This window comes from Pipistrellus kuhlii, unplaced genomic scaffold (genome assembly GCF_014108245.1).
Source record: "Pipistrellus kuhlii isolate mPipKuh1 unplaced genomic scaffold, mPipKuh1.p scaffold_m20_p_2, whole genome shotgun sequence".
Taxonomy (NCBI): Eukaryota; Metazoa; Chordata; class Mammalia; order Chiroptera; family Vespertilionidae; genus Pipistrellus; species Pipistrellus kuhlii.
The window spans coordinates 15288943-15577300 of record NW_023425515.1 but is presented as its reverse complement, the minus strand read 5'-3'; the positions used below and the strand labels follow the sequence as shown (position 1 = coordinate 15577300).

The 288358-nt window shown below is 39.0% G+C and overlaps 3 protein-coding genes, 1 long non-coding RNA gene, 1 other non-coding gene and 1 pseudogene across 9 annotated transcripts; 4 read left to right on the top strand and 2 right to left on the bottom strand.

The window, feature by feature from the left end:
- The first annotated feature begins 68700 nt into the window (after positions 1–68700).
- Positions 68701–68949, top strand: LOC118723874 (annotated as a pseudogene).
- Positions 68950–74798: 5849 nt separating this feature from the next.
- Positions 74799–118155, top strand: GPR149 (G protein-coupled receptor 149). The gene is made up of 4 exons (XM_036444881.2): positions 74799–75915; positions 76860–77052; positions 80022–80476; positions 116421–118155. The coding sequence occupies exons 1-4, from the start codon at positions 74893–74895 to the stop codon at positions 116991–116993; spliced, it is 2244 nt and encodes a 747-aa protein (XP_036300774.1). The 5' UTR covers positions 74799–74892; the 3' UTR covers positions 116994–118155.
- An 8449-nt stretch (positions 118156–126604) lies between these two features.
- On the top strand, positions 126605–164100 carry DHX36 (DEAH-box helicase 36). Of its 2 annotated transcripts, XM_036444880.2 has the most exons (25): positions 126606–126944; positions 131939–132063; positions 132754–132985; positions 136443–136481; positions 137236–137406; positions 138617–138696; positions 139450–139524; positions 139639–139805; positions 140997–141078; positions 144526–144666; positions 144940–145042; positions 145833–145920; positions 148840–148895; positions 150802–150866; positions 151649–151792; positions 152305–152422; positions 153051–153149; positions 154366–154539; positions 154686–154772; positions 155671–155754; positions 158087–158186; positions 158277–158367; positions 160227–160347; positions 160994–161146; positions 161501–164100. In XM_036444880.2, the coding sequence occupies exons 1-25, from the start codon at positions 126684–126686 to the stop codon at positions 161684–161686; spliced, it is 3042 nt and encodes a 1013-aa protein (XP_036300773.1). In that variant the 5' UTR covers positions 126606–126683; the 3' UTR covers positions 161687–164100. The 2 variants fall into 2 exon arrangements, 1 of the variants encoding a protein (XP_036300773.1); XR_004989143.2 differs by lacking the exon at positions 160227–160347 and having other exon boundaries at positions 126605–126944; positions 161501–161629.
- Positions 147187–147319, top strand: LOC118725146. The gene has a single exon (XR_004989886.1). It is a non-coding gene; the product is annotated as a small Cajal body-specific RNA 4 (non-coding RNA).
- A 5162-nt stretch (positions 164101–169262) lies between the features above and the next one.
- Positions 169263–281653, bottom strand: ARHGEF26 (Rho guanine nucleotide exchange factor 26). 4 transcript variants are annotated; one of them, XM_036445490.2, is made up of 14 exons: positions 279953–281652; positions 278502–278541; positions 273738–273883; positions 251955–252011; positions 247951–248111; positions 209644–209796; positions 204624–204753; positions 201508–201582; positions 200281–200370; positions 195357–195511; positions 183727–183936; positions 173881–173948; positions 172482–172586; positions 169263–171454 (listed from the first exon to the last, which is right to left on the bottom strand). In XM_036445490.2, the coding sequence occupies exons 1-14, from the start codon at positions 281045–281047 to the stop codon at positions 171312–171314; spliced, it is 2628 nt and encodes an 875-aa protein (XP_036301383.1). In that variant the 5' UTR covers positions 281048–281652; the 3' UTR covers positions 169263–171311. The 4 variants fall into 4 exon arrangements, with proteins under 4 accessions (XP_036301383.1, XP_036301384.1, XP_045439572.1 ...); XM_036445491.2 differs by lacking the exon at positions 172482–172586 and having other exon boundaries at positions 169263–170984; positions 173877–173948; XM_045583616.1 differs by lacking the exon at positions 251955–252011.
- Positions 217793–226523, bottom strand: LOC123652597. The gene is made up of 2 exons (XR_006742026.1): positions 226464–226523; positions 217793–217874 (listed from the first exon to the last, which is right to left on the bottom strand). It is a non-coding gene; the product is annotated as an uncharacterized LOC123652597 (long non-coding RNA).
- Positions 281654–288358: the final 6705 nt, after the last annotated feature.

Genomic DNA, 288358 nt, shown 5'->3' with positions numbered 1-288358 from the left:
TCTCTCCTCTATCCAATTTATAAACATTATTTTCCTAAGAATTTTAGATTCTTCTTATACCTGGTTCTATACATATTCTCTGAATAGACATGTTTAAAGATTTCTTTTAAAAATATATATATTTTATTGATTTTGTACAGAGAGGAAGGGAGAGAGATAGAGAACTAGGAACATCAATGAGAGAGACTCATCGATCAGCTGCCTCTTGCACATCCCTACTGGGGATATGCCCACAACCAAGGTACATGCCCCTGACCGGAATCGAACCCGGGACCTTTCAGTCCCCAAGCCGATGCTCTATCCATTGAGCCAAACCAGCTTCAGCTGAATAGACATGTTTATAAGCTGCCTTTACCTAATTTGGACACCATCGTTTTGTCTTAAATTATTACAACAGTTTCATAACTAGTTGCTGCACTTTGCTTTCTTCTAATCCATTCTCTGCGTGGCAGCCAAAAGCGATCTTTCTAAAATACTAATTAATCATGTTAACCTCCTGAGTAAACCCTTTGAAACTCCCCCACTGCCCTTGAGATGAAGCATAAACTCTTAATTGCTACCTTCATAATCTGGCCCCTATTAAGTTCTCCAGTTTCAGATCTAGTTTTTTTCCTGATTGCTCATTGACGTGTATTTTAACAAAAAAATAATTGTCCAAATACAACAGGAGTTTTTTCACCTCTCAAGTACAATTTAATAGGATGTTGTGTGTTAGAATTCTCTGTAAACCCTCCTGCACCCACAAGTTTCATGCTAATGCCAAGTATCAACTTGAGGGGACCGAAGCAGAACCAGTGTGCTCGATGTGGAGGACATCTGCGCCAGCTGTAGTTGCTAATGGAGGAAAACGCTACACAAATAGGCGTGCCTCAGGTAGCCGGAGTCCACAATCTGGCCACAAGTCCTGGTGCACAGGACTGGTGGTCAAGCGGGGCTCTGCTGTCCAGCTGCCATGCAGCATGCATCCCTGAGTTGTATGGCTCTGGGGGCAGGCAGTCCCCACTTCTCCATCTCGTAGGGTCCCCTTATGAAAGCCTGTGCCCAGTCACAGCCAGCTTCATTGGGGTTCTGGCTTTCTTTGTGTGATCTGCCAGTTTCCATCCACTCTGGAAGGAGTACTCATTTGGTGGCAGGAGGGGAAAGGTAAGTAAGAAAGGCTGCTCTCTACCCTTTGGGTCAAGTCCAGTTCTCCTTCCAGCTGCCTTCCCCACGCTTCAGTTTTCCATCTTAACCTCTCCATCTACTACCAACGCATTCTATAACCTTGAATATTTTTTTCTGTTCTATACTATTTCTCTCTAATAGGAACTATCCATTGCATCCATGGCACCTAACACTGATCTAGGCACCTAAATACTCAATAAGTAATTATTAAATGAATGAAAGGACAGCTGAAACCGGTTTGGCTCAGTGGATAGAGCTTCGGCCTGTGCACTGAAAGGTCCCAGGTTCGATTCCGGTCAAGGGCATGTACCTTGGTTGCGGACACAACCCCAGTGGGGGGGTGTGCAGGAGGCAGCTGATCGATGATTCTCTCTCATTGATGTTTCTGACTCTCTATCCCTCTCCCTTCCTCTCTGTAAAAAATCAATAAAATATATTTTAAAAAATGAATGAAAGGATAAATGTATGAGTGAAATGGCTATCTTTATAAGCCATTAACTATTTAATTCAAATACACAAATATCAATTAGATAATATAGTTTATAATAATAGTAAAGAAAATGAAATACACATTATCAGATAAAATGATTATCTGAATGTCATATTTTTCATGGGTTTGAAAATACTTAAAATAGCAATATATTCTTATAATGAATCTAATACTAAGAGAAAGAATATGCAATTTTATTCCCTGTAAAACAAATTAAATGGATTAATAATAACTTATTTTGGCAACTAACATATAAACTGTATGGTATGGACATTTATCTAACTGCATAGTGAACGAACCAACTGCCTATTCAGTTTTATAGGGGAAAATATTTGTCCTTGCTTGATAAGAAATGTAAAGGAGTTATTGGCTCAAGTGATTAAAAACAGCCTCATGACACAATACTTATTGTACTGCCTGCTCTTTTATACAGCATTTTTTTTTTTTTAGGAATATGAGCATATCCCACCCGCATTTTATAAATCTGTACAGATATGTGAAAGCTTTCATTTGTTTCCCAGGAAAGTTTCTTAGGATTTGGAAACAGCCTAGGTGCCCATCAGCAGATGATTGGATCCAAAAACTATGGTACATCTACACAATAGAATATTATGCTGCCATAAAAAAGAAGAAATTCTCATCAATTGCAGCAACCTGGATGGAATTGGAGAACATCATGCTGAGTGAAATAAGCCAGTCAATGAAAGAGAAACACCACATGACCTCACTCACTTATAGATGATAAAGAACATTATAAACTGAAGAACCAAAATACAGATATAGAGACAGTAAAGCAACAGCAGACTGTCAAATTACAGTGGGAGAGGAGGGAGATCTGGGGGAGATAAGAGATCAACCGAAGGATTTGTATGCATGCATATAAGTACAACCAATGGACACAAAACTCTGGGGAGGGAGAGCATGTATGGGAGGGGGGAGCAATGGTATATGTACACAGATAATAATTTAATAAAAAATTAAAAAAAAAAACGGCCACTGCCTGAGCCAGTGAATTGCTGATCATGGTTCACTGCCTTCCGGTTTCCTCCTCAGAGATAGGCAGCAGGCATCCACGTTCTTACCTCACAGCCTTCTCACTTACTCATTCCAATGGCTTCACATTTTACTTTCAGTATCATACACAAGTGGAGGAAAAAAGTAAAAAAAAAAAAATTGTGCAATTCAATACATAATTGCAACCTTGGTAGGAATATGGAGTGGGAAATTCTATTCCTACTACAATTACCCATGACTTATTGATTGATAAACATTTATACCCGAGTCACTGAAGACATAAATCACATCCACAGTTCCTCAGTCATTGCCACTTTAATTTTTAATAGGTAAAAGCATGGCCCCTATTCTACCTGTGTCAATTATTCTAATGAAAAGGCTACAAGAAAGAAGCCCATCTAATAATGCATATAGTAATAAAAACATCTGCCCATTTTATCTAAATAATAAGAGTTCCTAGAATAATAGAAATCACAAATGAAGAGTTTGTTGATAATTTTTTTCCAAATTAGAAAATATATACTACAGATCCAATGCAATAGCTATCAAATCCCCATGTCATTTTTCACAGAAATAGAAGATACAATTCTAAAATTTGTATGGATCCATAAAAAAAACACACAAAAAGTCAAAGCTGTTAGAGGAATAAGAAATGGGAGGTAGGAGTTGAGCAAAATAGTTGAAAGTGGTCAAAAGGTACATACTTTCAATTATAAGACAAATACAGCAATTTCTCGGGATATAATGCTAGCATGGTGAACACAGTTAACAATATAGTTCTATATAGTATTTGAAAATTGCTAAGACAATAGATCTTATAAGTTCTCATTACACACAAAAATATTATAACTAAGTGTGGTTATGGATTTCAACTAAATTTATTGTGGTAATCATTTGCAATATTTACCTATATCAAAACATTATATTGTACACTTTACACTAAAATAATGGCATATATCTCTCAAATACCATATTTAATTAAGTATACTGTTTCATGCACCACTATGAAATAAAAAACTTCTAATTAAACCAACATTGGTTATCACTTATAATATTTATTCAAAATGTTTCTTTAGATTTGCTTGGCATAAATTTCAATAATATATATTACCCCTGTGCATACTTCAGAAGGATAATAGAAGTGAGGTAAACTAGCTAAAGTATTTTTTTTTTCAATGATCTTACAAGATGCCAATAAAAGGTTTCAGATAACGACCAAGACAGATTCTTCTGTATCTGGTGCTTAGGTGATTTATCAATTAACACATAGGTGGGTTGCATAACAGGAACTACATTTGTGCATAAACAGGTGGTAACAATTTTCTGGCTTTCTGCAATGGCAAGATGCCATCACCTGAAACACACAGCTCTAGAGCAGAGGTATTAAAATGTAAATCAGTGTGCTGCTTGGAGTCAATGAAATGCAACATTAGTATAATCTTATTATGGTTAGGAAATGTAGATGCATAAGTCTCTTACTGCCCATAAAAATCACACTGCCAGTAAGTGACCAAGCCAGAGCTCAAAGCTAGGTCTCCAAAAAAATTATATTTGTTCAGATTCCACATCTGGTACTCATAGATGTAACATTGGGCTTAACTTCTTTTAATCTCAAGCATTCTTAATGACTAGATTTGTGTGAATTATTCCTCACTAACCTAACCTCCAGTCCTAACCATGCCTTGCTCACTGTTTCTGCTCAAACTGAAGGTCTCTTCAAAAGACATATTTGCTTCATATTTACTACTAATAGTTTTTCTGCTGGCTGGGAAAAAGATACACAATCATGTATAAGCATAAGCAGTGCTTTTCACTGGAATTGGTATGTGAGCTTTACTATGTTGACTCTTAGGTTTCCTACTTAGGCTCCTTAAGAGATTTTTCTTTTACTTTCTTCTTCATCTCTAGCTGTTTTCTAGATGGTTGCGTTTGTGAAATGCATATCCTATATATAACTATAGGAGCCTAAGCTTCATCCCTTTTTGTTTTTAGTTTCCATTTTTATGTATTTTCTATGGTATAATTCTTTGCTAATTTAGTCTGTACTAAAAAATTTCTCATCTCTTGAAGCATTCAAGACTTACTTATAACAACTACAATTGCTGTTTTGGGGAAACTTATGTTTGTGCTAATTTTAACCAACAGGGATGTACAGATAAATTGTTCATAATTTATGAACTTTGAGAAAACAGAATGATAAGAATCAGACTATTTCTACAATTAATGAAAAGAGAAGATCACATAGTATGATTATACTAAGTTTTATAGTTAGTTTTCACTTGGCTCTGAGTTTACAGTATGTTTTTTCTTAGGTTTATTATATATATAATTTTTTCACCATTAATGAATGTTTCTTTTTTTCCTTTGCCCTAAAATTGCTTAACAAGCTCTAATAAAGCTCGCAACAACAGAATTCTGGGGTAAAGAAAGAGATCAGGGTTTTCATTAATCCTGAAAAAGAATATTATTAAAAAGATGAAGAAGATATTTATCTCAAGTCTAGGTTTGGCCACATCTAATTTATGTAGCAAAGAGATCTTCCCTGTCTAGTCCATGTGGTACTGCTGCAATGGTGTTTCTGCATTCACTTGCTAGCCACCTTCAATTATTCAGATGTCTCTTCATTCTTAAATTACTTACTGGCTGCTTGCCTAGCTTCCTGTAAGCTATTTTCATCAATCCTGTATGCATAGTTAGACTATTGGTGTGTCTCATGTAGGTTTTGTTCTTCTTTTTCCAATAAAACGCTATAGTTGAAAGCTGTGCTTGCAGCTCAGTCTCAGAGTCTTACATTTTGACAAAAGCCACAGAGCATTATAATTTATATAGTGACCTGACACCTCTTATACACATCACAGATACTTGACATGCTTGCCTTGACACTAAGGTTCTTCCAAGTCACAATGAGTCTGCTCCTCTGGATAAAACATAAGAGTAAAGAAGAATATGCTGTAATCATTCAGCAAGCACACTGGATCTTTTATGCTGTCAACTGTATCGGTGTCCTTGCCATACCAAGAGCACATTCTTATTACATTCTGGGAATTTGTGCATTTACTGAAGGATGTATATAGGATTAAAGAAGAACTTTCCAGTCTGCAGCAAAGGTCTGACACTCAAAAAATGTGATTTCAATCTATCCATGTCTAACATGAGGGGAGGGGCATTTATTCTAATGTTATTAGTTTCTGTTTTCTTTTATTTAGTATCTGAAATGTTAATGTCCCTAATTTCCTTGAAATCATTTTTGATGGTTATAGCATATAAAAGTCTCCTCCAATGAATTAATTCAGCCAGTCACATATCTCTATTACTATCCTTGCAGAATGATTACTTTAAAAAATATTTTAAATCTGTAGTTTGTTATCATTACAAATTCATGATCTTCAGTCTCCATGGAACCTTCAGCACTGCATTTCTTCTACATCACCTCTGAAGTCCAGTCTATCTAGTGTACAAACCCCACTACTTAGCTAAAATTATTCTCACCAAACTGGCCATCATCTCCAATATATCCAATTCAATGGAGAATTTTTCAGTTCTCAGCTTTTAATCCTATGAAGTCACTTACTTACAATATACCTCCTATTTTTCTAGGAACCTGGTTTACAAACTTATATTCCTTCATCCAACTCCTAAGTATTAGCATTATGCAGGCTTCCTTCTTATAGTTTTTTTTTTTTTCTTACTCTACCATCTCTTCCTTGGTTATTCTGTCTCCATTTATGATTAAACCACTACCAAAATATCCTCTATAATAAAAGAGAAACATGCAAATTGACCGTATATCCACCACACCACAAGCCAGGCCCACCAGCCATTCAGGGTGAGTATTCAAGTTAATCCAACCAAGATGGCAATTAATTTGCATATCCAGGCCAGAGCAAAGACTGAAGACAGCATAGAAAGAAGCCAAGCGCTGCAGAAGGGAGTAAAGCTGTGGAGAAGCAAGCAAGTGGGGCAGCAGAGAAGGAAGGGAAGCAGGCACAGCAGGGGAGAAGAGAGGGAAGCAGGCAGGGCAGAGGAGACCACAGCAGGAAGCCCTATTGCAGGAATCTTCCTGCAAAAGACATCTAGTTGATTATAATGTCATGTACATCTCTGGAATCTATTCTTCTAACAAAATTTAAAGAAGAGGTTGAAATGATAGAAAAAAGCCAGATCATTGGGTCTTTGGGGTGAAGCAAGGAATTTGAAACTTATACTATTAGGGGTATGAGTAGGAAAAGGGGGTTCTTTTATGAACATTTTTAAATTGACTACTCTGGCAGTTATAGAGTCTAAGGGAATAAGTAGAAGCAAGGAGATAATGTAGTCATCCAGCTAAAAAAGTATGGCAGTTTGGATTAGTGTGGTAGTAAATTGAACTTGAAAAAAATAGTTAAATGAAAAAACTATACTAGAGGTGGAATTGACAGGGTTTACTTATAGATGGGGAAAGGAAAATGAAAAATCAAGACTCTTAGTAATCTGGCTTGAACAATGGTAGTATATTTTACTGAGATAAGTAAATTAAGGATGAACAGGTTTAGAGAATAAAATTGAGAGTTTGGTATTTCATATGCTTTTTGTCTTATGATACTATAAGACAGTGTTTCCCAAACTTAGCTTAAGTATACAATTTTACCTATATGAATTAAGGAATTTAAAGCATCAAACCAGAAACTATTACCTCGGCAAGGGATGAAAACAAATGACTAACTTCTGCTTCCTTTAGTCATTAGAAATCATTCAGAGGAGAGGCATTAGCCAAAGGGCATTAGAAGAATAGATAATTAAGTATAAAGAAAACAAGAATTGTGAATTGTCACAAAGGACAAAAGAGAAAAGTGTTTCAAAGAGGTGGAAATGGTTAGTTGTATCCAATACCAATAAAAAATAGAGAACTGACCATTGGGTCTGGTGAGATGAGTGTCACTGGTAGTTTTAACTGGCTGAGGTACAGTCACGGAGTGAGGCAGACTCACATTCATTTAAGATAGGAGACATGGAGATAAAGAGGTAGAAAATGTGGACACCTCTATTGGCAAAATTCGTAAATTCTTTTCTAAAAACAATAATCTGTTCTCTCTTTGACAGCCTAATCTGACACAGTAATTAGATGCATTATCAAGTAAAGGATGATGCTATATTTAATATATTGCCTGGCACATACTTTTGCTGGGTATTCTTTGCCTTCCAAGATCAATTCTGAGCCTTCTCTATCTTGTGCTGTATGCTGGCATCAAACTAGCTCAAATACATTCCAATTTCTAGTTGGATTCTGTCAGTAGAAGATGACAGCAGAACAGATGGTAGAAGAAGGCAGAGAGGTCAAGGGATTTATTTCTGTTCTGCCTGCTTGTCCAAGGTTTGGCAGCGATGTTCTCCCTTACCTGTATTCATAGCTCCTCACTGAATTCTCAGAATAATTACCTTTTCTTGTTCTTTCAAGCCTAAGAATGATAATGGCTTCCCACTTTTGACAGCCAGTTCCTAGGTGTTTCACTATTCTTTTTGTTGTTAATCCTCGATCAAGGATATTTTTCCATTAATATTTAGAGAGAGTGGGAGGGGGAGAGACACATTGATTGGTTGCCTCCCACATGAACCCCTAATAGGGCTGGGGGATGAAACCTGCAACAGAAGTGCGTGTCCTTGGCCAGAATCGAACCCTTGACCTTTTAGTCTAAGGGTGGACATTCTATTCACTGAGCCAAACTGGCGAAGGCATGTTTCACTATTCTCCATCAGCCCTACCTACACTTTGTATTCAGTCCCTTCATTAAAGATTTTTCAATTGCCCTGTGGGGGTATGCTATCCCTCTCCCACAGAGATCTTGACTGATATAACCCTCAAACAGTTTGTTTAAAGAATGTGGGTTATGTTTTTCTTAGAGAGAGCATATGCTTTATGATCATTGCCAAGTATCTAAGACTTTTCAGGAATAAGGTAGCGCAGTTAGGAAAGTAGAAAAAGTGAAGAGAGAAGCCCAGGTTACCTTCCCAGCCATTGGACTTTTACTCTGTCTTCACTAAGTAAGCTGTCTCATTCTTCTCCAAATCAATCCTATTTTGACACAATCACCAAGATATTTAATTCATCTTGTTCTGGGATTCCAGAATTCCCTTTATTTTAAATATTAGAAATATTTTAGTGAGTTATATTCAAATAACACATTAAAAAAGAACATTTCCTCAAGCCTCTAGGTTGATAAGTCAATATTTCAGTCCCCCTGTAGCAGACAGATAATGTCAGGTATATACTTCTTGACATGGAGGTTTTACATCAAGACAACTTCTAAGAAAGTTTTCTTGACTGATTTAAAATCTCCTTCTATAGCCACTGATTTTATTTCTCCAAACTCAGTCAAAGTTTATTTCAGTCAAAAAGAGTTTGGAGAAATAAATTTTTCCGTAAGTTGGTAAATTAGAGGAAACATGAGATCTTTTGGATATTTTCTTCAGGAAATGTAGAGAAAAGCACTTAATTCAGTGGGAAACCATGGTGTGATAAAACAAATATTTAATTTTTGTCAGGAAAGGAGAGAGACCTCGTTCTCTTTATTTTATTTGTCTTTTGGGCTAAGCTATAAAGTTTAATACAAAATTTTAGTGAGGGAGAAATCTAAACTGAAAACCCTGAGATATATTAAAGCCCCACTATACTGAACATACCACTTTGGTAGTCATATCTAATACCCCTTTTCAAGACAACCCATCTTTCCCTTTTCCTTCCTCAGCATAAAATGAATTCAGTTGGACAACAGTAAATTTCCCCCCACAAAAAGACATATCCTGGTATGCAAACCCTTTAAAGGCACTATCCTAATTATAAAGCCTAATTATAAAGTTTTCTGTCTATGGGAATAAGAAACCCACTTTTTAAAAGAAACTTTAAATGAATGAATTGGAAAATAGCGCTATGTGGCATATTCTAGACATTGTTTTCTGGCATTTAATATGATCCCTGTGGAGCGAACTTTTATCAGAGACATTCTCAGCCAGGAGCAGAAAGAGAGCATTTTCATTTGGAGGCTCCAGAACTGAATTCAGTGTTTTAGAAATAGTTATTTAGACAAATCATTTACCAGCACATAATTTCTGAAGAAGCTTTCAGGCCTGTGTCCCATTACCTGACTTTTACTTAGACCTTTGGGGATATTCAGGAGAGCAGAAGCAATGTGGGGGATAAAAGAAAATTTAAAAAAAAGAAAAAAGAGGGACCTGAGAATTTTCTTTGGCTGTGATTAGGCTGCCAGCATTCTGGCCATGGGTTGAAAGAACTGCCAAAGAGAGTTAGAAATAAAATATATTTTTTAAAAAGATAAGTTGGTTTTACCAATAAGAGTTTTTCTTCTGGGTCTCCAGAAATGGGTATATTTCATTTTTCGTACAAAGTAGTTTTATAAATGCTTCAATTTAGTTCTCAGGCTGTTATAGCAAAATACTACAGACTGGGTGACTTATAAACAACAGAAATTTATTTCTCACAGTCTGGAAGCTGGTAGTCCAAGATCAGGGTGTCAGCATGGCTGGATAAGGGCCTTTCTCTGGGTTATATGCTGCCTACCTCTTCTGTAACCTCAGCTCGTTGGCGGGACTAGGGAGTTCTATGGGATCTCTTTTATTTATTTCTTAAAATATATTTTATTGATTTTTTTACAGAGAGGAAGGGAGAGAGATAGAGTTAGAAACACCAATGAGAGAGAAACATCGATCAATTGCTTTCTGCACACCCCCTATTGGGGATGTGCCTGCAACCAAAGTACATGCCCTTGACTGGAATCAAACCTGGGACCCTTGAGTCCACAGGCCAGCACTCTATCCACTGAGCCAAACCGTTTTTGGCTGTGGGATCTCTTTTAAAAGAGTATTAATCCCATTTATGAAGTTTCCCTTCATGATCTACTTACCTTACAAAGGCCCATCTATTATCACTTTCAAGTGTTAGGATCTCAATATATGGATTGGGGGCGGGTGGGGGTGGGGGGGAGAGGAGGAGAGACACAAACATTCAGACAATAGCACAGCAGTAAATTAGAAAGGGTTTGGGAGGCACACAGAGAAAGGGATGAGAAACTAAGGAGAGAAAAAAAATAAGTTTACAATTTTAAATTGTAATGAAAGCATAATATGCTAGTTAGATCAGACAGCCAAACAGTGGAACGACCATCTGAATGACCTTCAAGCCAGGGCTGTGAGAACTGAGGACCAAGGCAGCTGCTATAGCTTCAAGGGCCAAGCCCCTTGCATGAATTTCGCTTGGGGCATGAAATTCATGCACTGGGGTAGAAGAGTCCCTCAGCCTGGCCTGCACCTTCATGCAATTTGGGACCCCTTGGGAGATGTCCATCTGCCGGCTTAGGCCTGCTCCCTGTGGGATATCCCTCTCATAGTCCAGGACCTATCACTCCTTATTGCCCACCTGCTTGCTGCTCCTTACCACTCAGCTCGCTGCTCCTTAGTGCTGCCACAGAGGTGGGAGAGGCCCCCGCCACTGCCTCTACACTTGCCAGCTGTGAGTCTGGCTTCTGGCTGAGCGGCACTCCCCCTGAGGGAGTGCACTGACCACCAGGGACAGCTCCTGCATTGAGTGGCTGCCCCCTGGTGGTCAGTGTGCATCATAGTGACCAATTGTTCTGGTTGTTCTGCTATAAGGGTTAGTTAGGCTTTTATTATATACTAGAGGCCTGATGCACAAAGAATCGTGGAAGAATGGATCTTCCTTCCCCTGGCTGCTGGCAACACCTTCCCTCAGGCCAGGAGCCACTTTTTCACCTTCCCACACTGCCAAGAGGCCCAGAACTGCTGGAGTAGTGAGGAATGCCTGGGTTTGCCATGGCAACAACACAAGCATTCTGCCCCACCCTCAGCTGCTCAGCACCTGCATATGCAAATTAACCCACCATTTTGCTGGTGGGCATCATGAAGGTATGATCAATTTGTATCTTTTTCTTCTATTAGTATAGATATCTATACACTGAGTGGCTGGATTGTTATGAACTCTGAATGCATAATAATCTGGCTAGTCAGTTTATATCCTATATAATAAAAGGCTAATATGCAAATTGTCCCCTTTACCAGGAGTTCGATCAGCAGGTAGGCCAGCCAACTGCCCATGTCCCCTTCCCCTGGCCAGGCTGGCTAAACCCCATCCATGCACAAATTTATGCACTGGGCCTCTAAAACACACACACATACACACACACACACACACACACACACACACACACACTGAGTGGCCAGATTATTATGTGTTCAGAGATCATAATAATATGGCCATTCCATATATATATATATATATATATATATATATATATATATATATATTATAAAACAATATACATATTGTTCTATCTTCCACAGCTTCTCCTTTGAAAGGTTACCATGTAAACTGTGAAGTCTGAAGACCTTGAGATCCAGAGTATTTATTTGCTATAACTATACATTTTATTCATATACTAAATTAAGAATAATGCTAAACTCATTCAAATAGCAGCTGGCAACTGTCCTTGGAGTTGCTGTCCTTGAAGTCCCTAGATAGAGAAGTCTGCAAATTCAAGCCCTGAAAAATTAATAGAAGTAGACAACATCTCAGTCTTCATAATATAATAGTTGCAACACTTTTCTATATTTGAATAAAAGAATCACAGTAAGCTAAAGACAGAATAAGTTTTTTACAGCATTATGAAAGTATGTATGTGTGTGTGTGAACATATATAGGAGAAAAGAAAAAAAATATCATTCCAGAAATTCAGAACCAAGAGGAAGAGTTATAGTGGGACATAGCTGAGATATTAAAATTAATTCTATTTTTTAATGTCTTGCCAAAAGAGGCTTGGACCCTATTTTACTCATTAACTGAGATTTAAAATGTGAATTTCCTTTAATCCACTACTACACAAATTTACAAGGAATAAATTCCTTAGTTGCATTATACTTGTTTTCCTCCTTTATTTTGCACAATCATCTCCTGTACAATGCTTCTGCAGACAGAGCATTTTCGAAAACCAACAACCCTTTTGGTACAACCCACAGACCTGTGTTTGAGTTGAAACTTTTATCACAGACTCAAGGATTCTTAGAATTTCAAGGACATGGAATGGCATTGAAATCCACCTAGGCTATCACATGCATGATTGACAGTCACTCATCTCAGCGGAAACAATAGCAGCAAGAGAAACGAGGAAGCAAAACCTAGTTCCTATGTAGCCTACGTTGCCTGCTAACTGGATGGCTGGGAAATAATCACAGTTTATTTGTCAAATGAAAAAAACAACAGTGCTCATTGACATATATCCTTACGTGAAAAGTCTGTATAGCCTCTAAAAATCCTGCAAAAGATGCTATAATTTAATTTGTTCTTTATTATTTCACCAGTTTGTTGCAAGTCTCCCTCCTTACTTTAGAGAAGACCAAAAGTGTTTCTCTGAAGCTCTGCCTTAAATAACAAAGAATACCAACTGGTATTTTTGCCCCTAAATGTCATGATGAATAGATGGATGGCCATGTCGTTAAGATCAGGCATAGCTACATATCAGTAGGGAACAAAGTCTGCTGAATAATAACAAGCTATTAACTTATTTCAAATTCTTGATGGGGCATTACAAATTGTGCCAGTAACTATTAGAAAAACTCAGGATGATTTCTTCCAGTCAAGGCCTCTTAAGATGAAATACACATATTTGAGTTATGATATAATTAAGCTGCTGATTTACCTGTTCATGCAGCTAAATCTTGGACTGCTACTAACTGTCCAAGCTCCACAATATTCCATTTTTTATAACATTAGGACACAGATGTGGTAGACACGCTTTCTAAAACCATATCCTTTATTTGCTGCAATAGCCAATTTGGTAGCCCTGCTCTGGTGGCTTTATGGCAATTTTCTTTTTCTTTCTTCCTCTAATATATTTTTATTGATTTCAGAGATGATGGAAAAGGAAGCGAGAGATAGAAACATCAATGATGAGAGAATCGTCACTTGGCTGCCTCTTGCATGCCCCCCACTGGGGATCAAACCCACAACAAAGGCATGTGCCCTGACTAAAAATCACACCAGAGACCTCCTGGTTCATAGGTCCAGGCTCAACCACTGAGTAACACCAGCCAGGCTTGGTGATGATTTTCTTATCCCAAACTTCAAATCCTAACAACTCCTATTAGTTGCATGTATACACACCTTCCTCCATAGAGCCTTTTACATTCTCTATTTCTATGTTTACCTCTCCCTGCATCCTGATGCCAAGATTATACCACAGACATTCTGTCTTCGCTGTGATAAACCATTTGCTTGCCTACCTTTCCTAATAAGTTATTAGCTCCTTACATGTTTGAATAAAGTAAAGAGCAAAGGAATAATTTAATAAATGGCAACAGAAAAAAATGAAGAGCAAAGGAATTATTTAATAAACAGCAACAGAAAGAATATTTCTATTTTCCCTCTGTTGTGTTATATATTTAATATTTTATGTGAACCCAAATAGGATAATATTTCTGATCCTGACTGATCTATCAAAAAATCTAAATTTATTTATTGTCATTTTAATATAATATTTCAGAACAAATTCAATCTCTGTAAAAGCCTAAGGTTATAAATATGTTATGTGGGAAAGCATTCAAGACATTCAGTGCCACAGTAGAAAAAAGTGGCATTTGTTGATGGAAATGGCTGATTTTGAAGAGGTATATCTTAGTGCCACATTTATCAGTCAGATTTTATAAAAACCTATAGAGCACATATAATAAATATGTCTAGGTATTCTAAATGAAAGAATTATAGAATAAAAACATGTTTATAAGCAAATAAATACAGAGATATTATATGTTTATATATGATGTTTATCTATAATAATAAAAGTGTCATATGCTAACAGACCAGATGTCCTTCTGGATGACCTTCTGAACAAAGCAGGGAATGTGAGTGTCAACCCCTTGCATGAATTTCGTGCATAAGGCCTCTAGTAATAAAATAAGCATGGATAATAGACGGAAATTTCACATTTAAGAAATCAAGAACATAAAAATATTTTAATTATTTCACCAGTTTGTTGCAAGTCTCCCTCCTTCCCTTAGAGAGGACCAAAATTGTTTAATTATAACTGTTCCTTCAGATTAAGCTTGCAGCTCCCAGGGATCTTTATTCATTCTTCTGCATTTTTTAGAAAGTTAGTAAAAACAAACAAACAAACAAAAGCAAATACATTTGTCTATAAAATGAAAATAGTTGTAGCAAATGAATGACAAGTAATTAATACATATAAGTAAGTTGGTACAGTATATGATTCCACAAAAGATTACCTCACTCCCATTTCCATCAGTTTGTTGTTCTTCCAGAATTTAAACCTGGGATTGATTTATTCCAACAATTTTTCAACCCATGTGCTGCAAGAATTCTTAAAACATGCAATACCTGACTAGTTAGGGGCACTGACCTCTTTTCCTTTACACTGTCAAATTAAAAAAAAATGACAACACAATACTGTCCAATGTGAATAAATCAAAATTATACCGTTTTTAAAATTAGGTCAGTAAAATATATATATATCTTTTGGTGTGCCTCAGAATTTTAGTACTCAGTTTGTGTGTGCCATGAGATTTCTTTCTTCCTTTCTTTTTCTTTCTTTCTTTCTTTCTTTCTTTCTTTCTTTCTTTCTTTCTTTCTTTCTTTCTTTCTTTCTTTCTTTCTTTAAAGATTTAAAATGGCTGATTTATTCCATTGGCATGTTTTCCCTCACTCTGATGCAGGCACTGACCAGACAGTGAAGTACAAAGATAAACGTGACAAGGCTGTTTGCCTGAAGGAGCTTTCTGACGAGGTGGTGATGGACATGCATCCACGTGGCACAGGAAGTATGATACAATAAGACCCAAGAAAGAGGGGAGTCAGAGCAGCTTGCCTAAAGCAAATATCTGTGCATCATACTTTGGAATATTAACACTGAGCATATTGAAGAAAACATGAATTGTAAAGCAAGTGCCAGAGAAATCTTGTTTGGGTTCCCCACACTTTCTGGGCATACATATTCAACAGCTGATCTGTTGCAGATAGGATTCTGTAAATAAATGCAGACTGGGCCCTCATTTGCTCTGTGTTCTGGCAGGAGTAATGAGGCTCCTTGTAGCAACGGAGAGCCCCTGGTTCCCTTACAGTAGCAAGGCTGGTTTCTGAGAAAAGCCACAGGCCACTGAGGGAAGACATTCTGAATACATGAATACTTCTTTCAAAGCCATGGCAACCGTGAAACAATTGTAGAAACAAAAGGGTTTGAACTGACATAATTTTAATTTTTTTTCTATTTCTGGATTTGCATATAAAGAACTCTTATAAAATCCATTATGCTAAAAGAGAAAGACAAAATTATAATTAATGTTATACTCAAGATATTATGAATCTGAATGGCCCTTTATCAAGGACTCACCGAAGAATTTCAAGTTGAACAGTATTCTTTTTACATTGTCATTTTGAAAGTATTTATAACTTTCAAGTCAAATGTATTGTTTTGCATTCCCCATTTAGTTGCTGACAACAAGATCACAATGAGTGGACATTCTATCTCTATATCTAGCATGCCAAACACAGATAAATTTATAATATCGTCATGTTCATAGAAGCCATCAAAATCTTAATAAAGAATCACTATCAAATCTTGCATTTGCTGATTTTTGGGGAAGCATCAGCCATTAGGGACACTGTTCTCAATAGACAGGTAGAAGAGTCTGCTTAAAACAAAGGTTTTATTTTGTTTCTTTTGTTATTATTATACAATGACTAGTTTTTGTTTGTTTTGCTCTGTTCCCTCATTACAACTCTCATTCTTAAACATGACCAATGATATCCATATGTTTGCTGTGGGTCATGAACTAAGTTTATGACAAAGCCTAAAAATAAAATTTAAAAAAAATCAATTCAAAAGGAATACCTTCTTGAGTAGAGTCCCCTAAAAATCATAATTCCTGACAAAGAAAAAGTATTGCCTTTTTCATAGAATCTCTAGTGTCTTGCACATAGTTTTCACAAACAGATGTGTCAAATAAAAAATGAGCATTAGTTAGCCATATCAACATGAAATACAAAGACTATCCCAAGTTCTAAAGATAAAGTTACTGCTACCTGCCCCTTCCACTGAATTTCTATAGCACTTGTCCAGAAAGCACATATGGAACTTTGTATTGTCTATTATAAAACACATTTTATTTCCTTTCTTTTTAATGAAGATATATGCCATTTCCTTATGTTTATATTTATTTTTTTTGTTTCATTTTAAAACTTTTGTTTTCTTTTTATTGAATTCATACTGGTTAACAAAAGTATACAGGAATGAGGTGCATAATGCTACAACACATCATCTGCATGCGCTCTGTATTATGTGTTCACCATCCCAAGTCAAGTCTCCATCCATCATCATTTATTCCCCCTGTAGCCTGATCTCCATGATCCCTCATCCTCCCAGCAATCACCACACTGTTGTCCATATCCATGGTTTTTTTTTTTTTAATCTTTTTTTACTTTTTTGCTCAATCTATTCACCCCATTCCCACAACACACCCTCACCAACAGCTGTCAGCCTGCTCTCTATCTATGAGTCTGTCTCTATTTTGCTTGTTAGTTGATTTGTTTATTAGATTGCACATATGAGTGAAATCATGTGGCACTTGTCTTTCTTTGACTGGCTTATTTCACTTAGCATAATGCTCTCCAGGTCCATCCATGCTGTCACAAACGATAAGATTTCCTTCTTTTTTTACAGCCAAGTAGCATTCCATTATGTAAATGTACCATAGCTTTTTTGTCCACTCATTTATTGCTGGGCTCTTGGGCTGCTTTCAATTGTTTGCTATTGTAAAACACACTGCAATGAACATAGGTGTGCATCTGTTCTTTCAAATTAGTGTCTCAAGTTTCTTTGGATATCTTCCCAGAAATGAAATCACTGGGTCATAAGGCAGTTCCATTTTAATTATTTTTTTTCTTTATTGATTATTACATATGTGTCTTTACCTCCCCATCTTGCTCCCCTCCCCTCACTCATACCTTCTCCCCGCTGGTGTCTGTGTCCATTGGTTAGGCTTATATGCATGCATACAAGTCCTTTGGTTGATTTCTCCCCTTTACCCCATCCTCCCCTACCTTCCCTCTGAGGTTTGAGCAAAAACAGATCCAGAGACAGAGAAGCACTGATCAGATGCTCATGATCAGTGCTTCTCTGGCTCTGGATCTGTTTTTGTTCACCACTTTATATTGTTTATTATATTCCACCAATGAGTGAGATCACGTGGCATTTATCTTTCTCTGATTGACTTATTTCGCTTAGAATAATGTTCTTCAGTTCCATCCATGCTGTTGCAAATGGTAAGAATTCCTTCTTCTTTTTTCTTTCTTTTTTCTTTTTTTCTTTTTTTACCACAGGTAGTATTCCATTGTGTAGATGTGCCATAGTTTTTTTAATCCACTCACCTGCTGATAGGCACTTAGGCTGTTTCCAAATCTTAGCTATGGTAAATTGTGCTGCTATGAACATAGGGGTGCATATATCCTTTCTGACTGGTGTTTTTAGTTTCTTGGGGTATATTCCTAGAAGTGGGATCTCTGGGTCAAATGGGAGTTCCATTTTTAATTTTTTTAAGGAAACACCATACTGTTCTCTACAGTGGCTGCACCAGTCTGCATTCCCACCAGCAGTGCACAAGGGTTCCTTTTTTCTCTGCATGCTTGCCAGCACTTGTCATTTGTTGATTTGTTAATGTGCAATAGCACAGGAAATACAACCAAACTCATCTATCTCTGATGGTGCTCTCAGCAGGGAAAAAATATGTATCCACTAAAAGTCAAACTCCTTTTGCATTTTGGATGTGTTTGGAGACAGGTATTCATTACCCTAATGGTTCAAGGAACAGTAAGCCAAAAGATTAACATAAAATTGTCCCAGAGTAGCTCTTTTCCTGGAATACATAATAGAAATAATGTACAGCCAATTATGGAATATATCCTTAAAAGCCAGGCTACAAAGGATTCTCACAGAAAAAAATTAAAAATTAAGTCTACTAAAAATGAGCTCACAACAAAATAGTAAAAACACAACACAAAATCAATTGATGATGAGTGATAGTGCCCAAATAAAGTACATAGTAGAGTTAACATCCAAGAACTTTATGTAAAAAAAGAAACAAGAATACAACATTGAAAGGATAAAGGTATCCTTTCAGTGATAGAATAAATAAAACAAGGAACTAAAATATTAAGAATGGTACAAAGCTCATAAAAAAAGAATGAACATATAAAAATGAATCAAGAAGACTGCTAGAAATAAAAAATATAGACATTAAAATTGAAATTTAAATGGAAAGATTAAATGAAAATTGAGCATAGTTAAAATGTTTCAGTAAAATTGAAAATAAAACAGGATAAAATCACAGAATGCAGAAGAGCGATAAAAAGAAAAAAGAAAAAGAAGTATGCTAAAAGACAGAAGAGGAATAAAGGTCCAACACATATGTGCTTAGTAAAATTCTGGAATAGATGAAAGCCATCTTATATTCATATTTAAAACTCACAGAGATCCAAAATAATAGCAAAATTAAATCAACATGTAAAAATATCTAGTGAAAACTATGAAACAACAAATCCAAAAAGTAAGTTATTAAAGTTAGGAGAGAATAAAAATCATGTTCTAAGAAATAATAACTTGACTATGAATAGAGAGGCTAAAAGTCAGTGGAGTAATATTTTCAGTGATGAGAGAAAATAAATGGCAATCTAAAATTCTATAATCAAGTACAAAATAAATCACAACAGAACATGTGGTCAAAGATAGTCGCCCCCATGTGGGCACAAGATGGCCTGCAAGGGAGGGCAGTTGTAGGCACAAGATGGCCTGCAGGGGAAGGCAGTTGGGGGTTCCAAGCCTGCAGAGGAGAGCAGCTGGGGCTGACCAGGCCTGCAGAGGGGGGCAGTTAGAGGTGAGCAGGCCTTCAGGGGAGGGCTGTCGGGAGCGACCAGGCCTGTAGGGGAGGATAGTTAGGGGCCACCAAGCTGGCAAGGAAGGATAGTTAAGGGGAGCAGTTAGGCGTAGATAAGGCTGTCAAGAGAGTGGTTAGGGGTAATCAGGCTGGCAGGCAGAAGCAATTAGGGGCAATTAGGCAGGCAGGCAGGCGAGCATTTGGAAGCCAGCAGTCCTGGATTGTGAGAGGGATGTCCCAGACTGGAGAGGGTGCAGGCTGGACACACCCCATGAGCGAATTTCATGCACCAGGTCTCTAGTGAGATAATAAAGTAGAACTTCCAAATTGACAAGGGGGTAATGGAATAAATTGCAACTTTATCAATCCTGCCAGAAAAGGAGAAAAGAACTCAACAACAACAACAAAAATTGTAACTTACAAACATAAAGACAGAAGGAATAGAACAAGTCAGTCTTACATTAAATGTGAACAAACCAAAATGTAACATTAATCTAACTGTGTGTGGAGGACTATTCATTGCTTCAAAAAATACATGTGTGACAAAGTTATAAATGGTTGAAAATAGGCAAAAAATAAAAATATCAGGCAAAGGCAAACAAAATGAAGTGGAAATGGAATATCAAATGAATGAAATTAAAGTTAAAAGCAATAAATTGGATACAAATAGATGTTATATTAGAATAAGTACAATTTATGAACAAACTATAATAATCATAAATTAGTATGTGTAAGATAATTAAGCAACTAATTATATAAAGCATAAATATTCCAAATAGAATTAGATTTAGATATGTACACTATTAAAATAAAAGCCTACAACCGATTTCTCTCGGAATGAGATAGATTTAGTTAACAAAAAAATAAAGAGTATATCTACAATATATTTACCAAATTGATAATTTGTCTGGCTACGAAAAAAGCCTTGTACTTGGAATAAAATGCAATTAAATCAGAAACAAACAAAAAAAAATCTTTAAGTACTCAGGCATTAGGAAACATTCTCCTACATAACCTTTGTATCAAAGAAGATATTTTAAAAAAAATGATGAATGGAGTGGATCCAGAGACATGGAAGCACGGAACAGAGTGCAGAATCTCAGGAAGATGGGGGAGGGCTCATGGATGGGAGATAATCAACCAGAGACTTAGTATGCATATATGCATAACCCATGGACACAGACCATAGGGTGCTGAAGGCCTGGGAGGCAAGGGTCAATAGGGGGGGAAAGGAGATATATGTAATACTTTCAACAATAAATAATTATTTTTTTTAAAAGGAAGATATATAAGTGAAGCAACTAACTATATAGAAAGCAATAAAAAGGAGCACTTTACAGCAAATAAAGTAATATACAAACTTTATAGAATATAAATACCTTTGTGGCCATAATTGTGTGGTTACATGCTCCTAAATCAATGAACACAGCAAGTGCTCAATAAACATTTACTAGATATGTAAAAACTATGAAACATAATCAAAACATTCTTTTAAATGAAAACTAAAGAAACTAGGTACATCATCAGCCCGGTCGGCATAGCTTAGTGGTTGAAGGTCAACCTATGAACCAGAACATGGTTCGGTTCCTGGGCAGGGCAAATGCCCCATTTGCAGGCTGGATCCCCAGTGTAGGGGGATGCAGGAGGCAGCCAATCAATAATTCTCTCTCATCATTAATGTTTCTATCTCTCTATCCCTCTCCATTCCTCTATGAAATCAATAAAAATAAAAATAAACTAGGTACACCATCAAAAAAATAAATTAATTTAAAAAAAACAGTAGAAAGATGAAATCAACAAGAAGAATCTGAAAAAAAAATGTTCAAGTGGAAAAAAATAAAACCAAACCTGGTTCTTTGAAAATATACAAGTTGTGTATTAAATTAAGCAAGAAAAACAAAAGAAGGTAACACATACAAGTTTAGAAATGGAAATGAAGATATGACTGCTAAGAAGAGTGGAAATAATTATCAGAAAATATTGTTTGTGACTATAACTTTAAGTTTATAATTCTCTGGAGAAAGATGATCCCCAAACAAAATAGAAAATTATTATATTTGACCTTAAAAAGAAGTAAAAAAATTGAATAAACTTATCACACTAAAGAAACTGGGAAGATGGAAAAAAAATTTTAGTAGTATTATTAGAAAAGGAATTCCATGAGGGAATTCAAACAGTTGTAGGCATTAATTAGAAAAAAATATATCTTTGTATTAAGTTGACAGCCTTCAAAAAAATAATTACAACTGCCAGGAAGAGCAAATGACCCAGTATCTAGTGCCCAATGGGCACGCCCTATTATCCAGCAACTCCCTAGAGGGCCTTTCCCACTGAATGTAAGGAGTCATGATCATGAATTTCATTCCAGCAGTACTTGTAATAACAAAGATTTGAAAAGAGTCTAAATATCCCAAGGGATAGATATGGTAAATACATTCAAACAAATAAGTATATTCAATAATTAAAATGGATTGAGCTCAAACATATGAGGGGGAAAAAAGCAAGTTACAGGGGGAAAATCAGTATATGAAGCCAGTTATGTAAATTAAAAACAGAACAATATAGGAAGTATGCATTGGTTTCAGATGTATATGTATATCATGAAAGCATAAAAATATGGACTGAATACATAGTAACATCATGAGAACTGCCTCCAGAGAGAGGAAGAAGCATATCCACTGAAAAGGGAAAGGAAATGATTTCACCTTCAATTTTCATTATTTAAAAAAAACCCTGAAACAAATATGACAAAATGTGAACATGTTTTAAAATTCAGAAAATATGACAAACTTTGTATGGGTCTTAGTGATACTTTTCCATTTATATTCTCTCCCAAAAGCCCTTCTGCATCCCTTTCCTCCTATAGATCCCACCTTCTTGACAGATGCCCAGTGCTATCTCCTTCCCCATACCTACTCTCCAAAAGCAATTTAATACCTGCCACCAGTATTTAGTGTAAACTAAAACTGCTATTAGTTTCAGGTATATTTAATTATCTAATTGTTGAATGTGTATCCACATGCACTTTGCAAACATTGCAAATATCAGAGAACGGGTAGCTGCATCTTTGTAATGGCAGTGCTGTTTCTCTGAGAAAGTGGTTTTCCCCAGGCTGCTGAAATCACATCTGCTAGGCAACCTTTTATATGCCTCTGTATAATTCAAGGCCAGCTCAATAGGAAACAATTAACTGGAGTGTTGTTTTGTTATTAAATTAATGCAAGAGCCTTGCGTAGGGAATGCTGCCTATAATTGCATGAACACATCTCAGTTACCCAGATGGATAGGGTGACCAAACATATGGCAAATCTCAGTTTTATTTACAGAGACGATGGTTTGCTGAAGGATATGTGGTGAGAGAAATATTGGTGGAGGGATGGTTGGGTTTGGAATTAGGCTCTTGATATTCTCAAGGCTGCTTCTCTGTCAGACTGACCAGTAAGATATCTCCCTGTAATGTGCAAGTTGCAAAGCAGGAACTAATTTTTTGGCTGTGCACGCAACAGGCAGATTGCCATTGGCTGGAACAGAAAGTGCAATGACTTCCCGATTTGCATCGGATTTAGACTTTTACTCTGATTTGTTTAAAATAATTTTGAGTATAATTCAAGATTTTCCTAATGAGTATAAACTATTTCTGTGACATAATAAACAGTTTATCAACTGGCAAATTCACTGGAAAATCTCCCACACCACAATTTCTTTTGAACACTGATTTGTAGAATCCCCACCACCACCACCACTGCCAAAATGGCTGTTAAAAACAAACAGATAAATAAAAACAGAACAAAAACTTCAATTTGATGACCACAAGCAATTTTATAGACTATTCATGTATGCCATTTTTAAAATGGAAGGAAGTATACTCAGTTGAAGTTCACTGGTTAGGGAAAAGCCAGTTTTTATTTATTTTTAATCCTGAGGTAGAAGAAGTAATTTGTAGAAGAAACAGACTTAGAAAACAAGTTGTTACAGAGGCAAAGAAAAGGCACTCGAAGCTTAGAAGTGAGGAAGGTAAAGGTCATGAACCTGGGGGGTGAGCTGAGGGAAGAGTGAGGGAGAGAGGCAAGCTCATGCTCCTGGAGGAAGAATGCCAGGGAGAAGACCATTTAAAAAAAAAATGAATTTGAGATTAAGAAAAATATTCTATATTAACAGAGTATTAAAGGCAGAGAAAATGCAATTTATTATGTATATATATTCTTAAATGCAATCTATTCATAGGTGGTTAACTGGTCAGGTGTAAAAATAGATATTTATACTGAGATTCAATTTTTGCAAACATTCAAAGAAAAGAATTATAAAAAGGGAATGTAGAGCATAACCTCAATTCTAAAATCTTTACAAGTTTCACAAGACATTAGCCAATTTGATAGGTATTTTTCAAACATAATGAGAAATTTTTATATAAAATTAAACTTAAATAAGACCTGTTTTATCTCCTTAATGCAGACCATGTTTTGTTTCATTATATCTCTTTCATAGTGCTCAACTTTTCAACAACCTGATGAACTTAGGAAGAAGGATAGCAAAACATTTCTAATTTGTTCTTTTTTTTTCTATTAAAAGGTAGCCTATACTTATTGGGGGCATGCATTCAATTATGCATGGTAGGAGTTAGGGATACAATTTGGTCCCTGCCTGAAATAGAACTTGTATGCATAGGGTTCAATAGTTGAACATTTGATATTATTCCAGAATTCTGACATATCTTAATGGATAAGCTTCATCTAACTTGAGAAAAGATCTTATAAAAAATGCCTTTAAACTTCCTAGTGTAACACGATCAGATGTTTTGGAATATTTTCCCCATATTTACTCTATAGAGATTATCTATGCAATTCATTTCAACAAATATTTATTGAGTGGTAGAATCATTTATCTTCTTGAACACCAATATACCCATTTATAAAAGAGGCTACTAACAATATCTAACTGATGGCATTGTGAAGATTAAATCAGTCAAACTTTTTTCAGTATCAACTGCAGGAATGTATTCTTTGGAAATAAATATCCCTGAGCATACTGAACTTCATTGTCAGGACTGTTTATTATATAGCCTGCACAACTAACCTGACGAATGAGAACTAAGTCCATATTCCTTCAGGCACCAGTGAACTGGAAAAATACGCAAGTTGAAAAGATCCAAAACCTTGAGAATTAACAACCCAAATGCATACCAGTTGTCATCCCTCATGACCAAAACACATCTGATGGGCCACTGAATCTGTATTCAGAAGTCTGCAGCTTCCATGATGCTGCTCTATGCATGATTCTGTGCTTCTAACTCTCTGTGCTTTCTTCAAATTAATAAACTTATTCTTAATAAGACTATGTTTTATGAATCTGAACAATAGCCCAAAACTGAAATCCTCATGAATAAAATGGATAATTTGAGACAGAGCCAACTACTTAGCAAATGTAATAGCAGCAATTTCATGGTTTTGGGTGAGCATGAGCCTGAAGAAAAATGGACGGAGTTTAAGTGTCCCAAATTAGCAGTTAAAGCGTAAGTTGGCAAAGTATTGTTGACAAATGAGTAGGAAACTTCCAATTCTAATCATGTACTTATAGCCACATAAGTTAACACTATGGTTCAATGAAAAGTGGCCTTCTGAGAGAAGCAATTTCGGAGTGTGAAATTGATTATGACGTCTTCCAGAAAAAAAGGCAATAGGCAGAAAAGTGCCTTGCACCGGTAAGTTTCACAATTAGATAGTTGCTTTTAAAAATTTTCAAATTTTCCTAAAGGCATTAGGGATCATTTACTGATCCAGATAAACCCTAAGTTAATGGGATGAATTGAAATATTCTATTTTAGTTTCAAACATTTAAAAATAGAATTATCATGTTATCCAGCAATTCTATTTCTAGGTATATACCCTCCAAAATTGTAAAGATACTCATAAATATTTATACAACCATTTTCATAGGAGCATTATTCACAACTAGAGGCCCAATGCATAAAATTCTTGCATTGGGGGTGGCTGGGGGTAGGGGGAGCTCACCCCAGCCTGCACCCTCTCACAGTCCAGGACCCCTTGGGGGTTGTCCGACTGCTGGCTTAGGCCAGTTCCCCAGGGGAAGTGGGCCTAATCCAGCAGTTGAACATCCCTCTCACATTCTGGGACCCCTTGCTCCTTACAGTCCGCCTGTTTATTGATCCTTACCTCTTGGCTTGATGCTCCTGAACGCTGCCACAGAGGCAGGAGAGGCTCTTGCCACTGCTGCTGCACTTGCCAGCCATGAGCCTGGCTTCTGGCTGAGTGGCACTTTTCCTGTGGGAGCACACTGACCACCCGAGGGCAGCTCCTGCATTGAGCGTCTTCCCCCTAGTGGTCAGTGAACATCATAGTGAATGGTCTTTCTGGTCGTTCTCTTGAAACAGTTCCTTAGGTTTTTATTATATATACTAGAGGCCCGGTGCATGAAATTCGTGCAGAAGGAGAAGGATGTGTCCCTCATTCAAGTTTGTACCCTCTTCAATCTGGGACATCCCTCTCACAATTCAGGACTGCCAGATCACAACCATTCGCCTGCCTGCTTGATTGCCCCTAACTGCTTCTGTCTGCCAGCCTAATCACCCCCTAATCACTCCTCTACCAGCCTGATCAACATCTTACAAGATAACATAGAAGAAAATCTAATTGACCTTGGGTATGGCAAAACTTTTAAGATATAATACCAAAGGCACAATCTGTGAAAGAAATAACTAATAAGCTGGACTTCATTAAAATAAAAAACCTGCTCTAAGAAAGAAAATATCAAGAGAATGAGAAGATAAGCAACAGCCTGGAGAACATATTTGCTAAAGACATGTAATATTATTCAGTGCTTAAAGGAAATGGGTAATCAGAAATGCAAGTCAAAACCCCAGTGAGCTATCACTTCACATCTATTATAATCAAAAAGACAAACTACAACAGGTACTGGTGAAAATGTAGTGAGAACTTGTGCACACTTTTGTTAACTTTATTTATAAGTATATAATGTTTTGATGCTAATATAAAGCATACGATTTTAAGTTCCATTTTCCAAATGTTTTTGTTGCTAATATATGGAAACACTAATATATATACTGTCCTAGATTTAGTACATTAAAAATATTTTAAGAAAATTAAAACACAAGCCAATAACCATAATTTTAAGAAATATAAACCATAGTGCAGGTTACTTACACATAAAATTAATTTTTCAGAATTTATTTCCCAGTAATGTCTTCATTTACTGATTGGGTCTCCATTCATGCAAAAGTAGAGAATGTGGCAGATGGCACTATAAAAAAAAAAAAAAAAAAAAAAAAAAAAAAAAAAAAACTACTAAGAATTTAACTAAATACTCAAGTTTCTAAGTTCTCTTCGTAGGTCTACCAACCAAGCTTTAATCCAGTAAATTTTTACTTAAACTAGACTATTAATCTACAGTAATAGCTAATCATGCCCAAATTCATATTAGAAGTTAAAATAAGCATTTTAAGCTAGTCTAGAAAATACATTTGAGCAGCATAAAAACTGATTGATAAATTTAGTGCCTATGACATAAAATTTATATACTCTCCACCTCAACGTTTTTCTAATAATGTAACTGTCTTTTCTTCTCTCACATTTCTAAAGTCTTGTTTTCCTTTTCTTTCAAACATTCCTATAAATTTCAACTACTCTTCATACACTTGTTTTCTTAATCCTATTTTAAAGGTAACTAGATTAACTTTTCTTGAATGAATCTTCATAAAAGAGGCTTCTCTGGCCTCCATCATCTTTTCTCTTAGCTAAACTCCTCCAGTGTCTTTATCAGGAACTCACTAACTGGAGTTCCTAGAAAGGATTTGGGTAAATAATTTCAACGAATGAATGAACGAACATATAAATGAAGTATACCTTAATCCTATTCTCAACTTTTTCTAAATTTCCCAATTAACATCGCCACAGTCACACTCAATAATTCTTTTCAATTTCTAACTCCTATTGAACACTTTTTCTGAATTTGATACCACTAAATCCTCCCTCCTTGGTAGCTTCATCCTGTGTTTGCTTTAATCTCTTCTCTCTTTTCACATTATATCCCTATCATATTGTCCTGTTCCTTAATTCCTCTCACTCACTTATATTGACTTCCTAGTTCCTTTCCTTTACACCCATTTTCTCAAGAGTTCATCCAATTTCCAGTTTAGATGAATTTTATGGATCAGGCCTGCTGATAGCTCACAGAGCCTGTGTGAATGAATGCAAAAAAAAAAAAAAAAAAAAAAAAAAAAAAAAAAAAAAAAAGGCAGATCTTCTAGGGAGACAGCTCTATGAATGTACAAATTGTGAATATAAGCCACCCTTGTGCATATTTGAAAGATCTACCCTTTCCTTGGACTCAGCCAGGTACACAAACTATACAGAGAAATCCCATAAATGGTTCCCAGTTCTACATTTCCAGCCAGGATACCCAGCCTGGATGACCTATAAAGGGTTCTTATAAACCCTACAGTCAAAATGTCACAATTAGTTCCTAAAATCCAAGTTTCCTGCTCTCAAAAGGATTCCTCATGCACTGTTAGTGGGATTTTTGTAAATTGATGCAGTCACTATGGAAACTAGAATGGAGATTCCTCAAAAGCTTAAAATAAAGTTGCCATATAACTCAGCAATTATACTTCTGGCTATGTATCTGAAGAAAACAAAATCACTAATTCAAAACAATGTATGTGCCCCTATGTTCATTGCAGCACTACAGTATTTGCAATAGTCAAGATATAGAAGCAACTAGGTGTCTATCAATAGATAAATGGACAAATACACACACACACACACACACACACACACAATGGGGCAAAAGTAGGTTTATAGTTGTTTGTATACCATATTGTATAAATAATATTGTATGCCACCATACTAAGACCCTAAAATCTGATGATTTTACTATTCTAGTCGTCTCTTGTTGGAGACCATTATCATTTCAGTCTCTCTTCTTGGTGACTTTTCATACTTTCAGAACAAAATCTACTGAAAGTCTACAGGATTCTACATGACATGGTGCTCACTTCCCTAATCCCTGCATGAGAAGGAGTGTCCTGATATCTCATATACCTTTATTTCCCCTCGACAGTTTATCATCACTATAAAACAAATATTTATAAAATTATGTTTTATTTATCTAAGAATATAAGGATTATGTCATCTTATTCTATCTTTATGCCCATAACTTAGTACAGCACCTAGCATATAGTAGGTAATGTGTATTTGTGAGAGAATAAATAAAAGTATCAGTACAGTATAATTAAAAAAAAAAAAAAAGAAATGGTCTGGTTAAATATAGCCTATATTGAAAAAGCCAGGAATAACAGAGTGTAAACTCTGCCATGTAAACAGACGATGAAATAACCATTAATCATTCCCACAGTTTACAGAGGTCTTGTTCCTCCAAGAGCACTATCAGTCCTTGCTACTGGTACAGACATTATATACCAGTATTTCACAAGAACAGACCCTAGTACTCACAATCTGACATTAACATTTTAACTAGTCTATCACACTTCATTAATGAGAGCTGGCACTGACACAAACAGCTGGAAGAAAAGAGATATTTAAAAATAAAACAATATTATTCATCTGTTTAATATTTTACAAGGTGAAATGGCAGAAAAGCAAATAGAAACATCCTATATAATAAAGAGGTAATATGCAAACTGACCATTATACCCTCACACAAGATGGCCAACCCCATGTGGTTAAAGATGACTGCAACAAATTAGACGGCAGGGGAGTGCAGTTGTGGGCAATCGGACCAGCAGGGGAGGGCAGTTAGGGGTGACTAGGCCAGCAGGGGAGGGCAGTTGGAGTCAACCAGGCCTGCAGGGGAAGGAGAGCAGTTGGGGCAGACTGCAGTTGGGGGGAACCAGGCCTGCAGGGGAATGCAGTTGAGGGTGACTAGGTGGGCAGGGGAGGACAGTTAGGGGCAACCAGGCCAGTAGGGAAGGGCAGTTGGGAGGGACCAGGCCTGCAGGGGAGGGCAGTTAGAGGTGACTGGGCTGGCAGGGAGGGCAGTGAGGGTGACCAAACCAGCAGACTGTACACTGAGAATCCATTTCAGACACATTCTTCTAGCTAGATCTTCAGCATTATTTCATGATTCTGACCTACGTTTTGCTCCTAGGCTGTAAAAACTGTGAATCCTAAGAACTGTTTCTACCTTCTTTCCAGATTTTGTAAACCCTGATGGGATTAGAAAGTCCTTCCAGGCCAAAGTGATCAAAGAGATTCCATTAATGGCCTTACCCTCTATGTATAGGTATAGAGATATACTCTTGCAGAAACAATAGTGTAAACCACTATATAAAACTAAGTATGGTATTAACATAATTATACCAAAATGGTAAAGGAAATAAGGTATACATTTTTTACTTTTTTATGTTAATCTTGGAAAGAGACTTAAAAGAATTCAGTTTCTCCTAATCAAACAGTTCTCTTCAAATTGAATAGAGCTAAAGGCTTACATAATTTTAATTAAAAACCAAATGAAACTTTAAAAAAATGTTTTCTTTTGTATTTCCAAATCATTTTACAGTACTCTTTTATTTTATTAATCAATCCAATTACATAAATTAGTGTCAAATTGTCTTACAAGGCTTGTGGGAAAAGAAATTATCTCTCCCACCCATTTCATGCCCTACATAAACTGCTGTTTTCAGCTCTTTGCTGATTATTAATGTTAAATATCAAGCATATTTTTTGTTTTTAAGTTTTAAGCACATTTCTATTGATTGTTAAATAATTAATCAACAGTTGTACCATTTTGAATAAAGATTTTACTTAACAGTAATTGGAATGTAAGTTTTTTATTAGAAACAATCATTTCCATGGTAAAATTGAGTGATATTATAATTTAATCATTTCTCTTCTGTTGGATATTTAATTTATTTCCAACTTAGAGGAGAGGTGGACCTTCATAAATTGTAAATCAAATTACAATCTTGATTTAGGAAGCCAGGCTGCAAGATGATACTAAGTTTCTCACAGAAGGGCTTTGAACCTTGGGGTGATAATTCCTTTTGGATCCTTGACAGCTTAACAGATGAACACTTGTTTCAAGAACAGAGTCCCATAGTGCTGGGAGATTTACTAACATGTCCTTAAGAACTAGCACCCAGCATGCCAGCTGGCTGAGAAATGTGACTCTTGGTGTCTTCCTGGAAAACAAAAGCAAAAATAATTCAGAAGATATCCTATTATTAAACAGTACTTTGAATATGATCAAAATCAAAATACTTATGAAATTTATGATAATCTTTGTCAGCAAGAAAGCTGAAGAAGGCTTTTTAAATATGTCAATTTTTCCTCAATCAGAGTAAAATGAAAGCCATCCTAACACTGCCAGGCAGCTGCCTGCTTTGACATCCGGAATCTGAATGGCCCACGGGGAAAAGAGATGAGTGATAATGAAGACAACAAGAACTGACATCACCACAAGTACTGCTAAAATTCAGAAAAACCAGCCAAGAAGCTATGACTTCAAGAGCCATCCAATGGCAAGTTTCAAGTTTAGTCAATTTTAAAGTTTTAAATAAATTTTTTAGTGAGGAAAATATTTTACTTCTCAAAATTATGAGAAATAGTTATAACTCCTGCCACTATTGGTATCTAGAACCATTTTCAAGTCTTTAATTAAAAATTAAAATACATTATGCCATAAGTGATAAGAGTAATGGCATTACACAAGGATTGTGGAAACACTTTTCCCAGAATAAATACATGAGCTGTTTCAAGCCTCTATGCCTTTGAATGTTTGGTTTTGTCTACCTAGACTCCTCTTTAATATTTCCCTACCTTGTCATTGGCCAGTTAAATTCTTACCACTCAAAACTCAGACTCCAATAATCTCCTCTCCCACAGGTTTTCTAGAAGCTCATTCTCCTCTGCCAACCGGCAGAAACTATTCCATCTCTCCCTCAGGACACTCAGTGAAAATGCTGCCCTATCAGTTGCCTTCCCAGTTGTCCTTGCTCATCCTTGTCCCAAGATCACTGCCCCTATCTCAACAAGTTCTTCCCACACCCTGTGAATTTCTCTGGGAACCTCTCAACTTAAAGCTGGAAAGCACCTAACCCAAGGACCTGCTATAGGAGTCTGACAGGGTAGGTCAGTTGTCTAGCTAAGGGTTTCACATAGGAAGGTCAGAGAACCACCAAAGGCTTTATTATCTACCTCACTGCAGGGATTACTTAGAGATGTCAGTTCAAAGACTTGCCCTAACACCAACCAGGATTCCAACTTCAGCATGACATTTTAAGGTGAGGACTAATGGAGAAAATATGCCCTTTTGAGTAATTCAGGACTTTTAAAAAGAGACTTATTCCCATTACCTTACCACTATCCTTCCACCAAAGCAAAGGAAGGGGATTCCAGAAGCATCACTAATAACATAACCAACACACAATGTATAATTTTCCTTTCTTAATTTGGGTGCTCTTAGAAAAACTTTGAGACAAAAAAATCAAATGCAAAAGTCATTTACTTGGGAGGTGCAGGAGGCACTGGTAAGAGAGAGGGGGGAGTGAGAAAGGAAATGGGGGCAAGTGGAAGTTGTCACAGGAATATTCAGAGTCAGAGTAAAACATTTGCCTAAGAGTTTTCACCAACTCCAGTCAACATTTTTTAATATAGTTAAATATTGTTTAAGTGTCCAAGGATGCCAAACCGGTTTGGCTCAGTGGATAGAGCATGGGCCTGTGGACTGAGGGGTCCTGGGTTCGATTCTGGTTAGGGGCATGTGCCTTGGTTGTGGACACATCCCTAGAGAGGGGTATGCAGAAGGAGGCAGCTGATCAATGTTTCTCTCTCATTGCTGTTTCTGACTTTCTGTCCCTCTCCTTTCCTCTCTGTAAAAAATGAATAGAATATATAAAAAATAAATAAATGAATGTATATCCAAGGATATGATATTATTTTACTTATTTTTGTAAAGCCTTGGATTTTTTTTTTACTTTATTTACTTTCATTAAATTGATTGAGGTGACATTGGTTAATTATGTAGGTTTCAAGTATACAATTCTATGATATATCTGTATATTGCATTATAAACCCACTACCCAAAGTCAAATCTGCCGTCACCATATATTTGACCCTCTTTAACCTTTACTATCCTTCAACCCCCTTCCCTCTTGTAAACACCATTCTATTATTGTCTGTGTTTCTGAGTTTTTCTTGTTTGTTCATTTGTTGCTTTCAGTTTTTTATCCAGCATCTGGGTGAAACCATATGGTTCTTGACTTTTCCTGACTTATTTCACTTAGCATGACATTATCAAGATCCATCCTTGTTGCAAATGGCAGTATTTCATCTTTTCTTATGTCTGAGTAGTATTCCATTGTATGTATTGGATGACTGGTACTTCAATTTTTTTTTCTCCCTAGTGTCTTGATTTTTATTTATTATTTTTTGGAGTTTTTTCAGCTTAGAAGTACCAAGGGTTCACATTGGCTTTGTGTTTATAAATATTTTATTTCCTCTTGGTATTTCACTTAGACATATATAATGATGATTAATGGTTGTTTAGTAAGAATGATTCATGGATGGCTATTTTCAAGAGCTTCAGTGATGCCTCTTAAAGAAAGACAACAAATATCACAGAGACCTATAAGCCACTTATAGTAATGTATATAGATTCTATTGATACTTAATATCTAGAAAGGAAATAAAGCAATTACAGGGAAGATCATCATTACACCTTTCAGAGATTTTTATAAAACATTACAGAACACTTTGAACATGTACATAAGAGTGGAAAAAAATGTGACTTCCTATCATTCAGTATTGGAGCGGTTTTTGTCATTTGGCTCAGAATAGTCTCCTAAGCCCTCATGGAGTACGGCAGCTCACAATTATGGCTACAGAGCATGAGTTTGCAGGGGGAAACGTGGTAAATCATTCATTCAACAAATCGAGGCACCAGGGATATAAAAGTAAAAATTTCATAGTCTTTGACCTCTTGGAGATTGAATTCAAATGTGGAATGCAGTTAACTAAACAAGTAAGTATAATGCAAAATAAGTACAAATTAGAGTACTTTGTGAATTCTTAAGAGGGACAACCAATCTCAGTCTTTGGGATTCAGGGAAAGCTAGTAGTGGCCCTTGTGAGATATGGAGAGGATAAAAATATATTTCAGGAAAGGACACTATTGCAGAGGGAAAGAAAAGTATAGCACTTAGGATGAACTGAAGCTAGTTTTATTGAACTTCACAGTAATGAGCAAGGACCAGAGACTGGTAACAAATGAGGCTGGGCAGGTGATGAGGCTGGGCAGGTGAGAACCTTACAAGCCATGTTAAAGAGTTAAAAATCTGTCTCAACATAACAGTAATTTATTAAGGATGCATAAGGAAGAAAGTATCACAATGTTGTGCACCATTGAACAATTGCTGTGGCTGTACCATGGAGAGTATTCTTGGAAAATGTAAGGCTTATAGGCAGAGAAATCCATAAGGATGCTCTAGCAATAATTTAGACAAAAGAGTGGTAACCTGAACTAGAGTAGTGATAAGTGAAGTGAGAAATAGGTAAATTTACTAGATATTTAAAAGTAGACTTTATAGACCCTGGTGATTGGTTATATGGGATGTCTATAGAGAAGACAAGTAATAAACAGGACTTCTGTCTTTGGCAAATAGATAGATGCTCAGACACTTACTAAAGACTGGAAGCTGAGGAAAAGATGCAGATTTTATGTGTCTTCGCCTCTCCTGAAAATGAAATCGCTGTTTTCATAATAAATAACAGCATTTATAAGCATTTAAAATTATCTCAATGTCCTTTACTTTGCCACACGTCACATAATAATATGTATTTTACAGGTGAAGAATTCATGGCTTAAAGAAATTCAATGAGTTGCCCCAGATTACATAGAGCATAAACAGAGACACCAGGACTGGAGCAACATCTCATGTTGCTAATAACATTTCCTTTTGCACTCTGCCTCGCTTCCCTGAAAGCTGCATTGACTCTTATGAGCCACAGTGATAATAGCTTTAGTGGTATTATCAGTGATTTCCTAAGTGAGGTTCTGATGACCTGAGAGAGATGATGCTGCCTTCCAAGCTATTCAACGCACTCATCCAGCACAGCAATTTCAATCCCCCAGATTGCTGTCTTTACTGAGATCTTATTTTTAAAAGAACAACCTTGACATAGTTTTTGTACCTTTCCCCTAAAAGTATCCCAAAGCCAAGTTAAAAATGCATATATGGTTTGAAAGGAACATACATTCAGAAGTGGGTCCTTAGAGAATAATTAAATCATCACATTATGACATGTGCATGATAAAAATATCAGAAAGTTAATTTTCTGACTACAGGTAGATTATTTTCCATGGCAGTTTTAATGTACTGGTCTATTTTATGCAGCTATTTTCCTTGCATTATTGTCTCAGCATCATAGAAGTTTTCTGAGACCAGTATCCAGTATCAAAAGCTTCTCTGCTGATATAAATCGAGTGAAACCCAATTTTCCCAAGTTTTTAAAAAATGACTAATAATATTTATTAAAACTTGGTGCTTGCTATAAATTATCTATATCAAAATTTAGTGTTAGAGGATTCTAGGAAGATGGTGGCAATAACAAGCCTTGAATCTCAACATAAACAGACAGAACAACCACAAGGAATAAACCATAGACATTAGGTGACAAACTACCCTCATGGATCTTAAAATGCAAGCAGGTGAAGACTATCTATAGGCACAAGACTTGATGGTATTAGCATTTGATGAGAAATCAGAGAAAAGATACAGGAAATCTGGCAGATCTAAGAATAGGATAACCCTAAAGCAGCCAACAACATCACTGGAAAGCACAGCAGGCTGATTTGGAAACAGCAGTTAAAATCAAGAGAGGTTTGGCTCAGTTAAATATTGGATGAATGAAAGGAGTCCTTGAGGGTAGATAAAAAGTTGAGGTGTCTAGTCTCTAGATACTTTGTACTCTCTCTCTCTCTCTCTCTCTCTCTCTCTCTCTCTCTCTCTCTCTCCCAATATATATATAATTTATTGATTTCAGAGAGAGAGAGAAATATCAATGATGAGAAAGAATCATTGATCGACTGCCTCCTACATGCCCCCTACTAGGGATCAAGCCCACAACCTGGACAAGTGCTCTTGACTAGAGTTGAATCCTGGATCCACTCTATCTACTGAGCCAAACCAGCTAGGGTGACCCTTTGTACTCTTGAAATCAGCTTGCTGAGGCTCTATTTCAGGAGAGAGCCCACACTGAAGAGAAACTGTTGGGAGAAGAATCAAAATCCAGCAAGGTGTGTGAAACAGAGACAAAGGAAACAGAAGGTCTAGATAAAAGTGGGGAAGGGGAAGAGAGCCAGAAAACTTCAGAAAGCAAGTTGCCATCTTTTGGAACATACACTAAAACAGAAGAGCCGGGACTGGCTCAATGGATAGAGCATCGGTTTGGGGACTGAAAGGTCCCGGGTTCGATTCCGGTCAAGAGCATGTACCTTGGTTGCGGGCATATCCCCAGTGGGGGGTGTGCAAGAGGCAGCTGATCGATGAGTCTCTCTCATTGATGTTCCTAGCTCTCTATCTCTCTCCCTTCCTCTCTGTACAAAATCAATAAAATATATTTAAAAAAAAAACCAGAAGAAGAGAGAATACTGTGAAAGAAGGAAAGTTTTTTGAGAAAACCATGCTTCAAAAATTGCAGGAGAACTGAATTAACATAAAATTAAGTATTGGAATCAAATCCCATACAAAGCTATTATAAACTAAGAAAAAGAATAAGGAGCAGGATAATATCACTATAAATAAATGTTTAAATGATGGTGATTTGGGCAGCTTCACCAAGAAGTTGTAATTTTTCACTCTCAAGGGTCTGGCAAAGGGAAGATAGACACTTGGCCAGTAATGATGAGATGGAAAAGGTTCTTGCCTGTCAATGGTAGGGACAGAGATGGTTGGCCAGAATGGGTGTGGCCAACTACAAGTGCATGAACATCTGGGAATACATAATCCTCTAAACAAAGAAGTTCACTCTCTTGCCGAGACCGGTTTGGCTGAATGGATAGAGTGTCGGCTTGGGGACTGAAGGGTCCGGGGTTCGATTCCAGTCAAGGGCATGTACCTTGGTTGCGGGCATATCCCCAGTAGGAGGTGTGCAAGAGGCAACTGATCGATGACTCTCTCTCATCAATGTTTCTAACTCTCTATCTCTCTCCCTTCCTCTCTGTACAAAATCAATAAAATAATAATAATAATAATAAATTAATTAATTAAAAAAAAAGAAGTTCGCTCTCTTGGGATTTTTATGTTCTTGCCTAACTTTTGGATGATTTCATTGTCAAAATTTTACAGTTGTAAGCTTATAACTCTCCTCAAATTATTCACTTGCCTCTCACTCCCTCAAACTATCATTTCTGTTTATTTGTTTTAGAACATTTTTTTCCATTCGCTCTCTCTAGTCTATCTTTAGTTTGTTTACTGCAGTGTCCCTAACTCTACAAATTTATCCACCTTATGAAAACCTCCTATTCATTGACCTTACCACTTACCAAAAATCCCTTCATGTTCTCACTTTCCTCTTTAAAAAAATATTTTTTATTGATTTCAGAGAGGAAGGAAGAGAGAAAGATAGAAATATCAATGAAAGAGAATTGTTTATTAGCTGCTTCCTTCACACCTGACCCCAGAGCTCAAGTCTGAAACCTGGGCATGTGCCCTGACCAGGAATCAAACCGTAAACTCCTGGTTCATGGGTTAGTGCTCAACCACTGAGCAACACCAGCTGGACTCACTTTCCTCTTTATCCAACTAGGGTATTAGGAATCCATCTTTAGTATCAGTCTTCTATATAGGTTATTCATTATCTTGCTCCTCTTTCCCTTCACTTACTCTTTTGAAAAATTCAAACTGGTTAGCTGAACTCCTTATATCTTGTGTAGCTGAACGGAGCAGAAGAAAAACACACAATTGTAGTCTTCCTTTAGATTTAAAATTACAGTCGGTACTCAGCACTGTCCTGTAATCCAGCTACATTCTCCTAGTGAATTAACTTCCTTTTTCTCTGAAAAAACGAATTCACACCTTTTTTTATACTCAAATTTCCATTATCTCCTCCCTCCTTTCTCACTCTCTCCTGATGATCTCGACATCTATATCACTCAGAAAATTAGAAGCAATAGCAAAAAAAATTCTCCAACTTTTTATACCAAATGTGCTAAACTCCCTGTTCCTATACCCATATACTCTGCTTTCCCTCCTGTTGCAACAGTATCTTAACTTTTTGTTGGTGGTGTTCCCTAAGGCTCATTGGCACTCTGGTGAAACCTATGAACTGTTTTTAGAGTAATGTGCTTAACTGCATAAAATAAAATGCCTAGAATACAAAGGAAATGAATTATATTAAAATTCAACTATTAAATGTTTAAAACTTGTGATATACTAATACATATGCTTCTTTATTAATGCATTATAACAGATGATCAAACAAACAGTCAAATAATTACCCAATTTTAGTGTAGTTAGGAAAGAAAATGATATTTCATGGTATTTCCAATAGTGTTATATCATTTGAAAATATCTATATTGGTATCCAATTATGACTTGTTGATTACATTCATTATTGAAGGAAATATTCAACTTCAATTGGCAATCAGTGAAAATAAAGATGTAGATTTTTTGCCCATTCAAGTTTATAAACTCTGAATTCTGTCTATGGGCTTCTGGGAAGTTGATGAATACCATATTTAAAAGGTCAGATAAAGCCAACCTTCTACTTGTCCAAAAATTGACATATGCTAGGCCAAAAGCAAATTTTAAGGGATTAAAATCTGACCTTGACACTGAAAGTAATTAGCTAGTTATTAATAATAGGAAAAGAGCAAAAGGGAGGCCAGACATTATAGGCATCTCATTGGATAGCTTTCCTCTTTATCCAACTGGGGTATTAGGAATCCATCTCTAGTATCACTCTTCTATCACCAGAATGTCACACTTCCCAGTGAACCACCAACCCATTCCCCACAGATCACTGGTGAAAAGGGTCCAACAAAAGGAAGATAGATGCATGTGTAGTAAAGTTGTTATGACATAGGGAAGATACCTGTCAAGCCCTGCCTGGTGGGGGGCATGGCCTGAAGTTCCTAGCCTGGTGCTAGGGCAGGGGATACAGCCTGAGTTCCCCTGGCCTGGTGCCAAGGCGGGGGGCATGGCCTGAGGTCCCCCGGCCTGGAGCCAGGGTAGGAGGTGTGGCCTGAGGTTCCTGTCAAGCCCCATCAGGTAGGAGGCACAGCTTCAGGTCCCTTGTCCCGTCCCAGTGCCACCCAGCCTCAAGTCCTATTGATTGCTAGTTAAGGCTCATTGGGGGAACTCGGCTTCCTCTGTGGGCACAGCCATCTTGTGTTACAGAATCCCTGCCTCCACTGTGGGCACAGCCATCTTGTGTTAGGGAATCCCTGCATCTGCTGTAGGCATAGCCATCTTGACTGTTACAGTGTGACAGTCAATTTGCATATTCCATCTTTATTAGATAGGATTATAATAAAAGATTAAATATCAACATTTTTGTGATGTAGATAAACTTAAAAAACTTACAGCCTTTAAAATTAAATTCATGAATTATAAAAAAAAAAAAGGGATGAAAATGAATGAACTAAGCATTCATCTCAGGAAGAAAAAGAAAAGCAAAATAAAGTCAAAGGAAATGTAAGAAAAATAAGAGAAAATATAAATAAAATAAACAAATACACGTTAGAATGAATCAACAAAGCCACAGATTAATTCTTTAAAAATGTTAATAATTGGTAAAACTCTTGGAAGAGTAATCAAGAAAAACAAGAGACAATGTATCCTAAATAACCTAAGGAACATACTATAGATTCTACAGACATTAAAATATGTCTGAGCATGATATAAACAATTTTATGCTGATAAACTATTGGAATTATAAGTAATATGAACAAAATTATAATAAAGAACGTTTACCAATATAAACAAAGAAGAAATAAAACTATGAATAGTCCTGTGACATTAAAGAAAATAAATCAATAATTTAAAATCTCTTAAAAATTTCAGACCAAGATGGCTTCTCTGATGAATTTTTCCAAGCATTTAAGAGAGTTGTCCTCAATCTTACAAAAACAAAAACAAACCCCAAAAAAACATGTTAGAATGGAAGAGAAAAGTGAACATCTCCATTCAACTTGTATTGTGAATCTATCATAATCTTGACATTAAAATATGGCAAGGAGCCACAAGGGAAAGAAAATTAGGTTGAACCCTACCCAGGAACATAAACACAAAAATTCTAAGCAATATATTAGTTAGTCAGAGTTAACAAACACAAAATGAATATAATATAATAAAATATAATAAATCAATGATTTATTCAGAAAAGCAAGATTGTTTTAACACTTAAAAATCAAGTAGGCCCAGCCAGTGTTGCCCAGTGATTGAACATTGACCTATAAGCCAGGAGATCACAGTTCAATTCTTGGGAAGGACATATACCCAAGTTGTAGGCTGGATCCCCAGTGTGGAGCATACAGGAGGCAGCTGATTAATGATTCTGTCTTGTTATGGATATTTTTGTCTCTCCTTCTCCTTTCCTCTCTGAAATCAATAACATTTTATTTAAAAAAATCAATTAGCCTAATTCATCACATTAAGAAAATGAGGAAGAAGAAAAAAATCTTTGCCCTCAGCAGATGCAGAAAATGTTTCAGAAAACTTGACAAATTTTATATATTTTATTGATTTTATACAGAGAGGAAGGGAGAGAGATAGAGAGTTAGAAACATCGATGAGAGAGAGTCATCGATCAGCCTGCTTCTTGCACACCCCCTACTGGGGATATGCCCGCAACCAAGGTACATGCCCTTGACCGGAATCGAACCCGGAACCCTTCAGTCCCCAAGCTGACGCTCTATCCATTGAGCCAAACCGGTCTTGCGACAAATTTTATAATAATTTAAAATGCTTAGCACACTAGGAGCTTCTTTAATATAATTTTTTTAAAATAGCTAAAATAATCTACAATATTAAACTTAGCTATGTTAACGCATATAAAATAGTCATAAAACCCTATTTCATTTTTCATAACACCAGCAACAATTTAAAAAATAACCTTTATAAAATAGTACCACTAGAAATAGCATCAACAAATCTACATATATAAAAGCCTAAGTGACTGGCCAAGGCCAACTGGCCCACCAGCCAGTAGCTATGATACGCAATGACCACCAGGGGGCAGACAGTCCAACTGGTAGCTATTACACACACTCATCACCAGGGGGCTAATGCTCAATGCAGGAGCTGCTGAGCTGTGGTGATTTGGCAGCTGCAGTGATTTGGCAGCTGTGGTACTTGGGTGATGCACCTGGAACCAGAGAGGAGGGAGCCCAATCCTGGGGTGCATCACCCAAGAATCACCTTCTCGTAACCTGGGACCCCTCTGGGGATGTCGGACTGCCAGTTTCAGCCCGATCCCTGCAGGCCAGGCCAAGGGACCCCACCAGTGCATGGATCCGTGTACGGGAACTTGAGTATCAAATAAGCAACTCTGTTACCATTTTCTCCATGAGGGAAAGCCTAAGGTGCCCCAGGAGAAATGAATAGGGGAAAATGCAGATGAAGCAGGAACAGTAGTTAAGAGATGTGAAGAAGGTTGTAGCTTTGTAATGAGAAATGTGCCACAGACTGACTAACCAAACACAAGGATAGCAGGTGCTGCAAAGACAGTGGCAGCGTTTCTACTGGCATTTTATGTTATATTTCACATACTTAAAATATAAATGAATGCAAGTTTAGGAAATCAATGTGTGAGATCAAAATTACACACAACTACACCCTATAAAATCTCCCAGATCAAAAAGATTAGATCAAGAAGCATTTAAAAAAAAATAAAGTCAGGTTTGTTTAGCTACACATTTTACTTCTTTTATTTGTGAGTTTTGACAAACACGTTCAGTCATGTAACTACCACCATGACCAAGACAAAGAATAGTTCCCTTTTGTCCATTTGTGGTCAGTCCTCTTTCCTCTCTCCAATCTTTGGCAAAGATTGATATGTTTCATGTTCTTAAAGTTATATATTTTACAGAATGCCACATGCTCTTTGCTTCCAAAAATATATTTTAAAGAATATATATAGGTATTTGCCAGAAACCAATTACTGTTTCACTGAAAGAGAGATGCTGACAGGAAGCCAGGAAGGCTGTCAACAACCTTAATTGCTCTAACCACTCACCCTTTAGTTGAGATGTTGTTAGCTGAAGCAGCCTCCACCTCTTTGTCCTATGTAAACTTCTGTTATTTCCTGCATAAGCGCTATGGGTATTTTCCCCATAGCCTCAATAAAAGGGATAGCGGAGCCAGAGCAGTGGGTAGTTCTCCCACTAGAGTTGGACTATCGCCTGGCCCCCCATATCGCCAAATTAAATTTCCTCTAGTCTCTTTTCATTTGCTTGTAGCCCTTCTCCAGAGCCTGAACCCTGAACTGGGACCCTGAACCACGTGGGACATGAAAGGGGATACCACAGGTATTTCCAAAACACTTCAAAATTTCCTCATTACATCATTTTATTATAGGGATTTCTGACTTTTATATTCTAAGTATAATTCTAAGTAAATATCCGAGGCACAGAATAGTCACATGTATTAAAACAGAAAAATGTACACAGATGAAAAAATATAAAAATAGGTTTTAGAGCACTTACACAGTCTCTTCCATGTGCCAGTACTTCTCTAAATACTTAAATATATATTAAATAATTTCATCCCTAACTACCATAAATACATTACATTTAATATCTCATTTAATCCAAAAAATCTATATAGAAATTATTATAATACAAATTTTATGGATGAGAAACTAGGGCTCAGATAAAATTATTTGCCCAAAGTCATGTGGCTAGTAAATGGCAGAACCAGGGTTCAAACTTAGGCAAGTTGGTTCCTTAGAAGAACACACAAATAAATAGGGTATTAAGTTTAATGTTAATAGGTTGAATCATACAAACTTGGAGATTAAGGCTGACCCAGTCATGCAACTATTGTATTTATGCACACTAACAGATTAATGAAATCATAGCACACTGCATATAGAAAATAACTTACAACTCATCATTCTGTCAAATTCCCTTACTTTATCACCAGGGAAACAGGCCCAGAGAAAAACAAAAATTAGTCTAGTACTACTAGGCTAATTTATGGCTTACTTGACAGTAAAATACAGGCATTCTCTCCCACACTATTCTTAATACCCATGACTCAGGTACTCATGCAAGTTTTCTGTCATGTACAGTACAGAGCACTCTTCTCAAAACTCTCAAGGGCTTATATCCTCACAGACTCCAGAACAAAGATAGATGAAATGCTTTACACACAGGTAATTCTGCTTTATTCCAGGTAACTTGGTTATTCCAGGATCTCTACATGACCAAAACTTTACATCCCTTTCACAAGGGGCCTGTGTGGTGTCTATTAGGAGATTTGTGCCCTCAGGATGACTCTACAAAAGAGTGTCTAGACTATCCAATCAAATCACTGAAGTCCCTGAGGACTTTGAATGAGAGACACAGATTCAAGTTGACAGAGGGTCACAGAAAAAGCCAAAAAGCAGAAGTCATAAGTCACTAGATTCTATGAGTAAGCCAAGAATTTGAGGTAAAAGTAAGAACTGGTATCATACTAAGTCAAATAGAAATGTGGAAGCAAAGTTGAAGAAGCCAAGTCATTAGTACAAGATGGCCATAAGGTCAACTTAGTGGCTTTTTACTACCAGGGCAGTGTGCTCAAGGTGCAGAATAAGAAACACTAACAGCATCAGAATCACTTGGAAACTGGTTAGAGGTGCAATTTCTTAGGCCCCATCCAGACTCATTGAATCCAAAATGGAGTGGATTCATGCCAGATGATTCTGATGCATCATAAAGTTCAAGAACCAGAGAGGAGATCAGTGACTACATCCCAAAAGGACATTCCATTTCCCTGCTTCCTTATGTCCTTTCTTCCTTACTTTCCCTAAATCCTTTAAAATAAAGCCTATGCCCTGGAGTTACCCTGCAGTTTCTATTCCTTGCAGCAATTTAATTAACACTCATCTTCAAGTGTTGAAGAACTGAATATAATCAGTTTTAATGAATTGTTTGAACTTTAATTATTCAAATTAAGCTTCTCTTTTGCATATTAATATTTTTTCATATGTTAATTCAATACATATTTAACTGCTTATCATGTTCCAGACAGTACATAGCAGTACATACCTTCCTAGAACTTAGCCGTACATACCTTTCTAGAACTTAGCAGTACATAGCAGTACATACCTAGAACTTAGCAGAAAATATCAGTACACACCTTCCTAGAACTTAGATTATGATAAGAGGAAACAGACTATAAAGAGATAAATAAAATATGAAGTATGTCAGGTGGTGATATATTATGGAAAATCAGTATGGGAACAGGGAAGGTAGTAGGAAATGTGGAGTGGGCTTTGTGAACAGAAAGGCTTCTCTACTAAGGTCACATTTGGGTAACCACTTGAAGGCTACCTGGGAGCGAGCCTTGTGAATATGTGAGAAAAGGGAGATTGGTGGGGATTATAGGGATGGCCAGGAGGCCAGCATGGCTGGAGCTGAAGCAGAGATGAGAAGAGCAGTAGGCATAGAGCCAGGGAAACTATAAAAGAAGGCTAGATGGTTTAAAACTTTACAAGTGATTAACCATCACTTTGTGGATTATTTGTTAGTTCTGTAAGACAGGGATATTTTATTTCTCCAATTATATACATTATTGGGATGCTTTATTTGATAGGAATAAACTGCATAGTCTTCTAACAGATTAAGCACAATTGTGCCTGACCTACTTGCTTTGTGATTCTAACTAGAGACCCGGTGCACGAAATTCATGCAAGGGGGAGAGGAGTGTTCCTCAGCCCTGCCTACACCCTCTCCAATCTGGGACCCCTCAGAGATTTCCAGCAGTCTGACATCCCTTTCACAATCTGGAACTGCTGGCTCCTAACTGCTCACCTGCCTGCCTGTCTGATCGCCCCTAACCACTCTACCTGCCTGACTGATCACCCCTAACTGCCTCTGCCTGCCTACCTGATCTCCCCTAACCCTCTTCCTGCCAGCCTGATTGCCCCCAACTGCCCTCCCCTGCTGACCTGATTGCCCCTAACTTCCCTCCTCTGCTGGCATGATTACCCCTAACTTCTCCCCTCTGACCAGATCACCCCTAACCAACTCTGCTTCGACCCCCACCACAAAGGTTTTGTCGGAAAGGAGGAGTGGATGACTTGTAGATGTCTGGTTGACCTTGTCTAATTAGCATATTACCCTTTTATTAGTATAGATTCCAGGTTGGTCCTGGAGAGAATACCCAAAGACTGATTTCAATGGTCTTAACCACTGTAACAAAGAGAATAAAACAATGAATCCCTCTTTTACTTCTCTGGAGATAAAACAAATTCTGTGCAGCATTTTTATGTAAAGTGACTTTATCTGAGGTGAAAATGACTTCACAGAGAATGCAATTCTCTTTATGATAGAATTTATGATTGAGTTGGAAGAATGAATGAGTTACTTCCTAAAGCCTTTTGTTGCCAAGAACACAGAAAGTTATATAAAAATGTTCAGTTTGACACAGCTCTAAGACCCAAATCCATTTAGCAGATGTACCAAAGACAGGAGTGATGGTCAATGGCACGTGCCTTTATTATGTCTGAGACATTGGGGGTCAGCAGTGAATACAGCACAACAATCCCTGCCCAATGGAGCTCACTCTACAGATTGGGAAGGCAGAAAATCACACATAAACAGCAAGTAGGCTAATTTCAGATAGTCATTAGTGGTATGAAAAGAAGCAGGGCCAAGAAGTGACTGGTAGAGGATATGGATTCCTAATTTAGACAAATTGTTCAGGGAAGCCCTCTCCAAGGAGGTGACATTTAAGTTAAACCTAAAGGGAGAGAAGAAGCCAGGCTTGCAAAAATCTGGGCCAAGAAGAATTCAGATGGTTTATGACCCACAATAATTCTTAACATTCATAGTGTGATCTAGGGCTGTTACTTCTTTTTACATACATTGGTATTTTTTATCCTCACAATAATGTTGTAGAAAATTTACACTTGATATTACTTGGCCTATTTTCCACATGAGAAATGACATTTCAGAGAGGTCTAAGAGCTTGCCAAAGACAGGATTAGTGGATGAGCCTTGGCAAGCATTCCTTTCTGACCCACTTTGTTGCTACTGTGATTCCAAAGAAAATGAATATTCTCTGGCTGAGAAACACCAATGTCACACAGAGGACAGGAAAAATATTATATTTAGGTTTCAGTTGCTTGCAAAAGATAAAAATAAATATTTCACCTGTATTTTTTAACTGAAGGTTTTAATTACTCTTTATCTTTCATGTAAGAGTTTTAGTTTTGGTCATCTAGCTTTGAGGGATTATGATACTCTCTTATGTTCAGTCTTGATTTGATTCCCTTTTAATTCAAACAGTAATAGACACTTAATATTATTTATTGAATGCTGAAGGATTTAATAAGACTTAAAGAAGTAACCCATAAACATTTCTCCTGCAGTTTGAGTTTAGGTATTCCTTATATTCATGGATTTTCAGAATAAATATATGTACAATTTCCAAACCTAGGGTTACCAGAGCAAGATCATCAAATAATTTTAAAAGCTAAATAGCTTTGAAAAACACTATATAATAAAAGCCTAGTATGCAAGTTGACCAAACAGTGGAACAACATGTCTGCAGGAGCGGGGCTGGCGAGTGGGCCACACTAGGCCAGCTAAGGTGGGTGCCAGTGGACAGAGGAAGAGGACAGCAATCAGAGCTGGTGGTGACAGTGGTGGTGGAGGGGCAATTGGGGGCAGGGCCAGCCACTTGCTGGCCGGTGCCATTCCCTGATCAGCCTGTGGGTCGCTTTCCCCTAAGCTGGCAGTCAGACATCCCCCAAGGAGTCCCAGACTGCGAGAGGGCACAGGCCAGGCTGAGGAATGCCCCCTCCCCCATCACATGAATATTGTGCACCAGGCTTCTCAGCACATGAATGTTGTGCACCAGGCCTCTAGTAAAAACATAAGAAAGGGGACATCTATAATACTTTCAACAATAAAGATTATAAAAGAAAAGCTCAAGCGTCAAGTGAGAATGAACAGGCAATGTTATATGATTAGAGTTCATCCACATTGTGAATAAAGTAATATATAATTTGAATAAATTTAACATACATGTGGTAAAACATATTCCAAGTAAGGAGAATCCCCTCAATTTTAATCAGTTAATGTGAAATTTAAAAGTAAAATATCTTTATTTAATTGGGTACCAAAGTAACACTAATCATTTTTAACTACATTGTTAAATGTTTATTTTACCGTGTTATTTATAATGTTTTGCTCTTTATTGGAAAGTTAAAACTATTGTAAAAACAATTTTGGATGCTCTGTGTATCTATCCAGAGTAAAAGAGCTACTTTAACTTCTCATAAATATAATATAGATACATGTTTTTTCTCATTTTATTGAGAAATCATTAATGTGGAATAAACTGTATTCATTCATAGTGTAAAAAAAGACAAATACAAACTATTACCTTATTATTAATATTTGTAATAAGATGTATACAATGATACATTTTCTTTAATTTGAAGAGGCCTATATCACAGGGAAAAGTGTATTTTTCTGAAGATTCTTTTGTTCCTAGCCTCCTGAAAACATTGACTATGTAAAGAACAAAACATTTTTTCTAGCTATTATGAAAATGTGTAGTTCTCTTGATCATTTTGCAAAGAATTTAAGAAATATTCTTGTCATCTTTTGTGAAATGAAAAAGTTTTTTTTGCCCCATGAATCTCAGAGGACTACCGTAATAAGCTCAGCTGCTATGCACCACAATTAAATGAGAAAAGTTTCTAAAATTAACTGAAATATAGTATTTTGAAATTATAAGGTAACATTTTGACTCCCATTTAACATTAATGCTGATTTTGCCACAGAGATCTATATGAGTACAGTATGGCTGAATAATACAGTATGAATTGTCTAGGGAGGAAAACAGAGGTATAATAATATCAGTGGTGATAATATCAAACAGGAAATACAAATTGTGATAGTAATATATATATATATATATATATGCCCACCAACTGGAACAGCAGAATGACCAGAATGACCAGTGGCTATGATGCACACTGGGGCAGTCAACCAACCTAATCTGGGCCCCCGATTGGCCCTCAACACCCTGACTGGGTGAGGGGCCAGCACCTCTTCCTGGCCAGCCCTACCCCTGATTGGCCCCTCTCACACAGATTGGGGGCGAGGCTGGCCAACTGCCCATGGCCCATCCTCTCCACTGACCTGGCCTGCTGGACTCCACCCATGCATAAATTTGTGTACTGAGCCTCTAGTAGTATAATAAAAGACAGTATCTACTAGCAGTTGCAATGTGTCAGATGTGAGGCTAAGCAGTTTACTTACCTGATTTTATTTTATCCTAAGAACTCTATAATATATTTATATATGAGAATAGCATTGTTCAAATGATATCCCACAAAATATTAATATAAGGTACATGGTATCTCATATCCAAAAAAATTCCACTGTCAAATAATCTTAAGAAACCTTGCATATAAATCCCCTTCTTGCAGAATCACAATGAACATTATTATATAAAGGCTCAAAAAATTCCTGCATCAAAGAAATGATGCAGCACTTTCCAAATGCGTCATAAAACTTTATAAGATCCCTGTGGAACACAGTTTGGGAAACACAACACTTTTAGGTTTTTAATAATACCCAGGTATATCCTAGTAGATTTGGGATAAGTATTTAAATCCACAGGAGCATAATTCAAACCTTGCCATTAAAAACAAATATAGAAATTTCCACAGAAAAAAAAATTGGTAAATGATGTTAGTTAATTTTTAAATAACATGCTCAATATATTTTTCAGGTAGTATACTTTATGAAAGTAAAGATCTCAGTCTAATTATTCATCTAAAAGAGTTTATATAATACATATATTACTTCTTGGTATTTCCAGATTTTTTGATATCACATATCAACTTAATTTAACCCAAAAATTACTGCTAATGAATAAATCAAGGAAAAATAAAGTTTTATCAAAGAAAGCCTTCCTCCAATATGTGAAGTCAGTTGCAATTTGCAGTGGAGAATTCTCCATTTCAGGTAGTAAAAAGGAAGTTGATCTGCCTTGTTTGGGGTGGTAAGTGCAGAATTAGTTGGAAGTTTATAGTAGGACCTTTAGTATTTTAGTAGTTCAAAGATAGTTTCTTCGACATTGGCTTGAATTCACTCTTCCACTTTTACCTAAGGTTTCATCACCCCATGCCAAACCTCAGAGCAGGTCTGTGTGCCCCATTCCCTCCTCCATGCTCCATCTGCCAGGAAGATCTTCCTAGAACATCACTTCAATTATGGGCTTTCACATTCTGTGTTGCCAAACCAATATATCCCAAAGTGAACTCCATAGAGAAGGAACTCCTCCAAATGCACTTACAGTTCAAAGGGAGGAAAATATTCCAGTCAAAGAAATTGAATTACCCTGGATGAAGCAAAGTTAAATTTGCTTCTTTATTGTAAAATTGTGTGAACTGTACTCTGAAAAAGGAGGGCATATTATTCGGAGTTTCTGAAACTTATATGACCACAAATACCTGTTATTAAAGAGCATCTCAGAGTCCCAGAGTTTCTCAGAAGTCATTTGGAGAATTGCTAACCCAGAAGAGTAAGAAAAAGAAGATTGTGTCCTTGGTTTGAAAGTCATTATTTTTGGGCTGCATACTGCTCTGCCCAACATTTTTCCCACTACTCTCCTAAATAAATGCTGCATTACACATCTCTCCTCACTCTACCCCTGAAAGTGCTACTCTTATTACTGTTTTATTCTACAAAGGTTCCATAACCAGAAAATTTATTTAGGTTGGAATTGGGAAGGCCAGTAAAGGAGCTTTCATATCCTACCACTAATCATCAACTCCCCAAACAGGAGGAGATGCACTTTTCACCTTCAATAGGAAGATGTTTTTAGACTCTGCTATTCCAGCAGGAAGGATGACCTTCCTCCATCCCCTTCAACCACTCAGCCAATGAAAGGCTGCTACAATTAAAGGTCATCAATTAATTCACTAAATAAATACTTATTAAACATCTATGATACATCATGCACTACTTAATCCAATTCCTGCCTTCCAGTCGAACAGACAGACAGATAGGCAGGATTCATGCAAAATAAGTGCCCTTACAGGGGGGTACTGGTTCCAATGCACAGGTGAACATCTAGTTCAGCCTTTTGAAAGCTTTCCAGAAGAAGTGTCCAAAATGAGTAAGGTGGGAATAACTGGAAACATTGTTCCAGGCAAAAGACATATGTAAAGAAATGAGAAAGACTGTGTAGGATTTGGTACCAGCAAGTTGATCACACAGCAGTAATGTACCCTTAAGGAGGCAGAGTGCAGAACAATAAGGTGGGACAATAGGCTAAAGGCAAATTGTTCTGGTCCTAGCATTCCTAAAGAATTTGGATTTTATCCTATAATATAACCATTTACTGTTAAGATTAAGATAGTAAATATTTTAGGCTTCATAGGCTACATAGTCTCTGTCACAACTATTTATCATTGTTATTACAGTGAAAATGCAGTCATAGACAATAGACAACAAATGGATGTGCCTGTGTTCTAATAAAACTTTATTTAATAACATGTAGTGGACTGCATTTGGTCAATGAGGTGTAGTTTGTCCTACTCCTACCTATAGATCCTTACTTCTCAAAGTTTTACCTGAGGTCCAGATGCAATTGCTGGAAACTTGTTATACATACAGAATCTCAGACTCCACTGCGGACCTACTAAATCTGAATCATTTCACAGTTTCATTGTATATTCACATTCAAGTTTGAGAAGAACAACTGGAAAACATTGAAAGGTTTTGAGCTTGAGAATAAACTAATAAGCTTTGTTCCAGCTGCAATGCGAATCTTTCTGAACATTCCCCATCAAATACTTCCCATATCTGCACACTGCCAACTTTGTTAAAACCCTAGCTTGAACCTACCTCACCCATGAAACCAATTGCCACAAACCTGTAAAGATCACTTCTTTCTCTAATATCATACAGCATTAAAACATGTTTTATCATTTGTTTCTGTGACTTTTATAAGTTATAATCTACTCAAAAACTATATCCATGAATCTTTTGTATTTCCCACAAAACCTAGCAATAAACTTCATGGAGGGAAAGGTGTATTCCCTCCAGTTTTGTAATTGGTGTCAGCAATTTAGACTGAGGCTACAGAGTTGTTAACTGTGACACTGATAACACAATTTAAAAAAAAAGTGAACCTCTAGGTTACAAGTACTCTTGGATGCAAGAGGTCTGGGTCAGAGGAACTGCATGGCTCAGAACAAACATAAAGTTTTGGGGAAGAAAACAACTTGGAGTAAGGGCATCAACCTTGGATATTTCCTCAACTCTTTAAAGTCTATTCTCCAGAAATATATATCAAAACTTAGTTTCACCATATCCTGTGCAGTTCCAAATCAAGGCCCAAAAGTGTGTTTGGGTTCACTTGAGACATTTATGGAAATTGTTACAATCTTATTATCATCAATCCAAGGTATCCAGCATCCCAGGGTCATCTCATTTTCTCCTTGGTGGGGATGGAATGGGGTGTTGTGTGTGGGGATGGGTCTAAGTTGACCCGTTAGCCTTGTTCTTTATATCTTGGGTGATTTTGCATAAAAATAAATATGAGCTCCCAGTTCTCCAAGAAAACCTCTAGACCGGAATACTCAAGATTTACGGCACTTGCCCCCTCTCTCTAGACAGGCCTTGGTCTGGAATAACTTATCAGAACCAAGGTTCTCGATGCTAGGACAAGAAATGGAGTAGAACCATGTTGGTCCAAGGGCAGTATACCATTGAACCAAGAAGTAAGAACTGAGAGACTACCTGAGGGCACAGCCAGAATTACAAAGACTGTCTGATAATTAGAGAAGAAACTGGAACCATAAAGCAGAGAGAGCGCATGGCTAAGGGAAGGTAGAAGGCAGAGCCATGGCTAATTCCCAAAGGTATGGATGTAACTACAAAACTTTCTGGGGTTCCAGAGGCCTTTCCTGTAGGAGAAGCTGCTACATGCACTACATATTGGAACAATAGCAGTTTGGTCTAAGTTGACTATATATCCAGTTTTATAGGGCAGAAGATAAAAAGGATAGTGTCAGCCTATTTACCCCATAGTTGCTCTACATAATGGACATCATAATACTTAAAAAAAGTTTTCCGTAAATGGTTTTAGGAAGATTTAGATTCATTACAATTTAAAAGGAAACAGCTTTAAATTCTCTTCCCTGGCCAACTAAGTCCTTCCCCATGCTCATTTACAATGAGGATTGGCAGTGAAACATACAAAAATCCCATCAGAATTGAGGCTTGGCCACCACAGTTCAATTTAATGTCTCAATATTATCAGGTTTTCTTCAAAGAAATTCCATCAGGGAGGCATTAGAAAAGCAGCAGGTTAGCTTTTCAGAAACTGTCTATAAAATGGTACAATAAATTACAGTAATGGAATCAAAGTTAACTTTGAGCACAATATACTAGGTGACAGCACTCTGTAGAGATGATCTCACTCTTCTCATAAATCCCTTTCAAGATAATGTATTCCCCATTTTTTAGATGAGGAAGCTAAAGCACCAAAGGGGCCAGAGCCAATCTGACTCTGCTTTTAACTAGCACACCATGCGGTGTGCCCATTACCCTAGGGAATTCTGCCTTCTGAAGTGATCACTTGTCTAATGTAACAGAACATAATCAATGCAAAAAGGTTGTTTGAAACATTCCCGTATTATGACTGGAATAAAGTACCTTTAATTAAACGTAATGCTGAAACTTATAAGTTGTTTTGTTTTTATAATGCACATCAGCCTAAATGTTTCTCCAAAGATAACATTTCCAACAATCACCTCTAGGTATCTTCCAGTAAGAAGGAAAAACTAACAGGTTCCAATAACATTGAATTTAATTGACATGCAATGATTTGCATAACATTTTAGCCCACACAGTTTTTATGTGAATGTTTCAGACTAGAATATGGTGAAATCACAACGAAAAATAAAGATGAATGTACTGAAAATATAGCAGTTAATCACTTTTAACATGTTAAATGAAAATTAAGGAAGCTCTTTTTAACAGAATAAGTGTATTATTGTTTTTTTTATGCTTGCTTCAGAAAACCTATAGGGAAAATGGTTAAGTAAAATGTGTTACTCATTAAAGACGGGCTGTTTTTAAAGAGTATATATATATATATATATCTATATATATATCTATATATAGATATATATATATATATATATATATATATATATATATAATTTGAGTTATCTTTAAGAAATATGAGAACTATGAAATTCTATAAATTCTTATTGATAGATCTTGTTTGGGGTATAAAAGAAAACTTTTACTGATAGCTACTGCCTGGAGTCTGCCCTTGGTTCCTCGTCACAAGGGCCTTTTTCACAGAGCAACTCACAGCATGGCAGCTTGCTTCAGCAGAGAAAGCAAGCAATAGTGTGTGAATGGCCCTGGCCGGGTGGCTTAGTTGACCGGAGTGCAATCCCTACTCCAAAAAGTTATGAGTTTGACTCCCAGTCAGAGTACATACTTAGGTTGCAGGTTTGATCCCCACTCAGGGTGTGTACAGGAGGCAACCGATAGATGTTTCCCTCTCTCTAATAAATATACCCTCGCGTGAGGTTAAAAAAACAAACAAAACCTCACCATTTGCAACAGCATCAATGGACCTAGAGGGTATTATGCTAAGAAAAATAAGTGAGTTGGAGAAAGACGAACACCATATGAATCTAAAGAACAACATAAGTGAACAAATAAAACAGTAACAGAGTACCATCTGATGGTTGCCAGAGTAGGACTGGTGACAAAGGTGAAGGGATTGAGAAGTACAAGTTGGTTGGACTGGTGACAAAGGTGAAGGGATTGAGAAGTACAAATTGGTAGTTACAAAATAGTCAGGGGATGTAAAGTACAGCATAGGAAATACAGTCAGTAATATTGTAATAACTATGTATGGTGCCATGTAGGTACCAGAATACCAGGGGAAACACTTTGCAAAGTATATGATTGTCTAAACACAATCCTGTACACCTGAAACTAATACAAACTATTAAATATAAACTGTAATTTAAAATAATTAAAAGATATATTTAAACCACTTTAAATGATACTTAAAAAATATAAAAGACTGTTCTTCACTTGGAAAAAAAAAAAGTGTTGATTATCCAAATTAAGGCTAGTAAGTGGTGATTCCCAACCAATATTTTCCGGGTGAGTCCAATTCAAGATTCCTAGCATATATAGCAGAAAAGTTCCAATTTTAATATTTTTAAGTTTATTATAACGTCTCTTTCTGGGACATTGTGTTTTCACTGATAGGGCATCAAAGATATATATTTTTCTCCAAAGGCATTTTAGAGACCTTACAGCTTTCTCACCAGATTCACAAAAGATAAATGATTTTGCCTTCTTTATGTGGCTTCATTCCCCTTTAATATTTGACATTATACCAGATGGTGATTTTTAAACACCATAACTCACTCAACACAATTATGCCTATTTTATAGCTTGCTACATTACATTTGATAGGTTATTCATTGTGTCTGAACACTTATGGAACAAATGTGAATTAATGTATTACTTTAGTTAACAATGCTTCAAGCAAAATGCATAAAATATTAAAATCAATGTTTTCTTTGACTGCTAACAACATACATATTATGGCAAATATAAAAGAAATTATTTATTTGAAGGTTAGTCATGTTACACTAGTATCCAACAAATAGTGACCTAAATATCAGATATTAGATTTTATTTTAATGCAATATAATGTAAAAAGAAGTGAGATAGGATTAATACATGGGAAAATAAGTATATTTTTACATTCTTAAGGCAATTTCAAGACAGTGTAGTGTTAATGAAAAGATCAGGAACTTTGTACTCAAAAAAATATGATTTTTCATTTCTGCTCCACCACTAACTAGCTGAGTGATACAGCATGTACTAATTAACTTCACTGAGACTTTATTCTTATCTGCGTAATAGGAAAGTACATACTACCTTCTAGGCCATTGTAAAAATTAAATATAGTAAGTGAGTAAGGCATTTAAAAGTGACTGAGCAATAAATAATCATTTCATGATGTATTTATTTTTACAATATGAAGTGTTGAATGAACAGTTACATGATTTGTGAATTCTTGACCTTGATGACATTCTTTTGGGTGAGGTTTTATGGTTAGAATCACAATTCTAAAAATATTAAAAGTTATTTTTAGAAAAGAATGCTGCTATGGCCTTTCTCTTAATAGTTTGATATGAGTGCTTGGCAATTGTCTAGCAAATCAAAGTTGTCTAATAAATAGTGGTTATCATTATTAAACTAGAGGCTCGGTGCATGAATTCGTGCACAGGTGAGGTCCATCCAGCCCACCCTGATTGGGGCAATTGAGCCAGGCCAGCCAGGGGGAGTGGATGCAGGAGGTTGTCCAGCCAGCCCTGCCCCTGATCGGGTGGGGAGGGGTAATCAAAGTCAGGAGGTCAGCTATGGGAGGGGCTGAGGGCGAATGGTGGGCCATTCCCACCCCAATCAGGGGTGGGGCACCAATCAGGGCTGGGGCCAGTGGGAGGGGGGCTGTGGGCAGTTGGTGGGCCAGGAGGAGGGGCCGTGGGTGGTTGGCAGGCCAGTCCTGGCCCCTGATCTAACTCCTGTTGAATTCTTGGTCAAACTCCCAGTCTAGGGGACAATTTGCATATTAGTCTTTTATGATATAAAATGTTTGACCAGTGTAGCACACAAGATGGTTACTGCTGAAAAGACAAAGTGGAATCTTCCTGGAACTGTGGCAAATTGAGATTATGTCAGAAGCGTCATTGCTACACACAGTAGAGCAACCCTTCCCCCCAACCCCACCCCGCCTGCCCCAAAGGAAAACCCACAAATATCCATCATATAGAGAAAAAGGTAACTTCTGTTTAAGCCTAGTTTATATCATGTTTATATAAAGGTAGCATTGGACTTTATAAATTTAAGTTATATCCTAAATCCAAACTAAATTTGTATGCAAAGATTTTAGAGTATATGTAATAGTGATTAATTTTAGTCAGCTCTCAACAACTATTTATTTAGAATTTTGAGTTCTCAAAAATATACATCATTTCCTTCCTATGTCAATTTGAGAATGTGTCAATTTCTCACAATGTATATAAACTGAATATTATTTCTCCATTATATTTACAGAATAAATTTTTGAATGGTATGTCTAATCTCAAAAACACATACCATTATTAAAAGGTCACAATTTACTCTGTTATGGATATGAAAAAGTATCTCTACAATGAAGAAAATTCAAACCTAAATAATTTAAATTATGTTTATATAATGACTTACAATATTCTCCTTGAAAAAAAAATGTTGACATTTTTAAATGGTTAAGATTCGAAAGGTCTCAATTTATTTCAGAAGGCATTTTGTATCAGAAAACATTGACACAGTGATAATTATATCAGTCATGCTGAAGTATAAATTTCTGTTTACTCAAAGCCTCACTAAAGAATTGTTCAAAAAATGCCGTAAGAACTGAGAGTAAATTAGCTAGAAAATGCAACCCACTAAGTCAGCAGATAATTGATCAGACCTTTTCTTTCTCTAAGTGCTTTTCTAAATCCTTGGTATACAATGATGAATAAGATACAGTAAGGCAATTTGTGTCCCTCTCCTATAGTGCATGATGAAGAAGGAGAGAACTCTGTCTAAATGATCACTGTAAAATATAGTGAATGCCACTCAATGCTGTGCAAATGGAAAAGTGGTTCTAAGATTTTCTTAGGGGTCAAGAAATAATCAGGAAAGTTGGTAGAATATGGAATAAGTTATAGAAGCACAGTTGACTATTAAGAGAGTCATTACTTTTCACACTTCAAATTAATAATTCAAACTTGTAATCATGGTGTTAATACACACATTTAAAAAAAAAAAAGATTACTCTGGAAGCTTTGTGGCATTTGGTTAGAGTAGGTGAGACTAGAAGTAAGAACACAGAAAGAAACATATTTCAAGAAGGGAGAATTAGTGCAGAGACAAGTGAATGGAGAGAAAAGTTGGATATGAAGATATTCAGAAGGTAAGATTCAGGAGACTCTGTGAATGTTCGGACTCTGTGAATGGTGTAAGAAAAGAGCATCAGCATGTCCTGGGAATTTTTAGAAATGTAATTCTCTGGCCTCACTCCAGACCTTCTGAATCAGAAACTCTGGTTAAAGGACTCAACAATTGATGTTTAATAAGACCTCCAGATCACCCTGATGCATGACAAAGTTTGAATAGCACTTGAAGCTTTTGGTTACCAAGAATAGATGCACATTGCCTGGGAAGCTTAGAATAAGAAAATTCTGGTTTAGTTGGACCAGATTATAACCCAGACATCATTATTTTTTAAAACTAATTCTTATTCAAATTTTTTCATAATTTTATTTAGTTTTCTAGGGTGACATTGGTTAATGTTATATAGACTTCAGGTATATCTATAATAATAAAAGCATATTATGCTAACTAGACCCAACATCCTTCTGGACGACCTTCTGGATAAAGTCAGGGCTACAAGGGAAGCCCAGGTCCTGGGTGCCAGAGGGAAGCCAGTGTCAGCAGCCAGGGAAAGAAAGGCATACTCTTGCACAAATTTGTGCATCGAGCCTCTAGTATCTTTATAATAAGACATCTGTACACTCTATTGTGTGCCCAGCTAATTCATTGTGTGTCCAATTATGGTAGACTGCTGGCTTTGGTTGGGGTTCTCAATGGATATTACTGATACTCACCAAGGAAAGGAGGAAGGTTTAAGAGAAAATCTGATGCCATTTACCCTGGCTAACTGTTCCCTGTTGAATTTCAAAATAAGCACACCAGATGTTTATTTAACTAGCTTTTCTGTAGTTTGCATACAAAATTAACATAACTATCAAAATATGGGCACATTACAAGGACATCAAATCTTCAAAAGTTCTCATAACACCTTTTTCATTCATTGTATCTTTTTGTAAATTAATCTCCAGAAGCTCTAAAGTTTGTCTTCTCTCCTCTCCCATTTATTACTAAACTAGAAGCCCAGTGCATGAAATTTGTGTACTCAGGAAGGGGGGGGGGGTTGTCCCTCAGCCAGGCCTGTGCCTTCTCACAGGTGGGAGAGGCTTCTGCAATGCCACTGCGCTCGCTGGCCATGAGCCTGGCTTCTGGCTGAGTGGCGCTCCCCCTGTGGGAGCACACTGACCACCAGAGCAGCTCCTGCACTGAGCATCTGCCCCCTAGTGGTCGGTGCTCATCATAGCAAATGTTCATTCTGATTGTTCCACCATAAGCGTTGCTCAGGCTTTTATAATATAGATATGAAATTCATCAATGCTCCCTCTTCCTTTAGTCCAGTTTCTTAACGTGTGATTAAGCACATAGGCTATCTGGGTTCAAATCCTCATTTCACCACTTGCTATCTCTGTGGAACTAGGCAATTTACTTAATTTTTCTGTGCCTCAGTTTCTTCATCATTGAGGGAGAATAACAATAGAACCTACCTCTTAGAGTTGATTAAGGACTGATTAATTAATAATTGTAAAATTCTTGGAACAGTGCCTGGCACATGATAAGTGTCATGTGAATGTTTGTTTAAAAAAGAAAGGAAGGAAGGAAGGAAGGAAGGAAGGAAGGAAGGAAGGAAGGAAGGAAGGAAGGAAGGAATAAAGAAAGAAAGAAAGAAAGAAAGAAAGAAAGAAAGAAAGAAAGAAAGAAAGAAAGAAAGAAAGAAAGATTAGTGTAGAACATTCATTGTGAACCAAGAGGCCATTCAAGGCCTTATTAGTATGAGGGAGGTAATTTTCACCAGGTGAGTGAGCTTCAGTTGTGCCTTGAGGAGACATACAACACTATAACTTCTTTAACAAGACTTCCAGATGCTTCAATATGTGCCATGGCATATTCATTTTCATATCCCCACTTCCAAGCACAATGTATTGCCCATGGTAATTGCACAATAAATATTTGTTGAATAAATAAACTAATAATGGGTTATTTATTCAACCATTCATTGATTATTCTATATAGAAAATGAGATATCAGATGACATTTTCTGAGAGGAAATAAGAAGTTTGGGGATGGTGATTTGAACCAAAGTGTCCCTAGATGGAGGCAGAAGATAAATAGAGCTACACATCTTACCTGATTCAGATCTATCCAGAAAATCAAGTGGGTCTGGGTCTGCAGAAGGATCTATCACAGATGCTAGAAAGGGCAGAGGTAAGAAAATGGGACTGACACTCGGAGTGGAGGAAAAAAAAAATAGACTTAAGCCCAGAAAGTCATTTCTGAAACAGTTTCCATTAGCCTAACAGAAGAATAAGAAAATTTCATAATCTCAAAAATCCTTCCAAATAAATTAAAGCATATGTGAGGCTTGACAGACTTGGAATCAGGGCCAGCTCTGCCATTAGCTAGCTCCCAAACTTGGGTGAGTCACCTAGTCTCTCTAAGCATCAGTTTCCACCTGTCCAAAATAAGGCATTGACTAATGATCTGAAAGGTCCTTTGAAGCTCTGTAGTTCTTTTATTGTAACAGCATATTAAGAATTAAAGCTCTTCCAAGGAAAAATAAAATAGGTTCTTTTTAATTCATGGAACTATTACAGGGATTCTATGTGTGCAATAATACTGTCTACTCTTAAAAACTCATTGTGTTTTAGACTTTTATTTATAACTAGAAACCCACTTCACGAATTCGTGCACATGTGGGGTTCCTCAGCCTGGCCAGCCATTGTGGTCCAATTGGGGCCAGGCTGGCGAGGGAGGGAGTCACGGAGGTTGTCTGTGGGAACACACTGACCACGAGGGGGCAGCCCCTGAACTGAGCATCTGCCTCCTGGTGGTCAGCGGGCATCGTAGTGACTGGTCCACCGGTCATTCCAATCATTCAGTCATAATGGTTGCTTAGGTTTTTATATATATAGATAATATGAAATTACACCTAGTTTAGGATAATTACAGTGGACCTCAAGAAGGAATGTATCTGCCAAAAAGGACTCCTCATGGTTAACTGAGAACAAATACATTACTAGAATCTAGCAGCCATTGCAGACAGAAGACCCTCACACATGATGCATTTCAGGAAAAAGCTACAGATAAACCTTAAACTTCCTTTTCTGTGCTTCTGCTGTCAGCCCTTATAAAGAAGTTCCTGGTATCATCTGTCAACCAATGAACCAAGAGCGGCCCAGACCACTCTGAACTGTGCAGCTACATTCTCACTTGCTGACCAATCAGAACAACTCCATTATGACCAATTGAAACGCTCAAAGATAATATGATGCTATATGAAGCAATCAGGTTGTGCAAATTTGAATTCCTCATTTGCATGAAAGTGGAGCATTTGAGAACCAGGATGGGAATTTTTGTTACAAAAGTAGCCTCCTCTTTCTCTTCAAGGAACATACCTTCGGTTTCCAGAGGAGACTGTTTCCCCAGTTTGAAAACTGTTCTCTAATAAAGTTTCTCCTCTTTCTGAACCCCAGATTTTTTATTTTAGTTGATATTAGATTGATGGCAGCAAACTTCTGTTGATATTTCCAAAAAGACAGAGCATTACATCACACTAAATTTATTTTTAACTTTGAGTCACCTATCACAACTCTGGATTCCTCATTTGCATAAAAGTGGAGAAAATGAGGTATGAAAGTGGTATGAAAATTCTAAGTCTCTAGAGCCTTTATAAAAACTAGCTTGAAAATATTACAATACTTATTTAGTTCTTGGACAATAAGTAAAACTTAAAAGCCTATACCCATCATATGGGTTACTCTCCAGACTTAAAACACACACACTAACTCTGAAGTGGGTGGAAAAGAAGAGTGAGTTACAATTCTGTGACTATTATGCTTATATGAAAATTGCACATGCATATCTAGGGGTTGGTGTCAAACTCAGGTTTAAGTGATGGGAACTGATTTATCTATTTATTTGGTTCATAAAGGCTCAGTGCCTAGAGTCTAGGCAATCAATCTAAATCTTTACAGAAAGACATGTTACGATATTTGACATTTTCACCACAAAACCTTCTATGTCCTCAATATGCTATCTCTGGCTATTCTTAAATACAATCTCAGTTGACAGAAAAGGTCACTATACCAGGACTCTTAAAAGCTTCAGAGAAGCACTTCACTAGATTCTAAAGCACTCAAGCCATATGTCCAAAGCACAGGCAAATCTCCAGAGTCTCCTTCAAAAATTACTCACAGCCTAGCTACTATGGGGACCATAAAATCCTCAGGACCACAGAGTTAAGACCAAAATGAGTTCTTTATTCTGCTAATTCCACAAGGAATCGTTTCCACATTAACAATATCTCTAAAGCCCCATAAAATAACATGGTTCTGTCAGCATCAACTTCAAATAAACCCTCCAAACCTGAAATTCCCAGAAATTGAAAGTCAGTTTTTCTTTGATATAGAGCTGGGACTTGTCATTTCCAATGGAACATTAATCACATCAAGTATTTCTAAGCAATCCCAAAGGTTCATGCCATATATCAATTTATCAATAGTTTTGTCCGATTTGTACATGACAAGCCTTTTATGTAGGAGTAAGACATTTAGCTAGTGAGTAAATCCAGCTGAACACACAGCATCTCAAACTATACAAGATTTTTGTTATCTACTTGTAATCATAAAAATGTTCTTTGACTTTGCAAGAGAGTCAAATGCTCATCATTGTGATTAAAATAGAGAGGCTCATAAACTTTCCAAAAAAGAAGTAGTTTCTGACCAGAAAAAAACAAACAAACAAACGAAAAAAAACTCTTTGGAGAAATTTCATGCCACAGAAAATTATTATATTGTACATACTGAAAATTTTGAAATGTAGCTATTACAAATGTTAACTATCTATTGTCATATGCAAATTGTAAATGATAAGGAATATTGGTAACTATTGGTTAAATCAACTATACGGTAGTAAGAGTGAATAAGATCACAGTGTAGGTGAAATTACTTAGTATATGTGAATCACTTTACAATTAAAAAAATTAGAGCTTGGTAGAGAAAAATGCTAAGAAGTATCATTATTTAAGGGTGCTGGAGTGTAATAAAATAGACCATTTCTGTAATTTTTGAGAAAAGAAAAAGCTATAGTTATATTTTTCCTCTATGCCACTCATGTTTCCACAAGTTTCCAAAAGAAAATTTTGTTTTTGGACAAACTACATTAGAAGCAAAAAGAGACAGAGATAGAAAAAAACAGAGAGTGAGGTAAGGAGGAGAGAGATAACCCAAAGAGCTAGGAGGTTTATACATTGCATGTACTTAATTGTGGAACTATAAAAAGCCCCACTTTATAGTCTCATAATGCGCTTGTTATCTTTTTTCAGTATAAATGATGGGAGTTTTTTGTTTGTTTGTTTGTTATGGGCTATTTAAATAGTAGAGTAAAATTCTCTTCTGGAGATATGTTTAAGAGAGATAACTGTGTTTTATTGGTTTTATTAATCAAATTCTAACTAGTTTGTAATTTTATTATTTAAACATGTGTTCCAAAATCTTGAGTAAGTTTAAATCTACTGATAACTTACATCTCAATATCAAAAGCCTATATTTTTATTTCTAATGGTGTATTACTTTCTTTAATAAGATTCAAGAAATGTATTTTAGCAATCACAGATATTCAAAACTGGAAGAAGCTCTGTCACTCGGTCTGAAGCTTTCAGTTGAAATTATGAATTATCTCTGAATTGTCCCAGGCCAGTGGGAACCCAAGTGCTCTTTGAATACTTTCCATGACAGGGAATCTTACTACTTCAGGAGATCTTTATTTAAATTTCAAAGAGTTCTGGTAGATTCTTTTTAGGATTCATATATTCACTTCAAATCTTTCTGATCTCCACTGCTTAGACATATTTCTCCATATAAAGAATCAAAGAAAAAATCTAATCCCACTTCTACATGAAAACATCATAAATGCTAAGGAAACCACTTTGAAGAGACTCTAGCACATAATATCCACTCTTTTTTTTTTCTCTCTCTCTGACTTCCCATATCTACTTTCTTTAAGATCCTCCTGCTTAGAATGTTTTAAAGACCTCTCTCAGCCTCAACTTCAGACCATGCTTAGGACACTCAAATTCTTTTCAGAGAAGTTGAGAATCTGACCTAATGTGACAGGATGCCATGACACTATCTTCATCTCTTCACCATTTTTGTTTTTGTTTGTTTACAAGGAGAGCTTACTTCAACTCAATAAAACAAATATTTATTGAGTGTCTACAGATGACTCAATACAATCTGAAGTTTCCTACCAGGTGGTTCTGAGAAAATTATCACACAGGTTTTCCTTTGCTCTTTTACAGTCATTATATATAGTAACTGTCACCAACCGGTGGTCGGCAGACTACTGGTGGTCTGTGAGGTTCGAAAGGTTGGTAACTGCTGATATATAGAACTGTTTGTCCATTACTAATATATGTTCAATTCCTGTTTATGTTTAATATTAATTAGTTCTTTAAAAATGGATACCATTCATTGGATTTATTTAAGAAAACCTGACTATATTGATATTAGTATTACATTATAAATATACTAGAGGCCCAGTGCACAAAATTTGTGCACAGGTAGGGTCCCTAGCAGCTGCTGGCTGCCTGCCAGGGCCTCCCTTCCCTGGCTGCTGGCTGCCTGCTGGGGCCTTCTTTCTTCCCATGCTGCCTTCTGGTGATCAGCACACATCATAGCAAGCCATTGAACTCCTAGTCAGTAGAATTCCTGAGGGGACACTTTGCCTATTAGGCTTTTATATTTACATAAAAGCCTACATCAAATACAAATGCTTGCTTTTTAATAGGCTGTCCTAATATAACCAAATCCTATAAAAAATATTTCAGGCTTCATTCTAGTAATCCTCTAAGAAGATTCCAAGAGTCTAAGAATATTCAAGACAATACAATTCTAGTATAAAGAGAAAATTGGAGAAGTTCTTTAAAGTGTTTCAAAGAATTTTTATTATAGAATAGGAAAATACATAGGCTCTTTGCTTTAACTTGAAGCAAATAAATTCTTGAGTTCCAAATGTTTAACTTAGGCTTCATTATCATTATAATCTTCAGAATGTATTCTAAAATAGTTACTAAGGGGATTTTCAACCAAAAGCAATGGTAAAAAAAAAAAAAAAAAAAAAAAAAAAAAAAAAAAAAAAAAAAAAAAAGAATAAAAAAAACCCACAGAGGTAAAAAGATATTTTTACTCAATTCTCTTCTACAAAACAGAATGAAAAACCACCCTCCTCCAAAAAGAAAAAAAGGGAATAAGACTCCTTATTTAATGAAGCTGCCAAATAAGTGAGTTTTGTGCTGAAGACAGTAGAATAACAAGAGCAAACTCATGTCTCTATTGTTAAATTAAGTAAACAAGAAGGTCATTAGAAGGAATTGGTCTAAAAAGCAAACCAGTATCTACCTCAGTAAATGCCTCCAGGTTAGGAAATGGATACTTAAGGACAACTAATCACAAACATTCAACAAGAATTTAAGCTATAGTCAATCTATAATTTTCTTTCTTGGTTCTTATCATTGAAGCATTCCTAACCACTTCTGGGTTGGGGCTGTCAATTTGAACCACTTTGGAAAATACCATCTGGTTCTACCACATATAAATACTTCTATTCTCACATCAGAACATATAGGTTTTAGTTAAAACAGGGTATAAATTTTTAAAAATAATTATAACTATATTACATATAATATATATCCTCAAGCATTCACATTACTAAATAAGAATCAAAATAAAAAATTAATTATGCAATCCAAGAAGTTAAAAAAGAAAAACAAATTGATTTAATTTAATAACTTAAAAAGAAGAAAAGCAGTGCATTGATAAATAAATCCAAACGCTAGTGTTTCCCACTGCCATCTAATCAAGAAATAAAAATGCTAAAACACAAATATTCCAAATGAAACCTAGGAGAGAAATAGTCAAAATATGGGGAAAAATGAATGAATTATTAGAGAATGATTTGCTCAGCTCTATGTAAATATGTTTTAAAATCCAAATAAAATAGACAATTTCACTTCTTTTTCCTTTTATTTCTATAACCCATTCCACCTTCCCTTACCCCTTAGGGATCCAATCTATTGTGTTTAATGTTTATAATTCTTGTTTGTAGAATATGTCTTTACAAAATGTTGCATTTATTTGTTGCATCAATTTATTTCTAACATATATACATAGTATTGTATCATACATCTCCCTTTGGTTTCTTCTGGGGTTTTTTTAAGCACCAAAGTTTCTAAGATCCATCCATATTGCTCTGTGTACAACTAACCAGTACTCTTCATTGCTATATGTGTGTATCCACCATACTTTATCCTCTATTCCAGTTATGAACACCCAGATTACCTCCAACTCACCACTCACATAGCTAAGACTATAATAAGGACAGTATTACATATCCACTTTTAAAGTTCTTATTTCCTTCATATATAACAGACACTTATAAATATCCTATATAATAAAAGGCTAATATGCAAACCAACAGAATGATGGAACAAGGTTGTTATATTATGCACTGACCACCAGGGGATAGACGCTCAATGCACAAGCTGCCCCCTGATGGTCAGAAGCCGGCCTCACAGCTGGTGAGCACAGCAGAGGTCGCAAGAGCCTCTCCCAACTTTCATGGCAGCACTAAGGACGGTGATGGAGCTAGCCTAAGCCATCAGTCGAACATCCCCCGAGGGCTCCTGGACTGCCAGAAGGCACAGCCCCTACTGCGGGACCCTCCCCCTTTGTGCAGGAATTTCATGCACCAGGCCCCTAGTATAATATATTTAGGTTTATGTTACTATTACTAGTACAAATTTTTGGTAACTACTTAGTCAGGTTTGTTAAACTCTAAAGTATAATAAGATTGACCCAACAATTCTAATGTTGAGAATTTATCTTACAAAAAGTACTTTGATATATGTATAAGGATGTTCATTCATATTCTTCTTTAGAAAAAAAATCTATAGGGTAAAAATCTTACATGCTCTTCAATAAGGAACTAATTAAATTATCATTCATCCATACAGTCAAATATACAACAGCTATATAATAGGAATGAAGTGCTGATATGAGTTCCAAGATGAGTTGATCCATAAAATTATAAGATATATTACATATGTAAATAGAGCCCTAGCTGGTTTGGCTCAGTGGATGGAGCATCGGCCTGTGGACTCAAGGGTCCCAGGTTCGATTCCAGTCAAGGGCATGTACCTTGGTTGCGAGCACATCCCCAGTAGGGGGTGTGCAAGAGGCAGCTGATGGATGTCTCTCATCTATGTTTCTAACTCTCTATTCCACTCCTCTGTAAAAAAAAATCAATAAAATACATTTAAAAATAAAGATAAAAAAACATATGTAAATAGATTCCATTTGTGTATACATATGAAACTGTGATTAGTCATTACTTTTGCACAGTAAGAGCACAGTATTCATTAGTAGTTTTGTTTGTTTTCCATTCCTTTACCATTATATTTAACCCATTTATAAGTCTGACTTAATGGCTCTTATGTCAAATTTTCTCTGGGGACAAATCAATTTTAAAATATGGAATATGTATTTATTCATTTGTCTCTTACCCCTTACCTTGCTAGGCTGGTCATATACCCTCAAACCCCAATGCCTATCACCACCAATAACAGAATATATCAGCCCAGTTACCACAGGTCTACTATCTCTCTCTTCCCACTCCCTCTGTCCCCTCTTTTCAATGTACTTTTTATTAATTAGAGCATTAACTGGGAAATGGCGTAATATATACAATGACTTCTGGGGTTCTGATATGCACTGGACATGGAAGGAAAGAAAGGAGATAAATCCTTCACCACAACAGCTTCCTCTTTACTGTCATCTACAAGTGAACCCAGAACTGTTGATGGTGTAGTAGTTCCCTTTGAAAGAAATGGCCAGTTAAGGACTTAAGTATACTATAAGCTCATCATTAATTATTCTAAGCTCTTAACATGCTTTTCATCTGAGCTTTTAAAGTTCTTCAGGATAGGTATTATTATCCTGTCTTATCCTGTCTAAAAATATAGACATACTGTGCCATACACAAGATTAAATGTCTTGTTGAAGGATACATAGCAAGCCCAGTGAGAGGCAGAAATCACATTCATGTTATCAGATTTCGTCTTCTCCACCGCAGTGACCAGAGAATCAATATCACTTTTCACCTTTGCAGGACTATTATTTCTAATCACTTACTGTGTCTCTCTTTTACGCAAGATTTTAAAAGCCTATAAATAACCTTTTCATTTTAAATACACCCGAAAACCCTGGGGTAGTTCTCTATGCAAAGCCCAGAGACAACTCTGCCCTTATGAGCAGACAATAAATAAGGAAAAGGAAGACATTGATTTAATTTCCATCTCAGTCACTGAATTACAGTATCATCTTGAACAATTGATTTTGTCTGCATGCACTAACTTCTCAGCTGTTAGATTTTGGATAAAATTTCACTTCCCTTAAGGAAGTAAGAGCTACTGAGATAATTTCTTTAAAATCCTTGGAGCTCAATAATACTAAATGAAAAGAAAAAACAGGTGGCCATCTACCTCATTCTATTATTCTATTAGAGTTAGGGCCTCAGAAATTTGTTTTGCCTCAGGAAGTTCTCTTCCTCAGCAATCCCTCTGATTTATTGACACACAGGATGTTTGCAACGTCAAGAAATCTAGAGAACAGGGCAGAAAAATAAAGTACACACAATCGTGCTCCCATAATCCAGGGTTCTGTCTCTGGATAACCCATTACCAGCAGGGTAACTTCAGATGGGTAATTTACTTTCCAAGCCTCGGTTCCTTCATCTGAAAAATGGGGCTAAACCTAATATCCTCATCATAGGATTAAATAAATTACTACATGTAAATAACTTAGAAAAATGTCCAGTGCATTTTAAGAAATAAATAAATGTTAGCCATTTTTAGCATTGTTGTTATTTTTATTATTAATTATAATTTATATATAATATATATATAATGTTATTACATAAGATGTAGATATATCTAAATCTCACAAATGACTCAAACATTCTACCAATGGGAGATTACTTTAAATTGAAATGCTCCTATTTTAGTTATATCAAGGATCAACAATTTTTTGTAAAAAGCCAGATAACAAATATTTTTGGCTTTGTGGGTCACCCAGTCTCTCTCACAACTATTCAGTGTTCAACTCCATTGTTGTAGCTTGAAAGCAACTGGAAAAGACTATGTTCCAATAAAGCTTTATTTACAAAGAAGATACTATAGTTTGCCAACCCCTAAAATAAATCAAGAAATCTTTCAAAGTCACTGTTTTTATTTAGTTAAATAAACTGGGACCTTAATAAGGAAATTACTCCACCTGCCAAAAGACATGAGATAAAATATATTACCCATTATCGTGTCCCAGATATCACCTCAAGGCAAGATGATGATGCTCCTATAGGACAGAATTCTCAGATTAGAAAGCAAATCCATAGCACTGGGCACAGAAACAGAAAGAGATGCCACTCCCAGGGCAATGAGTGGTATTTGTCTGGCAAAGAACTGGAAAGAGCAGCCATCTTTGAGAACATGGTTAATAAGTTTGGGTACATAAAGTAAACATTAACCATTTATAGATGTGGAGACAGAAATTTCTGAAAATACTAAGAAAGGCTTCACTTAAAAGGAAGCAATATCCCAGTACACACTGGCATGGGATAGGAATGAAGGGAAAGACACATTTTAATCAAGTATCAGCATAACATGGGACATGCCAAATGAAATCATGGCCAGGCCAGAACGAAGAACTAGTCTCATGGTTACTGAAAAGTTTTCACCAGCTCCCTAGTGAAAAAAAATTTTTTTTTAATTAAAGATTAAGATCAGAACTCCTTTGTATACCAGGGTTAATACTTGGTTCAAGATATTATTGTAGCCTTTCTGGCTGTGACGCCCTCCCCATGACAAAATGCCTCTCACTAAGAATCTTGTCCATCCTTCTCCAGAAGAGAAGAGGAAACCCAAGAACTACCTGATGCAGAGCCCCGATTCCTACTTCATGCATGTAAAATGCCCAGGATGCTATAAAATCATCACCGTGTTTAGCCATGCATGAACAGCAGTTTTGTGTGTTGGTTGCTCTACTAGTCTCTGTCAGCCAACAGGAGGAGAAGCAAGGCTTATAGAAGGATGTTCCTTCAGAAGGAAGCAGCACTAAGAGCACCTCAAATCAAGATGAATGGAAAACCATCCCAATAAACACATTTTGAATTTTTTTAAATAGATATTATTCTATCATTAAGATAATGGAGATATTGAAATAATTTATTTGAAATCTTGTAGCTCAAGTGGACCCTGTGAAAATAAGGTATCTCATTACTAATTTAAGGCTTGGTCAATCTGTTGTGCATCAAGACATTTTCATCCTAAGCGTTAAATATTTATTGTATTGAATCCCTTAGGATGAAAGGTGCTTTGTTTTGTTTTTCAGAGAGGAATTTAAGAAAGAAAATAGTATGAAAAATGACTAAACCCCACCTTTACATTATTTACAAAATAATGTTCTTTAGCATTAATACATATTGTCTGACTTTTAGACACTCAAAAAGATGTTGAATGAATGAAAGTTCATAGTATATAATCATATTTAAAATAGCTATATATTATTGCTTTTTTATTCTGTAGGATAGGTTCAGTCATTCTTTATCTATTCAACAGCTTCACACAGCTCTATAAAAAAACTCTCCTCCAAATATTATCTTAGTGGCTAGGTGAATCTTGCATAACAAAAAGATGAGTAAAATTCATTACACAGTGATCATTAATAACTGTAGCAGGCCCCTTGGGAATGCACATAGATGACCTTTAAGTTAATGTCAGCTGAGTCCCAGGGGACTGGCACAGCCCGTCCCCTGGAAATAACCTCCCAAAGTGTCAGAGGCCGTAATGAGTACAGATTTCTTATCTTTATCCACGTGCTTGGAATGAGAAAGGAATAGGACCTTGACTTACCCAGGTTGTGATATGCTAAATCCCAAGAATGAGGGAATGAATAGGACCTGGGCACACCCAAAACTTCTTTGACCTTAAACCCCCCTCTGGAAATTAATAAAATGCACTGTGTTGTCTGTGGTGGGTGTTGACTCTCCCTCAATCAGAGTGACAGCCTCCACCCAGCACCCAGCTTTTGGATCTATTTCTGCCTCTTGTCTCTTTCTTTCTTTTATTTCTTAATCCCCAACTCCTCCAATCAGAACCTGTCCTTCTCCCTTTGCGGGACACAGAAAAAGGAGAAGCACCCACCGCAAATAACCTTATTTCTCTCTACAGCTGTTCTACATTAACATATGAATATACATAGGTATATACTGATGTACATACATACATAAATACCTCCAAATTTTTGTCTCATCCAAGAAACAGGTTAAAAAAATCATAAAATTCCCCATTTGAGAGACCTTTTGATTAACAATGTATTTAGCAGAATTCAAAATTAGATTCATGAAGTTAGTCTCTTTGACTTGGAGACAAATTAAATTGTGTCCTTATTCATAGTAATCAAACAGTATTAAATATTGTAGGATTCTGATGAGACATTGAAAAAGAAGAAAATAAATCACAGCAATTGGGTTCTCCAAATTGATGGTCACTTTTTTGAAAACCATCAACTAAAAGAGAGTATGCATGTATTTTATATAATATAGATATTAGATATTCACAATCATATATAAATTTATACATTTATTATACATGTTTATAAAATCTAGACTTTAGACCTATGTTGTAAATGTATCTGTATATACTGTATATATTGGATAATTTATGAGATCTTTCTTTTCAGCTCTGATTATTACGTTAGCAGAGTCTTAAACTGGGCCAGTCTTCTAAAAAGTTTTGGCTACATAACATTGTATTTCTAAAAAGAGAAATATTATCATCTGCATGATTAACTTACCTATGATACCTTTTTATTGTCATAAAATAAGACTAAATGTTTCCATTGATCCTGTGTTTACTAAGGATGTTATTCTGCCATATTCAACTAGACTTTTTTTTTTAATGCCATTTCCTATTCTGAGGATTTTCAGATATAATGTAGACTTTTAGAGAAATGAATAGCCTGCAGTACTTTGCAAAGGTATAATTATATCAAGGACTTCATAAACTAAAAGCCTAATGAAATTACTGCCATGTAATTCTCTGTGGGTTGTTTTATAGTCTGTAATGCTATATTTGGTATATGTTTTAAAATAATCAAAGCAGCCTGGCCATAGTAGCTCAGTTGGTTGAGCATTTCCCCATGCACCAAGCAATCACTGTTTTGAATCACATGCCTTGATTTCAGGCTTGATCCCCAGTAGGGGGTATATAAGAGGCAGCCAATGATGTTTTTCTCACTGATGTTTTTATCTCTCTTCCTTCCTATCTCTCTAAAAATCATTTAAAACTTTTTTTAAATAAAATAATCAAAGCAGCAGTAGGACAACAATAAACAAGTCTTTACCTAAGTTGTTCTAGCATAATCATAATTTATATTTAAATAGATATAATTTTATTGCAAGTGAGAAATAGGAATGAGTCTCAGAAGAACAAAGGAAAAAAATTTAAGGCACATCTTCCTAGTTTTCTAAAAGTTATGTATAAGGCATTTAGAATGATTATTTTATTATTAGCTCATGAGGCCACTGTAAAGAAAATGAGATTATGATTAAGGAAAGACCTTACACCTTTCAAGAACTATATATATATATATATATATATATATATATATATATATATATATATATGTGTGTGTGTGTGTGTGTGTGTGTGTGTGTGTGTGTGTATAAGTCATATATATATATATATATATATATATATATATATATCATAAAGCTTGGTCAAGAGTTATTTATAAATTAAAATTTTGAAAAATTAGATATTCCAAACATGCTTTTTGAGAAAGGAAAGCAAAAACAAAACGTTATCATTATTAACATCCACTGGAAATGTTCCCAAGCATGAGGTGCCAAGAGGGGTAATTAGAAAGTCTGGGTCTGATGTAATTAAAAATGCAGAGCCAGACTGTGATTTTTGAATCTGGCTCTACCACTTTTGGCCTGTGTGGGATCAAGAGTATACCTAACTATAACAGGATGTGCTAGATTAGCACCCAGTAACAATCAAACCTCAAACTCAGCCATTTACACAACAACTTTTACTTCTCACTCATACAAAGCTGCTATTGGTTCCCACAGACCTCCAGGGAAACCCTGATCCTTCATTTGTCTCAATATTTCAGGCTGCATGCATCTTATGCCATCTTCATATTAATAAGGGCCTCCACATCACATAGGGAAAGAGAAAGCATGGAGAATCCAAGCATCATCTCTTACAAGCTTCTACCTTTTGTTTGATGACAATATTGATTTTAAAATATCTTTTTATTGATTTCAGAGAGTAAGGAACAGGGAGAGAGAGAAAGAAACATCAATGATGAGAGAGAATCATTGATTGGCTCTCTCCTGCATGCCCCTAACTTGGGATCAAGCCCATAACCCAGCCAGCACATATGCCCTGACATATGCTCTGACCTGGAATCAAACTGTGACCTCCTGGTTCATGGGTCAACACTAAATCACTGAGCAACAACAGCTGAGTGACAATATTGATTATTGTGAAACAGGCAGAAAAGAAATTTAAGGTGAAGTTAACCCAAACTATTTAAATATCATATTGTCCTTTTAGAAATTCAAAGGGCCTAAAATAATCCATTCAAGTCCTCTTATTTTACAGATGTGAAAGCAAACACTCAGAGAAAGTATAAAAACTTTTGTCCAAGGTTACACAACCAACAACTGCAAAGTCTGGAGTAAAATTCAGAAATTTCTCCTAGCTCCCCCACTGACTGCAATTCCACCAATTTTTGGATGTGTGCTAACACTCTTCTTCCTTTCATTATAGCCTAGAGACCAAGGTGACATTCTGGTAAGGTGTCTCTGTTCCAAGTTTATATGTAATAGAAAACGCAGATATGATGGTAATGATAAAGGGGATGTTCCTAGATAGCAAATGGTATTGCAACAACTATTAATGTCTATTCATTTTTAACAGTGTAATACTGATTGTCTAACCCAGCTGAAAATCCAGAGTTAAATACCATATTAAATAATATTTTTGCATATGGCAGGAAAGAATAAGATCTGAGAGAAGAGAGAAAATAGCATGCCACAGAACATTGAACATAGTAAAAAAAAAAAATCTGTTTATCATTTTGTGCTTTCTGAAGCAACATTATTTTAAGATGAATCTATCCCAGATCTTTACTCACACCACACTGCCAAGGTCTATAATATCAGTAGGGAGAGCTAGAGTGCTGAGCTAGCTGTCACAATGATTGTGTTTCCATTTGCAGAGCAAAGGGGAAATCAAACACCACTTGAAGAATAGCAAGGCGCCTACTGTATTTATCGAAGCGTGTGGCTGGCAATGACTAATACAATCACTTCCCACTTGAACAGATTCAGGTTCAAAATGTAGCTTCAATTATCTCTAAAATGGATGGCGTGCTCAGAGCTCTATTAGCACTTCCATTACTTTAGGTTGTAATCATATCAACTTTCTTCTTTCCCTTACCTTACTTACATTCAGACCCTCTGGTCATGAGGCTGAGCTGAGAAGGAATGCTTTAGGGTAGCCACCCCAAAGCATCCTGGGAAATGGCAGACAGAACTACTGCTGTCAGTAACTTCACTGCTAAACAACTCCTCTTGCAAAACTCAGCATTGTTATATGAGTTCAGGGATGCAATGATTCTATGCAAAAGTCCTGGCAACACTCTGGCTAAATGTGTTTTTGTGGGGGGTTACCCCCCTTTTAGGCCCTATCCTATGTAATCTGACTTTAACAACAAGAAATATTATTTATTCAAATGGTAGCTCGCTTAACTTGATGACATGGTCAGAAAATAGTTATATCCCTAAAGTTAGTATGGCTCTATCAAAGAGTGCAAAATCTTGCTTAGTGTAATGAGGACTGTAATGACATTTTTAATATTATTAAGAACAACATATACTGGGTGGGGCAAAAGTAGGTTTATAGTTGTTTGTATGGTAAATAATACAATAACTAATATATAATAATACAAAAATAAATTGTTTTTCCTACTCACAAGTGTAAACCTACTTTTGCTCCAACCTGTATTAAAAAAAAACAAAGAAATAACCACAGCAACAAAAATCAAAGCTGGTACATTCTATTCTTTTAGACATGGCATGGATAATATTCTTCCTCCAATAGATTATGCATCAGAGAGGTCTGGATAAGAATAAAAGTAGACCCTTCATGATGTAGCTTGGACTTCTCTAAGATGGTATTTGTCATTCACATCAAACCTGAGCAAGTTTTCGGTTTTATTTGTTAAAACCAAAGTGGGCGGCTTAGCAAGGACACTGCTTCTTGTTTCAAATGAGGCAAGCTGAGAAGATGGATATCCTTTGGCTCATACACAGAACTCCCCTCCCTTTTGTTCCTGCTTCTCTCCTGCTCGGAGCTGGCTCCTCCCTCCTTCCTGCAGCTCCGAGATCACTGGCTGATTGAAGAACACAGCGGTTCAGAAGGGGATCTGTGCTCTGTGTCTCTCTCATCCTTTCTCTCTTTCTCTCCCACTTTGTCTTTCTCTGCCTCTCTCCTTGAATCGGCAAAGCTGAAACCTACCCGATACTCGATACTCGATAACTCTCACTGCCTTTGAATCCAGCTCTGGAAACAAATGCATCATTTTTACTGCTCTTAGAAAGTGAAAAGAGTTTGATTCTCTCCAGCTACAAACTGCTTTGCTCCATAAGAAGGACCCAAAAGGACCCAGAGAGAATTTTTTTTTTCTTCCCAATCTGCCTGAGGAGCTTTTTGCTTTCATGCCTGAAACTTGATGGTTTCAGGGAGGAGGTTTTGTTTGGTTTGTTTTTAATTGCAATGTTGAAAAGTTTCTTACTGATGTTTTAAATGGAATCTAATTTTTAATATGGGTTGACTGACCAGTTTCTGCTCGACTGATGGGGGAACAGGTAGAGGGAAACTTGATAGGAGAAAAATGAGATCTGATTTGCAACTAACAACCATACTTTATTTTGAGACTGTGTGCAGGCTCATGGGAAGGGAAATTAAATATTGACCGAGGACAATGTCTGTATTTCTCAGTAACCTAACCAATGACTCTAGTCTATGGAAAGTGAATCAGAATTCGACCGATCTTTTAAATCCACCAGCAACTCTGAACATCTACCTTTTCAGCCTGACATGCTTAATGACCCTCGCAGCCCTGGCAGGCAGCATCTATTCGCTAGTTTCCCTGCTGACAACGCAGAACCGAACGGTTGTGTCCCTGCTCGTGGCGTCCTGGTCCGGGGATGATCTCCTGAGCGTCCTGTCGGTGACCATCTTCCTGTTCTTGCAGTGGCCGAACGAGGTCTTGGGCTACGTCCAGTCTCTGTGCACCAGCTCTGCCTTACTCTACCTGTGCCAGGGCCTCTCCAGCAACTTGAAGGCGACTCTGCTAGTCTCGTACAACTTTTACATGATGCGCAGGACGGATGGAGGGAGCCGGGCGGCCTCCAGGAGACCCGGCCAGGTGCTCGGCGTGGCCCTGGCCGTGTGGGCAGCCAGCCTGCTGCTCGCCGCGCTCCCGCTGTGCGGCTGGGGCGCCTTCGTGCGCACGCCCTGGGGCTGCCTGGCCGACTGCTCCAGCTCCTACGTGCTGCTGCTCTTCGCCGTGTACACCTCGGCCTTCGCGCTGCTCGCCGGCCTCTCGGTGCCGCTCATTCACCAGCTGCTGTGCTCAGAGGAGCCGCTGAGACTCTACGCCAACTACCAGGAGATTTCCCGCGGAACTTCCACCCCTGGGACCCCCCCAACAACCGGGGAGAGAGTGCTCTCCCTGTGCCCGGAGGATGCTCTGGGCTCTGCCTTGAGTGGCTTTGCGGGATGCTCCCCGAGCTCGGACGCCGCGGTGCTGGGGCCGGGGCCGCCGGGGAGGGTGGAGCCAGAGCTCGGGCCGGGGCTCAGCGCTGCCGCTGGGGCTGGAGCCTGCAGGCGTGAGGACCCGGACACTCTCTATGGCACCAGGAGCTTCACCGTGAGCACGGCGCAGAAGCGCTTCTCTTTGATCCTAGCGCTGACCAAAGTCACCCTCTGGCTCCCCATGATGGTAAAAGTGCAGCTGCTGGCTGAGCGCGCGGGGGTGTGTGCCAGGCAGCGTGAGCGCGTGTTGGGACCGGGGTTCCCCTGGATTTGGGGAATCCCCGAGAGTCCGCTTCCAAATGTATCTCTTGAGGTTTTAAGGTTTTAGAGATGCACTTGTAGAAAGGCAACTGAAGGGCAGCGCGGATCCGCAGAGAAGCCTTTGGTACCAAATGCTTCTTTCAAAATTACAATTGGGGAGGGGGCAAGGAGAGCTTGGGGGCATTGGATACTTAGTTTGCCTAGGTCTGTCCGTGGCCAAGGGTGTTCACTTCTCTCATAGCAATCAATCCCTGGGAGTATTCAGAAAAGGAGGTAGTTATAAAAGAGAGATTTGTGGTTGTTTTTCCCCAATCTCCTGTGGTTATTCCATTCTCTCCACTCCATTCCTGCCTGGTGAGAAGGAAACGCCCATCCCAACAGGAGAGGCTCAATCAGAAGTAGAGAGAAGAGAAGGGACAAAACAGGCTTTTGTACAAGCCTCCATGAGGGATTCCAGCTGAGAAGTGTCAGGGCAAGCACCCTGCTATGACAGCTGGCCTGCAGAGGTGAAGTTGCAGGGATGTGACCACCCGGAGGACCAGGTTCAGTTTGCACAGACACTTGCCTGTTTTCCCAGCAGCACGCCCAGTTCCCCATTGTGGACAGCGCTTCCTTGGTAGAGACTTGAGCTGGCAGCAGGCAAGATCAGACACTCAGGAGGGTAAACCCCCAAAGTCCTGTTCTGTCTGGACCGTCTGAGGTCCCAGGAGACCACCACCAAAGCTAGGGGTGCCAGGCCAGATGCATAACTTCCAGCTCTGGGGCAGGGAAGGGGCCAGGAAGCAGAGTCTGGGACAGCATGCTGGGGGGAAAGGTCTGGGGAAGTAATAATGTGATGCTGGGATATGTCTGAAGCTCTCTCCTTTGCAGATCCACATGGTGGTCCAGCACGTGGTGGGTTTTCAGAGCCTTCCCTTCGAGTCACTCAGCTTTCTACTAACGCTGCTGGCCACCACTGTAACTCCCGTGTTTCTCTTGTCCAAACGCTGGACCCACTTGCCCTGTGGGTGCATCATCAACTGCAAGCGGGATGCATATGCAGTGGCATCAGATGGGGGGAAAAGTAAGTCCTCCACAGCGCGGCGGTTGGGAGCAATAGCCTACAGTAAAATACAGAAAAGTGGTCTATTGAGAAAGTTATCCACTCGCGTAGGGGACAAAGAATCCAAGGACAAGTGTAAATGAAAAATAGAGGAAATAAATTATGTGAAACAATTCTTGGCACAGTGCTGAAAGGAAGTTTTAAGTGAGTGGGTTTAAAATAACTATGTAAAGTGCTTACACACTGAATAATAATTTCAGGTAAAGTTCAACAAGGGCTCTTGTCCACCATGGCTCTTAGCCCAGAGTAGGAAAAAAAATTCATCTCCCAAGTCTACATTAAGAAGCCTGCATTTGAAAAAAGAGGTGAACTCTCTAAAGGGTTAAAAATTCATTACATTATAGCCCATTATTACTTAATGGAACAGTAAAGAAGAGCATTTTCATTATTTGCTGTTTGTATTCTTCCAAGGTTTAGGAGAGTTTTCAGAGTAACAATAAATGCCTGAAAACAGTTCCCAAACAAAATTTAAGTGTATGCCTCTGCTCTTAGAAAAACACAGAACAAAATCCCCACCAAACACCTGAGTTTTTCTTTAAAAAAAAAAAAAAAAAAAAAAGGACAAAGCATATAAAAATTCAGTCTACCAAATGTTAACCTTTTGCCACTAAATTAATGATCCAGCCTCTTATAGTATTTAAAATTGTGAAAAAAATAAAAAGAGTCTAGTGCCAGTGAAAATGAAAAGTCTTAGTTAAATGGTTCAGGACAGTCATTTTAAGAAGCAAAGAGCACCTGCATCAGAGCTGAAAGTAAAGCAATGCAACGGCCATCACTGCAAATGGGCTAAATATTCTGTCCGGTACAGCCGAGATAGAAGAATGTAAGGCAAACCAGCAGGATCAACAGTAATATTAACATCTCAATAAAATCATGCCTTTCACGATCAAAATAATAGTTTTCCCTATCATTGCTCTTATTTTTATTTATTTTAAAATTTGGGGGTGGGGAGAAGACCCTGAAATATGTAGGCAATACAGAAAGAGGCATGGATTCTAAAATAAAATGTGAGAAATATTAGTTTAAAATACTTAGAGTTCAAATGACTCTTCATTTTTTTTATGACCCAAAGGAGCATTCTTTGAATAAGAATATATACTTTCACTGTCTGAGGATTTCACATAAATTTTCCTTTTGCTAGGACAACACTACAGAAATTTGAAACCCCAAAGATGGCCTACCCTCAAGTATGCAGGGGCTTGATCAATTACAGTACTTAGATTCTTTGGGAATGTGGCTTCAATTTCACATTTAAGCTTTTTCTCAACAAACTAAATCTTTCTCAGTGAACTCCAGAAATAAGAAAGGAGTTTTTCCCTAACTCATATTCACCACAGGTTCATTATGCAGATGGAAATGTAAATGCACATCTCAGCTTCACTGAATGAAAACTGAGACTTGCAACCTGATGATGAACGTCAGTAATAAAAATACTTTACAGAAATAACAATTCTCTCCAGCAGTAACCTGTATTACTTATGTCTCAAAACAAAAATGTTAAAAAATGGTTTTAACAGTCTTAGGTGGTAGACATATGCATTGCATATGGCTTTCAGACCCATTTTGTTTGCATGATATGTGTTCTTTTTAAATTAAGTAGTTAAAATATTTTATATCACACTCAGATTTTAAGCTTTAATTTTTGACAAAATCAGAGTATCTGGTGACATATTTCTCTGAAGAATTGTTTTTATAAATTGATATAGTTACATATGTATAAATTGCAATTAGCAAGTTATGATTAAAACAAAAGACTAGAGCTAATCATGCTTTTCAGAGGTTTGCTTTTCAGAATAAATACATTTTATCTCCTTTTCTAAAGTGCAGTATAGACTTCAAAAGATCCTGACTATATTCTGATAGTCTTTGTTTTTGTTAGTTATTAGTCAAGGCCTGTAAACTCTTTTATATTGTTACTAGAGGCCCAGTGCATGAAATTCATGCACAGGGATAGGGGTGTCCCTCAGCCCAACCTGTACCCTCTCCAATCTGGGACCCCCTCAAGGTATGTCCAACTGCCTGTTTAGGCCCAATCCCCATAGGCAGTTAGACATCCCTCTCACAAACCAGGACTGCTGGCTCCCAACTGCTCGCCTACCTGCCTTCCTGATTGCCCCTAACCGCTTCTATCTGCCAGCCTGATCACCCCCTAAGCACTTCCCTGCCAGCCTGATTGATGCCTAACTGCTCCCCTGCCAGCCTGTTTGCCCCTAACTGCCCTCCCCTGAAGGCCTGGTCACCCTTAACTGCCCTCCTTAAAGGCCTGATCACCCTAACTGCCATCCCTTGCAAGCCTGGTCACCCATCACTGCCCTGCCTTGCTGGCCTGATCCCCCCAACTGCTCTCCCCTGCTGGCCATCTTGTGGTGGCCATCTTGTGTCCACATGGGGGCAGCCATCTTTGACCACATGGGGGCAGCCATCTTGTGTGTTGGAGTGATGGTCAATTTGCATATTACTCTTTTATTAGCTAGGATAACCTACTACCTACATTAGTTAACTCAGTCAGAATTTACCTTTATTATTAAGGAAAGTCACTATCAAGAAGTGTTTTTATTGGTTACATTTCATAATTAATGCACTGCCCCTAACTTAAAGACAGCTCATCTGAGACATTATGAGAGTTTTCTAATTAATAGTTACATTTTTGAGACATAAAACTGCTTTAAAGTCTACTGGGTTCTTGGAATTGGATGTATTTCAAGCTTCTCATTGTACAAGTGAGAAACATTAGGCACAGAGTGAAAAAAATGACTTGAATTTGTGAGGCATAATTGCTTTGCATAATTGACAAGAAGTAAATGAGGATAGTTTTTAAATTCATAGTAATGAGGCTGAATGCACTTTCCTAATTTTATTTACTATGTATATTCAACTATTGTTTATATCTACTTTTCTAACCATGGAATTTTGTTTTTGTTTTTACTTAGCCAAGAGAAGCTGCTTTGAATTCAATCTATCATTTGAACAAAGTTATGGAATTTATAAAATAGCATATGAAGATTACTATGGTGATGATGAAAATTCTACATCCTATCACAATTTCATGAACTATGAATGTAAAACTCCAAAAGACTCTCAGAGAGGCACTCCTAATGTCTTCAGTGCCATAAAAGTGGAAATCAGCACTCCACCCTCCCTGGACAGCTCTACACGTAAAGGCATTCACAAGTATACGAATACTGATATTATAGAGGCTAACCAGGATTCCCACAATGAAAAGGGCATTGACCCTCTGCTCTTTGAAAAAACAGGTGATATTCACTATGAAGAAACCGCCTTTTTGGAAGGGCCAGAAAGAAGACTTTCTCATGAGGAGAGTCAGAAACCAGACCTTTCAGACTGGGAATGGTGTAGGAGTAAATCAGAAAGAACTCCTCGTCAGGTACAGTAAAGATTATTCTTCCTGTGAAATTAAAGTGTGAACAAATATGACAAGCATGAAAAAAAAATTCTCAGTTGCTTATTCCATTCAATCAAGTCCAAGTGTAATTACACTTGCCTCAATTAATTTCCATAATATTAAACTTTATTTCAAGGTATCTTTGAAAGGACCTTACATTTCCATTCAATATATCTATATCTATATCTATCTATCTAGGGATTAAAAGAGTTAAATATTAGATTATTTGAGAATTTTAGGGCAAGCAATCTACTTAAATTCAGACTAGATCCTCAGGACTTGTTTCAAATTAGTTAACTTGTATTATTCCTTCACCCAAAAAGTATATCACCATGGTGAGCAAACGGCAGCTCGTGAGCCATATGTAGCTCTTTGACCCCTTGAATGTGGCTCTTCCACAAAATACTTTGGCCTGGGTCAGTCTATTTTGAAGAAGTGGCATTAGAAAAAGTTTAAGTTTTAAAAATTTGGCTCTCAAAAGAAATTTCAATTGTTGTACTGTTGATATTTGGCACTATTGACTAAGGTGTTTGCCAACCACTGGTACACCACAAGACACCAAGAGAAATTTTCTTTTTTAAAAGTAAAGGCAAATATTTATACAACTAGTGGTGAGGAGGATAGTCCTGCTGAACTATTCTAGACAGCTTACATGTTAATATTGCTAAAACTAGTCCCTGTAGTACTCCTTAGCAATGAAATAAGGAACTGTTCCAGCAGTTAGGTGTCAATCAGGCTGGCAAGGGAATGGTTAGGGGTGGTGAGAGAGTGATAAGGCTGGTAGGCAGAAGCAGTTAGTGACAATCAGGCAGGCAGGCAGGTGAGCGATTGGAAGCCAGCAGTCCCAGATTGTGAAGGGATGTCCCAGATTGGGCTGAGGAACTCCCCCACCTCGTGCACAAATTTCATGCACCAGGCCTCTAGTCTACAATAATAAAAGCATAATATGCTAATTAGACAGGACATCCTTCCGGATGACCTTCCAGACAAAGCTGGGGCTGTGAGGGAAACCCAGGAACTGCACAAGGGAAGCCAGTGCCAGCAGCCAAGGGAAGGAAGGCCTACTCTTCACGAGTTTTGTGCATCAGGCCTGTAGTATTTTATAAAAGTGAAAGAATTTATACATTAATTTCATCTCTTAGATTCCAATCTGCCTAGAATAATGAGAGAAACTTATTTTATTAAAATGGTAATGTTATATTAATATGAGATTGTTCTTTCCTCCAAAGTCTCATATCTGGTAATTAAATTAAATTTATTATTGCTTTCCACACTATTTACTAGGAAGAGAAATCTTTTCCTACATGATTTGATAGAAATCGAAACCCAGTCTCTGGCATCAAAAGCATAGCTCTACAAATACCTGCTAGAAATAATGCTTTCATTATATGACCATATAACAGTAACTGTGAATATGAGTAGAATAATCTGAAATTTCTTTTATTCTTTCTTTATGTTTCTTTTATCCTTATTGATTAATTAAAACTACTCATCTTATTCTGACACAAGCATTTTAAAAGTTGGTTAATAAAAGAAACTACATTATTAATTTGAATTATTCATAGTTCAGTGACTTGGTATCTCACTAAATATTTTCCATAAGTTAAGAAATACAGTGAAAAGTGTATTACTGACAGGACATAATGCTCAGCATTTTTAGAACAATATGGTACCCTGAGTTCCTATGATTTCAGCATCAATTTGCTCCTGAATAATCTAAATCTCCTGGTTTTCTCAGATTTAAAAAGTACATAATACTTTTTACTATAAAGTGTGTGTGTTTTTACTATTAAGTGGTGTGTGTGTGTGTGTGTGTGAGTGCGTGTGTGTCTGTCTGTGCATGCATCCCAATAACTTGAAACTATCTATAATATGTGCCACTGCCCCATCCCATCCTCATGCACACCCCTTATGCATTACAGCCAACTTGAATCTTCCTCATCACTTTTTTGTTTTATTGTCTTAGCATAAATGAACATACTCTAGCCCAATATATTTAGTTTTGCTTATTTTGAACTTTCTAAAGATGGTATCATACTGTACTTAGTCGTCTGGGACTGGTTTTTCTTCCACTCAATATAATTTTAAATGTCTCTATTTTCTTATGTATTTTCTTAAAACATTGGCTATTATCATGTAAAACATAATAATTTAAAAGTCTTGGTTGTAGTTCAGAGATTATAATCAATTTACTACATTTATAAACATGAAAGGATTAGACACTTTACATATTAATATATAGTCTTAAGAGAATGAAGAAACACAACTTACCACAAACCTCTGCAAATCAAAAAATAAAATTGTATGGACAGCACAAAACTTTGATCAATCCAGATATCTTTGAACTATAAAAATTTGCATAATGAATGTTAATATTTTAACATTTGTGAAGAGCAAGTAATTAAGGAAACTGATTTAAAATCATGGCTGTGAAAAAATTATTAGTGGTAAAATAGATAATAGAATATGTAGGAAAGGTAAACTTTATATTAGTTCAGAGACTAATTAAAATTAATTGAAAAACTATCATTAACTTTAAAACAATAGTAAGAAATCCTTAAACCACAGGCTAATGTTATTGGTATGATTTTTACTTTGCAAAATTGCCTGTGTATTTTAAGGTTAACATTATAAAATATATTTAGGATTGCAAGGCTCATGAGAACTCTTTCTATGACAAAAGCAAAGAGTAAAGTCTTACTCTTCAGCAGCAAATATTTCCTGGGAATAGATGGTGACTTGGAATGCACTTTCATTTCATCCTTTTTTCCCCAAGACCTCCTTTGCTCAGTAAGCTATGTTAACTTATGTATCTTTTTTTAAAAAAAATATGTATTTTATTGATTTTTTATAATCTCTTATAATCTCTTATAATTTTTTACAGAGAGGAAGAGAGAAAGGTAGAGAGTTAGAGACATCGATTAGCTGCCTCCTGCACACCCCCTTCTGGGGATGTGCTGGCAACCAAGGTACATGCCCTTGACTGGAATCAAACCTGGGACCTTTCAGTCCGCAGGTCGGTGCTCTATTGACTGAGCCAAACCGGTTTCAGCTAACTTATGTATCTTATAGTGATATGAGGTTCCTGGCCTGTATTGCTCAGTGGTTGAGCATCAAGCTATGAACCAGGAGGTCCCTGGTTTGATTCCTGGTCAAGGACATATGGCTGGGTTGTGGGCTCAATTCCCAGTGAGGGACTTGCAAGAGGTAGCCAATTAGTGATTTTCTCTTATCATTGATGTTTCTCTCTCTCTCTCTCCCTCTCCCTTCCTCTCTGAAATAAAATAAAAATCTATTAAAAAAAATAAACTGTAGCAGACACTGCAGCAATTCTATAGAAATATTATCTCTTTTGATTTTTCTGTGGTTGTGCTTTCAATTATGTAGGCTCAATGTATCAGCTCCTCTCTAAAGGTACTGACATAAAATAGTGTGAGATCTTTGTTCTCAGGCTTTCGAAAAATCAGGTTTGATTTAAAATATATTTAGTAAGCCTTCCTTTACAATGCACATTACTTATTTTATTAGAGTTTATGTTAGTAAACAAATTCTCAGTACATCATGTTGGAAATCCTCGTGGAAATGAGTATCAGATCAAGGTTAAGGTGTAAAGAAGACAGTATTAGAATGGCATAAGCATGGTTAATTTTAAACGTGATCCAATAAATTTTATCAGAGTTGAGAGTGTCTGTAAGACTGAAATTCATTGTTAAGCTTAGCCACATAATCACTTTCTTTTGGAACCCTATAGTGTAGAATCCTAAGCAGTTCACTATTAATTTTCATTATAATCCGAAAAATAGTCAGAAATGTCAGAGTTCTTCTGTTATAGTTTTAATGTGGTATGAATGTACCTCAAATTAAATAATGATTTTCCAGAATCCCAAAGCCTTGTCATCTATGAATAAAGAAAATTGGATTTATAAAATAATTTAGAGGCTTGTGGGTGATCATTATAATTTTCTTTTTTTAATACAAAGTTCAACAAATTTCCCATGGATTTCATTTTCTTTTCTTTTAACATGTTGTCTTAAAGCACTAGAAACTCATTTATTTATTATGAATCAGAAACAAAGATATGATGTAATATGCCACTTAATTCCACTGATAATCCTATCATTATATTACTTAAGGTGAAAACCCCTCTGCTATGCCAGTAGAATAAAGAAAAACAGGTTCTGAAACAAACCTTCTCAAATGAGGACAAGTAGGGAAAGTGTTTGCATTTGATTAGCTACACAAACCACTTGGCATTAGGTAGAATAAACCAACAAGAACTAACTTCAAAGTCAGCTAAGAATCAAAGAAATTTTATGTTAAGGAAAATACTTTATCTAAAAAATAGTTTTACAAGTAACCGAAACTGGTTTGGCTCAGTGGATAGAGCATCGGCCTGCGGACTGAAGGGTCCCAGGTTCGATTCCGGTCAAGGGCATGTACCTTGGTTGCGGGCATATCCCCAGTAGGGGGTGTGCAAGAGGCAGCTGATCGATGACTCTCTCTCATCGATGTTTCTAACTCTCTCCCTTCCTCTCTGTACAAAATCAATAAAATATTTTTTTTTTAAAAAAAGATTCTGCATTTCTAACAAACCCATACCAGACCTACAGAATCACTGCATTGGTTCAGATGAACATTAACATTTAAAAAGTACTGTGCTAGCATCTAATCACTGGGAGATGGATATTAATTTAGAGAGCAGGGCTAAATTAACCTTCTTATATAAAAGTGAAATAAGATTAGAAAAAATACCCCAATAAACAATCTCTTTACTACTCCCCCTACCCCCGGAAAGAAAGTGTATATTCTCTTTACATTTTAAAAAAGAAACTATTAAAAAATTAAATTGGGCATTGAGATGTCAAGAGTTTTCTGTGACATTGTTAGCTGAACAATTGCAAATGCTTCACTTCTTTGCTGAATAACTTTCAACATTTTTAATTGAAGTGATGATCAGAGAAAAAAATCACCTATCAGATCTGTAGCTTCAAGGCAGTCATCCTAACACAAATGACTGTCAGGAGTACAAATGTTTTATATCTGGTTATGTTCATTTGTCTGGAGTGTTTCATTCATTACTCCACTGTTCAGAGACCTGAAAAATTGTTACATTGCTTTAAAAAATCATTTATAACTTTCATTGTTTTATGATTATATAGTAATGTAAATTTAAATTTAAGTTAACTTAAGATTTTTTATTTTTATTTAAAATTCAGTTCTGGAATTGCATGACTCACAACTCAATGCTCCATATCCAAATATGGCCAGTGGCTACTGTGTTGGACAGCACAAATAGAAAGCATTTCCAGCATTTCAGTTCTAATGGACAGTACTATCCTACAACATGTTTATGTTTCTGGAAGCTCTCTTTATAATAGCCCCAACATTTAGGGATACATAAAAGTCCATTATTAGAGTGAATAAATAGTTAAATATTTTTATAATAGAATACCATGCACAAAATATTCAACTTGTCTTTCCTCCTTCACTCTATGAACTATACCTCTCTTAATGCATCTTAAGATCACATCCACTTACTCAGCAGCCATATCGCACTGCTGGTGTGTTTAACATCCACTATCACCTTTAAGATCTTTTGTTCATGCTGTTGCTTAGCCATTTGGTACATTTGTAGTCTATTCTTTGGACTCAATTATATCTCCATTCATTTTCTCTTGTTCCATTTAGTTCACTCTTCTATTACTTTCAATGGCTTGTTCTAATGCTACTGAAAATAGTTTGGGGTGCTGATTCTTTCTAAGACCTAACTTGTTTACTGTTGTCCCAAATTTGTATGGCTTAATAAATCACCCTCTGTATTTTTACCTGTTAGTTAAAAGACAGAGGTCTGCTGCATACCATAGAAACAATTTCCCTTGTTTATTTTGGTTTACTTAAAAACACTTTAATATTTTGGTTCCAAGAGTTATTAGCCTCTGTAGTTTCCCTTGTAATCAATATATGTTCCTCCCTCTAATGGATATCATTAGGGTATTATGACATGCTTTAATGACATACTAATACAGAATTTTCTACAGCATTTATTTTATCTGCTCTTAATTAGTTTAGTCAATAAATATTATTCATAGAAACAATATGGATATAAAGATATATGCTCCCTGCCTTCACAGTCAAGTGTAGGAAGTAGAATTTCAAGGTGTACTCATAAAGGTGTACTTTCACCTTAGCCATTTGGCTCAGTGGATAGAACATCAGCCTGCAGACTAAAGGGTCTTTGGGTTCAATTCCAGTTGAGGGCACGTACCTCGATTGCAGGCTTGACCCCCTACTCTGATTGGGATGAATGTGGGAAGCAACCAATGGATGTGTCTCTCTCACATCGATGTTTCTCTCTCTCTCTCTGTCTCTCCCCTTCCCTTCCACTCTCTCTAAAAGTCAATGGAAAAATATCTTCCAGTGAGGATGTACAACAACTGGAAGAAAGGTGTACTTTCACTGAGGGTTTCATCTCAGTGAGAAAAGAGTAGACATTATATAGAGAATGTACTTTTATATCACAGAGGATAGAGTGATAAGTCCAGCAGCCATGAGGAAGAAAGAAATTGGTCTAATTAAACATGGTCTTAGTAAACTTAAACTGCATCATCATCTTATAACTTTTCTTGGCTCTCAAATTTTCATCAGGAGATCTTAGAAACTTTCCAGGAATAGATGTAAACATCACTTGTCTAGTTTATTGATTTTACTTCTTCTCATTTTAAAATGAGTAACATTTTCACATATCCAGTGTTCAATTTCCCATTAGCTTAAAGGTCATCAATAGTGTGTACACAGCAACTTTTCTTAGTAACTTTTGAGTGCAACTCTTTTTAAAGAGAAATCTTGAACTCTTTTGCAATAGCAAGGTTCTTTCCTATTGTTTCTTGTTTTACTAGTATATCGTACCTCCTTTATCCTCACAAATGTTTTATTTTTATTAAATTTATAGGAATAACATTGGTTAATTAGATTATACAGGTTTTTCCCAGCTGGGTGTGGCTCAGTGGTTGAGCACCCACCCAGAATCAAGAGGTCAGCTGTTCAATTCCCAGTCATGGCATATGCCCAGTTGTGGGCTGGATCCTCAGTGTGAGGTGTACAGGAGGCAGCCAATCAATGACTCTCGCATCATTGATGTTTCTATCTCTTGTTCCCTCTCCCTTCCTCTCTGAAATCAATAAAAATATACATTTAAAAAAAGATTATATTAGTTTCAAGTGTATAATTCTATGATACATTATCTGTATATTGTATTGTGTGGCTACCACTCAGAATCAAATCTTCTTCCATTACCATATATTTGACACCCTTTACCCTTTAACACTTTCCCCCACCACCCTTCTGTCTGGTAACCAACATACTGCTGTCTGTGTCTATGAGTTTTTGTTTGTTTGCCTTTCTTGTTTGTTCATTTGTTGCTTTTTGTTTTATATCCCACAAATGAGTAACATCATATGGTTCTTAACTTTTTCTATCTGACTTATTTCACTTAGCATGATATTCTCAAGATCCACCCAGGTTGTCACAAACAGCAGTATTTCATCTTTTTTTGCTGCTGAGTAATATTCCATTGTATATTTGTACCACATCTTCTTTATATAATCATCTATTGAAGGACATTTCAGTTGTTTCCAAATCTTGGCCATCGTGAATAAGGCTGCAATGAACATAGGGGTACATATATCTTTGTGAATAAATGTTTTCAAAATTTTCAGGTAGATACCCAGAAGAAGAGTTTCTGTGTCAAATGGTAATTCTATCCTTAGTGTTTTTTTTTTAGGAATCACCATACTGTTTTCCATAGTTTGCATTCCCACCAGCAGTGAATGAGAAGGTGCTTTTTTTCCTCTACAACTTCTCCAGTACTTTAATTATTTATCTTGTTGATAATAACCATTCTTATAGGTGTGAGGTGGTATCCCATTGTATTTTTTGTTTACATTTCCCTAATATCTAATAAAGTTGAATAACTTTTCATATATATGTTGGCCATTGGTACATCTTCTTGGGAAAAGTGTCTATTCCAGTCCTCTGCCAATTTTTTAACTGGATTATTTGTTTGGTGTTGAGCTATATAAGGTCTTTCTATATTCTAAAATTCTTTTACAGAGCACAAATAGGAAATTAGAACTGAGGATATCTGCTTTTCTGCCTCATCTCTTGACTTAATGGTGTTCACTGCAATTGGTGGGCCCATCCCTTTCTTTGATCTTCTGATCTGGACATGTTTCTAAAAGCCCTCTTTGATGCCCTTACTATTTTATAAGCCACAGACCATTTTCTTAATTTAGCCTTCAAAATGCCAATCATTCCATCTTTAGCAATGAGTCATTTGTTCTACAAATCCCCCTTAAGCCTTACCTAACCTATACTGAAGGTATAGAATATACTTTTTTCTTCTGTAACTTCATCACTTACAGTTATATAGCCAGAATTATAGTTTGTTTGTTTTTTATTGATTTGAGAGAGAAGGGAGAAAGAGAGAGAGATAAAAAACATCAGTGATGAGAGAGAATAATTGATTGGCTGCCTCCTGCCAATCCTGGGGATGGAGCCTGCAACCTGTGCATGTGCCCTTGACTGAAGTCAACCCGGGGACCCTTCAGTCCACAGGTCGATGCTCTATCCACTGAGCCAAGCCAACTAGGGCCAGGATTATAGTTTTGACAATCATATCTGGGTTATTTTTTTTTTCAAATTTGCCTTCCGAAAATTTAAAAGTATATAATTTACTCTGTCCAAGCTTTCCTTTCTAGACAGTATGGATTCTAAAAATAGTTATCTCTCTCCTTATGTGTCCAACTCTTCCTATTTTGCAAATTATTTTCCCATTTTGATTTATATATATTGATATATATACACACACACAACCAAATGACCATTCAACTTGTAGCTATGATGCATACTAACCAGAGGGAAAACGCTCAGCACACAGGCATGGAAACATGGAACAGATGAATCTCAGAGGGAAAGGGGGAAGGGGAAGAGCAGGAAGAGATTCACCAAAGATCTTATATGCATACTAGAGGCCCAGTGCACGGATTCGTGCACCAGTGGGGTCCTTCAGCCTGGCCTGCACCCTCTTGCCATCTGGGACCCCTCAGGGGATGCCAGAATGCTGGTTTTGGCCCGACCCCCTGCAGGTCAAGGGACCCCACCAGTGCATAAATCTGTGCACTCGGCCTCTAGTTAGATCATAAGAAATTGTTCCCTATTGCCTCCTGTTCTCTCAATGAGATGAAAGTGTTAGCAAAACAAGGCAAAAATATGGAAAACTATCCACCTTAAAGTTAAATATACCTTTAAGCAGAGCACTGGAAAATATTACCTTGCCTCTAGGCAAACACAGATTCTGCCTTCATGACTATATCTCTATCCCAGAGCCATCTTTCCTATATATTAAGCCATGATTTAGAAATCTAAATTCAGTTTGCTGGCACCATCTGCAAAATCAGAACAGTTTTTTTAAAAAAAAACAATAGTGAATTAATACCACTTACTAACAAGTCACCAATTTCTGATAGTTCACCGTTTTAAGCAGTTATAAAAATAAAAGGGAAAATCTTTTAAGAACTTTAGGAAATAACCTTGTGTTTTGTATTTCACCCCTTCAAGAACCAGCCTCTCCTCTTGGAAAAAGGCAGGCTGGAGTTCAGTCTTGCCCTTACTTTTTTATGTCTTTGTATCCTCATTGATAATATAGGAAAATAACAAAAGTGATATTGTGAAGATTAGACAAAATAATGCATATCAAATACTTATTTCAGTGTAATGTATAGCATACTATTATATACTTAAGACTATTGTGTCATTCATTCATTCATCCATTCATTCAGCAGCTATTCTTTGAATGTATAGATGCCAGACACTATGCTTGGTGCTAGTGCTAGATGGAGCATTTAACAGAATAGACATTCTGTCATCACAGAGTTAATCTGAACAAACAATGAAAACTAAGCAGGGATGATGACCCATTCTTCTGCCTGCCAACTCAATCAAGCGATAATAACTGTGAGCATCACTGAACAAATGGTATTGCTTCCTCTGAGTCAGTTCCTACATTAATGAGATGACTAATGGCCACTTTTAATTATTTAAGATCCATGAGCATACACAGAAATAGTTGGGCTTTTGAACTTTCCATTTAAGCCAAATTTCAATTTTAGTAATTATAGTCTGCTTACTTCATTTCCCCATGATATATCAATGTTGTCTTCCTTTCTTTTTAGATTACACTCAAAGTTTCCTGTTTTCAGCTGTGTATATTGGGAGACAATAATGGTTTCAATTCAGATACAAATAGAAATAGCCATTCTAAATGGTCTATTTTTTAGTTCAGAATAAAAGGTCATAAAAATTAGCAAGAAACGTATCAGAGATTGATGAAATGGACAAAACTCTACTAGCCTCATAAACTTTCTTCTCCAGTGAGTCTTTTTTTTTTTAACTCTACCCAGCAAAGCTATGATTCAGAATTGAAGGTCAGACTCTCCAGTGAGTCTTTATTTCAGAGAGTAAAGATTCTTTCTATTTAAAGTTTGAAAACATTTTTATCAGAAGGAAAAAGGGTGCTTTAATTATAATTACAGTTATTATTTGTATAGCACTTAACCATGTATAAAGAACTTTCACATTTATTGCTTAATCTTCTCTTCTCTTTAGACAGTCATGGAAGATGTTTTCATTTGCTTTAAGAAATAAGCAAAATGAAATGAAATCAACATTCCACTGGTATAAACATATACCTATGATTTTATGTATACCTACATACGTATAAATTAGATATACCTACATATGTATGAATTAAATGTTACTGATATAAAGGATATGTAGCACACAATTACAAATAGTATTAAAACAGACATTACTGCTGAAACTGGTTTGGCTCAGTGGATAGAGCATTGGCCTGTGGACTGAAAGGTCCCAGGTTCGATCCCAGTCAAGGGCATGTACCTTGGTTGTGGGCACATCCCCAATAGGGGGTGTGCAAAAGGCAGCTGATCGATGATTCTCTCTCATTGATGTTTCTAACTTTCTATCCTTCTCTCTTCCTCTCTGTATAAAATCAATAAAATATATTTTAAAAAGAAAAAAAAAGACATTACTTTTTTATTGTAAATTCTATATAGCCACTTGATTCTCACAGAAAGCTTTTGTTGATTTTTACCAAAATCTTAAAACCTTAGCCAAACTACAGTTGCAACTGGCCAATAGATATAGCTCCAATATGAATACTGGTTAATATTTTCATACATTAATGAGTAAGATAAAAGTGAAACAACAAAGACATATGCTGTCTTCTGTTTGTCAATGAATCTTTTATTTGATTGGATAATAGTTTTCCACTTTGTGTGCTCTACTATAGATTAACTTTCCATATTTTCTTAAGTCTAGACAATTAATAAAACAAAAGAACCAAGTAATAATATATAACATTTTGCTGACTTCCATGGTATAAACACCCCCAACATGGCTGACTTCAAGCTGTCAAAGTAACATAACTGAATGCAGAGTTAGGAAGAGATGTGGAGTAGCACATTATGTAGTATTTCCAACATATACATACAATAGATGTAAATAATATCAAGTATATACATAACAATAACATGTAATTAAATAGGAAGTGGTGAGTTTTTAGTATTCACTATATTTATATTGAATATAATTTAATTTACTATTTTATATAACTTAATTTTTAACAACTGGCTCTCAAAATTGATACAATTTTTACCAGTCAGTATGAACCAGCTCCAGCGCATCACTGACATACTCCATTTATGTCAGAGGACTGAGCATAAAACACACGCAATAAACCTTAGTGTCTGACCACAACAGCTTAGTCTCTTCTTTCTTGCCAGCTTTTGTTGGCATGAGCGTTTCTGCTTCCATCACTTTTAGAATTGGATTTTTTCTCTGTGGTTTGCCCCCCTGCCCCCCATTTATGAGTCTGTCCTTTACAAGGCATCTTACCCCAGAATTGGTTTAGGCATTTGGTCTTCCTATTAGACTCAACTTTTTCAAAATAATCAGGATTGGATTTGCTTCTATTTCAAATGCAACCTCTAATTCATGAACCTTTACTTTCCATCCTTCCTCTCTCCCCCCATTCCCAATAGACATACAATACAGAACAGTGGGAAGAATTCAGATATCTAAGTTTCATGTCTAGTATTATAAGCTTTAAACTCAAGATCATATCTTTTAGTTCGATGTTTAATAATCTTTTTAAAAGCTATATTCTTTCAAATAAGAAGGAACTGATAGAAGATATCATCCTCTCCCCTCCTCCTTTTTTTTTTTACTTGTCTTCCTCTTTGTCCCAGGCTGTTGGATATAATTATCTCCAGATATAATTTTGATTTTTAAACATTTGAATATGATACCCTATCAAACTATGCAATGTTTAATTTATATGGGTACTGCCAAATCAGAGTTAAAGTAAGTTTTAGATTTAGGAAGACTTTGAAGCAAAGAAGAATAGTAAAGTTAACTTAATTATAGACAGAGACATTTTTAAGCCTCTGATTGTAGCACAAGTCACAAGATGAAAGAACATTATTAATATAGATACAAGTATAATGATCCCAGCAGGCCAGGATTTCCCTTTCTTAGCTCTCATTAGGAAGATAAGCAAGGTCATTTCCAAAGATGATTTGAACCCATTTCCCAGGTGATTTGGATAAGTTTGGATGCACTATATCCCCAGCATAAGTTATCATTTTTCCTTTATATCTTTTTTTAATTTTTATTTTATTGATTTTTTACAGAGAGGAAGAGAGAGGGATAGAAAGTTAGAAACATCAATGAGAGGGAATCATCGATCAGCTGCCTCTTGCACACTCCCTACTGGGGATGTGCCCACAACCAAGGTACATGCCCTTGACTGGAATCGAACCTGAGACCTTTCAGTCCCCAGGCTGACGCTCTATCCACTGAACCAAACTGGTTTTGGCTTTTTCTTTATAGCTTTTAAAATGCCTCTCTCTACCCTGTTTTCAGTCGTAAGTTTTTGTAATTATGTGTCTGCTATTTCCACTAGACTGTGATTGAACCTTTTTTAATCTTTGTATTTCCCAGTCTTGTGTAGTGCCTGATGTGAACTTAATATTTCATAATGATAAATGAATAAATCATCTGGACATAGCCACTATCAGATTTTCCTACAAGTGGTTATAACTTCATGGAACTGGAGGAAATCCATTTGTTCTTCCTCCTTCCCTGCATTAACTCACCAGGGAGTGCCTTCATATGAACAAAGTGATTTCTTTACTTTTTGTGTTTACATTTGTAAAGTGTTTAGCTTAACAGTGATCCTGATTTTCCTAACAGCAGTCAATTCATCCATAAGGATTCTGTTCTTCTTCCATCTGGGCCATAAAACAACACAATTCTTTGCTAGTATAGTAAACCTCCAAGCCACACAGATGGACTGAAGTCAAGTTCAGGGCAATAGAGTCAGATAGAAGAGAGTCAGGGAATTGTAAGTAATATAATATGATCTGCCTGTCAGCTCCATAGACCTTGCTGGGAGGGAACAAGAGCTATGTTTCCAAATGCTGCTTCCAAGTTACCAGAGAATTATTTCTAAGTTATTCCTTGGGTAAAAGCATGCCTTGAGGCCTAAAGATTTAGAAATTCAGAATATCCAGAAATAAAGGCTTTGTACTCAGTAGAAAACTGGGGAGAAAGAGACAAGTTATTTGAAATTCTCCTGATACACTTGGGGGAAAACTGAATTCCAAACTGATATTTTCCCACAAATTACAGTTCATATATTTTGGAATGTTGCTAGTTGCTCAGTAATTCACAGTTAATTTTATAGATAAGAAAAATGAAATGTAAATGTGATTTATGTAAGGTCACATAGAAACATTGGGATTTTCCAAATAAGTTATTAACTGAAGCATAATTTTCCAAAACAACCCAAAAAAGAAAACACAGTGGCATTTTAAAAATGTATTAGAAATAGTGTATGGTTCACACATCAGTATGCTTTTCTCCATCCAAATCAAAGTAGGCAAAAAATCACTATTTCTTTACTTTAAATACTTCTACGCCTTCAGGCAAGTTACAAAAATCAGTGGTCCTCCACACAAACCATGCTCAGGCTTATTTTTCTCACTGTTTGTCTTGTCCTTCACTTCATCTTTTTAGTTAAAGCATACTGGTTCTCAGGGTGTGTTCTATTTAATAATAGAGAACAGCACATATTTCCAGGCTGTTTTTTCCTTCTCAGGATATATTTTTCAGCACTTTGGAGAGTGCCTGGGCTTGCCTGGTGTGATGATGATAATATAGTCTCTCATAAGAAACCGTGGTTTTTCAGTTGGGAGCTCATTTATTCTCCACCATTCCCACAATGGAGAAAAAGGAACAGATTTTTTGTTTTGTTTTGTTTTGTTTTTGTTTTAATCAAATGAAACATCCAGAGATAGTAGATGACTGCACTGGAAAAATAATTTAGGCTCACTGATTCCTACTCTACAGAACCTGGAGGACTCGTGAGATCTGACCTCGCTTGGGTCCAGTCAGGTTTGAGTTTCTGTTAGGTCCCTGCATCTCAACCTTAGGCAGTGTGGAGAGAATGTGAGGGTACTTCTGATTGGGCTTCTATTATTCACTCAAACATTCACTGAGGACTTAGGTGTTAATAGTTAAAGGCAAAAAGACAGCCCTTGCCTCCAGTAACTCAAAGATCAGGAAGTGTGAGAGAGCAGAGTCAATGACAGTATCTCATGATAACTGATTACTATGGTTTGTGCAAAAGTGCTACAGGCACTAGCTGTTTCTGCTGGAGTGAGAACTACATTATCACAGCTTTCACTGTGAGCCTTAAAAGGAGTAATAGTGCACCCTGCAGAAAGGGCGGGAGGAAGGGAGCACAGTCCAACACCCAGAGGTACAAAGAGTCCAGGAACTATCCTCTTTTCTTTTTGGTATAAAATTTCTGTTCAAAAATTGCAGTGATAGGTATTGTTTATATATATTCAGTTACACATTAAAAAATTTTTAACTGAATTTATTGGGGTAACATTGGTTAATAAAATTATGTAGGAATCAGGTATACAGTTCTACAATACATCATCTGTATATCGTATTATGTGTTTACCACCCCAAGTAAAATTTAACACTCAATGCACATAATCCCAAAATTCTCTTGGTTATTTCTTTTTTTAAAATATATTTTATTGATTTTTTTACAGAGAGGAAGGGAAAGGGACAGAGAGCTAGAAACATCGATGAGAGAGAAGCATCGATCAGCTGCCTCCTGCACACCTCCTACCAGGGATGTGCCACAATCAATGTACATGTCCTTGACCGGAATTGAACCTAGGACCTTTCAGTCTGCAGGCCAATGCTCTATCCACTGAGCCAAACCGGTTTCAGCTCTTTGTTATTTATTTTAAAGGGAAAAAGAAAACAAAAATACACTTCAATGCTTTTTCCAAAAGAGAAAAGTTAATTAATCCCAGATGAATATAAGGGAAATATATACATTTTTATAATATTTTTAAAACATTGACTCTCCTCTTCAGACATTTCTAATTTTATTAATTATAAATGTCCTTGCAAGAACAATTACAAATTAATATTTTTAGACAACCAAATCTTAGTGTCAGCTCCATGAGGATTAAACTGTTTCCTTTTTGTACCCAATCCTGTGTTGTTTTTGGCAATATCTTTCACAGGGATTTCTTGTCCAATTGAAGGCAAGGTTTCTCTAAGACAAGCCCTGGGTGGAATTAAAGAGTGATATAGGTGGTCTCTCCTAAGGGCCTGACAAATGTTGCCTTAGGGAACTGGTTTACACTACAAAGGGCCTCCCTGTGCAGTCAGGGAGATGATACCAGCTCAACTGTGGATTCCTGATATCTTTTAAAATGTCTGTTCCTATGATCAGGAGTCCCATCCTGAGACAGCATCACCTTTCTTCCTCCACTGAGTGTTTCTTTGAGGTCAGGTCTGAATCTTTTTGGTGGGAACTTGTCAGGACAAAGGCAGACATGTATTCTTGGGTCTTCAGAAATTATGTCTATGTCTTTGCAGTTGTATAAGTTGTAATTGTTGGTCTCTGGAGTCAGAGCCACAACTATAATATAATACTGACCTACAACTATAATTCATCCTTTTTGACCCTCAAGTTCCTCAACTAGAAGGGAATAAAAATACTTATCTCACAGGGAATTGAAGTGAAATAAAGTAAAAGTATGAAGCATCTTTCAAATATTATTCATCAAATATACATTTATACATCCAACTAATATTTGTTATAAGCCATTAGTCATTCCCCTTATCTGTACCAGAAAGTCAGAAAGTTATAGAGTTATAGAAATTAGTGGAAATTACTGCATTGGAGATCTTTATATTTATGACTGTCCCTCAAAAAGTTCCTAAGTGTACAGTCCATGTGAAGACTTGATGGTCAGTAAAGAAACAAAAAAGGAGCTCCCCTAAAATCACCCAGCTGGTGAGCAGGCTGGTCGAGATTCTACCCAGTGTCAGACTCCAGGTTCTCTTTTATCTTCCTTTTCTCCCTACTCACTCCCCGCAGCAGCTATGAGAGGACTAGGCAGTCACAGAAAGAGCACAAATGGTTGATTTATTGAAATTTATGAGTTAGCACCCAAGGGTATCATGCTTATGGTAAGAGTTCCTCTTCTGAGTTTTAAGCTACCTAGTACTCAAAAAAACAGAAATCTTACCCTGGCACAAAACTAGCACAAAAAAACAAATCTTTTTTCCTGGATTTTCCATCTCCAAAGAGTCCCCAGAGATTGGAATAACCTGCAAAGTCATCACCCTTTCCCTGTCCTACAGCAAGCACACTCCCAATTTCTTTTCAGCCATCAACTTCTCTACCTAACAACATCTAAATACCAAGTCCCCAGACACAGACTCGCACATATACAACCTATCAGCTCAGATATGCACTACACATTTGTATCCTTTAAGAAACATATTCATATCCTTTTAAGAAATAGTATTTTTCAAAACACTGGCATGCACACAACCATATTTACAAAGCAAATAATATGCATTTGAGGTTGTTGTTTATTTACATGTCCATTGGAGGGAGTCCATAGGAGAAGTTGATAGGAAAGAAGGTGAAGGAGAGTCAGCAATGACTCATGTATACCCTCTTCTGCCTAGAAGTACTAATCAGTATTCTGTCATTATTAGGTAGCTAAAAAGAGTAGTCATCCTGGTAATGGAATTCCAACCATCTAAGTAAGTTAGATGTATAATTACACATAAAGGTGTAATTATACATAAAGGCATATAAGCCCCAGAACCTTGGATCGTTTTCTTGCTGTTGGGAAGAATTTGGACTCTAGGTCTGGCTCTGGGACCAACTATGTGTCACAAATCAGGCTTTTGCCTTTGTTTTATCATCTGAAAAAATGAGACATTTAAGAAAAACAAAGTTTGGGACTAAGCAATCTTCAGGTCTTTTCCAGCCCTAAGATACTTTGGTCCCTAATTCCTCTACACCTTGCAGTGTCCCAAAATTTGACTTCAAAAAGCTTCTCTCTACCAAAGCATTAGGGTTTTCTCTACCCCAGTTATGTAAACCCATCTTTTACGCTTCCATGGCCTAAACTATATAATTGCTTCAGGAGGTATTTCTTTTTTTTTCTTCTTTTTCTTTTTAATATATTTTATTGATTTTTCTTACAGAGAGGAAGGGAGAAGGATAGAGAGCTAGAAACGTCGATGAGAGAGAAGCATCGATCAGCTGCCTCTTGCACACCACCTACCAGGGATGTGCCTGCAACCAATGTACATGCCCTTGACCGGAATCGAACCGGGGACCTTTCAGTCCACAGATCGACGCTCTACCGCTGAGCCAAACCGGTTTTGGCAGTATTTCTTATTAGATGTCTATTTTCTTTCCTCCTCAATGGTCAAGGTATGATTGTAGCACTTCTGTTTCTCAAGCATATGCCTGTGGAATGAATATACAACTCTGATTACTGGGGAATTTGCCATACAGAGTATAAATTGGAACTTAGTTCATGAGAAAGGTTATACGTGACTTGTCAAAAGTTTTCCAGAATCCTCGTATAACTATTTCTAGTCAACAACATGTGTAACCCTTCAGTGTGCCCAGTACTATATTCCATACTCACTGCCATTGACGAAACAAAACAAAAAATAAAAAATAAAAAATTGAAAAAGCCACTTCCTTTCAAGGAGAGAAGCAGGTACTCACAGCCTCAGCCAAACCCTGAATTGTTTTGGGACTACCTATGACTTATAGGAAGCAGAGATGATAGTATGTGGTCTGAGATGGTTTAAATGTGGCCTGTTCCAGCCCCATGCCTATTTTCAGAGCTTATACGTTCCCCATTTCTCTCACAGCTGAGTCAACTCATTTCATCTTCTGCAGATCCAGCCTCACTATTTATTTTCAGAGCAATTTGGCTTTAGTGGGCTATAAATAAGTCAACTCAGGCCCAGTGTCTCCATTCATTCAGGCTTATTATTAGCAACCCCTTTCCTGAAAACTGGCACCAGAAACCGGTCACAGGCACTGTGTCCTGGGTTGCCCTCACTATGATCTAAACTGCATTTTCTACTCTTTGTCAGCCCTAATCCTACCACCCAATTACAGAGCCTGTGTAGAAGACAACACAATTCAACAACAATCAATTTCCTGAAGAAGAAATTTCTGAATGAGTAATTCAATTGAATTTAATAAATGTATCAAGATAACAATTTATTTTAAGAAATATTCTTTTTAAATATATTAAATGAATTTGAATATATTCTTATAGAGGATACGTTCAAGAATATTCAAGTTTTGCTTGAATATCACCAGGAATATATTCTTCTTGACTATGTTAAGTTTTAATACTCTTTTTATGAATCCATCAATGAACTAATGAACCAGCATTTACTAAATTGAACGTTATTTAAAATATAGCCAGAGTAAAGTGTATTAATTGAATATATTCAAAAGGACTATTTCTTTTGCATGAGGTTTTTATAAATAGTAAATTCAATCAAACGGTCACATGAAAAATGGATCTTTTAATAAATTGGCTTTCTGCAAAGTGACTTTAGGTGAAGGGATCCAGAGCCAGATGGGTGCTATGTTGTTTCCATGGACCAATCCTACCAATGGTCAGCCTTTCAGGATTTCTGAGTGTTTCTTACACCTCCCACCCCTGGCTGAGCTCTGCTACACCTGGTCCCTGGTGTTGACTGGAGAATACCACTTCCTGATGTAGCTGGGTCTTAGCTATGGTATGTGACTGAAATGCTATGCTAACTATCTCGTCTTACCCAAATAGAGACACATAGTGCTGAGACTCAACTGTTCCTCCCCACTCCCTCTTGTTTGGCCTCACTGATAAATCTCAAAATATAGCAGACCCAAAGGCCTATCCTCTTTTTCTTTCAAACACTTAGTTTTTAAAATTTCTTACTCTCTAATAATAATGCCAGAGTTATAAGGAAACTTGAAAACCAACAGAGAAATACCAGTATATTTACTCTTTATTGTGAAAAATAAATTTTCTGACTTTTAGCAAAATAACTTTGTTGGAAGACTTCTTACTGTTTGGAGAATGATACAAGAAGTAGGGCAGCAAAATAGGCAACTTTGGTATCAATTTGATTCATTTAAATTGAGGATATTTCCTTTTACTCTCTTGTGAAGACAAATGCATATTCCTAAGAAATTTGTGATAGAATTTAATCACATCTTCTAAGAAAAAGAGTGCATATCACCAAATTTAATTTTGAATGTTGTAACTTAATAACATGTGACTTCCCTGATCTTGTATAAATGGACTTCAATAATTACTTTTAGTGCTCCAATTAGAAATTAATAAGTTGTTAATTGGTTTCACACCATACACTGCAAAATCTGTTTTATCTTGCAGTTCCTCCCCCCACTCCCACCAAATATAATTACTTTGTATTAAATACCTTGTAGCAATTAGACGTTTCTGATATGATAGGGAACATTTCAGAATAATTATTAGTTATAAGAAAAATTTGGAGACCAACAGAACAGAATTAACTTGAAAATACAGCAATTCAAACAAACAAAAAAAGAAACAACACACCTATTTTGTTGGCACTCAATTAAAAAAACACATAAAATATCCTCAACATCATTAGAAAAAATGCCAATTGAAACCACAATGACATACCACTACACATGGCTACAATAAATAGGACAGACAGTAATAAGTTAGTGAGTATAAAAAGAAATTGGAACAATACTGGTAGAATGTGAAATTGTATACCCACCTTGGAAGTAGGTTTATTAGTTTCCAAAAATGTTAAGTGCAAATTTACTAGAGGCCCAGTGCACAAATTTGTGCATAGGTGGGGTCGGGCTGAGCAAGGAGTTGGGGGGCATGGGCAATTGGCTGCCAACCCTGCCCCTGATAAGGGTGTTTGGGGCCAATTGGGGGCAAGGGGGTGACGAACGGGATCCAGATCAGGCTGGTTAGCTACCACAGTGTGTGTCATAGCCACTGGTTGTTTTGGTCATTCCAGTAGCTGGAGATATATATATATATATATATATATATATATATATATATATATATATATATATATATATAATATTGCCCAGCAATTCTGCTCCTAGGATTATATCCAAGAGAAATGAAAACATATATTCCTAAAGCATGATTCAAAATAGCTTGAAACTGTAAACAGTACAAATGTCCATCAAGAAGAGAATAAATAAAAGCTGTGGTATACCCATAAAATGGGATTCTATTCAGCAATAAAAAGTAATGAGCTTTATGAATTATGAGAAAATATAATATGGTTAATGATAAATTCTCAGTATTAGGATCCATTCAGCATGTTAAAAATTAACATTCTGCCACATATAGTCCTCTGGTGAAAATAATGTCCTAGTTTCAAGATAACAAAATAGCCTAAAGGTATTATGGACAGAAATTTATACATATTTGAGACTTACACAGAATCCTATGGTGAGTATTGATGATGATACTGAATAGCGTTCAATAAAGAAGAAAAAACTTTTAAGATAATGAAAGTCATTTGAAAAAATACAATATTTGTACAATGTAATATTTTGGCATGCAACTATTGAAGACAAAATGTTTTTAAATCATTTATTAATTTTTTAAGATAATGTTTCCTATATAACACAAATAAAATTGCATATTAACAGATAGTGTACTCAAAGGAAAGAAAGCAAGCAATAATAAAAAGTGACCCTAGGGTAAACATTTGAATTAAAATTTCATATTGAATATTTCCTAAGGAGAACAGGATATTACAATCTCCAGAAACAGACCTCTGTCCAAAGATGCTAAATATCTAGTTCTAAATAATTCTCTTTGCTCAAACTGTATCACATTATGTAAGACTTAGAAGGCTAGCTGGAGAAAACAAGCCTATTAACTGTCTCTGTAATAGTATTCTGTTAGGAAGGTTGGGTAGTTTATTGGAAATGCCAGTAAGTTTGCTCAGCCCATTCCATGAGTTTTCTCTGAAAACTGAAGATGCACTTCCAATAATGGTACCACAAAAGTAAGAGATAAACCAGCAATTGACTGCTTTTCAATCTTTCCTTGCTTCCTAAGATTTGCTATGAATTGTGTCTTCTATTAAAACTTGCCCCCAGAGGAGAAACCAAGATGGCAGCATAGATAAACACCTGAACTGTTGCCTCACACAACTTAAAAAATACAACTGGAAGACAAAACGGAAAACATCTAGAACCACAGGAAGGCTAGCTGGGAGGAAATTCTATAACTAGAAGGAAATAAAAAAGCACACCAAGACTCAGAGGAGCTGCAGAAGTGCAGAAGTACAGAGGCGTGTGTGCATAAAGAGCTGGCAACTGAGTATACAACTGACTTTCTCAATAAGGAGGGAGACAAAAGCTTCTGACTGCTCTGAACTCCAGTTCCAGGTGAGACTCTCAGGACCCAGACTCAAACAGGAAGAAACTGGACTGTCTGGAAGCAGGCGAAACTCAAGGACAGCTTTCTCTCAGAGGTGCTTGCAGTGATTACCTCAGGACACTGAGACCCAAGACTCTTTGTTCCACCCTAAGACTAAGCCCCACCAAAGCTGAGCACAGAGGCTTTTGCAAGTCTTGTCTCATAAGGGTATGTCTAGCACAGAAGTTCTCCCATTGTAGATACAGCTGATCCCCACAGCCAATTGGCCTGGAGGTTAATTCCTCCCAATGATACCAACAATAATCAAGGCTTAACTACAACAAGACTGTGCACATTGCCCACAAAGGGGTGCACCAAGAGTGTCCACCTCAGGTAACTGGGGAGGCAGAACCACTGGGCCCTATAAAACACCTAAAACACCTAGCACACAAAGCCATTCTATCAACTCAGGGAAAACAACCAAAATGTGGAGACAAAGAAACAGGTCATAAATAAAAGAAATGGAGGAAAGCAAACTACTGGATATAAAGTTCAAAACCACAGTTATAAGGTTTTTCCAGAATTTTCTAGAAAAGGCTGATAAATTTAGTGAGACCCTCGAGGACATGAAAAAGGACCAACTAGAAATTAAGCATACACTGACTGAAATAAAAAATAATATACAGAGATCCAACAGCAAACTAGAGGATTGCAAGAATCAAGTCAAAGATTTGCAATACAAAGAAGCTAAAAACACCCAATTGGAAAAGGAAAGAGAAAAAAGAATCCAAAAAGATAGTATTAGGAGCCTCTGGGACAACTTTAAGCTTACCAACATCAGAATTATGGGGGTGCCAGAAGAAGAGAGAGAGCAAGATACTGAAAACCTACTTGAAGAAATAATGACAGAAAACTTCCCCTACTTGGTGAAAGAAATAGACTTACAAGTCCAGGAAGCACAGAGAACCCCAAACAAAAGTAATCCAAAGAGGACCACACCAAGACACATCATAATTAAAATGCCAAGAGCAAAAGACAAAGAGAGAATATTAAAAGCAGCAAGAGTTAGAATGTTAAAAACAGTTAGTTACCTACAAGGGAGCACCCAAATGATTGTCAGCTGATTTCTCAACAGAAACTATGCAGGCCAGACGGTAGTGGCAAGAAATATTCAAAGTGATTAATAGCAAGAACCTACAACCAAGATTACTCTACCCAGCAAAGCTATCACTCAGAATTGAAGGTCAGATAAGAAAGAACTAAAGGAGTTCATCACTGCCAAACCAGTATCATATGAAATGCTGAAAGATATTCTTTAAGAAGAGGAGGAAGAAGAAAAGGGTAAAGATAAAAATTATGAACAACAAATACATATCTATCAACAATTGAATCTAAAAATCAAGTGAATAAAAAATCTGATGAACAGGATAAACTGTTGAATATAATAGAATCAGGGGCATAGAAAGGGAGTGGACTGACTGACAATCCTTGGGGGGGAAAGGGTGTGGGAGGTGCGGGAAGAGACTGGACAAAATCGTACACCTATGGATGAGGACAGTGAGGGGCAGGGGGGGTTACAGGCAGAGGGTGGGGTGGGAACAGGATGGAGGGGAGCTATGAGGGGGGATTAAAAGAGGAACAATTATAATCATCTGAACAATAAATATTTATTTAAAAAAATAAAACTTGTCCCCTGGCCCTAACTGGTCTGGCTCAGTGGATACAGCATTGGCCTGTGGACTGAAGGGTCTGGGGTTCAATTCAGGTCAAGGGAACATGCCTTGGTTGTAGACTGGATCCCCAGTGGGGGGCATGTAGGAGGCAGCCCATCAATGATTCTCTCTCATCATTGATGTTTCTATCTCTCTCTCCCTTTCCCTCCCTCTCTGAAATATATATATATTGTGTGTGTGTGTATATATATATATATATATATATATATATATATATATATATATATTTTTTTTTTTTTTTTTTAATGCTCCCTGGGCTATACACACTATTCCAAATAAGTTTGACACGGCAGCATTCCTCCCTTTGTCAGAAAAATATTAGGATATTGATTTGTGTGAATTTTGACCAAGCCTATTATAAATCTGGAACATCCATTCATTCCTGGGTGTTACAGGGAACTTGAGACCTTACCCCAATCACTGACTATTTGGGACTCTTGGATAATGTTAAGACTTGTGTGAGCCTCTTTTGCTATGTGGACAAGCTCTTAAAAAGCTCAGACTTTTAAAAACTGACCAAACTCTAATCACCCCAAAAGTTATTTTCTTTAGGAGTTTTTTTGTTTTTTTTGTGTGTGTTTTTTTTCCATAGCAGCTTCCCCCATTACTCTTCTATTAGATATAAAGATTAAAATTGCTTCTTCCATTTCCTTTTCATTCATTCATTTGATAAATACTAGTACATGCCAAACACTGTCTTAAGCACTAAGAATGATCTTGTATTCCCAAATTCTCCAGGGATGTATGGACTTCTCAGAACTTATCCTACCTGATATCTCAGTAGCACATAGAACTGTTACATCTTTCTTGTACCCTTTCCTTGGCTTCCATTATATTTTACATTTCTTATTATTTTCCACTTCTTTAGCACACCCTTCGGGCTCCTTTATTATCTCTTTTATCTCTGTCAATTCATTAAATGTCCATGTTCCTTGGGATCCTCTTCTCATTTGCACACTCTCCTGATTCAAGTCCATCTCAAATACTTGCCCAAATATATATTGTGGATCAAATTTCTCCTGAACCTCAGGCTCTGATATCCATCCTACTGCTAAATTTCTCCAGTTGCAAAAACCCACAGGCACCTCAATTTCAGCTTTCCAACACTGAACTCTTGATCTTCTCCTGACCCCACCATCCCATCCCTTCAAACTCGTTTCTTCTCTGTGTTTCCTCTCTCTAGAAATAACACCACTACCCATTCAGTTGCTCAAGCCAGAAACTTGGTCAATGCCATATCTGACTCCTCATTCTCTATTATAACTCAACATAAAGTCAGGCACTGAATCCTATTTCCTAAATATGCATAGCTATTCCCCTGTCTCAGCATAGCCTTTGTTTCTGTCCTAATTTAAATCACCTTTCTCTCTTAATGGACTCTTAACTGGTCCTCCTCCCTCCAGGTCTTAACGTTTCCAATCTATTTTACTGCTCAGAATAAATTTGTCTTTCTCTGACTGACTTATTTCACTGAGCATAATACTCTCTAGGACTATCCATGCTTGCAACATCATTAACTCCTCTTTCTCTATCATAGTTTAGCTTCCCCTCCCATCTCAGGACACTACAACTTTTAACAATAATCACCAGTTAGAGTAGCTCATGGGAGGTACTTTTAATAATAATCAACAGTTAGAGTAGTTCACTTATAAGTGGGTCTGAAACTTTAGCTTCCTGATAAATTGTTTCTTTCTTAAGGTTTTTATATTTTAAAAAAGTTTTTTAAGTGTCCCAGATACTGCAAATGTTCATTTGCTTTTTTTACTTGTAATTCTCAATAAATCTTGGGAAATTAAAAAATATAGGCATGTAGCAAGATATTTCTTAATGTCTTTTACTGAGATTTTCAGGAAATTATTTACTCTGTGTGACATCACAGCTCTACCTTTATCTGTATTCTAAATCAGTGGTTTCAAAACTAGCTACAAATAAGAATTGTCTAAAATCTCTTTACAAATATAAGTCGTTGGGTTCCTATTCTAAAACTATTAAAGTATATGAGTTAGAATTTCCCACAGTAAGGCAAAAGCCCCATATTTTTAATGAGCTTTGCTGGCTGTTCTCACATGATCAGATGTGAGATCGGCAGATGGAAACAACTGGTCTAAAGAATAGAAAGAGTTGGGTTGTAGGCCTGACTCATTAAAAATAAGTTTTATTCAGTGGATTTGATTTTCTTTAAAACACTTTTATAATAAAATCTGTTTTTTAAGAACCCAAATGCCCTACTGCAAATTCCTAGGACTGCAACTTTAGCCAACTTATTCTGAAACCTTAATAATTATTAATAGGAAAGAGAGAAAAAAAAACACAATGCACTGCCCCGTATTTAAAAAAAAAAAATACTCTGGAGCATCATTAATTTTCATCCTGTGAAGTTACAACAGGAATTTTGCATATGGTTGTAATATCGACTACACAAATAACTAATGTGAATTAAAACCAATATCCAGAAAAAATGTAAATGTTAATATCTTACTAATTCCATCAATTAAATAACACTATCAGGCATGTTACAAGCCTGTAAATTTTATTAGGACAAAAACTTTTATCTAATCGTGATGCTGTCATATATGTATATATTAGTACTAGAGGCCCAATGCATGACATTAGTGCACCTGCTGAAGTAGGGGGGTCCCTCAGCCCAGTCTGTGCCCTTTCTCAGTCTGGAGCCCTTGGAGGATACCTGACTAATGGCTGCTGTCAGATATCCTTAGCACTGAAGCAAAGGCAGGCCACTGCACTTGCCAGCCATCAGTCTATCTTGTGGCTGAGCAGTGGTCCCCCTGTGGAGCGCATTGACCACCAGGGGGCAGCTTCTGCATTGAGTGTGTACCCCCTGGTGGTCAGTGCACATCATAGCAACAGGTTGTTCCACCATTCAGTCAATTTGCATATTACCCTTTTATTACATAGGATTAGAGGCCTGGTGCATGGAATTCATGCAAGGAGTGGAGAGTCCCTCAGCCCAGCCTGCACCATCTCCAATCTGAGACCCCTCGAGGATGTCTGACTGCCTCTTACAATCCAGGACTACTGGCTTCTAACCGCTCACCTGCCTGCCTACCTGATCGCCCCAACCCCTTTTCCTGCCTTCCTGATTGCTCCTAACCACCTTTACCTGCCTGATCACCCCTAACCACCTGTCTGCCTGATTTTCCCTAACTGCCTCTGCCTCACCCTGCACCCAGGACCCAGGATTCCCTACTCCAGCCAGTCACAGGCATCTGAGACTCAGGCTTCCCTCCCTTTGGCCAGCCATAGGCACCCAGGACAGCTTCATTTGGACCAGCGTCAGCCACAGGGAACTGTGGGTGGGCAGCTTCACCCAGGCTGCAGCTGCAGGCACCTGGGGCCATGGAGCAGGCCGCTTGTCCCTCTCCTGGGCCACAGCCATAGGTGCTAGTGCCTGGGACCACGAGGCAGGTGGCTTGTACCTCTCCTGGGCTGTAGCCTGGCTGGTCCGCATTCCTCTCTCCCCAGTGTGAGTGTCTGAGCCATTAGTCAGGTATCCTCCAAGGGCTCCAGACTGAGAAAGGGCACAGACTGAGAAAGGTGTGACAGCCATTTGCATATTAGCTCCTTATTATTATATATAGGTTTATTCTTCCCACAGGAATAAAAAGACTAGTCAGGTATACCATTTTTAATTTCACAGAACTCATTTCCACTGAAAGCAAGTAGTTAATTTCCCAGAATATGTGTATGGTTCATGTTCTATGTATAACTGCATCATTAGCATTCTTTTTTTTTTTTTGAGATCCAATAATATCACTATGATTTTTATTTAATTTTTTTCTAAAGAACCTTTGTAATAATATTTTTAAAAGAACTGCTATAGTGTTTGCTATGTGGGATGGGAAGGTTTTGGAGACCTTGCCTTCTAAATCAGCCTTAGAAAACAATTTCAAACGTTCACATTATAATGCTTTGTAAGTGGTGAGAAGAAAGAAGATTTAAGTGTGAGACAAAAAAACAAAGTAGTCTTTTCATACTCCTTTGAGTTTAAGATTTGAAAATTTACTTGGTGTTTTCTTCAAAAGCAAAATCAATTGTGTTAGGTTTTGTCTTAATAATAATGACTTCATTGTTTTTTTAAAAATAACATATTCTCGTTATTTTTAAATTCTAACAATATATAAAAGTACTTAAGAAGAGAGAGGCAAATAACCTAAAATTATACTACCTAGAAAGAAACATAGCTCGCTGTGCACATATACAGAGAGAAAGATGGATAGATAGATAAATGGAAGGAAAGGAGAAAGGAAGAAAGGAAGAAAGGAAGAAAGGAAAAAAGGAAAACTATTTTATAATCCCAGTCCCTGGAATAGTGTCTGGCTCATATTAGGTACTCAATAAAAATACAGTGAATGAATGGATTCAATTGTATAATATTTTTCAGGAGCCATACTGCCCAGATTAGAATCTCTTTTCTACCACTTGTTACTGTTTAACCTTGAAAAGATACTTAAGAGCTCCGAATTTCAGTTATCTCATCTATAAAATGGGGGTAATAATAACAATCACCTCATCAAGGACATTCTTAAGTGAAACTGGAGTGTGTGTGCTTGTGCGCATGTGTAGTAATGAAGTGTCAGAGCATGTACGATATTTCAGGGTCTCCTGAACATCACTAAAATGCTATTAAAAATAACTTTGTTGAGGAATATTTTACATATTATGTAATTCTGCCATTTCAAATGTACAAGTCAATAATTTACCAAGTGGTGCAATTTTCTCCTTAAATCCACTTTAAAATATTTTTTTCACACCAATTAGATTCCTATGTGCCCACTTACTCTTAATCTATCACCATCCCCTGATGCAGGATATTCTTAGTCAATTATCTGTCTCCATAATTTTTTTTTGGTTTAATCTTTTTACTATATTATGCTGTCTGACAAAAACATTTTTGTTTTCAATACTTTTACAAATAACATCAACATGAATTGAACATCTTTTCTAGGGTAAGAGTAATATTACTAAAAACATTATACTTATTTTTTTGAAACTGTGTTACAAATGAAAACATGTCTTCATTCCTGATCTAATTCTGGTCAATGAAGTATGAGAAAATTTTTTCATGCAACCATTTTCAGTAGTGTATTCCAAACTGATTACAATACCCAATTGAATGACTTTATTATTAAGATTAAAAAAAAAAACTATTTCACTTCATTTTATTCAGTATTATTCTGTATTTGTTTCATATATACTGCAAAGTGATTAGATAGTCATTACTTTACAGAGAGGTCCCCCTGGCACTTCAAGTACCCACCTGGCCCCAAACAGAGTTATCATGAAACTACTGACTATACTAGTATTTCATATGCTGTAATCTACATCTTTGTGAGTATTCTGTAACTACTAATCCCTTCACCTTTCTTTCTCAACCCCTTATCCTATTTCCTCTGACAACTGTCAGTCTGTTTTCTATGAGTCTGTTTCTGTCTTGGTAATTTTGTTCTTTAGATTCCACATGTAAGTGAAATCATATGATGAAAACTATTTCATTTCTTAGAATTCATTTATTTCTATAAAAATCATATTTCTTTTCTAAGTAAAATCAATGTATGCTTCCTTTCAAGGTACAATTTATTCTCTCTATTTTGTTAGAAAAATAATTAGCAACACATGAAAATAAATTTGTATATATATCATATCTGAGTTGAAATGTCATTTTTAGAGATAACAGATTTAGCATCTATTACACCAGAGAATGGAAAAACTTACCCAATGTTCTCAAGAAAAATAACATACTTAAATTCAAAATTCCACTGGATTTCTTATAGCCTTAATGGTTGTACTCATGGGCTCAGATAAAATTTTAAAAAGTATGAACTTAAAATATAAGAATATGATTTTCCATAAATAAATAAATAATTTAAATGCAATGCTATATTCATTTTAGTAGGTTATATTTTGGCCATAAGGTCAATGTAAAATAAAAATTCATGCTGAAACTTATTTTTATCACATTATTTTTTATCAGAGTGGTTCATCATTTGCAATAGATGTCATCTGAATAGTGCATCAGAATATATTACAGTTATTTGAAAAGATAAGACTTCGTTTTCAATTCTATTTAGCTATAAATTGGCTTTGGAAACTTCTATTATTCCTTCAACTGAACTTGAATTCTTTTCTCTACTTCTCTGCATTGCTAACATTATAAAATAAAATCCATTTAACCACAAAATAATGTAATATTTGTATTATAAAGAGCCTTACAGATTATATGTGCTTTGCTACTCAAAATGTAGTCCAGGAGCCCCAGCATCATTTGAAAGCTTTTAGTAAGTGCAGAGTCTCATAGCTACCACAGACCTACAGAGTCAGAATCTGCATTTGCACAGAACAAAAGATTTTAATTTTAATGAAGTCTAATTTATAAATTTCCTTTTATGGATCATGCTTTTTGCCAAGCCCTCGATCTCAAAGATTTTATCCTATGTTTTTAATAAAAGTTTTATAGTTTTACATTTAAGTCTATGATTCATTTTTAGTAAATTTTTTAATAAACTGTGAACCTTAGTTTTAGGTTATTATTATTATTACTATTATTATTTTGCTTATGGATATCCAATTGCTCCAGCATTGTTTGTTTAAAAGGCTACCTTTTCTCTATTGAATTGTTTTTGCACCTTTGTTAAAAAGCAGTTTGGCATATATGTGTGGGCTTACTACTCCTGGGTTCTCTATTCCATTCCATTGATCTATGTATCTATCCCTCCACCAATAACACAATCTTGATTACTGTAGCTAAATTGAAGTTAGAAAGACTTATTACTCCCACTATATCCATTTGGGGGAAACTAATTATTATTGTTCACTTGAATAGAAATTTTAGAATAATCATTTTGAATAATCATGTATATATTTCCAAAAGATTTCTTGATGAGATTTTAATAGGAACTGCATTAAACTCATATATCAATTTGGGGAGGACTGACATCTTTACTATGTCAGGTCTTTCAGTCCACAAACATGATTTTTCTCCACTTATTTAGGTCTTTAATTTCTTTCATAAATGATATTGTAACCAGCATATACTGTAAATTCTATACAGGTTTGTTAGACTAATACCTAAGTATTTCACTTTTTAAGCAATTATAAATGGTTTGGTATTTTCAATTGTGATGTCTATATGTTAACTGTTTTATAGCAATAAAAATGATTCTGGATATTTAACTTATAAACCACTTTGATTAGCTCATATTAGTTCTAGTTTATATAAATTCCTTGGGATTTTCTACTATGAATAATCATGTCATCTGTAAGTATTATTAATAGTTTTAGTTCTTCCTTTCTGATATGTATTCCTTACATTTCCTTTTCTTGACTTATTTCAATGTCTAGAACTTCTAGCACTATGCTGAATATGTGTGGTAAGAATTGACATCTTTGTCTTGCTCTTGATCTTAAGTGAAAAGAGTATCTCACCCAGTGACCCAAGCGCAGGCCCTGATATCTGGGATTTATTTATCTTCTATAATTGAAACTTTGTAGCCTTGCGCGGAGCCAAGCCTTCTGCTCACTCAGTGGCTGCAGCCATTTTTGTTGGGATTTATTTATCTTCTATAATTGAAACTTTATAGCCTTGAGTGGAGGCCAAGGCAGGCTAGGGCTGTGGAAGCTTGGCTTCCTCCATCGCCAGGGGCAACTCAAGTCTCCTGCTCTCCCCAGCTCCGTGGCTGCTGCCATTTTTGTTAGGATTTATTTATCTTCTATAATTGAAACTTTGTAGCCTTGAGTGGAGGTTAATTTTCATACTCACTCCTGATTGGCTGATGAGCGTGGCTTGTGGGTATAGTGGAGATATGGTCAATTTGCCCATACTCTTATTATATAGGACTAGAGGTCTGGTGCATGGATTCATACATGAGAGAGGGAATCCTCAGCCTGGGCTCCGCCTTCTCCTAGCAATTTTGGCCTGCGGGGATTGGGTCTAAACTAGCAGTTGGACATCCTCCGAGGGATATAGCAGTGCATCAAGCGGCAAGCAAACAGGCAGGAGTCTGAGCCAGGGCGGGCACTGCACTGCTTGCACTCATCCCGGCCCACTGAGCCTTCTGTTGCTGCTCAAAATCACTGCCACAAAGTAGGGAGAGGCTCCTGCCACTGCAGCTGTGCATGCCAGCCAGGAGCCTGGCTTCTGGCTGAGTGCTGCTCTTCCTGTGAGAGATTACTGACCACCAGGGGGCAGATGCTCAAGCCCCTTGGTGGTCAGTGCACATTATAGTGACTGGTTGACTAGTTGTTCCAGTCGTTTGGTCGTAAGAGTCACTTAGTCTTTTATATATATAGATGTGACCCCGGGCAAGCTGTTTCCCATCTATGGCTGTCAGTTCTCCCAGAATCAAATGAGAAACTAAAACTGCAGGGTCCCTGGTGAGTGCTAGGATCCTATGTGCTATGCCAATGATTTTCTTAAAGGACTTAGATAATCAACAGCATATTTCATCATGTTAGGAGAAAAATTTGGAGCAATTCTTATATTGTAATTTCACTCTGAATTCACCTAGAGGCTTAAAGCGAAGGGGAAAAAAGTTTCAGTATACCCAAGGTCATTCAGTCTGAATCAATTATCAGAGCTGATTATTTGTGCTAATGTGTTTACATGGCATGCTTTCTCCTCCTGAAGCATTTCTGAGTTTAGAGATTGCTTTTCATTTTTCAAACAAAAAAGCTTCCAGCCACCTACACTCAGGAATACAACAATAATGGCTTGTCATTATTCCCAACAGCTTATGCTAATTCACTGACTTTCAAGTGGAAAGAAAGCAGAGACTACTAAATGAGAAGTTTTATGTTCTCTGAATCTATCATTTTTTATCATGCACTAAACTTTTACACACAATTCAGTCCCCTAATATTCTATTTTATTTTTATTTAAAAATAGATGTTTGTATGTTCTTCTGATGTACTTGTAACTATTATCATTTAATGCATAGCACTGTTAAAATATAAAAAATGAATTTTAAGCAGCAATATTTAAAAAAGATTATCTTATTTTTTATGCTTTAGGAAGTTAAAATATGGAATCTAAAAAGCCTATAAAGTCATTGTTTCAGATTCATTGTCATGCACACATTTATTCACCTAACTAAATATATATTTTTTAATTATGTTTTTATTGCCTGTTTTAGAGAAAGGGAGGAAGGGAGAGGGACAGAGACAGAAACATCGATGAGAGAGAAACATCAATATAGATGGCTGCCTCCTGCATGCCCTCTACTGGAGCTCAAGCCTGCAACCAAGGCATGTGCCCTGACCAGGAGTGGAACTGATCATTCTTGGTGCATGTGTTGACATTCAACCATTGAGCCATACCAGCCAGGCTAACAAATATTTTTAAGGGCTTGCCACATGCCAGCCACTGTAATAGAGAGCAGAGAAAATAAAGAGCAACAAGGAAATGTTCCCTTCCTTTAAGGAGATTACAGTCTATATGGATTTAACAGAAATGACACAATTCTAATCTCCAGAAGAAAACGGGCAGTTATCAAACTCTGTAAAATGTCCATTTGCATATGTGCGTTAGTAATATTTTGCATGAACATTACATTAGTTTCCTAGTGCAGCCATAACAAATTATCACAAACTTGGATAGCTTAAAACATTAGAAATCTATCAACTCACATTTCTGGAGGTCAGAAGTCTAAAATCAAGATGTAGGTAGGGCCTTACTCCTCTGAGGCTCTAAGAGAGGATCCTTTCTTCTTAGTTTACGACAGCATAACTCCAGTTGCTGTCTTCTTCCCATGTCCGTCTTCCCAGTGTCAGTCTATGTCCACTTTTATCTTTCCTTAAAAGAACAACAGTCAATGAAATTAGGGCACACCCTAATCCAGTATGACTTTATCTTCATTTTATTACAACCACAAAGGCCCTATTTCCAAATGAGGTCATATTTACAGGTTGTAGATGGGTATGAACTTTGGAGGGGACACTATTCAACTCAGTACAAAAAAATCAAAATAAAATAAACCAATATTAACAGTCTTTTATATTATCTCCTTCTTATAATTAATATCCATTTTCTCTTCAGGTTTTATTGTTTTTTACTTTTAGTCTTTTTTTTTTTAATTGTTCTTAAACTGTATCAATGGTTTGCAAATCTGTAGGCTACATTGTAGTTTGTGATTCAAGTATTATAAGTATTTTTTTGAAGTGGAATTCTCTGATTATTTGAACTTCATGTTAACATTGACAGCTTGTTAGACTGAAATGTTTATAATACTTTTTCAACACTGTGAAAGTACTATACATTTTTTCCTGGCTAGGACCAGAGGATCTTTTTCCTTTCTTATAATTATTTTTCTCAATCTGGTTTGTCTCCTTTCTCCTAACCTAAAAATAGCACAAACTCAAATACAGAATGTTGATTCACAAATCCCAAAAGCAACACAAACACCAAATTGAACTCTGAGATTGACTACCATCATAGGCAACTCACACTCATTACTCTACCCCTGTATCTTGATGACCTCTAGTAATATTTTATATTCTCTGCCCCCTCTATTATCTATTCAATTTCTATGAGCAAAGTCATTAGCAACAGCATATAATTTAGAAATATCTATATATAAAAAAGCCTAAGTGACCAGTTATGGTGGAATGACCAGAATGACCAGTCACTATGATGCACACTGAGCAGGCAGGCAGGCAAGTGGTTAGTGGCAAGCAATCTCAGATTGCAAGAGGGATGTCTGATTGCTGGATGTCCAACTGCAGAGATTGGGCCTAAACTGGCGGTTGGACATCCCACAAGAGATCCCAGATTGCGAGAGGGTGCAGGCCAAGCTGAGGAAACCCTCCCCATACCCCTGTGCACAAATTTTGTGCACCAGGCCTCTAGTAAAATATATATAAACTTTGAAATTCTTCCCCATCTACTTCCAGAAAAGTTTTTCAAACCTTTTCCTATGCCTACAATATGTATATGTGTATGCCTGTGTATCTATTTTTTATCCCTGTAAACATATAATTTACTGGATTCATTTCTGGTAGGCGTTTTTCTACAAGAAAACTGGATCATAGTATTAGTATTATTTTACAATTTACTTTTATAACTTAAAATGGTATTTTTACTCATCTGTAAACATTGATCTCTGCTCTGGAATGGTTTCTTAGGCCTCCTTTTCCCTCCCTCCATTTTGGTTAAGTGCTATTATTCCACATTCTCAAAATTTTTCAGCTTGTATCCACTATAGCATGGATCACAGGAAAATGCAATTGTTTATGAGCTTCGATATTTATGTATTCTATGGGCTTTTAGGACCTGAAAGCCTCTTCATTCTTGCTATAGACTTACCAGCTAGCCTAGTGCTAGTACTTAATAGTAGTTGAATGCTTGTTCTCACAGCTTCTGATTTCTCCCCATTTCAGTCCTCCCTCCATATCCTAAAGGAGGTGGAAAAATCTGTTGATTTTACTCAAATTCTGTCAGCTCCCTTCTATGAATCTCTATTCTTATGACTCCCTTAGTCCAGATCCTATTTTCCCTCCCCTAGCACAATGTTTCTCTAACTTAAATAATAGTCTCTTTTTAAAAATTGTATGTACTTGTTGAATCAAATTTTTATGATTTTGATTAGACATACAAACAAAATTTGACATAAACCTTAAACTAATACTTCTTGTGTAAATCTAAATCCAAAACAACTTAAACATTAAATACTTTCATAACCAATAAATTAAAACTACCGAATCAGCTTTAAGTGAATGTACTATTTTGCTAAAATTAACTTGCCAATTTTGAATTCAGAGTGTAAAGATATGCGTATATACTCAGATCTGTTTCTATATAATCTGTCTCTTTATTTATATAACTCTCAAATGAAGGCCATCATATTAAATAAGAATATTTCAATATTTGCAGAAAACATATGTATATTTCATATACAAGTTACTAATATGTTACATATACTGATATACACTCATATGTTCAGCTATTATAAACATGCATTAAAGAAAAAAAGATGTCACAAAATAATTTTGATAACAAAATACTTAGTGTGCTATTTTAGAATAATGAGACTTCATACTGGCAAAACGCTGGCACTATGCAACTCTCAAATACCAATTTTAATGAACTGTCTTTTGATAACTTTTGATAATTCAGTAAAGTTTGTTTGTTCTTTTAAATATAAAAGAGTTACAAAAATGTGCATTATGTGGATGTATAAAATCAGACACAAAAAGTTCTTTATCATATTTGCCGGGAGTTAGGATAGCAGTGTGACCTCAGAAACTAGTTTTCAATAATCATCCTTTTTTTTTTTTTTTTTTTTTTGTCCTCAGCGTTCCGGTGGTGGCCTTGCCATTCCCTTGTGTGCGTTTCAGGGGATGGTGTCGCTCCAGGCCCCTACAGGGAAAACGCTATCTCTTTCTACCTATGAGGTGAGCACAGAAGGACAGAAGATAACCCCAGCCTCTAAGAAAATAGAAGTCTACCGATCCAAAAGTGTTGGTCATGAGCCAAACTCAGAAGATTCTCCATCCACGTTTGCGGACACCAGTGTGAAAATACATTTGGAGGTTCTTGAAATTTGTGACAATGAAGAGGCCTTGGACACTGTGTCCATCATTAGCAACATCAGCCAGTCCTCCACACAGGTCAGGTCTCCATCCCTACGCTACTCACGGAAAGAAAACAGATTTGTTTCATGTGACTTAGGAGAGACAGCCTCGTATTCTCTCTTTTTACCCACAAGTAATCCTGATGGTAATATCAACATCTCCATCCCAGACACCGTGGAAGCACACAGGCAGAACAGCAAAAGGCAGCATCAAGAGAGGGATGGTTACCAAGAGGAAATCCAATTGTTAAACCAAGCTTACAGGAAACGAGAGGAAGAAAGTAAGGGTAGCTAGTGTCTACCCAAGTAGTTGTTTAGTACAGGCAAGAATGGTGCCTCGCCTTCACACTGCTAACCTAACACCTTTGTTTTCCGGCTATTTGATTTCCTTTTTCATTTGTTGGTTTACATAAGCTTTACAGAAATGCTAGTTAATTATTTGTACTGCAAACAGCTGGAAATAATGCAAACATTTAAGTGCTTTTGATGTGTTGCTTTAATGATCACACACTGATAATTAAAAGATTTGTTTCTTATCCAAGTTCTAAAAAATTTTTCCAAATCAAACCTTGGCCTAGTTTACTAATGTTCTGCCTATGTTTGTAAAAAAATATATATATTATATAAGCTTAATGAGTATATTGTTCCCATGCACGTTTCTACACATAATGTTGGGCTTTAAACTGCAAGGGGGGAAAAGGCATTTAGGGAATGAAAGAAACGTAGCAAAACTCTTGAGTTGTGTTGGAAGAAGCTTGCCAAAATGTGATTAGCAAAGCAAGCTTAGTACAGTTTCAGCTTTAACTTTGCACTGATGTCTTGAAAATATATTCTTGTGTAAAACTGCAAATTAACTTCCAACTTCAAACCACGCATGTCCCTAATCCGTAAATAGTTGTGTCCTTCATTTCTATAAAATACAAATTGTTTACTGAATTTTTAAATTTTCTCTCTTTAATATAACAGTATTTCCTTTCCATCTTTTCAGTATGTCAAGACTGCCCTTAAAACAAATACTCTCTGTGTTACAAGTGGAACTGCAAATGATCTTTAACTGAAACATTATTAGGAAAGATGGTAAATATAAACTTCATCATTTCTAGAACTGATTACTTTATTTGAATGCAAATTGAGGGAAAACTGCCAAATTAATTTCTGTGAAGTACACCCAACTAGACTAACAAAATTTCTGGGTAAAGCAGAGGTAAATCCTCTAAGTCCAAAACAAAAGTGTCTGTTCCTAAAGCTGCAGATTTGACAAACTTTCTTAGCCATTCTTGAAGCACAGAAATTTTTAGTTCAAATGTTATTCCAACTTTAGGTGCTTTTTACTTTCTTTCTCAAAGATGTGAGTATTTCAAAGCAAAGAAACAATTCAATATATTTTATTAAATGATTGTTAGGTACATATGTCAAGACTAATGAAAACCAATATTTAAAGAACATGAGAATTTGATTGGAAAACAGTAATATCCTTTTTCCCTTTTGTGTACCCGTCCTCCCCACCCCCACTTCCACCCCCACCGCCACTGCAATTGTGCCTATGCTGTGGCAGCTGAAAAACAAAAACAAAAACAACCTGGTTGTTGTGTTAACTATTCAATGGATACACTTAAATGCTCTGCTGTATTGATACTATACCAGGACAATTTAGCCCAAAGCCACAACTTGGAAGGCTAATAGGATCACATTAGTAACCTATAACTCTTCAAATGCCAAGCCAACAGTGGTTGAATCGAAAAAAACTCTCTATAGGGCCTGTGCCTAAGCATGAGTATCTCCTCCTTCCAATTGTGACTGTGAAAAATGTGTTTCTGATATAATAAGAAATGATGTAATACCCTTATAGATATCTTGTGCTATATTTAAACATCTTACCCTTGCATTATTCTATTGTTCTTCTTATTAATAAATATTATATTTCAGATAAGTTGTCTCTTTTCTCTATAATTATATATCTATAGACAAAAACTACTTACCTAATAAAAATATCACCATCTGGTGGTAACTCTTGTAAACTGAAAAGACTTAATCTCTAAAACTCCCTAGTAATAACATAAACACATAATGCATAATCCCAAAGACTTCCAGGAGTTGTGACTGACAGAGGCAACCATGTTGAAGACAGCAAACATCACAGTATTACTCATAATATAATAAATAAATAAGAGAGAGAGAGAGAGAGAGAGAGAGAGAGAGAGAGAGAGAGAGAGAGAGAGAGAGAGAGAGAGACCTGGTTTGCATTATTTGGAAGCTTTTCTCAACATGGTTCTGTAGTATTGTATTTCATAAACAGTATCTTAATTTCTCATACTAATCAGCTCCTTCCATTCATTTACTTATTATAATACCAGAGGCCCAGTGCATGGATTCATGCACCAGTGGGATCCCTCAGCTTAGCCTGCAGGGATCAGTAGACCTTATCACCACCACTCACTGGGTTCTAGCCTGCTGTCTGTGTTGATCCCGCACAGCACAAAGTAGTGCATGAAGCAGCAGGTGGCCAGGGAGGAGCCTGAGCCCAGGCTGGGCACTGCACCGCTCCCCCTCATCCTGGCCCACTGCACCTGCCACCGCTGCAGCTGGGGCGTACAGGGGGAGTATCTGTAGGAGAGGTTTGTCCAACAGCAGCTGTGCTCGCCAGCCCTGAGGCCAGCATCTGGCCTCTGTTAATCAGCTGAGCAGTGCTCCAGCTGTAGGAGTGCACTGACCACCAGGAGTTGACCACTAGAGTGAGTATTTGCCCTCTGGTGGTCAGTGAGCATCATAGCTACCAGCCAATCATCTAGTAGTCCGGTCACTTAGGCTTTTATATATATATAGATTGAATGAATGCCTATCATATGCTAGATTTTGTTTTAGGTTGTTAAGATTATAACTGTGAACAAAAACAATCCAAATATAAGTATGCTGTGTGTTCAAGCCAACTGCAAATTTAGACAATGTAGTCCACACAGAACTTTACACACTTCTGACACCAATTGTGAATTCAGAATGTCCCCAAAACCACTATCAGTCTCAATACTTCACCAAAAGGACTCACAGAACTCACTGAAAACTGTATACTCACAGTTATGGAATATTGCATGGCAAGAATACAGATTAAAATTAACCAAGAGGAGAAGCACACACAGCAGAATCCAGAAAAAGTCTAAATGTGGAGCTTCTGTTGTCCTCTCCACATGGAGCCATGGATAGCATTCCTGGCCTCAATGTGTATAACTATATTGTTTGTACAGTGGAAAGAACACCTTGGTAGGATTAATTTCAATCTCTGATTCTGATTCTGACTTTACCATTATTTGACCACACTTAAACTCTTCAGAACTCAGAGTGTTGTAGAGTATATGCTAGAAAGATTAAGGGTGAAGTGAGTCCAGAAAGATTAAATAATCTCTAAAACCTTTTAGCCATTCTAAGATACTAAATGAACGCTAGACAAAACCTACTGTGATTACATGATTCTATTCTTCATTCTGGAAGGATATCCTTAATGGATTTGAGTCCAGGAAAGACTTCATATTCTTGGATAAAAAGAACTTAATGCTCATAAATTTTAGTATTAAGACCAGGAAAAAGACTCTCCAAAGGTAAGTAAGGCAAGAGAAGCTGGTAGTAGGAACAGACATACAGGAGGACAGATCAATTTGAGATAATAAAAAAGTAAAACCTCCTAGAATTCCAGGGGAATACAAGATTTCAATGAGTAATTTTTCTCTTTGGCTTGGACATACTAAAATCTATAACCAGAGATTATGTGATCATATATATATATATATATATATATATATATATATATGTGTGTGTGTGTGTGTGTGTGTGTGTGTGTGTATACATATATGTGTATATATATACACATATATGTATACACACACATATATATATACATATATATACATATATATATTAAAAACATAGTCTGCTTGTAAAGCTCTAAGCAAGAAATGTGGCAAGCTGAAATGGGAGAAGGAATTCATATTACAAACATATCTTCACTTCTTTCTCCCCCATATGTCCTCACATTATCCTACAATAATAAGATCTTGTTCTTTGACTGAGCCAGGTTTTTCCATTTCTTCATATCACCTTTCTTAAGGCAAGCTTCACACTGTTGCCTCTCTGGAGTTATAATTGTGTAATGTCTATTGGGGAACTTGGCATAGGGGGATGGGATTAAAATATATCCATTTGGTATCTATAATAATAAAAGCTTAATGTACTAATTAGACCAGACGTCCTTCCAGACAACCTTCCAGATGAAGCCGGAGCTGTGAGGGAAGCCCACATCCTGGGTGCCAGAGGGAAGCCAGTGCCAGCAGCTGGGGGAAGGAAGACCTACTCTTGCACAAATTTCATGCAACAGGCCTCTAGTTTTAAAAATACTTTTGATAAATAGGCAAATTGAGGTTTTAATTATTGAAAATAGAAACTTTATAAATCAAGGAGGCATAAGTAATGTGTAAAAACCTAATTTTTGTTAACTTTCATAAGACTGCATTATTTATGAACTATATCAGTAATTGTGGTATTTTTTCCTTGGAATTGTCTCATTGTTTTTAGTCTTTCTGTTTCTTGGCCTAACTATAGTAAAAGAGGGGGGGGAATAGTACCTGCTTATATTACCTGACATTAAATAAGCACTCATTAAATGCTACTTATAGTAATATTACCATTCCTTTTCCTACTCCTGGTTGTAACATGGACAACAGCAGGAGTGCTTGTGATGCAAAACGAGAAGTCTGTAAAACTCTCATAATGGTGATGTAACATGCTTTTGCAGAAGGCCTAACTGAGGATGTGTAGAAGATTGTATCTTCCAAAGATGGGCACAATATCTCCCATCCCATATGCTTTTCTCACAGTGTGACCTTGGTTCTCCTCCCATAACATGGTGAAGCTTGACTACCCTTTTACCTGGGTGGACATCTGTAACTGATGCAAATAATACAGTATAGCGGACATGACTTCTGAGGCCAGTTCATCAATATATCAGCCCACTTTGTGACACTTGTTCTTGGAACTCAGCTGCTATTCTGTGAGGATGCTGAAACTATGCCACACATAGAAACCAAATGGAGAGGCTTCTTGTAGGCATTCCAGCCCCTAGACAGCCGGGATCCACTCCAAACCAACATCGACCACCAGATGTTTGCATGAAGATGTTTGCACATGATTCAGGCCCCCAACTATCATCCCACTGCAGAGAAGAAAGAAGGAGTAAAAAATGCCTAAGAGAGAGAGAAACTTCATAATTACTTAAAAAAGAATGAGTTGGTAAATTATCATGTTCCCTCTATTTCCTTATTGCCTAGCAAGAAGGAAATTAAGAGATTAGATCAGTAAGAAACAAATAAAGAACCCCCCACTCCACATTTTCTTTGCCCATCTTTGTTATATTTTCAATAAATTTGTGATTTTACTAGATAAGTTGTAGTCAAGAAGAGTCATTCTCTAAAATTCATTTTCATTGTAATCACACTTTTCCAATTTGAGTTTAAAAACATTATTTGAAAAGACACTCTATTGAGTTATATAATAAGTTCTTCCATATCTTTCTTGATACTAGAGAAAAACAAACATTTTCTCCCATTTCCCATACTCACACAGCACATCTTTATATTCTATAGAGGTATAAGATTATTTATATCAGCATATCCCCTTGTCTTCCCACCTCAAGAGGAAGTACGAATCAATTCCGATTTACATTTTCTAAGGGAACACTAAAAAAAATCCCCTCCCAGATCTTTAGGAATATTAGACCCATGACAAAGTATACAAGAGTTGTTTCAAAGGATTGGGGTAAAGAAGATGAAGAATAAGAGATTCCTGGAGACTGGGAAAGCTGTAATAGTTTTCCACAGTGTTGTGCTTTTGTGTGGCTCACCCTTGCTGCATATCAGAGGTGACTGGTCTGGGAGGTAGATGCCTGTGGAAGTTAGATATCAAGCACTGTGGGTTTGAAAACAAATCAGTGGAGAGGACATGTGAGAGAGACAACATTTAGCCTTCCCAGAGCACACAAATGGCAAAGCACCAGTAAGAGTAGCCATGGAAATTATAATGAACCAACCACACCATTTGTTTTCTGACGTTAGTTAACCTATCGATAACAATTCCCGTGGTTCCAACCAAGGCAGAAAAAACAACAACAAAGGAACAAAAGACACTTTTCTTCTGACCAATATCTTTCTTAAAAAGCACCCTTTTGTGCAGATTTTTACTATAATGACATGTGTGTTAAGTGTCTGCCTAAAGCAACAACTTCAATGAATACCGTACTACATGCTGATGACATCAGGAAAAATTTGTAATTTGCTAATCAACAAACATGAGGTGAAGAGAAATAATACAATTCATCAGCAAAAAGAATTAGCACAACTTCTCTCTGGGGTTTTCATGAGGATTCTGTGAAATATGAACTGTCATTATTTTTCTATTGCTGCTATAATAAATTATAACAATCTCATAATCTAAATACAACTTGCTATTTTACCATTATGTAGCATAGAAATTTTGACAAGGATCCTCACTGGCATTGTCAGGGTATTCCTTCTGGAGGCCCTAAGAGAGAATCCCTTTATTTTTTTAATTCTACAAGCTATCTGCAATCCTTGGTTCATAGTCCCCCTCACTCCATTGTTAAATTCAGCAGCATTTGGCTGAATCCTCATATCACATCATTATGAACTTCTATTTTGCCTCCCTCTTCCACTTTGAAGGATTCATACCTACTGGGCTCATCCAGATAATCCAGGATGATATCCCCATTTTATGATCAGCTGATTAACAATTTTATTTATTTTTTTTTAAATATATATATTGTATTGATTTCAGAGAGGAAGAGAGAGATAGAAACATCAATGATAGGAGAGAATCAATGATTGGCTGTCTTCTGCATGCCCCCCACCTGTGGATCAAGCCCACAACCAGGGCATGTGCCCTGATGGGGAATCAAACCATGACCTCCTGGTTCATAGGTTTGCACTCAACCACTGAGCCATGCCAGCCTGGCTGATTAGCAACTTTAAATTCTCTTGTCCATGTAATGTAACACATTCACAGATTCTAGAAATTATGATTGACCATCCTTGGGGGTATTAATTCTGCTGATTACCAATGTGCACCACCTAGCCAACTCCCTAGCAAATGCTAATCAGCCAATAAATGTTAGTTCTTTCCTACACTCCATATTAGCCCTCTCAGGCTGCCCTAAAATGTCTCAGTGACATAAACAGAAAAATTATTTCTCACAATTCTGGGGGCAGGGAAGTCTAACATCAAGATTCCTGGTGAAAGCTCTCTTACTGATTTGGAGACAGCATCTGTCTTCACATGAGGAAAGAGTAAGCAAGCTGTCTGTTGTCTTTTTTTATAAGGACACTATTTCTATCTGATTGGGGTGGGGGAGAGGTCCCAACTTTATGTTCTAATTTAATTACTTCCTTTAGAGGCCACATCTCCAAATAGTCATACTGGGTTAGGGCTTCAACATAGGAGTTTCAAGGAAACACATTCAGTCCATCCCACCCTCTTGCCTCAAAGTCCACACTCTTTCTCCCTACCATCTCCAAGATGCCTACCTAATCTTATCTATTGAATAATTCACATACTGTCATATCAGGCATGCCCAATGGGTACTTTAATTAAAACTATTAATTCCTATGGCCTTAATGTTTGCCCAAAACTCCCATATGTATAATCTTAGTCTGTTTTCTCTGCACTTAAATTCATATAACCAACTGCTTTCTAGATATCTCAATTTGTATGTTTCATAGGCTCCTCAAATTCTACATACATTATTTATCACATTAACTCAACCCTTTCCCCAACCCCCCCAAAAATTCTCCTTGCTCTGTTTCTCATTTCAAGATATGGTACTGCCTCATTTGATAGACTTTCAAATCCTAAACTCAAAAGTCACCTCTTTTTTCCACGTTCAATAAATTATCAAATATTAACAATATTGTCTCCTATTATTTAATTACAATCCTTACCACATCCCATCTTGCTCTGTCATCCCTTCATTCCTCCCTATATCACAGCCTGCTTACTAGTCTTTCTTTATCCACTCCTGTTTCCTCTCTTTCTTTCTATTCAAAGGAGTCAAAGTAATCACTCCCCTACTAAAAGTGAACTCTTGCTATTCATGTAGCATATAAGATCCTCCATGATTTTATATGCCACATAAGGTTTTTTTTTTACCTTATCCATCAGTGTTGAAGTTTCAGTGTAGAGTTTTCTCACTCTCAAATGCTTTACCATCTTTTTTCACACATATTATTTCATCCACCTATAATAATCTCTCCCCTCATCATAAGTCTGGTAAAAGTCTACTTATCTAGCAATTCACTACTTAACCTCTCATTCTTTAGAAAGGACTTTCCTACTTCCTAAATTAAATTCTTTTTGCTGTAACATTTCATGGCTGTTGGGGAAGAAAAACTTTTCCTCTATCCTCATAGGTTTAGTTTTTTTTTTTTTGGGGGGGGGGGGCTGCAAATTAAATGGACAACAGACAAATAAGCAAGAGAACAGACAAGATTTAGTCACACCTAAGGGAATTCAAAGAAAAATATGACTCAAGAAAGGAATTAGAACTTGGGGCTTAATGGTATTTTAACAGAGGAAGAAGAGGAAGAAAAGGTTCTTAAGGGAAAGCAAATGACTTTTAGGAAAGAGAAATGGGCTTTATGAGAATAAATGGGAGATAGGATAGTTTTTTTTAGAATGTCTGTTTAGGTGTGGTGCTGACTTTATAGCCTCCAGTGGTAGAAATTAGTCTTCCCTGGTTCCTCCCCCCAGGGAAGGGATTTATAAAAATTGAGTTCTTTGGGAAGGCTCTGCTTTTAGGCAGATAAACAATTTCAGGAAATCAAATCTATCTGCTTAAAATATGTCTTATGCCACAGAGGCAGTATTCTGTAACCTTCCCAGCATAGAGCATTTTCTTTCTTAATTCACTGCACACTAATTTCTTTAGCCTTTATTTTCTTAAGATTGCACAAAATGAAAGCTGATGCCCTACTTCCTTTATTCAATGGGTATCCTCAATGCCTTTAAATCAGCAAAATGCGCAAACAATCTGATTCTCTCTTTGTGAACATCCAAGCCTGCATGTCTCAATCCGTTGATTATTTAAGAACAGCTAGACCCTTAGTGGCCTGATCAATCAATGACAGAGCACTTCATATGAACACATGACTCTTCAACTGATGTTTAATATAATTGTTTAACTGCACTGTACTGAACATGTTCATCTCATGCTGTTGAAAAAGGTAGCAGTGAAAATCCTTTTAAAAAACGCAGGGATGGCCCTAACTGGTTTGGTTCAGTGGATAGAGCGTCAGCCTAAGAACTGAAAGGTCGAAGGTTCGATTCCGGTCAAGGGCATGTACCCTGCTTGTGGGCACAACCCCAGTAAAAGGTGTGCAAGAGGTAGCTGATCCATCTTTCTAACTATCCTTCTTCCATCCTCTCTGTAAAAAAAATCAATAAAATAAATCTTTAAAAAACGGCAGGGACATTTATATACTTAATTAAATATTTCAAACAGGTGCCAGGCAGTTTCCAAGACGTAGCACTAGAAAAAGGTTAACTCCTTTCATTTCTTTAGTGACTTAATATTCACTATCCAGGGCCTAATTGGACGCAAACTCCAGATTTTTACCATGAAGAGCATGGAAGCAAAACCAATCTCCTCACTTGCTGGGCGTAGGGAGAAAAAAACCTTGTCGCCTTTTGCTTGCTCTCCCTCCAGAAGCAAGCAGGTAAATGTCCGACCAAGGAACTTCAGCTAGGACTTCATCAGAGTCAAGCGCCCGCGGGCCGGTGACGTCACCGGAAGTGGCCGCTTGTGACGCTCAAGGGCCCGCCTTCTCGCGCTGGGCGCCGGAAGAAAAGCGGAAGTGGATGTGCATTCGCTTCCGGTCCCGGTCGCCATTTCTATCGGTTGCGGGTTCTCACGCGTTGTGGTCCGCCGGGGACAATGAGCTATGACTACCATCAGAGCTGGGGCCGCGACGGCGGAGGCCGTGAGGGCGGGCCCCGCGGCTCCGGCGGCGGCTACGGAGGGAGCCACGGCGGGGGCCATGGCGGGAGTCGAGGCTCCGGAGGCGGCGGCGGCGGCGGCGGAGGGGGTGGGCGAGGAGGCCGAGGCCGACATCCCGGGCACCTGAAAGGCCGCGACATCGGCTTGTGGTACGCGAGGAAGCAGGGGCAGAAGAGCAAGGAAGCCGAGAGGCAGGAGGTAAACCGAGGCGCGATCGTGCCAGGCAGGCCATGAGGAAGAATAGCTTTTCTTGCCATTTTTTTTTTTTTCTTCCTGCCGCCGCCCCTAACTTTTTCTTTGTGTCTGTTTGGTGTCTTAACTTGGTTTCCTAACCGGCATAAGTGCTTTGTGAAGTGGATACGAAGTGCAGAGGAACTGTGCTAAAGCTTCCTGTGGGCAGTACTCAGCGGCCACGCGCCTCTGACCCGAAGCAGGCAGGGCTTTGGTGGGATGAACGTGTATTTGGCCTGAGAGCGTGAGGACAGGGGACAAAGCCAGTGCTCACTCCAGGCCCCAACCGAGATGGACTTGGCTGGGATGTCACTGTCAGAGCATCTGTGGTCGCCCCTCTTTCCCTTAGAACAGTGTTTCCCAAACTTCTCTCATGATGAGAATCACCTGGTGGAGTTGTTAAAATACAGATTCCTGAATCCAAACTAAGAAGTGCTAAACTAGAATTTTTGGGAACATATAGGTAAAATGAACTAGAGCACTATTTAAGTATACAATTTCACCTATATGTTCCCAAAAAATTCTAGTTTAGCACTTCTTAGTTGGGATTCAGGAATCTGTAGTTTAACAACTCCCCCAGGTGATTCTCATCATGAGAGAAGTTTGGGAAACACTGCCTTAGAACAATGATGGTCACTTTTAAGATTTTCACCCTTTAGGATCATTCCGATCGCTTTCATTTAAGATTTATTTATTTATTTATTTATTTATTTATTTATGCCTGATGAGCTCTACGCGAGCGACCCTCTGCATTAGGTAAAGCCGCCAAGCACTATTTTTTTTTTCTTCATGTAGATCGTTCAGAAGAATAGTCCAGCTTTCATTGCTAGTATTTAAAACAGCCACAAACCCCACAGTAACTTTCTGAAGACGCTTTGCCAAGTTTTTGTCTGCCCCTGTTTCACACAAGGTTGTATGCAGGTTGCTAGGAGGGATCCGAAGAAGTAAAATAGCCAAGTAACTGACAGTCCAGTTGGGGGAAATGAAACAGAAACAAATGAAAAGTTAAATCAGGAATAATGGTGCATGATCCCTTCCACCTGAAACCAGTTGGGCCATGGGTCATTATCAGGGGAACTGTTGATTTCCAACCCCTCCCCAAACCACCTTCATTTTTGTAAAATGTCATTTTTGTGTATTCACTTGCCAAGGCCAAAATACTTAATATACCCCAAGTCAAATCACAACAATTACCGTAGTAGGTCAAGCCCCTATTGCATTTTCTGTTCCTGGCCTCCTGGGGTTTGCTTTTGTTTTAAAAGTGAAGAGGTTTGACATTGTTCATGTACTGATGTGGGGAGTCAGTGGAGAAGGAAAGTACATCAGAGTGGACCAAATCATGCTGTAGTAATAAATAGCCCCCAAATCAGCGGCTTATAGCAACAGAAATTTGTTTTTCTACTCCTGTTACTTGACCATTTGGAGTTCAGATGAGCGTTTTCATTGTGAGAATGAGGCTCCTGGCACCTCCACCCAGTTAGAGCATGGCTGGTTTTGCTGGCAGCCAGGAGGGAGCACAGGAAATCACCCCTGATTCTTGGAGACTCCCATTCACATTTTTCTGGCCAGTAAATCATGGCCATACTTAACTCGGGGGTGGGAAAATGCAGTTCTACCATATATCTAGAAATAAGCAAACCAGAATATTGATCAGTAGCCTAGCCTAATGACTGCTAGAGAAAGAAAGAGATTTAGGAAAGGAAGATAAGCCTCAAAAATAGGAGATAGCCCTAAAGAGGTGAGAGGAATTGAGCTGCAGGGTTTAGGTGGAGAAATGAACTTTAAGCAGGAAAGTGGACTCCTTCCATTTTAACAGGAAGGGAAAGAATAAGTGATGGGTTTTGGTAGTGTTGGGGTTAGGCTTGGTTGCAAGCGGTTGAGGAATTTTCCTTTTTTGTGTTCTTTTGTGAATACTGTGTGTGAAATTATGAGGGTGAACTGGAAGGTGGCATTGGAGTGTCACCAGAAGGAGAAAGTTTGAAATAGTGGCAGATAATTCAGAAGCTGGTAAAGTAGACATAGACATTCTGCTGGACATTATTGAGGATCTCTTTTGCCAGGAAAAAGATAAAAACTATTTGAAGATATCTGGGGAGGCAGAGGGGTAATTTAAAAAAAAAATCAAATCAAAACAATGTGTGTGAGTTTTTAGACAGGGGTGAGGTAAAGTGAAGAGGGATGGGATTGGAAGGTTAGAAAGGATGCAGCTTACAAATTCTCAACTGCTTGTAGCCTCTGGACCTTCGATGTGTGGAGAGACTAATTAGAATTAATTTATAAAACATGTAAATTTTGCCCCGGCCAGTGTGGTTTAGTTGGTTGAGCATCATCCCATGAACCAAAAGGTTGTTGGTTTGATTCCTGGGCAGGGCACATGCCTGGGTTGCAGGCTCCATCTCTGGTAGGAGGCAACCAGTCCATGGTTCTCTCTCTTTCTCTTCTTTCCTCTCTCTAAAAATCAATGAAAACACTTTTTTAAAAAGGTAAATTGTGTTCTTACTAAAAAGTATCAATTATATTTTCAGGGGCTATTTCATTTTTCAATCATTTTGCCTTTTTGTGCCTCTTAAACTCATGTAACAAGGTGAGGAGGTGAACCTTTCTTCTGGTAGTAGAGGTAAAAGCTTCAAAATGTAAAGTTCTAGTTGGTTTAAGAAATGCTTTGCTGTGAGTCAGTTTCAGTTGGGAAGAAATTGTTCTTCTGGTAGACGTGACATAATCTTCTCTTTGCCATTTTGAAAATGAAAGAAACAATGGCTTTGAGCCCTTGACGTAGTTGGAAAGGGTGTAAAAATTTAGAAAGCTTTATTTGAGGAGACTATGTCTTGGGGCTTCCTTCCCAGCGAAGTCTTTAAAGTATTGCTGTAGATTTCAGAAATTTTTAACTGCCAAGAAAAGACATAGTAATCAATAACCATCTAATGTAGTTCACGGAGCTGTAAATGTTAATATATGTCAAAGACATTTCAAAATTTAAACCATAAAGGGAAATGTTCTAATATTGAATCTCTCTGTATGTGTGGCGGGAGGGGGTGGGAGAGCAAAGACCATGATTCACTAGGAGGAATCACAAAACTCTGAAAAACTAGCGTACTCAGTGAGTTTTTTGCTTGCTTTTACAGCAAATTATTACAGATTAAAATCAGCAAAGATAAAGGTGCATAGGGCAGAATCCAGGAGAAACCAGTTTTAGTGGACATGTCCTATAGAAGAAAAGATACATTAGTTCATTATATAAACAGCCTTAAAAAGATTTTTATGCTGCACAGTTAAGAAAAACAGACAAAATTTCATGGTCTAGTGTTTCTCAATAATTAGGTTTTGCTGCAGTTCGTAATTTTCTAAGGCTTTTCTATTAGCCAGAATTTTGCAGTATTAAACTATTTAATTGTCTGAGCATAATTATGCTTTTAGTAAACCCTTTAGTAAGTTATTAGTACAGATCTTCTGGAATTTCCCAAATACCTCATTGTCTTCTTTTTGTGTACGTGCTTATTTTCTTGAGAAAAATGGTTTTAACACAAATGTCATATTATCATCTTAAAGGTTAGATTCAACCATTTATCCATTCTTTGGACAAACTTATCTGGAACATCTAACATGTGCCAGAAATATATCTGGAAAAAATACTGCAAAAAGTGTAGACTTATCAAGTGAATAACTTGTTTAAAAAATTAATAGTAACCAAAACAAGATCCTACTGCACATTTTTTGCAACTGACTTTTTTTCATTTAATACCTTGGCCATCTTTACTGTGTGCACACTTGAAGACAAACATCTATCCACTCTTTTACTGGATTTACTTATAATTCAACTAATTATAATTTGCAGTTATAAAAGAACAGGTTTTAAAAGTTCTTTTTCTAACTTTCTACAGAGTAATAACTTCCATGTATTATTCCCTTCCACTAAAATAATGTAATATTTTCTCTGCTGTGCTTTTTTTTTTTTTTTAATACTTTTTTTTTTTTTTTTTTTTTTTTTTGATTTTTAGAGAGGAAAGGAGAGGGAGAGAGAGAGAAACATCAATCAGCTGCCGCTACTGGGGATCAAGCCTGAAACCCCAGCATATGCCCTGACTTGGAATGGATCCTCTTGATGCAAGGGAAAATACTCAACCGGTTGAGCCACACCAGCTGGGCCTCTGCTGTGTTTGTTTGTTTGTTTTTAAAAATATATTTTATTGATTTTGTACAGAGAGGAAGGGAGAGAGATAGAGAGCTAGAAACATTGATGAGAGAGAATCATCGATCAGCTGCCTCTTGCACACCCCCTACTGGGGATATGCCCGCAAGCAAGGTACATGCCATTGACCAGAAACGAACCCGGGGCCCTTCAGTCCCCAAGCCAGTGCTCTATCCATTGAGCCAAACCGGTTTTGGCCTGTTTGTTTGTTTTTTAATAATCCTCATTCTGTGAGGAGACTTCATCATTTGCCATATTGGATCATCATCTCATGAACACTGATCATTTTATGTTATTTTCTCTGATTCCAATTTATTCCTCTTTTTATGTAAGAACTTTAAAATGCTCTTAAAATTCTCATTGCAACCAAAATAGTATTTCCAATTTTTAACTTAATGTTTGTTTTTAAACAGAATATTGGGTTTCATTAACTTTAGTTGTAGGTGTCTGAAAATTTAAGGTAGGGAACAAATTCATGATATGTGAGGATAGAAGGTAAGGGAACCCCAAGTTTTAGGAAGGAACATAAATATGCATTTTTATCCAGTTGCACTAGAGCTAATTTTGTACATATATAATAGAAAGGGATCTTGAAGGAAAAAGGTTAATATTAGGTCTAGGAATTGGATTTGGGTAAGAAGGCAAGTGTGGTACTAGTAATATTAATTTTCTATTACATGTTTGTTAAACATATATTTGCCTGTATTTTTGTATCAGATAATTTTATATATGCTTTCTCATGTTGATGAAGATGCTTTTTCTTTGCACAAAATAGAGAGCCGTAGTACATATGGATGAACATCGAGAGGAACAAATTGTACAGCTACTACATTCTGTCCAAGCTAAGAGTGACAAAGATTCAGAAGCTCAGATATCCTGGTTTGCTCCTGAAGATCATGGGTAAAACAAAGTTTTCTTTTAAAAAATGGGCAGAGTGATACTTCTTTCATAGCATTGACTAGGGAAAAAATGATAATATAAATTATATCTTTAGACTCTTTAATAAGTGAAATTTAGTCTTAAAGTCATTATTCTTCTTATGTAGTTGGAGCAGATTTTATGAAAAATTAAACAAAAGTAGTGTATTCTACAGGAAAGCTAAGTGATAGGAATAGTCTTATCTGCATATGAGATTTATAAAGTTATTTATTGTACCCATCATTTATGTATTTCCAAAATTTTCCTGTGGGGCAGATCTGCAAAAAGTGCTGCTGTCTTAAGAAAATCACAGAAACTGTAATTTAGAGAGATTAGTGAAAATTTTTCTGGGATGGTAATATAGCATCTGGTTTATAGCTCAGAAAAGGTGGCAGGAAGAAAAAGTTGTAAAGCAAAAGAAGGCTCATAAAAAGAAAATCACTAAGCCATAATTGCCACAAGGAATACCTTATCTGGCATAATCTACTAGGGAGGAAAATTTTTATTTTAAGAGTCTTTAACTGTTTTCATAATTGCTCTACTCAAGAGAAAAGAATAAAAGCTTTTGATTTTGGTGATTTTGAATAACTAAATACCATATATTGTTTTCTTTCAGGGTTTGAGTAATTATTTAACCCTTTTGTCATTTTTATTTTTATTTTGTCCAAATAGGTATGGTTCTGAAGCTCCTGCTGAGAACAAACCAAACTCAGAGAAGAAATTGGAGGATCCCGGGAAAAAAGTGATAAATCAAGAAAAGAAGACATTTAGAATCAGGGACAAATATATGGACCGAGATTCTGAGTATCTCTTGCAAGAAAATGAACCAGATGTAAACTTAGACCAACAGTTATTAGAAGATTTACAAAAGAAAAAAACTGACCTTCGGTATATTGAAATGCAGGTAATGGGGAGCAAGATGTGGAAAAACTTGTACTTGTCTTCTCAAACATGATAAAATTACATATATATTTATGTATGTGTGTATATATATGTTTTTAAATATATTTTTATTGATTTCAGAGAGGAAGAGAAAAGGTGAGAGAGAGATAGAAACATCAGTGATAAGAGAGAATCATTGATCGATTACCTCCTGCACTCCCTCTACTAGGGATCGAACTCGCAACCTGGGCACGTGCCCTTGACTGGAATCGAAGCCAGTACCCTTCAGTCCGCAGGCCAATGCTTTATTCACTGAGCCAAACTAGCTAGGGCAATCTATAATAATAAAAGCATAATCTGCTAATTAAACCAGACGTCCTTCTGGCCATCCTTCTGTCCTTCCGGACAAAGCCAGGGCTGCACTAGAATGAATCACCTGCCCATGACAAGGATGGCATGTAGAGCATTGCTAATAACAGCACTATATTGTATATTTGAAAGATGCTAGGAGAATAGATCTTAAAGTTCTCTTTGCAAGAAAAAGTATAACTGTGTAGTGATGGATATTAACTAGACATTGCTGTGATCATTTCACAATATATACGGATGGATAGTGAATGATTATGTTGTACACCTGAAACTGGCATAATGTTATATGCCAAATTATGTCTCAACGAGAGGCCTGATGCATGAAATTAGTGAAAGGGCCCTTGCAGCCCTGGCTGCCTTGGCTAGCCCTGACAGCCCCTCACAGCCTCAACCGGTCTTCGCAATCCCAGCTGCCTTGACCAGCCCTCTTAGCCCTGGCTTCCTCCAGAAGGTTATTCTGCTGTTCGGTCTAATTAGCATATTAGCTCTTTATTATATAGGATAAACTAATATTAGGGGACTTTGACATAGTCTCCATCTTAACAAATCAAATGGGCAAAAAATTAACAAGGATAATGTTTCAATAATTTAAAAAGCATGGCAGTAATATACTAGATTACTTAGTGTAGTTCTAAGTTTGCATTTTTTCCCCTTTAACAAAAGAGGGTTTGTTAAAACTATGGTTTACTTTTTTTATAGCATTAAAGTTTTTTTTATTTTATACTTGAGGCCCACTGCACGAGATTCATGCACTGCAGGGGGAAGGAGGGGTCCTTCAGCCCAGCCTGCTCCCTCTCGCATTCCAGGGCTCTCACAGTCCAGGACCCCTTGCTCCTTACCGCCTGCCTGCAGTGGATCCCTGCCTGCCACTGAGGTCTCCAGCCACAAGCCCGGCTTCTGGCTGAGTGGCACTCCCCCTGTGGGAGCTCACTGACCATAAAGGAGCAGCTCCTGCATTGTGTGTCTGTCCCCTGGTGGTCAGTGCATGCCAGAGCAACTGGTCTTTCCACTGTTCAGTCGATTTGCATATTATGCTTTTATTACATAGGATTATATAGGATGATCCATCTAATTCAGTGTCAACCATGGTGCTACTTTCTTACTGTATGTCATTTATATGTAGTGTAGGTATGGAGTTCCATAAAGTTTTCAAAACTAGATATTATCATGTAAAAGTTACAAAAAAGAATTAGTCATGCTATCTTTAGTATTTCTAATTGTAATTGCCAAAAAACATGTTGACTAGCTAATATGTGTCAGAAACTGCTACTAGTTTTATATATAAAGGCTCTTCATTTAGATCTGTGGCAGCCCTAAGTTAAAACCTTTGGGACTCCCAAGTTGGACTTAAGATCATAGTTCTTAAATGGCAGTACAAGATTTTCTTACTGCAGATATTGTTTTAAGCTTTCTGTTATACTCAGAGGTAAGTACGAAGAATACTTTGAATATGTTCTAGTGCCTAATGCATTAGTAAATGGTATGGATCAATGGGTGGGAAAAGAATGTGATATAGAAATAAAATCTATTAGGTCTAGTAATAATTAATATCGTTTTCTAATACTTTTTAAATCAAATTTATTTAAACAATACAACAAAATTTAATCAACAATATAGTTGCCGTTGTTTTCTACTACTTGTGCCCAACGCTCAGGAAGCATTTTAATCCCTCTGTTGTAAAATTCTTGTGATTTTGATGCAAAAAATTCGGTCAATGCATTTTTGAGGCATTCTTCATTATTAAATTTTTTTCCAAGAAGAAAGTTTGCAAAGAATGAAACAAATGGTAATCGGAAGGGGCAATATCAGGAGAATATGCAGGTTGAGGGAGAACTTCCCATTCCAACTGGCGCAGTTTTTCAGCAGTGATTCTTGCAGTATGCGGTCGTGCGTTATCGTGGTGAAGAATTACGCCCTTCCGATTAATCAGCGCGGGTTCTTTTTCTCTTAAAGCTTGGGCTAACCTTTCCAATTGGGCACTATACACTGCACTTGTAATGGTTTAGTTAGATGGTAAAAGTTCATAATGAAGAATTCCTTTAAAATTCCACCAAACACACAACATCACTTTTTTCACATGCAAGTCAGGTTTTGGCGTGGGCTGCGGAGCCTCATTTTTGTCCAACCATTGAGGCCGCCTTTTCAAATTAACATACAGCACCCATTCTTCATCTCAGGTAACAATTTGCTCTAAAAACGGCAAATGGTTTTGACGAGAGAGGAGCGAACTGCAAATTGTGACTCTTTGATTACGGTTGTTGTTGGTCAACCCATGAGGAACCCATTTTCCAAACTTTTGGACTTTGCCAAGTGCACGCAATCAAGCTCTTGCTGGGTAATTTGAGGATTTTGCACCAAAAGAGCTTGAAGAGCTTCTTGATCAAAATTGGACACACGGCCTCGACCACTCTTGTCCTCTCGCGAAATTTCTCAAACCAACGCTGGCATTTTCTGGTGCTAACTGCATCTTGACCAAGAGCACTACAGATGTTTTTTGCAGCCTCACTTGCTTTTCTTCCTAATTGGAACTCGTAAAGCATGCAGTGCCGAATATGCTCATCATCCGCCATCTTCTTAGCCCTAGTTTTGCAACAAAAACCAAACCAAACACAAACTTTTTCAAGCAAAACTTGTTAATTGCACTTCACACGTTCTGTAGATACCACATGTTTGAAGGTTATGTCAATACAAGTCAACGCCAAGCAAGATTTTAAACGAATGTTTAAAAACGACATTAATTATTACTAGACCCGATAAGATGAATATATAAAACAAAGAGAAAAAAATGTAAAAGTAACTTGGGGGTAGTAAGAATGCTACTAGATGATAGGTCGGATTTCATTTTATTGTCACTCTTAAAGTAACTCTGTTCTGTTGGATTTAATAGAGTTCTATTTTTTTATGTTTCGAACACCAAAGCAATTGCTGAGTTATTACTTAGTTCTTTTTTTATAAAGTTCTTTTTTAAGTCTTGACACTTCATGTAGCTGAGGGTAATAAAGTACTTTGTATTCTAGCATATTTATCAGTATACTCTGATTACCAATATTATAAATTCATTCCAGTTTTTGGTAAAAATTTATAACTTTTTTATTTTTTTTTTATTTCAGCGTTTCAGGGAAAAGCTGCCTTCATTTGGAATGCAAAAGGTAAAATGATCATGCACTGTTTAATTTGATTTGTAAAATAATTGAATACAGGTGTGTTTTTTTACAGAGTGTTATGTTAAGAAGAAATAAAAATTTATCAACCTTTTTCTGAAGGATATTCTTAGAAACTCATTTTATTCTTTTGAATTGTTGGGGGGAAAAAAGCTCATGAAACAATTTTTTCTAAAGTTTGCGTATATTTATGTCCATAATTGAAACTTTTTAGAGTTTAAAAACAAGAATTTTCACAAAAAGTTATTTTGCTAACTTAGGTTTTTAATTTTTTTTCTTTATCTTAATTATTTGAAAGGAAATAATTTTAAATTACATTATTCTTTAAAACAGTATACAAAATTTGTCCTGAAGACAAAGCTATATTTATGAATTATGATATAAATTCTTAATGTGTTTAGTAGTTGTTTAGGTATCGGGATATTTGGCTTGTAATCAATAGCCCTATATGATCACATTTTTTTTAATTAATCCTATGTATGGAACTTATGAGCTGTTAACTTTTTTGTTCTTATCGGTGTGTTTTTCTTTTAATAATTGGCTGAGTTCTTTTAATAATTTAGTGCTTCTTAGCTCTTGAAAATTGGTATATCCAGAAACTCAAACTGTCAGCATTTCACATAAAATTTAAAAGGCGTTACTGTTTGTTAGAAGCAATTACCTTCAGTTTGGTAGAATTTCGATAACTGTCTTTTCAGACTTAACATGGGATGTCCTTCACTTATTTTTCTTTTTGAAACAGGAATTGGTAAATATGATAGATAATCATCAGGTGACAGTAATAAGTGGTGAAACTGGTTGTGGAAAAACCACTCAAGTTACTCAGTTCATTTTGGATAATTACATTGAAAGAGGAAAAGGATCTGCATGCAGGATAGTTTGTACTCAGCCAAGAAGAATTAGTGCCATTTCCGTAAGTTATCTCTCACTTCATTTTCCATTTTCTTTTTGGGTAGTTTTGATAATAGTTTTTTCTCCCCTTCCTACCCCCGCCCCCCCAGGATCTGTTGTTTTTGAATTAACAGTATAAATAGTGAAAAGTAAAATAGTGATGTGTATGGGATACACTGATTGGAAGTTTTACTTCTGAAGTATTGCTTTAAAAGTAATCATGTCATTTTATGTTTCTAACCTCTATCATCACTTTTGTGTTACAAGATGACTATTGTTTACTTTGAGTTACATAAATCAGTGTGATTATAATAACATTTCATCTATCCAGAGCTTATCTTTGGCACTATAACTTTTAGAAAACAATGAAGAACTAGGAATTAAGAAACACCAATCTTGCCTGGCCAGTGTGGCTGAATGGTTGGGTATTGACCCATGAACCAGGAGATTATAATTCAATTCCCAATCAGGGCACATGCCCAGGTTGTGGGCTCGATCCCAGGTAGGGAATGTGCAGGAGGCAGCTGATCCATGATTCTCTCTCATCATTGATGTTTCTATTTCTCCCTCTCTCCCTCCCTCTCTGAAATAAAAACATTTTAAAAAACTATAAACAAACTTTTTTAAAAATGAAAAAGAACCACCAGTCTAACCAAAAGAAACAACCAAATATAAAACTTGCATGGAATTTGAGGGTAAATACATTCTGTCCTATATAATAAAAATCTAATATGCAAATCGACCGAACGACTACACAACCCAGGTGGTCAGTAAGCGTCATAGCTATGACGCTTACTGACCACCTGGGAGCAGACACTCAACACAGGAGCTGCTCCCAGCCCTCAGGCCCCAGGCTGGACAAGGCGGGTGCCAACGGGGGCCCCCCAGTAGCCCTGCCAGTTACCCCACAGATTGGCCCTGATCGCCAGCCGGGCTTAGGACCCTATCTGTGCACCAATTTCATGCACTGGGCCTCGGGTGTTAATGTAAGTTTAGAGCAAGATTCCCTACTCTTTTAGAAAAGACAAAAAGAAAGGGAAGAAATAATGAGAGGATGGCTGTAGAAAAGCACTTTGAAAATAGTGAAGAAAGAGCATTTGGCTTCGGAGAACTTAAAATGAAAAGTAAATATAAGAGGCGAGTAAATATAACAATCTGAGATTTTCATGGATGGTTAGGATATTTATATTAAAGGCAAATCTCTTTGTAACTGTATTTTATTTTAATTAAAGGTTGCAGAGAGAGTGGCTGCAGAAAGGGCAGAAATTTGTGGCAGTGGTAATAGTACTGGATACCAAATTCGTCTCCAGAGGTAAAGAATGTTCTCTTGTTTACAGGTATATTTAGTTAAAATTTGAAGCTAGAAATTAAAAAAGAACAGATTTTTCTCCATTTGTATGCCAATTATAACTATTAGAATTAACATTTAAAGTAACTGAAGCATAGGAGGCTTTCAACTCTCTCATTTTGTAACCCCCTTTGATATTTGGATTTTTAATATCTTTTATATTATGGAATGGTTTGAAAAATAACTTATTTCCTGGACATACATTAGTAGATTATCACTCCCCCTGAAAGGAGTTAGTGTCCTATATTTTGATACCATACCCAACCCTAACCTACTTTATTGAGTTTGGTATCTGTAACTCCTATCCCACTGCATCGTATTTTTTTAGTGTGTTTTTTGTTTTGTTTATTTGTTTTTGTTTTTTTTCCCCCTGGAGATAAAGATTCCATTTATCTTTTTTAATTAACTGACTTCCTAGTCACTGAACAAAAGTTTAGGTCCGAAGTAATGAGTTATTGTCTGAATGTAGTGGTTATTTATGCCTTTATAAAATAAATAAATTATTAACATTGTATCATGACAAAAACAATGTATAATGAAATTGGATGTAGAATTTCTCATTCCCTAGTCTGGTAGGCATTCCTGTAACTAAAAAATTAAGTATGAAGATTTTCATTAAGACCTTTTTAAAATTGAAGATGTTCTTTTAGATGTTTGTGGTACTTAGTAATGTACTAGTAAAAAAAACAATTGTTAACTTGTGTCTTTTATTCACAGCCGGTTGCCAAGGAAACAGGGCTCCATCTTATACTGTACAACAGGAATCATCCTTCAGTGGCTTCAGTCAGACCCGTGAGTATATTTCAATTCAGGACATTAATTAAATCCTATAAAAGATGTAATTATTAAGTAGGATGTTAGTGATTGTTCTACTAATTTACACACTTCACCACGCTTCTGTTTCAGGCATTTGTCCAGTGTTAGTCATATTGTGCTTGATGAAATCCATGAGAGGAACCTGCAGTCAGATGTTTTAATGACTGTAATTAAAGACCTTCTCAATTATCGACCTGACCTGAAAGTAATATTGATGAGTGCAACATTGAATGCTGAGAAATTCTCAGAATATTTTGGTGAGTAAATTTTATGATTATTATTTTGGGAAACTACCAGGTAATTAAAGTGGCATCAATAAAGTCAAACCACAAATCTGAATAATTTTATTAACATTTTATTATTCTTTTGTGGTTTTTATGTACAGGCTAGAGTGGCAATTTGCAAATGACAATAATACCAGTGATTACTAGTCAATGTGCCAGGTTATATATATGGCACTTTGTCTTTATTAATTTTCATAATATTTTGTGAGTTATGTGCTGTTATTTTTATTTTTAAAGATGAGAAAACCTCAGCACAATTAAGTAGCTTATCCAAGATTGCCTAATTAACAGGTTGAGAGGATTTGAAATTAAATTTGACTAGCGGTAAAATATATATTTTTTAAGATTATTCTTCTGTTTCTTATTTTTAATTGGGGAAGGAGGAGAAAAGGGTGGGAGTTAAAGAGCTATATTTAATACATGTTCTTGTATTCAGCCTCGTTGACTCTCAAAGCCTGTGAGATGGGTCGAGTGTATTTGTCTTTTTTTTCTTCTTTTTTTTTTCTTAATGCACAGTATCCAGAACTAACATTGAGTGACTTACTACTCATATTTGTGAAAATCAGAGGCAAAGTTGTGATACCACTCAGATACTTTGACCTCTGCTGTATTGTTGACCTTTGCTTACAGTGTATACTGTTTTGTTTGGTACAAAATATGAATAACATCTAGAAAACAGTTTCAAGAATCTTTTTTTAAAAACCAATGATTCTAAAATAACAGTTTAATATTTGATTAGGTCTTAACTACTTTTTTCAAAATTCTGGGTGCCACAGAGCACTGCTTCATATATAGATTTAAATAAAACAGGTTCTAATGCAATATTCTGGCTAATGATGAAGAGAAAATAGACTTCTAACTAATAGGTTTTAAGTTCAATTTAAAATATTTTGCCCTTTGGTATTCTGCATTACTTTGCAGAACTGTGAAGTATATGGGGAAGGAGGAGGGAAGTTTAGTAGCATTAAAATAGTGTTGAGTGAAGGTTAGGCTGCTGCCTTTTATTGGATTAAATATAGAAAATAGGATAGAGATGTTAAAAGCTCAGGACCATTTTCTGAAGTTATAAAAAGTAATAGATTCCTTGTCCTTTTTATAGTGTTCATTTTTATTTTTAATATTTGAGTACAGACTTAATGTTGTTGTTGTTTTTTACCATAATAGGTAACTGTCCAATGATACACATACCTGGTTTCACTTTTCCAGTTGTGGAGTATCTTTTGGAAGATATAATTGAAAAAATAAGGTAAGTAAATATTAGGAAATAAAAGAGATTTTAAAATGCTAACATGTTACCTTTTCTATCAAACTTTAATTTAGAAATTCACCCTTAACCACTTCCTTCTAAAACATTGTTAATGAATCCTTAAATCGGGGATTCCCACACTTGTTTGCACATTAAATCACCCTCAGCCATTTGGAATCCAGATGCTGTGAACACACACCATTCCTTAATCACATTACACTGTCTGGGCTGGCAGGTAGGCATCAGTATTTTTCAGAGATCCCTGGGCAGTGAACTTTAGGAGCCTCTGTCTTTAGTGCTTGGACCTCGCTCTGGTTTTCTCATTCTTCACTATCTTCCGTTCCCTACCCTTTAAGTATGATTTTCTCCTCAGGTTCTCCATTAGCCTTTTCTCAGAATGTTGTGATTCCTGTGTGCAGTCATATTTCCATGACCACACTTCTGTATTTTCACAGCTTTTTTGAACTATAACTTCAAAGCTGAAGCTCTTACTGAACTCTAAACTTGTTATCTAACTGTGCTCCATAGCATTCCAGTACCACAGACACCTTGAACCTTACATTTTTAAAACCAAAATCATCTTACATTCCAATCCCACCATGCTTCACCAAAACAGGCCTTATAATGGTTACTAATGTTATCCTCCACCCAATTGTCTAAAATAAAATAAAAAAATCAAATACTTAAATAATAAAAATAAAAATGAACACTATAAAAAGGGCAATGAATCTATTACTTTTTATAACTTCAGAAAATGGTACTTAGCTTTTACAGCTCTATCCTATTTTCTATATCTAGTTCAATAAAAGGCAGCAGCCTAGCCTTCACTCAACACAGTTTTAATTTATCAAGGAGTTATATAACTAGGATAAGTTAACTGCTTTACTTGTTTAGTAACCAAATTGCTCTTAAGTGATCCTGTATTCCTCCCATACCCACCCCAGCACAAACCCTGAGAGCTTTTGCCTTGATCATACATGTCTTCTCATTTTTGTTTCTTCTACCTAAGATCCATATTATCTCTCCTGTGCTAACATAATAGTTCCTCTTTTGGCACCATGATCTTCACTCTCAGAATTGCTTTCATTTTCTAGCATGCCAGCCATTGGCCTTTCATTCATGACTTTGTGCTTGTTATATGTTATTTCCTCCTTTTAGACTTGATTTGCCACCTTCTCCATTCTTTCTCCTATAAACTGTTGATTATGTAAAACTGAATTCCAGCTTCAGCCATCTCTGATCCCCTCATAGAATGAGTTGTTTTCTAATCCAGGCTCCTGTAGCACTTTTATCATGTCCCTTAAAACACTTATCACCATGTAAAGTGCCTCTTTATATTTGCCTTTTACAATAGATTTCAAAGGTTCAAGGTCAAGGATTTTGTCCTCTTCATCTCTGTAACTAATGCATAGCACAGTGCCTGACCTCTAGTAAACATCTGAATAAGTATAGGGACAGATGTAGAAACACTTGTGATGAGGTTTTTCAAGATTCCACAGCTTAAGTGAGAAAATGAATAGTGGGAAAGTAACAAGTAAGATCCTACTGTCTATTTATATGGAGAAAAGGCAGCAGAATTTTATAGGCATTTAACAGAAATTTTTTTAAACTTTATGTCTTACACTGTGCCTTAGCGTTCTGAGAATAAAACAAGGCAAGATTTGGTAGAAACTTCACAGCGTATATTGAGGCAGGGAGATGTGTACACAGTTAATATGAGGAGTGATTAACCTTTTGTGAGAAAGTAGTGTGTCGGGAATGAGATTATATGTAGCAGAGGTAGGCGAGGTAAGTCAGAAAAGCAGTTAAATTCAGAGTAAGAAAGAGGGAAGTGTGTATGTCAGTAAGGGTAGAACATATTAAAAGTGAGATATATATGCTCTGGTTTTATCATGTCCATAAATTTTTATGCCTTTCCTCAATTCCACTTTCCACTATGTTCTTCCTACCACAGGATATTTATCAATTGTTTTCTAAGAGAATAAAAGTCAACGCTTGACAATAATGATGAAAAATAGTTTCAGGGATCAGTAATCTAAAATTACATAAGGATGGATTGCTTTCTTAAGCTGTCTAGAAGGCAGGTTATATGCAAGGAACTGTAGTTAAGAGGTCTCTTGAAGCAAAAGGATAGTATCTATTTGTAAAAGAGCTACACTTACAGGGAAGAAGGAGGGAAGAAAGTAGGGTGAGATGGAGGGTTGTGATTGGGCCCTTGGGGTGGGGGTTGAAGGTTACCTCTGTTGTTCGAATTGCTGGGAAGGGAACCAACTGTGGGTCCATCCTGCTGACTAGCACTAATCTCTGTCTCAGGTTGCCCTACTTCAAGTTGGTGCCTCTATATGTATGGAAGACTTAGGGGGATCCTGGGTCACAGGTACTGAATAGGGAAGGGGATTAACACTTTCGGGGTGTCAGGCACTGTGCTTTATCACTTTTTTGCTTTTATTATGCCAATACTGTTAACAAAGTATTAATCTCTTAAAATAAGGAAACTGGGAACCTGAAAGTTACACCTTGTTTAAAGTCATACAGCTAGTCAATGTCAGAGCGAGGACATCATTCCCATAATCTGTCTGATTCACAAAGCCAATGCTCCCCACCTCCCATTCTGTCTAGAAGCTGTTCCCTACATGAACTCTGAGAAGATTTGGGGTTAAAAGTTTAGTTCATTTTTCTTTGTCTTTCTCCACCTTCATGCTCTCAGAACCCACATACAGTAAATAGTTGGGGTTCTGGGGTAAACCTGCCCTGCTATAGCAGTCACTGCAGCACGGTGGAGTCAGCATAATCCTGAACAGACAAGATTTGAATGCTGATTCTGGCTCTGCCATTAGCTAAGTCTGTGGGCCTGAGCAGGATAAATACTTCTCAGGCACGTGTCTATACGTTTATAGATGCAATATCTGAATCTCCTGGGGCACTAATTAAAATTCCTGGGTTAACTAACCCCAACCAACCAGACTTTAACTAAAATCCAAGGTATAGGATTTCAGAATTTACAATTTATACACTCTCTAGGGAATTCTTATGTGTACTCAGGTTTGGAAACCTCTATTTAAAATAGGAGTCTTCTAATAAGCAACATTAACTGTTAGTAATGTATTGTTACTAGTGTTAGTAATGTTAGTAGTATTTTGGACTTAATGTTAAATTTTTTTTTTTTAGCGCAAACTTAAAATTGAAGGTGAAAGTTACTCTGATTTTAATTGCTTAAAATGACCTAGAGGTGTATGTACTTTGATAGAGAAAAATGATTTTCATCTAAAATGTCAGGTTTTATCTTAATGAATACTTGCAACTAAATGGATATTTAGTGTTCATTAGAGATTATAGTGAAATTACTTTTTAAAAACCTTTTTTTTTAATCCTAAATATAAGCTGAATATTAGCTACACCCAGAGAGTTTTTAAAAATTGAAGCTACTTAAGAATGTTTTTGTTTTAGATATGTTCCAGAACAAAAAGAACACAGATCCCAGTTTAAGAGGGGTTTCATGCAAGGGCATGTAAATAGACAAGAGAAAGAAGAAAAAGAAGCAATTTATAAAGAACGCTGGCCAGATTATGTAAGGGAACTGCGGAAAAGGTAAGTTTATTCTGTTTGGAAGTCAGAGCATAGTGACTGAATTGACTAAAACAAAAAGCAGGAATTATCTTCTTGAATTTATACGTATTTAAGAAGATATTTATTATCTCATTTTCCACCTGAATACTATGTTGTAAACACTGTTATTTCCCCAGTAACTCTCTTCTATCATTTCCTCATTTGAAGGTTGAGTTAATTTTTAGATTTTATAGTAAGTTAAACCTCAGGAAACTATATAAAGTATTTCATGATTTTTTTATTTAACTTTGATAGGTATTCTGGAAGTACTGTAGATGTTTTAGAAATGATGGATGATGATAAAGTTGATCTGAATTTGATTGCTGCTCTTATTCGCTACATTGTTTTGGAAGAAGAGGTTAGTTTTGTTTTCCTCAAGTGACTTAATTTTTTTTTTTTTTTTTCAGATCAAGGCCATACAAAAAATAAATTTCTTAAATGCTTTTTTTTTTTTAAGAGATTCATTTGCGAGAGAGTAACATTGATTTGTTATTCTACCCATTTATGCATTCATTGGTTGACTCTTATGTGCCCTGAGTGGGTATTAAACTTGCTATCTTGATGCATTGGGATAACTCACCAACCAATTGGGCTAGCTGGCCACGACCTTGTAAATACTTTTTAAAAATAGCTATGGATGCCCTATCCTGTTTGGCTCAGTGGATAGAGCGTCAGCCTGTGGACTGAAGGGTCCTGGGTATGATTCTGTGTTTAATCCCTGTCAAGGGCACATGCCCAAGTTGCAGACTCGATCCCCAGTAGGAGGTGTGCAGGAGGCAGCTGATCAATGATTTTCTTTCGTTGTTGTTTCTCTCTCTCTTTTTCTCTCCCTCTCTGAAATCAATAAAATATATTTAAAAATAAATAAATAAAAATAACTTACAGAAGAAATTGCTTTTGACACCAGGAATGAGAATCTCAAAATGCTAAATGATTTAGATATTTGACCAATTTGAAGAAAAGACTGAAGAAATGAAAAATCTGGTTTATAAGTTCTATTTTTAAAAAGTGAGCTTGTATTCATTATTTATAATCAGTAACCAAAATTATCCTTAGGCAGTATAATTTTAACAAAGGCTAAAGTGCACAGATTTTTTTGTGTATTTTGTTATGGGATCATTTGTAATGATTATTTCGCTTCCATACAGGATGGTGCAATATTGGTCTTTCTACCAGGCTGGGACAATATCAGTACTTTACATGATCTCTTGATGTCACAAGTGATGTTTAAATCAGGTATTACTAAAATGTATTTTATTCCAATTCCAAGAGTGGTACTTGAATCATATGTAGATTGGTTTTTGAATTATTTCGTGTTTGTTTGGTTGTTTTTTTCTGAAATTGTAGGTGAAGATGGTAGGTATTTAGTGAAGTTCTTTGTGTGCTATTATAAAGAACATTTCACTTCTCCTAAATTTGCCTAATAAAATTGAGCCCGTAAAGAGCAAATGTTGGCATGTGAGTATGTAATCCCTTAGTCCACTGATTCTCATCTCTGACTGTACAACAGTCAGCATGGTACTTACTTAGACTTCAGTTACCTGAACCCTTACCCCAAATCTAAGAAAGTGACCTGAAGTTTTAAAACTTTCTGAGATGATTTGATTCTTTAACAATATAATTTTAAGAGATATCACCTCTTGTCTTCGAGAAATGCAGGGGAACATTTTTCTCCTATAAAATTCAGTTGCAGCATCTTCAGATGTCATTTTTTAACTTAAATCAGTAAAATACAAAGCAAATTCTATTTAATGTATAATTCTGTATATAACTTTTAACTTTACTCTTTTGAAGTACTTTTGACACATTTTATAATGCTAAAAAATATTTGGTCTAATTGTATTGTCTAAAGTAGTAAAAGGTATATTTTTTATTCTTTGTTAAATCCTATTATGGTAGTGTCCTCAAAGTATTCTTTTTTTTTTTTTTTTTTTTTTTTTTAATATATTTTATTGATTTTTTACAGAGAGGAAGGGAGAGACAGAGAGCCAGAAACGTCGATGAGAGAGAAACATCGACCAGCTGCCTCCTGCATACCATACCCCCTACCGGGTGCCCACAACCAAAGTACATGCCCTTGACCGGAATCAAACCTGGGACTTTTCAGTCTGCAGACTGACGCTCTACCGCTGAGTCAGACCGGTTTCGGCTCAAAGTATTCTTTATATTTAAAAATATGTACTCTTCTCAAGTTAAAAAAATACTTTTAACTGATTACTATGATTTTTCTATGATGAGATACCACTTTTTCTTTTAAGTGATAACATTTCTTTATAGAAGATTAGGCATGATTAAACTGTACGCTGTATTTTTTTTAAAAACAATGGGAATTTGGGGGGAGAGGTGTTGAGTTTTCCAACTTTGGCCTCTTTTTCCCCCATAAACACTATGATCAACTTTTAGTTTTAGAAAATGCAGGGAAGATACATACCCAATATTACATATTGTTTCTGTGGGAATGGGGAAAGTGTGTGATATGCTAGATTATTATAATTGACTTTATCTGGAGGACTAAGAAGGCTGAGTCTGATGAAGCAAGACTCTGCTGATACAATCCTCCTAAAAAAAAAAAAGGGTTGTAGAGAGCAGCCTTTATTGGAGAATATAATAGGGCTGACTGTACTACCCAACATTCTACGCCAGCTTTACAGGAAACTGTCTTTGGTATAATTTCTCACATATCAGTTGGGAAGAACTGGGAATGCTTATTCAGTATTGAATTGGAGTTTTCACCTCTTGGGTAGGTTTTGCTGAGCCGAGAGGTAGGTATGTGGACTGGAGTTTCATTTAAGCTACCTGCTAAGGTTTATTTTAATGTCATTTTGATAGAAATTATAGGGGATCCTTATTCTGAAAGTGATTAAACATATCTGGGGAATAAAAATATTTTGTATAGCCGAAACCGGTTTGGCTCAATGGATAGAGCGTTGGCTTGGGGACTGAAAGGTCCCGGGTTCGATTCCGGTCAAGGGCATGTACCTTGGTTGCGGGCATATCCCCAGTAGGGGGTGTGCAAGAGGCAGCTGATCGATGACTCTCTCTCATCGATGTTTCTAACTATCTCTCTCCCTTCCTTTCTGTACAAAATCAATAAAATATATTAAAAAAAAATATTTTGTTTAATGATTTTCATGGTTGGGATTTAATTTTGTATTCTCTGTTTAACCTGATCTTAAAAAAAATAAAAAAATAAAAAAAAAATAATTGACTTTATTAACTTTCTAATTTAAATTAATCCTCAAGAATGGAGGTATTAATTTATATTTTCACCACCAGCTCAATTTCTTGTGATAAGAATGAGAATGTTGATAAACATTTGATAAATTGAATTTCATGATTTACTTTTCAATCAGTATGGAGCACGATCAATTTCTTCCCTTTTACAGTGGCTAACAGTGTATAACTGATTATTAAGACTAAAATTTTAAAATATGATTTGAGAAAAAAATATTTGTTAAACTTTTAAAAGACTTCCTTTAAAAGAAATTGATCTTGTGGTGAAAGTATAAATTAATACCTCCATTCTTGAGAATTAACTTAAATTAGAAAGTTAATAAAGCCTGAATCTTCATGTTACCATTTCATTTGATTCTTTCTGACCTGAGTTTTCAAAAAAAAAAAAAAAAAAAAGGAAGTTATGTTTGAAGGCTTGTTTCAATTTGAGTGAAGTATTTTTGGTTTGAATTTTGATTGAATTAATGAAATTTATTTCATGTCACCAAAGTAATTTTAGAGCATTTTTTTTAGCAAACCATTTGCTTGACAGCATCTTATTACTTTTTAAGTTCAGAAGGGTCACAGACAATCTCTCTTTCGAACAATACCAGTTCTTTTCTGGTAGAAATATAGCTATTTTGATTCATTGGGGCACTGTTGCTAGAGATTTAAATCATTTTTCATTATTTTATTTTTTTTTAACAACAGCTAAATGTTAAAGATTCCTTTGTTTCCTTAGCAGTCACCCTCCTTCCCCTCACTATACTGCAACAAACTTTCTATTAGCTGATAATCATGAATGAGCTTGAGCTATTTTATTTTGTAATTTAAAACAAAGTAATGTAATTTCTTAAAATTATGTTCCATATATATCCGAGGAAGCTTTTCTGCAACTATTAATATTTAAAAAGAAAAATTAATTTTCTTTTTAATTTTCAGACAGATTTCTTATTATACCTTTACATTCACTGATGCCTACAGTTAACCAGACACAGGTATGTTAAATTTATTCACTGTTTTTTCAAACTGAGGCAATTTTAAAGCACTGCTTATTGTGCGTTTTGTTTTATATTTTTTAAGCATATTTTTAAACAGTAATCCATATAGAAATACTTCTTTGGGAATCTTTGCAAATGAGGCTTCAAGAGATAATTTTACAAAAACTGAATTAGAGACTGTAATCCACAAATTAAATTAGTTATGTCAAATTACTAAAGACTGGTTTCACCAATAAAGCTTGGCTTTTATGAATAAAAGGAAAAAGGTATGTGAGTATCACTAAATATAAATCAACCTAGAAATTAAGAAATTAAATATCTTGATATTTGAAAAAAATTTTAATATATTTTATTGATTATTATTATTTTTTTTAATAAAGAGGAAGAGAGAGGGATAGAGAGTTAGAAACATCAATGAGAAAGAAACATCAATCAGCTGCCTCCTGCACACTCCCCACTGGGTATGTGCCTGCAACCAAGGTAATGTCCTTGACCGGAATTGAACCTGGGACTCTTGAATCTGCAGGCCAACGCTCTAAACTAGGGGTGTCGAACTCAATCAGAGAAGGGGCCAAAATCTAAAATCCAGCCTAAATTGCGGGCCGAATGGTTTACTGAACAGTCATAAACTGTCATTGTGATGGAAACGCAGTGGAGTGCAGTGATGACAGCGCGGTGCGGGCCACATTGCAAGGCCTGGCGGGACGGATTTGGCCCGCGGGCCTTGTGTTTGACACATGTGCTCTAAACACTGAGCCACACAGGTTAGGGTGATATTTGAAATTTTGATTTAACAGTATTAGTATATTTATTTGTAGGTGCGAGATTTCCTGTTTTGTCAATAATGTATTATTTTGGCTTTGAATATTTTGGCTTAGTCAGATTCAGAGATTTCTCTAGTTAGAATGAGCTCTGCATTCTCAAAGGCAAGATAATTTTCTGGATTGCAGTGTTTGCAGGCCCTGATGGATCCCTTCTAGTTTTTCAACTCTCTCTAAGAAAATATAAAGACTTTTTTTTTTTTTTTTAACTGAGACTCTTAATATCCTTTCTACTGGTACCAGTCCTGAGTAAGGCTAAGCCAGCTGAATTAGTTATAGAGTGCTGCTAGATAAAGAAGAGAAGAGGAAAGAGAGAGAACTTTTGATTCCAAGAATTATATAGCAGAGTATTCAGTGTGGAGGCACTTCCATCTCTGACACGCTAGCAGTCAATTTTTACTCCTTTGCTAGAGACTATGTGACTAGCCTTGGAAATAGCATTTTCTCTATTACCACTTTCATACATGTGGGGATAAGTTTATGCATTTTTTTTGCTTTATAGCCAAGTGGTACTTGGCTGCATGTCTTTTCATCAACTTGGTAGCTTTGTCGATGCTGCATTGTTGGTAGGATTCAGCATTTGAAGAGGATTTTATTTTAATCCAATCTAATCTCAGAAGCTAGTTTACAAAGGTACACCAGCTAACGTTTATTCTGATGAGTTGGGCATCTGCTTGGTTATTTATTGTCATTACCCATATATAACCCAAGAATAATTCTTAATTCTTATCCTTAAACTAAATTTTTCTCTCTCCCTTAAAAGCTTGACTACACAATATGATGTTTAACCAGTTTTTGTTTTAAAAAAATTATATAAATTACTGTATTTCATTTAAAATCTTGTTTGTGATAAGATTTTGACATCTGTGGGAGATTTAATTTGTTATACCTAAAGGGAGTTTTATGGAATTGAAAATGATGCATAGCTTATAAATACAACTATAAATATCAGATTCATACATTTGTCCACAGATAAACACAGTGCTAAAAATGAATAGTATCTGAAGTAATTTTTCTAATTACAAGAGTGATGTATTAGAAATTCGTGTACTTTTGGGGGTTTGATGTATTTTTTCTTACAGGTGTTTAAAAGAACTCCTCCTGGTGTTCGGAAAATAGTAATTGCTACCAACATTGCAGAGACTAGGTAAATATTGTTTTAAATATCAACTACTGGTGATTATATTAGCTTTAAGCCCCATAAATTATTTACATACCTTAACCTTTTTTCTCTTTGTACTCTCTTAAAAATAAATGTTTTAATTTAGTCATGGTAGTGGCATAGGTTTGTTTAGTTTTTGTTGTTTTAACCTATACTAATTTTTTAGCCTTCTTCAGAAACAGCGTTGTAAGTGTTGTATGGGTGTGTTGTTTTTTCAAAGCCTTCCTAAAAACCATGGAGCTGATGTCAGTTTTGTTTCATTTGCCTTTTGTTGGTTGGGGATGGAATTGTTTGGTAATTTGGCAGTTAGTTACAGCCTTTAAAATGGATGTATTGTCTTGAAGGTACTAATATACTGGTATGGCACTGAAGGTTCTGTGTATCAGAAAGCTGATACTAAACCATGGCACTGGGAAGGGGTGGGGGACACAAAAGCTAGAACTAAAGACATCAGGCAAGCTATGAAGTGTGGCTGTGGGCAAGCAAGACTCTCACATGGGATCTGCAGAACTGGCAGGACACTGCCTTTGCAGTGGCTGAGGATGTCTACAATGAGTGTTAGCAATATATTTTGCTATATAACCTTTTTGTTTTTAATCACTGCTTGATCCCGTAACATCGGTAAATGTGGGAAGAGTGCTGAAAATCCTGAACTGCTAAAATCAATGTGATCCAGTAGAACTGTTCTAAAGTCTCTGTCTGTAGACCTGATGTAGATTAATGTGCTTTTTATGTGCTAATATTTTATATATCTGTTTTCCTAACAGCATTACGATAGATGATGTAGTTTATGTGATAGATGGAGGAAAAATAAAGGAAACACACTTTGACACACAGAACAACATCAGTACTATGTCTGCTGAGTGGGTTAGTAAAGCTAATGCCAAGCAAAGGAAAGGTCGAGCTGGAAGGTAAGGTGGGACTTGTCTGAAGCCTTTAAAAACAAAAATGTTATGTAGCAAAATATGTTGCTAACACTTAAAAATATTTATTTGGACAGTTACTTTTTATGTATTTTAAAACACTATAGCACATTTTTAAATGGAAATGTTTTAATTATAATTTCTTTGCAGTTCTTTAATTTTTCTACCTCTTATTCTCAATACAGTTAATTAAAATTAATGTTCTTTATTATACAATATTACATATAATTTGGTTGACACTTTACAGGGCAAATAGCGATATTGAAATATTCTAATTAATTTCCTTTCAACGTGCACTACTGTAATCCCTGTACAGGGACACTAGTATATGATAAGTAAAAGTGAAATAATAATTAGTTATAGTGTGGTTTGTAAGAAATAGATAATTGGCTACTACATTTCCTGCCTATTCTTTTCTCTGGAGTTCTAAAATGTCACTGATAAATGATTCCTACCTGACACTCTTTCCCACCTTTTTTTGTTTTGCTTTGTTTTTGAAGAGTTCAGCCTGGTCATTGCTATCATCTGTATAACGGTCTTAGAGCAAGCCTTCTAGATGACTATCAACTGCCAGAAATCTTGAGAACTCCTTTGGAAGAACTTTGTTTACAGATAAAGGTAAATTAGGTGGGGGGTTAAAAAGCTAAATGGGATTGGGGTTCTAGTTTTTACCATGCTTTTGTTTCCTGTGTGTTAGTAAACTATGTTTATAAACTCCCTTCAAATGCTTATTTAAAAGTTTTTCGTCCTTTACTGCTCTGGAGCCAAAGAACCTGTGTTGGAATCCCACCACCCCTCTGACAAGCCAGTGTTGTTACATTGGACAAATTACTTAAATTCACATAAAACTCTTAATGGCACATAGTTAAGTGTTCAGTAAATATTAGCTACTGTTGCTCCATTCTTAAGATTTTTATTTCTTTATAAACTACTTACCCTTTTTTCGAGTATTTTATATATTTTCATAAGGTTAACTTTATTTTGAAAACTTGTTAATTGGTAATCAACTTGTTAGTTGAGATTTTAACCAACTACTTTTCTCATTAATAAGAATTGGTGGTTGATAGAAAGTAGCATATCAGCCTTAAAGCATGTTTTTATGGAATCACAATTGTAATTTTAACTTTTAACTTGAAAATAATGTTTATGTTTGATACTCTACTTGAATAAGTGACACAGGCGGGACTACTAGTAAACTGTTATGTCAATATATGATACATGTTTAATTATATTTGTCTTTCCCCAGATCTTAAGGCTAGGTGGAATTGCTCATTTTCTGAGTAGGTTAATGGACCCACCATCAAATGAAGCAGTGTCACTCTCCATAAAACACCTGATGGAACTGGTAAACTTGATTTTTCTTTTTAATTGTAATTTAGATGTAGAGTGTTAGAGCATGTAAGCCAGCTAATTGTGTATTTACTCTCATTACTGCAGAGGAGACTGGTGAATGTGCAATGCCAATTTTATACACTAGTTAACTATTCACCTGAGTGTCTGAAATATGAATTGGAAAGTTAAAAATGATATCTTTATGATATTTTATAATACTGGCTCTTTTCCACACAATTGTTTTCATTGTAGGATTGATTTAAAATTCCATATAATTTTGAAATCTTTGAATTCTTGGTCTTCTTTTGTATTTTCTGAAATTTATTTGTTTTATTCTACTCTTTCTGATTACTGTAGTGTGTTTAGAGCTTTTGTCAAATCTAAGAAACTTATAGTATGGACATTTTATTAAGGCAACTCTTGTATTTTTGAAGAAATACTAGCAGGTGGATTTTCTTCAGAATATCATGTTTCTCTACCTGTCATTTTATTCTTACCGATTTTTCCCCTTCGTATTTTTTTTTTTTTAATGAAGTCAGTATTTTGAGAAACTAAGTTTCAGTCTCTTAGTCAAGTGACTGTTTAGTTGGTAGCCATCTGTGCAGGATCATGTTGAGAAGCACAGAACTAGCTGTGAAGGTAGTGCCTACAGCGATGAGAAAGGGACTGTTAGTGCCCAGAATGGAGAGAACCAAGTTAGAGCTGTGCTGTCATATTAGAACATTGCAATAGCTTTTAATGTGAGTAATAAGTTGTTTAAGTGAAAAAACATTATATATTATCTAACCATCTTTGTTGGAATGTAGGTTAGATTTTTAGTGAGGTTACTGGCATTTTAGGAAGTAGTACGGTTTTACTAGTGGCCCCTTTCCCCTTCAAGCTTTTATCTAATAGAAGACAGCTGGAGAACTGGGTGGTGCTTAGAATCATCTTATTAGGGGAGAGATGGACAGCCAAGGCAGCAACACTTAAAGCCTGAGGGTGACATCCCCTCTCGCAACTGAATTTAAGAGCCGATCTTAATGTAATCAGTTGCAGACAACAGAATCTTGAAAAGGCGAGCAAATGCTTGTCAGCAGTGGGGTCTGGAGCCCACGTTTTTAAAATCTTGACTGTGAATTACAGCATTCCCATGTAAGAGGGGCCTCTTTTTTTCTAAGCAAACTAAAATTAGGTTTGAATGTGATGCTTTAGCATATCTGTTTTAAATGTAAACCCTTACTTTACAGAATGCTTTGGATAAACAAGAAGAATTGACCCCTCTTGGAGTCCACTTAGCACGATTACCAGTTGAGCCACACATTGGAAAAATGATTCTTTTCGGGGCTCTGTTCTGTTGCTTAGACCCAGTCCTCACCATTGCTGCTAGTCTCAGCTTCAAGGATCCCTTTGTCATCCCATTGGTAAGAAAGATACAACAGAAAGGCTAAGCATTTTTATGCAAACGTGATAGTTGTTGCTTCGGTACAGTTTCTCACTTGTTTTTTATTAGTATGCTCTATTACGTACTGTCAAGCCATTTAAATTGCCTTCCTCTGTATTTTTAAAGGGGAAAGAAAAGGTTGCAGATGCAAGAAGAAAGGAATTGGCAAAGGATTCTAAAAGTGACCACCTGACAGTTGTGAATGCATTTGAGGTAATAAATAAATAAATAACTTGTATCAGTTTATTCAAGAGAAAAGCTGATAATAGAATAGAACCATATTTAACTTTTAAATCTGTATTATCATAGGTATTAGGAATAAATTGCTAAGTGAGAATGTTTAAAATTAGGTGAACATTTGAAAAAAATTTAACTTTATTTATCAGTGTATGTTCTTGTTTTGATCACAATTGAACAAGTGAATAATTTATTTTAAAAGTTTATTTGATATTCATTTGTATCTAATTGACATTTATGACAGGTCTCTCTCTGATCATTAATAAATTAAACCTGTGTTCCTATTTAACATTTTGATAGAGTATCTTAATCATGTACATTATTCAGAATATAGACATTTTCTGCTCCCAGATGCCAGGCTTAGCTGAAGATAAACATTTACCACTCATCTTTTCAAAAATTTAAGTTATGTGGTATATAGAGACAGCAACTTCTAGAGTCAGTTTTATACTGCATAGCATGGGATTTTTATTTTTTATTTTTTGCCTTTGAGCTCATAACTTCCCTTTTTCTCTAGCTAAGAAATAAATTTTATATTTGTGAAATTGAAAAATATTTGATAGCATTGAAGTTTGTAGAACACTGCTCATTTTGTTAACTTCATTATGTGCAGTATGATCCCAGTTTATATGAAATGCACAATGTATTACTATATAACTAACTTGTAGAAAGGTTGGGAAATTCCGTGGTGGTTCTCTCTTAACATTTAGGATCATGGGAAAGTTTTTGTTTTTCTTTAGTTTTATAAATTTCAAAATTTGACCTTTTTATAGAGAGAACATCAATAGAAAATTATTACCAAAATAAAGACAGACAAGTAGGCAGTCTTTGCTTTGGGAAATGATATAGTTTATTTTGTTTCTTTACATCATAGGGCTGGGAAGAAGCTAGACGACGTGGTTTCAGATATGAAAAGGACTATTGCTGGGAATATTTTCTGTCTTCAAACACATTGCAGGTAATGACGAATGTTTTGAAGTGATTCTCATTTATGTTAGAGAATATATGAATGCATTTTGTACAGTTAGATTGGTAGCAAAAGGTTAATTGTGTGAATTTGTCTTATGAAATCGAGTCATTATACAAAATCTTTATTAAAGCAAATGCAACAAAACAATAAACATGTATAATATAATTAATTATATGATGTTTAAGGAAAGCTACAAGAATCTAAAGTATAGCAAGAAAACACAGTAAGGCTCGGTTACTGTTTCTGTACATATCCTCTAGTTGACATTTTGATGGTTCAGTCTGAAAATTTTCACTAATACTCCTAAAACCTATTTTTAATATCAAATAGAGTACTCTTTAACTTTTAGATAGATATCTTTATCTTTAACTGATTTAGTGTAGTGAGAAAACACTGGGCAGTAGGCATTTGTAAAACAGAAGAAAGTTAACAATACATAGGGCAGATGCTTTGTAAGGGAAAAGTGATCTCAAAACAGTAAGAATAGCAATGTCCTCACCTTTCCCCATCAGGAATACACTTCAGCTGTATGAACCCTGGACTAGACATTGAACATTTCTATAAGTTGGTAAAAGAATCAGGAATCTAGCATATTTAATCAAAACTGCCAAGGCATCAACAAAATGAAAAGAAAGATCATGGCTAAAGCCTTACTTACAACTGTTTCCTGTGGGACAGTTTAAGAATATGCATTCAATAAAACAAAAATAAGAAAGGAAACCAATAGAATAAAAAGACTGCCAGGCTAAGAAGAAAAAATAAAGTCCAAAAGAATTACAATAAACAAAATATACATCCCTTTAAAGCAAATTATTGCCATAGAAGAAAGTCTTGAAATAATCACAGTTTATAAATGCAGCTGCAAAAGGAAAACATTAAAGTAATAAGTAAAAATCTTACAGACAGGAAGGCAGGACTAATCCGTCGTGAAAATAATAGATGTCTAAACATAGAAAATTCAAGTGTAATTAAGTATATATTTGAGAAATGTGAAAGAACATTTTCCTGGGGGGGAAAAGAAAAGAAACGAACCACATGTATGAAAGTTGGCTGAACCCAAGTGTTATTTGAGAATGTTGTATTCAGTCAAGATATTGAAATCTGAAGACAAAGGATAGACATTCAAGAAAGCACTTGAAGTACTGCACCCATGAGCTTGAATTGTCCTTGAAAAATCCATTGAAAATGAAATGCCGCCTTTTAAGGGATGAATCAAAAAGCATTCATAATGAAGAATGCATGCTAAATCAGCTAGCGGTGTGCACTGAAATTACGTAAATATACAAGTTCAAAATAAAAATGTAAAGATCATTATCCTGAACAATAAAAAATAATGGTAATAAAACTCAGGAGGTAACCCAGAGAGTAAGTTAAAAGAAAAATTAAGTTGGAAAATTAAAGTCACACACAGTTCATAAAAGGAAGATGCACTTAAATATGACCAAGTTTGTTTCATAGTCTCTTTATTTTAAGGTTACAAGGATACCTTATTAAATATCTCATGATTATGAAATTGTAAAATTAATCTAGTCCAGTTTTATTTCTATTTAACTTTTTAAAAATTGATGTAGAATTAATTTTAGTACTTTTATAAAACAGCTTCTATACTGTTATCCCATTGTTAGGATAGTATTTTTGTCTAATTCTTCTGTCAGTGTACAAGAGTGTCTTCAGTATTATTTCTTAATGAATGATCTTTCTGACAGTATTGAGTTTAGGGAATTCATTTCTATTTTTCAGTATTACTTGAATGCTTTATAATGAATGAGTTGTGCATCATTTTTACCCAAATAATGATTTTTCTTAAAAAAAAAAAAAAAAAAAAAAACCTTAAGTTTTTGTTCCAATAAGCACAGCAGTACTTAATTATCAATAGTAGAAATATGGATGGATGTGGAAATATGCTTTTCTCTATTTCTTTCAAAATATGGAGTGGAGAACAACTTGGAAGAAACTATTAGTGTTTGCAAAATGGAGTATTCTTTAAATATCAGCATGTATATCTACAATAGGCAAATGTTTTCTGTAAAAGATCAGATGATAACTATTGCAGGCTTACAAACCATATGGTCTCCTTTGCAATCACTCAACTCTGCCATTATAGTGCAGAGCAACCATTGTTAATATGTAGATGAATGGGTGTGTTCTATTGACAGAAACAGGTTTTTATCATGTAGTTTACCAATCCTGCTTTGAAACATCACATTTTGCAGTATTTTATAAAGCAGAGAAAGCTTATACTAAATTTATTTATAAGTGTATATTTTATTACCCCCGACAGTCTGAGAAAGGTTTTCTAGTTCTGTTTCCTTGTTTCTAGATGCTGCATAACATGAAAGGGCAGTTTGCTGAGCATCTTCTTGGAGCTGGATTTGTAAGCAGTAGAAGTCCTAAAGATCCAAAATCCAATATAAATTCAGGTAAAGCAGAAAACAGTGTACATAACTTGCTGCTGTTGTCTATTGGTATCAGTATTTTATACTTTTTCTCTACCTTCCCACCCCTAATAGATAATGAGAAGATAATTAAAGCAGTCATCTGTGCTGGCCTATATCCCAAAGTTGCTAAAATCAGACCAAATTTGGGTAAAAAAAGAAAAATGTAAGCATTGAAGATTATGAATTAAGTTGTAATTCTGTTCTTAAACTTTTGAAATTCTTTGATACAACAGGGCTCAGTATACATTTGTTCTTAGTTATATTTGGGCCAGATTCTCGATTTTTACTTCTGATTATTTAGGATAGGGGTGGGGGATGTCTAGCCTGCAGGCCATATAAGGCCCCAAAAATAATTTGGTCTGGCCCACCCAAGGCATTAGGGGTGAGTAATTAAATGTCTGACCAAATATAACAGATTTATTTTTAAGTTTGTAATTGTGTATGGCCCGTGAATGATGTCAATACCCAAATGGCCTTTGGCAGGAAAAATGTTCCCCGCCCTGATTTAAGAGAAGTCAAACTGTTTAACAGAGGCATCACTTTCCCTCACGGCACATCCTAGTGTGAGCTCTCAAATCACCCATTCATGATTCAAAAAGAATGTTAGTGACTATAATAGCAGTGTAAATACACGAAAAGTAATCCAGGTATTAAAGAAGCTCAGTGGCATGATATGATACTTATATGTGAAATGTAAAGAACAAAATAAATGAACAAACACAATTGAAACAGACCCATAGACATAGAGCAGACTGGACTGATGGATGCCAGAGGAGAGGAATTTTGTCAATAATATTGTGATAACTGTATAGTGCCTGGTGGGTACCGGAAACATTGAGGGGAACACTATATACTAGTAAAGTATATGATTGTCTAACCACTGAGCTGTACACATCTAATATAGATAATTACCATTGACTATTCAAAAATAAGCCACTAAACAGCTCCTTGTTGAATAATATTAAATAAAACTCCTTCAAATTGAGGTAAAATTTTTATGACTATCAAAGAAAAGACCCCTAGGAATGAAGAGACTGAACTAGAGTTGTGTCAGAGTACATTTATTCCAAGTATTCCTGTTTTGAAAATGGGGGATGTAAGTGCATGTGCAACCACTTAAAACTTATTTTAGAATAGGTTTTCAAAAGACAGTTGTAGCTAAAACTCATTCTAACCATTCTCAATTTTTTATTTTATATTCATCTGGGTGTATAACCTGTGAAATTTTTAAATTATCATTTCACAAAGTTATTCTATAAATTAAAGGCTTTAGTGTCATAATTGACAGTATTAGGTATAGACCGTTCTCTTGGTGTGAATCACTTTGAAGTATTTCAGCTGTTTATTTCATTCTTTGTTCTTTAGTGGAATAGTAGAAACATAATTAAGGAATTTTTTTTTTAAATATATTTTAATGATTTTTCTTACAGAGAGGAAGGGAGAGGGATAGAGAGCTAGGGTACATGCCCTTGACTGGAATGGAACCTGGGACCTTTCAGTCTGCAGACCGATGCTCTACCACTGAGCCAAACCGGTTTCGGCCATAATTAAGGAATATTTTGTCACCATTTTAATGTGTTGAGTAATTATACCTGAAAGAAGAGGATTTGATGTATGATTTATAATGTTTTCACATTTAGCTAGTAATTTCCCGTGTTTTATTAAAAAAATATATTTCCTCAGCCGAAGCCGATTTAGCTCAATGGATAGAGTGTCAGTTTGGGGACTGAAGGGACCCAGGTTCAATTCCGGTCAGGGGCATGTGCCTTGGTTGCGGGCATATCCCTAGTGGGGGGATATCTCTCTCCCTTCCTCTCTGTACAAAATCAATAACATATATATAAATATATATATATATATATATATATATATATATATATATATATTTCCTCAAATATAAGTTTGTAAACATATTGCAAAAATAAATTGAACTTATCTGCAGAGCTTTTTAAGATTCTGGAAATGGTTTGGAATCTCCAGGATTTTTTGTTTTAAACAAACTCTGTTTTAACTTTGTTAAAGGGTGAAAGTTTACACAAAAACTGATGGATTAGTTTCTATTCATCCTAAATCCGTTAATGTGGAGCAAACAGACTTTCACTACAATTGGCTTATCTATCACCTGAAGATGAGAACCAGTAGTGTAAGTAAATAAAAATAATCATGGATCTTAATGTCATTGTTGTTGTTTTCTTATCATTGTACGATTTTCATAATTATAAACAAAATTTGTTCTTTAAAAAATTTTTTATGACATGAATTATAACTTTCTTAAACAAATAACCTATACTTTTAACGTGAATGTATGTCATGATCCATTTTTGTATTTTAATTAATTGGGACAGTTATTTGCTTTGTATATTTTTCTTTCAGTGTGCTTTAGGAAATACTGCTGATATTTCTTGGTATAGAGGAGTTTACACTGTACAAAGAATTTTTTGGCATATCAGTATACCTTATAAGTATTAGTCAGAATGTTAAGTGAGATTCTGTTTTATGTGTATAAAAATACTTTCAACTGTATTGGTGTTTTGGTTTTGTCACTCAGAAAATATTTTGTTTAAAAATAATGCTGTTTGAATTGAAATAAAAATATAAAACTATGTTTTCTGAGGTAGGAATGGCTTGCTTAAAATTATTTCTTTATAACTAGTCTTTCTAATTATACGAATAGGATAATACCTATTTTAAAAGGATCTATACTAATAAATTTATACTGATGGTAATTGGATTAATGTGGCAGTAATTTAGACTCTTTAATGTGCTAATTTGCTTTAATTTCATTATAGATATACTTGTATGACTGCACAGAAGTTTCCCCATACTGTCTCCTGTTCTTTGGAGGTGATATTTCCATCCAGAAAGATAATGATCAGGAAACTATTGCTGTAGATGAATGGATTGTCTTTCAGTCTCCAGCAAGAATTGCCCATCTAGTTAAGGTGACTGGCTTTATGTGATTGTCCTTGAATATACTTGCCAGCTGATATGTGGTCTTGTGGTTTTATTCATGGTGTTATATGTTTTGTGAACATTTCTTGATATATTTCAGCAGGACAAATAGTGTTGAGAAATTGATTCATTGTTTTTTGAAGTAGTTACTGACCTACCATTGTAAATGTCTAAGTGAGATGGAAGCTTAAATTTTTATACTGAACTTCAGTTGCTTACTAAATATTTCAGTCTTTTTGTATAATAGTTTATGAAGTTCTTGTCTCAGCTAGTCACTTTTAGTTGTTACATTGTTTTATTGTACATCTGCCTTTGTTGAACTTGTCTAATTTTTCCAACCTTAGGAATTAAGAAAGGAACTAGATACCCTTCTGCAAGAGAAGATCGAAAGCCCCCATCCTGTTGATTGGAAGGACACTAAATCCAGAGATTGTGCCGTGCTCTCAGCTATTACAGACTTGATCAAAACACAGGAAAAAGCAATTCCCAGGAACTTTCCGCCACGACTCCAGGATGGATATTGCAGCTGACACCTTTTCTGTGGCGGTCGGAAAAGCTAATTTGATAGCCGTCTTCCATCATAGTTAAATGCTTGGCTAAATGCCAATCGCTGGGACATGAATAATTTTCATGTGTAAGGTAGAAACCTTCAGTAGATAGTAAAGACTTGCTGTGCATGAGTTTGCAATGTTATCTGTAGCTATTATAAATATTCCATAAAAACAATGTGTTCTCTGATCATATACTCTGTGTGGTCATACACCTGGAGATTATTCCTCTTATAGTGTTGTATCACTTGAGAAAGTCCTTTCTCTGTTATGAAAAAAATAGTAATTTTTCTGCCCATGACTGAGTATAAAACTGGTAAAAATAGAATGCCTACCCAAAAGGCAGTGTCAAGTAGGAATTTGAACACAGCCACATTTTTTAAATGAAACTTCTATCAGAAGTTAATTTGTTCTAATAAAACCCAGTATTTAATAAAATGTACAATGTGTAAATCTCTGTTACCCTTTGGCTTGGTTTCTACCTCTCCTTTGGTTTATTTGATTTTTTAAAAATCTTTTTAGAATATATTCATTTCTCTTTTACGTCACCTTGTGCAGCATAAGGTAGCAATTGAGAGCATGGGTGTGGAGTCTGACCCTAAGTTAAAATTTCAGCTGTCACTTCGCTTCTGTTTCCTTATCTATACAGGTTATGTTGTGAGGTTTGAATATGTTAGTGCACATAAAGTACATAGATTAGTGTCTGGCGTGTAGAGTATTTTCTCTAAATCTTAGGTATTATTTGTCCCTGAAATATATTTTTATCATTGTCCATTATATTACTTTTTTTTTTCATACTCTTGAGTGCTAGTTTACCCTCTCAGCCAGTGGACGTTAGTGTGACTTGTACTGTATGTTTTTAGCCGTATCCAGTTGTAAGAAATACTGGCTGTTATCCAACAGCTGTCCTATCCCTCCCTCTTACTTGCTTGTTCAAGCATTCCCTCTCGGTGCAGCCTTGTGCCCAAGGATATTGGACCCTTCATGGTCTTATTCCCCTTTTAAGTAACTGGTAAGGCATGACTACTTCTGGCCAGTGAGAACAGATCTGCCAGGGGCATAGGAGAAGGATTTCCCCCACTTAGAGACTTAGCACAGGAAGTTCTCCTTTCCTTGTTTGAATGAGAACTGCTGCAGTCATTTTATGGTCACCAGGTTGGCTAACTGGGACAGGTGAAAATCATCAGTCCTTGATAATGCTAGTGAGCTGCTGCGTTATCCAAACCGCCTTCCTACTCATCGATACAAAAAATCTTTCATTGAAACACAAACTTCATCATCAAGCATTGTTAGCCGAGCGATGTTTTTACCATTTGTTTTGTGATTTAATCGTTTGACCATACGTTTGATAAAAGGTATGAAAGTGATGGTACTGGACATACTGCAAATAGAAACATCAAGAACCTCCTACTGTACTCTAAATAAAAGTTACAGATCTTATTGTGCCTTCCAGTAAACACAAAGAAACCAAAGGAAGAGTATCTTACAATGCCTGAGATTTCCTGATAATGTCATGATGATCTGTTAAGAGCATTGGTTCAGGTACTGCTCTGTTTCTGGGAGTGGGTGTCAAGCCTACCATCGCCTTCCAAGGTTTTGAATATCCTGTGTGTCCTAAGTTCACTCTCTTGGCTAGTCTCCCCAAAGTGGCCTGTCTCTCACTGTTCTTACATTGAGTCATGTCACAAGATTGTAGCACCTTGGTTTTGCCCCTAAACTCAAGATGACCATTAGGTCCTGTTCTAAAGAATAACTTTTTGCTTTTACTATACACAGTTGGCCAAAGTGGTCTTGACAGAAAGCATTTTTTTTTAAAATCTATAAAATAAGAGTACTAGTTAGTTGGTTCCCATGTTTTGCGAATCAATATTTGGTCTCCATATAAATAGAAAAATTAGTTCCTAAAAAAATTGTTTTAATAGATGAGCTACTCTAAGAAATTAAAGCAGTTCCTACCCCCAATTTATGTCTTCTCTATGGCTGGTCAGGATGGAAATTCTAATTGAAGGTGCTATTTTTGCTCTCTTTCTTTTGTTTACAAAATAGGATGTTACTGAATTGAAAATGTATTCCAGGTCCGAGAACTATTTCCTTGATAGTCTTAAAAAACAAGGCATTAAATTAAGATGAAAATGTATTTGCCTCACTGTTCTCAGTGATACCGAGGATAATTCTTGAACAAATACCCTGAAACAGAAACTTAGAAAAGAACAAGGTGTAAACCAATCACTGAATAATCATTAAAAATGTCTTTAAAAAGTGGGTCCATGTGACATCTTCCTAATTCATTAACTAGGACAAAAGCTCTAGATACCAGCTATTTTAATCTCATGGCATACATAAACTAATTGAAATTCTGCAGCACACCAAAAAGTACATTTTTTGCCAATCCGACAGCAACAAAAGGCATGATTTTGATTTATTCACACTGGACAGCTATTCTTGTGTTGGCTATTGTCATTTTGACAGTCTTAAGGGAAAAGAAGTCAGTGCCCCTGACTAAATTATCAGGTAATGCATGCTTTTAAAATTCTTGCTGCATACTGGTTGATAATTGCTGGTTTATACCAATAATTACAAATGATTTTCTCTTACTGCATTTTTAAAACAAAGTCCACCCTAAGTTACAAATTCCTTTAGAAGGAATTTGCTTTAATATCCTCTCACCCAAAGTAAATGGCAATTTTCCTTTCACATTTTAGGTCTGAGTTTGTATGTATTTATTTTTAAGTAATTGTGATTATGTAGTAGGATCATATTTTATAATACATTGCTTTTAAATGGCATTTTTATTCTTACTTTAAAACATATCATTGTAGACTTTAGAAATTAATCATTTTACCAATTTTTATATATTTACATCTTTTTTATGCTTTAAGGTATTTTATATTTAATAAAATTAGCCAACTTAAATGTATAAATCTGTGGATATTGTCAAATGTATGAAGTCATGTATTTGCTACCACCAGAAGTTTGATATAAAACATTCCCATCACCTAAAAATTTACTTTATTGCCCTGTCTGGGTGGCTCAAACTGGTTGTAGCATCATCCCATACACCGAAGGTAGCAGGTTCAGTTTCTGGTAAGGGTGCATGCAGGAGACAGCAGATTGATATTTCTCTCTTCCATCGATGCTTTTCTCTACCCGCCCTCCCCTCTCTAAGATCAACTTTAAAAACATCCTTGGGTGAGGATTTTTTAAAAAAATATTTCCCTTGTTCTCCTTTATCAATCTCCTGCCCCCCACTTTTCATTGGCAACCATTGATCTGCTTTGGTCACTGATGTTTTTACCTTTTCCAGAATTTCAAATAAATGGAATGATATGTAGTCTTGTGTTTGGCTGCTTTCCCTAAACAATGATTTAGAGATCATTTATGATGCATGTATCAGTGGTTTGCTTCTCTTATTGTTTAATAGTTTTGCATTGTATGGTTATACCAGTTTTTTTATAAACTTGTTGATGGACCTTTGAGGTTTTTTTCCTGTTTTTTGCTATTATAAATAAAGCTGCTATGAACATGTGTAACAAGTCTCTGTATGGATATATTTTATTTCTCTTCAGTAAATGCCTGATTAAGATTATTGTGTCATATGGTGTGTTTAAAGGAAAGTGCAAACTGATTTCCAAAGTGGGTGTACCATTGTACACACCCACCAGCAATGTGTGATGGTCCCAGCGTCTCAAATCCTTGCCAGGTACGGTTATTTTTAGTTGTACTTTGTTGTTGCTTTGGTTATTTTAGCACTTAGTGGATGTGGAACCATAACTCATTGGGGTTTATTTTGTATTTCTTATAATCATCAGTGATGAGCATATAATATTTCACATGCTTATTTGCTGTCTTCCTTTGTGTTTTGATTTTCCACTTCATGTTAAGTAATTGGGGCTTTAGGGATATGTCTGATTTTAGAGAGGAGGATTTTTGATGAATTTTAGAAATGCAGAAAATTATTAAATTCATTGACTCTAAAAATGGCAAAATGTGCCACTCTTTGCTTGGTTGGTATGATGCAGAGAGGTCAGCCAGTGTTAGGTGTCAGAAGAGAATAGCATGAGTGTCAGGTAAGGAATGAATGTCACGTGGCTGCATAGCACCTGGGAGGTAAAGAATTGGGCTGAGAAAAAGCATTTCTTGATGTGGGTAAAGAATGCATGGGAGCTAAGGAAGATGGCTGAGGTGGAACTTTGTAGAGAATCCCATCAGCCCTGCTGAGTGAGCTAGGGCAGCTGTTTTAAATTGTGATTACCTTTTTCCTAATTCTTAATTTTGATTCATGTGTTCATTGACCCACTGTGAATTTTCAAATAATTTTTTTTTCCCCCCAAGAAGACAGTGACATATTTCTGAGTCCTTGCAGAATATAAGATGTTACCTTCACATAATGAAGGCAACTTGGGGAATAAAACTCGTGTTAGCAAAGCTTTCATTTGATGACATAGTGATTCTTTGGTGACTTCTCTTTTTCTAGGCCTCTCAGGTATATACCTCTTAGGTATTTTAATGCTTCCATTCACCCCATTCTCTTTTTTAAAAAAAATATATATTTTTATTGATTTCAGAGAGAAAGAGAGGAAGCGATGGAAACATGATGAGCCAGAATCATTGACCAGCTGCCACCCACACAGCCCTTACCTCCATTGAGCCCACAACCCCATCATGTGTCCCTGACTGGAATCGAACCTGAGACCCTTTAGTCTGCAGGCCGATGCTCTATCCCCTGACCCAAACCAGCTAGAGCCACCCCATTCTCTTTTAACAGCTATTTCTCTTGTTAAATTACTTGTTTCTTTTCATTGTTATTGGAAAACAATTTTTTATTTGAAGGCCAAGAAACATTTTTGTAGATTCTGGAATAAGAAGATAAATGAAAGCCAATATACCACATTGGATAAAATATGTTCTATCCTCCTAACTTGATAAATACGCATTCATAATGAAAAAGTAAGAAATGGCATATAAAACCGATTTTTTTCCTACAACTGAAGGTCAACAAAATATCTAAAATGATTTCTAGACCTAGTTTGAAGAGAGTTTTCCCAACTATTTCAACCTTTTCCAAATATTTTTATATCAACTGATATAGCCATGGTTTTGCTTTTTTAATTTTTTATTATTTATTTTTTTTGTGGATTACATTGATTGATTTTCAAATATCGAACTAATTCTACATTCCTAGAATAAACCTCACTTGATTGCAATGTGTAATATTTTAAGACTAGTGGCCGATGCACGGGAGGGGGGTTGCTCAGCCCAGCCTGCACCCTATCCAATTGGACATCCCTCACAATCTGGGACCACTGGCTCCTAATCACTTACTTGCCTGCCTGCCTTCCTGATCGCTCCTAACTGCCTCTGTCTGCCTGCCTGATCATCCCTAACTGCCTTTCCCTGCCGACCTGATCTCACCCCCAAGGGCCCTCCCCTGCTGGCCTAATTGCCCCTAACAGCCTCTGCCTCAACCCCCACCACCATGGCTTTGTCCAGAAGATGGCCAGTCGACCCGGCCTAATTAGCATATCACCCTTTTAGTAGTATAAATTGATTATATAGGATAGGATTACTTAAATGGAGGAGAAGGAGGGGGTAGCCTTTTTCATTAGTTGGAGATGCTCTTGGCAGACAAAAATACATAATCCCTATATCTGGACTGATAGCCAGCCATATGCACTATACTGCCAAACCGGTCATTAAAAAATTGAATCGCTTTCTTAACACTTTACACCAAACAGCTGTTGCTCTTAAAACCCCTCCTCAGCCCCCACCTTAGGTTTTGCCTTCACACTTCACCCAGGTTTGGTTCTGATTGGCCAGTTTCTATGCCAGTCAGCATCTCTGGGCCTATCAACGGGCCTGATCAGAGAGGCGGGGCTGATCAGAAGCCCCATTGGAGGCCCAAGAGAAAGAAAGGCACAGCTGCTGGCCAGGCCCAGAGTGAAAGAAAGAGGCAAGGGCTGATCAACAGCTGCCATGGAGGCTACAGATCAGACCCTACTTCTCCAGGCCTCTCTCTGGATCAGGTCTGCAGCCCCCTCAGCAGTGAATGCTGGGTTGGAGCGCCCACAGAGGTGGCAGTCAGTGCTAGGTCACCATGGCAACCCAGCACTGATCTCTGGTCTGTTGAGCCTTCTATCATTTTGGATGTTACGGACCCTGGGTTTTTATATATTAGGATTTTTGCTGCTCTGTGCATGAGGGACACCAGTCCATAGTTTCTGGAAGAGACTGCATAGAATCATTGATAATTATTTAAGTGTTTGGAAGACTTCAGTGAAACCATGTGCACTTGGATATTTCTTTTTCAGAAGTTTTAAAATTAAGAATTCATTTTATTAATTTTTAAGAATTCAATGTATTTAGTTACAGGATCAGACTTTTGGTAGTTTGTGGTTTTCAATGAATTGCCCCATTTTTATCTAAGTTGTTGAACTGTCAAGTGGTTTAAATCCAAGCTTTGGTCATTATGAATGAAACTACTATAAACGTTTGTACAGATTTTTGTGTGGACATAGTTTTAAGCTCATGTGAGTCAATACCAAGGATTGTGATTGCTGCGTATGGCTTAGTTTAATAAGAAACTGTCAAACTCATCCCAGTGGCCTTTGCACACCCATCAGCAGTGAATGTGACTTCCTGTTGCTCCACATTCTCAGAAGTATTTGGTATTGTCAAGGTTATGGATGTTAGCCACTCTAATCGGTGCATCAATAATCTCATCTTAAAGTGCAATTTCTTAATGTTGTATGATCTTAAGCATCTTTCAGATGCTTATTTGCCATAGGTAGACCTGTAGGAGTTTCCCAGAACTTTGCCCATTTTTAAATTGGGCTGTTTTCTAATTGTTGAGTTTTAAGAGTTGTTGGTATGTTTTACATGCCGATCCTTTATCAGATGTTTTGCTAGTTTTCCTCATACTCCGGATTGTCTCTTTCTTGTGTGTTAATGAAGTTCAACTTACCAAGTTTTTCTTTCATTGATCATGTTTTTAGTGTGGTTCTTAAAAAGTCATCTCCAAGTCAAAACCGGTTTGGCTCAATGGATAGAGAGTCGGACTGCAGACTGAAAGGTCCCGGGTTCGATTCTGGTCAAGAGCATGTACCTTGGTTGCGGGCACATCCCCCGTAGGGGGTGTGCAAGAGGCAGCTGATCGATGATTCTCTCTCATTGATATTTCTAACTCTCTATCCCTCTCTTACTCTCTGTAAAAAATCAATAAAATATATTAAAAAAAAAAAAAAAGTCATCTCCAAAATACTGGGTGGCCAAAATGAGTAAGATACACTGCAGGGGTCAAGATCAATTAGGGGACTGTGAATTACTTAATAGAAGCTCATCAGTCATGCAGTTTTGTGGAAACAGCATGGTCCAGCTCTTAAAAATGCTCCCGCCTTCTGGGTCAGCTGATGCCAACACATACCCAAGGACACACCTGTCCCCTTCAGTGTCAGCTGCCGGTATCTTTTTCGTAGAACTCAGATCTGGCCAAGAACTCAGCCAACTATTGTATTTACTTAAATGAAGATACAGTGCATTAAATCACATCAGGACAAGTGAACACGTATATACAAAATCTTTATAAATTCACGTTTTGCCAAAAGTGTACAAGCAGTCTCGATTCACTGGGACAAAAATGAATATTCTTGTTCTCCACAGGTCGCGGAATGAAACTGTGCAATTCAGAGACGCTATTCTAGAACCTGAACTAGGTTGGAAAACAACACTGTGTCACATTAAAAACGACACACATGGTGAACCTGTTAAATACCAGCTGTAAAACACGTTATACCTAACAACTGTACTAACCTGCTTGCTAAATAAGGCTCTGTTTTATACGATGCACAAAATTTCCAAAACCGGTTTGACATCTCTACTTATAAATTAATTCACAGGACTCGTGTAGCTGCTTTTTAGTGTCCGGGTATTAGCAAAAGTAACACAAAACGACCCCTGTGCAAGCAACAGATTTACCTTCCTTCCTAAATGAAAACATCAGGTTAGATTAGATTACAATTTGTTCCCCTCTCCCCCCTTCCCTCCCCCAAAAAAAATCTCTGGACATTAACGAGGAAGGAGGATTTTTTTTTTTTTATCAGTCCCCAACATCTCCTGCTGTGGCCTCCTGCTGTGACTTCCTAACCTTAAGGAACTCAGGGCCTGGCATATGTTTTCCCAGGAATGGATGCAGAGGGAAAGGGGAGCCATTGGGGGGAGGAGGAGGGGAAGAAGGCCCAGGGTGCTCCTCCCAGGCTCACGGCTGAGCTGGCAGGACTCAGGGCCCGTGAGCCAAGTATACCTCCCTCCTGCACCAGGCTTCTCAACGACACTGCCCATTTGGGTAACTGGTTAGCAGACAGCTGCTGGGCATGTCACACAGAGATCGGAGGCCTTGTACAATGCCCCCTTGGCCAGGTTATACCCGTTGGTGGAAGAGAATGGAGCAGAGAGCAAACATAGTAAAGATCAGCTCTCCTCTCTCAATCTTCCAAACCTCACGCCCTGTGTCTGAAACACACTTTTAAAATGGCTGTTCTCTCTCCTTGCACGTGTGGAAGAAATCCAAGTTCTGCAGACAGCTGCCGTAAAGAGAGGCTCCGAACCCAGCAAGGGAGGCCTGCAGCGCAGAGAAAATGGGTTCCCCCGTGAAAGGCAAAATGTTGCGTTTCAGTTCAGTACCATGCGGTTGTCTCCATACCTCTTAAGGCCAAATCTGGTCTTCCCAGGGAGCTTTAAAATGTTTCTGCCCATTTCCTACTTGGAAACGAGTGGGAGGAGAAAGGGTCAAAAACCTCGCATGACTGAAGGCGAAGCAGCCTCATGTCTGTGTATCAGCTCAGCTGGGATTACGTTTTAAAGGAGGAACCCTGACCTAGAGTTAAGATTTTCTCACATATGGGAACCATCTAAATGTTATTCTGTTAACGTAGCTTAGTGTTATTAGGCTATACTTGTCTTAGACCAATATTGGGCAAGATGGATATTTAAAAAAATAAAAAGTAAGGCCTCCTGACTTTCCTGCTTATCAGGAGAGAGGTGGCAACAATTCAAGTGTCAATTTCCCTTTCCTGGGAAGAGGTTTAAAAAAAAACTTTGCTGCCCTCAGAACTCTGTCAGTTTCTTGAGAAATCCACATGGCATTCTAATCAGAGCTAAAATGTAAGAGCAGGAAACATATATACAAAACTGAGCACTCCTTCAAGACAGGAACTCTTGCTAACGCTGGGAAAATCACCTGAAGGAGATGCTTACACAGGGAGAGCCCCTTCCTGGGTGAGTGAGGCTAGAGAATCAGGATGTGGCATTGCAGGTGCGTGCTTTATTGCCAGACACAGTACATGGAGGAGGAGCCAGGCCCTGGATTCGCACGGGGATTGTGTGCTCAGGTGCTCTGCTCACCTAGAGGTTTGCCACAGTGGCAACAACCTGGCTTTGCGAACTAGCCTTTCTCCTCAGAGCCCAAAACCACCTGGCAAGCGTAAAGGGCAAATGTTTCCTTCCTTTCCATCGAGTTGGCTGCATAAGCACTCAGAAGAACACCAGCCTGGACCCAGCCCCTCCCACCACGATGCAGTGCAAATCGTGCCATCACAAGAGGCCGCCCAAGAGGCTACACGTTGGTCTCCAGGCCCAGCAAACGTCCCATTCGCTCCACGTTCTTGTCGATGGTGGCCTGACATGTTATCTCCTTGGCACACTCCATAGGAAACCAGCCCCTCTCTCCGTCTCGCAGTCTCTCCCCTTCATACCAGCCTGCAGGGAAGAACAGAGTGCCTTATGAAGCAATGCGTGTCTGGATGTATTTTCATGTGCTCGGCTCCAACAAGGAAGTAAGGTGGAGAGGGAGGTGGGACAGAGGGGATGATGGCTTCCAGGGGAATGAATGACATGATCAGAGGCGCCAAAGTGAGCAGCGGAGACAGTAGGCAAGTTTGGGCCAAGCTGGGGAAGAGGGCGCTTTGGGGAGGGGCAGCAGGAAAAAAACAAAACGATTGTCCGGGGATGAGAAGGAAAGAAGGAGAACGTTTCATAGTTCCTTTTGAATAACAAACCACGTGACTGCATCCCTTTTCAAAAAGATGTAAGACGCAGAAAGTGTAGAAAGAGGAGAGGCTGGTACACAAACAAAGAAAGAGTCTCTGGGTCTTTGGCAGCGATCAGACTGTCAAACCTCAGAGGGAATGTAGGGGAGGGTGGGGGTAAGGGGCAGAGATCAACCAAAGGACTTGTGTGCATGCATATGGGCCTAGCCAGTGGCCATGGACAACAGGGGGGTGGGGACATATTTGGGGAGGGGTTTGGGATGGGAATGGGGGGATGAGGACAATTATGTGATACCATAATCAATAAAATTTAAAAAAAAGAAAAAAGAAAAAAAAAAAGGATAGCCCTAACCCATTTGGCTCAGTGGATAGAGCGTTGGCTGGGGACTCACAGGCCCCAGGTTCGATTCTGGTCAACGGTATGTGTCTGGGTTGTGGGTTCAGTCCAACGTGCAGGAGGCAACCAATCAATGATTCCTTCTCATCATTGATGTTTCTCTCTCTCTTCATCTCCTTTCCTCTCTGAAATCAATGAAAAACAAAACAAAACAAATATATATATACACATACATATATATATATATATATATATATATATATATATGTATGTGTATATATATATTTATTTTTTTTTTTTTAAGGAAAACAAAATGGATATGGAAAATGCGCATGGATAACCAAAAGCAGACTCCTTGCTTCTTCACACCCTGAATGCCCATAAGAACACTTGCACTCACCATCGCTGACACGTTGATAAATAAGGACCACGTCGGCCACCTGCAGGGAGAGCTCGTCGGGCTGCTTGGCGGTAAACGACCTAATGATTTCTACCTGAGTCAGCGCTAGGGAGGAAAGGGAATACACTGAGCTTCCAGCAGCAGAGGGAAGACAGAACAGGTATGCATCAATAGCGTTCTCAGTCTCTCTGCGCAGCTCGGGGCCGGCGTCCACAGAAACAAGTCAGGCTTCTAGGAAGAAGCAGGAAGTCTTTCCCAAGAGCTCTCATCCTGGGCTAAGAGCTTTCTAACTCAGAAGCTCGGGATCCAGAGAGGCCCTTTATGATGTATGAATCCCCTACAGAACAGCCTTGATAAGGAGCATCACATAATGGGGCAGAAACAGCCGTAGGCACTGGGGAAACCGAGATAAGACAGGTTAGGTCACGTGCCAAGGACATGCAACTGATGATGCAATCCACAGCACACCTGGCCCTCCAGGCTCTCACCCAAGGTGCTGTCCCCATCAGTAGCAGCATGTGGGAGCTGCCTGAGGTTTAGAAATAAAAAGATCTCCAACCAAGAGTTAGAAAACATTTGGAGTTTCCCTGTTATGCCAAACTGTAATAAAGCCATTAACGTCAGTGACTTGGTATGGACAGACGAGACTTCTTAGGTTTTTTTTAGTACAGAACTTGATTCTATGAACTTTTATTCCAATCCATCCCTTCAGCTTTGGCTCTACGCTTAAAGCTATGACTTCCAAGAGTTCCCGGACAAACAGCGTTGTTGCCCTCTATTCTCTGGGTTTGACCTTCCAGCTAGAACCACCCAGAGAAGTACAATGTCAGCGTGAAGGCGCTAATGCACCAACCTTGACCGCACCAGCTCCTAGTTCTCTAGAAGAATGAAATACACTTTGTTACTACGATCACTTCAATTAAAAAAAAAAGGCCAAAAGGAATGGTAAAGCCATTTTCTTTAAAGTTAAAAATACATTTCAGCTTAGATTTAGACAGTCAGTATGGCTTCAATATGCAACCAATGGCCCTAAACCACAGCTAAAAATGCAAGGCCTTTGCAAGTCTATGCAGAGCTTTCAATGGATATTACTTAATTCCATCTTTCCAATCACCCGGTGCTGTGCTAGTCTATATATCATGATGCCCCTGATGCAGAAGGTCAAAGTGGCTCGGTGTGGATATGCCACACTGTATCCCATTTATACAACAAAGAACTGCACCTTGGATTTGAGTTCGGAGTCCTGGACTTCCAGAGCAGGGATCACCTAGCTCTGATATGGGACAGGCAGCAGGAAGGAAAGAAACCTGGGGGAGACCATGAATACCCTAGCGTCCAGCAGGGGGCAGAGCCCCTCCACGGCTAGCCTTTCAGCACAGCCAGCCCAGGAGTTACTTACAAGTCCGGTCAGGAGGCTGCTTCCCGCTGCTGTGTCCCAGGGCAGTGATCCAGCGGGCTCGCTCACTCCTAAACACGCAAAACAGAGCCAGTTGAGAGACGCAAGGTGTTTACCCAGAATGAGGAATGCAAAGCCACTTCCCAAACAGGGGAGAGATGATAGAGAGGTATGGGGCTGACCTTCACAACCAAGGTTAGAGGTTTTAAATGGTCATCTGGGACACTTAAACCGTTCTGAATGAACTTGGCTAGCTGTTGATGAAGTGGCACTTCTCACTTGACAGTTTGGCCTTTCATAAAGAGCTAATGACACTTACGTATTGCAATCACAAGAAGATGTTCAGCAACTCATAATGTGAATTAAACATTTCAAAAAATTAAATTTCCTTAAAAAAAAAAAATACCACTAAGGCAGTCTCCCTCCATGCCCCCTTGCCCCCACTTAAACCTTTTTGTAAAAGATGAGAAACTTGATTTATTTAAAGCTGCTTTGTTCCCCCTTTAACTAATATTGCCAAATATGAGCTTTATTGAGACAGAAAATTTTGACCTTTTTTAGTCTGTGCTCAAATGCTTATTAATATGGCTTAGTGAGTACAGCCAAAACTCATTCAAGGCAAAAAACAAGCAAGACTTTTTCTACAACAGTAAGCTATATTTACATGAAACAAGATAATTGCTTAATGAAAGGATCAAAAGTTTCATATAAGCAAGCACTACTCCATAATACAGTTCATGGCCTGGAAAAGCCAACTATTTGGGATTGCAATGAAATGAACTACACACCCATACACACTTTGAAATCTCTTAAGAAGCATTTATTAAGTCCACACTACATGGCAGACGCAACACTCGACATCCATCCATTATATCATGCTCAACCACTGAGAAAGATGGGTCAGAAAGGCCGGTGAGAAAGATGAGAATACTAAGTTCTAACATCCAAGATTCCAACCAAGGTCAATTGCTTCTAGGGATACCCTACCTTCTTACCTTCTTCATGTTCCCTACTTGAAAAACAATTTTCCCCTCCCATCATAGCTTGCATCTAAAAGATGCTTCTTTCTCATTAACACCCCATTTAAAAAATATATATATATATTGATTTATTTCAGAGAGGAAGGGAGAGGGAGAGATAGAAACATCCATGATGAGAATCACTGATCGGCTGCCTCCTACACGCCTACTCCTGGGGATGGAGCCCGCAACCCAGGCATGTGCTCGAACCCCAGTGGGGGCCATGCAGGAGGCAGCCGATCAATGATTCTCTCTCATTATTGATGTTTTTATCTCCCTCTCCCTTCCTATCTGAAATCAATAAAAATATATTAACAAAACACACTAAGAAAACACACACACATGCTGAAACTGGTTTGGCTCAGTGGATAGAGCGTTGGCCTGCGGACTGAAAAGTCCCAGGTTCGATTCCGGTCAAGGGTATGTACCTTGGTTGTGGGCACATTCCCGATAGAGGGTGTGCAAGAGGCAGCTGGTCGATATTTCTGGCTCTCTGTCCCTCTCCCTTCCTCTCTGGGCTCTCTGTCCCTCTCCCTTCCTCTCTTTAAAAAATCAATAAAATATATTAAAAACAACAACAACAACAACAAAACACACACACACACACACACACACACACACACACACACACAAACCCCAATTCCAAAAGTGCAGTCAGAAGGGAAAGCCAGGTGGTCTGGGGTCCATGAGCTGGGATCCCCTAGTGGGCACTCACGGCATAAAGAAAAGGCGGGAAGCGTGGACACCGCAGTGTGCGGACAGACAGACTTCTTTACAAGAGGAGGAGGAGACTGGACTCTGGGGGCTGGGGGGTCGGCAGTAACAAACACAAACTTAAACAGCACTCCCCATGCTGCCCGGCTTTTCAAACCATTCAAAGGGCTTCAGGGTGGTCTTTATCAGGAACATGAGAGCATCCTTTTCTTTAAAACAACCCCACGCAAACACTTCCATCTGGGATATCATCTCTTTGTGGGGTACCCATCTACTTTTTATTTATTTATTTTTTAACTCAGGCTCAACTGGAATTTGCAAAGCACAGAGGAAACTGAAAACAAAGCATCTTATGGGTGGAAGGGCTGCTCACCAAGAGAAAGCTAAAGTGGCCCATCTGCGTTCTCTCTGCGCCCCGTCCACCAGCCAGTCCCCTCGGTGGCCCGCGCCGTGGCCCCCGCTGCTGGCGGCATCCTCCACGCCAGGTTTCCCTGGCACGGCTCTGCCCTGGCAGCCAGCGGCCGCTCTCAGCCGGGCCTCCCCTGCAGCCAGTTTCCAGAGGCCCAGATGAAACCCTTCTCCCCGGTGGCAGGCTGCCTGGATGCTAATGCACCGCGCAGACACGGCGGCCCCTCGCAGGGGCTCTGGGGGACAGAACAAGACGCTCCTTGTTGCCCTGGCTGAAAGGGGCCCCTTCTTGAAATGGCTTCAATGGAATAGATGCTGTCAGAACCTCACGACTTCCCCCAGGGCCTCCAGGAGCCCTGCCAAGGTCCCCCTTTCCCTCCCCCCCGCTTGTCCCCCGCCCCTCCATCAGCTAGCAGAGAGCACAGTTCTCCTCTCACACAGGGGGGCGGCGCTCCATAAAAGATGACAGGAGTCTAAGAACAAGACAAACCAAATATGAAACATAGATATCAAGTCCAGGGCTCACTCCAGACAGCTTTTCTCGGGGGACAGTATGAACTCATCAACATGAAGTCACAGGGCCCCCCACACCCAGTTCCCAGACTTGTCCGTTGGCCCAAAAAGTGTGAGAATCAACAGGGCTGCCCTCCCGGGGACCTGGGCATATCCACCTCTAAGGCTCTGAGGCTGTTCCTTTATCCGCATTCACGGAGCGCCAGCCTGTGCCAGGGTCTGTGCCAGGCTGAGGCTGCCAAGCGACTAAACAGGCTCTGCTGCTCTTCATAGGCCTCAGCGTGGAGCAGACAGAGCAGAAAACCAACCCCACACAGAGCCATGAGCCCGGGCAGAGGGCTTTGCACAGCACACATGGCCCAGAGAGGGGGAGAGGGTTGAGTTGAGAAGAGGCGCATTTCCCATAGACATCTGTTCATGCCATCCTTTCAAAACCCCCACGTTCCCCATGCAAGGCGTGAACGGTGCAAGCACAGACCCCTGAGACAGCACCTCCCCCTGCCTCACACAGCATTCATGAAAAACACAGTCCATCAAAACTTAATTGCTCCCTATTCGAAGATACAGCAGAGCTGGACTTCCCTTGAATGCGAGGCATCGGCTAGAAAAGACAGATAAGTCCTGAGAAAGTGCAGAGGTGGCTTTGAAACGAAGAGGCAAGGCTCAGGATTAGGCTGCACAGAACGGAATGCCCACCAAGGACCTGACCCCCGACCTGGTCCTCCTGACCTTTCCGTGGAGGCTGAGAGACCCCAGCGGCTGCCTCACCTTCCTTTCATCCTTCTTACAATGGCATTCGATCAGATACCTTTGGGGGTTCCTTCTCACGGCCTAGACTTTTACCTGTGGTGCCTTTGGAAATTCGTATATACCCACAGCCTTTGGTTAAAAGTCCCCCAAGCATGAGTAACGAGTAAGACAGTGGCGATGCTGTTTTTGTTCACTCTGACACTCAATTCAACTACCGTATTTTCCGGCCAATCTGAGCAGGCTTTTTACTAGAACACAGTGTAGCTTTGGGTACAGAACATGTATAATTTGCATGCATAAAAAGCCTGCTTGGATTGGCTGAGTTAGAGAGGCGGTCTATTAAAAAAAGAACTGGTGTTGCCTCGGAAGTGGGGGGTCGTCTTATACAGCGAATATAGGCCTAAACCTATGTTTTAACTGTAAAATTAGGGGGTCGTCTTATACGCCGGAAAATACTGTAGCTGAGTTCCATAAAGTGTTCTATGAAAGAAAACTCACAGGGTAGGAAGAAAAATGCTGTCATGATGCTGTGTGACCAAGCTGATGGAGCTAGACTCCAGCCAGAGCAAAATCATTTCCCTAGGACAGTGGTCGGCAAACTCATCAGTCAACAGAGCCAAATATCAACAGTACAACAATTGAAATTTCTTTTGAGAGCCAAATTTTTTAAACTTAAAATTTCTTCTAACGCCACTTCTTCAAAATAGACTCGCCCAGGCTGTGGTATTTTGTGGAAGAGCCATACTCAAGGGGCCAAAGAGCCACATGTGGCTTGCAAGCCACAGTTTGCCGACTATGGCCCTAGCCCACTAAGAGTGCTAAAAATTTAGGCTTTGTGACATGCACTAAAGTGTAATTATTTCTTGTCATATCTAATAACTCATGAGACCTAGTCTAGTCCAGAATCCTGGAGTTCACCAGCGGTGGGTCAATTGTTTCCTGGATAACCAAAGATCTGTACTATCACCTGCCCTCCTCCTTCACTGGGGTCAGTAACGAGGATCACAAACTATAATGAATTTTGACAGACTCGGTACAAGTAAAAGATCATTATTGGACATGGATTCAAGATTCAACAAGGAGAAAATACTCCAACCTATAATATATATATATATATATTTTTCCTTGCCCATTGTCATCTCTAGATTGTGGATTTTCCCTGAAGGGTGTGTTAAGAGTCTGTCAAACATACGATTTACAACTTTATTCCATACCATTTAATTCCTGTGGTTAATTAAATCATTAACATGAGCGGGAATAGCTCAAAAGACTCCCGCCAATCCATGTGCCTTTGTCGGCAGGCCCAGGAGTTGGCTGTCTGCACAGCTAACAAGACCAATCCCATCCATTAGGCTCCCAGTTCTTGCGAGAGAGAAATGGTGAGAAGGTTCTTTGATGACCGTGAGAGATGATTATATCGTATCTTTAAAAATAATGGGTGAAGCAAGTTTGTGTCCACCACTGAGTACCTCCTGGCATCCCGTCACTATGTACACTAGGCCCAGATGCCATCCAAATTCCACTGCGGACAAAGGATGCCAAGGACGCCACTTGCCACGGCCCCTGGTCTGTGCCAGCAGCAGCTGTCTGGGCTTCATTTGAATGAAGGCAGTCAAAGGGGGCTCTCCGGCTCCCACATTCCTCTTGAAAGGCCCAGAGGGAAAAGAGAGGATGGTAGTAAAACATTCTTCCTTTGTCCTTTCATAAAGGGTGAGCTTCTGTAATTTTCACAGACTACTGTCTCATTAACAAGACAATGACTCAAGATTTTTAACAGGGAAACTGATATAGCAGTATACATGGGCCTAGATGTACATCCTAAAAAATAAATGAGTAAAATAAAGTTTAACCATCTCCTTAATGAGCAAACGTTGTAAAACACGTGGAATATAAAGGAAATTTCCTCCAGCACCAAAAGGAGGACCCTGAACAGAGATTGAGAGAGAGAGGCAGTAGTTACATGTGGTTACTACTCTGCCTTCCTTTGGATAAAGAAAAGCTAACTGTATTCATTGTGGGTCAATTCGAAAAATATTTATCAGGAACTTGCTATATGCAAAGTGAGACAAGGGCAAAACCAGAGCTGAGTGTGAAATTTAGTCATAACTCCATGCAGAATGGATTAGAGAGAAGATGGTTAGGTGGTTCAGAAGATAAGTGGCCTGTGGGGTGTCCTAGGAGGAGGCAGTGGAGTGGAAGACGTGGAAAGCTGCAGGAGACCTTAGTATAGGAAGGGCTGGCTGGTGATGGATCTGTGCAGGTTGGGAGCATCAGAAATGACACCAGGTCTCCAGACCGGGTAACTGGAAACGGGTCAAGACACGTGCATGCTGGGGAAAGTGGTGGGTAGTGGTGATGCCTGGCTTCAGACAGGATGTATTTCTGAAGGGAAAGCGAAGAGGGATGGAAGGATGTAGACATAAAACTAAAACGAGATTCTTTGAGAGAGAATCTCCAAAAGGGGTTAGCCTCGGTCTGATGGTCAACATTCAATGGCCTTAGAGGTAAAGAGAGAAGACTGACTGGGTTTGATAACTGGGAAGCCATGGCTAATTTTGGATGGGGCGGCCTCAGCAGGGAGGCAGAGGAAGCCATATAGAAGATGGTTAAGGGGTTACTCCATCTAAAGTACCAAAAATCCAAAGCATCACTGACCCCTCTCTTTCACTCAGGGCCATCCAACTCATAGTAAGTCGGTCCTGTTGTCTCTGTCTCTTAAATGTAATATTTCCATCTTCCTTTATACACTGTGGCCCAGGGCACCACTCCGAAGCCCCTTGACCTCTCCAAATGACCCGAGTCGCTCTCCCCATAGAAATTTATACCTCCCCTCCAGTTTCCCAGGGATCCCCCTACTATGGCTTTTGAGGCTCTAGATTAGTGTTTCTCAAAACATCTGTGGTGAAGAAATGGCCCTCACCACCCAATCCATTGTGAACCAAGTGTTTTCAGAAATCCAATTAAAAAAGAATTACTGATCAAAAAATTACATGCTTTGATGCTAAAGAAATGTCAAATTACTATACATTTTGAACCTCTATCCTCATGCCAGGTTGGTAATGTTTGGAGATGAAAGCCCACAGAATGCCCTGGAATAGCTCTGCTCCGAAATGCTCTGGCCTCCGCCGGCCTTGACCACCCATTATTCTTATCTACCTGCATTCTTTATGTTCAAGCCAAGTTTGACAACAGCAAACTCGTTTCCTTAGGGTTTTTTGCACTCACTGTTTCCTTTGCCTAGAACATTCTAGCTCTGTATTTTCCTATGGTTAACTTCTTCTTGCCACTCAGGGCTCTCAGTTCAAATGTCACCTCAGAAAAGTCTTCCTGCACCATCTAACTTAGAGCACAAGACCCAGCACTCAGCATCCACTCCCAATCCCATCGCCTGGCTTTGCAGTCCTCACTGCATTCACGTTGACTTTTAATTGGATCAAGAAGAAATATTGTACTTTCCCACTGCCCCAGCTCATCGTAGGCCGCTTGCCCAAGCTGACTGCCCAAAGTTCACTGCCATCCAGTCACCCTCCTGGAGAACGGGAAGAACACAGATGTAAGCTGCTCACAAGAACAGAAGCCCAAAGGGCAGGGATCTGGTCTCTACTGTCCATGGCTACATCCCAGCCCTTAGAGTAGCTCTTGAAAGGATGCCCATTAAAACCCTGAATTAACAGGGAAAATGAAGACTACACTCTCAAGAAGTTCAGCTGTAATAGGAAGGAGAGATTTAGGGGTAGAAGATGGGCAAAACAGAGAACAAAGGAGCCCAGTCACTGTGGCTCAGTGGTTAAGTGTCAACCTATGAACTAGGAGGTCATGGTTAGGTTCCCAGTCAGGGCACATGTTCGGGTTGCAGGCTCCATCCCCAGCAGGGGGCGTGCAGGAGGTAGCCAATCAACGATTCCCTTTTATCATTGATGTTTCTATCTTTCTCTTCTTATCCCTTTCTCTCTGAAATCTATAGCAATATATATATTTTAAACAATATACTTTATTGATTTTTTTAAAGAGAGGAAGGGAGAGAGATAGAGAGTTAGAAACACTGATGAGAGAGAGTCATCAATCAGCTGCTTCCTGCACGGCCCCCTACTGAGGATGTGCCCACAACCAAGGTACATGCCCTTGATTGGAATCAAACCCAGGACCCATCAGTCTGCAGACTGACACTATATTCACTGAGCCAAACTGGTCATGGATATAGCAGTATATTAAAAAAAAAAAAAAAAAAAAAAAAAAAGAGCCGGGACCAGTTTGGCTCAATGGATAGAGCGTCGGCTTGGGGACTGAAGGGTCCCGGGTTCGATTCCGATCAAGGGCATGTACCTTGGTTGCGGGCATATCCCCAGTGGGGGGTGTGCAGGAGGCAACTGATCGATGACTCTTTCTCATCGATGTTTCTAGCTCTCTGTCTCTCTCCCTTCCTCTCTGTATAAAATCAATAAAATATATATATATAAAAAAGAAAACTAAAGAGAAAAATGAATTCTCAAGAGTGGCACAGACAGCGACATTACCATGAGCAGCCCTGACAGGTGTCTTCAGAGAGGAAAGACTTGGCCTGAGCCCTGAGAGGGGATGCATGTGGTAATTTAAGGAGGTCTGAAGAAGACATTACAGGAAGAGGGAAAAACATGGGCAAAGGAACAACAACAATAAAAAAAAAGTAGTTTTAAGCAGAAAATAATTTTTCAGAGACATATATTCAGCATTTTTTAAAATATATTTTTATTGATTTTTTACAGAGAGGAAGAGAGAGGGATAGAGAGTTAGAAACATCGATGAAAGAATCATTGATCAGCTGCCTCCTGCATGGCCCCCCACTGGGGACGTGCCCACAACCAAAGTACATGCCTTTGAACGGAATCAAACTTGGGACCTTTCAGTCTGCAGGCCGACGCTCTATCCACTGAGCCAAACTGGCTTCGGCATGAACCCTATTCTTTTTCAAATTGAAGAATTAGTAGCCAAAGGATACATGTGACAATTACTCAAGGCCAACGCGGTGGTGAAAACCTTGTTTTCTCGAATGGGATTGCTAAGGAACTACATTAACCATGTACAAAAGAGGAAAAACATAAAAAAATGTATACACTCCTATACATTTTGCAAATCTTAGAAACAAAGAAAACATGATACATAGACCCAAACTTAAATTGCTCAAAATCAAGTAACACAGAGATGACCTGCACCATTTCCAATTATGGCATATACCAATTTACAGATCTTTTTTTCTTTTTTTTTTCTTTTTTTTTTAATTTCTCACCCAAGGGTATGTTTATTGATTTTAGAGAGAGAGGAAGAGAGAAAGGGAGAAACATAGATGTGAGAGAGAAACATGGATTGTTTACTGGCGATTGAACCTGCAACCTACGTATGTGCCCTGACCTGGAATTGAACTCCTCAACCTTTTGGTATACAGATGATGTTTCAACGAACAGAGCCCAGGGTCAAGTTGCTAGACTTTTAAGTAGCCTATTGTTTTTAAAGGAAAGTGCATATGGCAGTAATATATTTTTCTTTAAAACCACATCCGTGTGCCAAAAGTCTTTGTCTAGTTATTTACTTTTGAACTGTTACTGAGTTGCTGGTGGGGGGGTAGAGTGAGGGAATCACTCCCTTTGTACCCAAGGAGACATCTGTCCCATGCCCTTTCTGGAAGTTCTCTTCCTATTAATTAAAGAACTACAAATATGAGTCAGACGCATGAGTTTACTGGTGACATAACTAGATATTCTGAGAATATTTCTGACCGAGGAAATGAATATCCATTCAGCCCTTGGTATGATCAAAAGGCAGGTGGTGGTTGGGGGGGAGTAATGCTACGGAATGTCCCAGCAAAGGACCTGGGCTCGGTGCAACAAGAACTGCACACGTCGGTTTACTTCCTACTCTCTTCCAGGAATCCCAGAAACAGTGGTGGAGATGACATCAATTACAAAGCAGACAGAGGGGAAGAGCTCTGCGGTGTTGGCAAGGCCTGGATACAAAACAAACACTCCTTATAAACAGAGAGAAGAGGGAAACACAAAGCAAATCCCACACACTTTCGCCATTACTAACGGCAAGCGATGAAAGGACGTCTCCAGTTTCTGAGAATGCTCCAGAACATCTGGACACGCACTAACCTCCACAGTGTTTAAGACGTGGTTTTTTGTTTTTGTTTTTTTTTTATCCTTCCAGTCTTATAAAAATCCAAAGCTCAGACATTATTGCACTCTCTCCTTAGGAGAGAGGCGCCCAAAGGAGGTCTCACACCACCTGTTGCATCACTTTTCAAACTGAAGGAACACCCTCCTCAGCCTTGGGAAGGTGTCATCTGCTAGTCACCTGCACAGCCAGGCACATCCCACTCAAGTCCCCTCCTTCGTCCCAGGAAGTTCCAGGGCAATGAGGCAGGGAAGACGGATACCAGATGCTCTGAAACCCTCTCCCCGCCCGTACTCACTGTGTCTCAGCCCCTAGCAGCATTTCCACTTTCTCATTCGCGTGGTTACTAAGGACAGTCAGAGTGAAGAGGTGACTGGCAGAGTTCTGTCTTGAATAAAGCATCGTGGAACTGTTCTTCCCTGGAGACAAAGGAAGCTCTTCATTGTCACAAGATTCCACCAACAGCTGGTCCCTTAAGGAATAATCATTGACGTTATAACTTTCTTCACTATAAGGAAAAGAGAAAAGAACATGTCAGTAATTCCGTGGATAAGACTGCCACCTGTAATCCTGATGTCAAACAGGACTCTCATCACCACTGCTTATCTCTCTTCTTCTAATCAAGCCCAACAATTCTTCAACCTACCCATTTCTACAAGCCACTGACGCTACTACCTTTCTCCATCCTTAAACCCTTCACGTCTTCTGGTTCATGCTTGGATTTCTTGGTGCCTGGTTATAATCACTCCTTGCATATACCCTCATCTCCTTGAAAAACCCCAGCCCAGCTTAGATACAGCTTTCCCTCTACTGTGAATATGTACGTTTGCAGTTGAACATGGGAGAGCTCAATAAATAACTGTTGAATAAATTGATAACTATGCAATACATTTAAGTCTAGTCTAGGAACAATGTCAAATGGCTCCCTTATTTAATCATAAACACAAATGGATGAACTTCGGGCAATGAAGAGAAAGGAAAAATTCCTATACTAGGAATTTCGGAACAAGCCATTTGCTCAAGATTTCTTGGAATTTCTTTTATTCAGTGCTGGACACCTGCCTGTCAATGACTCCCTTGTACTCTCCTTGAAAAACTATATCTTTTCTAAAATTTAGCTTGGTAGAGTGTTCCCTCAGAAAGCAGCAAATACAGTTATTATATATCAAAGCAAAATACTGCCCTCTGGCAAGTCTTCTGTTGCTAGGGTAATAATCTGTATTAACTGGAAGCACATATGGCAACATCATCCCCACAGCTCTCCTGAAACTAACTGCCTACAGACCCGCAAAGCCATACTCAGAACATACAACAGAATTGGTCACACCAAAATGAGGCTATCAAAGCTCACACTTCTTATAAAAGGAAGAAAGAGGATGATACACTTTACACACAACTAAGATTGAGTGTTTACAAGACCAAGCTAACCAGCAACAAAGAAGTCAATTTTTGGAAGAGCAGAAAACGTTTATAATATGTGTCTCAGGTATCTTGGACATGGATTTCATAGCCCAGGACTCACGACAAAACAAGCAAGCAAAAGCAAAGCCCCAACAAGAGAAACAAGATGAAGGGAGGCTTCCTTGTCATGGCCCTCTCTCTGCAGCTCTTCGTTACTCTGGATCCAAGTTAAAAAAGACTACCCCCGTTAGTCAAAGGCACTCAATTTCCAGTTAAAATAATTTGCTGCAACCAGCCTAATGTTGTGTGCCTGGGTGTTCAGGTAGTGCCTTAAACAATGACACCGAACAGGTATTCTTTGCATTCCCAAAGAAATAGAAGGCAAGGAAGTGTACATATTATGAAGCAGTCATTCAAGATGACTTACATTCCAAAAAGTCTTTAGCATGAAGTGGTTTCACCGGTTGGTTAGTCCCCATTAGAAGCCGAGACCAAGAGTTTACAGGAAACTAAAGTAAACTAATACGAATCAACTACCTAAATCTTCTTTTGCCTCTTAAGTTTTAGAGTTTCTAATTTCCCCGGTGTTTGCTTAAATACAAACAATAGCAGTTATTGTGTTTCATGGGTGCTTTGAATCTTTGTCTTTGAGAGTAATTAGAGACAGAAGAAGGAGATCAACTATAATAGAATGTTTTTAATTGTTCTCTTCAGCGATAAGAACTACAAGAACATTAAGAGCAAGGGTGACTGCTGACCCAGTTTATGCTTGTTGTTCTCTCAAATATCCAGACTGGGTGATGAACTTTATTCAGAGCTTTGAGAGTTCACCTCTAGGTGACAGTTCCTACACACCTGCACATCTGTGTCATTAAAGAGACCTTATAAGGGAACTATCCCATTGTTTTGACTGCTGAGTCCAAAGTAGGAAATGTTTGCCTTTTTTTTTAAAAAAAATCGATTCAATAGCAATCATCCAATATCATCATTTTTTCTAGATCTGTACACTTCATCATCTCATAATAAATAAGATCTACAACTTCACTACTCTTTTAATACATTTAATAGAAAAAGAACATGCTTTCATTCAACAGTAGTAACTTCTTTATCCTTGTCAGCAATTATTCAAACCCAATAAAACAAATACTGAAAAGCATCTTACTATTGCTAGCTGGTTCACTGCTCATGCTCCCTCACACGTGCACACACACTTAATCTCCTAGAGCAGTGTTTCCCAAAGTGTGGTACGCGTACCCCCAGGAGTACGGGAAGAGTTTGGTGGGGGTACGCGTTGCACCGGAGTTTGGTCGGGATATGCACTGCACCGTGCTTAGCTGTGCCTAATTCTACGTTCTCATGAGTACGAGGGGTACTCAGCGTTACGAAAATTATAGAAGGGGTACGCATATGTCAAAAGTTTGGGAAACACTGTCCTGGAGGTTCAAAGTAACTGCATTTCCTCTCCCCAGGCCTGCTAAATACTTAAATGCCGCCTCCTGATGTCAGTCAGCACCCACTATCGCTCTCATGCAGATACAGAGGATAACATATGTGTTATACTATGTGCCTCAGCAGAAGGAAGGGGGGAGAATCTATAGCCAGATGCAGCTATTTCCGACCCTAGCTCCCTCCCCTGCTTCCTCACTCCTGCCCAGTGAGTGGAAAGCTGGGCTGGGAAAGAAGCCCCTTCCCGGAGGGAAGCTGATGCTAATCAGACTTCCCCATGTTTGTCTCCAGCGCTCGGCAAACATATGGTTTGCATAGTCTCTGAAACAACTTGGACCACGAGTTAGGAAGTTAAATTGCTCAGAAACAGGCAAATGGAAAAACCACCTTCCCTCGCAGGGAGAAGTTTATATGTAGACTTCCTCTGATTGTCCTATACGTGCTCCAAGTTTACCAGCTGCGCATCAGGGCTGGCTGCTTTGTGCAAGCCCGTGCTCCTATCAGGTGCAGCGATCACGTCTACATAAGTCTGTTGCTCTGTGGCATAAACAATGATGGGTTTCCTGGTTAAAACCCCCTTCAAGTCCAGTAACCTTTGTTGACAACCCTTTCTTTTCCTTTTCTTTTTCCTTTTTTTTTTTTTTTTTTTTTTTAAAAAAAACAAGATAAAGAACTATCCGTACAGAACAGGATATGGTGGTAAGTACATACCCCAATTAGGCTTCCCTCCGGAAGGCCTTCTTTTGTTAAGCAGATCAGATAGTTTTCGGTTCTACTAAATTCCACTTAACAGCGCGGGTTGAAAAACGATACACCTCACAGTGAACAGTGGCTTTCTTAAATCAAGGATTATGGAGCACTTTTACCCTTCTGTCCCACAAACTTTTTTATAAAGGCTAGAATGATCTATGATGGGCATATATTTATTACTTTTAAATTAGGACATTTGAAAACTGCATAAACATGTGTTTTAAAACACCAAAACTGCACACACACACACACACACACACACACACACACACACACACGGGAGTATAGGATGATAGTCCAAACTGAGGATAGGAGTTATTTTGGGAAGAAGGAGGAGGAAGACGGAATAATAATAAAGGGATTTCAGGTTTACTTGTGGTATTATACCAGGTTTTTGTTTAAAAAGCAGAGATCTGACAACTATGAAAAGAAGTTAGTATCTGTCAAATATGAATGCTAGGTATGTTAGTATTTGACAATTTTCTGTTTGTTTGAAGCATTTCACAGTTCAAGGTACACATAAATTTAAAAATAGCAAATGCATAGGTGTGAGAGACTACCATCACACCATGTGTCTGTGGACGCCGATGGGTGTAGCTTAAGGGACTACTGGACAATATCATTGTTCCCTCGTACAAACAACTGATTATTTGCAGATGAAATCAGTAAAATGGTTGGGTTAAAAAAGAGACTTTAAAAAAAATCTATTTTATTTATTTTTTTTTATGGAGAGGAAGGGAGAGGGATAGAGAGCTAGAAACATCAATGAGAAAGGAACATCGACCAGCTGCCTCTTGCACAACCCCTACAGGGGATATGCCCCCAACCAAGGTACATGCCCTTGACCGGAATCGAACGTAGGACCCTTCAGTCCGCAGGCTGGTGCTCTATCCACTGAGCCGAACCCGTTTCGGCCAAAACACTTTTTTCACATGACTGTAGTTAATTTCAATTTTAAAGGTTGGTGTCTGATTACGCAAACAAGTTTTTGGTGGAAATAATAAACAATTTTAAATAATAACTATAGCATAACAGTTAAGAATACAGACTTGCCGAAACCAGTTTGGCTCAGTGGATAGGGCGTCCGCCTGCAGATTGAAAGGTCCCAGGTTCAATTCCGGTCAAGGGCATGTGACTTGGTTGTGGGCACATCCCCAGTAGGGAGTTGCAGGAGGCAGCTGATTGATGTTTCTCTCTCATCAATGTATCTGGCTCTCTATCCCTCTCTCTTCCTCTCTGTAAAAAATCAATAAAAATATATTAAAAAAAAAAAGAATACAGACTTGATTTAGAATGTCTGTAAAAAATCCCACTTCTATCACTCACTCTGTGGTCTGAGCAAGTTACTGATCCTCTCTGTTTTCAGTTTTCTCATCTGTAAAATGGGGATAATAATACCAATCTCTTTGGGTTGTTGTGAACATTCATTATCTGATGGTGTGTAAAAATCTTATAATCGTGCCTGGCTCACAGCCAGTAAATGTTAGTTATTAAACCGGGAAAAGGCGTAATTAGAGCTACCATAAATACTTCTGTTGAGAAATTAATAATTTGTCAAGTGCTCCAACCAGTAAAACAAGACATGATCTTGATCTAGAAACTGATTTCAAGCAGCTTTACTTGCCCAGCTTCTCAAAATAATTCTGAAGACTAACAAACATGCCACATGCTTCCTAGTTCATTGTCAAGAAGATAATGAATAGTGGAGCTGAGGATCACGTTCATTGGTCAGATAAGGATCTGCTGTTACTCTCTGTCACCAAAAAGGATGGCCAGTGACCCACAGCAGGACCAGCAGGAGAGCGCCTATTCCTGTCACCACTGATACTCAAATTCCACAGCCTGGGACCTTCCCAGCTGCCCACGCGATGCCCCGTACCCACGGTCCTTGACAAAGAGGAGGCGGACAGGTCTGAGGAGCTGCTGGCACCTCACAGAAGCTTTCTCCCTGGCGTAACGAGAACTGAACTCTGAAGAGCAAGTAGACAGCTTCTTCAATGGATAACAAAGTTATTCCAAAGCACCACATTCCCATTTATTTTTTATTTATTTAAAAAAATATATATTTTATTGATTTTTTTACAGAGAAGAAGGGAGAGGGATAGAAAGTTGGAAACATCGATGAGAGAGAAACATTGATCAGCTGCCTTCTGCACAACCTCTACTAGGGATGTGCCTGCAACCAAAGTACATGCCCTTGACCAGAATCGAACCAGGGACCCTTCAGTCAGCAGGACGATGCTCTATCGAATGAGCCAAACCAGTTCTGGCTACATTCCCATTTAAGTTTACTTCTACCGACTTCTCTGAATGAAAAGGGAAAATATACTGAATTCATTTTTTCAGCCACAAAGGAGGGATGGGGAATGTTGTGAGGGATTTTGCAGGAAAATCACTGCTACCAGCCGAAACCGGTTTGAAGTAATGAACATAGCCCGGCTGGTGTGCTCAGTGGATGAGCGTCAACCTATGAACCAGGAGGTCACGGCTCAATTCCCAGTCTGGGGCGTATAGGAGGCAACTGAAAGGTCCCAGGTTCGATTCCGGTCAAGGGCAAGTACCATGGTTGCGGGCACATCCCCAGTAGGGGGCATGCAAGAGGCAGCTGATCGATGACTCTCATCGATGTTTCTAACTCTCTACTCTGTATCTCTCTTCTTTCATCTCTGTAAAAAATCAATAAAAATATATTTAAAAAAAAAGAAAAAGAAAAGAAAATCACTGCTACCAAAGTATACACTATTCATAACAAAATAAGTCAATGGTTATCCTTCACTCACTTGCCATCTGACGTGAGTTCCTGATGAGGAGGGAGAGGCACAGAGCTAAATGTATTTGTTCCTAAGGCCAGAGTTCAGAGGCCATAGATCCAGGTCTGCCCCCAGAGTGCACCACAACCTTCAGATGTAGCCATGGCTACAGGTTTCAAACCATTTTTTAACCAATCAAATAATTTAATCTTTAGCACAAGAAACACAATACTAGGAATAATGGCACTCAGCCTCTATCAGTCAGTTGGCAGAGACTATTCACTGCATTAAAATTTTATGTGCGCTATCTAATTTAATTCTTAAGGAAGTTTCTGAAGGAGATGAGTTATTATACCCTCTCTCTGAAGGAGATGAGTTATTATACCCATTTTACAGATGAGAATACCAAGCCTCTGAGAGATTGAGAGCAGCATGCCCAAGGTCACATGGCCAGGATGGCACCCAGTTCTGTCTGATTCCAGGCGCTGATATGATGCTTTTAGGTCATGGCAGCTTTCAACACTGAATGGCAATGTCAATACTTCTTACAGATTAGAGGGCACAATACCCTTACTACTCATCATACAGAGGAATCAAGGGTATGTGGGGAGGCCAGAGAAAAAGAGGGGGAGGGGAAAGGAAATGGGGGGGGCTCTCACGTCTCCCCCACCCCATCTCATCATCTTAAATTTAGAAACCAATTATCACGGTGGTCAGAAATAGCCACGGTTTATGTTGCAGGAATAAAAACATTCTGAGCTGGTCTTACCGCCTTTCTTTATCCAAGATCCTCTTAAAGTTAATTTCCTGAGGAAGGAGTCTATTCAGCAGAGGAAGAGAGACAGCATGAGGGGACTCCAGCTTTCCATAATGGGAAAGGCTTCAAGTGGAAAAACTCAAGAGTGGTGCCGCACCAGGGAGCGTGCACAGCTTCCACCAGTGGGGGCCTTCAAACTACTCTGGGAAACGTAAGGGGTAACTTAACCCCCTGAACTTTGGATAGTGATCTGGTCATATCCTATTATAGAAAACCCTTTGTTTAAGCCCCAAGAACGTGTAATGTGCCGCAAAGTTCCAGTTATGTCAATATACGCAATATTTATGGAACAGGAACCGGGAAGTCTTCAATGTCTGCAGGAAGCAAACCCGATGAAAAGGAAACTTCCTTAGGCTCCAACGCTAGACTAGCTAAAGGTGGAGGAGAGAGCACAAATGCAATTTGGTGCTGGTTCTGGTTTTCTCCTACAACCTGTGGCATTATAAAAATACTCACGTAACACAAACCTGCTTTGGAAAAAGTGTCTGTCAAAACAAACCAGAAAAAAAGGTGTGAGTTTCTAGAATGTTTTCCCCAAGAAGAGGGAACAGTGAAAATATTCTGCAAAAATGAAGTCAAGAAGTAATGAACATAGCCCGGCTGGTGTGCTCAGTGGATGAGCGTCGACCTATGAACCAGGAGGTCACGGCTCAATTCCCAGTCTGGGCACATTCCCTGGTTGCAGGCTCGATCCCCAGTAAGGGGCATATAGGAGGCAACTGATCAATGATTATCTCTCATCATTGATGTTTCTGTTTCTCCCTTCCTCTCTGAAATCAATAAAAAGTTTTTTGTTTTTTTTTAAAGAAGTAATGAACATAAAGAAATTTAGAGAGGAAGCTCTAATTTCAGAAACACATGAGAATCCAGTCTTAATAATCTGGTTGTCTTCTATAGTAAACCTCTAGAGGAGATAAGAAGCCATGGGACAAACGAAGCTCCAGAATGTTTTTGCCAAGCATTTATTTAAAATTTCACTTAAAAATGGATATATAATGGAGAAGAATACAAGAATCACATGATTCCTAAAAATAAAAGAAATTTCAAACTGGCTGGTATGCTCAGTGGTTGAGCACCCACCTATGAAAGAGGAGGTCATGGTGCAACTCATGGCACAGGCCCGGGTTGGGGGTTCGATTCCCAGTGGGGTGCAAATGAGAAGCAGTGGATCGGTGATTTTCTCTCATCATTGATGTTTCTACCTCTCCCTCTCCCCTCCTCTCTGACATCAGTAAAAATATATTTTTAAAAAACATTATTGCGCCGAAACTGGATTGGCTCAGTGGATAGAGTGCTGGCCTATGGACTGAAAGGTCCCAGGTTCGATTCCGGTCAAGGGCATGTACCTTGGTTGCGGGCACAGCCCTAGTAGGGGGTGTGCACTAGGCAGCTAATCGATGATTCTCTCTCATTGATGTTTCTAACTCTCTATCCTTCTCTCTTCCTCTCTGTAAAAAAATCAATAAAATATATTTTAAAAAAAGATCACTGCTACGTCAGGTCTGGTCGATTTTCACACCTTCACTAATTATACTGAAGGCAACAGTGGTGGACAGTCTGCCATCACTCTACGGCAGTGGTGCTTACCCGGAGGCAATCTGTCTTTCCCCCCCTCTGCCCCCCGTTCCCCCTCACCAGGAACATATGACAATGTCTGGAAATATTCTGGGTTGTCACACCTGGAAGGAAAATGCTGCTACCCACAGAGGGGAGAGAGCAGGAAGCTGCTGAAACAAAGTTTCACTTTCTCATCCAAAACAAACTGATCCTTTCGAAAGGCGGTGGAAGAGACTATTCCTGTAGTGACTCACAAGCAGCCCAGAGCAAACAGACATTTTAAACTTCTTTTTAATCTTAAAAAAAAAAAAAAAAAAAAGGCCAAAACTCCTGTCCTAGAAGACAGCCCCAGTCACGTACTGCTCAGCAAGCACTAGCAGTAATATGGTCTCTGCACCACGGAGGTGGCCACACACCCCAGCCATCTGCTCAGCATAAACCATCTGCCAGGCAGGGAGGAGGAGGAAGAGTAAGTAGCTGTCCTCCCTAGCTCTCTCTGCCGGGAGCTGGGGAGCCTCCCTGAAGCTGAAACCCCTGGAGACCCAGCAGCTGAGCTCCTGACTGAACCCTGGGATTAGAATTCGGCAGGGAAGGTGGCTCAGTCCTGCAGAGCTGGCACAGGTAGCTCTCCTTATCTGCACCTCGTGGCCAAGCCTAAAGCATCCCCCTGGTTCAAAGCCGTCCTGTCTCCTTCGCTGCTGCCTCTGGCATGCGGAGCATTTGCACTTGCCTCCTTGAAGCTGCAGAGCAAATAGGGCTGTGCATACTGCACATTTTTAACCGAGCCTGTTTACTGAGCCCCGGTTCCCCGTGTCGCTCTCACCACCTATTCAGAGCATAAACAACTTGAGCCTCCAATGCCATTCTCTGGGTCAAGGGCACCTTGGAAATATGATGAGCTCATAGTAAGGGCAAGGAAATTCCAGTTTCGGGAAAGGCAAAGTGAGCCGCTCAGGTTGTTCTCTCCATTGGAACTGTATGTCTTGATCTTCCTTTTATAACAGCACAAGCTCAAACATACCTGAGCAAATAAATGCGGGCTTGCTAGGAAAGCAACATTAAATGTAAGGGCAAAACCTCCTGTGGAGGGAAAAGCATGCTAAGTAGAACTGATTCTACTTTAATTCCGACTTTCAAAAGTCTGTATGTATTGGGCAGTTCCATGCAAGTTCAAGAATAAAAGTTGTACCCTACTGGCTGAAAAACCCTTAATGGTTTCATCAAGTCACCAAAGACATCATAATCAAGACTACATTATATTTAAAATTGGTGTGATATACTTCATCATTAAAATAAAAAGCGTAGGTAAAGCTTTTGGTCCCTTGAGACAGAACAAATACTTCAACAGCTGGAAGATGTTAAAAGTCAAGAGTTTTGGCATGTGAAGAGTCACATATATAATTACTCTTCCCTAAAAACAAAACATCTCGACAAACGCCAAAAAAACATGCTATCTCATAGGAAACCAACAAAACATAAGAACACAAATTATAATGTCCCTCCAATCTTTTATTTATAAACTTTACTTAGCTACTAGAGCTATTTAAACTGCCCCAAGGTAAGATAAATCATTTTTTCTTACAGATACGGGAACACTATTTTCCTAAGTGAAGAAAAACAATCATCAGCATCTTTACATATTTATCATAGCTGTATTATGGCTTGTTAGGGTAGACCATTCAAAGTTTTCATTTCAGCTAGACTGCCAAGCAGCTGAAATCATTCATAACACAGTCTGACTAAAAGGAACAAAAAGCAAAGCTCAACCTCTGTTTCTTTTTCTCCAATCTTATTTTTTTTAATTGAATTTATTGGGGTGACACTGGTGAATAAAATTGTATAGGTTTCAGGCATACAATTCTGTAATACATATCTCCACATTCTATTGTGTGTTCACCACCTCAGTCTTCTTTCACCACCTTTTATCTCCCCTTACCCTCTTCCACCTCTCCCACCCTATTTTTTCTCTGGTAATCATCCCACTGCTGTCTGTGTCCATGAGTCTTTTTTTTTTCTTTCTTCACTTAATCCCTTCACCCCTCTCACCCAGCCCCCATCTCCTCTGTCTGACAACTGTCAGCCTGATCTCTGTATCCCTGAGTCTGTCTCTACTTTGCCAGTTTATTTTGTACATCAGACTCCACATAGAAGTGAAAGAGTATGGTACCTGTCTTTCTCTGAACGGCCAATTTCACTTAGCGTAATAGAATATTTAAGCTAAAACGTCAGCTATTCAGAAGTAGGATTTGAATAAATATTTTTGACAAATTAGAACATTTATTTTTCATAATCCTAGAGGCCTGTTTCCATGATTCTCTTCGCCTTGTCTAAACTGTACCCTATGAACCACCCCTTCTTCAATTCTATGCCAGCAATTCTGCCCACTTGCTTGCCTTAGTATGTGGAAAGAACACACCACAAATTTATGGTGTTTAAAGTTCACATTCTGGGAACGATGGAATATTTATGAAGGACCAGCAGGAAAATATTTTACAATCCTACATACCCTGAGCATAGTTAATAAAGAATGTTCCCGCCAATTCTTTGCGGGAAGAGCTAAGGAGAGAGAGTGTGTGTATGTGAGTGTGTGTGTAGTGGGGACAGATAGAACAAATACTGAAAAAAAAAAAAAAAAGACTTGTACAGAATCCCTTCTGTTTATCTATCCACAGCAGGATATGAATACACACCCAGAAGTCTGAAATCGGAGGCATAAACATGCTGCCAGCAGACTGATTTACTTTCTATTCCCTTGAGAAGAGAGTATGAGAGTCTCGCCAGCATCTTCCCAGTCACTGGGAAACCTTTTAGACTAACAACCATTAAGAGAAGTGGATTTTAAATTAAGTTACAAGGAGCACTAGACTTGCACTAGCTCATTATCAACCAGAGGAGAGGTTCTATGGAGAAGAAATTTGAAAAATGCTCATTGGGAATAATAAGAGTGTTGACTCCCCACGGATATCATGAGAACTCAAAGATAAAAGTAAATAAAATGCTTACAACAGTGGCTTTGCACACTGCAAAGGACTCTAGTCTTAACTCAACAGGTACTTTAAAGAAAAGGAAGCACATTTGCTACTCTGATTCCATGTGCAGAAACTATACATCTCCTATCGCAAGCTTTGAAAGGACGATCTCCTTGAACAAGCATCTGAATGGCAGAGCTGGGAACATGGACACACAGCAGGCCACACAAAGGCTTACCTCTTCTTCTTGGTGATGATGAGCACATCATTAAAAAGAAAGAAGTAGACTTGCTGCTTGGACGTCCTTTTTGAGAAAAGCACCGTGTCTTCCACATAGGCTGTCAACTCACCTCTCTTCACCAGCCACCGGGAGGAGGAGACCAGAGGGAAAGGCTACAAACAGAGAAGAACTCAGCACCAAAGCCAAAGGAGAGAGAGCGTCTAAGATGATGGAGATTAAAATATGAAACTTATATTCAAATACAGTATGGCATGCAGCATTATTTTATAGACACACTAGTGGCCCAATACACAAAGGAAGATTTGTGCAAGAATGGGCCTTCATTGCCCTGGCTGCAGGCACCAGCTTCGCTATGGCCAGAGCAGCCTTTCTGCCTTCCCACACCGCCCAGAGGCCATAAGCGGCTGGGGTGGTGCAGAACTTCTGCGTTCTGCTTAGTCCCTGGCTGCTGGGCACATGTGTATGCAAATTAACCCACCATCTTTGTTGGGTTAATTTGCCTGCCCAGTCCTGATTGGCTGGTGGGTGTCGCAAAGATACGGTCAATTAGCATGTTATCTTTTATTATGTAGATTATAACAAAATATAATAAGTAGAGAAGTATAGTAATTCTCCAATAGAAAGTGAGCCACAACAATTTATTTTCCAATATGAAAACAACTTGCCTACATGTAACTAAAACTCAAAGAGAAAATGTTATTGGGTCAACCAGAAAGGATTATATTGTCCTTCCATTAACTCTCAGATGAAAAAGATCAAGAAGGGAGTCAGTTAACACTGAAATGCCTCAAAATGAAATCTATAAGTATCAATTGCAGTTACTTTAAATATCACAAACCAGTATCATCTAAACATACAGGAAAATGGAGATAACTGTAGTCAACAAGAGCCAAATATAAAAGTCTGCATTCCTTTATGAACTGAGTAGACTTTATTCAAACGGAAAAACAATCCTCTTAAATGTATGGTTTGTCAGCCGATTACTGACTTAGCCATATTCTGAAGAACACCTGTTCTTAAATGTATGGTTGTTTTCCCCCTGGAAGTTCATCCCTGAAAGCATCATGCCATTTTTCCAGGCTGAGGAAAATGAGGTTTTTCCCAAAATAATCCATCTTAATCTCAGAGGAAAGACTGGATACAAGAAATTACATAGTTTTTTAAAAATTCAGTTTCCAGTTTCCGACTGGAAAACTCTCAAAACCACAGGATAATCCTTACCCTGAGAGCTCTTTTTTTTAAGTTACCAGAAATGCTTACTGTAAAAAAAATTGATTTAAAAAAATTGTATCCATAAAATAAGCAGAAGTTCTTAGACACACAAAACATAACTGTAGTAGCTTAGTACAACCAAATGTCATCCTTCTCAGGGACTAATGATTAAAAATAGCTAAAGGAAATTGAGGATATTGGAGAAGAAATAAGAAAGCTAAGAGGATTTCTTTTTTCTTTTCTCTTCTTTTTTTTTACTTTATAAAGAACTTTTATGAGCAGGTTGCTCATCAGTTATGTACTGTTTTCCAGAAGATTTAAAAAGGAAGAGAAAACATTATGGCTGACCTCAAAATTTCCAAACTTGCTATTAAGGGAGTTCATGGAGTTTCCAGACCCAAATCTCAACTCAGATGATTATCCAACAGGAATGGCTGAAGCTTAAAAGGCCGGCAGACAAAGATAGCTTCTTAGACCATTATGGGGAAGCCCACCTACACACAATAGGTCACCGCCAAGAACTGTGTGTCAGGCCGAAACCGGTTTGGCACAGTGGATAGAGGGTCTGCCTGCGGCTGAAGGGTCCCGGGTTCGACTCCGGTCAAGCACATGTACCTGGGTTGCGGGCACATCCCCAGTAGGGGGTGTGCAAGAGGCAGCTGATCGATGATTCTCTCTCATCAATGTTTCTAACTCTCTATCCCTCTCTCTTCCTCTCTGTAAAAAAATCAATAAAATACATTTAAAAAAAAAGGAAAGAAATATGTGTCAGGTTTGGTCCTGCTGAAGGTATGGAATTACTGGGGACACTGTGCTATCTTGCTGTTGCATGTAACCCTATAGTATGAACCAAGAACAGTTTTATGATTAAGTTCTTAGTTTAGGGGAAGAAAGTTTTTAAAATTGGTTTGTTGTTTTTGAAATACATTGACTTTTATAGGTTCCTCATACTCTACTAGGCAAAAATAACTATCTAAGGAATATCTAAAATAGGCAGTGGCTTCCAATATGTATATGCCTCTTTTGAAAACAAAAATCCGATATTATAAAATTTTTTTGTTTCAGAATTTATTATAAGATGAAACTCATTCTTTAAAGAAGAAGAAGAGAAGGAGGAGGAGGAGGAGGAGGAAGAGGAAGAGCAGGAGGAGGAGGATAAAGAGGAAAAGAAATTATGAAAATGCCCAAGAGAAAAGAATCCATAAGTGAATTCTTGGAATTCAGAAACTCTAAGACTAAAATTCAGGTGTAAATAAAAAAACTAGAAAAAAAAGTTCATGGATAAAAACATATCCCTAAAGAGAATCATGATGTAAGTCCTGGGGAGAAAAGACTTTTCATCCTTTTTTTGTGTTATTTGGCATCCTAGAAAACTAGTCTCAGTATAAAATTGAACTAATTTTATGAGTCAGCAAGATAAGAAAGAGCTGCTGAAGAGCAAATATATATTTTTATTGATTGAGAGAAAATTAATCCTTTAACCATTTAAAGGTATACATATAACCCAGTGGCTTTCAGTACCTTCTCAAGGTTGTGCAATGGTCACCACTATATAATTCAGAACATTTTCAACACCCTAAAAAGAAACCCCAAATGCCTTGAGTCACTCTCCATTCTGTCCTCCCTGCAAAGCCCTGGCAACCAGGATTCTACTTTAACTCCATGGGTTGCTTATTCTGGGCATTTCATATAAAAGGAATTATACAATATGTGACCTTTGGAGTCTGATTGCTTTCATTTAGCGTAATGTCTTCAAGGTTCATCCATGTTGTAGCATGTATCAGGACTTTGTCCTTTTTTATGGCTGAGTACTATTTCATTGTATGAATATACCACAGTTTGTTTACCACCTCGCCAATTTTGTTGATGGAGACATGTGGGTTGTTTCCACTCTTTTTTTTTTTTTTTTTGGCTATAATGAAAAATGCTACCATGACCATTTGTGTACAAGTTTTTATTTCAACAACAGTCTTCAGATCTCTTGGGTATGTACCTAGGAGTGAAATTGCTGGGTCATGTAGTAATTCTGTTTAACTTGTTGAGGAAATATTAACCTGTCTTCGACAGTCCAAAGACTTTTCAATGCCTTGGAGTTGTTCATGTTGTGTTACATCTTGGATTTGGAGTAGGAAGCCTTACCTGACTGATACAAGCTCCCCATCCTTCTATCCCGCACTCCTGGGGCTGACCATTCTCCTGTCTCCCATGTACTGTGACAGCTACAGACTTTGCTACTAACTCCTTTGCATTTCTGTAATTTTCTGTGAGATTTTAGCTTGTCCTTCCTACTGCCTTCCACAAATAAGATGCTTGTTAAACTCATGAACTCACTTGGTGTTAATCACTTACTTTTACAGACCCCTGGGGTAAGCTTTCTTCAATTATATATTAATTTTGCATTCTATAGAAATAAAGTTTAAATATATTTTAAATAAATTGATTTTCATCTAGGAAGGCAAAAGAAACATGGTTAGGGAAGGAATTTTTAAAAAGAACAATAGTTAGGGGTTTGCCATCTTTAAAAAGAAGATTAAAAAAAGAAAAAAAGAAACAAACAAACAAACAAAAATCAGCCCAGCCCACATGGCTCAGTGGTAAGCATTGAACCATGAGGTCTCGGTTCAATTCCGGTAAAGGCACATGCCCAGGTTAAGGGCTCGATCCCCAGCGTGAAGCACGCAGGAGGCAGCTGATCAATGATCCTCTCTCCCTCTCCCTTGCTCTCTGAAATCAATAAAAATATATTTTAAAAAATTGTAGTAGCGAGCAGCACAAAGTCAACATAAAGAATTATGGGGAAAAAACAAATTTGCAAAGAACAATCTACAATAGGGGTGTCGAACTCAATCAGAGAAGGGGCCAAAATCTAAAATCCAGCCTAAATCGCAGGCCGAATGGTTTACTGAACAGTCATAAACTGTCATTGTGATGGAAACGCAGCGGAGTGCAGTGATGACAGCGCGGTGCGGGCCACATTGCAAGGCCTGGAGGGACGGATTTGGCCCGCGGGCCTTGTGTTTGACACATGTGATCTACAACCTGTTTCTGCAAACTGGACAAGGAGTGTCCTTATTGGATTTGGGAGAACAGCACGGTCCAGCTCCTGGGATACGATACCACTGTTTTGTAGGACACTTCGGAAACCTAAAAGAAAGCTCCTTTCCATACTAAAGTTCTATTCGCTTTTTTTTTTTAAGTACTTTTATTCATTTCAGAGAGGAAGAAAAGATCAACCATGAGAGAGAATCACTGACAAGCTGCCTCCTGCATGCTCCACAATGAGGATCAAGCCCACAACCCAGGCATTATGTCCCGAACAGAAGTCAAACCATAACCTCCTGGTTCATAGGCCGATGCTCAACCACTGACCCACACCAGCTAGGTAAATTCTATTATTTTTAACTACCCTTTCCCCAAGTTTGCTGGCTTCCTTGGGGGGGTTGGGGGGAGGAGAATGTTCTCGTGAGATCATACCTAACTGTGGTTTGTGGAAAGGTCGCTTAATCTGGCATAAAAGGAATAGAATCTCCCTCAGCATCTGTTATTTTCTCTGCCAGCCTCTCTCTAATCAATGCATGGTCCTTCTGCATTGATTAGAGAGGGGGAGATAAAATCCTATCCACTTCTGTTGCCCTCAACTGTCTTCATATTTATAGAAGCCTTAAGCAAGAGCAGTAATAAATCTGTTTATGAAGAAGTGCAAAAATACCTTAATTTTAAATTCCAGCTGGGAGTTAATTGTGTACATCATTTCTGTCCTTTCCATCTTCCGGGCTCCTTCATTGCACAGTCGAACCAACTGGGAACACAGAAAAATACGGAGGGTTGAGAGATCCAGGAGAGGAACCCCACTTTCAAAAGCAGATCTCTCTCGCAGGAAGTCATCAGCACTGGGGAAGCTCTACAGACCCCTCTCTGACGGTTGAAGAACTCACTTTTACACAGTTAAGACACTGTCCTCAGTGAGAAGTGGGGTCACTAGGATGTGAAGACAGAGGAGGAAAGTCTCCTAAAAATGTCTAGGTACACATGTCCTTGGTGAGTTGTTATTACATCACACCCTCCACACCCAGGTTCCTTCCACAGGCCCAGGCCCTAGTCCCTGAGCATTCTGTTCCTTTCTTCTGCCCCTCCTGCTGGCCTCAACCCAACCTCTCACCCACCCTCAGGGCACGCTGCACCTTTCTCCTCACTGTCAAGTCAGAGCAGCTGGAGGCAGATGACCAAGGTCACAGGCAAATTCCAAGCAGAGTGACTAGTAATTCAAAGCATATGTTTAGTAAGGGGAAGCCTTCATCTAGGGAAAACCTGATGGTCAGTGACTCTTCAAGAATGGCCAGGTTCAGGGACATTCACTGTAATTAAAGATTATGAATGATCTACAACCGAATCAGTCCTTTAGTGATGGCCTGGGACATTGTGATTTATAATAAGAAACATATAGTTGGTCTTTGTCCATAGTTCCCAGCACAAAGCATCTAAAACCCTCGTAATTTCCTATATAGGAGCCACGAGGGGCATCTTTAGTCATAATATGATATTTATTTATAACAGGCCCCTTTAAAAAAACATCTTAATTTATGTCAATGAGGTAACTTTAAAAAAGCCGCTAACCATCACCGTGGTTTCAAGGGCTGGTGTGCCCGGCACAGCAGTTGACATGCAATAAATATTTATTTAATGAGGAAATCAATAAACAGCTATTCAGACCCCACAGGAAACTGAGACATCTATAGGCCCTTAAAACAAGATGGCCTGACACGGTAAAAATTCACATTTCACTTGAGTGTAGCAAACATCATTTTGTTTTTCAGCTCCCTAAAGAATGCTGTGCAATTGGCTGTGAGAATCTACCAGTTTTCAGCACCAAACCCAGACACATTCTCTTCTACGAGATCCGAGGGTTTTACTGTTTGAGGAGCTACCCAACAGTTACCTTGCTTACTTCCTTCAAGGCCCTTTTACAGACTTCATACTTTGGAGAGTCCTTAGGAGTTTTTTGGCAGATAGTCTGTAATAAAGTAAAAGAAGAAAAAAAAATTAATTGACTGATTTTACTAAGTATGATAAAACCAATGCCCAGACATACCCTCTCACTCAGCAAACGTCACAATGCTGAATACAATATTACGGGTGGATATGACGATGACATTAAAATCCAGTGACATAAGTCATGAAATGTTCTCTACACACAGAGAATCCAAGTGAATCCAGGAAATGGTGAAATAAGAGGAGAGACTTCAGAGGTGGATGAACCCGATTTCAAATCTGAACTCTGCCCCCTTATTCCCTATTTGATCTAGGGTGAGTCCTATAAAACTCAATTTCTTCATCTGTAAATTCAGAATAATGCCAGCTATGTTACCAGGTGGCTGCCAGGGTTAAATGATAATACATGTACAATAAAGTGTTTTATGAGTGCCTGGCATATAGTAGGCCATCAATAAATGATAAAATTGCTTTCATTATCATCATCATCATAATCATCATTAGAAGTGAACTAATTCTGTATAGAACATGACTGTATAAAGATACCAAGGGAAAAAAGGCTGCTAAATTTTCTCTTGATATATTTATACTGCAATTTTTTGTGACGGTAAAATTGAGCTCAAATAAAGTGAATTCAAGGTAAACTGAATTACACATAACTTTTGAAACTAGACCTGATTCAAAACCAACAAAACTATTTCGAGTGTTAAAACTGTTCATCTCAATTAAGTTTAAATCATTTCAAAATACATTTAAATCTCCAAATGAAGTAAAATTGAAGAGATAATGTTTGAAGTCCATTTAGATTCTGCCCCAGTGGCCAGACTCTCTCAGAGGAGAAGAGATTAGGGCAGTGGGAATCAGGTGAAGGGGGAAGGTAGGTATATCTAGCAAACCATTGGTTCCTACGATGGCGGTAAGTACCAGGCCTACAAACCTGAGGTCGGGTGTCAGGATTGTTACATATGATGTGTCAGAAGAAACACAGAGAGTGCCATCTGTGGGTTTATAGTCATGGTTCTCAAATATTTTTGACTATGACCCACTGCAGAAAATACATTTAACACCATGACAGGTATACATGCAAACAAAAATGAAACAAGGTTTTGTGTGTGTTTTTTAATAAAATAATACTTAACCACATTATGGACCGTGTACATGACATGTAGAGTATGTTCTGTTTTTCCTTTTAAAAAGTGCTCATTTTTCAAAAGTCAATTTTGTGGCAGACTAAGAGGAATGAAAATAGTTTTAAAAATACTGGCTTATGCCCCTGAGAGGAGGCACCCTAAATTCATAATGTCTCTACACACTTCGATTTTATGTAAATGTGGTGCATACTGAATTTTCTAGGGAGAATGACTACAGCTTTACTCAGCACCTCAAAAAAAAAAAAAAAATAGAGCTCACTGGACAATAAGGGCATTAAACCCCCATTATGGTATGTTTGATTTTGTTAGTCTCAATCTATTCAAGCAATTTTGCCAAAATTAAACAGAATATGAAAGGCTGAGAGATGGCAGTATATACAGAATCTAAGGAAACATGGCTAGAATAATGCACTTTCAGAAGAAGAAAGAAACCTGAAAGTTTGTAATACAAGAAAACTGACATTTAGAAAGCACCCATTTCTTATTTAAAATAGTAATGTTTGAAATATTTCCCGATACCCGTGGTTGGCAAACTGCGGCTCACGAGCCACATGCGGCTCTTTGGGCCTTGAGTGTGGCTCTTCCACAAAATACCACGGCCTGGGCAAGTCTATTTTGAAGAAGTGGTGTAAGAAGAAGTTTTAGATAAAAAACTTGGCTTTCAAAAGAAATTTCAATAGTGGTACTGTTGCTATTTGGCTCTGTTGACTAATGAGTTTGCCGAACACTGCCCTATACAACTCAAAGTTTCATAAAACAGTTTTAGAAGTCACATAGTATAAATCCTGTTTTAATGACCTCATTACTGCTGATAAATCTTAGAGAAGAAAGCACAGCAGCTGCTCCTTGAAGGTATCTTTGGGTAAGTCATAATTCTACATAATAAAACCATATTATATGCAAATTGACCAAACAGCAGAATGACTGGTTGCTATGACGTGCACTGACCACCAAGGGGCAGATGCTCAACATAGGAGCCGCTCCCTGGTGGTCAATGCACTCCTACGGGGGGCGGGGGGCGGGGGGCGGGGGGGGGGGGGGACGGAAGCGCCACTCAGCCAGAAGCCAGGTTCATGGCTGGAGAGCACAGCAGCGGTGGTGGGAGCCTCTCCCACATCTGTGAACCCCTTGGGGGATGTCCGTCTGCCAGCTTAGGTAGGGAGTGGGCCTACGCCAGCAGGCAGACATCCCCCGAGGGGTCCCAGACTATGAGAGGGCGCAGGTTGGGATGAGTGACTGCCCCCCCCCCCCCAACCCCATGCATGAATGTCGTATGTCGTGCACCAGGCCTCTAGTATTAATATAACTCAGTACAGGCCTGTATACTATATTATTAATTTAGTCAAGAAACAGTCTATTGTCACACTTAACATTTACTATTTCATCCATTTTCATACCAACTCCTGCAGGTACCCATTATTCTTATTTTCAGAATAAATTAAGCAATTTGCCCAAGATCACCTAGCCAGTGGCAGAGACAGAATTTGTGCCCAGATCTTACTCCAAAGCCACAGGGCTTCACTGCACCAGGTTTATGAGTCAGCGTGCCTCCTGAGGAAACGGCGGTCCAAAAAGATTAAATGAGTTGCCCAAGGTCAGAGGCCTCGTGGTTCAGCCAGAACCCAATCCAGGACTCCTGACTTCAAGAAGTCAATCATCTTCCCACTTCACAAAGTGTTGCGTGCGTGCTGTCATTTAAATCCTTCAGTGACCACACACACCTAACTTGAGGATGATTCCTAAAGATATTAGACAAAAGTGAGGCTTTCAGCGGAATAGCACCTTCTCACTAACCAGGGGATTTTATAGAGGGGTGATGCATCCATTTAAGTGGAAGAAGAAGAATTTCCTTAATTAGATTTATGGCACTACGGCTACCCACAGGGGAAAGAGCCACCCAATCATGTCTTACGTCCATCAGCAGGGGAAGGCGAGTCACCCTCTGCATAGGGAGAATGAGGAAAGAGATCATGGGTAAGTTCCTGCAGTCTTCGTGGGACTCGATGCGTGACAGTACTTCCTTAAAAGATGGATTGGTGGCTCTGAGGGAAAATGAAGAAAGAAGAAACTTCAATATACAGCCTCCTCAAGTTAAGAATAATAAAGAAAAGGTAGTATAGAAAACTGTAATAATTTCAGATATTACCAACAATTTTTAAATATACAGAACATGAACACATAATTACATAGGTAGACATAGATGGCTTGTCTGCCTTTTATAGCCAAGATTGAATGTAAGATATGAGTCTAAGGTATGAACAATGAGATGAAAATGTCTGAGCTACAAATTTATAGACGTGGAAAGTAAACAAATGACAAGGCAATGGCATTGGAATGGTGAATGCATCAATTACAAATTAGTTTTAATTTGTAATAAAATTTGAAAACAAAAAACTGGTAAAACACTACCACAACATTTTAATTTCATTTTCTCACAATGAGTTTTTTTTAGTTTTTTTAAAATATATTTTATTGATTTTGTACAGAGAGGAAGGGAGAGAGATAGAGAGTTAGAAACATCGATGATGAGAGAGAGTCATCGATCAGCTGCCTCTTGCACGCCTCCTACTGGGGATGTGCCCGCAACCAAGGTACATGCCCTTGACCGGAATCGAACCCGGGACCCTTCAGTCCCCAAGCCAACGCTCTATCCATTGAGCCAAACCGGTCTCGGCTCACAATGAGGAGTTTTAAGTTTTCCTTCCTACTTGCTTGAAAAATCTTTTAGAAAATTCACGGAAAAAATCAAACTCTAAACCAGTTGCATCTTTAAATCCCCGAGGTCCGTCCCCCACCTCCAAAGCGTATAGTTAAACAGAAAACTGACTATTGTCAGCAGTGTTTCTTCTCTCCCAGTGACAGCAAAACCAGTAAAATACTGCCACGGCATTTAGCAAGATACACTGACATATACCATTTTATGGGAACCACCCATATATCTTTTAAGGAAGGTCAAGAGGGGATTCCAATAAGGATGGAGCCTCAGAAAGGTCCCGACTTGCCAAATAATAGACCTAGTATTTGGTAAAGACAGAAGTCAAGCCAAGGTCTTCTGACCTTCAGTGGGTGCCTTCACCCCTGCATCTCTCACCTCACGTCAGCCCCGGAGGAACAGTGAGGAGCTCCATTGTGTCTGCAAGGAGGGGGCTGGGAAGGGGTGGTCCTGCAATGTAATCCCACATTGGAGGGCAAGGGAAGGGGGAGAGGGGCAAGAAGCATCATAGTGACAATTGTGACCTGTTTAAACATTATATATATATATATATATATATATATATATATCTATCTCACACACACACTGTATATATACTGAGTGGCAGATTATTATGATCTCTGAACACATAATAATCTGGTCACTCAGTGTATATCCTATTTAATAAAAGGCGAATATGCAAATTGTCCCCTTGACCAGGAGTTCAACCAGCAGGTAGGTTAGCCAATCATCTATGTATCCTTCCCCTGGGCTGGCTGGATCCCACCATGCACAAATTCATGCACTGGGCCTCTAATACACACACACACACACACTGAGTGACCAGATTATCATGCGTTCAGCGATCATAATAATCTGACCACTCAGTGTGTATAGAGTAAGGTGACCAGATCATCCCACTTTTGGCGGGACAGTCCCAATTTTCAACAATTTTTTCTGTGTCCTGCGGCATATAAAAAAAAGTCCCGATTTTTGGAAAGATTGGAGAGAATGGAAAGATTCTTTGCAAAAATCGGGACTTTTTTAAAACACTATGGGACACGGGAAAAATTGTTGAAAATCTGGACTGTCCCACCAAAAGCAGGACGATCTGGTCACCTTAATACAGAGGCTCAGTGCACGAAATTCGTGCTTTTGGGAGGTGGGGGTCCGAACCTGGCCTGCACCTCTCACAGTCTGGGAGCCCTCAGATAATATCTGACTGATGGCTTAGGCCTACTCCCTGCGTGGGGAGCAGGCCTAAGCCCTCAGTCGGACATCCTTAGCATTGCCAGAGGTGGGAGAGGCTCCCACCACCACCACCACTGTGCTTGCCAACAATGAGCCTGGCTTTGGCTGAGGGTACTGACCACCAAGGGGCAGCTCCTGTGTTGAGTGTCTGCCTCCTAGGGTCAGTGTGCATCATAGTGACAGGTCATTCTACCATTTGGTAGATTTGCATATTAGCCTTTTATTAAATGGAATATTTTGCCTAGCCAGCTTGGCTCGTTGGATAGAGCATCAGCCTTCAGACTGAAGGGTCTCAGGGTCTCAGGTTCAGTTCCAGTGAAGGGCCCATTCCTGGGTTGCAGGCTCCATCCATAGGGCCCTGATCGGGAGCTCGTGCGGGAGGCAATCGATTGAAATGTCTCTCTCACATCCATGTTTCTCTCTCTCTGTCTCTCCCCCTCCCTTCCACTCTCTCTAAAAATCAATTAAAAAAAAATCTTCACTGAGGATATCCTCGGGCCTTGTGATAAACAAGGCTCCAAAATTTGATTATTTGGTTCAAGTCTGCTAAAAATAAATTAGGAAATACCCAGAATAGAAAATTAAAAGAAATCTTACAGAAATGTTTTAATTTCATTTTCTCACAACAAGGAGTTTTAAATTTTCCTTCCTACTCGCTTGGAAAGTTCAAGGAAAAAAAAATTAAACCCCAAGTCAGTTGCATCTTTATATCACCAGTTACAACTTTAGGTCCCAGTCCCCCACCTCAGTAGTTTGGGATGAACCCTGGGCTTTGTTTTTTGCTTATTCTCAGATTCCCAGGAGCTTCCAAAGAGCAGGTGAAGGTGAATGTCACCATCCTAAATGTAAATTTACACCAACCATACACAGCTTCTGTGAACCCAGCCCCTTGTGTCAAGGTGAAAGCTCAGTTGATAGTTTCATTAAGCTAATTTCAAGAAAACCTCAATTTTTTTTCTTTCTAAAGATATATTTTATTGATTTTTTTTACAGAGAGGAAGGGGGAGGAATAGAGAGTTAGAAACATCGATCAGCTGTCTTCTGCACACCTACTTCTGGGGATGTGCCCAAAACCAAGGTACATGCCCTTGACCAGAATAGCACCTGGGACCTTTCAGTCCACAGGCCAACACTATCCACTGAGCCAAATCAGTTAGGGCAAAACCTCAATTCTTAAAGAGTTACCTATTCCCTTTTTTTAAAATCGTGCAAAATGTTGAAAACAAAATGAAATTCAGCTCCAATTTAAGGCTTTGTTTTCGAACAGGTATGTAACTTGCATTTTCTAACAGTTACAGAGCAACCTTTGTATCAGCAGAGGTTGGGGTACAGGTGGGGGTGATAGGAAAAATGAGGGATATGATTTTGTCCCCAAGAAGCATTCAGCAATGTCTGTTGGCATTTGGCTTGCCACACGGGGGTGAGGAACAGAGGCAGGGGATCCTGCAGAACATGCTACATGGGCAGCACGCAGGACAGTCCCCACAACAAAGAGTTATCCAGCCCCAAATGTCAGGAGTGCCGACAAACCCTGCTTTGTACTGAAAACCTCAACTGGAGCTGGCGGCTGGATTTCCCACCCTATACAAGAGCTACATGAGGACATGGAGAGGGAAGGGGCAGACCAGCCCTTCTCACCAGCCAGGGGCTATTTCTCCACGCAGCCTTGAGGTGATGACTCATCACCAACCCTTGATAGGTCTCACACACCGCGGAGAAGTTGGCCACAGTCCCAAGCCAAGGTCGAAAAATGCCATAGCTCCCAGTGGGGGAATGATCACAGCAACCCCCAAGCTGAGTCTACAGCAATGCACAAATGCAGCTACTTGTGACAAACAGGCCCTCTTCCCCCCCCCCCCCCCCAAATAGGACAATATAGACATTACTGAACAACTACTGACTCTCTCATGGATAGAGATGGAATTTACCACACCAAAACTTACAGCCACCCAAGTAGGACAAAGAGGAAAGGTGTGGAGAGAAGTTTAAAGCTTGTTTGTTTCATAATTCAAGTCTTTAAGAACTCCCTCCCTCCCCGTGGTTTCTTTCAGACCTTTGCTTCTCAGGTTACCCAAAGGGGAAATCAGCAGTTCCTACAAACAACTTAATAGAAACAGAGCTGTCATTTGAATGGAAGAAGATTAGAGTCCTAGAGAAAACTGGATCCTGGCACTAACTATTCAGCCTCCTCAAAAACTCCCTCTTGGCCTCAGGCAAACTACTTAATGGCCAGTTAAAGTCTTAGAGAAGGGGAGGGGAAGGTTGGAATAATCATCACAACAATTAAAAACAAAAACAAGGAAAACAACGACCTATCTATACTAATCAAAGAGAAAGAGGCAAATTGACCTGTGTGACACCCACAAGCCAATCAGGAATATGCAAATTAATCCAACAAAGATGGTGGGTTAATTTGCATATGCAGATGCTGAGTGGCCAGGGGTGGGACTAAGGCATTCTGCACTGACCCAGCTGCTCCGAGCCTCTGGGCAGCGTGGGAAGGTGGAAAGGAAGCTCCGGGCCAAAGCAAAGGTAGGCTGGCAGCCAGGGGAAGGAAGGCCCATTCTTGCACGAATCTTCGTGCATCGGGCCTCTAGCAATTTCATAATTGCTTTAAAGAGAAAATTCTCCCGAGACTAGATTTTTCTACTAGGACACACTCACCCCGAAACCAAAACTCTTAAACATCTGTCCCTGGGATATAGCCCATCTATTAGAAATAACTGTCCCATGAGGGCCTAATCATTTCCCCCAAAAATGCAATGAAGGCAAAATCAATAATTTCTAATGCTGATTTCTGGAACAGTTACAAGGGAAATTTTGTTTTCAATCAGTTCGTTAGCATCAAGCATGTCAGTCACTGCCCCTTACCAGTTAGCTGGCAGGACTCCATCACACAAAATTGATTTGAGAGATTAATTCATTTCAATCAATGAGAGTTATTAAAACAAGGCCGGATAATTAAAACTATACTTTTAACATAGCTTACAACAATTTCTGCAGTGTTCGCTGTTGGTAGACTTCGTTTGTACAGTATTTCACATATGGGTCAAATGTGGATGCCGTGTGCTTTTCCACAATGTCACTTATGTCATCTATGAAGATATTATTCTGATGTCTTGCTTCCAACTCTGTAAAGAATCTGAAAGAAAAACAAAAAACACAAAGAAAAGCATTTACACTTTCTTCCATATGCTTTAATAACAGATTATCTCATGTGATGCTTTTTTGCAGCGTTTGCAAATATCAACAGTACCAGTACCAACTCAAAAAGACAGAAGCCAAAAACTATAAAAATCCTCTACATTTAAAACTGTCATATTCATATCTTATAATTTCAAGTAGTCAGTTTTACAACACTGATAATCCAGTTCATTTCTACACTTTCAGGTATATTTTAGAATATACAGATTTCACTATTTTTCAAGGATGCCCTATAGATTGGAGGAAGAAGAACAGAATGATGCTTGCATATTTTATTATGCTGAAAAGCATATGAGCACAACATCTGACTAAGTACTTTAAAACCAAGCATGAAATAAACTTAATTCTATGTGTCCTTTCTCTCTAAATAAAAGGAATCATAATATTTTAAATCTAATGTTATGTATGACATTCAGTGTCTTCATAAATTAGTTAGGTTGCAATTTCAGGTTGCCAGACTTAAGAGTGAGTATGTATTTGTATATGCATATGTTGTATCCAGTTCAGTTAAAATTAAATTTCTGATAAATAATGAGTAATTTTTCAAAAAACTATGTGTCAAATATTGCATGGGTATCTTGTGTTTTATCTGGCAACCAGATGTTGCATCCAATGTTAACAGAACATCAAAATCAGGTATTTGACATAGCTTTCTACCCAGGGCTGCTGCTCAAAATGTGGTCCATGGACCAGCCACATTGGTGTCATCTAAGAGCACATCAGAAATGCACAATTTCATCACCCACTTCCACTAATCTGGACCTGCATTTTAGCAAGATCTCCAGATGACTCGAGTGAATCCTAAAATTACAGAACTTCCCTGGAGCCCACTTACTGTCCAAATTTAAAATGGTAGGAAAATCCATTAGAAATAACTATCCCATAAGGACCTAATCATTTCCCCAAAGAATGTCGTGAAGGCAACATTAACAGTAATTTCTAATGATTTCTTCTGGAACAGTGAAACAAGGGACATTTCGTTTTCAATAAATTCTTTAGCACTTAGCATATCATTCACTGCTCCTTACCAGTCAGCTGGCTGGACTCCATCACATAAAATTCAAGACTGACAGTGAATGAGACAACAGAAATGTATACAAGATAATAGTAAATAGGATCTAACATTTCCTCACATTTCTATCTTTGCTATTTTCATACAAAATCCTGGCATTCAGGAATAAAACAAAAAGACATTAAGAAGCTTTGTTTTTATATATTTACATGTACATAAAACTCATTTTAGTATGAACTGTATTATCAGCTTGTCATCATTTTCTATTTTTTAAAGTTTCTGTAAGAGCTTAAAGACAAATCCATTTGAACTTCCTAGAACAGCCAAATCATTATATACTTTGAGGAAGCCCCTACATTTGTATTTCCTTTAAAAATGACTTAGAAAAAATGATCAATCTAAATCCCAGCCACAGATTATAATTAGCCTCCTCATCCAAATCCCTGGTTTAAAATAGCAAAAGGGAAAACTTTGCTGGACTATTCACCTTTCCTTTCAGTGGTACTGGGGTTAATATTCACAATCCTGAACAGCCCAGACAACATACCTGAAGACTCCAAAACCCAGTCAACAGCTTCATATTACTTTGTCAGGACTGAGTCTTTTAATATTCAAATAAAATAACCCCCGACTGGAGAGTTTCAGCAATTTCAAAAACAAACACTCCAAACTCCAAAACAAAGCTATGTTTCTTAAATGATATTTTCTATACAGACAGATCTCTGACTTAAAGGAAGTTAAGATATATTCGAAGATAAGAATGATAGACAAAGATGACAGAGAAAGATAACATTCTTGCGTATAACATATTAGAGGCCTGGTGCACAAAATTCTTGCTCTCAGGGAAGGGGTGTCCCTCAGCTTGGCCTGCGCCCTCTTGCAGTCTGGGAGCCCTTGGGGGATGTCCGACCCGTGCTGCTATGTTCACCAGCCGAGGGCTGGGCTTCTGGCTGAGCACGCTCCCCCTGTGGGAGCACACTGACCACCAGGGGGCAGCTCCTGCCTTGAGGGTCTGACTCCTGGTGGTCAGTATGTGTCAAAGTGACCGATCATTTGCCATTCGGTCAGATTTGCATATTAGGGTTTTATTATATAGGATGTGCATAAGGGTGTTGGTGGTAGGTTTTTAATTACATGAAATATATGTATATATATATATATATATATATTTTATTGAGGTAAAAAATACATAACATGAAATTGGCCATTTTAACCATTTTTTAGTATACAATTCAATGGTGTTAATTACATTCACAATGTTGTGCAACCACATTGATCTATTTCTAAATTATTTTCATCACCCTAAACAGAAAGGCTACACTTATTAAGCAATAACTCCCATTTCCCTCTCTCCCCAGTCTCTGACAACCTCTAACCTACCTTCTGTTTCCATGAATGTGACTATTCTAGATACCGTGTTTCCCCGAAAATAAGACATCCTCCAAAAATAAGAGCTAGCGCATGGAAAAATAAGACATCCCCTGAAAATAAGACCTAGTGCAACTTTGGGAGAAAAAATTAATATAAGACACTTTTATTTTCGGGGAAACAGGGTAGTTCATATACATGAAATCATAATATTTGTGCTTTTTGTCTGGCTTATTTCATTTAGTGTAATGTTTTCTTTTTAAAAAAAAATATATATATATATATTTTTCATTGATTTCTGAGAGGGAGAGGGAGAGAGAGAGATAGAAAAGTCAATAATGAAGGAGAATCATCTATCGGCTGCCCCCTGCATGCCCTACAGTGGGGTTCAAGCCCACAACCTAGGCATGTGCCCTGACAGGGAATTGAATCGTGACCTCCTGGTTCATAGGTCAACACTCAACCACTGAGACACAGTGGCTGGGCTAGTGTAATGTTTTCTAAGTTCAACATATTTATGAGGCATGTATCATGCTCTTCCTTATGGTTCAATAATACTCCTTTAGATGCATATACTATTATTGTTTATCCATTCATTGATTGACGGACACTTGGGTAGTTTCCACTTTTTGGCCATTGTGAATAATACTGCTATGAACATTCGCATACAAGCATGCATTTGGATCCCTGTTTTCAAATCTTTGGGTTCAGTATCTACCTAGAGGTGAAATTTCAACCTCACCGTCTCTGTGCCAATATCACCGCATATCAAGAAAAGATAGTATGATAACCAAGAAGTAATAGAGGAGCTGCTGAGTTATTGTCAAGGGGAAATTATTTCATTAAATGAAAGGTGAGTAAGAAATAAGCCTTCCCTCCTGAGTGGCCCACGGGAGGCATGGAGCAGTTAATTACAACACAAGGTCTGTAACAGAGGCTCACAATGCGAAGTGCTGAAGGCAGAATGACTGACAGTCAACAATGGGCGGGTCCTCAGTGATAAGGATGTCATTACAGGGAGCGCCGGGGACACAGCACCATGGGCCGGAGAAACTACGTGGGCCCAGACATGAATCTCATGCAAGAAAACGTGGGTCGGTGAGTGAGGCTAAGGTGTGGAATACAGAGGGGCAGGGGCAGAGAATGAAGGCTGAAAGCAGGTCAGAGAGCTGGATGGCAAAGGTCTCACTGTAGGCTGAGGGAGTTTGGACTTGCTCTGTGGACAACGAGAATCTGTTAGAGGTATCAATACCCAACCAGACAGGGAAACGTGGGACAGTTGAAGAATGGATTACAAGTGGGGAGAGACAGACCACAAGCAGGCCAGCAAGGTGGCAAATTTGGGCAAGTGACAATAGCCTGGCAGTGGGAAATGAAAGAGGGGACACAGATCAGGGTATCGATTTGGAAGGGGAAGTTAATAGAATGGAGAAACTCATTAGATGGGGAAGGCAGGGAAGGTGCTGGGATTTCTATTTAAGGTTTCTACCTGGGCATCAAGGTGAGTCATTAACAGGGAATTAGGAGAACAGGGGAGAAGCAAGAAGGAAGCACAGTTTAATTTTGTCTTGATGATGTGAAATGGACAGCAGAAAACACACATCTGGGAGAATTCTGAGCCCCAGCAATTCTAGATAGGATGTAGTGAAGTCTAGTTCACTTTTAGATGGTTTTCATATACATGCAAATTTTTTGTACTTTAATTCCATGCAGCTTTCAAGAAAATGTTCAAAGAAAATGGGAAAAAACAAGAAACCACGCACAAGGTCATTATCATGTAAATCTAAGAAATAAATATCTTAGAGGCAAATATCCTTTAGTTTCTTGTCTTTAGCTAACTGTTACAATCTGGAAGAATGCAGCTATAGAACCAAACAAAACAGTAACTTGGCTTTTCCCAATGAAAGGAAAATTTCACTTATCACAGTTAAAAGGTTTGCCAAAGTACAAGATTAAAAACAAAGCACTGATGATATATTTGTTTATGCTACTTACTTTGATTAAATACAAACTAAGCCACTTGTCCTTTATTTTGACATTTGCACGATTAATATGCAATTTAAAGCTTTCTGTGGTAAATTATCTGTTGGTTATTTTGGCAAATTTGCATATTTTACTGAGTGGAGCTACAAAAAGACCAAGGAAGTATTACTGAAGAATGAGGTATTATCCGCATAACCAAGAATGCTGCTGGTTCATATAAAAATCTGATGCCAAAGTTAAAGCAATTTGTGAAGTTATTTGGCTTATTTGAAGGACAACTTTTTAATGGAAACGTGTTTCAGCGCTATACATTTTTTTTTCTGGGACAATACATTCCTTATTTCCCCTTTGTAGCATTACTAAGATGACCATGTTTACAACCAATCATGTAGACAACATCGTTCTCTTTTTTATTTTTTTTTATTTTATTGATTTTTTACAGAGAGGAATAGAAAGTTAGAAACATCGATGAGAGAGATACATCGACCAGCTGCCTCCTGCACACCCCCTATTGGGGATGTGCCCGCAACCAAGGTACATGCCCTTGACCAGAATCGAACCTGGGACCTTTCAGTCCGCAGGTTGATGCTCTATCCACCAAGCCAAATAGGTATTGGCACTTTTTTTTTTTAAGCCAAAATCATAATCTTTTCGCTGAAGTCTAGATTTCCAGAAACCTCTGATAACCAGAAAGGCTTCCTGAAAACACTGCCTCCTAACCAGGCACCCAAGGTAGCCCAGTTTGACTGCTGACTCACCACCACCAGCACAATCACACCCAGACTTCACATGAGCGCTTCCACTGACTGCAGCCTGCTCAGGTGAGCACCCAGAATGCCAGGGAGGTCTGCCAGAAGGCGGGGCTTCAAGATGATAACTACATGTCCATGTTTGGCTCATAGTCTACAACCTCCCCTCTAATAGTTCCTAGATCTGCAAGGACTCTATTTTCTTCTTTTTGTGGTTGCTTTATCAAGGGATGGCCTTAAATGTGGCACTGAATTTTTTTTTGGGGGGGGGGAGGAATAAAATCAATAAACCGTGAGGTGGCTGCTTCCAATACACTCAGAGCAGGTTGCTTCATTAACATCATTTTCTCTCTGATGGAATAGGCAGAAAAGACCTACAAATGTGAAGTATAAATGCCCCCGTACCATTACTAACAGCCTTCTTAAAATTCAACTGGTAATGTAATAGCCTTCTTAAAATTCAACTGGTAATGTAACTGACACCTCAGATATGAACGTTCCTGATAGCTCTCTTGATGCCTGTATGGTAAACCCACCAATCTACAGAGGAGATGAAGACTTATTTAAGCCAAAACCGGTTTGGTTCAGTTGATAGAGCTTCAGCCTGCAGACTGAAGGGTCCCGAGTTGAATTCTGGGAAAGGGCACATACATTGGTTGTGGGCAAATTCCCAGTGGGAGATGTGCAAGAGGCAGCTGATCGATATTTCTCTCTCATCGATGTTTCCATCTTTTTTTCCCTCTCCCTTCCTGTAAAAAAAAAAATCAATAAAATATATTTTTTAAAAAGACTTATTTAATACAAACAACAAATCTGTTTTAGTTAGTCAACCAACAAAAGTTCCTTCCATATGCCAAGCACAGGATACAGGTTTAAGTGAATGTTAAGGAGCAAATCATCAATAATTATAACCATCATTCATGTACCAAGCACTGGTCTACATGCTTCCCATGCATTATCTCATTTAACATATTCCTCAAGCCTACTTGAAGAGATGGCCTTTATACCCATTTCACAGATAAGAAAATCAATGCTATAGGGACTTAACGTCAAAACGTGCAACACCTGAGCCTCAGTTTGAACCCAGAGCCTGAGCCTGTGAACACCTCTGGCCTCTGCTCACAGGTGCCTGCTGCTCTTGCCTGTCTGTTACAACTGGCCAGCCCTCGAACTGGACATCCAGCAAAGAAGATTAACTGCTGAAAGGAAAAAGAAATACTATTCGTTTCCAAGAAGACCAGCTGTTGCATCATCTCAGCGAGTAAATTATGGATGTCAACAGGAAGGACCTGCACAGTGGATTCATGCTACGGCAAGACCAGCAGACAGCGGAGGAGCCAACAGGTGAGCCCCTGGGAAAACAATCAGGATGGTCATGGCTGGTGATGCATTCTGGTCCTGGTCAACACCGTGGGAGCAGTTATGGGACTGCAGGGTCCCTGGGAAACTCTGAGAGCCATTCATATGGGCCCTACCTGTTCCCTGATGCCCTCCTCTTTGTCCCATTCATCCTTCAAATCTTAGATTCTATTTCGTCTCCTCCAAGAAGCTCCTGTGGCCTTATTTTATGTCTTTATAAACCCCTATACTAATATCTTTGTATCTTTACTGGATGATAATTCATTATACTACGAATGTGTTTGCATGTGTCTCTCTCAGCAAGGTCTAGAGGGCAGGGGTCATGCCTGTTTTGAACAACACTATTTGCCCAGGTCCTGCCCACACAGTCCCTGGAACATGGGAGACCGTCAAATATTTGACTGAATGAACCCAGTTTGTGTTTTAAACACAAAAGTATAAAGATGAAACCTGTTCAAGGAATTTTGTTCTATGGCTATTTTACAAAAAATGTAACACCCACAAATTGTTCAGTCTCTATCTTGCCCTGCTCTAATCAAGTCAGCGGATTTTTTTTTTCTTTTTCTTTTTTTTTTTTGCCACAAACTGGGTTCCCAGTGAAGATAAAAATTCCCAGCACAAACTTTTACAATCCTGTCAAGTAAGGTCACTAGAATGAGGCCCAATCCAGCCAAGATAAAGCATGGGTAGACCAGCCCATCCCCCACTAGATCTAGGGAAAATTCCAGGATGACTAAGGTGTGTGTGTCGTGTGTCTCCCCCCAACTCCCCCCCCACCCCCCCTGCAGCCCCATCCCCTCCTCACTTAGCTCTGTAGTTAGGGAGGCACAGAAAACAGAAAGCAGGGCTCTGGTTATAATCAGCACTGCCCTGCACCCTTCTCAGAATGGCATCCTTTCAAGGTACTTTTTCCTCATCAATATCCATCTGCCTAAAGAAGGTCCTGGACTTCTTCCTCCCCTAAATGAGCTGTCAATCTCCGAGGTTACCGTCTCCACCAGAGAGGGCCAGGCTCACTTGTGCTGGAGCCGTGAAACATACCGGGCAGGTTTCACATGCCTAAGTTGCTGTGGTATAATAAAATAGCTCCACTAAACTAAGAAATCCTCCAGAGAAGTGGCAGCGAACTATGTGCTGCTGGAAACACTTCCCCAACAGAACAGCAACAGAACGTTCTGTCCTCGACCAAAATGAATTTATATTCTGTTGTACATGAGGCTTGGGGTTCATTTGTATGTTTTTTTTTTTTTTTTTTTTTTGATGGTCAGGTTGACACTCAAGATCAATACCAATTTTTTAAAAATTTAATTTCTTTGAGACCACTGGATCAGGAGTAGCAAACGCATGGCTAGAGTACCATCTCTAACCTGCGGCAGGCATTGCCAACCACGTTTGGCACCCTGCCCAGCTGCAGAATTTGTACTCCACACAGCTGGATTGATCAACCAACAATGAGGATGAGCCCTGACTGGTCTGGCTCGCTGGATAGGGCATTGGCTTGCGGACTGAAGAGTCCCTGGTTCGATTCTGGTCAAGGGCATGTACCTTGGTTACGGGCACATAAAAAGTTTCTAACTTTCTATCCCTCTCCCTTCCTCTCTGTAAAACACACACACACACACACACACATTGAGGATGAGTAAGATGAAGCTCATCTATGGTATTTTCCCCAGACTAACAATGATAGGAAATGTTCACTCGACAAAAATATAGAACTGCTCTTTCTGAATCAGTATACGTACCCTACAACCCAACCGGGAAAATATCTCACCAGCTTTCTCTCTTAACAGACTATGTCTTCTCACAACCCAGTTCTACTTTCTCTTCTGAAATTGTATCTCTGGATTGATAACAAGGGGGTAAGGGTTGAAATGAAAAGTGTTTGGGAATGTGGAAAAAACAAACAAAACCCACACCTTATTCTGAACAAAAATGTCCTGGTAGCCCCCCTTCCCATTCTGATAGCTACTGTTTGATCTTTCAAATCTCTAGGATGGTTTTTGTTCAAAGATTCTTATCATGCTGTTAAGATCAGCCTGGACACATGAAAGAAGAGATCGAGGTGAAAGAGATAAAGTAAGGGTCTTCTTACCCTTACTACCACAAAACACAGAGCTTCCTTAGGTTTAAATCCAGCTCCCTCCCCAGAGACACCTTCAGTTCTAAGCTCCCAGCAAATCCCAAAGGAGGAAGGCGGAGCAGCAGTCCAGGGAAGGGAGCGGCAGAAAGACTACAGAACTAAGTGCCCCAAGACGAGCTGTATCAGTTAAGGTTCTGGTGCCCTTAGTCCTTCCTTCTCAGTGATAATGCACAAGCCTGAAGAAATATAAACAAGACCCTACAAAGAGAGGAAAACAATGTTTTTCAAGTCCTTGAGATTTTAATACCTTAAGACTGAGTTTTTCCTCCAAATGAGAATTTAAATTACCATCTGAGTCTGCCACACAAAATAAACTGGAGGGAGAGGGTCTTGTTCCCATGGTAACTTTTTGCACACTTGGTTCTTTTTGCTTTAATGCTGCTCACATGCATTCATCCATATTTGAATTTCTCCCAGAAATGAGGACAACATCAATGAATGCCAGGAAACACTCTTTACCAAAATGGCCTTAGGACAGATAAAAGTCTGCCTGTGCCTGGGATGCTCGGGTTTATTATGGACAGTTTTACGGGTTTTAATTATTTTTTACTTGAGCACAACTATTAATTTACAGCAAAGAGAAAATCCCCTCTGCCTTTCCTTTTACATATGACCATGAAGAATGAAACCAAGTGTGCCTGGTTCACCCCTGGCTCTCCAGGACTGAGCAAAGAACAAACCCTCAATAACTGTGTTGAATGAGTCAATACTAGATACCTATCCCTCCTCCTTGCCCCTCACCCAAGGAAAAAAACAGTGAGCGATGGTATGAAGCAAGTGTCTATTCGGCCTGATTAATAACTACAGTAAATTATCAGGGTCCTCACGAGGGGGCTAGGCTGGGGTGAGGTGGCACTGAACGGCTCTGCTGTTGCCAAATATGGAATCTGAGTGCTTATATGCCCTTATATGAATTCCTAAATACAAGGTGTGGAATCTCAAGAGTAGATTTGCTGCCAAAACCGGTTTGGTTCAGTGGATAGAGCTTCAGCCTGTGGACTGAAGGGTCCCAGGTTTGATTCCGGTCAAGGGCATGTTCCTTGGTTGTGGGCACATCCCCAGTAGGGGTGTGCAGGAGGCAGCTGATCGATGCTTCTAACTCACTCTCCCTTCCGCTCTGTAAAAAAAACAATTATACACACACACACACACACACACACACACACACACACACACACACATATATATATATATATATATATATATATATATATATTTTTTTTTTTTTTTTTTTTTTTTTAAAGAGTATATTTGCTAATGCGTTGCCTGGTAAAACTAACCAAGGTTTATGACTTCTGAAGAACTATGAGATGATAATTACATGACCAACCCAGTGACCCTGTGACCTTGGCCCCATGAAAGGGTATTGCTGTGTGTGACCCTCATTCATAGTAACTTCACCAGAAGCGGCTGGGCAGGTTGTCTCCCTTCATCCCGCCTTGTTTTCCGTTTCCCACATCAACAGCCTCATTGTGTGCATGTCTTTTATTGCAAGCTGCCCCGAGCCTTTCGTGGATGCAGCTGAAGTCTAATTTATAAATTATAAACACACCAGGAAAACGTGGATTCTTGGTTGCTGCTTGGAAACAGCATGAAGAATGAATTTATAGACTCCTGGAACAAAGTCAAGTAAAACAACAAAGTCTCCTCGTCCTGAAGGCCCGTTTCCTATTGTGGGTGGGTCATTCTGGAAGAAAGTCAGCACAGGGAAGACACGTTTCTCTTCAGGCACTATTTCCAGATACTTATTGGGTAGTGCCGTGATATCTCAAGTCAGAATTCAATCCACAAGGAAGGATAAGATTTAAAGTAAGCCCCAAGTCTTTGTATCTCAGTCTTTCTTTATTTAATATGCCCAAAGAAAGGTATCATCCTAAAAGAAAAGAATGGTTTCTATGGCTCCCACCCATTTTATGAAAGGGGGAGGGGGTGCAAATTCTGAATTTTGAAAACTCCAAGAAGTCAGTTTCCATAATATTCTTTTTAAAAAGATGATGTTTTCACAAGGGAACTAGAATTCCATGTCCTCTCTGACGTTTTTTCAAACCTGCTTCAGTCTCCCCAGCATCTGGCTCTGGTCTGCCCTTTTCACACAACCCTCTGCTTCAACTTGCATCAGGGATTTTTAAAATACTGCCTCTTCAGATGACTATTAACACCGCTTAGCCAAGTACAGAAGACGAAGACCAATGGGGTACACAAGTTCTTACCCTGGTTTTAAGTGCATGTGGTGCAATGATAAATTTCCGTTGCTTCCTTTATTGACCATAATAAAGAACGAAATCTCACTATTTGTGACAGCATGGATGGACCTAGAGGGTATTATGCTCAATGAAATAAATCAGACAGAGAAAGACAAATACCATATGATTTCACTTAAATGTGGAATCTAAAGAGCAAAGTAAACAAATAAACAAAACAGAAACAGACTCATAGACAGAGAACAGACTGGATGGTGCCAGAAAGGAAGGGTTTTTTTTGGGGGGGAAGGGGACTGGATAAAAGAGGTTAATCATTAAGATGTACAAATTGGTACTTACAAAACAGACATGGGGATGTCAAGTCCAGCATAAGGACTACAGTCAATAATACTGGAATAACTATGTATAATGCCAGGTGGGTACTGGAAATATTGAGAGGAACACTTTGTAAACTATATGATTGTCTAACCTAGGGGTGTCGAACTCAATCAGAGAAGGGGCCAAAATCTAAAATCCAGCCTAAATCGCGGGCTGAATGGTTTACTGAACAGTCATAAACTGTCATTGTGATGGAAATGCAGCGGAGTGCAGTGATGACAGCGCAGTGCGGACCACATTGCAAGGCCTGGCGGGACGGATTTGGCCCGAGGGCCTTGTGTTTGACGCATGTGATCTAACCACTACACCATACACCTGAAACCAATACAAAATAATATTGAAAGTACACTGTAATTGAAAATGTTTAACAAACAAAACGAACAACTGAGTGGAGAAGACTTGGCCAACCTCTCAGTAATTAGCTCAAGACAGACGATAGACAACATAGTGAGAGGGAAGCCACCAGCAAGAAGAGAAAAGATCCCAGACAATGGGTAGGGGAGCATGAAGATGAAGGGAGGAAAAAAAAGAGAGAAGGGGTGATTACTGAGGCTCCATCACCTCAATACCGAAGAGCAGGCTTCCCACGCTGTCTTTCCCAACTTAATGCTTTCCTTCGACTTCACTGATACGTGATCTCTTATCTCATGGTTAGATTAATAACAACCATAAATGAATACATTTCCAGATAAAGTCCATTTCACATTGCACCTCCCGCAGCCAGGCTAATTGTGTACCATTACATCACACCTCTGGAAAAATGTATGCAGGATATTGGCCATGGGTGTAAACTCGGGAGCCAGATGGCCTGGTTTCAAATCCCAGCCCCCCTCTCTTTTATGAGCCGTGTAACCTTAGGCAGCTTGCTTAATGTCTCTCCATGCCCTTAGTTCCTCATTTGTAAAATGGGAATAGTAATAATGGTGTGACCTCATGTGGCTCTCACGATGACTGACTGAATTAAAACATCTTAAGTGCTTAGCGCACAGTCTGACACATGGTACAGGCTCATTAACATTAATTATCATTTGAAGTGCAATAAAAATGCCTGTCTCTCCTACACGAATTCACACCACTTACATGTCTTTTAAGGAATGCCAGGAGGCTTTCTTGCTTTCCCAGTCCACTCTGTTCAAGGGCAGCAAGTCAAGCTCCTCTACTCCCATCCATGAATTCTGTCATACATCAAATCCTCTTAAAATCACAGGCATACACTTTCTCTTCAACTTAAAAAAAAAAAATGTTTAATAGGTACTGACCAATGACAAAATTAGAGGAAGATTAAGTTCGGTCCTTTTTAGGTCCCATGTGTTGGTACGTCCTGAGTGAGTTACAGATGGGAAAGGAATGAACCAGTGCAAATGGACGATTTTCTGCCAAGAAGTGGTGGAATATTTCTTCACATGTAAACCCTGCTCTTGGCCTTGGCCTTCTAACCATGGGGAAGGAAAAGTCATGTCACAATGAAGAGGCGTTAGGCCAGGCAAGGCACAGGCACACTTGGCCAAAACACAAAGGGCACCATGTTTATTTTTAGAGCCCCCTGTGGGAGGCTAACTAATGGCCCCCCGAGGAGGTCCACAGCTTGCGACTTTGTTGTCTTACAGGATAAAAGTGACTGTGCCGATGAGGTTAGGGATCTTGAGTTGGAAAAGTCCTCCTAGATGATCCAGGTGGGCCCAATGGGATCACAGGGTCCTCCTTAGTGGAATCAGAGAGAAGATGCAAGGATGGAAGCAGGAAGCAGAGAGCAAAGAAGATGGCATGCAGCTGGCTTTCATGGTGGAAGAAAGGGTCACAGAGAAGGAATGCAGATGACCTATGACCTAGAAAGAGTCAGCTCTGCCAATACTCGATGCCAGTCAATCTGAAATTGCCTTCAGATTTCTGACCTTCAGGATTCTAAGACGTAATTGTTGTTTTAATCTGCTAAATGTATAGTAGTTTGTTATAGCAGCAATAGGAAACTATACATCCCCTGATCCATTTTACATTTCTCTCTCTCTCTCTCTCTCTCTCTCTCTCTCTCTCTCTCTCTCTCTCTCTCTCTCTCTCTCTCCCCCCCCCCCAACCTACTGCTCACTCACCAATAACCAATATCTTGTATCTACACACCAGCCCCTGGGTTACTCATGGGCCGGACTGTAGAGGTACATCAATTCCAGAAGGCTGGAGATTCCGGACCCAGCTCCCCTTCTGTACTCATTCATTCAGTGACATTTTAGGCACCCAGAACATAAAACCCAGAGCAAACCCAACAAAAGTCCCTGCCTTCATGGCACTGACCTCCTGGGAGGGGAGCCCTCCCTGTTCTACTCCCCCGGGACCCAAATGGAAGACCACACAAAACCTCTCAGCACCACCAGTGAAATGAAACAAAAAAGTTTTGCTTCTGAGTCCGCTAAAAGACATTTTAAAGGGCAAGACACTTTCCTATTAGGTGACTGCCAAGGAGGACAAAGGGAATGGGGGAGGAGGTGTGATGTAAGCCAAGATGGGAACTCACAGGTGTGTCCGAGGAATGTGTGATGGGACTTTGGGTCTGTGAGGGTAGATGTTCAAAGGCATTCATGACTCAAAAAAAGTTTAAGAACCACTGGCTTTGTGTAAGGAAAATACCTACCACAGAAAGATACAGAAAAACTGGGCAATGACTGTAAGAAGAAATTATAAACAAGCCTCTGCCTAGACCGAGAAGAACTCCAAGTGCCACGTGAAGCTATTTTCTTTCCGTACTTAAGTAACAGAGAGCCACTGAGGTTTCTCGTATGTTAGGGAAGTAACTCTATAGGTCGGGTAGAGGATAGGATATAGGACTGACAGCTGAATTGAGGGACAGAGAAGAAGGCCAGGAGGCCAGCCATACACCTACACATATAATCCACGGAAGAGAAAAGCAGGTTGGCCCTGACCAGTTTGGCTCAGTGGATTGAGCATAGGCCTATGGACACAAGGGTCCCAGGTTCGATTCTGGTCAAGGGTATGCACCTTGGTTGCGGGCACACCCCCAGTAGGGGGCGTGCAGGAGGCAGCTGATGGATGTTTCTCTCTCATCGATGTTTCTAACTTTCTATCCTTCTCCCTTCCTCTCCATAAAAAATCAATAAAAAAATATATTTTAAAAAGAGAGAGAGAGAGAGAAAAGCAGCCTGGAGGTTCCTCAAAGTGTGAAACCCATGACCTGCTCCTAGGATATACCCAAGGAAGATGAAATCATATGCTCGCACAAGAACCTGTACACAAATGTTCACAGCAGCATAACTTATAATAGCAAAAAGAAAAACCTGCTCAATGTCCATCAACTAATGAATAGATAAGTACAATGTGGCACAGTCACACAATGAAATATTACCCAGCAAGGAAAAGAAATCAAGTATTGACACGTGTTACAACAGCAATGAACCTTGAAAACATCATGCTCTGTGAAAGAAGCTAGTCATAAAAGACCACGTATTATACGATTCCATTAACATGAAATGTCCAGAATAGTCAACTCCATAGAAACAGGAAGTAGAATGGTGGTTGCCCAGAACTGGGGAGTTTGGGGTGTGGGTGTGGGGAGTGAGCATTAATGCATAGAGTGTTTCCTTTTGAGAGTGAAAATGTTGTAGAGTTGACTGTGGTGATATTTGCTCCATCTGTAAATATATTAAAAATGCACTAAACGATACACCTTAAATGGGTTATTTACATGGTATATCAAATATTATCTCCAGAAAGGGCTTCAATAAAAAGGACAGCCTCTGGGAAATGACCGGAAGGGGTAAAAGCTGAGATCCACTAATTCTGTTCATGTGTCCAGCTCTCTCTTTTCCTGCTTTCCCAGAAAATGGATTATATATGCATTTCACCTCTTTTCAAGTGACCCTTAGGACAAGGCCCAAGATTTACACTATAAGGAACATCGGTTCTGGCTGAAGCAAGGGCAGGGGGTCCAGAGTCCAGTTGTTTGGCTTCCCTTACACCCAAACTGGCTGCCCCTCACGTGCCTTCCGGGAATTCCGGGCCTCCTGGAACGCAATCTGAAACCACACTGCAGATCTGGAGGGCTGAGCGATGTGGGAATGTTAAGCATCTTTGTAGGGTCAGGGAGAGGGAATCCAGCCAAGATCTCCCTAGTCACACCACAGGCCTGGAGACACTATGTCCCCAGCAGAGGCCTTTGACCCAAGCAACAACTGGCCGCCTTCAGCTTCTTCACCACACAGGATTCTCTAGTAAGAGGAGTGAATTTTATTTCTAGAAAGCTAAGCAAGGTCTGTTTTTTACGCCCTCCCGAAAGGCTGTCAGAGAGGCCTAAGGATGGCCATTTAGCCCAGAAGGGTCAACATGTTCCAAAAATCTCAGCTAGCATCCGACCACAACTAAGACGATGGCAGCTTTTAACTTTAGCAAGTGAATATAGAATGACAAAATATGTCATGTTCTCCTTTGGAGACATCCCTATAGCATATGTACTTCTTAAATCTACATTTCCTGCTGCCAGTCAGTAATTTGTAAACCATGTCACTCACATTTCACCAAGGTTCCTGTTCTGTTTTATATACACGCACCTCTTCCTTCTTTTTCTCCACCCAAACCCTGGCCCCAATACATACATCTTCTCTTCTGTAACGGAATTCTTCTCTTTGTGGTATCCCCCGGCCCCTGTTCCTGCTTTAATCCACTTTATTTTTTTTTTTAATTTTTTTTTTCAAGACGAAGAGAGAGGGAGAAACATCAACGATGAGAAAGAATCATTGATCGGCTGCCTCCTGCACACTCTACACTGGGGATCAAGCCTGCAACTTGGCTATATGCCCTGACTGGGAATAGAACCCTGATCGCCTGGTTCATAGTTCGATGCTCAACCACCGAGCCAGGCCAGCTGGGCCCAGACCACTTTTAAAGAATCTACCAAAACCTCATTAAGAATGCTGGTCCTACCATCCCCTTCCTCGCATCCATCCATGGGACCCAGATGTCCAAACCAAACTCCTGTTGGCTTCTAACCACACAACTTCCCTGAAGAAAAGTCCACAGATGCACCCCACACTGACTCTTGGTTCCTTCCCAGCCTGCTCTCTGGGCCGCGTTATAAAGCCAACTACAAGTCTGCACCCACATACTGCAAAAGGACCGCATCGGTACCGAATCCTCTTATTGCTTGCTTAGAATATTGACACTAGATCACCACAACTGTCATTCCCTGACATAGTGGCTGGATTATAGAGATGCGACCACTTGTAAGTGGGGACTTCATCCTTCTCTAACTTTCTTTTTCCTTTTTCTTTTCTTCTTTCTCCTTCTCCTTCTCCTTTTCCTTTTTTTTTTTTTTGACATCTTAATAGTTGTGGTTGCTGAAACCGGTTTGGCTCAGTAGATAGAGCGTCGGCCTGTGGACTAAAAGGTTCGATTCCGGCCAAGGGCATGTACCTTGGTTGCGGGCACATCCCCAGTAGGGGGTGTGCAAGAGGCAGCTGATCGATGATTCTCTCTCTCATCGATGTTTCTAACTCTCTATCCCTCTCTCTTCCTCTCTGTAAAAAATCAATAAAATATATATATTTTAAATGTTTTAAAAAATAGTTGTGCTAGAAACTCCTGCAAAAAGCTAATTTGGACTTTGGCCTCTATGTATTGCATGTGGTCATTTCTCCAAAAAAAAGAGTAGCTCTCAATCACAGTCCCCACCCTCACTTCAGCCAGACGCAGAGCTGACTCCCAGCTAGCGGCAGAAATTAGAGAAAGACTAAAGAAACGGCCTGCGTATCGTTTACTCGAGGGAGCGTTGCACGGTGGATCCCTTCATGAGGGCACGGCCTCCAGTTTAGGAAGAATGCAGGAGGCTGCACCTGCGGGGGAGGGGGGCCGCTAGCGCAAGGGCTGCAGGATCCAGGTCCTGCCGCACACGTGACCGCTCAGGTTGTCAGCAGCTACTCGAGTTTCTGTGCTGCATCAGAAACCGAAAATGCCTTGGCACCAGTGCGAACAAGGCCGGTGTGAAGTTCAACTCCAGAATCAGTGACTGGTTATTAGACCTGATGGCTTAACTAGACCGTGCACAGGGCTCCACGGTTTCCAAGAGCTTTCCTGCGTCTTTCCATTAAACCGCAGGCGCGTGTCCAAGGGCTTTTCTTAGAACTCAGTACAGCCATGCAAAATAAATACCCACCGGCCGCTTTCTGAAACAAAGCTAAGGAAAACATACAATATACATTCTTCCTTTCGCTTCTTTTCTCTTTCTGGCTAACGGGAAAGCCATAATTCAGTTATAAGAACTGTTCCATGAGACGTGGTCTCTGAAACAAAAAGTCATATCTGTAGGTTACATGATTGGCAGTCATCAGCGATATACCAGCTTTATAAAAAAGCATGCAGAATTTCTCTTTGCTATTTTATCTCTAGGAATTAAAAAGCTCAACTGTTGGGACATATCACTTTATACTAGTTTACAAATTTTCAGGTTTCTGTATATTAATTCCTGTTACTTTTTTTTAGTTCTTTTTTTGTTGTTGTTTTTTTTGTTTTTTTTAAGGTTTGTGTGAGGATAAACAACAGAAAAAAAAAAGAGGGAAGTACTTTATGTCCTTGGGAAATGAATGGACAGCTGAAATTGCAGGTAGACAACAATGTCAATGACCTATGATAGGCAGCTTTCACACTCCGAGGTACCTGTGCAGGCTAAGTCATACTTGGACAGTTTAAACGTAGCTGCAGGTGTAGGGACAGAGGTAAAAAAAATATAATCCTTGCCTCTTAGAAAGACCTCTAAAAACAAGATGAAAGGGATGCCATTACTAATGCTTAGACTTTCAAGCCTAACGTCACCCTCTACCCTATGACACAGAGTGGTAAATCCAATGTCTAAAAAAGAAGATGCTAAGAGTATTATAGGTAGGAGATCCCTCAATACTAAACCATGACTTCCTGCTGAGGACACTGCCACTATATTAAAACCTCCAGAGATTCAGCATGGAAATAGTTTCCTTCACCATCTTTCTTTTCTGTGCTTTTACAAGGCGCATTTCTCATACACACACACACACACACACACACACACACATTTTTTAAATTTAAGTATTTTTCAGTTTTCTGTAGTAACTTTATCTTCATGCCAGATAATACCTGGGGGCCAACTCAAGTTTCTTAACTGTTTAATCAGGGGAAAAATACGAAAAAATGAGTGTGGACATGTAGTATACATTTTTTTTTTTAAAGAGCATTGCTTTTATTTCAATGTTAATACTATAAAAAGCAAATCTAGTCCTAGCTGCTTTTTCTTTGTGGGTAGAGCATCGGCTGGCAGAAGGGTTCCAGATTTGATTCTGATCAGGGGCACATGCCAGTAGGGGGCATGCAGGAGGCAGCGATCGGTGATTCTCTTGATTCTCTCTCATCATTGCTGTTTCTATCTCTCTCTCCCTCTCCCATTCTCTCTGAAATCTCTCTCTCTCTCTCTCTCTCTCTCTCTCTCTCTCTCTCTATATATATATATATATATATATATATATATATTGTTTTTTTTAAATAAACAAAACCAAATCTGCCTTATCCTTTATTTTCTCTAATATCAAAAATTTGACAAAGAACTATTATTTAACTGAGTGCCCATCTAATTTTAACAGAGAGGGTAGGGATGAAAGAAAGATAAACATGTGTGGTCAAAATTACACAACTGTATTTAATGCCTAAATGACATAATATTAGAGAGGGAGATATAGGCATTTGAAAAGTTCTGATGCTTCGTTTCCCTAAGACCAGTGAGAGCGATTGCTTGAATATGTTAAAACATTCTCCCCTGCTTGGTCCTCTGACACTTGCTAAATGGACACAGAGAGGGTCTCTGAGGAGCGTTAGGAGTGTGACTCTGTGCCTGGGCACCAGGCCCGTGGATTAAGTCAGGCTAATTTAGACCAAATGATCTAACCAACACAATGAGTACCAGAGCTCTCAAACAGGTGGCCGAGGGGAACTGCCCTCCACATGTGCATTTTATAAACCTGAATGAGCTCCCAACGTTTAAAAATCAAGGGACTACACCCACATGTCCAGATTTCCCACTTCCCTTAAAATATCAGAAGATCACAACCCTGAGCTCATATTCCCACAACAGCCACAGTGGCTGGGGCTGCACTCTCCCCCACCCCCATTTGTAGTGGCCCCACCACTCAGAACCATCTCCACCCGTCCTGTGACCTGGCTGCCAAGGCAGGGATTGGGATTTGGGCCCTGCTAGGCAAGGCTCTGAATTCCGATTTGGGTCTGAATTCTGGCTTATCACTTAGTAGGAGTGTATTTACCATGTGAGTGCAACTTAAACTCTCTTTCTCATCTGCTAAAAAAGATGTAACACTATCTCCTACATAGGTCTCAGCAAGGATTAAAAAGCACAAAACATAGCAAGAACTTAGCAGAGTATGTGGCATACGGGGCTGAATAAATGGTGGTAGATGTTGTTGTCATCATTATTATCATCATCATCAAATGACAAAGTGGCCAAGAAATACTTGAGAAGATGTTGATTTCCATCCAAGTCAGAAAGGTTTCTGAAAGCACTATTTCTAGTCCCCAAAAGGTGTGGCTCAGTTGGTTGAGCGTCATCCTAAGCACCAAGAGGTCGCCGGTTTGACTCCCTATCAGGGCCCATAACCGGCTTGTGGGCTTGATCCCCAGTGAGATCAATCAATGTCTATCTCTTCTTCTCTTCTCTTCTCTCTCTCTCTCTCTCTCTCTCCCTCCCTCCCTTCCTCCCCCTCTCTCTCTCTCTCTCTTCCTCTCTCTCTCCCTCTCCCCTCTCTCCCTCTCCCTCTCCCTTCCCCTCTACCTAAAAAAAAAGAAATCAATAAAAACATTTAAAAAAGGAATACAAGTTTTATTAACCTACTAAATGTTATTTAAACTGTGAGGAAGAATTAATTACGACAATTAGCATCCAGATTTAATAAATGGAGGGCTGTAAAATGTGTGTTCTTCACTGTAAAGGCTTTGGAATTTGCAAGCTGCAGTAACTGCTATCTCTGTAAGAACTGTAATTCATTGGGAACTTTCACAGTTCAATTACAGAAGGAATATAGGGAAGAAAAATTATACCCAGCCTTCTCTTCATAATTTTAATGCAATCTTGGTGAACTGAAACCGGTAAAAAAAATTCTCGTCAACTTATATTCATAATCTGAGCCAGAAAAAACTAGATGAGAAGTTAAGTCCAATTATTTATGGCATGCTGGCAAAAGCCCATGGTAGGACCCTAATGAATTTTTAGGGAGGTTGGGGAAGGAGGAGGGGAAAAAGTCCATGGAAACCTGTCTCATAAATTCTCTTGAAATGGCATATTTAAGGCCATCAGAGGGTATTAACAGCACCTGGCTGAACACTCTGTGTTCTGATGATAAGTACACTGTGCTGTAAAGCCCTAACAGTTTCTCCAGTGTTGACTTTGGCTACCACGTATATAAAAATGGGTATGAACAAAGGCTAAGTTATGAGCCTTATAAGCATTTTACTTCAAGTCCATGTTAGCAAAGTGCCGTCTATCCCTTATACAACAGCCATGCAAAGTTATAAAAACAGGTATTTTTTTTTTAAGTAAAAAAAAGTGTTTTTCTAAAACTAATAATTTTGTAAATTAAATAACCACAAATGACCAAAACAAACCTTGGAAGGTTCATTTTGTAGAGGAAAAAATGAAAAAATTTTGAGATGGAAATGCATCCTGGAGAATGTACCTGTTCTACACTTCTGGATCCTAGGCTATCCTGTCTTTCAACACAAGCTGTGCTTCACTCAGAAAAGCGAATGGAACCACGAACACACCAATGTCCAACGGCCCCAGTGGAGCTTCAGCAGCAGCACCATGGCCACTCAGGCCGAATCGCTTCACCTCTCCACACTGTTTGGAGTTGATGCCCATTGGCCTGATCCTCCTCTGACCTCAAGAAAGTCAGACCCAGACAAAGGGGTTCTGAGAGCGTATCATTCACCCAATGATCCCACAGAGAAGCGACCCTCCTGCAACTACTTCCTGTGTAGAACTCTGTATCTCACAGACACTGAATCCTCAAAAGGCCTGCACTGAGATTAAACTCATTCTGAAGGAATCCTGAATGCTTCCTCAGCCCCACTCATTGCTCCTTCTCAGACTCCTTTATTGTCCTCCTCCCACCCCCGTCTCCCCAAGCTCTCAGTGTTGGAAGGCCCCAGGGCTTGGCACTCAGCATTTTCTCCTGTCTCTCCATTCTTTTTTTTTTTTTTCCATCACCACTGCTTAAATTCCATTATACACCAACCACTCCCAAATATGTCATCACCTTTCGAACTGCCCCAATATATCTAACTGCCAGTTCAGCAATGATTCTAGACATTCTGTCAGCCATTTGAAAAGGTACGGCGCACGTGGGACAGATAACCACCAAGAACACTACACTGCTGTTGAAGGCAAAATGATGGAGACGGTAAAAAGATCCGTGGTTGCCGGAAGCTTGGGGAGCGGGAGGGATGAACAGATGACATATGCACAGTGAGTACACAGAGAATACGCAGAGGAGTGTTAGGGCAATGGAACTATTCTGCATGCCACTAACATGGTGGCTACATGTCATTACACATCTGTCAAAGCACACAGAGTGTACAATGCCAAGAGTGAACCGGAATGTAAACTAGGACTTCAGGTGACAATGATGGGTCAATGTAGGTTGATTCATTGCAACAAATGTAACACTCAATGGGGATGCTGATAGTGAGAGGGGTTGTGCTGATTGGAGGTCAAGAAGTATATGGGAAATATCCATACACTAGTGGTCCAATGCACATGATTTGTGCAAGAATGGGCCTTCCTTCCCAGGGCTGCTTGCATCGCCTTTGCTCTGGCCCAGAGTTGCCTTTCAGTCTTTGCTCTGGCCTGGAGCTGCCTTTCCACCTTCCCACACTGCCCAGAGGCCTGCAGTGGTTGGGGTGGTGCAGAACACCTGTATCATTGCCATAGTGACAACACAAGCATCTCGTCCACAGCCACTCAGCCCCTGTGTATGCAAATTAACCCACCATCTTTTTGGGGTTAATTTGCATACTAACTCCTGATTGGCTGGTGGGCGTCGTGAAGGTATGGTCAATTTGCATCTTTCTCTTTTTTTAGTGTAGGTGACACTCATTTTTGCTGTGACATAAAACTGCTCTAAATCTACATATGTTTTTTAAAAAAACTCACCTGTGAATGAACATAATGGAGGAGGACACTTCAAAGTGTATTGCTCAATTAAGGCCATAAGAGGGTATTAACAGCACCTGGCTGAACACACTGTATTCTGATGATAAGTTCCTCTACATCAGTGAGTATTAACAGCATCCCAACTAGAAAGACAAATAATGCTTTTCCAAAAGATCTCCAGGAGAAAGGAGGGTCCTGATCATGCTTCAGGAGCAGTGACATCAGTTACCAGTCTATACCTGCTTCCATCCAATGGAGTCCACAGGCACGCTGACTCTTTCAGTGGGTTAAAGTTTTAAGATAAGTTTCATGGAAACTTTCTTAACAAAACCCTGATCTTGTAGAGTCTCTGTAGTAGTGTTTCCCACAAGTTTTCACTAGAGGAAGAACTAACCAGTGGGAAAGACATAACCTGGACACCATGCTACTCTTTTTCATAAAGTAGGAAATGAAATGAGTGAACAGCACACAGCTTCATGCCACATCTGAATACTTAACCTGTTCCTCTTCATTTCCAAAACGAGGAGGAGAGATTTTTCAACTTGGGCCTTGAAGAGAAAAAAAATCAGTCACCCTAACTCATATTTTCAGAAGTAACTACTGATTAGATAATTAGCTGATAGAAACTAAGAATCATTCTCACAACTGGCAGACATCACCATGTAATTTATCCTCCAAATTGGGATGCCTTTTGAGAGTGAAAAGGTCCTCCGTTATTTCGTTACTGGGAAAAATTTCCCCTTTACATCTAATTAAAATCAATCCTGCTGTACCTAGAGGTAGAATAAGAAGAAATAAATCCAAACAGAGCTAGCAAGGAATTTTGCATTTATTGTTGATTCTCATTATTTATGGTAGTTATCCTACATAATAAAAGCTTAATATGCAAATTGACTGAACTGTGGAAGGACTGGTGGAATGACCAGTCGCTATGACGCACACTGACCACTAGGGGGTAGATGCTCAATGCAGGAGCTGCCCCCAGCCTGCAGGCCCCAGGCCAGCCAACGCGGGTGCCAGTGGGGGCCTCTAATTACCCTGCCGGTCACCCTACAGAAGGAGGCGACCAGCAGCTGCAACAGCGGGACAGGCAAGTGGGTGGCACCAGGCTGGCCAAAATGGGTGCCAGCAGGGGCCTCCAATTGCCCTGCCGGTCACCCCATATATTGGCCCTGATTGCCAGCCAGGCCTAGGGATCCTACCCATGCATGAATTTCGTGCACCGGGCCGCTCATGTTTTATAAAGTTACTAGAGGCCTGGTGCAAGAATTCATGCATCACTGGGGTCCCTTGGTCTGGCCTGAAGAATCAGGCTGAAACCGGCTCCCCTAAGAGGTCCCAGATTGTGAGAGAGTGCAGGCCAAGCTAAAGGACACCACTCGTGCACAATCAGCCAGAGAGGGACATGGGAGGTTAAGTTCCATGACAGAGGAAATATGCAAAATAGCTTGCTGGGGAAAGCCCCTTGGTAATCAGTGAACATCATAGCAACTGTCCCCTGGTGATCATAGCAAGTGGTTGAGCAGCCTTAGCATATCATTAACATATTATGCTTTGATTGGTTGAATGGATGACCAGACAACCAACACTTAGCACATTAGGCTTTTATTATATAGGATTGTTCTGGATACTGAACCATTGCTCATAGTGGAAACACAGGGTTAGGCTCCTACAAGCCTTTGATCACAGCATTTTCATCAATGGATCAATGCATAACCTTGTTTTATGTGTGGTATTTGTTAGTTTGTTTTTTTAAATCTATAGGTGACACTGACTTAAAATTTGTTTTTATTGACCTTTACAGAGAGAAGAAGTGAGAGGGATAGAAAGATAGAAACATTGATGAGAGAAACATCATCGATTGGCTGTATCCTGTGCTCACCTCCTACAGGGGACCAAGCCTAAAACCTGAACATGTGCCCTGACCTGGATCCAACCATGACCTCTTGGTTCATGGGTCAACCCTCAACCACTGGGCCACATTGGCCAGGCTATATGTGTTTTTGTTTACAGAAATTTTATTTAATACTATGGTTGATTCCTTAGCATTGAACTCATGGCCAACAGCACTGTAATTGCGGCCTGACCAAACCTTATCTAACACACACATTTTCTCCATGAGGCACATCACAGCCTTCCTGCTCTTAGAAACTCAAGACAGCATTTCAGTGCTATGCTTGGGGACCATTTTGAATAGCAAAATCACCACCAGGAAAATAAAAAAATCCACAAAAATGTGGCATTAAATAGAATGCACGTCTGAATGCAAAAGCATAACAAGTATTGATTTATGGATTATAAATACATTTTAGTGTTAGGAAAATTCACAAATACAGAATGCACAGATTAGGAATAGTGACATCGTATGTCACTCACAAAGGTGTCCAGTCCTGCAGCCAAAGAACAGAGTCTTCAACATCTGAGTGCAGGTCCCCACTCAGACACTCGCTGGGCGGAGAGCCACAACTTATCTTACCTCCCTTTGAGCTTTCCTTTCTCATTTATAAAGTAATAATGCCCAAAACCTTCTCTTCTTTGAGTCAAATAATAGTAATTCCAGTAACGTTTCATCCTGAGTTTTGTTTTCCATTGCTAATCATTGTTCATTACAGTCTTTTCAGAGCAGTGGTTCTCAACCTTTCTAATGCCGGGACCTTTTAATACAGTTCCTCATGTTGTGGTGACCCCCAACCATAAAATTATTTTCGTTGCTACTTCATAACTGTAATTGTGAAAGGGGTCCCGACCCACAGGTTGAGAACCACTGCTGTAGAGCCCAAGACCATGGGGAAAACACAGATATTTACGTTACGATTCATGGCAGTAGCAAAATTAGTTATAAAGTTGCAACGAAAATAATTTTATGGTTGGGGGTCACCACAACATGAGGAACTGTATTAAAGGGTCACAGCATTAGAAAGGTTGAGAATCAGTGCTTTAGAGCAAACATGTCAAACTCCGGGCCCATGAGCTGTATGCCTCATTTATTTGGCCCGTGTTAGCCTTTGAGTTTGACATGCTTGCTTTAGAGTGAAGTTACCATAGTTCTTAGATGCGACTGTGTCAGACAAAATATAGCAACCTGGTTCCCATCTCACTGCAGCAAATCAGTGATCTGTGGGCACACTTACTCTTCTCAGGATCTTAAATGTTTACTCCCATGACAGAGAAAAGATGCAGAATAGTGTATATTAGCATGCTACTTTCTTAAAAAGGTAGGAAAATAAGAAACCATTTGTGCTGGCCTGTATTTGCATAAGGAGATTCCAGAAGGAGAAACAAGACATCTAATATATTAACGGAAGGTGAGGGGGATAGGAGGGTGAGCAGGACATCTCACAGTGTAAGTGTATGCCCTCTGACAGTGTTTGCACATTTAAGTCATATAAATATATAACTCACTATTGTCTTTTCCCTAAGCTAGATAGTATCCAAATCCCAGGACTTATAAATAATTCAGAGGCAAGGAAATCGAAGAATTATGCATTCAAACTAGAAGAATGTTTAGCATTTTGAACCATGACATAATCCAAGCTGTTATTCTTTAAATAAAGATCTCTGTATTATAAATTATCATTTCATTACATTGCAGAAATGTTGGTTTATTAAGCTCAATTCCATCCATCCCAGTTGCTCCTTTAATGAAGTTACTTGAAATTATAAAATAACAACATATGACTACTATGGTAGTTCTGTATGTAGTGAGAGACTAGACCGAACTATATTTGAATTAAAACATCTATTAAAGACCCCTAATCCTATGAGATTAATCTGAAGAGAGAGCATCTGAGGAAAGTAGGGGAAGTAAGGGTTAGTGGAAGGTCACTTCCCTAGTTCTCCTGTTTCACGGAGAACCCAGTAAGTCAGGCACCTGTTGAGTGTATGTCTACCAAGGATCTTGCATCTCATGTTCACTGTTATATTTCCAATGTCTGCTACACAGTAGCTGCTGTATACCTTATGCTGCAAAAAAAAAACCCAAAAAACCAAACCAACTCAACCACAATAATTTATCAAAAAATAAGATTCAAGAAAAATCTCATATTCAGAGCAATGACTATCTCCCCGAGAAAAAAGATTTCATAATTCACGTAAAACTACTTATTTAAAGTTCCTGAATTACAAAATATTATGTAGAAGAATCCTTGGCTCATTTGAGGAGTATTGGAAAGAAAAAAAAAAAAAGGTTTTTTTTTTTTTTTTTTTTTTAGGATATTTAGTGTTGCCCTAACCGGTTTGGCTCAATGGATAGAGCAAACTGAAAGGTCCCAGTTTCGATTCCGGTCAAGGGCACATGCCCAGTTTATGGGCTCGATCACCAGTTGGGGACTTGCAGGAGGCAGCCGATCCATGATTCTCTCTCATCATGGATGATTCTATCTCTCTCTCCCTCTTCCTTCCTCTCTGAAATCAATAAACATATATTAAAAAAAAAAAAAAAAAAAGATTGCCAGTGTTATTCTTCATTTAAGACTCTGGCTCTTTGCAGAGTAAAGGAAAAATAACTAGTTATGGTGCATGACAATGGCATGGTAGGTGACTGGATTTAAACCACCATACTGTGTATGCAGAGCACACTGCAAACCAGCTGTACTGGGGCCCATCACACTGCATAGCCTTTGACAGAGTTGGAAATTTTCACCATGCCTATGTATTATTTTGGGCGGTGGTGGGCGGGACTTCTCGCCCACTGTTTCTTGGCCCCAAGCCCAGCCCGGTGGCCTGCTCCAGATGAACCCACAGCGGGCCGCGCCCTGACAGGGATGCACACAGCTCACCCGGGAAGCAGCAGGCATTTCACATGGACCGGAGCGGGGTTCCTGGACACGGCCCACGTTCACCCTGTCGAACACGGCCTGCAACTCAATCCCAGGCTTGTTAAAAGAAACGCATCCACTGCGATTATTAAAATGTTACAGCACGTTTTCCTCCAACATGGTGTTCACTGTTCCCGGGGGAAAGGAGAAGTCAGCTCTGCCTCCGGAGCCCTTGGCCCAGCTGGTTTTCATAGCCGAGATGTTCACGCTCAGAAAACCACTTTCACATATTAGCCTGCCATTAGTAGGTTATTCACATCTCTACTGGAGCCAATCTTTCTCATATTAAAAAATAAAATCCTGGCAATGTGTTTTTCATTTTTCGTACCATTCCTAAAGGGTTCTTGCCACATCCAGGCCCTAATGGAAGTCAGACTCTGCACCTAAGGTATCGCTTGCTTGGAAAGCCCACCCTCTGTGAGACCAACTTCCAGAGTTCATATACCAGGGGGAGAATGTCTAGAAAAAGCACTGGTGGGAATCAGTAATTCTCCTGCGAGCGCTGGTGATAGCTTCACCGCAGGCACGGACCTCAGCGCCCTGGGGTTTAGATTCTGTGGTTATTCTGATCCAGGTCAGCTCGTGGAAAGCTCACTTAGCTGCTGATGTGCAGGGGAATGAAGCCATCTGCCTAAGACGAGACGCGATTCCTTGCTCCAGCCTCAGGACAGAGAAATGCGAACAATAAAAACGAGTTTTCAAGTTAGGAATTAGCTCATACCAGGAAAGTCTGCGATAAAACAGGCCAACGCAAACCAACGTTTCTCCAGTTGGAACAGCCGAGTTTCCAAGTAGAAGGTGCTTTAAAGAGCCCAGAAGAACGTGTTAGTGTACACCGTGACGGGGAAGAGTGTTTGGAGTCTAAATAATGACACATTTCCCCCTCTAATTTGGAAAGCATACTTAGCAAGCAAAAAGCAAAAAAGTCAACTAGTGTGCACTTCTCAGCAATGTCTACAAAAGGATATCTTGATCTCTGAGTTTATTAATAAGTTGGTGAGATGATATTCTGATATTCTAGATTAATAAAATTGCACTCCTATCACAAAAGCTGTTTTGTGGACGTAAACAGGATACTGCCCAGGAAGACTGAAAAAGAAAAAGGATTAAAGGGCTAAGCAAAGGTTCACACAGGAGGCATTTGATTAGAGTGACTCCATGGGCGGCAGGAACACAGGCAAGGGAACCAAACTCTTCGCCCCTATAGAACCTGTTTCAAAACCCATAAAATGTGAATTTTCAAATAACTCTACCAGATATCTAAAATGAAAAAAACGATGGCCAAATGTGTTATATAAAATTTTTTAAAAGCCCTCTTAAACATCTTCAAGTTAATGCTACGCTAGCGAAATCCAAGAGAATAATTTCGTGGCTTAATCATTCCTGCTGTCTTTTCAATGGAATGGACTCAAGCAAGATTTCCACTTGAGAAAATGGCTATCCACTTTATATGTTTTCTTGGAAAACATCTTCTTCCTGGCAGATTTTTCAAAGATATCTACGTGCACGCACAAATGCAAACGAAAATGTGTCTAACGGAGGAGTGTTGGGCACTGAATCTACACAAGAAGCAGGAGGAGAAGAAGTGGGTGTTACATGACAAGGCGACCTCGGCGACAAGCACAAACACGGCTATTGTGCCCTGTTCTGGTCGTTCATATCACTCTTCTCCGCCAGGAAAGAAATTCCAATGAGCTCCCGATACACAGACAGTCTTCTTGCCACAGAGGTCCCTTTGTCTGAATCCCCCACAAGTGACAAGGTCAATCTTAGCCCATCTTGACATTTCTATGGAACCTTTCCACCACATTTTTTTCCCCCCAAGTTCAAATCATTTCCCGAAACCTTTTGGAAATCCAAAGAAAACTCTGCATAGATAAAGTATCAGCTAAGTCCTTGAACAAATACCATTCACGATTTTTTTTTTTTCTCAACACATTTTTCTATAAATATACTTATAAAATCCAAAGTGTCAAGGTTGGTATGATTTAATCCACATCCTTGAAAAAAATAAACCCGAGGATTTGATAAGAATATACTGAATTAATGTTTAAAACAGTATTCACCTGTCTTCTCAGCATACAGAAAGTATTTTCAGAATTTCTAAAGAAAATCGTGTTTTCACAGGTTTTACAAGAAATTTATATTTAAAAAAATTAAAATTTTGTGCTGTGAGGTTGCTGAGTATTTCCATTACCACATAAAGAATGAAGAATTCTCTCATTTAAGTCATAAGAAAAATTTGCAAACTCATTTTCTATGAAAGTTTATTTTGGAAATATTCATTTTTTCTCCCAGAAGAAGCAGCAGAAAACTATCATCTGAATTCAGTCAGCATATTCAAAAATTTTTCTTCCTCGAATCACTATAAAAGTAATTTAAGGAGTTCAAGATAAACTACTTGGATATCCTTTTAATTTTACTGTATTGTTGCATGTTAGGGTGTCTGATTATATAGGAACCATAGGACACTTTTATAATCAATGAGCTTCTGCAACATTTCCCCCATGGAGACACAATCGAGACTGCATATGCTAAAGACACTGGACAGCATCCCTCGCCTGGGGGAACAACAGCCACAGGAAAATGACAGGCCGATGACAGGCCTATGATGTCTATGCATGGCCCAGGGCTGTGTCAGAAAAGTAGCTGCTCTTTGCTTGTAAGATCTCGACATTTTCCAAGGTCCCAACATTCAAAATGAGACAAAAGTCTAATCACTCTCTGTGACTAGCTCCATGGGTGATATATATCACAAAGAGTGAGTCCTAATAATTTCCCAGATGGGTAATCCCTAGAAGAGGCCTAAAATGAAATTGAGCTCTTTACACTGAACTCTGACCTGCACTTTTTAAAAAACAAAAAAACTACACTAATAAAAGAGAAATATGCAAAATTGACCATACCTCCGTGACACACATCAGCTAATCGGCAGTGAGTATGAAAATTAACCCAACAAAGTTGGTGGGTTAAATTTGCACACACAGGCTCAGAGTGGCAGGGAAGGAATGCCTATTCTTGCACAAATCTTCATGCAATGGGTCTCTATTGTGTGTGTGTGTGTGTGTGTGTGTGTGTGTGTGTGTATTTGAGCCCTAGTCAGTTTGGCCTGCAGACTGAAGGATTCTGGGTTTGATTCCAGTCAAAGGTAACTCCACAGCAGGCTCAATCCCCACCTTGGTAGGGGCGAATGCAGGAGGCAACCAGTCAATGTGTCTCTCTCACATCAATGTTTCTCTCTCTTTCTGTCTCCTCTCTCTAAAAAATCAATGGAAAAATATCCTTGGGAAAATATGTTCAAATAAGAATTAAAAAACCTCACTAGTTTCCATTCTGTTTAAATGAAAGAATGAATGAGTGAATGAAGCAAATTCACATAATTAATTTGGGTCTAAGTCTCCTGAGCTGCAAAAGAAAAATGCTGGTACTTCACAAAATGCTATATATAGGATTAAATCAGATGAAATAAGAACTGTTGGAAAAACGACAAAATTGATGCCCAGATGCTAATAATCAATGCATAACAATTAGAGGCAACAGCCCAGGATCAACAAGTAATCAACAAGCTTAGAAGAGCTTGCTTTTGAACGTTAATTCATCAACCATGTGCCTTGCGCTTAAATCAAGTGCTAGATTTAACTTGGCTAGACCACAAAGTTTACATTGAAATCTTTTCCATCGGCCAGAGAAACTGTGTGGTCCTGCTTGTTTAACTCACAACTGGCAGAGTCAAAAACCCATGTAATGGCTCAAAATCCACAGCTGTAAATGAAATGCAGATGAAATGCTGCAACTAAGCCCCAGCCATTGTTTCTTTTTCCACAAAATTCTACCCTCGTTGAAGATTGATAACAGCTCACAGACTACAGTTGGTAACACTTTTATCTGCCCCAACCAGGGTCATTATCCAAGTCGAAATCTCCATGTTAACAACTCGGAATCCATGGGCTCTTGGAGCTTGCAAAAGCAGTGCAAAAAAAGGAAGGCAAAAGGGCATGTAGTAGCCCCGCATGTCTGCAAAAAAAATAACCAGAACAGCGTAACTGGCAGCTGGAGCATGTCTGGGTCTATTGCGAAGCACGGGTCCAAAGATTCTACCACTCCAAGGCAAACACCAGACAGGGAACAAGGAAACAGCTCAGACTTCAGTGCTAACCTAAAACACAACTCCCAAGCCTTAGGCCGAGGGAAGAACCCATTTATTTTTATTCCATTCCAAGTCAAAATAAAGACGATTGCTACAAGGTTGTAAAACATCCCCGTGCACATCACTGTGCTGGAATCTATGGACAGCAAGACCTGTCCTTTGACCTCCTCTTGGACCAATGCCGGCAGAGATAGACAGAAAGGGGACGTACGCACAAAAGCCAAGAAATACAAAACTCAGAGCCATTTCAGAAGGTCAGGCACAGATGATCAAAATGATAGCAATAATATCAATAAAATCCCCACTAGGTGAGAGCTTAGGTAGTGTTATGTAGTAGTTACTGTACATGTTATTATCTCATTTAATTCTCCTAACAACCTAGGGGATTAGCTAAAATTTCATCCCCATTAGATAACATGGAGAAACTAAGGTTTAGAGTGAATAAGCACTTGTCTATCCTGTTACTGAAAGAGAGATAGTTTTTGAAATTTGAGGTTTTATAACCTTCAGCTTGTTGTTTCCTGCAAAACTCAAGAATGATGATTATAATAATGTACTTATTTGAACGTAAATAGTACTGATAAAAATGATAAAATGTTACATAATTCCAATGATGCCAATAACCATTTGCTAAAAATAGGGCAAAGGGTGCACGGGTAGCTGACTACTGGTGCTCCAAAGGGAAGCGGGGCAGAAGGTTCCAGGTGCCCACTGTCACTATATCCTTATTCCCTGTCCAGCACGCCCTTCCGTGGTGGGCCCAGGCCCTCAGGGTCATCTATCTTGCCTTCAGCTGGGGTGGACCTGGGAGCCATCCATCTGTGTAAAACTGAGGACTTCTCCAGCAGGCTTTCTGTGTTTTGTCACTCCTTTATCCCAACTTCCTTATCAACTCTGCAGCTTCCAGAAATTCAGGCTTTTTAAAAAATATATATTTTTATTAATTTTTTACAGAGAGCAATGGAGAGCAACAGAGAGTTAAAAACATCGATGCAAGAGAAACATCAATCAGCTGCCTCCTGCACACACCCCCCACTGGGGATGTGCCCACAACCATAGTACATGCTCTTAACCGGAATCAAACCTGGGACTTTTAAGTCCTCAGGCCGATGCTCTATCCATTGAGCCAAACCAGTTTCAGCGAAATTCGGGCTATTAAATCTTTCTTGGTGTTCTTCACTCCCAGTTTGAACTTTCTTGGATTATCTGAAAGAGTTACCGAGCACCCAGGTTTCAGATTCCTAAATGTTGTTGCTGGTGTGTGTGTGTGTGTGTGTGTGTGTGTGTGTGTGTGTGTGTAATATCACTCTATTGCAAGCCCTCTCTCATCTCTTTTCTCTCTCTCCCTCTCTCTATCCCTCCCTTTTGCGTTTGTGCATTGACTTTCCCATCACTTCTCAGTGGCTTCCGAAGGGAATGAATGCAAAGTCATCTTTCATTGGCGATATCTCCCTTGCCAAGCCTTCGGATCCCCCCACTGCTTTCCTGCAATCTTGACTGAAAAGACTGCACTTATTATTAAGACGCCTGTGGACTTTATTCTTTTCCCTGAAATGATACAGAAGTATCTACTTATTTTTTTGACTTCAGTCTGGGTCATGGGTAAAAGCTGAACCATGTGGACTAAAATACCCCCGTTATTAGAGAGGACTTGCATGTGAACTTCTTTGTCCGCTCATCTCAGGAAAGAGAAAAGAGACAAGGAATGTCATAAAAGCATTAGTAGCTTTTGGAAGCCACCGTCTTTTAACAGTCAGCAGAAGACATTTCGGTTTTAGGAAGAATAAAGCTTCTTTGCTGTATTAAGGGAAACAATTGCTTTATCTACCAAAGATTCTGTGGTAAACACACAGAATATCGAGTAAGGAAGGAACAGTTGCAAATGAAAAAACAATGGGAACGGCCATGGCTTCGAGGCAAAAAATTAAATAGGTTCCACAATGTAAACAGTCTCATGTTCTCTGGCCTAGTTCAACTTAACAGGTCTTCCTTTAAAAATTCACAATTAAGAATCTGTCAGGAAGAATAAAGTGCTAATATTAGTTTTGTAAAACTGCTGAAGGTTTATTGTGAAGGCTACACTGGCTGGGCCCCAATTATACCTTTAAAGAGGGTTACAAAGAAAACAGTTGCCAGGCCCATGGTACTGACTGGGAGGTCAACAGGGCATTCGAGAGAGAAGGAAGCCTCGATTATGGAGAGGCTTTGAGAGAAGTCCATGCAGTTCTTATCCTATTTACTTCATTTCTGCTCCAACCAGAGGGTCCTCAAGTATTTCTGGGCCAAAATTCTGACCTTGGTTTCTCTCTCTTTTGTTTTACTCTATGCATGCGCCTCAAGGAGGGCACTACCCGTCTTTGGGTGGGACCACTCATGCTCATGTGGGACTGCTGTGCCAACTGCAGGGAGCCTGCTACCTCTGGCCCCCACTGACTAATGCCAGTAGGACCATCAAGTCACTGGAGCAACCCAATATGCATTTCCCAGTGCCCATAAGGAGTAAACACAGCCACCGCCACTTAAAAACCAGTGCTGCAAGCTCTAGCATCTCATGGAGAGCCACCCACCCCTATGACTCAAACCCTACACCTCCAGTCAAGATTTTTCTCTAATCTCCTTCCCCTCAGGCTTCACAATCACTTCAAACCTGTCCCAAATTGAATTTCTCATCTCTCTCACGAAGCCCCAACCTGTCTCTCTTCTATCCTGGCCCATACAACCACCGTCCACAGTCAGCAAGAAACCTGGCAGGCAGGCAAAACTCCTCCCCTTTTTCTCATCAAGTCCTCAGGATTCTACTCTCTCAACATCCCTCAAGTCCTTTCTTTCCAACTCCTATCAGGTTCCCATCATCTCTGGCTGCGTTTCTGGAATGGCCTCTGATCTTTCACCATCTTCAGAGCCTCTCTTAGGCCTTAGGTTTGACAGTTTTACCTTCCAGTCCACCACCTCATTGCCCTGTTTAGTGCCGCAATGTTTCCACACAGGCTCAGCAGGACACACAGAGGCCTTCGCCGTCCTCAGCTTTGATTCCCACCGGGGTCCTTAAGCCCATAGCCTCCAGCCAGAGCCAATGGACCTGCTGATTTCGGGAGATGTGCCCTACATTGGGGTGCTTCTGCACATACTCTGGGAATGTCCCACTGGCCACCACTGGCCGCTGGGGACCAACAACCACTGGGCAGATGCCATCAGCTAATATGCCCTAGAACCCAGGCACCTTCTAGAAAGGGAGGTTCCATAGTATTGACTGAAAGGAGCAATTTTTAAAAATATATATATTTTATTGATTTAAAGAGGAAGGGAGAGGGAGAGAGAGATAGAAACATCAATGATGAGAGAGAATCATTGATTGGCTGCCTCCTGGATGCTCCCTACTGGGATTCTAGTCTGCAACTCAGGCATGTGCCCTTGGCTGGAATCGAACCTGGAACCCTTCAGTCCACAGGCCGACAGTCTATCCATTGAGCCAAACCAGCTAGGGCAAGGAGCAATTCTTTATTAAAAAAAAAAATTTTTTTTTGACCTGTCACTGATACACACACACACACACACACACACACACACACACCCCAGAATCAGAATTATCTTGTCCTTATTGTCTCCATAAAAGGGCTTCTTGGCGTTATTTATGGCCAATAAAGAGCCTGAACTACCATAAAGGGAATCTGATGCCACACTGTTAAGTTGATTGTTGAGCATGTTCTGACCTCAACCGACACTAAATATCCTAGTGCCTAGAGCTACCATTTCTCATTAGGTAAAAGGAACATAGCACTTAACGAGCCATGCTTAATCAGTAATACCCCATCCAGACACTGACCATTTGTTTTACTCAAGATTCTGTTTGACATTTCTTAGGACTGGAAACTCTGTTGTGGGCAGCACATTAAATAGTTATCACTTGAGAGTCATTCTTGGAGACTGAACGCTGGAAATTCAACCAATAGGCATTACATAATAAATGGGCTTTGCCAACATTCTGAGCACTTTAAATTTTTAAAAGGCTGTATCTGAGTGTTTCAGATACGTAAATGGCTTTTCAAACTGAATTAAATAAACGTGTGCACTATGTTATTATAAAACAGACATAAGATTATCATGAAGAAGCAGATTCTTGTTGAAATATAACAGAAATTAAATATCACACAGGCAGCTATCCAAATTACAACATTACATTTCGAGTAAAAAACAAAACAAAAATGCAAAGAAAAGAATATTTATTTATTTTTTTAATGGAGGATGAAGTTTCTGAGCTTGCTTTTAATTAAAAAAAGGGAAAAAAAAAATGGTCCAGAATAGCCCCTTTCCTATAAGCTACCACAGAAATGAAAATATGCTTAATAAAAGCATAAAATATTTAAATTTTATAAATGAGTAAAATGTAAATCTATTAATTTAAATGAAATGACTTGTTTCATCCAGAGTCAACCAATTGTGAATTTTTGAATACATTTTTTTTATAGTTAAGAAATGATCTGGCCTGGCCAGTGTGCTCAATGGTTACGCACTGGCCCATGAACCAGGAAGTCACGGTTTGATTCCCAGTCAGGGCACATGCCTGGGTTGAGGGCCCAATCCCGGGGGGAGGGGAGGATCGTTCAGGAGGCAACTGATTGATGTTTTTCTCTCATCCACGTTTCTATCTCTCTATCCCTCTCCCTTCCTCTAAAAATGCAACAAAAATATATTTTTTTAAAAATGATCTGGAGAAGTAGCAACCTGACTGAAGTTAACCAATCACCAAAAGAAGCGACTGCCGGAACCCAGGCCCCTTCTGAACCATGCCGACACACAGGCAGTATTGTCAAGGCCCAAAGGTTTAAGGAAGCATCCTCAGGTCAAGAGATCTGTTGTTACTTAATAACCAAAATTTACCAAAAGCTTTCTCTGGAGTCATTAAGACACTGCGAGAGCTGACCAATGGTCACATGATTCAAGGCACAATTCCACACTGGAGTAAAAACATGCCATGAGGGTTTTCGGAAAACATTTCTATTTTAAAATCATGACTTGCAATTTACAGTTATCAAAACAGTAATAATTCTTCATAGTGATGTAGCTGATTTGGAAGCTTTGTTTTCCTTCAATGAAGTGCATGTTATAATGGAAGAGGCTCACTTTGAAATCTAAATACCTTTGGAAGAGGAGCACACCATGTAAGGTAGAAAATAAAGCTTCATTTCTTTTACCCAAACTGGCAAGACAACCCTGGCTGGTGTGGTTCAGTTGGTCCCATGCAACAAGGTTGCTGGTTCGATTCTTGGTCTGGGCACATGTCCAGGTTGTGGGCTCAATCCCTAGTGGGGGGCGTTCAAGAGGTAGTTGATTAATGCTACTCTCTCACATTGATATTTCTCTCTCTCCCCGTCTCTCTCACTCAAATCAACCGAATATATATATATATATATATATATATATATATATATATATATATATATAAATAAATAAAAACTGGCAAGACTAGTATCAAAAGCACTAATGGGTGGACCACAAGCAACAGAAAAAGCTTCTGAAAGAGGATTTCCCAGCACCCCTGCCCCCCCCCCCCCCCCCGCCCCACACACACACCACAGGCACACGGTTCCCTCAGGCCCAGCTGGTCCTCCAAATGTGTATTTTAAGTACCCATGTCAATAACAAGATTGCCAGGATCTTTTCTGGTGTCAGAATCTGTGCCACTATCATGAAACATTTGGAGATCTCAGTGATTGGACCTCAAATTTCATCTCTTTGCAGAAGCCCCACCTCACGTGCTGATCGGTTTAGCATGGACGTTCAACCTTAGAGCTCAAAACAAAAGTGCACCTGGCACCTAGTGACTGAGCCAGCAGGCATACATGAAGGCACTATCGTGACTGCTTGGCTCCTCTCTGAAGTGACAGAAGAGTAATGTTCGGATTCACAAGGAATATACACACCAGGGCACCACCAGTTTTTGACCATCCTAAAGACTGTCCAACTTCTAGGCCCTCTATTTAAGAAAAAAATTAGGTTCAAAGCAGCTATTTAAAAGGTACCCTTACAAGCAAGAAGGCTTGAAGCTTAAGCTTCATTAGTTGTATAGTAAATCCAACTTTGACCAAACCACATAAAATTGCCGATATTCAGTCCATAACCAGCAGCTTCGTATGGTTCGCTTTAGTGACCTTCTGGTTGCAGTACAGGCTGTACAGTTGGCTAAGAAGCACATAAAAGCTCAATGCTGGTAGACCGCGTTCCTGCACTCATGAAAAATGATACCGAAAACTCTCCCAGCAGCGCTTCTGAAATGCTAATACGGAAAACCTATAGAAATCACTATGTCATTATAAACACATTTCAAAAATAATGTTTTATGTGAACAAAATAGTAATATGTGAACAAACACAAGAACATGAAGATGTAAACAAAATCATTACTGTATTTGCTTGGTATGATTGTTAGTTCCTTTTTTTTCTTTCCCAACTAAGTGCTGTCACATCATTGGCATAATTGAAAAGGAAAAGAGTGAGCAGAATGAGGGAAGAGAAGGAATGACGAGACCTTAGATAACACAGTCTGCTGTGACAAATAATTACACACTTAGCATCTGTCTCTATGTCAACAGCCTGAAATGTATCTTTAAATTTATTTCAAAGAATAAAGATAAAAGCCAATTGAGTAGATGAGACATTTCATGTCTACAAATGCCTTCCTTTTGAGATAACACAGGTGACTGTTAGTAAGCAATGCGTTGTCATGACCAAAGGTAAATAAATAAAGGGAACTTACTTTTTGCTTGCCTCACAGACATCTGTAATATTGGAGAAAAGATGGTGACTCTCTGTTTTGGTCATTGTGTCGCTCAGTTCTTTAGAATTTTTAAACATTCGTATCAGGATCTCCAAGCTGAGCAAATATGAATGTTCAGAGGATATAACTTCAAAGATGGCCTGGTAAGGAGGAAAAAGAAATATATTATTAATTCTATTAACTGAAGAACTAACTATAACTCCCATAATCCTGCGTATAAGGATGAATATAATATCTTGAAAAGTACAAAAAGATATGCATGAAGAAAACTGTATTACACCTGGCCAGTGTGGCTTGTGGTTGAGTATCGAGCCATGCACCAAGAGGTCACCGGTTCGATTTCCAGTCAGGACACAAGTCAGCATGCAAGCTCATCCCCAGTTTCTCTCTCGTTGATGTTTCTATCTCTCTCTCTCAAAACACACACACACAATAAGAGCATATTTACAAAAAAATAATAATAAAGAAAACTGTATCACCACACTACTGTCTTTATATAAGGCACTTATACCCAAATCTTGAGAGAGAGAGAGAGAGAGAGTCACTGCCCATAGGGTAAATAAGAAACAATGAAATCATCGCTTGTATAACGAGATTGCATTCTGAGGTCATACTTTGCCAAGGGGTAGGATCTATGTCAGGAAGCTAGGGCATGTGATAAAATCTCCCTCCGTGTGACACTAATTAATCTTTGGGGTCATATCCTGCAGCCCTGCTTTTAAAGCATGTTGCTCTGGGACAGTAAAGATGTACGGACATCACTTAGGATTCAGAGAAAAATTTGTCTCACAAATACAGTCCTCTCGGTCTCTTTGGGACCTTTCTCTACCTACGTTTGAATCTGAATCGTCTGCAGTCAAGGACAGCAAACATTCTGGGTGTGTTAAGAGAGCATGACTGCACCTACCCTCAAAAGGCTCTTGACTGCCTCAGGAATTCTTTTATATCAACTCATCCATATTGAAAGCAATTCTGCCTGTTCAACAGGCCACCACCTCTGCTCTTGTCAGCGTCTCAAGAAGGAGCAAAGGGCCCTCTGCAGAAACTCTTGGTGGCAGGTATACAGTGGTTTTCCTGATAAGCATTCATTCATGATGAAATGCCAACCCACTAAGGTGGATGGACATCAGTGCCCTAGGTAAGGAATTCATCTAGCCCCTTAACAAAAATCAACTTCAGGCCCTCCAAGAATGACAACACAGGGGAAATTCCTCCTTAGGGAGGGATCCTGGACATCCTGAGATTCACGTCCTTCCTGGAGACCTCCCTAGTAACCCTGCCATCATCACCTTGCCCTCTGGGGCTCCTCCCTGCAAGCCCTTGCTCAGAAGATTCTTCCCAGGACGCCCTGTGCTGCTGCTAAGGCTGGGTGGGAGCAGGGGAGGCTGGGCAGGTAGAGGCCTGGCTACTGGTGGGTGAGCCATATTTGTAAGTCAGATTAGTGGTGCCAATCTCAATATGCATCTCTCTGTTCAGCATCCATAAGCTTTTAGGGAAATCTTTCTTCAATGCCCTGCTCTAGCCTTGTTTGTGCTCAGGGATTTAAGTGATATAAATTCTAAAGAGTAAATTAGAGTAGGCACATTAGGTGTCTCACTGAACCTGTTTCTTATGTAATTCTATAACACAATGATCATACGATTATCCCCAGGAAGAGCAATGCCAACTAAAGAAAATTGTCACTTTCCAGTCAAAACTAAGGGACTTCAGGTTGTTGATGGATACGACTTAAAATATTTTAAAAATTAAAGACTTTTATAATCAAATCCAAAATATGAAGATCTGAACAAAAAGATACAATGAACTGTAAAGAATAGGTCACAGGAAAAGATGAATAAGTGGTACTTGCATATAATAGGGTTAATGTAATTGATAAAACACCTGCAACATTAACTACTTAAAAGCAAATCAGGTTACCCCTGCTAAAAATAGGTACATAGGAATAGAAAGAAGCCATAAAGGTAGAGTTGCTGCTGTCACACTTTTTTTCATATCGCAAATCTAAATAAATATTTTCAAAATATAAGGAAAACAAAATAGCTCCCAATAGAAAGAGATTAAAAAACCCCAGAAATGTTCAAATGGAATCAGGATTCTGGAGAAGCTCTTAAATTTGTCCACAGGGAAAGAGAAACATTGTTTATATCACAATGCTAACAATAAAGAAAAAAATATGTCACCTATGGTCCATCATTTGGAAAACAGATTTTTAAAAGGTGGTAGCTCAATGGTTAAGCATCAACCTATGAACCAGGAGGTGACGGTTTGATTCCTAGTCAGGGCACATAACCTGGGTGGTGGCTTCAGTTGCCCAGTGCAGGGCACACAGGAGGCAGCCAATCAATGATTCTCTCTCACCACTGATGTTTGAATATCTCTCTCTCACTCCCGGCCTTTCTGAAATAAATAAAAATGTATTTTTTTTTAAAAGGTGGTCTGCCCTAACTGGTTTGGCTCAGTGGACAGAGTATTGGCCCTCAGACTGAAGGGTCCTGGTTTCGATTCCGGTAAAGGGCATGCACCTTGGTGGCAGGTTCCCTGGCCCTGGTCCGGGGGCGTGCAGGAGGCAACCAATCGATGTGTCTCTTGCACATCAATGCTTCTTTCTGTTTCTCCCTTTCCCTTCCACTCTCTTTAAAAATCAACGGAAAAATATCCTCGGGTGAGCATTAACAAGAAAAGAAAAAAAGGTGGTCTGAATGAGTGATCTAGATTAATACACATTAACACTGATAAATCTCAAAAACAATGTTGAACGTAAAAAGTAACCAAAAGTATGCTCAGACTCATAATCATTTATCTATGTTTTAACACACACACACACACACACACACACACACACACACCAGTACATGTATATAAATCTATAGAACACATTAAAAAATACCGAGTTAAAAATACTGATTGGACAGTTATATAATTCATAATTATAGTTGCCTCTGGGGTTGGGAATAGGACTGAGAATGAAAATACAGGATTTCTACTTTATTGAAAGTCTTATTTTCTTTACTTTTAAAAAAATGAAGAAAAATTACAAATATAACTTCTCAGTGATGGTTATACTAATATTATAACTTTAAAAAATGGCAATATAATGTGCCCTTATATTATTGTATTACTCCATGCCAATGAAATAAGGATGCAACATGACCATTGTAAGATTAATTCATATGCATGTATATGCGTAAATTTATATAAATATGCATAAAACAGGTAGAAAATGCTTTGAGACCTTCATAGTATTATCACAACAAGTAATTTTCTTAAACTTCAGTTACTTAAACTTCAAGTTGTAAAACCCTATTGTTACATTTTATTTTTTAATAAGTGAAGTTTTATTTTGGCATAGTTTTAAATTTACAGGAATATCGGAAAGCGGGCTCAGAGTTCCTGTGTCTCCTTCACCCAGCTTCCCCTAGCCAGGGTACCTCACATAGCCAGGGTACGTTACATTTAATCTACAGACAAATGTACATACTTTATTCAGATTTCACCAGTTTTTTCACTAACGTCCTTTTTCATTCCAGTTTAAATACCTGGACTAGGTGCTTTGTTTTTAAATGAACGTCAGGATATTTTAAAATATTCTTTCCTGGGACGTTATGAGCAGTTTCGCTTGACAGTGATCACATATGTCTTCTGTAATTTTATTCCTCCCATGCCTGTATTTATTTCACACATTTGCAAAGCAAAGCACTTGAGCAAGTGCACACAGTAGGTGGAAGCATATGCACACTTCAGAGCTCTAAGGCAGGGGTGGGGAAGCTTTTTTCTGCCAAGGGCCATTTGAATATTGATAACATTCACAGGCCATAGGAAATTATCAACTTAAAAATCAGCCCACTGTGTTTGGTCAAATATTTAACTACGCTACCCCTCATACCTTGGCAGGGCCAGACCAAATGGTTTCATGGGCCTTACGCGGCTCACTGGCCAGACGTTCCCCACTCACGCCCTAAAGCATCTGCTGGTAGAAAACATACCTCTTGTCTCTTCCTTTCCTCCTGGCTAACTGTCTGAGATAATCCATTTCTTTTCACCTGGTGGGGGAGAAAAAGAGTTTTTAGTTCATTCACTTTAATGATTGTTTTATGTAAGGCATAACTTTATGACTTTAAAAGTGAATTAAGAGAAATTTATGCAAAATGATGAATTCAGTACATGTGAAGTTTTGGAGTCTCATACATCCTCAAATTGCATGGGGTAGGGGGGTAGGTGGAGGTGGAAGAAGGTATACAGTGATAAATGGAAAACAACAAAATTAGGGGGTGGGAGGTAAGAGATCAACCAAAGAACTTGTATGTATGCATATAAGCATAATAAATGGACGCAAGACACTGTGTGTGTGTGTGGGGGGGGGGGGGAGGGGGGGTAGAGGAGACCGGGGGAAGGTCAATGGGGGAAAAAAGGAGATATATGTACTACTATTTGTAATACTTTAAACAATAAAATAAAAGTTTTTTTAAAGAAAACAACAAAATTAAATTTAAAAACATATTTTTAAAATGTATATTTTTATTAATTTTTAGAGAGAGAAGAAGGGAGAGGAATGGAGAGATAAAAACATCAATGAAAAAGCTGCCTCCTGCAGGGCCTCTACTGGGGCTGGGGATCAAGCCTGCAACCTGGGCATGTATCCTGATCTTGTGTCCTGGTGAAATCTTGGATCCCGAGCTACACCAGCTGAGCTAGACCTACTTTTAAGTTCACGTCTCATATTTTCATCCTACATTAAAGAATTTTCAAGATGTATTTTACTAATTGTCAATCTAGACATTTTAAATGTGTGCTGTTGTGGTCGTTTAAATATATTCAATGGAATATAAAAGCCATAACGATCTGATATCCACCCATCATCCATTTAAAAAGTACATAAGCTTCCCTTGGAGATTTTACCCTCGTCTTCTTTCTCCCCTGAAGTCACCTTCCTACATCAATTTCCCCCCAAAATTTCCTAATGTAACCTAGTAATCCTATGTGTTCGGGTATCTTATCAGTCATGCTACTATCCCTGAAAGCAAAACTATAATTTTAAACATAATTTTCTAAAAATCCCTGTAACTTTAGCTTTGAGAATAAAAGAGATTTTTTTGTGGATTATATAACCACCACAACTATCATTAATAGCGTATGATCAAAACAACATAGTTACTTTCAATTTTAATGCACTAAGCCTTATGAATAACATGTTCCTGAGGATGAAACTCTTAGAAAGATGGAGGGCCTTATGGTGGCTTAAGTAAAGGAGGCTTCACTGAAAATATTTCACATTGACCCCCTTTTATTTTAGCCCCAGTGGTCTGACACCTTGGGGCCACGCACTGTAGTAACAGTTGTGATAGGCAGGAGGGATGCCTTGCTTTGGTAAAATGGCAAAAGGGCAAATGTGACTGGGGGGGGGGGGGGGGGAGAAGAGGACCAACTGTAATAATCTGAACAATAAAGATTTATTAAAAAAAAAAAGGCCAATGTGAAAGGAGAAGCTGGGAGAAAACACAGGTAACCCTTTAACTGCAGATGTAGTCTCAGTTTGAGAATGGAGAACTACAAATTGAGGATCCAGAAAACCGTAACCTTCAAATGCTTCCTGTCCACCTCGCACATGTCCGTGAATTCCAGGGGTGTGATGCATATGGTAGAGTGAAGAAGGCTCTCTACATTGTGTTGTCATTGGAAACCAAGACAACCACATGTTACTTTAATTTTTGGAAAAAGCTGGGAAGCAGTATAAAAATATAGTCCCAAATCAATATTAAAATGAGAAACCATTTACTGAACATTTACCCTATGCCAGGAAATGTGCGAAACGTTTTACACCTGTTTTCCCACTGAACTCTCATAAAAACTCTAGAAAAGTTGATACTCTTCTTATCCCCATTTCACAGATGAGGATAACAACTGAGGCTGGGGATCCAAGATCACACAGCTAAATAGGTAGCCAAGCCGGAATCCACACCCATGCCTGTCCAACTCCAGGGCTCATGCTCTTACCCACAATATCATGAGGGTTAGGGACCCCTTTCCACCACCCTTCTGTAGGGTTGGGCGCGACCCCTTCTAATGCCAGGTCTCTATACCAAGCCTCCATATGTTTCATTGCATCCACCATCCTGACCCAGCAAGAATTCATGCCTAAAAAGGCTCCTTCAGGCACTTATAAGGGAGGAGATGGCCAGAATGAAACTGTTCAGAGCCTCTCCCATTTGGTTAACCCTGAACAAGAATTTCACAGGATTTCCTGCCTGACACAGAGTCCTGGCAGATGGATATCCAGGCTCCATGCCCACAATCTCTGCAGGTGAGGTCATCAGCAAGCATTTCCAGGCCATTCACATTTTCAAAAGGACTGACGAGTTCACAGACCAGGAAATCTTCAGGGGAAGAGAAGGAAACCTGCGGCTTAGAGACCTAGACAGGTGACATCTAGTTTACCGAGGGATTAAGAGTGCTTCACCTGATCATAAAAACAAAACAAATTCCCCAGCTGAAGTAGTTGCTTTCTGCGGGGGAAGAGAAGGTAGTTTTAACCTAAAAGTCATCAGTTAGAAACCAGCAACCTATACAAAACTGTGACACAGAGAGAGAGAGAGGGGAAAAAAAAGATTCCAGGAAGCATTATTCAGTCATAAGAAAACTGAAGTGGGATCCATGTGAGGAGCCTGAAAGTTTGCTCTGGGGAATTATGACAAACCAGTTTCTCCTGGCTGGCGGCCACACCATGGCTCCAGGGCCTGTCCTTCCATCTCAGCCCCTGAGTGCCCTCACAGTCTGGGTGGGACAGCCTCTTCCTCCAGAGCAAGGAGGAGCATTTTGTGCACCTGAGCCCTCCTTCCACATGGAAGCCTACATTAAGCAGTCCCTGAGAATAGGTTGGAGAAATGAAACCAGAAGAAGAGGGGAAGAAAGGGATATAAAAAGAGGGCCCCACAAAGGCTGGCAGAAGGAAGAGAAGGGAAGATGAGAGGAGAATGGAAAATAGGGGCAAATATCAAGCAGGAAAAAACAAGAAAGACTGTGTGGCAAGTTTTTAATAGTAAATACCTCTGGACATTTTCAAAAACAGTGACCTTGTCAGTGAACTTAAGTAAAATCACTGGTAGGCCCAGACTTTTTTTTTTTTTTTTTTTGGGGGGGGGAGGGTTGCTTAGAAAAATAAATCTGGTAAAGGATATTGTTATACCTATAGTTTAAAGTTTATATGCTTTTTGCTAAAATATTATGTTTATCACATTTCTCCTATTATTCCCCTTGTTTCCACATGCAGAAATGAAAAAAATATATATACAGTATGGAAGCTTCTAAAACTGCTATTTTGCTATCTAAAACAAAAAATTTATATTGTACAGGCTCCTTTTTCATTTTAAAAATACTGTTTCATGTCGGTAGCTCTGGCTGAGTACAAACGGAACACGCAATCAAAGCAACACTTCCTTTAAAGTCTCTTCCGACCTCCCTGGGACTGACTAACTCCTCACTGTCTTGGCCTGGTTTGAATTTTTTACTCAACTATATAATCAGTAAGGAGAACTGTGAAAATACTTTAATGAAACACTAACAATTGGATTCAATTTGGGGTTCTTGAGTTTATATAATCTAAGCAATTCACAAGACTGATCCGTTCTTGCCGTAGCAAGTTCTAGACTCTAAAGAGAAAGTATGAATGCAGGTCAGTATCTTCAACACTGTAAGTGAAATTCAAATAATGCAACAGAATTATAGCCCCAAGACCACAATTCTGACCTAAGTTAACAAATATGAATATATGTATATGGCTTAACCACATAACAAACTCAGAGAACTCAGTAATGTTATAATAGCTTTAAATTTGTAGATTTTTACTGTTGTAATTGGTATTGAAATTCTTCACCCACGATCTTTGTAACGGATACATATTCTGGGTCCAATTGAGAAAGAAATGAACAATTAGCTGAAATTAATAATAAAAAAAAGTACAAATACTTCATGCATGTGCAGTTAGACCCAAAATACTGAAATTTAGAAAAGAACAAACTGCCTATGGTACAGGCCCCAAAGTTAATTATTCAATGCTCCATTCAGAACTCACGCCAGTATTCTTGACAACTTGGGAGTGTGACATACTCAGGTGACTCTCCTATGAAGGAACAGGGAGGCTTGCGGCAGAGATTCCTTCCCGCACTCAACCAGTTATAGGCGACTTCGCAGAACGGTGGCAGGACACCCATAACCTTTGTGCGATATCCCTTGACTTTTCACTCCACACACTGGAACAGGTTACAAGCCAAGTTCTCTAAGGCCCAAACAGAGCCCCAATGTTGACATTTGTACATACTGAGCCTGTGTCCAGGACAGAGCAGATTCTGTGCAGGAGCCAAGATTAGCAATCCCAGTCTCTCGGTCAACCAGATCACCATTTCTATGGGGTGAATGGGAATATGTTCTCGGGCCCCCCAAGACTTGATGCTGTTTGTCGGTTAAGATGAGTGCACATTCCTCCTATTTTCCCCCACCAGCCAGGGAAACCAGATGGAAGGGTCGCAAAAGACTGACTGTCAGAGATGGACAGTGAAAAAGCAGATCAGAAATTTATGATCCAAGATCACTCGGGCTCCATAAAACACGAATGTAGGTTGAATACCCATCTGAGTTGAGACCTTTATACTTGGCCAGAGTTGCCCCACTTGCTGAAAATCAGCTGATTATTCCTGCCTCTTAGTGATTCCCTATTCACCAGCTTCTGTTCTTAAAAGCTCACGTGGGAAGGGAATGAATTGCAAAGCAGAATTAAACCACAGGGCACAATCTCTCTCAGGTCTTTTCTACAAACTTAACACAACCCAAATAGCCCCTGAATTACAAATGAGCTACAGTTCTTTCATGGTAAGTAGCACGGGAACAGCATCTCTTTGAGAGTATGTTTGAGATTTTTCCTAAACCGAAAAATCTGCCAGGGTCTAGGGGTCATGTCCATAGCCAGGCCCCTGAAGGCTCTCTCCAGCCCCACATTACCCATGGAGAAAGGTCCTGAGCTGCCACTCTACCTAAGCTAAGAGCTGCCACACAACATCCATTTCAAAGGGCTAGAGACCTAAATAACCAAAAATCAGATAAATGAGGTCAAGATGGCATCAAAATTTTAGAGAGGTAGAGAGTTAGAAGACAATGGCCCATTTAATAAAATCATATGCTTAGTTTAAAAATATAGCAAGTAACATGCCAGGGACCTCCTAACTCATTTGTTCAAAGCACAGATCTGCTCGCTGATCTACTATTGTTGATCTTAATTCTATAGTCCTCACCCAAATTCTATAGACCACACCAAAATTCTATAGTCCTCACCAAAATTCTATAGACCTTACCCAAATTCTATAGTCCTCACCAAATTCACCCAAATTCTATAGACCTCACCCAAATTCTATAGACCTCACCAAAATTCTATAGTCCTCACCAAAATTCTATAGATCTTACCCAAATTCTATAGTCCTCACCAAAATTCCATACACCTTACCCAAATTCTATAGTCCTCACCAAAATTCTATAGACCTTACCCAAATTCTATAGTCCTCACCAAAATTCTATAGACCTTACCCAAATTCTATAGTCCTCACCAAAATTCTAGAGTCCTCACCCAAATTCTATAGACCTCACCCAAATTCTATAGACCTCACCCAAATTCCATAGACCTCACCCCAATTCCATAGACCTCACCCAAATTCTTGATTCTCAAAGAACAGCAAGCCTCTCAGTTCTCCTCTCCACGCTGCCCAGGGAACCTCAGGTCTACTAAAATGACAGCAAACTCAGTAAGGCAGGCCAGGGCTTCAGGCGTTTGCTTCTCTGTGGCCTGAGTCACCCTCTATAGACAGAGCCAGGATTCTTGAATGAACTCAAATGATTTCAGTACAGATATGAGGCTGAGAGTACAACCCACAAACAGATAGGTAATTAAATGTACCAAAATAAACTGCTGCTGCGCTCTGTAGGATGTAGGAGATAAGTGTGCTTCACTTCACTGCAGCCAGCCTGGTGAACTAGCTACCCATACCATACCGGGCCAATTTCTGATTCAGAGCTCTCGTTGCTCCTTCTTTCATTTCTCAGACTACCTTTATATCAAATGCTTGCCATGTACCAGAACTTTGTAACTTCTGTCATCATCATTGTAATCAGCCAGCTAATATTAAAAACAGAAAGAGAGCAAAGGGAAGGCCAGATATTAAAGCATGGTCATCTGGGCAGCTTCACCAGGGAACTACAACTTCACACTCTCAAGGACACCATTGTGCCATTGCCTACAAATCACTAGAGGAAGGGGAAGGTAGGTGTATGCCACAGTGAAGTCGGGGTGACACTGGGGAGGTGCTTTCCTGGCACTCCAGCCTGGGAACAAAGATCACTGGCTAGGAGGGTGGACCCCAATGCAAACCCACAAAAATTTAGGAATACATAAGCCCTAGACAAAGAATCCTCTCTCTCGCTTGCTCTTTGCACTCCCTTGCTCTGTGACCCACACTCACCCATGCACTAGCTTGCCATGTGGCCTTAGCAGACCCTTGGCCCATGGCCATGTGGATCCACACGCAACGGACTGCAGCTGGGAACACACACTAAGCTAGCCAGATCCTGGAGTGGACTGTGCTTAAATATGGAGCAGAGACTCTGGAGGAGTGTCTTAATTCTAGCTCTACTGAAGGCAAGACTGGACTTTTCCCCTGGCAGGACAGAGGGAAATGGTACCTTGAAAAGACAAGGGTTTAATTCCATGCAAATAACTATCATTCATTCTCCTGTGTGAGTCTCAGAACATTCCTTTCCTTGTGACATCACAAGAATTCCACTTCCACTGGCCACAAGTGGGGGGACAGAGGGCACAACCCATACACTCCTCAACCTTATGACAACCCTTCAAGAAAGATAATAGCATCAGAAAGCCAAGTCATTGGCCCTAGTGGAGGGGCAAGGCTGGGATTCAACCCCAAGCCTGCCTGGTTGCCTTCAAAGGCTGAGCTCTTAACCCAGGCAGCACATGCCATCTTGAACACTTCTGAATTTCTCAGAATTGGGATCTACAGCTACCCTTCCTCCTAAACAGAGATCCTCCCACTGGGTGCCCCAGAAACCTCATCTCTCACTGGATTCCTAGCTTCTGGGGCACTGAAAAATAAGTTGTCAGTGGGGTGGCCTGGTGATTTCACGTGTTGCTTAATCTTGACATTTCTCCCAGTATAAAGGAATGCTTCCCTTTGCTTGTGGCTCTTACTAGCTAGCCTGCATTCCCTGTGGGTGCTGAGCCTAGACCCAAATGTACTCATTCTCTATCCTCCAGGTGAGCAAGAAATGAAGCTCTTCACCTACCAACAGTTAAGAGGAGAAAATGACGCTAAAAACACACACATGAAAAGCTAATGGCACAGAAGTAGGAAAGATGAAAGGGAAAATGATGCTAGGGGAAAAGGGCAATTTACAAAATTATTTAATAAAAGAATGAGCAGGTTTACAAAGTGCAATATTTAATAAAATACTGAGGAGCAGACCAAGACTAGCAGTGGAGGGGGTTGGGAATGGTGATAAAAATCAAAGCAGATTTTGGTCTGAACTGTTATGCCTAATTTTGTAATAAGGACAATGTATTTGTATTACTTCTGTAATTCAAAATTAATTATTTTAAAGAACTTAATCAGCTTTAAACTTTGAATTTTTAAATTGAAAAATTAGAACAAATTAATGACTAACAATGGGGAAATGGTTAAAAGAACCACTAAACATCCACCTACGTGATGAAACACAATTTAGGCCATTCAAAAGGTTGTTGTGGAAGAAAGTTTAATCATGCGGAAAGTCATTCACAACATTGTCAAGAGAAAAATAATGGGTTACAAAACAGCAGGTTTAATAACACACACAAAAAAGATATGTAGAACACAGGAAAAATATGGGTATCAAGACAATATAATTTTATTATTGATAGTCTTGCTCAAAAGAAAAATTCAATTTCACCTTTTTAAAAAATGGCCTGAAATCTTATATACAAAATGTCAGCAAATTTTTATTTTGTTATCTTTTTCTATTGATACTTTTTATTTTTCTATGATGAACATGCCTTGGTTTTAAAGCATAATTTTTATACCTAAAAATTTTTATAGAATATTCTCATATTTATTTTTTATAGATTTTTAGAGAAAGAGGAAAGGAGCAAGAGAAACACCAATTTGTTGTTCCTCTTATTTACGCATTCACTGGCTGATTCTTGTATGTACCCTGATCAGGGCTCAAACCCAAAACCCTGGCAGATCGGAATGACACTAACCAACTGAGTGACCCAGCCAAGGCCTCCATCTTTATTTTAAATAAAAACTAAAATAGGTTTCAAAGTCCTCTCTCGAAAGAGAAATAAAACAAGTAGGGCAGACAAAGAAATTGTTAAGGCTGCCAACAGTTCCTGCATCTCTTTGTTGTTGCCCATGAGCAGAGCTAGAGAGAGGAGAGGGGGCCACCAGCAGGAAAAAGAAACAGAGTAAGGCAGAGGGAGGGAGTGAAACAGAAAGAGCTCAGTCAAGTCCAAACCGGGCAATGGCTATGAGGCAGTGTTGAAAGTGAGTGATGACAGGCAGGTGTGGAAGGGTGAGAGCGAGGGGAGGAGGCCTGGGCTGGAGTCCGCATCACTGGGAATGACGCCATGGACACATAGTGAAGGTGTGAGTAAGAAGGGCTGGCACAGGCAGGTCCGACGGGCTCCTCTGCAGAGGAGAACACCCGTTTGTCAAGGGGATGCCCGCAGGGTAAACGCTGTTTTGTTTGTGTTTGTTATTTTTGCCAAGTGGCAAATGGACAGGATGAACAATTCCAAAACAGTGAGTTGCTTAGACCTGTGGTCGGCAAACCGTGGCTTCTGAGTTACATGCGGCTCTTTGGCCCCTGGAGTGTGGCTCTCTCACAAAATACCATGGCCTGGGCGAGTCTATTTTGAAGAAGTTTGAGTTTAAAAAATTTGGCTCTCAAAAGAAATTTCAATCGTTGTACTGTTGGTATTTGGCTCTGTTAACTAATGAGTTTGCTGACCACTGACTTAGACCAACACTGGCCCTGAAGTGAATTTCTTAGACTTGCAATAAAAATCTAACCTAAGGAAAATAACTATCCTAGGAAAAATGAGCAATAAAGTGAACTGATGTTTTACGTAGGATTTACATAGCATGCAATGGTTTCACCGGACGGGAATGACCTTATTGTACGGAGGAGATCTGAGAAATAGAAACTGAATTAGCATTCTGTTTACCTACATATCAGATGTCATTCAAGCCATATGTTATACTTCTGCTTTTATTTCCCACTCTTCTGTCCAACCAGCCCATCTATTGTAGTTTTGGTCACACTTTCTAGAGAGGAGTATCTTGATCTTAACTGTTTTTCTGATGTCTGTATCATTCATTTTGACATTTTGTCCAACCTTCTTTCAAAAACATCATTTAGACATTTCATTTCCATTGTCCTCTAAACCAGCTTCTATAATAAAATCCTGCAGTACAGGTCTTAGGTTTTAGGCTTGTTTTGTTTGCCCCCCATAATTCAGGGATGCGTTTTGGAGTCAGAGACCAGGGTTTTTCAAATTACAAGTTTAATTTGAAACTCTTAGTAAGCAGCAAGATAAAGTCCATAAATCTCTGGTCTTCATCTATTTAAATGTAACCAAACAGGAGGATAAAATAGAAAATACCCTAGTATACTGCATGCATTAAAGATAACTTCTGCTTTGTCAAACTTTTGTTCAGGATACACACATATACCCACCTGCACACATGCACTCACATGGACACACATATCGGTTAGAAGGTAAAATGTATTTCGCATTATGTGAGGTCACTGATATGGACCACGGTTGCAATGTCAACTCCTCCATGTGTAAGTGTATACAAGATATATCAGTCTTGTCACTTAACACGCTCACAGACACCTGCAAGAAAAGCTGTTCTCTGTCAAAGAAGTAGCCCAACGTGGCCACATTTCACACCACAATGCATCGTGGAGGCCAAAGCTGATTGGAAGAGAGCTTGTTAGGCACCTGGCCAAAATGACAAGGAAGTGACCTATTATCAGAGGGAAAGTAGCTGAGCCAATATGACCCAACATGGCTCTCAAGAAACTAAATTGGTTCATTATACACAGAGTGGCCAGATTATGATGATCTCTGAACGCATAATAATCTGGCCACTCAGTGTGTGTAAGTGTGTGTGTGTGTGTGTGTGTGTGTGTGTGTGTGTATTAGAGGCCCAGTGCATGAATTTGTGCATGGGAGGGGTCCAGCCAGCCTTGCCAGGGGTAGGGGACATGGGTGGTTGGTTGGCCAGCTTGTCTAGTGGTCGAACTCCTGGTAGAGGGGACAATTTGCATATTAGCCTTTTATTATATAGGATATACATTGAGTATATATATGGAAGCTGAAAGGACAGTGTGAGGCGGAGTAGGAGTGGACCCAAGTCCAAGTTAGGAGGTCTCAGAAACTCCAACTCTGCAGGAGCTTTCAGGAGAAAAAGACAGACATAGTAAAGAGGAAAAATAAGCCAATTCATGGGAAGAGAGCCAACAGGCAGATGGTCACTGAGTCACAACACTGGCCAAGTCATCACACGTAAGTATGGTTCCTGCTCTTTCAGGGAATATCAAGACCCGTATAAAAACAGTAAGCAAGCAGTCCTACCGAACATCTCAGAATCTCAGCTGCCTGAGTATCAAGTACTAAGGTACGTAGAGAAACAGTGCTTGCCCTCGTGGTCTAGTCACAAGACTACCTAAACTGCAGTGAAACAATCGAGTACATTCACTGGTACACAGGGAGGCCTCTGCAAATATCTGGTTAATCATTGAACTACATTTAACCATTGGTTTGATTCATAAAAGGATGCCCCAACGGCAGGTGTCAGAGCTACAGCTCTCCTGCAAGTCAGCCACTGACCTGCCTGCTCACACGGAGACCTCGACCCCAGGTGGCTAGCAGGGCTCCGTGTTGCTCAGCTGAGCAGACAACCACCATGCTCCCTTGTAGATCCCTACCAGAAGCAGGGTGTTTCCTGACCCCTCACGGGAACTGCTCCCATTTTTGTGTTATTGCAGTTGGCGGGGTGGCAGAGTTTATCTCCTACGCCAAAGGGGAAAATAATCTGCAATTTCCTTTCACTGGCCACAGCACTTCCTTCTGCAGGAGCTGTCCATGGGCTCTCCAGTCCCTATCTCCCCCAGTAACAGGTACACAAATAATAAAAACTGTACTCAACTTAAGACATGAGAGTACAGACTAATCGGGTAGAAAGTCAACAGCTTATATGTAGTCGGGATAAATCAATGAAATTTGACAAACACATTTTTAAGCATTAGTTCCATATCTTAAAATTCAACAGTAATTTTGAAGGTGGTGACTTTTCCAGTCGTTATGCAAACAAACCACTGTGTGGCTTGTGGCTCTGAGAAACAGTATCATCATTGGACCAAGGGACAAGATGCCACGGGGGGGACATCTGAAGGTCAGAAAAACAAATATAAGAATAGGATAGATGTTGTCTACAATCCAAAGCTCAAGTGTAAAGAGCCTTCCCCCACAAGTACTCAGAACCTCTCAAAGTAACTGAGTCTTTTCTCCTTTTACCTAATTTACCTTGTATTCCTACAGAACACACCCAGACAAGTCCCCAAGAGGAACCCCAACTGGGGACAGAGGCTATCATTTAAAGTGATTTCAGCCAAAACTGGTTTGGCTCAATGGATAGAGTGTCGGTCTGTGGACTGAAGGGTCCCAGGTTTGGTCAAAGGCATGTACCTTGATTGCGGGCACATACTCGATGGGAGGTGTGCAGGAGGCAGCTGGTCGATGATTCTCTCTCATTGATGTTTCTAGCTATCTATCCCTCTCCCTTCCTCTATGTGAAAAATCAATAAAATATATTAAAAAAAAAAAAAAAGGAACAGACCACTCCCAAGCAGGGTCAGGGGGTGTTATTTATTAAAAAAACAAAAAACAAAAAATAAAGTGATTTCATAGGATGCAAATGCTACTATGCACTAACATAGTTCTAAACTGTGATGACACCAGATCCCAGGTGTTTCCAAGACATCTATTAAATCCTGGACGTGGCCAAACAACCATCAAGAATTTTTCTTTTGAAATAAAAATTAAAAACAGCCCCAAATGGCCCCGAACTAGGAACCTTCCTGGCTGCTTTCGCTGCTGAGTAGCTTTGGTTATTTTCACTTACGGGACTGGGTTTTTGCATTTTTTCGTTCATATATTCATTCGTAAATTCATCAAATATTTACCGCAAGCCTCCTTAAGTCAGGCACTATGCCATGTGTTATACAACAGGAACCAAAATGGACAAAAATCTCTGCCTTTGTGTGGCTTTTATTCCAGTGGGAGTAGATGTACAATAAACAAAAAAAGTAAATCCCGTAGTATGTAGGAGGAATAAGTGCCACAGAGAGGATGGGACATGTTGGGGAAGGAGGGTGTGAGGGAAAGAGCCATGGGACTTTCTAGAAGGAGAGCTACTGCGAGCTGCAGAGACAGCAAATGCAAAGGCCCAGAGGCAGAGTACATCTTGTATCTGAGGGACAACAGTGCGACCAGCAATAAGCAAGGCAAAAAAGGCAGATGAGTCCAGAAAGATAACCAGGAGCCAGATCACACAGCCCCTGTCCCTCCAGGTCACAATAAAACTTGGCCTTTGCCCTGAGTGGAGGAGAAATCACTTGAGGGTTCAGAACAAAGAGATAGTGTCTCAGAATATTTTAACAGGGCACACATCCACAGGATAATTACACAGGTGCTACTTGGGGAAGTGACGAAAGGGGACGAAGGCAAATGCCGGTGGTTGAGCAGGGAAGCAACCAGGTACTCCACTTCGGTGCTGGACAGGGAGGCAGCACAGAGCAGCTCTGTGCTGAAGGTGAAGGCAGCAGGCTTTGCACCTAATTGAAAGTAGGTTGCCGAAACCAGTTTGGCTCAGTGGATACAGCATCGGCCTGCGGACTCAAGGGTTCCAGTTTCGATTCCAGTCAAGGGCATGTACCTTGGTTGCGGGCACATCCCCAGTAGAGGGTGTGCAAGAGGCAGCTGATCGATGTTTCTAGCTCTCTATCCCTCTCCCTTCCTCTCTGTAAAAAATCAATAAAATATATTAAAAGAAAGAAAGAAAGAAAGAAAGAAAGAAAGAAAGAAAGAAAGAAAGAAAGAAAGAAAGAAAGAAAGAAATAAATAAATGTTGGATATGTTAGAAAGGGGAGCATAAGGAATGGCTCCAAGGTTTTTGACCTCTGCAACTGGAGAAATGAAGCTATTTGGTTGAGAAGAAATAAAGGCCACTGTGGGAGAAGCAGGCTTGGGTGGGAGAGAAGAGAGTGATCAGAAGTACACCTTTAGGACAGGTTAACTTTGAGATGCCTATTAGACACCAGAAGAGAAGTTGGATATTCTTACCTGAAGTTCTAGAGATAGAAACTTGGAAGTCATCAGAGCATATGATGTAGTTAAAGCCACAAGATTGGAAGAGATCACCAAGGGAGTGCAGACAAGAGCAGAGGCCCAAGGACGGAGCCTGGGACCCCCCAACATTAGAGATCAGAGGAAGGAGGAGGAGCCCACAAAGTAGCTCAAGAAGCTCCAGCTGCACTGACTTCATTCTAACTCCTCTTCCCCACCATCACCCCAAGGGCCCACGTACATGAGGTTCTCTCTGCCTGGGACTCCTCCACTGTGCCTGCACCCCCACACCCCACACCCCACCCCAACCTTGCCCAGACACCTATCTGGGCACTCCTCAGATGGCAGCTCTTGCCATCTCCTTTGCCATCTTCCCTCGACTGACGGCACCTTGCCCAGACAGGTGCCCTCCCCAAAAGGCTCTCAGAGCGGCACAAACATGTCCTTCATGGCATTAACACAGCTGCCGTTCTGCCTTATAGTCTGTCTAGCGATGCAGGGTGTCTGTAAGGACATGAAAGCAAGGTGGAGTGTGTGTGTGTGTGTGTGTGTGTGTGTGTGCACACGCGTGCGCGCCCGGCCGCCATCACCAGTGTCTAGGACAGGGCCTAGCGTAAAGCAGGCCCTCCCCAAACACTAGGTGAATGAAGGACTCTCTGTCATTGGTTTTCTGCTCAATGAAATCACAAGACCCTCTTTGTCTAGGTCCCCTGGCTGGGTTCCTGGCTGACATGCTCATTTTGTAGTTCGGCCAACCAAAATCAAAGTCCCTGTGCTCATCACCTCCCACTTTCTGGGAGCACCTGTGTCCTCGGCTCTCTGCCTGGCCTCAGGGCCTGGTGCACACACCTCCACCTTCTCACATCCCATTGTTCTCCCCTGAGAATCAATAACATAAATATTGGCATATCTACCATTCAATTGTTCTTTACGTACTCAGCTCCAACCAGAGTAGGTCCCCCCCCCCCCAACCTATGTATATTGTTCAGACAGGGTTATTCAGTTTAAGTTCCAACAGTGCTAAAGTTCAGAAAGAGAAACACTTCTGAACAATATGAACAAAATGAAAACTGCACTCAGTACACACAGAGCAACAGTGAGGTGCTCCCAGGATTTTGGAGATAGCCATGAGAAAAAGCTGCCCTCAAACGGAAATGAAAAAAAGCAAAAATGATAAACAAATATGTACACATATACTTGTGTGTGCATTTTTCTAAAGAGAAGGTGCAGGGCTCATAGCTTTTATTAGATTCTCAAAGCATGTATAACTCCCCCACCACCACTCAAGGAAAGATGACAAAACCCACATCCATCCTATAGAAGAACACAGCAGTTAGAAAGAACACTGGAGATCATGGATAGCCACAAACTGGTTTGTAAGACACACGGTTCAGAGGAAAAGAAAGTTATAAAATCTATTAAAGCACATTATGTATGTAAGACACGCAATGTTTACTTTTTTCTTTTAAATGTTACATACGCGTGGATTTGGATGAGTCAGCTACCAAATTGAGAACAGCATTGCCTACAGAGGAGGGAAAAGGATTAACGTGGCAGATATGTTATCAAAAAGATTTTAGTCTTATCTGAAATGTTTAAATTCCTTTTCACATGGAGAATGTGTTTTATGTTGCTCATATAAGTCAAAATTAGTTTTCAAAGATGTTAAGAGAACCTTATAATCTAATTGTACGAAAAAAACAAAAGTATATAAGCCCAGTCCCTGGCCCAGGCTAAGCAGGCCCCCATCCATCCCTTGTGGCTGGAATAGGATCTCTGCCCAGAATCTCAGGTCTGGGCACAGGGACCCCTTTTCCTGCTTATGACAATGCAAACATCCCAGGAGTTCTGCTGTTCTACTTAAAAGTGTGGATGAGTATGCGCCGAAAGCTCTCGCCAATTACATGTGAATTACTATAAGTAAGCCAAGACTTGAAAAATGAGAATGTTTCTCTATCTTTTTAAACACAAAGGATAAATATGGCAAGAAGCATTAATCACCATCTAAGGTAAAGAGTGATTTTATGAGCCTGCTATCTTGCAAAAACACCAATGGAAAATTATATGACTCAAGAGATTATCTTAAGCGGCATGTTACTGAGCGGCTGCAAATTATTTGAGACAAGTATGAAAACATAAGAAAAAGAAGGAAACTATCTAACCTTAAATGCATAAAGCATTTCTGCAAAGAAAATAACATATAGGTTTACTACATTTGTGGAGCTCTGATTTTTAGGGAGAAAAAGTATGCCTTTCAACTAAACAGTGTACATTCTGATAGAGTAAGTCCCATCAGTCGAACTACTAATTCTCTAACGTGTCTGTTATATTTTCAACTGGATGAAATTAGAATAAAATTGCCACTTTTCCAATCGTCCCTTTCTCGTTCAGCAATTCGGGAAGCTGTCCAGAGGCAAACTCTGTGTCCTAAAAGCTGAGCCCGTCCTGATTCCAGATTTCTTATGACACCGGTAGCCATGCTAAGCACAGCTGAAGAAACACTTGGATGAAAACAGAAAAACCAGTTTCTGAAGGAAGAGTCTGAAAGTCTGAAGCACACGGAAGAAATACTCGGAGTGATTTAAGGTTCCTGATAGACTCGCCTGTTGGAGAGCACAAAGGAAGAGTACAGTAGCAATGACTATATTAGGTTGTTGAATTCAGTGCACAGTTTTGCTCCGGTGCTTGTTTTTGCCCCTGAAGCCTGAATACCCTTTTCAAAAGCACCTGGGATGTCAAGGTGATGGAAATTACACAAACACGCCCCGTGGCAAATCAATGGGGTCAGGAGAGGACTGGTGAGCATGGCTTTGCTGCTGTCACTGAACTTAACAAAACAAACACCGGTTTCGCAATGGTCATGTTTTAGTGCTTGCACAGTGCAGGATGGAGGGGGGGGAGGGGGGAAGGCCAAGGGGGAGAAGGTGGGAGTAGTTATGATGAAAACCAAAAAGACTTGGGTCAGAATCTATCTTTTCCTTTCTGTAATATTTCAGTGCCTCCAGGATCCCATGAAAGGGTGAACTTGGAAAACCAGAGCTCACTTTGCATCCAGGTCTCAGCTGCTGCATGCCTGGCACCAACTATAACAAGTAGTTTGTTAGTTTTATCTACCCCAGATAGATAAAACAATCGATATTTTCCTTCAAACCCACAAGCTGTTCTCAGAGATCCAGGAACTCTTGGCTTCCTGTTCCCGCTGCCGTTTTAGGTGAGGCGCTGGGCCAATTCACCTGTGGATGGCAGGTCCTTCATCTCTGAGCACAGATCTCGAAAGATCAAGAAAACCTTTGCAAGTTCAAAACTTCAACTCCTGCCCTAACTGGTTTGACTCAGTGGATAGAACGTCGGCCTGAGAACTGAAAGGTCCCAGGTTCAATTCCAGTCAAGGGCATGTACCTTGGTTGCGGGCACATCCCCAGTAGGTATGAAGGAGGCAGCTGATCGATGTTTCTCTCTCATCTGATGCTTCTAACTCTCTGTCCCTATCCCTTCCTCTTTGTAGAAAATCAATAAAATATATTTTTAAAGAAAATGATAGCAATTGTTTAAAAAACAAAACAAAAACAACCCTTCAACTCCTTTTCATGTGGGACTGACCAAACATCATGATCATGTAAATTATTTCTCATAGTGTGAGTGTTTCCCAAAACCCAAAGAGCAGCACAGTTTTACTCCCTTGACAAGAGAAATCCAGTATGTCAACTTAGAAAGAGATCTATAGACTCTGACAATCAGGTGAAGGAAGAGGTAAGCCTGTCCCCCTTATGGAATTAGGAGCCCAGGTTGTATTCCTGACTATAAGGAACAGCCCAAGTCTACTTGAAGAACCTGCTAGCAGAGCCACCGCTGCTAAGTGCATTCACGTTAACTCACTTTAATCTGGTTAGAGAAGTTTGTGGCAGCCTAAACTTTCGTTATTCTACTGAGGTCCCTCAAATGCTTCTGTGTTCTCTCTTATCCCTAGATGACCGCAACACAGGTAAGCCTGTCACCAGAGCTGTAGGCGGAGACGCATCTGTCACCTGTGTGGTTGTCCAATAAAACTAAAGGAGACACATCATAAGTGAACACACTAAGACAAATGGCTTTTCAGGCCGAAGGCTTAAAGGCCTTATGCAACAGCCATGAATGACTGCACTTCTAAGGGGCCTTTGGCAGAATGGATTCTTCTTGCAATCAACTGACAGGAAAATTTTCATCCCAAGAGGCAGGCAGGTGTTTGCAACAAAGAGATTTAAAAAATAAAATAAAATAAAATAAAATAATTGCCGAAACCGGTTTGGCTCAGTGGTAGAGCTTCGGTCTGTGGACTAAAAGGTCCCAGGTTCGACTGTGGTCAGGGGCATGTACATTGGTTGCAGGCACATCCCTGGTAGGGGGTGTGCAAGAGGCAGCTGGTTGATGTTTCTCTCTCATCGACGTTTCTAGCTCTCTATCTCTCTCCCTTCCTCTCTGAAAAAAACCAATAATATATATATAATAAAATAATCAATAGCAAATACTCATACACATATACTCGCTCCCAAGTAGAAAGTCAAGGCAGATGCCAATATGAGACCTAACTCTTTGCCAGAAAACCCACTGTCCTATTCTTCCTGGAATCAAGGCCTTACCCCAAGAAGAGGCCCTTTGGTTAGTGATATAGGCAAGACTGGGTGGGGGCCACCCTACTAATTTCGTATATTGAAAGTTAAGCATGGAGCCCTGGCCAGGTGGCTCAGTTGGTTGGAGCGTCCCAGACAACAAAAGATTAAAGGCTGCAGGTTCTGTTCCTGGTCAGGGTACATAGGGGAGGCAACCAATTAATGTTTCTCTCTCACGTCAATGTCTATCTCTCTCTCTCTCTCTTTCCCTCCCTCCTTCTCTCCCTCCCTCTCTAAAAATAAAAACATGTCCTTGAGTGAGGATAAAAAAGTAAGTTAAAAAAAAGTTAAGCATGGAAAGATGATACCAAAATATATTTAAAAAAAACCTTTTTCAAAGACCTGTCCCAGACACTGCAACCCCTTTATAAAGAGAGACCGGGGCATGAGGTCAGACAGAGAAATGGAGGTCTTGATCCTCATAGAAAACAGCCTGACACTGTCCATGATTCATGAAGCCGCCTCTCTTTAGGGTCCTGATTGCAGCTTCGACAAACCAGCTGCTAGGCTGCTTTAAAAGTAACCGCAGCTTTTTTGCTGTTAAAAAATCAACTTTCCTAAAAGCCAGAGCTGCTTGCATCTTTTCAGTGGACAGAGAAAAACCACGTGGCAAGGGCAGAAAAGAACTTTAGGACAGTGATTACCGCTGGGGCGGCAGAAGGAAGGAAAGGGCTGGAGAGGAGGGAGGTTAAACGAATCTGCCTAAAAAATAGAGGCCTGAAGTAAATATGTTTAAACGTCAAGATTTGTTCAATCTGCCAAAACCGATTTGGCTCAGTGTATAGAGCATCAGCCTGTGGACTGAAAAGTCCCGGGTTTGATTCCGGTCAAGTGCACGTACCTTGGTTGCAGGCACATCCCCAATAGGGGGTGTACAGGAGGCAGCTGATCGATGATTCTCTCTTTTATCAATGTTTCTAGCTCTCTATCCCTCTCCCTTCCTCTCTGTTAAAAATCAATAAAAAATATATTATTAAAAAAAAAGATTTGTTCAATCTGGGTGATGGGAACCTGGAAATTTATTACACAGGCATCTATTTTTAAATGTTTCTGCACGTCTGAAGTACTTTATGATACAAAAAAAAAAAAAAAATTGAAGTAATGGGTGTTAAAGTCCAATCACCCTGCTTTGATTAAGTGTAATTGCCAAGCAACACAATAAATACACACAAGCCTCCTGGGAATACTCAAAGGCAAGATAACACACACTAAAGTTAGAACCCACTTTGTAGTTTTCTATTTTATCACCCAATAGCCTTTTGATATTAATCTTGTTAACAAAAAGCACATCCGTGTGCATTTATCTTTTGCCAAATAAAACGCATGCCCGTATTTGAAGTTTTATTGAAGGATATGTAGTAGTATGTGAATGTGCACTTGCTAATATAAATGAAAAGTAAACAGCAGGAGGCATGGTAAATACAACAGCCTGAGTTTTAGCGCTCAAGTTCAGTGGGATCAAAGAGTAAGTGACACGTTCTGTTTGGGGTCCAGAGAAAAACTGCAGGATTTAGGCCTGTGCTAACAAACACAGATGCTGCCACAGAGAGAGAGAACTGAAAATATCCACAGGATTATTCTTGAGGATTCTCTACCAAATGATCCATACCAATGATGGGATGACAGCCATTTAATGCCAACCAAGCATCATTGGGCCTTGTCCCAGTTTTTCCCCAAGTATTTGCTTTGGTACATCTATATTAATAAAAGGGTAATATGCTAATTAGATCAGACGTCTTCCAGACAACCATCCAGACGTCCTTCCTGACAAAGCTGGGATAGGAGAAGCCTCCTGCCCCACAGTCCCAGGCATCAGTGCCTGCGGCTGCAGCCTGGGAGAGGGAGAAAAGCTGCCCGCCCTGCGGTCCTGGGCACCTGTGGCTGCGGCTCAGATAAAGCCACCCACCCACTGTCTCTTGTGGCTGTGCCAGCCCAGGTTCCAGGTGCCTGTGGCCCGCCAGAGGAGGGAATCCTGGGTCCCAGGTGTGGAGCCAAGGCAGAGGTGGTTAGGGGCAATCAGGCAGGCAGGCAGGCGAGCTATTAGAAGCCAGCGGTTCTGGATTGCGAGAGGCAGTGGGACATCCCCTGGGGGGTCCCAAATTGGAGAGGGTGCAGGCAGGGCTAAGGGGCCCCCTGCCCCTCTGTGCACAAATTTTGTGTACCAGGCCTCTAGTATATATATATCATGAGACCATTGAATTGGCATATGTGAGTAGGTGTTACCACTTCACCACATGTAAACATCACAGAAGTTACAAACCATTAGTTTAGAAGCCAGGTCAGGCCCATAGATATTTTATTGGGCCCACACATTGTTTTTAAAACTTGAATTAGAATAATGCTCATAAAAGTCTGGATTTCTATTTCCCCTTTTCTAAGTATCAGAAGATTTGGCAGCACTGGGTAGGGTTGAGCTAAGCGCCAGCTGCTCCATTTGTAGAAGGCCTGTTTAAGACAGTCCCCACACTCCCCATCCCCACACACACCGGCATCCCTTGCTCACACTACTTGTCCTGGTCCTGCAGGCATTTTAATGTGACTTGATACTCAGGGTGCCACGCTGCGGAGGCAGTGGAACTGGGTGGATTCTCCTTAGAACCAAATTCAGGGGTGGGAGAGGGACAAGGAGGAAGAGACTGGTTTCTAGAAGTCTGAATTCTAAAACAGACTAGAAGAGGGGGGGAAGAGCCTGAAGCAGAAGATATCCCCACCATCAACGTACACTCATCTCCACAGTCTTGTTTCTGAGCACCAACCCACGTACACAGCTCCTTTTCTGACGTTGCTAGGTTCCCTGCAAAGATGAGATCCCTGACTCTGCATGACACTCATGTCAGCTTAAAACGCACCACTGCCCTCATACCGCCTGAGGACTCACAGAGGTGTGCTGGCTTGTTTCTTGATGCAACGCAGGCCTCCAACAGCCAAGCCAGCCGTGGGAATGCCTTTCCACTCGGTAATCCACCGGAAGCCCACAGAGGCTGTGCCCATAGCAGGTAAAGGAAGCATCACACTGTGACATGCGTTAAGCCAGGAGGAATAGAAGTTATGGCTGGAAACAAAAGATGTCTGATGCCAAGAGGAGAAATCACTCATCAGGACAAAAGTCAGCGTGGAGCCACTCCCACAGAGAGATGGAACAGAACGCCATTCATTAATCAACTTAAAAAAACAAACAAAAAACAAATGTGTCTACATCCAACAAGATTTCCAGGGAAGCTCTCTAATAAGCTCCCGATTGTGCACAGAGATACACACATACACACACACACACACACACACACACACACACACAAATGTGTATATATAGCCATAATTATAATCAAGTTCAAGAGAGATTAACTTACCATTACATATACACTATATTAAAAAAAAAAAAAAGAAAAGAAAAAGAAAGAAAAAAGAAGAGATACTGGATAGAAAGAGTTTCCAGAGTTCATAGTATATCAGTCCTGAGGCACTTTATCACAACCCAATTTTCCTAATCAGCATGGTCAAAGTTCATAGTCTCACATGTGCCTGAGAGGTTCGAGAAACACTGCACAGTTGAAGAAGAGTCTCACTCCTTAGAGGTACAGGACTACTGGCAGAAAAAATGTAAAACTACATTCCCGCCAAATGTACACAACTCAGCGTTCCCTCCTCTGCAGACAGAAGAGAAGGCAAACACTCACCGCAGAGAGCTGGCTCCATGTGGACCGGAGTGGCTTGTGCTGGATCACAATTTTTTCTTCTGACTTCTGCTCTTTGGGCTCAGACTCTTCATCAGAGTCAATGTCAAGGGCCTTTTCTTTGTAGTTCTGGTACAGGACAGCGTTTTCTGCAAGAAAAGCCAACCCAACGTGTCATCATGATGCTACCTGTTCTGAGCAAACATCCACATCTATACAAGGCTGAGTCTCCGGGTTAATAAATGACGAAGGGACAAATGGATTTTGTCACTAAAGAGTATTCCAATTGCTAAAAGGTGATTTTCTCACCCACACAGCCCTGTCCCAAATCCATCCATAGGGAAAAGGGAGGGCCCCTACATGAACTGCCAAGTAATGCAAAATCCCCATGTCACTGCACTACCCATGAAGGGTAGTCATACCTGCTAAACGGATTTTTGGGTTAAATTGAATCCACACCCTACCTTCCCTTCAAGGTCCATCGACATCCATTTACCTACGTAACAAACATTTACTGTACACCCACAATGTGCCAAGGACTGGGAGCAAATAGAAAGTTAAAGACACTTCTCGTGCCCTCGTGAGCTAAAAGTTTAAGGAGAAAAACAGTTCAAGTCGCTCATTCATTTACTGGTTTAACTGATATTTAGAAAATGCCTACTAGATACCAAGAATTGCTAGACACTGGGGATGCAACAGTGAGCAGAAAATAGGAAAGTATCAGTCTTCATGGAGCTGACATCAGAGTAAAGGGAGAGTGACAATAAATAAATAAATAACGTAAAAATATGTCAGATGCTGCCCTGGACAGTGCGGCTCAGTGGGTTGGAGAGTCACCAGTATACTGAAAGATTGCGGGTTCAATTCCCAGTGAGGGCACATCCCTAGGTTGTGGGTTTGATCCTTAGTCGGGGCATGTATAGAAGGCAACCAATTGAAGTTCTCTCTCTCGTTGATGTTTCTCTCTCTCTCTCTCTCTCTCTCTCTCTCTCTCTCTCTCTCTCTCTCAAACCAATGAGCATATCCTTAGATGAGGATTTAAAAAAAAATGTGTCAAATGCTGATAATGGTCATGGCGAAAAATAAAATAAGGAAAGATAGGGAATGTTATGAGGGAGGTATACAGATTTTAAATAGGGTAATTTAAGAAGGCCTCCTCCAAGGTGACATTTAGGCAAAGACTAAAGGTGAGAAAGCAAGCCACCATTCTACAGGGGAAAGAACATTTTATCAGCGGGAACAGCAAGTACCAAGGCCCTGGGGCAGGAGGCCTGCGTAGCTGGAATAGGATGAGGGAGGAAGAACGTACAGAAGATGGGAGATTGGGGATGAATAAAGGGCAGGCCATAGAGGGCCTGGCCTCAATGCCATTAAGAGAACTTGAGTGTTTTCTGCAAGTGGAAGGCAAGTCACTGTAGGATTGAGGACACAATGAATTTGTACAAATACAGACCAACACAGGGAGAAATTTATATACAGGTAACTCTGAGAAAAGACTGCCAGCTGCGTGTGATCTATCTAGTCTGAGGGGGAGAGGTGTCCGTGAGGAAAATCTAAGACCAGAAAGCTGAGAGGCCACAGAGCTAAAGGAAAAAGTATATGCAAAAGTCCTGAGGCAAGTGAAATACAGTTCCTTATAGGAACTAAGGCAGGTCGACGTGCCTTAGTGGATGTCTAGAGAACAAAGGGTACAAGCTGTGTGTAGGGAGAGGAACCGGACAGTCCAAATCAAGCAGAGCTTTGCAAGCTATTATATTTATTTTATTTTTTTCCTTTCATCTATTTTTTTTAAATTTAGTAAATCTTTATTGTTCAGATTATTACAGTTGTTCCTCTTTCTTCCCCCCATAGCTCCCCTCCACCTGGTTCCCATCCCACCCTCTTCCCATTGTCCTCATCCATAGGTGTACAATTTTTGTCCAGTCTCTTCCCGCACCCCCCACACCACTTTTCCCCAGAGAGTTGTTAGTCCACTCCCTTCCTAAAGAACTGAATTTTATCCTAAGGACAAAAGGAATGAGCTTCTTTCACACTGTATGGATTGTATTATGCTAAGCCTAAATGATGCATCCATTACAATGCTTTTGAAAAACTAGACCTGGTCGGGTGGCACAGTTGGTTGGAGCATCATCCCATACACCAAAAGGCTGTGGATTCAATTCCCAGTAGGGGCACATATCTAGGTTTTAGGTTCAATCCCCGGTTGGGATGCCCCCCCCCCCAAAAAAAAAAAAAAGATTGTATTTTGATCCTGATTGCCATGGGAACCCACTGAAAGGGAAGATTTTATTAGATCTTTAGGGGCAAAACACTAACTACGTAGGGACTCATGAGGATGCTACTGAAGTAGTTGACGAAAGACAACGGAGCTTGGCCTATGCAACTGAGAAAGAACTAGAAGTGGACTGACATATGGGCTTGGAGAGAGGGAGGTGATCAGCTGTGTCCTACGTCTGCAAGTCCCACAACAAGAAGGTAGGAGAGGGAAACACCAGGAGAGATTTAGCGACAGTAGGGAAGGTTAGGAGTTTCGTTTGGGACACAGAGTTTGAAAACCCTTTCCATCTACTGAAGCAAGGAAAACATCTGCCTCTTTATTGGACATCAACTATTCCATGTCCTACATGACTATAATAAAGGAATACTAGACCTATGGAAGATTGCACTGGTCTCTGATTGCTCTGCATGTACAAAACAAATTGTGAAGGTAATGACTAAGTTTCCCCCACCTCCAGTGCTATTTCAAGTAGTTAGTGGTTGGCACAAAACATACGCAAGCATTGCTGAAGCGATTTCTCATTCCCTCCCACCACAGCATTGGTAGCGGTAATGCTAACGTCATTGTACACCTGGTGAAATCAAGCCTTGGTGAGGTGAAGGTGCCTGCTCAATTATACCTCAAATGATGAGGAAAGCAGTAGGAGAGGAACCCCAGGCCCTTGGGTCCAACGTCACAGGTTCTCACCGCTATCACACGGCTTCCCAGGTTTTATTCCTGTTAATCATTAACTGTAAGAATACTGCATTCCTCAAGTACATATAAGTGAAAAAGAATGTCTAGGTCATCCTACTTGGAAAGAGATGAAAGCGTGCACAGAAACATGGTTCCTTATAAACAGAAACCATGTAAAACTAGTTATAACAAAGGGTGTGATCTATTCCAGGGGTGATCTGTTCTTGTACAAAAAAAAAAAAAAAAAAAAAAAAGGGCTCAACGTTTTAATCCTTTGAGGCAAAGGCCCCAGAATCAATGCCAAATTCCAAAAGATGAAAAATATCTAAGTCGATATTAGGTAGATGCTCTGATCACTTCATGTTCAAAACATGGTACCAGAGGAAGCACACTGGACCGAGAACCAGACCTCTGTCCCAAGGCTGGCTGTGTGCCCTCCACTGTAAAACCAGGGAGACAAATTCATCGTCAACAGGTACAACACTGCATCTGGGTTTCTTTTTCTTCATATAGAATGCTTCCTGATATTGGTGCAATGAATAAATTTTCATAAACCAGTCATGTTTAAATACTCCAGTGAGAATGATTTTTATATAGGGAAACAATTGATAATCACCAAGGTTATATGTTTTATAACTCTGGGTGGTTCTACATTAGATTTACTTAGCAGCATACCCTTCTTCATTATTCTTTATCTAGAGGCCCCAGTGCATGAAATTCATGCAACGGGAAGGGAGTTCCCTCAGCTCGGCCTGCTTTCCGATCTGGGACTCCTCAGGACCTCTGGCTCCTAACCTCTCACCTGCCTGCCAGCCTGATCCCCCTTACTGCTCTCCCCTGCTGGCCTGATCCCCCTAACTGCTCTCCCCTGACAGCCTGTTCGTCCTAATTGCTCTCCCCTGTTGGCCTGATCACCTCTAACTGCTCTCCCCTGCCTGCCTGATCGCCTCTAACCTCCTCTGCCTTGGCCCCGCTAACATGGCTGTGTCTGGAAGGACACCTGGAAGGTCGTCTGGAAGATGTTCAGTCTAATTTACAATATTACCCTTTTATTAGTATAGAAGATTGGAAAATCTAAGCATTGTAAAGCATGAAAGAAGGGAACTAACCTCACCTCTACCACCCTCCACCAGCCCTACAAGGGGTGCAGCTGGGGCTGCTGCTCCTTTCATGCTTTTCCAGTTGGCTGACATTTGACCCATCTATTTACACAAAGCCCACTAATCTGATTAGGGTTTGAACACCTGGCCGAAGCTGCTTTTGTTTTTGAAACTCTTAATGAAAATACTATATGGGTTACAAATGCTTAGGGATATGTTTCCATCGGCCAGGAGTTAGATTTTCCCCAAACAGACACTTGGTAAGGAAACGGGAAGTCAGAAATAAGACTAAAATGGGGAAAGAATATTCAGTCAAAGGAAATATGACCTAGGGGAAAAAAAGACTTAAGATCTAAATGCCAAACTCTCATATAATTTTTGACTAAAGAGCTAGAGCTTGCTCTTACTCTTTCTCCATTTTTTTTTTTTTTTAAAGGAAGGTGGGGGATAGAGCCAGAGTGGAAAAGAACTCAATATCCCAGGACATGGGCTCACAAAGTTATCAGCTTACAAAGAAAGCTATTGATTTTATTCACTGCTGGTATGACCAGATAAAAACTTAGCTGAGTGAAGAAGTGCTTTGTGCCGTATAATTTTGAGAAGCTGCACATTTTCCTCATCCTAAGTGTTGTTGTTACTGCAGCTGGATTGGAACGTATAATTGATATTCCACATTGAAACAGCAATAAAAGTCTGGAAAAATCAAATGCTTACCTTCCCCATCAAATGGTCCTTGTCCTTTCAGCACTTTTTTCTAAGAAACAAGAAAAGCAAAAAATGGAAAAGGCAAAGCATAATGTAGATGAATGAGCCAGATTGAAAACACAGCTATTTAAGAAAAAGTACTTATTTTGTTGTTACATTCATTAGATTTCCCAAAGCATACAGCTGATGATCCCTGGAGTGGTTCGCTCATAGGACTAACGACAATTCACTAAAACAGTGAAATATTGTAAAATGTACAATGTCCCTCACACCCTGTGGAAATAGTTTGAGAATCCTCAAATGACCAGCAGACTCAGTTATTTATGACTCACCATCACTGTTAAACTGAACTTTGCTATACTTGCAGGGTTGTGGGGGATGGGGGGGGAAGAAGGGAAAAACAAACATAAAACGTTATGTAATTTCTCGAAGGCCATAAGATCGAAAATAAAGCATGTTTGCTTGTGTGTTACATGTGTGACAATCATACAGAGACTGGTTCCAGTCCTCTGATTAATCAAGAGATGTCACTCCCAACATGAGTGTCTGCCCTATTGCCCAGGTCCACCTTATTTCTGAAGATGACAGCACACGCACACTCCAAATTCCCTTTCTCTGGTTTTCCCTATTTCTTTCTGTCATATTTGGCTTGTTTTTTTTTTTTTGTTTGTTTGTTTTGTTTTGTTTCCCCAATTTCAGCTTTCAGGCCTTTATCAGGGAGCAATAACACATAGTTCACGGGAACCTGAAGTTTTGTTAAGTGCACTCAAGGATAAAATGGGCACAAAACAGGAATGAAATACAATCAAAGGCCGAGCTGACAGAAACCAGTAACAACAAAGATGACATACTATCTGCGCCTTTTGCGCCTTGTTTTTCTGGCACCTAATTTTAACATTGCATTTTATCTTTGGTCTTTCGTATGTGATGGCCATTCAAATAAATAAATAAATAAATAAATAAATAAATAGTTAATATAAAGTAATCAATGGGTTCAAAGGAAATCAGCTTTCTCCCTAATCAGCTGAGATGAATCAGCAACCACTGACTGACACCTCTAAACAAGCACCAGACAGCTTGGCCAAAGTCAAGAGTGGAAATCCCGCCCTGCTCTCCAACCCTTTACCTGTGTTAAAAGTGCTCAGGACTCATGCAGCCAATCAATACCTCATTTTCCGTATCCTCCCCCCCCCCCCCCCCCCCATTCGTCCCAGATTTTGCCTAAGCTTAGAAAGTCAACCCAGTGATCCGAGTTTCCCTTTCTCCCACAAGGCTGCGTGAACTAAGTGCTGTGCCTGCCAACAATACAGCGGCCAAGAGATACCTGTGCACAGGTTTCCATCAACAAACAACAGAATTAAAGGGAACGATACCGTCTGATTTCCCCCCGCGTCCCTCCTTCCCTATCTATCATCCCCAACACCTTCCCTTTGGACTTTAGTGGCATGGCCCACTCTTACCTTTATCCTTCCAAGGCTGGAAAACTTCTCCTTGTCTTCCATCACCACTTTCAGGATCGGCTGGGACATCCTGTTCTTCTTCTTGGAGGCGGTCGGGCTGTCAAAATCCACGCCGCTGACCACGGCCCTGCGGTAGGACGTGGAGCGCAAGCCCCTGCGCAGAGAGCCCGGGCTGTCCAGGTCGTTGTCGGCCTCGCCCTCGTCCTCGGAGGGGCCCCCCAGGGACGCCCCGAGGCCCTCCACCATGCTGCGCACCTTGAGCAGTCTCTTGTGGGGCTCCGCATGCTGACCGCTGCTTTTGCTTAGTTTAATTTCCGAGGCCAGGCTCTTGGGGATTATCTGCTGCTTCCCCACCTTGAGGGCGGCCGGGCTATGGGTGCTCAGAACCACCGAAGAAAGGGCCTCCGCCCCCGGGAGCTCGTTGTCCTGGGAAGGCAGCCTTTGGAGGGGGAGTTTTTGTTCCAAAGACCTGTTCTGGGGAGAGGGTCTCCGCTCGGGGTCCTTCGCCGTCTGGCCGGATTGCAAAGGGGAGTCGATGTTTCCAGCAAGCCCGTTTGCAGCAACGGGAGGAGGAGGCAGGGGGCTGGCGGGCAATCCGACCACCGGGGCTCCCTCGGGGCTGCACGGGGCCGATGCCTTAGGGGAAGGCGGGGGGCGCAGGCGCTGCGGCGGCGGCGAGGGCGAAATCGCTGTCCCGTTCTCAGGGGGGGATTTCGGGGAGCCGCCCAGCGCCCCCCTGGGGGTCTGCGGGGACTTCAGGCGCCAGAGCCGAGGAGATGCAACCCGGTACTCCGGGGACACCGTCCTCCCGTTGGCCACCGCCCTCCGATGGGTGCACAGGAGCAGGGGGCTCCTCGGGACCGTCGTCCTGCCGTCCGAAGCGGTGGGCGCCTGGGAGGGAGTCTGCTGCGCCTCCAACGGGAACGGTCCTCGGTCCTCCACCGGGAAATCCGTGATCAGCAAGCCGCTCGGGCTCTGGTAAGACTGGGGTCTCGGCTTGCTCCGGCCCGGCATCTGCGGCTGGGGGGTCGATCTCCTACGCCACGAAGGGGTTAAGCTGCTGCTGGAGACATTCACGCCGCTCTGGCCGTCCATCGCGCCGAAGCCGGCCCGCGGGTGAGCCCCGCGAGGCACAGCACCCAGCTAGCGAAGCCGAAAGAGGGGGAAGAAGTTCATGGAACTTTGACTCCAGACAACCCAAGACGCGCGCTCCGAGGCCCGCGGGCACCCCGCCGCGGCGCGTCACTCACCCGCCCTCTCCAGGGCAGCGCCGCGCGCTCCGCGCTGCACGATCCGGGGCGAAATCCGGGACGAAATCGGGGCTGCGCCCCCGCGGACTCATCCAATCACCACCTCGTCTCTCTCCTGAGCCCAAAAGACCACCCGCGCGGAAGGAGTTCGCCCCCAAAGCGCCGGGCGCCAGCTGATGCGCAGGAAACTTGGGAGAAGTTCAGCTTCCTTGGGAAACTCGCCTCCGGACGCTCCGCGCGGCCGCCACCGCCGCCATCCAGCCAGCCACCCGCCCCAGTCGCTGGTGGCCTCGGGTGCTCTTCCAGCTGCCCGGCTCCTGGGTGGGTGATTTCCCTTCAGGGCTTTTTGCAGAGCTGGAGCCTAGCAGGGCCCACCGCCCCGTGGGTGGCCCCGGGACCGGACCGTGGCGCCGCGGCGGGAGCTCTGCGAAGCTCGGCGGCCAACAGAGACTCCGGCCCCGCCCCCGGCCTCGGCCCCGCCCCCGTCTTGGCCCCGCCCCCGACCAGGCCCGCCCCCTTCGCGGCCAGCAATCAGACCCTGGCTTCCCCTGCTCCACGCGCGAGCCTTTGATCACGCCGGTTCTCTGTTTTAAAACCGATCGCACACCTGGGCTGGGTGCCCAGGGAAGGGGTTGCAGGATGGCAGCTGGGGCTGCAGGCGGTGGGGCGGCCGGGGCCGCGCGGGCGGGGAGGTGGGCCGGCGCGCAGCGTGGGAAAGCGCGGGGGATCCCTGCTGAGATGCACTGGACGAAGCCCCAAGCCCCAGCGGATCTCGGGCGCAGAAACCGGGAATGCCAGGCAGAGGAGGGTTTGCGAAATGAATGGGTGAGCTGCAGGGTGCAGCTCCTCTGAACGCAGAGAGCCGGTCCATGCTAGGCGTTCCGGGTAGTCTTAAAGCAAATCCGATGGCCTCGCTCTCCTGCTGAAAGCATCTTGTAAGAGAGACTCATAGATTCGCTTGTTTGTTTGTTTGTGCCTAGTGTATTTCTGGGGGCATCCACGCAGGCCGCTTGGGAGAGAAACTGTGTGGCTAACCAAACTAGGGAGGGAGAGTTTTTCATTCAAACATCTTTGAATCTGGTGTGTTTTGAATCGTGGATGTTATCTATTAAGGATAAACGCAATTAAAATTACAGGGAGCGGGTGGGGAGGGAGGAGGATTGGTTTCCAAACATACATGGAATAAAAGTGAAAATCTTCTCTCTGGCTTAGGAAGACCCTGCATTCTGTGCCTTCCTCTTTCCCCATCACTTTTTCCTTCACGAATCTTAGTCCACACCCACTTAAAAGTTTTACAGCCCCAGAGAACCTTCCCTTTTGTTCCTTCTGTCTTGTCACTCCATCAGAGGCCTTCCTTTTTATACACTTATCACACATATTTATGCACACACACATTTTTGTGGTTTTGTTTATCTGTTTTTGTCTTTAGATTGTATGATGCTGCTAGAGGGCAGGGGTCATGCTTATGAATTGCTCTTCTGTATTCCAGGCACATAGCAGGCACTTACTACATATTTGTTGAATGATTGAGAAGTGAAGCGAGGACAGTGACCATCCCTTCCAGGGTGTTCCGTGGCCAAATAGTAGAAAGTTGGCTGTGTCCTGGCCAGCCTCCTGCGATCTGGGAAGAATAGAACAAACTTGAGAAGACAAATGATTTATACACCATAAGAACTGTATAATTAATTCTGTTAGCAAGACAAATGGGCTTTTCTCCAAGTTCTCTTTCAGCATTCATGCATTCAGCAGGGATGTAGTGAGCGGCCACTGTGTGCACGTTAGGCTGCTTGTTTTTGCCCTACATACGTTGAATGTAATGGCCAAAAATATTAAGAGGAAATCTCTGGGTAATGAGAGCATGATGTTTTTCTTGCTTCTTTATGTTTTTGGTTTTTTTTGTTTGTTGTTTTTTTACTTATCAAATGCTGTCCATTGATTACATATTACTTTGATCTGAGATTGTTTTGTAAACTAGAAGAAATGGCAACAGAAATTTTATAAGAAAAAAAAATTTAGTAAGAAATTTACCAAACGTTGTTTGGAAGAAATATGGTTGAACACACTAATGCATGTCCACTTTTTAATATAGAATATTTTCCATACATTTTATTTTATTTTGTTAGTAAAATGTATTTTTATTGATTTCAGAGAGGGAGAGAGATATATAATAGAAATATCAATGATGAGAGAATATTGATTGGCTGCCTCCTGCACATCCACCCCACAGTGGAGATCAAGCCCACAACCCGGGGATGTGCCCTGACTGGATATGGAACTGTGACCTCCTTGTTCATAGGTTGATGCTCAACCACAGCCATGCCAGCTGGGCAAAAGAGCGATTTTAGACTTAGCCATAGATTTTCCAGTAATTGCGTATATAGAAAAGAAAAATATAAGCAACATAAGTGAAAGTATTTATAAAAATTCTGTACACTGAGTCTAATTCCTCTGAGTCCCTTTCTACCCAGGGCATCAGTCTATGTGTTTTTCAGCACACTATCACTAACAGTGCACCATTTCTTAAAAGGGTGTTCTAGCCTTGTCTCTGGGATTTGCTTCCCAGCCACTGACACTCTTTCTGCAAATTTGAGGCTGGCACTACCTTATTTGATGAAAAGCATAGTTTTCTTGTTCAATTGAATCATGTCACCACAAGCTATGCACATTCTCTATTAATGGCCAGAAGGAAGTTTCAACCCTTTCTCCATAGTCCTGTATGGTACATGAATTGGTTATATCAGCCTCGTGTTGCTTTGGAATTTCTTGAATCTAATATGACACATCCGGCAATTTCTGCTGCCTTGATTGCATTTCTCAGAATATATGGATCTTACACAGATAGCACTAAATTGCTTTGAACTCATTGGCATGATGGCACTTCAAGTAGCAATGACCATGTTCACAAATACTGAGGCAATGCCAACTACATCATGACTGCCACCTGGCCAATGGCTATTTTCTTAATGAGACATACCCCAGTTTCAGAGGGTGTCTAATTGTGGGACCAAAGTCTTTTTTTAGAACTGAAGAAATATTATATACAATACTGTTAGGAATTATATATTCCACTGGTATATTCCCATGCTATATATTTTTTATTTTATCTTTAAATTTTTTTAAATTTTAATTTTTTTAGTTTTCTTGAGATATGATAGGCATAGATCATCGTATTAAAGTATACAATATAATGAGTTGATGTGCATATATTTTGCAAAATGATTGCCACAATAAGTTTAGTTACTACCGTGTTTCCCCGAAAATAAGACATCCTCCAAAAATAAGACCTAGTTCATGGAAAGATAACACATCCCCTGAAAATAAGACCTAGTGCAACTTTGGGAGAAAAAATTAATATAAGACACTGTCTTATTTTCGGGGAAACAGGGTATCCAGTACCTCACATACTTATAAGTTAATTTTCTTTATGAGAACTTTCTTTAGGAGAACTTTTATGGTTTGATCTCTTATCAACTTTCAAATATACTCTGCAGTATTGTTAACTATAATTACCATGCTGTATATTACATCCCCAGAAGTTACTTACCTTACAATTTTTGGTCTTTATCTTTTGATCATCTTTACCCATTGCCCCATGATATATTGAATCATTAAAATATTAAATGGTATAATGCAGGATACCAGAGGCTGAGATACCAATTTTTGCAACATTTACCAAGCAAATTTGCATTGATCACTAATTTTGTGTCTGGCATAATAATTAGGCTAATCTGTAAGTGCAATTTAGCTCATTTTATTACCTTGCAGTTATAGCTCATGCATACTTTATTCACATATTTATTTTTTCCACAAATACTTATTAGATGCATGTAAGTGTTGAGCACTGGGCTAGGCCTTCCCAAAGCTCATAACCTGGCTGATTAGCTTCATTTAAAACATTATAATAATAACAAGACACCCAGGTTGAGTAAGGGACATGGTAAGATGAAAGCCTTTGCAAAGGGGTGTGGGTAGGACTGGGCTGGAAGAGTAGGTAAAGTATCGTGAGGTGGAAAAGAAGAAAAGGGTATCCCAGAGAGATTTCCCGACATGAGCAAAAAATGGGGGGGCATAGCTGGAGATATTTAAGTGCCAATTATATGTCAATCACTATTATTCATTACACATAATTTAATTTCACGTTAACTTATGTCTCAATTTAAATATGAAGGAGCAGAAGCTCAGAAAGCTCTTCTGTTGGTCAGTGGTTGAGTCAGAATCTGTTGGTCAGTGGTTGAGTCAGAATCTCAGATCTGTTGCCCCCTGAACCCAAGTGCTTCACAAACCAGACACCAAACTTTCAAGAACAGAGAGCTTGCATCTGGAAGTTGTGGGAGGCCAATATAGCTATAGTGAGAGTGGAATATGGTGTATGATAGAGTGAGGGATCTGGATTTCACCTGGATGGCAACTGACACTCCCTCTCTGAAGGTATTTAAGCTTTATTATCCTTTAAAATAATGAATCTGATGACACCAGTGTCAGAAATAAAAAGTGAAGGGAAAAAAAAAAGCAACAACAGATTTGGCAACTAAAAAACTTGTAATCATTGTGCATTAAGAGAAGCCACATAAACCCATAAAATCTGAGGGGAAATGTTCTCTTAGAGGGTATTAGAAAAAAAATATATATATATATATACAAAATATTAATATTTATAACATGCATAAATAAAAATCAATAGGAGAAAGATTAACAATGGAAAAAATGAGCAAAGAGTGAGAATATAGATTTTGAAAAAGACACAAGTATCCACCTACATAAAAATATACCCAACCCCAACAATTAAAACAACATTAAGACTATTAAAATTTATAATTTTTCATCTGTTAGGTTGACAAAGATTTTTTAAGTGAGAAGTAATATCTGCTGTTGGGAAAAGCGCAAGGAAAGAGTATCTGAATCGTCATTGATGGTAAGAATGCAAATGGGTACAACCTTTCCCTCCAGCTATTAGATGATTGTCAGCAAAACCCTGAAAACAAGCAAATCTTCAATCTCCTAATTTCATGCACAGGAAATGCTTATTGTGTACAAAGAAGTATGTTCAAGGATGTTCATCAAAGCACTTGGCAAAAAATTAGAAGCAGATCCGAGTTTATTGGCAGCCACCAAAAATATTAATGTAAAATATTAATAAAAGAATTCAGAATATGTGAAGTGATGTTTTTAAAAAGCTAGTTTAAACACATTCTGTGAAATGTCCTCCTTTGAGTTTTTAAAACTGCAAATACCTATGCATATATACTGAATACCTAGACTTTGAATATTTGAATTTTTAGCATGTCCACCCTCTGGCAGCAAAATTCAAGGTAATAATATTTCAGTTATGCTTTGCTGTGAAACAAGCCACTCCAATGCTTAGTAGCTTAAAATAGCAATTTATTATTTATTGTTTCTCATTATTCTGTGGGGATGGGGGTTAGGGGGTGGCAATGGTTCTTCTGCAGGTCTCCCCAGCTCTCCTACCTTGTTGCAGGCAGCATGGGGCAGACTGGATTGCAAGGGCATGGATAGCCCCACTCACACGCCAGCCAGATGGTTGGTGCTGCCTATTAGTTGGGGCTTTGCAATTCTCCCCTTCTCAGATCTTATACACCTGGACAGACTTAGTATCCCTGTGATTCCTGGTATGATGAAATGACAAGTCAAAATGACAAAAACAAACAAACAAACAAAAAACAAACAAACCCAACAATCTGGAAAGGATAGGTGAAAAGAGATTTTGAGAATTGATTAGTATTTAAAGGAGAAAAAAAGGGCCTTAAAAGGAGACTCTTTACAGCGTTTATAATAATAATTTATACATTTTCTGTGCTTTTTAAAACATTTTTGAACACAACAATATACCAGCACTGTTTGAAGTGTTTCAAATAAATGTATTAAATAACTTAATCATTACAACAACTTTATGAGGAAGGAATACCATTGTCTCCATTTTATAGACGAGGAAACTAAACACAAAGAGATTAAGAATGCATGCAATTTGGCTCCAATTTGACTCATAGTTATTACATTACTAGAGGCCCAGTGCACAAAATTCATGCATGGGTAGAGTCCCTAGTGGATGCTGGCTGGGGCCTTCCTTCATTCCATGCTGCCCCCTGGTGGTCATCGCACATCGTAGTGAGCAATCAAACTCCCAGTCAGTCAAACTTCGGACTACGAGTTTATTGGCAGCCACCAAAAATATTAATGTAAAATATTAATACAAGAATTCAGAATGTGTGAAGTGAAGTGATTACCGTATTTTTCGGACCATAAGACGCACTTTCCCCCCCCCCAGAAGTGGGGGGGAAAAGTCCCTGCGTCTTATGGTCCAAATATAGCCTACACATATACTTTAAAAAAAAAGTTTTTTTACTTGCCCGGCTCTGTGTGGTCTCTGTGTGCTTGCCCGGCTCTAAAATGGTTCTAAATGCTGCTGTTTACTTTCAGGGTTGATTACATGTGTTTATGACTGTGATGTTGGGTTTTAATGCACATAAAATATTTTAGGACACTATTTGTTTCAGAATCTTTTTTTCTTCATTTCCCTTCTCTAAAAACTGGTGCGTCTTATGGTCCAGAGCGTCTTATGGTCCGAAAAATACGGTATATATTTTCCGGCGTATAAGACGACCTTTGAAACAAAAAAAAGTCAACCAAAAATCGGGGGCAAAAGACCAAAATTGCACAAAAATTACCTGCAGATCTTGACGGCAAAGTAAGTCTTTTCTTTGAAGTGGGGGGTAGTCTTATACAGCGAATATAGGCCTACACATATGTTTTAACTGTAAAATTAGGGATTCGTCTTATACACTGGAAAATACGGGGTGTGTGTGTGTGTGTGTGTGTGTGTATACTCATATTATTTGTGATTCCATTCTTCATTTGGATTCATAATTTTTGCAAGTAAAACATAAGTATTTCAGCATTAGACTAGATCTTTCTCTGTCTCCTATAAACTCTTCAGTAATGAACAGTTTGATCAATTGGTGATAATGTCCCAACTTCACATCAGGAAGAAGACCAGGGACCCACAATAGCCTTAGAAAAGAAAGTCAACTCAGCAGTTCTGTTAGTCGGCTAATATTATTTAGCTCTTGGTTGGTGCCAGGCCCTGGGCTAGCTGTAGTGGTACAGAAAGTAGACATGATCCTTGCCATCACCCTGCTAA

What these genes read in the sequence shown, in the direction of transcription:
- GPR149 (XM_036444881.2), top strand. Translation starts at nt 74,893, where the DNA reads ATGTCTGTATTTCTCAGTAACCTAACCAATGACTCTAGTCTATGGAAA. An exon ending in CCCTCTGGCTCCCCATGATG is followed by an intron (nt 75,916 to 76,859) that starts GTAAAAGTGCAG and finishes TCTCCTTTGCAG; the next exon opens with ATCCACATGGTGGTCCAGCA. An exon ending in CAGAAAGAACTCCTCGTCAG is followed by an intron (nt 80,477 to 116,420) that starts GTACAGTAAAGA and finishes TTTTGTCCTCAG; the next exon opens with CGTTCCGGTGGTGGCCTTGC.
- DHX36 (XM_036444880.2), top strand. Translation starts at nt 126,684, where the DNA reads ATGAGCTATGACTACCATCAGAGCTGGGGCCGCGACGGCGGAGGCCGT. An exon ending in CTACAGTTAACCAGACACAG is followed by an intron (nt 148,896 to 150,801) that starts GTATGTTAAATT and finishes TTTTTCTTACAG; the next exon opens with GTGTTTAAAAGAACTCCTCC. An exon ending in AACTTTGTTTACAGATAAAG is followed by an intron (nt 152,423 to 153,050) that starts GTAAATTAGGTG and finishes GTCTTTCCCCAG; the next exon opens with ATCTTAAGGCTAGGTGGAAT.
- ARHGEF26 (XM_036445490.2), bottom strand. Translation starts at nt 281,047, where the DNA reads ATGGACGGCCAGAGCGGCGTGAATGTCTCCAGCAGCAGCTTAACCCCT. An exon ending in CCAGCCTTGGAAGGATAAAG is followed by an intron (nt 278,542 to 279,952) that starts GTAAGAGTGGGC and finishes CTTGTTTCTTAG; the next exon opens with AAAAAAGTGCTGAAAGGACA. An exon ending in ATCATCACCAAGAAGAAGAG is followed by an intron (nt 183,937 to 195,356) that starts GTAAGCCTTTGT and finishes TTTTCCTTATAG; the next exon opens with TGAAGAAAGTTATAACGTCA.